Source organism: Ptychodera flava, chromosome 21 (genome assembly GCF_041260155.1).
Source record: "Ptychodera flava strain L36383 chromosome 21, AS_Pfla_20210202, whole genome shotgun sequence".
In the NCBI taxonomy this organism is placed as follows: Eukaryota; Metazoa; Hemichordata; class Enteropneusta; family Ptychoderidae; genus Ptychodera; species Ptychodera flava.
Window position 1 is genome coordinate 3,368,278 of NC_091948.1, and position 241,524 is coordinate 3,609,801.

Genomic DNA, 241,524 nt, shown 5'->3' on the forward strand with positions numbered 1-241,524 from the left:
TTGACTGTAATTCGACATAAAGCGTTCAGATAGCAGGAAAAAAATCGACGTTAGTATTAAACACATGATTAAACACATGGCGACCAATTTCAAGAGTGATGTAAATGTGTTGAGCATTGGTTTCAGAACTACATGTACCTTATTAGGCCCAGATCTTTGTTTACACTTCGTCAAATCAGCGGCGTCACTTTTTGTCGTCTGCTGCACTCGTCCAGCGGCTTGTTCTATATAATAGTACATTGTACCCAAATCTCGTGTATACCTCGCCTACGAGGCGAATTGATAAAATAATATTGACATAGACTTCTACCATAGACCCTAGATGTCAATGCTTCCAAATCTATTCGAAAATACCACACAAATGGACAATTAAAACAATGTCTTCATGCATGTGCAAATATATTTTATCCAGATCCGATCTTACAAGGTATGAACTGAATACTCTCCCTTGTATCGAATAATTAGTTTCGAAGAAAGTGATATTTTCACCAAAAAATGAGTAAATCAACGTGAAAAATGACATATGCAAATTTTGTCATCAGTTGTACACAAGCTATCAAATTTGGAAGCGATTGCATATGCGTTTATAGAGAAATATGTGATCAGAAATGAGAAGACCGGCTCTAATTTTAAAAAATATGCAAGTTTTATCATATTGGAACAAATCTGAACGAGGCATCCATAAACATATTTGGACGACATTTAAAAGCTATCGTACAAGTTCTTTCTGAGAAGATATGTTTTGACTAAAAATCCTCAAAAATACAAATATGAAAATCTAGTTATCATTTAGACTCAAATGGCTTAGATAAATTTTGCCAGTAGATTCTGCTTTCCGCCAGTAATATAGAGGCGTGGCTTTCGTCGATGTTAATGTGTGGGAAAGAGAAGAAGTTGACGATAAAATAAATGAAAACTATTTTAAAATTTTCGTCATGATGATGATGGTCCACTCATCGTTCCGTGTACTACAAAATTCTGGAAAGCGACAAATTCCGAACGTCGTCTTGCAAAAACCTAAAGGAACATTTATAAGCTAAACATCACATTTTCCTTTCTCCTGTGTTAGCAGATCATCGTCCTCTCGATCAAAGGTCTCAGCAAGTTATTAAATATCCTTGATCCTTCTCTAAAATCTACTCGTCTGTATGTAGTTCTTGCTGTTTAAGGTAGTATAAAACCCCGAAACTGAAAATCTCCTCAAGGAAACTTTCAACCAACCGATCTCAGTGTCAAGAATAACAATCAAGGACCATATCGTGTAAATTTTGGTACAGAGAAACAAACTACTCAGCTTTTACCAACACGTGAACCTGAAAATGGTCGCCATCTTTATGTGAACTCAGTGAGAAAAATAAAATTTTCCATCCAAATTAAAAAATAATAAGACAGTGAAATAAGATGGTGAAAACATTATTTTCGTCACGAGCTTCGAAATGAGCGCACACAAACTGAAGTTCAGAAGAGTATTGGAAAAATTTGATAGTCCGAACATCTGTCAACGACGCGCATTCTACCTTCTTATTTGATAGGCTAATGTTGTCACTACAACAGTGGATACCTACGTCGTCAATCCGTAGAGACAAATTTTCATTTCGATTCTAAACATGGTCGCTTGATTTCGACAATCATTTATTTTACACACTGATGAAATGCTCGACTGAAGTAACAACTGGGGGTTTTCAAACGCGCACCGACAGAAACGTACATTGGTATGTAATTAGAGCAATGGTGATCTGGTATCGCACTTGGCTAATTAATACTCATTGAGCATTCTTTAGGCAAACTGTTCTCTTTATCAATGTAACATCATTTCCAACCTTTGTTTGTGTGATTCATAGAGGGGTATTCAGTTGCGAAACACGACATATATAGATCACGGTATTCCATATGCAGTATACGTAACCCTTGCTGATTCTCCATTATTTTCTTGTTCAACTCCCTAAATCGTCAACTTGAAATACTATTACCTGCAGGGCGTTTAACTTGTCAACGCAGTCTCAATGCATGTAGGCCTAATGTCAGTTATTGTCCACATCAGATTTTTGCGCGTGGACTGGAATTAAATTGTTCACAGTATTATCGTACATTGTACACAATGCGTTGAATTTGCTAAAAAATCATAGTATTTCAACATGCGTTAGGGATAATAAGAAACTGCATTTGTTTTGCAGAAAGTACAAGTGAAATATTATCATAAGTTACAACCATTGCCTCTTTCTGGGAACATGTATGTATATATGTGTGTGTGTGTTTGTATTGTGTGTGTATGTATGTATGTTTGTATGTATGTATGTATGTATGTATGTATGTATGTATGTATGTATGTATGTATATGTGTCTGTGTGTGCGTGCGTGCGTATATATGTATATTTTTGTTTATGTATCTATGTAATTGTATGTATGCAGCGCCAATATTACCTAGAAAGACTCTAATAGAGAGGTAGGGCTACAATTCTATTCCATATTCTATCCACATTTAACAGTTTGCTTTCTACACATACTTATCTTGAGAAAACATATAAATTCCATTCAGTTCATGCTATAGTTGCTATGGTGACATGATGACACTGGTAGCAACAAGAGTAGCTCGTCAGTGGTTCTATTTTCGTGTAATGTCCTTCACCAATTCCACCAGCCGTGTAATCGATTTCTGCTAATGCTCATGTAATGGGTGAAACAGAACGGAAATGGTTTTGCGGTTCGTTAAAACTTTGACTGCTGCCGGAAGCGAGTTTAACATTCTCCAGCACGCATCGTTTGCTCAAGCAGCCTGGGATAAACGCATCAATGAGAAGACGAAACGTAGCTGAGATTTGCCAAAAATAGAAAGACAAAAATGGCCGTCTAATTCGTCTCACTTACCAAAGTGTATAATCTAACTTCGATGGTCGTGTTCTGCGTGATAGTTTTATGAAACAACAGCAATGGCGTCAAATTAAAAAATAAACAAATAATCCACACGGCGACATGAACCTGAAAGAGAATAAACGTTATATTTCAGTTTATATGTTGTGGTTTTCTCCGTTCATTTCTCCCTATAAGCGGGTCGACATTCGTCACTTTAAGCCAAATAAATAAAACATGTTTCCGGTAACATGCCTCTGGTAGGTAGGCCGGAGGATTTTTGTGTTGGCTGAGAACCATAAAATACGGTAAACTTTAGAGAATTAACTATTTTTTTATATTTGGAAATGCGAAGAGAGTTTTAGAGTCGGCTGGTTTTTCTAGGGCAGCACGTATATGAGCAGCTAGAGATCTTGAGCGGCTGTAAAATCGCCAATCCACTCCAAAATCAAAGAGTCATTTTACACTATACGAGAGTTTTGGCTGCCATCCGGATAGAGCTAAAGGGTAGTTTATAATATAAAAGCTCCCTGAGTATGCATTTTTGTCTGTCTGAAAATAGTTTGCTGTTCCGATCCAAAACTTATGTCGCGGGAAAACCTCGTGTAAAACACTTTTCCACGCGGCCTGTATCTGTGTAATCTCCTATGTTGCTATTGACAACTGAATTTTAGTCCAGACTACAATTCAATTGCATTGCACGGATGCTACTTTGTATTCTTCAATAACAATCTAAATATTTGCAATATGCTAGCACATAACCACATTCTTCCGCTATTGGGACCTTGATTCATATATAATCTTATTTGAACAAGTTACACGTTTCGCGATAAGACACTCTGGCCAGGACCCAGAGTCACCTGTGAGATAGAGGTATATACTTCATGTGTTGGTGGGTCGGTCAGTAAGAGAAGACGGCTGGGTATTTCTTCGATTGCTGAGGAGTAACTTTTTGATGCCGTTCCTGCAAGGGTAACTTAATTTTCTTTGTTTCTGAGCCAAGACACAATCCTTGCATACGCATTTATTCTTCGTGAAGGCTCCTACTACCTCCAGCTGAGGGTGAAGGCAAAGACAGTGATGAAGGACCGGGCTCTCACTGCTATATTTGCATATTGAACAACCTGTGCCGTTTTGTAAAGCTGTAAGTGGGATTTCAGCGTGCTAAATTGTAGATATATATTGTTAAAGTGATGTGGGTGTTAGAGTACTAGATGAAAATTTGTCGCTTTTTGCGAGGGGCCAAAATACCAAGGCTGGTTGCTGCTTTTAGTTCCGATGACGTCAGAGGGATTTCCTGCATAAATTAACAGGTAAATCGCGGATGCGCATGCTCATTTGAATTCTGTGAAGGCATGCTGTGACGTCACATCGTTAAGGTGAATACACTGACAACAAACCTACAGCAATCTCAAAGCGGTCAGCCACCAGGAGGTTTTCTTAAATATTGTGTGATTCTGTTGTTGGCAGTTTTCATTCTGGTTTGAAAGTTCCTGTCGACAAGTTTGCGTCTCCTGTCGCTCTATTCCTCTGGTGGGTAGCAACATGCCAGCTAGCGCAACGCCGTCTGGAGCGCACGAGTACTGGATCAGCCAGTCGATCAAAGACACCACATTTGACCATTACTATGGGCTCGGAAAGGAGTTGGGACGGTAAGTGAGGTGTTTTCATTCTGTAATAAAGGGGTGGGAGATCAGAGCTGTCCCTTGAATTCAAAGCAATGACGTTGATCGCTGATCATTGTCTGAAACAAAGCGTTTCGCATCGACTCTGAGCTGAAGAAGGGAAGTATATACGAGCTATTCACTCGGTACATTGCTGTTCGTTACGAGCATAGGCCGTAATCCACCGATGTTCACAACATGGAGTTGCGGAGAAGGTTTCGGGGCACCATTTATTTACACCGGGGGTTTTCTACTGAAGGTGGGGGATAAAAAATCTGCAAAACTATGCTTAACTGCTTTCTTGGGCCTATGCTACTACGAAATCTGGATCTGAACCGTATTTTCGACGCAGTGGATGTTATGAACATCGCCGTCGACGCGTTGGTTGCCGCTGCATAGGCTACAGCAAGAACAGACTACCCTTGTAAACACCTCATCAAATTATGTTGAGAGTTCCGATACGCTATCACATAACTGTCGCCAGTTATATAGCAAGCGTGAAAACTGTTCAAATTATATTTGGCAAGAGTGACGATTGGCAAAGTTTTCTGAATAAATATTGCTTTATAATTAGCTATGTGGTGTTACGGCGCGTCACAGACAACATTCACAATCGTTAGCTCCGACAAAATAGGTGATTGAAAGCGCCTGCCTTTGTAATTTGACACCGTGTTTGACAGTAATTTTTATCTTCAAAAGTGACTGAACAAAGATTTCTTCGCACTAGATGTCAGGAAACGGCTACTTGAAATCTAGGGTTGACAAAAAGAACAGAAGCTTGATCTCCTGTTATTTAATTTGAGTTTTGAAGACAGTGCCAGTTATGAGAAAAGAGGAACGTTTTCCCATTAGGGGCACCCAATTACAACTTCTCAAAATTTGCATGCAAATCGATTACCCGTTCCAATTTGTTAAGAATAAGAGGTTATCATCTGACGTGTATTGATAGCGGTGCATGTACAACACCCACAGAAACAATGCGAATATGCAATTGGCAAACTGAGACGTTTTTCTCCGCTTTCCCCCTGTGATTAATTATAAGTTGGACGCCAAGCAGTCAATTCATTCGCACTTGCACAATGTTCCCGATTCATAACAGCGGTCGAGGTATATTTGCACTGCTTGTGTACCATACCTAGCCTAAAGATTCCGCCTTTTTAGGTCAAGGCGCAAACTCTCCGCGTTAAACAGCTGTCCGGTTCATAATTCCTCAATAAGTTTTGTCAACCTCGATGAGTGAATGTGGTAAGCTTATCTTTGTCTTGCTTTCGTACAGTGTGGCCGGACATCGAGAATACGATCTTCGTTCGTACCAAAGAGAGCCGCATAACAACCATAATTTGCAGAGTAATAAAGCATAAATATTTTATTTATTTTTAAAACCATTAATCGTTCGTTCATTACAGTCTTCTATTTGAAAATATTGGTATAAACCTTTTAGTCTATTAGAGTCTGTTGGTTGATGGTTTCTGCTTGTGCTTGTCTGTACAGTGCATTAAATATCAAGTCTGAAAACTCTCTCCTCTCGCTTTGCAATTATTGAAGTAAGTGAGACGATATTCATCCACCGGAAACAAACCAAGAACTTTAGAAAACCAGGTTCGACAACGAGCGGATGTGTCGGCTCCTTTCGAATCAACAGGTGGTTTTCTCAGCCGTGGCCCTGCAGGCTTGGAGAGAACGTACCACTAGAATGTGACCGCAAGGTCATGGCGTGTCAAGCTGCACGACGTCGACCTCGTAACATAACATCCCAGCCGCAGGTAGTGAGGTTCTTTTCGAGGCAAAAGTTATCACATATCAATACAAAAACAAACAAAAAAACAACAATAAAAAAGCGCATACGAAAATACTCTGACATTTTGAGATGGTACAAGTGCAGATGTCTCTGTAACCAGTTTCTGTGAGTTTCCGTTGAAAATTTGTGCTGGGCAACCATGGGAAGAAGTCACATGAATAGATTAAATGACGGAGCGAAAAGTATCGTAACATTTGATCGGGAAAAACACGACTTGAATTCTTTCTCATTTACATTTTGATCTGTCGACGAATTGATGCAGTCACAACAAACAGACCATTACATTGCGTGAAGCTTAAACGAGAAATTCTTTCAGTGGAATGAGAAAAAAAGCTAGCGTGTGAAAGATGAACTGGTAAAGTTCTCATGGTATCGGGAACTCTTGTCAAGCCTGACAATTTGTCCTGAAGCGAAGGAGTAAAATCGAGACAGTCATGATGATGCCTGGCTGTAGGGTGAGCCCAGACAAACAACAATAAAGTGAGTTGTTCTCCTGAGCACACAACGGAAATGCTATATTAAGAGTACTTAACACGTCAGCGAAGACAACACAATAACATGGAGCTCCCCATTATGAATCGCGCCATTCATCATGGAGAGTTTTCGGTGTTTTGCAGAAAAACACATCTCGCCATTCATTTATGAGAGGCAATTACCGGACATCTCTTGAGGTGATCTGAGAACTGGTTGTCATGGTACGTGATCTTTCTCATGTAAAAGTCACTTATCATATATATTTATGGGTGGAAAAAAGGAAAAGTATGTGGTTCTGTGCAGTGGTGCTTGTATTACTCTTGACTTTTCAGTCTAGTAATCTGACTGTACAGAAATTGCTTCATGATTCAGCTCATGTCTCTTGGAGTCTGGATAGATGAAGAAAAGTGGAAAATATGGCCCAAGCACTCAAAGTCACTTGAAATTTAGACTCTCAAGACTTTTGAGCAATTTTCAAGAACAGTTTGAGGTTCAAAATACCATTTTCCAGGTGCCATTTTGATGATATCATGACCAATCTCGTGATGTTTGAAAATCATGGGTTATTTAAAAATTTTCCAGGATATTTCAGAACTCAGTTTCATTTTAAAAGACTTTCTGAGGACTTCCCACAAGGCTGTAAACTTCAAGGACATACAAGGACATTCCAGGTGCATAGGGATTCTGGATAAGGAATCACTAATCATGGCTAATTTTATTTAAGAAACTTTAAAAATTACTGTTTGTCAAGGGATTCATCAAAAGTAGGGACCTATAGACACCAGGAGAACTAAACTCTTGCTGTACATGTTGATAGAAGATATGTCATTGAAAAGTCTAGAAGATGGAAGCTGGCACAAAGAAATTAACCTACTTCAAATATTTTGGCTGCAGGTGCCCTGTGCCCATTGATAGGTCACAAACCCTATACTGGCCCTGGACAACAGTGAGCTATTGTGGTGCAATGCTAACCCCTGCTACTGTTGCTGCATTTTGGGGGTTAAATTGGAGGCATATGTTAGTGTCTGGACGCTTGGATACACATGAAAGCAAAATGGTTTAACTCTGTGCAATGACAATGCCAAGCTAAAAACCTTTCTAGGATTGGATAATTAGGTGTGGCTGCAATTTGCAAATGTTAAGGAAGGATTGTAGAGAACTGTAAATTGTATACTATTGATGCATGCAGTGAAGTTTTCCAAATGGTACTTTTATAGTCAGTGTCAAGGATGGCCCAAAATTAATCATATTTATAAAAAGACTTTAATTTTCTATTTTTCAGTGGTCTTAATTGTCATTTACAATGACAGGTCCAAAACACTTTCAAGACATTTACCAATGAGTTATAAATTTCAAGCCTTCACCTGATTAATTGCACAGTTTGCTTTACCTTTTTTTCTCAGCAAAGTGCAAAACTGTCAGATCATTTTTTCATCACTTTGTTTTTTGAACATACAATTATGTTTTTCAGGAAAGGTCACACAGAAATTGACAGAGGGTTGTTGTCAATTTTTCACAGATTGCAGAAGCACTTGTTTTCAGTAGCTGTTACTTTAGGGACCATGGATTAAATTAAAACATGCGTGCGGTATTCAAAACTAAGTGCGATTGTCCTCAATCCCCTCCCCTAAATGAAAGTTTGGAAGTGCGAAAATCCAACCAAGCCTCATTCTGTATCTGCATCCAACAATTGGTAATTACGTCGCTATGAAATAATGCATACACTACCCATACACCCCTCTAAAATCAATCTCTGTTCAGTGCCAACTCAACAATGATGCAAACAATAGAATGAAATGAAACACTGTATCCAAAATGATTGTTATGTCATTTTAATTGTGCACTGATTCAAATGTATGTCAAAAGAATTCTGGTGTAGCGCTGGTGCTGTACTGGCCTGGTACACGCCAAACAATGTAGTCCGATATTTTGCGATACAGAAAAAATGTGTAGCAAGATGTTGCGATAGGAAAACTTGTAGTGCAATTTTTGCATACGGTAATCAAAATACAGCCAAACCCCCTCCCCCTAAACACAGAAGTTGCATTTCCATGGCCTCTTAGGGTTTCCATTTTTGATAACAGTATATATTCAAGGACATAAATATGTATTAATGCCATTGTGTCAAATTACATGCAAAATATCAGAGGTGTCACTATGCTGTCCAAAATGAATCTGTATCATTTAATTTCATCTGGAATTTATTACAATTGCTGAGTCAGCATTTGTCTGCTAGCTATCTGTTTTCTTCTATGGGTAAGAACGTTTAATCAAAATTAATTACAGCAACAGTACAATTTTGTTCACTTGTTGAATTTAATTTCTTTTCACTGAGTCATATGCAAAGTTTCATGGTGACAGAAGTGGAGTCTCCGATAGCAAATCCTGTAAGCTGAAACAAATTTGATGATTGTATTGTGTATATACATCTGTAAAAAAAATGGTATTTCCATTCCCCCTCAAAAAAAGTATCCATTGATATCTTTAAAATGTGATTATTAGTTGTTTGCTGTGATAAATAATGTAAAGGATTATTTTAACTGAAGTTACAATCGCCATACAGTAATCCTCAGTCCCACAAAGTGACTAATAATAGGTTTCCATGGCAATCAGCAAATTAACAAGATGATTATTTTTTAATTTGCAAGTGGATTGCCCAGTGGAAGACTGCTTCCTACAGGTTGCCAGGCAAGGCCAATAATCAATACCACACTGTCAATATTTGACTATGCACTTAGGAGAGAACTCTGCATTTGAAGTAAGAAGAATATGTGGATGGAAAAATTGTGAACTGAAATATGAAAGAACATTCATCGAACGTGCAACACTATGGTTGATGACGCAAGTTTTTGAAAATGCAAAAAGTATCAATGATACAAATCAGTAATTACCTGCACGTATGTTTTGGTTCATAAATGATTTGGACTAGTTGTGGATGTCTTCACTTTGGAAATATGCATTTTCAAATGTTTTTTACTTTGTAACAAAGTAAGGAGATGATGCCAGCTTAACATGAAAATTGTACAATTCTTTGCATTGTTTTTCATGTTGCCATGAACACAAATGAGACAAATATTGATACAGTAGTACTGTATAGTACATTTCTTCTTTCTTGTCCACATCAGCTTGGTCAAATTTGTAAATGTAGAACCACTTTGAAAATTCATAAAATTAACATTTGAATTTGACAAATGATTCTGATAACATTTTAAACTTTACAGTGGACTTGTCTGTCACAGTAACCTTTCTGAGAAACAGATGCTGTCTAGTTTGCAGAATTTTAGAAGGCTACATTGAAACCACAACAATGCTGTATTATCGTAGTTACACCTGCAGCAAAGAAACTGAATGGAGGCTTAAATCTTTGATGAGTGATTCTCTGCCGTTGGCAAAATTTCTCATGCATAATGAAATAACTGTGACAGGATGATCTTTGAAAGACTTCAAAGAGAAACGTTTCCTCTTCTTCAACAGTAAACTGGAATCTAATTGTCTTGCCTGAGCTCCAAAACAACAGACCTGGGCAACAGTCTTCAGGTCAACGTTCAACTTTTGTATTTTACCTGTCGTGTGTAAAGTCTAAAATAATAACATGAGATTCCGGAGAATGCCTACCAATCTAAGTGTACCTCTGATTAAAATCTGTATTGAAGGGATATTTTCATCTCTCAAATTGTGTGCTGGTAAAGAGCTCAGATTTGAATGCAATACAAACGCACCACACAATGAAAACAGTTACCTTTTGTAATATTGTGACATATAGGAAGCAAATTGGCTGTTATGGGTTGTATGTTATTGTAAGAGTGTATTTCTGCGTGATGTCTGTATGAGAGCAATTGTTTAAAAGGCGTTCAGAACCATAAAGAGTTTTCGAGATTCACAGGGCCTAGATACAATGAGACTCAATTGCTTCATTCAAGTTTAATAGTAATGGTATACAAATACACTTTTTGGCATTTCATTTCATGAAATGCTTTCAATCAAATAGATGATGAACTCAAAGTATGTCCATGCATAACATACTGAGTATTTCAAATGTAACCTTTCTGTACTTCATGTTTGTGTTGATAAAACCCAACATGACAAGTCACTGGATTTAGGGGGTATTGTGCACAACAATGCATATACTACATGCCACAATTATGACATCAAAACTGTGAAATGTGTGATAGTAAATCACACTTCAGATTTAGTTATGAAATGTTTGCTATTTTTAAAACCCTGACAGAAGCTTTGATGTCAAACAACCTAATTCAGTAGTTTTGTCATGTTTTTGGGAACTGAATCTTGTAATTGGAATTCCGCCCAACACTTTTGTCTAGGGTTAGGGGATTTGAGTTTACTTTGCCACATATGGTGGGTATTTCAATTAGCCATGATCCCTTAGCTGAATAGCAAAAATTTCTTAAAGATACTACAAAATCACCAAATATAAAGTCCCAAAGAGTGGTTTTTATCGCTTTTGTAAAATCTGCGACACACTCTAGCAATCTATGCCTTGATTTTACTTCGTTACAGAGAAGAACGTGATAGATATGGATATTCATTTGATTGCATGTGGCAGTAATGCTACTGCAATTACAGCTGTTCTGGTTATCTGTTCATGAATATTGATCACAAAGGCTAAGAACATGACTGTGTTCATGAAAGTTAATTAGATGTTGGACCTCAGAAACTTTTTGCTTCCAAAAAGTTGCTTAGTGTAGTTTTTGTGTTTTCTTTTTAACAGAGGTGCTACATCAGTGGTATATCGATGTGAACAACTAGGAACTGGGAAACCATTTGCAGTGAAAAATTTGCCCAAAAATGTGAGTACTTTTACCGAATAGGTGTCAGTTCTTTGAATTCATGTTCATCCAGAGAAAAATGTCCAATCAACTGACCTAATCTTTATGCAAAGTTTTTTGTCAATCTTGAACAAGAATTATAATTAGCATTAACAATTAAAATGAGTCCCACGAGGGTGTTCAGTTTCGGTTAATTAACTGAGCACACTGTGCTGTGCTTTATAAAAAACGTACCACATGTTAATTGATAAATCTAATTAGTGAAGTGGGTTCCTATCTGGGAAAAGTAATCACAGAGCATGTTTTTGCTAATTAACAATCGTTAATTGATGAGGCATTGGTAATCGAATCACAGACATGGAAACACACAGCTGGTATTATTAATTAATGATCCAGAAGAAAATACATTGTCACAACTTTCCAGTGAAAAAACCCAGACTAGTGTTACGTCACTCATGACACAACATCCTGTGTATAGTTGCCAAGTACATTTAACTTCCCACTGAATGCTAATTGAACCCCCATTCATTAATGCGTTGTTCCAACCATACCATTGAAAAACGATAGGTGTAGGGTGAAACCATTGTGTAGGGAGGGGCAGAATTTTTGCATTGTTGCCTCAGGTTTGCTTGTACTGTGCTCAGAACAAACAAACACAGACAGGTATGAGCATAAGATTGCTGTGAAACTCATTGAAGTCTGCAGCAAGTTTTGTAAGGCTATTTAAAAATTCAGAACACTCAAAGCAATACAAAGTGCTGAAAAAAAGACAATTTGCGTTTTGTTATCAGAACCAAAGTATTACAGCTTGCTGATATTTAGCATTCAAAAGGGTTTTAGTTTTCTGTGTCTATCCTGTAGGGGTCAAAGATACATAAACACACAAACAAGTCAGTGAACACCAGCCAGGCTATATTTCTCATTATTTCACAAAGCAACTCCAAACAAGATAACTGTGGTTGTCATGCTGTTTTTTTGACACAAACAAAACCCATTCACCATGTTTTGAAACATGTGCATAATTGGATAAGCGTAGGCCGTACCACAACAAATTCCACATACAACTTGAAGCTGAACATGAAAGCAACTGTTTCTGTCTTTGTTTCTGTGGAACAGTATACCATTCTGACAAAACAATCCAAAACTTTGTAACTTGAGAACTTGCTTAGAATTGAGTTTGGGAGCTCATCAAAATATCGCAAACGACTACTATAGCTTTGGACGCTTACATACAACCGATGCTTGAAATTACAATTTACTGGCATGTTGTGTATGTTGTTTTCGATACCGTTATAAAATCACAGGTTTCACCACTGAACAATAACCAGATTTTTCAGTTTTGAAAACTGTTTTGGCGGATATCATGGGCAGTGAGTTGAACAAATATGGTAAATCTCAAAAGCAAATGATCTCAGGGGGGCCTCTCAGTGTAAATTGTCCCCAGGCTATTTGTCCTCTCCATAAAAGACCATGACTTTGCAGATTGTTTTGTTTGAATCCTATGCATTATGCAACAGTCTATCGGAGTCTTGTTAGGTTCAAATGAACTGACAGAATTTTTTCAAAATATTATCAAGTTATTTGGAACATTTAAAAATATCACTCACAACCTCAAGAGAAACTAAAAACCCTTTTCAGCAATTTTATGGCAGAAATGTTATTTTTCTTGTCCCATTGTCATCAACAGAAATTTTGCCTGCATACTAGGAAAAAGTACACACTCTTTTCAAAATGCTAGATCATCATCAGTAGATGTCAATTCTTGGTAATCACCATTCTCAGAGCTGTGTATAAGTGTCTTGCAGATGTGGAAGCCACAATAGTGTCACCAAATCCTCCTTTCAAACAATTTTTGTAGTTGTATTTGGACTTGCAAAGGTTGTTAAATTAATGTTCAGGATATGTTGACATAATATCCTATACATCCACCTCTAAGGGAGCTTTCAGTAATTACAGCAGGGTGGGTTGGGGGAATTTCGCGCTCACCCGTACCGTACAGTTGACCCTCCCCCATCCTCCTGTCTAAAATGTGACCCGGCCTCCCCCTTGTCCGACATTCTGAAACTTGACCCTCCCCCCCAACCACTGCGGTATTCTCCCCAGGAATAACTAAAACAGTATCAGCTAATTAACATAACAATTAGTTCAATTGTTATGTTAGGGACAAATTACAGAGGGGAGGGCTGGTGTTTTTGGAGGGACAGTCGCAATTTATCACATAAGAATTTTTGAAGAGATATGGTATTTCGTACATTTGAGGGAGGGTCACCATATTTTGTGCAACTATAAGAAGGCAAGATGTAGCTGATTTAGTGCTTCATCCAAAAATATCAAATCATAATACATGGAGTCTATCAGGCAAATTATTGACAATTTACGCCCACAAAACATGCTATATCTGTATTTTATATATGTTTGATAATGTATTTAAATGTACTTTGCTTGAATAGGGAAGTAAAATGTGCATTTGTGTACAAGAATTGATTTCTTCTGAATTTCATCTAAATAGTTGGTTCACTATCCATGGTGTATATGATGAAATTATGAATAGTTTTTTCCAATACAAAAATAGATAAATTTTTGCATTTGTGTACTCTTGATTATTGATATTAAATTTCTTGATTAGACAAGAGTGGTTACAAGTCTATGGTTGTGTGAGAAATTTGATTTTGGAATTTCACTGAAATGTCAATTCACTATGCACTGCGGTCTATGATGAAACTATGAATAATTTTTTTTCGGTACAAAATTAGATAAATCTGTGAAATTATGTATGCTCGATTATTCACATTATTGTTCTTCAATTCAAATTCACATTTTTGTTCTTCCTCGATTTTGGTACATTTCGCTCCATATAGCACTCACCTATCGGCTCGTGCTATGTGTCGCGCATTGTACCAAAATCTTGTGTATACCCTACTGCGGCGGGGGTTATTGCTTAAATACACTACAACTAATGCACCTGGTAGCTTAGTTTTGTGACATTCAGAAGGCTGGGTGATGTCAACTGCAGTTTATATATCTAGTTTTGAACAAATCTCAAAGAAATTGGACATGATGATACACTTGACTTTCCTTCAAATTGCGAGAGTAATTGCCATATATCAATACAGTCAGGAATGAATCATACTTACTTTCTTAGGAAGACTTGTTACATAATGTTTACTACATGTGCCAGACAGTTAAACACAACATAAACCAAGGCCAACTGCAAAGACCCAGGTACTTTATTCAAAAGCTTTGGTTTTAATGAATTTGTACATGTACTTTTGTTTTGGTATCTTCAAGGCATGTCTGTGTAAACATCAATGTGGAAGACAGGCAGACAAGCCAAATATCATGACAAGGCTATGAATAACAGTTTCCTTTTAATAATTAATAAAATAAAAGGAAGTCGCAAAAAATGAAATGAACATAATCTTGATTTATTTTTTGCAGGTTTGATTAATTTTGTTGAGTTCTCTAAGTGTAAGATGAATACAATAAAAGGCTTTGATGCAGCTAACCTTTCCTCTACTTTTCATTACTACCACAGGTTGACAAAAAAATAATCCGTACAGAGATTGGAGTTTTGCTGAAATTGAAACACCCTAATGTTGTAAGTACAAACTCACTTGATTCATTTTCAGTGCTTGAATGGCCCTGTCAACCCCAATTTGCCTTTTCAAAGGGCAAACTTTGTCACAGAAAACATCTGGATTGAACCAAACCATGGTGACAAAAGTGATGGGAGTCACCATCTTTTAACATGTCATTTTTACTTTTCGAGAGGGTTACAGCATTTATAGTAATTGTGTCGGCTGAAATAACATAATGAACTGGTAGTCAAACTTGATTCAAGCTCAGCTTATAGGTACAACCTCTGTAAATTCGTTCATGTAATTTCCAGTATATGTTACACTTATATGGCATAAGAGTGTCTATCTCATTTACATTTACATGTTCCAGCAAGGCGTCGCTCTGACTGTAATATTCAAAAAAATTCTTCTGAAACTACAGTGCTAACTGGTAGAAATCTGTGTCACAATAGCTATAAAATAAATTTTGTTTCTTAATGAGGCTCCCATGTGAACTAAGACTCGGTGAACTGGTGCTATATTAAAGACATGACAGTCTTGCATTCATACATGTATGCATAGTGAGAAAGTACACTGCAGTTTAAAAGGAAGGGGTTGTCAGAACTACATGTATGCTTAAAGGTCATAGGACTCATACAGCATCCAAGGTATGTTTGGGACTGATGAAAGTTTAATAAAACATGTTTGATATGATTATTTACATCACAAAATTTAAATGTTGCAGTTATGTTGTGATGCATCTAGATATCACGCATTGTTCATAAAAAATAAAGTCACAAAAGTGCAGTTTTGACGACCCTTCCCTTGAGCTGTCTAGACTCATAAAAGTAATACTGGCTACATGACATTTATCAAGGGAAACTGTCAGTGCAGTAAACTGATCTCATTCAATATTGTAAAGTTGTCACAATTTTAATGATGGAATTTTTGTTCAGTACATTTTATGTTCTTGTGAAAGTATAAATGCACTATCTAAGAATTAACTATCACTCCTGTAGTATACAGATGTTTGCCAACTATGAACTTACCGTAATGCCAACAAAATTGGTTGATAAAATGTCAGTGGATCAGAATGTGTGTAGGAGATTTAGGATTTCTGAATTGTAGATACTGAAGAAATTCCATTTCAACACTAGACCCTCATTGAACTGGGCGCACAGGAAGTCATCTGAAACAGGATACCTTGATCATTGAATTTTCTATTCACTTTGGTTTTCCAATCTGCTTGTCATCTTGTTTGGGCTTCCAAGCACTTCATACCTTCATTTGATTGTCCATGTCATATGTGAAAAAAACAGGATGTAATGTTAGATTCCGATTTTGATGACCCCTTCTGACCTTGTATCAGGTGTCTTTCTACTTCTTGTCAAGCATATCATGTAATTCTTGTTTCTTGGTACAAGCACTGTTTTGAAAGTACTTTCTTGAGTGTTGGGAACTCTGCTCGAAAAAATATCTGACTCAAGATTATGATTGCAAATGTTACATGAATGAGGGTATGGGACAAGAGAAGCAACTGTTTTATATAGTGAGAATGTTTTTGTTAATTTTGATTTGTAGAACAGACAATTTTCTTTTTCTGCTCTCTGAGTGAGTTGAAATTACAGAAGTTATTACCCTAGCAAGTGCACTGCATTGCGTACAAATTGAAGTTGAAGTCAGAACTGAAAATCCATTTGTCAACTGTAATGATTCATTTACACAAATACATAATACATGACAAAACTGACAATTTTGGGAGAACAAAGAAAAACGGCACTTTACAAACAGAGTAAAAATACTGTAAAAAGTTAACACTCAGTAAATTTTTCCGGGGATGCAGATGAGGAGTTTGGGGATCAATCTGGCTGAGAATCCAACATCAATATAAAAACTATCAACAGGATTACTGGTATCAACTGTGAGCTTATATGATTGTTAAAGCATTATTGTGTTCAAATTCATTAGTAAGTCTGAGAAACTTTTGAAATTTATATCCAGTAATTTCTAGTTTCAATTATTCATGGCAGAAATCCACTGTACTAAAGTTACTCTTGAAATTTATAGTTTGGCAGAGTTGTGAAAAAGACAGAGAGCAGTTCCATCTTTTTCAAAATTATCCCAAATTATCCTCAATATTCGAAAATATCATTTCAAGAAAACTACTTTTAATATTTATGGAATTTCAATACTTTTTTACATGTATCCCTCCGAGAAAAAAGCAACTAAATACAACTTTCCATTTTGTTTTATCAGACATGACTCCATTAAACCAGACCTTTGCAGTTTGTGACTGATATACACGTGGCATTATATTACCATGCCCTGCCCGTCGCATTTTGATTGGTCGAGCTGAACCACGTGACTGACCACAAATACACAGTAATGGTTCGTTTACATGCCCGTGAATATGAATAATAAGATTAACAACTCAAAGTATCGTAACTTTACAGCTCAAACATAAATCATAATCAATCACAAAATAAAATGGAGCACTCTTAGGTCAAGTTGAGATACTTTTTTTTGAAAATATTTCCGGATTTGCCAATTTTTTACAGCGCGCGTGACAGTGCGTCGCGTATTGCTCAGTTTCTGGGGCCCAGTTGTCGTTCGCTCCTGAAATTTTCGGAAATTTTGACGGTTTTCTTGGGTTCGCTGATAATATAATGGAAATAACAGACTCCGCTCTGACCATTAACGTTTATTTGTGGGCGCGGGCTCGAGGAAAGCCAAATTAACGGGCTCGGCAAGCCTCGCCCGTTAATTTTTGGCTTTCCTCTCGCCCTTGCCCACAAATAAACGTTAATGGTCAGCGCGTCGCCCGTTATTTCTATATTGTATAGTCACTGTGCAAACACTGCAAACCGTACAGAATCAAAATGCTTTTGTTAGTTTTTCTTTATTATAAAGTTAACAACTGTGAGATTCACTAGCATATAAATAGCGTTAATCATTACTGATTCAATGCAAGCATGCAAAATTGCCAATATTTTTCAGATGGCTTGTCAGCATCAATTAGGGCAGAGTCTTCATGTTAAAATACTCTTCTACATACATGTACATCATTTTGAAATCTTTGCTCAACTTGTCAGTGCTGTGAAGATAAATATCTCTGCATGGATACTCTCTGTGAAAAACAAAAATATCTTTTGGACCCAAAAAATCATCACTTGTCACATCACCTTTCGCTGTAGAGCAGTTTTTCTGTCTCTACTACCTTCATATTTTGAAAACCTTTTTAAACAAAAATTATAACTTTACATGATATACACAGTGCATTAATTCTGTTTGCAAGGCTAATATAAATAAAAATCATACAAATTCTTTATGTCTTAACATGATGACAACTATCATAACCAATTTCTGGCATTCTTTTTGTTTATTTTTGTATTTTGAATGAAGCTTTGAGAAAAATTTCAATAGACTAGAAACGAGCAAAACATTTGTATGCTTGAAAGTATCAGTCTACTTAAATAAAAGACATTTCTCACACAGAATTGACATTTCACAATATGGGACTGAACTTTGTTGACAATTGAAGGTGGCATAATTATGGCTAGATAAAAAAAGTTTTGGTAAAGAAACAAGTCAAAGGCATGTAGACAGCAATTTGACGTAAATGCAACGTTCCCTAATAAAGTAGTCAGTATTTTAGGAGATAATGGATTTCCACACAAATATACATTTTGAATAACAAGTCTTCATGACTGTAGTCGATACAATTACACAATGGTTATGGAAATATTTCAAATACGATGTCTCTTAACCAACAAAACAGACTTTACTGCGATTGTTACCAGGTTTTTAGCAGGCAATTCAATCAATGCTTCATCATTTGGTTTTGGAAGACTGTTTTATGTTTTGCAGATGCTGTTGTACTTATAACCACTGCAATGACAGCAAAAATTTTACAAACATGTCAATAAAAGATACAATCTCTGAATTTTCACTGAATCAAAACAATGGAAACCTTTTTTCAAGATAGAACGCACCTCAGGAACAGCCCTTTCACCCCCAGTTCCCTGTATACAGGTCCAACTTTACCATAGAAAATAATGGATTTGGGACAAACTATGGTGGTGAAAGGGTTAAATTTCTTCATTACTTCTCTGGTCTTTACTGCTTGTGGGAGTTATTTTACAGCTCTTGGAGTAAGAAAAATTTTCAGTCTTCGTTTTTAGAAAATCCAAAATTTTGTTCTCACAATGGGGATGGCAGCCATTTTGAATTTCAAATGTTAGTTACTGTTAGGTATACCGGTAATTTGTTTCCCTAGTACCAAACTTTGCATGATGACGACTGATTCTATTCTTGATTTGGAAAGAGAATAGTTGAAAGTTTCTGAAAGGAAAGTGTGAGAAATAATTGAGGCTTTCACTTTCAAGATGCATACTACCTAAATCGTACGGTATTGTTACATTATAATTTCTAAGAGTGACATTGATAAATCACAAAGCAATTTTAAAATGACACCTACATTTATACATAACTTTATTGACGTTATTCCCTCAAAGGTGAACATAGTCAAGAACTAATACTACAAAAATAGGAAAAGGATACTTATCAAAATATAATAAATCTATATATATATATATATATATATATATATATATATATATATATAAGATATAACTTTATGCAGAATATGAAATGTGGGGTAATCTTAAAAAATATCTGTTTCTTGGATAAATGTTGTGAGGTATATCATGCTATCTGTATTGCTCATTATGTAGCAAAATTTGGCTTGCAAATCCCAGTTGTTGAAGTTTTCATTTTTTATATGAATAGAAAACGATACAATTACAGCTATTTGAAAACTGTCATGATTATTTTCTATGAAGTCATGTGGGATCTGCATATTTTTTTACTTTCAGATTCAATTGAGAGAAATATTTGAAACCCAATCAGAGCTACATCTGGTTCTAGAACTGGTCACTGGAGGAGAGCTCTTCGAACGCATAGTTGCCCGTGGCTTCTACAGCGAACGGGATGCAGCTGACTGTGTCAGACAGATATGTGAAGCTGTAGCGGTGTGTATCAAAAATCTCTACATCTTTCTTTTGTATTAAATTCAATGAAATGGCAATAATTAATAAATCAATAAATTAATAATTAATTATATTGTTATATGCAAACTAGCTGGTAATGCCGGCAGAAATTCCTGTGATAACATTGTATATACCTTAGGGTGAACATCTATGATAAGTAATACAAACATTAGTTTGGTCCAACTTTTCGTAACATATTGAGATGTAAATTCCAACATGATGTTACCATGGAGTCAGAGTTCAAGGGTTATGCCCTCTTACAGACCCAATCACATTATTAAGAATGTTCATGTGACCATATTAATGGGGTTGACAATTACTTTAACATTTTGATGTTTGATGTGCATTCATTGGCTACTGATCTGTGCTATCTGTTCTGTTGGCCGTATAGCAAAGACTACTAATGCGAGAGATACTGTACAAATTTTTACTTACTGCATATTAGAGCTTTACTTCAATCTTACTTTCCTTTATTGTTTTGTCTTACAGTATTTACATCAAAATGACATTGTACATAGAGACTTAAAGCCAGAAAATTTACTGTACCAGGACACGTCTGCAGATGCTCTGCTGAAAATTGCTGACTTTGGTTTGTCAAAAATAATGAGCGACAGTGTTACCATGCAAACAGTGTGTGGAACTCCAGGATATTGTGGTAAGTAAATGGACAGTTCTATATGTGAACACATGTATCAAGGCTATATATTGTACACATGTACCGGTACCACTAAATAAGGAAGCAGGTCTTTAGTCCAGAGTTACCATATGTCCTCATCAAAACCACCACCACCAACCAGCATATCTCTTGTGTTTGTTTGGAAAATTAAAATGTCATTATCATCATTTTTGTTGACATTTTGCTAACATTTGTTAAAAAAAAAAAAAAAAAAAAATATATATATATATATATATATATATATATATATATATATATATATATATATATATATATATATATATATATATATTTAATAAATTTAAAAAAAAAAAAATATATATATATATATATATATATATATATATATATATATATATATATATATATATATATATATATATATATAATATATATATATATATATATTATATATATGTTTCCTCTGATGAAATCAGTACATAAATTTCAAATGCTTATAAATGCTATTAAGCTGGGTTTCGAAAAAAAATATGTCAGCAGATGATGGAGAAAAGAATCATTTGATCCTGTAATGATTTGAGTAAATTAAATATTTATCCAGCAGATTTCTTATGTGAAAGAAATATTTTGATACAGGACTGACAAAAGAAAAAAAGTTGGGGTCACAGTGATGGGAAAAAACATTTGTTGTATACTCATTTCTGCTGTTCTCTTTCCCCCATATCAAATGGTTCTCCCCTTATCTATATTCACTTTGTTTCTTTTTTCTTCTCTCTCAGCCCCAGAAGTATTATATGGCAAACCCTATGGCCCAGAGGTTGACATGTGGAGTGTCGGAGTCATTACTTACATTTTGCTGTGTGGATTTGAACCATTTTACGATGAACGTGGCGACAAACACATGTTCCAGAAGATTCTTAATTCAGATTACGAGTTTATGTCACCATTTTGGGATGAGGTGTCCCTCAATGCAAAGGTACCTGTATATACAGATCACATTCCACAATTATGATGGTCTATCAAAGTTCAAAGTTCAAAAACGAACTTTGCCATGGCAATGTTTTCTATTATTCTCCAAATATACTATAATGCAATTTTAGGTAATTGTACAAATTCAAAACGATACCAATATTCACATGTGTATTGTTCTCTACAGCTTGGAAAACCAGAGGGGCAACCAATTTGCACGAAAATACAGAATTTGTATAATCTGTTGTTATATACAATAAAGGTTCACTTCATGTTCAGACAACAAAAGCTTGTAAGTTGTACCTTATTCGTGTGGTTAAGTCTTCAGTCTATAGTTTGGGTGAACCCAGTGAACACAAAATGCATCGTAGTGACCTTTTTGTATGATCTGTTTTCAGGATCTCATATCAAAACTGCTCGTCTTGCAACCCAAAAAGAGACTGACAGCTGTGCAAGCACTTCAGCATCCCTGGGTCAAAGGTAGAGCTGCCAAGTTCAACCACATGGAAGGCACGCAAAAAAACCTCAGAGAGTTCAATGCCAAGAGGAAACTCAAGGTGAGAAAATATCTGATCTGTGAAAAAAAACCTGGTGTACTGGTTGAATTCTTAAAATTTAGATTTGTAAGATTCAAACAAAGGAGTTGGCCACAGAGTTGTCAGTAGAGTATAGAGAAAAACATGTGACAGTAAGATGTGCCAGTGAATGTGAACTTGACAATCAGAAATTGGTAAGGTAATGGGCAATTTCATCCTGATATGGTTGGTAGTATATTGTAGATAAACTTCACCAATGATATCCTTACATGCCATATAGTATGGTGGATACATAATTTGACATGTTGAAGATGCTCGTGCTATCATTCCTGACAATAACTGGCAAAGAGATGCAAGCTACATGTAGAATACATGACAAATGCAAGTACTGAACATAGTATCTCTTTTCTTTAAGGCTGCGACACAAGCAGTAATGATCGCCACCAGCCTGGGATTCGACTTTTCAGTTGCAGCACCGCCACGACCAGCCAGCGCCAGCTCAGCGGAAGGCAGAACACACAGTGCAGAAGACATGGATTGCAACTAGGCCTCAAGAAAGATTTCCATTTATCTTCATGTGATGCAACAGGACATGTTCAGAATTGTGTTTATTTGCAACATTTGTTGGCACTCTATGTTACCTTCACAGACACACGAGCTGCGAGGCGCTCTCATAGGTTTACTTTATACTGGAGATCACTTAGCTGTACTTAAAAAAGCTATTCACAGAATACAATACAACATTGTGAGAGGTTAGAACAAGCTGCCTAAAATAATTAAATCTGAAATCAGGCTGCTTTTTATTTTGATATAAAAATATTAAAGTGCACTGTAGTTTTTTGTTTCAGTAGTTTTAAATCTAAGGCAAACACCAGAAACTGGGGTCACAAGATCTGGATAATATGTTTGAATACATAGTGATGAAAGCAAAGTGACTTCACCTTTTTGAAGATTTCATTGGAATGTGAAACTATGTATTTTGTTTATGGGTATTCTCATTTAATTCCAGTGCTTTTTGTTGTTGTCATGTAATTTTAAGGTTTCCCCACTACTCAGTCGGAAAGTCTAACATATACTATATCTTTATGTTGATTAATATTTCAATTTCTGTTCAAGACTGTTTTGCCTTTTTGACGGTTTATAAGTTTAAGAGTCCTGTATTAAAATGCTTACAAAAAGTTATACCAAAAACAAATACAAATGTATAGTTTTCAGAAAAGTTCAGTGAAATGAACAGTGTCTAAACTGATTATCCTCAAAGTTCTGACGTTACATAAGCACAGAACTGTCTTTTCTTGCAATAAGATCTCATTGTGAATGAAGCATATATGTGCAGTACAGAAGAAATCAGAGTTTCATGCATTTACAAAAACAACTTTATCCTACTACCTGGCCGTTTCTTTCTTCAAGGTCATTTGTATCTTCCCTATGGTTGTTGGTTATTTGATTACTCCTGTGAAAGAAAATTTGCATATGCATGATTTTCCACCTTCCTTAGAAGCCTAGTAGAAATGCTTCCAGAGTGATACGTCACATGTCATACTACATTCCGTTTCTAATTTTATGACCTGACATTAGGGATAGTAAGAAAGTATTTAGTTCTACAAAAAATAATTCAATAGCCAAACATTGTCAATAACTGCTGAAATAATTTGGTCTGTGATATATTTATATCTACCAGTATGGACATTTGATACAGAGGAGTAGCGATTTACTTTTTATACACAGGAAATGTAGAAATGCTAGCTTGTTATGGTGACAATTTTTTTTAAAGAATTTGTATTTTGTGGGCAATAAAGCCGAAGAAGTCATCTATTTCAAAAACTATGCAGAGATTTGTGAACTTGAATGTAATGTTAAAAAAAGGCAAGACAGAGAGAGATCATTGTGTTAATGTATTTTGAACAAGCAAAAATAAAGAAAAAACTTAGAATTTTCATTTATTGTGTGGTGGACTGTACTTGATTCACATTACAAATCAATATACCAATATTAAAATCAGATGCACAGACTTGGTAAGTCATTCACTCGAGACTGAATATATCTTTGTATCTAATTTTAATGTGACAAACCACATCATTTTTACAGTATATCAGTGAGCTAAAAGAACAATAAATTATTAATTTGGTTTAAAATGTTGGTCAAACAAAAGATTTTATATTAGAGAACAATTTTTATAAGTATGGTACTGTAAATTTGATGTGACCTACAAACTGTGCATCAAAACCCCTTTTTACTATTGAAAGTCAATTCTCATTCATGTTGAGAACTTTTAACTGATACAATTATTTCTCTCAAATAAGTGAGGGATACTTATAAACCTTTTAAGCTATGTTTTCAGACTCTAACTTTTAAATGACAGTCTCTTCTATGCTTTGATGCCTCAGGCTGTGTGTGTGTGTGTGTGTGTGTGTTAGAGAGAGAGAGAGAGAGAGAGAGAGAGAGAGAGAGAGAGAGAGAGAGAGAGAGAGAGGGGCTCTGATGAATCAGTACACATTTAGGATTAGTTCACACCCAGTATTTTCATCATTATGATATGCATTCCACAAATTTATGAGTAGAATGTGCTAATAATTTCAGTTTCCACATTCTATGGAGTAAAGTCAAAGAGTTGGATGCAAAAATGTAATTTTATTTGCAAGACATAAATGTAATGGCCGGGAGATGCCTACAACAAATCATTACAAAAGCTGAGATAGTTGACAAGTTAACAATGTCAGTATTGCAATAAATATAGTGAATTTATGATATTTTATTGAACACAATGTGCTGAGTGATAAAAAATGTCATTGGCTTGGACAAGTGACATGGTGTTCGAAAAATACCGTTAACATTACATTTTAATCGTGAATTTACCTATGACAATCTGACATGGTAAAAAATTGAAGTTGAATAAGCTGAAATGATTAAATCATTGTGTTGAATAATAAACATCATCATTGCTGATTATGTTTTGGACTGCAAAGCCGATGTCATGAAGTTGTTTATCGTTCTTCAACACAACTACAGTATCTGTAGATTCTACAACACAAGGAACTTGGGCTCAATAATTTTTTACTGCAATACTAAACAAAATAAACAAACTGATATAGTATTGATACCAGGAAGAAAGTGAACAAAATGACAAACAAAACAACACAAACAACAACAAAATATAAACTACAAAAGGTGACACTGAAAAGTTTGGCAGAAATTCATGGCATGGCAGGGTAACTATAAGACAAATAACCCTATACCATCACCCTTTTGTGAAAAAGATGTTCTTTCCACTTTCAAAGGGTAAGAACACTTCCATAATTGTGTGAATGTGTATGCCAATTATGAATGTCACAGTGTATGTTTTGTACATGTATATGATCATCTGTCGGCTTTTAATTTAGCATCACAGTTGATTTTTTGTTCTTGTTGGTTTGTTTGTTTGTATACTTTTTCTGACATGTTTATTGCTTTTGTTATTATGTTTTTTAATAGTTTGTACTATTATATTTTGAGCAAATTTGAATGCCCTGTATCAACAGTACGGAAAAAGTTCCTTATGCCCCCACCCCACCACAATTTTTTTTCTTAGGTAGGATATAATCACTTTTACGTATGCTAACCCTAAAACTAACCCTAACCCTAAACCCCTCCAAAAGTTGTATTGTATTGATGTGTTTCTTCCAAGGAAAGTCAGTGATTTCCAGGTATGGGGAAGCTGACAGGAACTCGTGCCCAGGTTACTATATGTCCTTCCTATTTCATTTTTCATACAAAGTAATGCAGACTCATGCATGGATGTGATACGTATACCTATTATAGGTACTAGTATACGTATCACACCCATCGAGTTAGTATTGATGGGGAGCTCTTGGCATCTAACATGCGAGTGTGGTGCACCAGACTATTTATCATGGAAATGAACCCACTCCCTTTACATGTAATACGACCACTGACACTGTGATCTTATTGCCAGTGGTTGGAGGGATTCGTGGTGCCATGGCATATATCAGTCTATGTCGTTTTCAAAATCAGAACACAACAACTTGCTGTACCTTTTAGGTTTTGCCATGGGTAGTGGAATGGATTAAACTACACACGGTCCCTCTATCTCAGAGGGACCGTGAACTACATACAGTATTACATCCTCAATGGTAAAGCTCCAGCATGGAGGTAGCCTCGGACCATATACGGACATGTGTCTGCCCACTCTAGCATGGCATTATTGCTGCAACATGGTATCTGTGCGTCCGCATCCTCACATTCTTCATGATTTATTGAAGTTGATTGTTGCCAAATCTTGCGGACTTACCGCAGTCTGCAGTCCTGTAAGTTTGCCGGAGACGTGCGCCCTCAAAACTTACTTAACTTTCATTGGTCAAAAATATCTACGCATGCGTAGTCAAAGGTATCAGCAAAAACCCGCGAAATTAGTAAGACCACTTCCGCAATTCAGCCTAGGTCATTTTTTTTGCGGTAAGTCAGACAAGAAACAGAAATCAACAAAAACGAAGCTTACTTTGGTAATGCATGTGGTAAGAGACCTTTCTTTTCATTTCATTCAACCGGAATCGTTACGGAATCGTTACGCTCCTATGCAAAACCGTCATGAGTACGGCGATTTACATTGTGAGTATGATGATCCACAGTCCCTCCACCAAAGGGACTGTGGATGATCAGATCATAGACTTTAACGACATTGCCTTTGCTATCACAGGCGCTTCGATACTGCAATCATATCAGCTCTGCATGGCAGGGCTGTGTGTTCCCGGCGTTATGGCCTCCCACCACAGGCCAAGACGCCGGGAACACACAGCCCTGCCATGCAGAGCTATAATCATATAGGAGCTTCGCGAAGCGAGCGACTATTGCAAACGCCCTTGACAAGGCCTTGTTAGTTGTTTGCTGTAACATGGCTAACAGTTCAACGCTATTCATAAAGGGGGTATGATTTATTAAGGGACCGTTCAGTTTTTACGGCCGGGGGGGGCCGGCAAAATCCAGGGGGGGGGGTCATCATAATTTTGGAATCCAAGAAGGGGGGGTCATCACTTTTTCACTGGTAGGAAAGGGGGGGGGTCACCACATTTTCAAAAACATAATACCTACGATAAAGTCCACTTTATGCCATGGCCATGATTGACCCTCTTTACCGGCGGGCCGCCTTCGGCGGCCCAATACAATACTTTATGTATTACCAATGACCCTCTTAGCGGGCAGACGCCTTTGGCGGCCCACTCCAATTAGGTTTACTTCATGCAATGGCCATGATCGACCCTCTTTACTGGCGGGCCGCCTGCGGCGGCCACTACAATAAATTGACTTTATTGTAATACCCCATGACCATCTTAACGGCCGGACGCCTTCAGCGGCCCTGTTCAGTAAAGTTTACTTCATGCAATGGCCATGATCGACCCTCTTTTTACCAGTGGGCCACCTTTGGTTGCCCACTAGAATAAAGTTGACTTTACGTAATGGCCCATGACCCTCTTACCGGAGGGCTGCCTTTGGCGAACCACTCCAATAAAGTTTACTTTATACAATGTCCATGGACATAAGTTGTCTATGGAAATGAAGTTAAAAATTGCCTTACAGTCGTCCTAATTAACAGACGTTTGCATGGATGTGGCTGAGAAGTTTGTACACTGGCATCTCTGCTACACGAATAAAGTGCGCCGCGTACGGGAGTTCAAATCCAAACCGTGCGGGTAAATTTGACATATGGGTTTTGGTTATTTTTCAGTGGGGGGGGGGGGTCATCAAATTTTTTCGTCTGACAAAGGGGGGGTCATCATTTTTTCGCGAAAAATGCAGGGGGGGTCATCATTTTTTTGAACACCGGCGACAAGATTTTGCCGGCCCCCCCCCCCCAGCCGTAAAAACTGAACGGTCCCTAATTACGAAACGAAAGGTTTTTTAAGACAAACACTGATTGGTACCATGGAAGATGGGCCACGTGTTCATCAGGCAGGTATGCTCAGTATTGAAATGATGATGGTGATGTTGCTGCGGTTCCGTAGCCCTGCCACTCCCTGGCTGGTTGTATTGGGGAGCAGCCAGCTCCCAGCCAGGGAGTGGCAGGGCTACGGAAGCCCTGCCACTCCCTGGCTGGTTGTGTTGGAGAGCAGCCAGCTGCCAGCCAGGGAGTGGCAGGGCTACGGAACCGCAGCAAATGGTGATGATGATGTTATCTTTGAGGAAAGCTAAGCAACGTTTATGATCTACTGAAGTTCCTTTTTGCTTCAGACTGCAGTGATATTAATTAATGTACCTGAAAGCTGTAACGTCAATAAACAACCTAACATGTTGTGCACCTAGTGTTGCCTCCTATCCCAATCTCACAATTACTTTCAGTTCCCGTCAGTGGCAGTGTAGTAAGTTACGCAAACATAACTGATATGGATCGTGTGACTTTCTGCAGATGTCTCAGAAACAACTGGTTGTCTGACCTTTTCCAGAGTTGACATTCATCAGAGACAAAATGGAATCTATTAATTTGATGATGGAAGATTTCAACGATGGACTATTCGATGATAACGAAGTTGAAGAATTCCCACCAATTCCTGAAATGCCTTCCTTGTCTCCTCCAAGAGAAAATGATGATGATGAAAATGCAGTGGTCAGTCAAGCCATAAATGGCGATGGAAATGCAGGTGAGAGAGTATTGGCCTGGGTCACTGTTTTATGCCATGCATACATCATCTTAAAGACCATGATTGTACACTTACGTACTTGAGCTAGTTACCAACGTCATCGTGTTTACTCATCTTTCAACACTATCTCAACATAGTTCCCTCCCATTTCAATGTGGTACACAGGTCTGAAAGATCATAAGTGCATTCGGTCAACAAAACATGAAATCATCTCAACTGTAGTATAGTTTGAAACCGATTGAAACCACCGTATTTCATCACATTTATCATTGTCCAAGAAGTTAAGAATGCAACAACTGAAATGAAATTTGTGTCCTACATTTTTGACCCTGAACTTTTCTATATTTTTTTACTTCCACGATTTTGGTTAGACCCTGATGTTGCCCAGGCAGCACTGGAAGATATTCCTACAACCAGGGCAGGAAGAAGAGTAGTTAGAAACCCGCAACCAAAACTAGATGCACACAGGTAATGTTAATTACACAACAGAAAGTACTGACAATGTACTCTTTGCCCTGAAATAGTCAAAATTAATTTTAACCATTGCCTAGAAATAGTCAAAATTAATATTTATTTACTTCAGAAAATAATCAGTCCGGGTCAGCTCCAAAATTGGAGACTCATTATGATAATGTATTCCGGCATTCAGCCAATCATCGACCAGATTACATCATTAATAAAGTACGGGTCACGCTGTGTCACAAATTACCCACCAAGTGTGATCGGCAGTTTTGGGCCGCTTATTAAGCCCCTGTCTTGTGAATTTCGACGAATTTCGACAGTCAACATAATCCATGTGTTCTGCAGAAGGTCATGTTCAACAAGGAGTCCGATTAGTGAACAAATATTCGAAATATTGACGATTCATTTCTACCCCAAGTTTATCGATTTCGCTCAAGTACCGAGAATCATTTTGTGGATGTTCGTCATCTCTATTAGAAATACTGTTATAAATTTGTGTAGGTACGCGTATAACATTTTGCAAGAAAGAAGAGCAATGTCAGAGCTTTAGAACGATACCTGTTTTGTAGTTGTCAAACGCAGACTAAAAATGGTACGCGATTTTGAAAATGTGTTGACAGAGTGGCCACACAACTGTTCCCCATACGGTAGAATTTGTATCGCTGCCATCTCCGACACAAATGGGGTATTCTGAACGATCTGTGTAGGTACACGATTTATATTTCGCAGGACTTCAAGCCAGAGTCTAGGAATCACAGCGATATATGGGGTTTGGTTGTCTTAGCCAGAATAAAACTGGTACGCGATTTTGAAATTGTGTTTTGACAGAGTGGCCACACAACTGTTCGACATTATGACAGAATACGGCGCGGGAGTTCGACACAGTATGGCGTACGTAACGAAGGACGCATGTGGAGGTTGCCAGGAAATACAATTTTTACTGATGGCGCGCTGGCCGCTGATTGGCTAATGAGAGGGGGAAAATATTATGGTATAGCGCTCCAATTTTGGAGCTGACCCGGACTGATAATACAATCACAATAAATTGAGTTTCCAAGCTGAAGATTTAAAACAAGAGAATGCTTAAAACTTCATTGGATGTACATTTCCTTGTCAGAAAAAAAAAACTAACTTCTCCTGTTACCATAATAGCTTGTTTTGTTAGTCTAGAGATTAACATGTGGCTTGTTTTGTCAAACTCAGATTTTACATCTTTTGTGGTCACATGGCTGATTCTAAAGAAAGAAAATTTTCAAGTGCTTGTGCGTTTTTCTTTTCAGATTGACAAATGGAGAGAGAGGTATTGCAGTAATACCAGTGGAGTTTTCGAAGCTGAAGTTCAAGGGCAAAGGTCATGAAACAGCTGACATGAAGATGATGATGCAGAAGTATGAACACTGGGCACATAGGTTGTTTCCCAAGATGCCCTTTGATGATGTCATTGAGAGGATAGAGAAATTAGGAAACAAGAAACCAGTACAGGTTGGTGCTCCACAGAGGTTTTAGGTCGTAGGGCAATGGCACAACACATCACGCTGTCATATTCACAAGTCTCTAAACAATCTTTCTGCCTGAAAGATTGCACCGAGTTTTGTTCAGTGTTTTGTTCAGCTTTTGGACTTTTGAAGTGTTAACACCTTTAATGTTCTCATAGTGGCTTCAAAAACAGTAACCTTATTCAGTAATCAAAATTTTTGATTGCAAAACTACAATAAATTGAATAACTAGCGGTTTGTTTTGATGCATAAAACAAAAATTGCTAATGTGTTTTGTGTTTTATAGGTTAATTGCGATCATGTTGTATAACACAAATTGCTAACATGTCTTTTTTTATTGGTCAATTCCTATTGTCTTATATGGCTTTTGTTTTATTGAGAAATGTACTATTATCAAATTTTACAGATGACAACTTCAACAGTGTACACATTAACCACTAATGTGTTGATGTCTTTATTTTTAGAACATCCATCACTGTATCACTGTCTATTGTTTTCCATCCTGATACACTTATAATAACCACTGCTTTTGGAGCCAAAGATGGCATAAAAAGTTCATTATGTTGTAGTCTGGCTGAGTATTCCTGGAACATGGTAATGCCAACAAGTATTTTCTCAAAATGAAGTCAGCAGCAGTACCTTGTATTATTCACAAGAGTGAAATTTTTACTTACTCTATTCTGATATCCATCATTTCATAAGGCAAATGTAGAACATTGACATTAATGCAACCGACACTACTTAAGTTCACACATTATGATTGTGTTACTACATCCAGGTGTGTATGAAGAAAATACGGCTTGACATGCCACTCACTGATGAAGACTTTGGCAGAGGTGAAGAAGGTAATAGACCATTTTCATTTATTCAGATTGGAAAACATTCGCTCATGAACAGTCCCTTGATTTTCAACAAGGATAAAATCACGTTTGAATACCAGCAGTTGCAAGACCTGTAAGAGAGTAACCATTGAAGTAGATGAATTTGGTGAGAAAAGTGTTAAAATGAAGTTTAAGACATTTTTGAAAACATACATCCGCGCATACATACATACATACATACATACATACAGATGCCACCGACTCACCATATACAGCGTTCTCACCAGGCCGCGATTCCGCGACATTCTCGCATATATTTCTGTTTTGTCCCGGGTTTCTTGGCCGTGCGCGCCAATAGTGGCGCGCCTTTGAAATTATAAATTTTCATGGAGCCAGCCATATGGCCGGCTTGCCGTATCATACAGCCAGTACTTAACTTCTCACCATAGACGTAAATGATTGACGCGAGTAATTACACTTCCGGGTTGAAACCGAGGCAATCTGGAAGCAATGTCCCTCAGAGGGCGTACTTAAACCACAGTCACTTGTGATTTGATTCACAATGGCCGATGTGTGGTATGCATTACGTATACCACACAGCCGCCGATGTGTATATTGAACCACAAGAGACTGTGGTAGTGGGACGCACTGGACGTGTTTGCGTTGCATGCATACTGGTGTGTTCATGCACGGAATTCGCGGCAGCTCGAGGCGTCATGGGCACGATCAATATTTTTATAGGCTACGACAATAATAATCCGAACTATGAAAACACAAGAATGTAGTATATCCTAGCTAAGGAATTACATGAACATTTTTCGAAGACAACCAACTCAAAGCAGGTCGCATACCGTGGGTTCCGCACGGCAAGCAGGGTATGGACGGGCGCAACGTTATAGTGCTCATGCCGTTGAGATTCAGTCGTTTTTTGTTCTCGAAAAATTACGCAACTTTGTCTGAGATAATTTTTAGGTCTTTGCTATGTTTGAAATCTTGTATAAACTTCGCCGGAGGTACGTGTTGTGTGATATCATCAGGCATTTGCTCCGTTCCTCGCCAAAGCGACCTAGTACCTACGACTGGAAATGATTGACAGCTTGCCCACTGCCGATTGATGATATAGTAGTTCAGAGGTTTAAACGTGGAATAGTTGGAGAAAAGTTCTCTTATTTTGCAAAATATTATCAATTCTTGGCTTGCTCATGTGATAAGTATATTATTCTAGGCGAACTCATACCGGTACGTGAGAACATGGACGTCTTTTTTTCAATGCTTCGATCAATTGGCAAAATTTGTAGCCTTGGCTGGCGACCGAAATTTCACGTCAAAATGTGATGATTGTTTACAAACATCATAGGGATATGTTTCCTAATCTAAATAGATGCCATAGCACCGACTTGGCCTGTTCTTTTTCTACTGACTGTGAAAGGGGATTTTCAGATTTAGTGTGCAAAACAACATAACCCATGACAGAAATCAACTTGGAGCTGAACCGCTGGACACTCCAGCAACTATTATGGTAGAGGGCCCCGAAATGGACTTTAACACTTGGAAGAACAAAAGTCCCATAGACTTTTCATTAAAAGGCACTGATATTCAATATCAGTTGATATGTTTACCGAGTGTTTATAAAAAAGTTGTTACATGTAAGCTGAATGAGTGAGTCCTTTATTTTTCCATGCATAGAATAAGGTTCGTATTTGCAGTTTGACTTTTTTAACATATTTATATATTGTCTCACAAAAATCATCTGTTGTCCCGCTTTTTTTTTGGTCAGCGGGACAAAATGTCCTACAAAATTTTTTTTCTGGTGAGAACACTGCATATAAGCTCTTTTTGGTATTTATATACATAATAAATATGAGCTACAAATCGTAACTGTGTATTTGAACTTGCCTTTGCCTCATGTATGTACATTATCATCTGTTTATACACAGGCAGAGATGATGGAGATGAAGAGGAGAACCCTGATTTGGTTTCCTTGGTAAAAAGAAACCAATCCCAGTCATCTTTCCAAGTGCATACTCCAAATGACGATGTCCAGGTAAGTTGAAGGAGTCAGATGGAATGATTTTATACAAGAATGGATTTGATGTGTGTATCAGATGGAATGATTTTATACAAGAATGGATTTGATGTGTGTATTAGTAACTCTTAGATACTGATATTGATTGATAAGGGCAGGATGGTGGTCAATGCAATGGTTGGATCTATAAATTTCAGAAATGCAATTATTGGTATCCAAAAATTAATGTAAACAATCTCATGCACATTAGGTACATGACTCAAAGACAAAGATTGTCAAGCTACCAGTCGGGTTTACTGTTGGGATCATAACATTCTAGAAAGATTTGTTCATGTCAATCTCTTTTGTCTTTTACAGCTTTCATCTCAGACAGCACCAGGATCGCCATCTTTTTCCAGTCCTCAGTCTCAGTCAAAGACTGCACCTACTCCACAGGTAAGGTGTTTTTTGGTAATCTTGTGACTTTTTGGTAAATTGTGCGCCATTTTATTGTCAAGGCTGTATGATTTTCATGAAAATGTCATTTTACTTCTCACAGCAGACATCCTTGTCAAAGGAACAGCTTGAAAGAATTGAGAGAAACAAAAGACTGGCCAGAGAGAAGAGAGAGGGCAGAATGCGGATGATGGCAGAAAATGCAGCGGTGAGTTCAAGCCAAGCAGACAGTGAAACAATCAGCAATAATGTAACAGTCACTTCAAGTCAGGTAGACAGTGAAACTGGCAATGATGCCACCAAAGATGTGACGTTAGGATCAGGGGAAACAGCAGACAATGTTCAAACAGAAAGGAATGAACAGCTTTCTGACACTCAGACTGGTGTAAAAGAAAATACTGAGGGCTCTGAAGCAGATGCTGTGGGTGGTCAGACAGACACCAATAATGGTGTTGATGATGTGGTAGCCTTGAGTGAACGCAAGGAAGAACACTGTATGTCCGCAACTGCAATGGATATAAACCCACAAACAGAAACAGAAAACATTTCTCAGGTAGATGGAAACAAGGAGGTGGAAGACATGGATATTCCAAATGTCAATGAGAATGATGAAAGTGTAGACACACCCATGGATTTGGATAATTTGAGTGACAGTTTAGTTGCTGAAAGACCTGAGCCTACCAAGACTGGGTCAGGTGATGCCGATTCTGGTAACCTTGGTGATAATGAAAACACTGATAAAACTGAGGAGCAGGGTCAAATATCAGTAGCTAAGGAAACAACGCAATAAAAGGAATCGGCATGGAAAGAATTGAAAAGATTCTTATGATCACACTGTAAACTCATCATGGATTTTGTAAACTAGCCTTAGATGTAAGGATTTACCAGTTTGAACATTTTGGCATAATTTACAAAGTTTTACACAAAAGATTTTCTGTGAGACTTGATCAAACATTATGTTGTAAATAGAACTGATTTGCTGAATTCATGTGGAAATTTATACAGTAAGATTAGAAAAATTCAAAACGAAATGTAATCAATAAGAATATGATGTAGATATATTCTAGTTAACACATTTTGGTTGAAATAATCATCTAGCAGTGGTCAAGGAAAATGGAAACATTTCTTATTCCATACACATGAATTGGGAACCAGTATAACGTTTAAGAGTTTCATAGTTCTTGAATCAAATTTTCTGTCTGTATAAATATTTGAAGATGCAATTTTTGAATAATTTTCACAAAAGTAAAACTGAAAAAAACATGTTGATGGTGATTTTAACCTGTTCACCCCTGATCTTCCCTGCCTGATTCCATGTAAACAGATCTACAATCACCAACAATGTGTTTGAGCCAAACCATTGTGGTGAAAGGGTTAAAATTCAGTAACTCTCAGATGTCTGACATACATGTACATCACAGCTTCCCTAACATGCTTAAGAACAGTTGAGTGAGACTTGAATATTACCGTAGATGGCACAAATCTCACTTACTATCAAACTTAAAGGTATACTGTCACCTGTTCCAATTCTGCCACAGTTACCATGGAAAGAGAAAATCTAATTAATCACAGATTTTAAGTGGATGGCCGGTTTTAAAAAACAGCGCCCTCACATGGGCATTTTGAATACCAAGGAACACCCCTTTTACCATATATGGGCATATTTAGAGTACAGGTGACTGTATACCTTTAATAACACCAAGCGAAATTGAAGCCATTTTCTTCCTCATGAAAGAGAGAAATTATAAAAGAGTTTTATCATGGAAAATATTGTACAGAGAACCAAGGAAGCTGGAATGTACCAACATTTGATATTTACAGGTTTCTGACAAGTGAGCTTCATCACAGCATGTACGAGATCTGAACAATGTTCATATTTCTGAAAATCTTTCTCTGAGCCTAACACATTCTTGACAGTAGATGAGAGAGAGAGAGAGAGAGAGTCAGTCAGTCTGTCACATAAATTGACTAAACTGGATTCAACTTAATTGTCTGCACATTGTCCACACAGTTTGCTAACCATTGCTGAGAAACATAATCAGCTGATATCACTTGTACAATTTCACAATACAAGGAACTCCCCACGACAAAAAATGTTATGTATATTTTTATTTCAATGGTTCTTACAAGAAATAAATCTTTTATTACAAAATGAAATTCATACAATGTTGAATTCATCATTGAATGATAAAGGTTCTCTGCACATTTATCAAGTATTGTTACAAAAAAATTCTCAAATTCATTGCCTTTATGTTCCAAGGCACATTAAGCTGATATTTAGTTCATCCAAAATTGAAATCCTTAATTTAAGTGCCTGTCTTTTAACTTTGACATTAAAATGGTATTCAGTTTACAGTACATGTGAACTGTTTTTCACTTAAAGGGACAAGTCAGCCATTTTTCATGAATTTTGTTTGATACGAGATACTACTTACATTGTTTGACAAGTTGAAAGATTCTACTGAATGAATGGGTGACTATGCATATATTTGACTCTTGTTTTACACACGATACATAAAACCAACACGAGAATGAATAAATGATCATGACCATTCTTTCTCGCGATGGTTTCATTTAATTTGTCTAAAACTGGGGTTGAATATATGCATGGTCACCCATTCATTCAGTATCTTTCAACATGTCAAACAATATAAGTAGTATTTCGTATCAAACAAAATTCATGAAAAATGGCTGACTTTGTCCGTTTAATTATTCACAGATTATTTCAGTTTGACAAAATTGTACAGAGGGAATCTCTGTGTAAAATGAATAAAAAAGAGTAAATTGGTAGCTGTAAAATCTCATTCTTCTTTTGTTTATAAATATGTACAATCCAGTGGCATGAATTTGTCTGAGAATGAATCTGTAAATTTATGACACACGATTATGTTATTACTCTATATTGTTATAGCCTTAGCAGTTTAAAATTTAAATAACTTTCTTTTGTGAGTAATTATCAAATTCCACATAGTTGTATCTTCTGCAGATGTATGTACACGTACTTTTGATTCAAATTATCTCTGAAACCTACAATTCACAGCTTTTGAATATTTCTTTCATATTCCACATCAGAAAGGCACACAAAATTGATAAGATAAATCAATATGGCTATTGTAATCTTGATATAAATTCATGATACACGTACAAACATGCGATGTTACATAAACCAAATGCATATAATAGTTGTTTTGATGAACACTGGTGTACTTCATCCACAACCATGTTTTCTTGTGTAACTAAAATTATACTATTTGAGACGAAGGGGGTTGGTTCATGGTCAGATTGTAAATTAGTGTGATGAGATCCAGGGCAGCACATACATGTTTTTGTAACATGTATCCATCAAGTTATTTTGATAACTTCTGAGTATATGACCTTGCAAATGTGCCGAGGGACCAAACTTGTTGATTGATTGTTACAAGATGTCGATGTCAGTAATTGTGACAGCACTACAACTATGACTGACTTTCATCCAAGTCTTCACGGAGTGCCATCTCTTTGAACTGTTGCAACAATGAGTAAATGCTGATGGCTTCAGAGGTTTGTCCATATTTGGATTTCAAATCTGAGTAGTTGGGTCCAAGATCATTAGCATCAGTGTGACTGACGGATTCAGCCAGCTTGACCTCTTTTGTCACTTCCTGAAAGACACAAACAGAAAATGAAAAGTGTAGAATTTCACTGACATCATGCACGGAGATATCTGGGATTTTTTCTCAGTTTCGTTCATAATTGCTCCCTGTTGACCAAATCAAAAAGGGTGATGAGCTTTCAGTGTCCTCCCTAGAGCATGGTGGCCACCACTCTTTAAGTTTTGGTAAAAATAGAAACTCATTACCATAACAAATATATTGTTATGCAAATTAGCCACCACTCAACCAGAAAATCCTGGGGAACACTGACTGGGCTTTCCATCCATTCAACTGTTGACAGAAATTGCCAAGACTGATTTCTTCTCAAACATTCATCTGATGTCTAGAAAAATCTTTGAACCACTTTGTTATGATATAGTTCAAAGTTGCTTCCACTGTCACGCATAGAATTTCTCAGGAATTTAAACCTCACCTTGACAATGTCAGTTTTGTTTGGCACATTAGAGATTTGGTCTTGGTTGTTGCCCTCTTGTGATGTTTCAATTTGATGTGGTTTATTGTCTACCATCTCAAGGTGGAGCATCAAGGGATGGGCATGTGAAGGAGTCACTGAAATACGGACCTGATGAATGAAAGAAAAATACATTTGAATAGACAACATGAAAGTAAGATTGATGTGACAGCTATGTGCACTAAAAATTGAAGTTGTGCTTGTTTAGGGTTATTCATAAAAAAGAAATAATGGCCGCCCGATGGCCATGTTGGATCACATCATACAAACAATCAATGTGCATATATGTATGTATGCCACTGTGTTTTATCCTGGTATCAAGTTTAAAAGAAATTGGCTGGAGCATGTTTGAGATATCTGTGTGAACGTGCACACACCATCCAATCTACAAGTCCCTGGACAGACTAATTAAACAACTCAAAACACAGGTTGGCATAAGCAGGATTTGAGTATAAAGCCAACAGTCAAATGCCACACAGAGCAAACTGCACCCAGATTGAGTTATGCCTGTGGAGGGGTTATTGCTATGATATTGTATCAATATATGTAAAAACTTTCAGGCAGTGTAAAGTAGGATTTACTGCAGTTCAGTTAAACATCAACATAGTAGAAATCAGAATTCAATTTGAGTGATGGTTGTTTAAGGAAGGTGGGACAGGGATACGTAACATGAGTATTTGGCTATGGCAGAGGAAGTCTAGCAGATGGTGAAAAGTGGCAACTTTGATATTGTAATGCACATGGCCAACGTTGCAATCCGTTTTTTCTGAAAATATAATTTTATGAGTTTGTGCTGCTTTTTAAATTCTAACTCCAAATTTCCCTGTTATCCACATGCTGCCTATTTCAGCATTCACTTTCTACACTAGTTGGCCTTCTACTGTAGTTGACCTTCTATGCTAGTTGACCTCCTCTGCTAGGTGATCCACTATGCTAGGTGAGGGGCCTATTTCACCACAGCATGAGTACCCTCTGATCAGAATGATACAATTATGTGGTTGACACTATTGGTATTGCATGTGATCCACTATGCTAGTTGAGGGGCCTATTTCACCACAGCATGACCACCCTCTGATCAGAGTGATACAATTATGTGGTTGACACTATTGGTATTGCATGTGACCTACTATGCTAGTTGAGGGGCCTATTTCACCACAGCATGACCACCCTCTGATCAGAGTGACACATTTATGTGGTTGACACTATTGGTATTGTAGGTGACCTACTATGCTAGTTGAGGGGCCTATTTCACCACAGCATGAGCACCCTCTGATCAGAATGACACATTTATGTGGTTGACGCTATTGGTATTGTAGGTGACACTTATTGGTAATTTATCAAATAAATGCAAAATGTTACTTACTGTGATGTGATCAAACAGGTGGTACGAAGTTGAACCATTGCTAGTTGTTACAGTCAGTGAAAAATCACCTTTACTCAGCGTTCCTGAGGAGAAAAGACAGATTTCTAGAATTGGACAAAGATTCCAAACTTTCTTTTTGGTGAAATCTTTAATATGCATATCAGGTGCAAGGCCATCCCTGCAGTAATAACCCTTATCCTACCAAGTTTATATGTCACCACCAGGTCACTTTGTTTTAAACTACCAGTCAGGCATAACATTAGACTTGGTTCAAGTCGGTGAATTTTTAAAAAATAAAATCATTTACAATAGTTTCTCTTGTGTCTCTCCTATTTTGTACAAACCTATTCGGACTTTGGTAGCCCAGGCCAGGTTTTCCCAGCAATTGAATGCGTTACCTTTGAGTCTGCGCAATATAGTGAGTTAGTTTCTGCCGGATTCACCGACTTGGACTTCTTGCAAAGTACCGGCGGCCAGACGGACCTGTGTACACAGTGACGTCAAGCAAATACAAAATGATTGGCAGCTCCAGCCATTATTCTGGCCAATAAGGAGAACGCATGAACTTAGTGTTAGTGGCGTCTATTAGGACCCTTTTGCTGGGCCTTTGATTTTCGCACGGAACAAGCCGCTTGACAACTTCTTCTTTGGTCCCGACAAGATCATGTAGATTTGAACTGTTGTTGGAACCGCTGAGAGGCTTTTCAGCAGAGTCGATGCCCGATTGCTGCATGATCTGCAACTCACATGAGTGTGCAGAAAGGGGTCAAGACTTGTACCGACGTCAAACTATATTTCTTCACAGGACAGTGTCTTCTTTTCCATCCTTGGATAACCGGCGACGATTATCGCATTTTGCAACATAGGCCCCACAAACAACACAGATATTTTCACGCCTTTTTGGTGATACAACAGAGGTCGTGCTGACTTTTGTGGGAGTGATCACACTTGACATCTTATGAGTAATGTAAGTAAATAAAAACGTCATCTCATGAATAATTTATAGCAACGCAAACCCTGCTAGAAAGCCAAGTCTGTGATTCCGGATGAAACTCCCCTGTATAGCGTTCACCCGACTCATCGCGTCCACTCACACGCGCGTTTCACATGAAAGCAGAATACAAATCATTCCGTTCACTCCACTCAAACATTCACAAATCACAGACTTGAACCAAGTCTAGAATAACATGTCCAATATGGTATATGATGCATTTTAACAAAGACGAAAACATTTGAAGGCCCTGAAAACAGTACAGTAAACATGATTTTTACAGAATCAGCCCGCTACAACATACGATGCCATGTGGGCATATAAATACAAATAATTTTGGCTCAAAATCACTGTTTACTGACTCGGCAGATGGGGAAGTGATACTGACTAGCAGGATAAGGGTTGAATTTAAAATCAGATGAAAACACATTCAGAGGTGATAAGATACTCCAAATGGCTGATGAACAAGTTACAATGAAGTCACTGCCTAGGCTATCATGAGGGATGTACTCTTGAAACCTCTTAGACCACAAGTATTACCCTGTCCACCCCTGACTCCATGTTAACAGGTCAATAATCACCATTGATAACAATGGCTTGGACCAAACTATTATGGCAAAAGGGTTCAATAATTCAAATTTATCTTTTGCTGGATGCGGGAACTCCCTGCAAATTACTACTAACATTGACAAGAGAAATCTAGTTTCTTACCGGTAATATTGACATTCAAACACATTTCTAGCACAAGTTTCGATAAATGTCGAAAACATGCCTGGGTATTATTTACTGCTACATATTTGCTCGATATGAAATCTTCAATGTGTGAGAAAAATGAATTTGGTACTTTGGTAAATTACACAAAAAATGTAAACAAGTGAAAGCAAAGTAATCCCCAGTTTCTTTCTGCATTATTCATGTAATTCACAATCTTATCACATGAACTGGCCCGAATTCCCACCTGTGTGACGTAGAACAGGACGGATAAGAAATCCGAATTACCCCTGTTGTACGTCATCAACCGGAACTTTTTTCTTTCACAGTACCGTTCATACATGCAGGCGTCGCGACACGAACAGATTTGTTGTGATAGATGCCGTGCTAGCTCGAACGTTATTTTTACAAAAAGGTGACCCGATAAATCCAGACATGGAAACATAGAAGGCATATTTGTCCAACGAAATTTCAAGTCGCTAAAACAATAGCTTTTCCCGAGAATCGAATGGAGATACCGACGATCGTTATTTTAATGGCTCAGTAACGTCTCGGCTCCAGTCGAGTCGTGTGGACGTCGTACCTGGCGATCCCGGTTGGCGATAAAACCGAAACCTACACCTCAAACTGAATAAATGAGTATAGTATAATCTTCGGGAAAGCGACATAGGAGGCACAAGCCTAAAGTCAGTCGACTATTAAACAACGATCAATTTCCTTAATCACACAAAAACTCCGTAAAGTCTCGCTCGGAATCAAACTTGCAGCGCGGCATAATGCTGTATATAGCGGGCGCGAAGACATAAGCTGTCGAGCTGTGTGCAGCGCTATGGAATCCCATGTACTTCGAAAGTTGACTCAGACAACACTCAAAACAGAGTTTCCGTCAACAAAATTAGGATGTATCCATGAACGAGATAAGTGTCAATGCAAACATCAAAGTTCGTAAGACGAAAACATTGATGACCGAGATCGGGATTGACGAGTTGCCGGACGAGTTGACACCGGCATGCGGCAGAGACCGGTGACGGCAACGTTGTGGGCACAGACATGCAATGAGTGTGTCATCGAACGGAATCTTTCGCGCTCACAAAGGTCGTAAACTTGTGTGATATTTTGAAAGCCACGGCATCTCTGAGAATGAGAATTACTGTTTCGATCGTGTCGTCTCATTTACTTCATAAATATAATTGTAAATATTGTAAGTAACTCTGAATACTATGATTATCCGTCGCTAGCACGGTGAAAGCTATGTCCGCCAATGGCCAACTTGCCTTGGCATCCGTACAGCGCGAGACAATGATTGACACGTTCACGTGACCGAATCCGTACGTCTGGTTGGTGGAGATACCCTTTAGTGTAGCAAATTTCAGCTTGATGGGATTTATGAATGAAAGTATCTCCTGGGTGACGGGCCGCTTTACTCTTTAAATGAAAGTAATCCGCGTAAGTAAAACACAAATCGCGACGAAATTCATGCAATTTGTTACGATAATTTTGATCCATCTACGTCAAAAGAAAAATAAGAAGACTGTTCATGTGATAAATATATAATCCCATGGTATTTTTCTCTGTTTGACGTCATCGTATACTCGTGTTTTCCGCGGAGCCGCACAACTTCTCGCCTTCGGCTCGAAGTTGTACGGCTCCGCGAAAACACTCGTATACGATGACGTCAAACAGAGAAAAATACCATGGGATTATATATAAATATTTTGAAAGCACACAAATCCACATCATAAAGAAATTTGAATATTTAAAGCAATGCAAATTTGTTCTATTTTACTATTAAATTTTGAGTTATACGTCTGCAAATATTGAGATATCAGGATAACCTTTCACTGAAATGGTTTACCAGTATCATTGGGTAGAGTTTTGTATGTAAAAATACAAAGAATTGTTATGTAGAATGGGAAACAACAAACACAGCCCGTTGGCAAAAACACTTTTATTTTTACCCACTGGCCTTGTCTCTTGATTAGATCTCATTAGAGCAATTTTCACTAGGAGGTGAAAACATCACACTTTATGTGAAAGTGCCTGCTGAAAAAAAGAGTAGGTGTGAAACTCAAAAGGTGTCAAGAAGCATCCCCAGGGATGCCAGCACTCACCGGGTAGCCAGTGTAGCTTTCCTTCACTCACGTCAACAACCAGGCCACTCTTGTCTTTCAAGTACACTGCACCTTTCATGCCATATCTGATGAAACACATGAAATCACCTCCAGTGAGAAACCTTGATCCGAACACTGCTTCTAGGGCAGTTTCCGTAACTCTATTTTATAACACTGAGATTGTAAACCTTCAAAGGGATGGTGGCGTTGAGGGCGCCCTTATACATCTAGACATTCTTGATTGACTATAAAGGTACCAATAAATGTTGTAGGCTAGTTGTAGATTTCCTGTGAAATTCTCGTGTAAAACATTTTTATTCAAGTACTTAAAAGCTAACTAAAAGTGCCTGATATTATTATTTTCATGTTTGAGGGAAAAAGCAGTTAATCCAGTGGCTTAGCCTCTACCTTTGAAGAGGTACTTGCATGCTTCTTTTCTACCGATATTTTTTTCTAATGAAACTAATGGAAAGAGCATTCTCAACAGTTTGCCTACGTGTCAAATTTTGTGTGGAATTTCATACAGCTCATAATAAGTTTCAAAGAGGCATAAAGAACTGTTAGTCGGTAAAGTATTGACCTCTTCTCTGGTACAAATCTTTAAAACTTTTCTCTACAGCGCAGTAAAATGTCAGACAGAAATGATGAAAGAGACTTGCATTGGAACTTGTTTGCTGTCACTTTACCTTGGTATGAACACAAGCATGCCATTGGCTCTCAGTTCAAAAATCACAGCATCAACAGTACAGCATTCGTCCTTCTCAGGGTCCTTGTCTTTGAAGAAGAGACTCTGAAACAACTCCTGGGATGCTTTCTGTGCATGTTGTGAAGCCTACACAGTAAATGGACATCATTCAGAATAAAAAAATATTGCCTTCTCTGCCCTGCATGACAAGTTTCCTGAAAGTGGACAGCTAATTTAAATCTTCCATTAAAATTCTAATTGAGTGGAGTTTAACCCTTTGAGCACCAAAGTCAATTTTTGTCATCTTTACAAAATGCACCCTTGTCAATTTTTTCAGATTTTTCCCAAAATTTTGATAAAACAAACTGTACCCAATAACATTTGATGCCCATTGGGTCTAAAATTATCCAAAAAATTACAGAAAAATTCATAAAAACTGATTAAATGTTGCACTAAAATTTTGGTGGAAAAAAATTACATCACTCAAAGGGTTAATCTAATTCTGAACTCTATCGCTGTTCTTGTTTTAGAGAAGCGATGGCTACGATAGTTCCTCAAACCCAAATTCTCATCCCCACAAATACAATCTCAAAATGAAAACAGAATAACAAATTATACCTAACAGTGAAAGAACAACAACTCAAAAATTATTCTTACTCTGTTTTTAGTGTTGATGTGATCGCAGAGATCTTGAAGTTCTTTGTTGCCTGGCAACGCCTCCTCTTCACCATTGATAGCAGCCATGAGCAGCCTATGTACCTGCATGCAATGATCAGAATTCAACAGAATACTTCTAGTCTATTGCTATGTCCTCCTTCAAGAGAGGTATTCAGCAGAAATGAACATCAAAGGGTCGAATATCTTCCATGTTTGGGATATGACGTGTACAGTTAACATTTTTATGCTCAAATTGATATCATATGGATTTTCTGCCATGGATTCAGTGATGGTCATTTTAACAGTGACCGTGCTGGTAATTTTGATGTGAGAATACCAAATATGTGAAGACTAAAGAAGAACCAGAAAAATGACTTCGGTAGAATTAAGCAATCTTGATTGCGTATGGTAACTATAAGAACACACAGTAAAAACAAAAAGTGATATTTCATATACAGAGAAAGGGTATTGCATACAGAGAAAGGGCACTGCATATTATTTAGACAAATTTCAAAATTTGTTCTCAAATGATAGATTCTAAAAATCTAGTCCTATGATGTACAAATGTGTTTGATTTCACTGAGAGAATGAAGTTTCATTGTTCCGTATTTTGCATCAATCTTAGGAATAGCACACCTGGAAAGCGGTATCACACCCGGAAAGCGGAAATCTTTTTTGAAATCATGTTTTAAAACACAATGAGTGATAAACCAAATCACTGAATGGCTTTCTCAGTGCACAAGATAACAAACTCCGATTTTTTTTTCAAGTAATAATACTATTCATTTATGGTAATTTAAACATTTACCACGTGCATGTTCTTCAAACATAGTAAAGGAGTGATTATGTATGGAACTCACAATAACATCAGCATATCTTCTAATGGGTGAAGTGAAATGAGTATATTTATCAAGGGCAAGACCTATGGAGAAAAAAATTATCTCGATGTTAGAAACAAAGCAAAGATGAGAATCAGCTGTAAATTCATGAAAAGTATGGTAAATCACATTGTTACCTTGGGGAAGTCTGAAATCTTACATGACGTATGTTTTCACCAGACATACAGTTTCCTGAATTTACAACAAATAAGTATGGTAGCCATATTGTATGGTATAAACACCATTTCCTCAGTTGTAGTGACAATGATTAGAAATCTTTTACTTCAGTTCACTGCATGACCACATTTACTATGAAAATCTGTCATGTTTTATGAAACACAAAGTCAAATTTTTCACACGTCATGATTTTCAGACGTGACTAGAAATGATAATTAGACACTTTTCTGTAAAAAAAGATGTAAATAATTACCAAAATTGAATGATCAAGTTCTGCTTATTGACTTGAGCTTTGCAAAAAAAAAAAGACATACATGGATGCTGACAACAGCATGTGTGACAACATGGTAATGGTTACCACAGACTGCATGAGTGCAGCAATGAAATCCATTGAGACAATATTTTAACCATAGGAAAATCTGTGTACCCATGGAAACGAATTTGTCACCATAGAAATGGCACCATGTGTGCCAATAATAAAAATAATTACCATAGAAACATACCATAATGGTAATACTGATCCCGGGATAAACTGCCCGTGGAAAAATAAAGAGCGTTTGACATAGCATAGGTTGCAAGAGTTCTCAATATCTTGTTGAAGACTGGATCTTTTGGATCAACACACTGATCTAAAGACTCCGCCAGACTTTTATTGGAACTGGTGTCGACGGTCATGCCTTTTGACTTTGCACAGTGATTCAAGTTGCCAAAATGTTCCTGTCGAGGCAAAGGATGATGACGCAACTGGAAAAAAGAAGTGAAAACAGTAATAAGTGTGTCGTTTTGCATTATCTTTCTCTGTTCTGACAAAGTAATGATTTAAACTGTGTACACACTGGCTGTGTACACAGTTATAAGACATGACAATCTCCATAAAGTGATGACATATGTTGAATCAATGTATTACATACTACTATATGAAATTCCAAAAATGATTTCTTGAATCATGTGATACCTACCAAAGAACTGTGTGGAAAAGTTTCTGCAATTTTCTTGGCCACCCAGTGATTTGCAAAGATCATGCACTCTGCAATGGTCTCATGGATCTCCAAAGGCTGGGAAGACAGAACCAAAGACAGAACGAAAGTTATAATTCAGTGCAGATCTGTTATATATGAAAAAATGTGCCTTGGGAACAAATATTTAACTCTCAATTTTTACAATTCTTTTCTGATCTATCGTTTGTTGGGATTCGGAGTAAGAAAAATGTTCGTCATCTCAGTTTTTTGAAAACCAAAATTTTATTTTTTTTCCTTCATAGAGCTAACAAAGGGGTGATGAATATTTTAAATTTTGAATACATGTATCGATAAGTGTTAGGTAATTTGTTTCTCTAGTATCTAATTTTGGGCAGTGACCCGATTTTCATTCTGGATTTGGTAAGATAATGGTTGAAAGATTTGTTAAGGAAAGTTTGAGCAAAAGTTCAAGTCTTTCACTTTTTGCGGTGGTCCATCTCATCATAAAATAACCTCACATTGGTACACCAAATGTGAGTAAAAATTGCAGTGAATAAAACAATTTTAACATTGACTTCCAAGTTCCCTAGTGAGGTAATGGTTAAACAAAATCATGAAATGGATAAACCAGTCCACTCTAAAACCTTAGAGGTTGGTTCTATCAGTTTTCACAAATGAAAATCGACCGATGGAAGGAAGGCATCAGAACCCAGTCAGTTTATAAAGTCAATTAACCCTTTGAGCTGTAATTTTCTCCCGCCAAAATTTTAGTGCCAAATTTTACCAATTTTTATGAATTTTTCTGTAATTTTTTGATAATTTTTGACCCAGTGGACATCACATTTCATTTGCTACAGTTTTTTCTCAAAATTTTGGCAAAATTTGAGAAAAATTGACTGGGGTTTATTTTATAAAGGGGACAAAAATAGAATAGCGCTGTTCACGGTTACAGGTTTGTTTCTAAATATAGCTGTACGCGCGCGACATCGCACACGCAGCTTGAAATGCGGACAAATTTTATCAATGTTGCATACATGGCCGTTTTTGCAGCTAATACTCAGAGTCGTGAATATGTTTTTTAGTATTCATTGTTACACTAGCAGTCACCCACTGAGATGTATTTTCGTCGTTCTTGCATGCGTAATTTTCAAAATCGTAATCTGAAAATGCGGACAAATATTTATTTTTGCATATTAATTAGAGAACAGTGACGTAAACTGTGAACGGCCCTATTCAGTGCTCAAAGGGTTAAAATAAACAGCTAACTATGAGTGAAAATATTCAGTCAACAGGTACCATTGCTTCCTGAAATTACAAACCTTGAAATTAAAAACATCCGTAATGCCAGGTGGACAGAACATCTTGGTTCCTTGTGATGAGCATTCATTCATTTATTAACTATCAATGAACAGTCCTCTCTGGCTACTAAAACTAATCTACCCCAACTAACTACATGTACCGGTACATTTAACATTTTCTAAAACAAAATAAACACATACATAACCTATTCACCCCCATTTCCCTGTAAAAATGTCCACACCTACCATTTATAACACTGGCTTTGGGCCAGACCATGGCAGTGAAAGGGTTGAGAAAATGATTTCACTGCTCTTTTCTGACTTCATGGTAGCCAATTAAACACTACTTAAATTTTATCATGACAGCAAGTGATGTTTCACAGATGAACATGTGAGGGACAGAACAAGCTTCTTTGTCCTCACAGCAACATTATCCCATGTGAATCAAAGTAACCCACATTCTGATCCATGGAGATCACAAAAGCATCGTCTTGCAGGTTTTATACAATGGATCAAACATTCATAGAAATGACCAGGAATGCAGACTGACCTGTTTGGGTATGAGGTCTTCTATTTCTTTCTTTTCGCCAAGTTGAACTTGGACTTCAACACCCTCAAGCTGTACGGCACCTCCACTTTCTCGCTTCGATCTCAGATGTCTGGCAATGTGCATCAACTTACTGATGCACCATTTGAGTTCATTTAGTCTGAGAACATGCAAATGGTGTGGGTCATAGATAAGAAATCACTCTGCATAAGTACATTATGAAATAAGTGATTATTGTTCACAGTGATACTTGGAACGAATGCCAAAGGTGAAAGAAAACACATTTTTAACCTAACAGTCTTTACCTGTACATAGCAATGACCACATACTATCGCTGTTCAGAGGTAAATCTATATAAAAAAGAACCGTGCAACGAGCACAACTACAAATCAGTGTAGAAGTTACAGAATTTCTCATGAAAACATCAAACACGAATACAACCTGTGCTCTAAAGTCTCAGCATCAAGGTTTTCTAGCTCTGGTATGTCTTCCAGGGGAACATTTCCATCATGTAGTGCTTGGGCTGCCTGAAATACATGGATATATAGAGTGAAGTCAGAAGTGTCATCCAAATTTGCACTTTATCCAGCTGTGTTCATCAAAGCACCTGACTGATACAGTACTTTGCAGCCAGAACAGGGAACACAGATGACAGTATCTGAAGTAGTAATTACTTATATCTGTTTCTGTCTTTAAGTAATGATTGAAATCATCTTTTCTCTAAAATTGAATTATGTCGAACAACTTTTCACCATATCTCTATTAATATTATGAACTCAAATTAATAGTAAGAGGAACTTTCATATTCCAAAAATAATTATCCCTTTTCAGAATACCGATGGGCTTGTGTGAGATACATGTAGTTTGATCTGCAAGGTCTTTCAATATTGGACTTGATTTAACCTGTTTACCCTAAATGTCCTGAAAACAGGTTCAAAACACCATTGATAGCAGTGGGTTTGGGCCTACCCACGGTGGCAAAAGGATTAATCTAGATTCAAACTGAGCTAAAACAATAAATATGTACATTACAACAGCATTACGCAAACTGTTATACGAACTGAGTGGCGCATGATACACATACCTCATAAAACATTTTATAAGCAGACCTGATGATTGTTCTACCATACCATACATTCTGCACTTCATAATTGGAGTCTAGTTCCCACAACACGGTCATCGCATAACGATCCACTCCGCCAATCAGAGAACAGAGGTCGGCACTGAGTATGGCTGGCAGCATGTCATGCCGTCTGTCAGCCAGGTAAACTGTAGTTGCTCTGCAATAAAGAATGACAGTCATTTACCAGGATGAGTTCTACATTTAATGATCAGTGCAAATAAAATTTAATTCACTGTCTTTTAGTTTTTTATACAGACCAGTCCATCTTTAAACAAAACCTCCATCAGTTACATTTATTATCTAATACAAATAGAAGTTTCAACAAGGCTTCTCCTTGTAACCAAAGCCTTTTGAAGTCAAATTCACAAGCATGTTGAAGTCTTATACCTCCTTGGCAATGTGCAATGGCTTGGTAGATTGTTTATTATTTACACTGACTTAAAGGGTCTGAAACTAGGGTTATTCTCTACCTGATTGGCTGTTTGGAAATAAATTCAATTAGAACGATGAATTTCAGCCAACTGATTGGCTAAAAGCTTGTAAGACACTGCACATTAGCCAATATCTCATAATGAACCTAAACAGGAGAACCCATGCATCAAGAAATCAAGATACCACATCTACACAGTGATATGTGCAACTTCTCTACCTTGCTTTGGCTTCAAGATCAGTCAATGAATTTGGCTTGACAAAATATGACACATCAGCAATGTGTACTCCCAGTTCTAGATTGCCATTTGGAAGCTGTCTGCAACAAAACAAGATTAAAATCCATACCTTTGTCAGTCATTAAGATGACACAAATCCTGTTGTTATCGATACAATGCTGTTTTTACTCTCAGTTCAACCAAGATAACCTTAAGCCTCTTTTTTTAACTAATATCCATACTAACATTTAATATATTTGTTTACGTACAAATTTTAATTAACCCATTGACTACCTTGAACGCCGGATATATCCTGCGCCATTTTGAATTACCATATGCCTTTAGTGCCGGAAATATCCGGCACAGTTAAATAGGCGTATTTGCTTTGTGTTTGTCCCTAAAATCCCGTAATTTCGGCATCTGCACGCAGCGCGACCAAGATAAATGTATTCCGACCTGGCCTGAATGTGATTGCGCCCCAGTACGTCCGAGTACAGCCAAAATACGGAAGCAAAGGTTGTGACCCATGACCTCGATCCTAAAAGGTCAAGCTGATCACAGAAGCGTCGTGCTGATTGTTCACAGTTTTCAGAAGCTGGTTGATGTCATTTACTTGCAAGATTTTTATTGTTTGTTTTTTTTAATGAAATGAAATGAAATGTTTATTTATTGAAAACTAATGATTAATATGTAAATATCTTCTATTAACAGCAATATTCTATACTTAAAACTGGAGGAAATATAATTTTTTACTATGACCCAGTGAAATTTTATAGTAGCCATACTGTCAATATGACAGGCCACATGACTGGTGACATGTAATTGGTCATGTGATATGTTGTTCCCTAAAATGTATTTTAAATATTGTCAATTATTTTTTGGTAAATCATAACCATTTTAGATGAATGTTTCTGCAAGGAAGACATAAAGAAGGTATTTACAAATAAAATGTGTTGATTTTCAAATACAGAATTATATCAGATGCTGATGTTTGTGGTTCATTTACTCTGCCTTTTATGAGAAATTCTTAAACAGGTACACCTATAAATAAAGTAAAGGGTAGTTATTATTACATATATGTAAAGACAATGCCATGAAAATTGCAACTGTATTCAAATTTGAGTCATTTTATGGATTCAAAACACGTCCTGATGCTTCAAATATTCTTTCCCGGCATATTCTTTGGCAACTCTGGTCACATGAGTCATGTGACCAGTCATGTGACCTGAAAATACAAAACTTATGTACGAAAAAGTGGGAAATTTCATGCTGATTCAGAAAATATATGGTTTATTGGTACTTACTTAATTTTTACTCTATGCAGTGTTGTTGCAATGAAAACACCCAAGATTTTATCAATATTTACATAAGGGGCCTGGTATATAGGAATACATTGGCCTTGGTAGTCAAGGGGTTAAGTATGATATAATGACAAGACAGAAGATTTGCTTTTATTAGTGTGACATTTGTTAACGTTAGAAATACACAGTTCACTTTTCAAGAATTCTACTGCATACTTGAAACTCATGGTTATAAATGTAGAACCTATCTTACATCTTGCAGATGTGTTTTATGGAAGTTGTGACGTTACAAGAAACTTTGATCATCACCTGACAGACAAAGTATCATCTACATCCTCACATCCTTTTGGATCGATGCTGAAGATGAGGTGAGACTGATGTAGATCTCGTCGCCTAGCAACTTCTTCCGGGTCCATAGTCCAGGGTTTCTCTTCAGAATTAGTTGGCAGCTCTTTGATCTGGAATGGAGATTAGCATTACATGGATTCCAGGAATAAAGGTTGTATTACATGGCTTCCATGGAATAAATGGAAGTACTTCTATCACATGGCTTCAATGGAATAAATGGAAGTACATGGCTTTCGGGGAATGGAAAGTAGCATTACGTGGCTTCCAATAATATTTACAAGTCAAATACATCTCTTACAGACAGATATTCCATTAGCACTTTCTAGAAGTTTGAAGAAGTAGATAAATATGCAAGTTGTATGTTAATTCAAGAATAACAAAAATGCAAATTACATTTTAATTTGCATTAACAGACAGCTTCAATTTAGTAACATGCATGTAAGATCTTGATATTGCAATGATTTTCAGTAAAACTTCACATCAATTTCTTTTCTTGCTAAGACTTGGATTGGCAGTGAACATTTAATGTAAGAAAGATCTACTGTGGACAAAATGGAAAAAATTCCTCAAAATCAGAGAATGACCCATTCAAGTATCAGCCTGAGAATCTAACGAACCTGTCCTTCTGAGAAAGCTCTGACTGAGATGTTATTTTCCACCAGGATTGATGCAATTTCTGTCTCCAGGCTTCCGATGGTGCCAAGAGTACGCACAAAGTGGCCGTTGGGATACTGGGAGTCCAGGGGCCATGAATCGATCCTCACTATCACCCTGTGGTGTTGCAGTGTCTCAGCTTGTCTGGTGCTGATCCGAATCCGGGGGATTCTGTAGTCATAGGGTATGACCAGTATCCTACCACCCTTTGACCTCTGACCTTGACCTTCCTGTTGAGAGGAAGAGAAGGTGAAGGTACACATGACAACATAGCATAAACATTTACACTCTGAAGTAGTGGAATGACAGAAACTGTTGCGAAATGCCTCAATATTAGAGTTTTAATCCTTTGAGTGTTGTAATTTTTGATAATTTTGGAGCAAATGGACATCAAATTTAATTAGCTACAGTTTTTTATCAAAGTTTTGCCAAAAATCTGAAAATATTTGACTGGGGTATATTTTGTAAAGGTGACAAAAATTGACTTTGGCATTCAAAGGGTTAATTCTGAAGGATGAATGTTAATGCTATATGAAGATATCTGCCTGTTTCCAAATTATTGGAGAATTACAAGAGAACGTCTACTTTTGTTGTCTTCCTGTTACTGTCCACAGGGCTAGGTTAACAGAAGCTAAATTCAAGAGTATAAAACTTACTGACTTAATGTACTTAACACTGACATCAAACTTCATAAGATGTTTTCCTTCAATGAGTCATGTCTCTATCATCTGAATGCCAGCACACACATTAGTAAATTATGAATCCTTACTGTGTTTTGTGGAAAAGAAGCAACATAGTCTCTCCAATTCCTCTGTACAATGCCAACAACTCTTCCAGTTGGCATGGTAGTATTTGATTCTGAATCAGTGCCTTTGTCCTGCATGTCTGTCAATATATAAAGATGTGTTGCCACAAGTAGGTACATCTGTTCATAAGTTTGCCTAGATATAATCTTGATTGAATTTTCTCACCTACACCTTCTGCTAACACTGAATGATTTGCAATATTTGATCATAAGATGCTGTGATCTGCCATCATATATAATGTGGAGTTGCCTATGCGTATGAATTTTACCCGAGGCTGGAATCAAGGAAAGTATGCTTTATAAATCAATATTGAAATCCATGATGATCAGTGTTTTGATAAAGATGTTCATTTTATCCATGGTCAATCCACATGCCATGTCTTGGCAGGGTTTAAGAACACTAAATTAACTCTTAATTGTACTGCAATTAAACACTATATGTGAGGCATGCTTCTATTTATTTACAGTGAAAAAGCCTCCAAGGAAAGATGAGTACCACTTTTCTTCAGGAGTACAAAATGCATATGATTTGTGAATATGAAACTATTATAATAAGTCATTATAATTGGTTTTTCTAACCTATGAAATACTCATGTTTTGCATAAATGAATGCATAATATCATGCTTTACGCATTGTAGGTTCGGGTGCACTCATGTTTGCCTCAGAGAAGGTTTATTTTTTGCCAACCTTGACTACAACATTGCCCTGCTTCATGGCTTACCGGACTCAAACACCAAATTATTATAGATGGTCCAGAATTCAGCTAACCCTCTCAACACACCCATGAAGACAAGAGATCACATCACTTCTGTCATGAAGAAACTCCACTTGCTTATAAATTGCTACATGGACTCACTTCTCAATACCTGGCAGATCTCTTTGATCAAATCTTACATGTACATTTAAAGTTCCTTGTACCTGGTTCAAATTATTTGGCAGTAGATCTTTTTCTTACTCTCCATCAATCCTTTTGAATCAACTGCCAGCTGATATTCATTCATCCCCAAACATCAACATTTTCATGACAAATTCCGAGACATACTTCTTTGACAGAATTTATCTGTGACATTTTTGTTAAGCATATACTACCGTGGTATACTCTTCTATACTGTACTATACCATCCTATCCTACCCTATGACGTCCTATCCTTCCATACCCTATAGACTGTTAAAAAAAACACATCTAGGCTAGTGGTACTAGGATTTGCACTAAGGTTTTCTCAATATTTGGGAAAGGAATGGTTCTACTCCGGAATAAAAAGGACGCAATACGTTCTACAGACTCAGTACGCCCAAGAGATCATGTGATCGCGGTACAAACAAACCCACATGTGCACTAACATGTGGAAATACAGGTTCGTCTATGTGCATTTACACACGTGGGTTTGTTTGTACCGTGGTCCATTCGAATTCTGTTTTGACCTATATATTGAGAAAGGATGGAAAAAGAAATCTAATCACCTTCACTTTGTGCCAATGATTTACTTCTTCCTTGCCATTCCATTCTTGGCAACAGTTCAACAGCAACTATGTCACCATGGACTGCTCTGTTTCTGTTTTGAACAAGCAAGAGAAATACTTCTTCATACTGACATGTGATGGACATATGATTATCCTGTGCCATGTCACCCTTAATGTCTGAACAATATTTCAGCTTGTGGTATATCAGGAAAGTACTATGACAGTTAGATCAATTGACGAACTTTGAGATGTAAATATAACCTTATTGTACATTGTATACTGTATATGTACATGTGGTTGACTTTGTGTTATCCACATCTTGTTAATTTTCTGTAAAATAAGGGTTACCTTCTATATTGACTGTCAGCTTCCCTTCCCATCTTTTCAATGTTCCCTATTGCTTAATTCTTCTGTTGTAAAGAAACTAATCTAGCAGAATTCTGTTGTAAAGAAACTAATCTAGCACACAGCTTCTGATATTAGAAAAGAACAGTGACAGTGGACAAATGTGTTTCATAGTGTCAAGAATTCATGCATCACCTCATACCATGACAGATGTTTGTAAACAGCTCTTCAAAGCACACAACTGCACAGTAAGAGTACAATTTTGATGAATGAAGCAAAAGTGGTCAGTACCTGTTATTTGCTCCAGGTATCAGAATATCTGATTCAGCATCAGTGTTTTTCATTCCAGTTCTGTGTATTAAAAACAAACAAAGAAAACAGATATCAATCATAATTTAATTATTTAAGGTAGCATATGTATGTGCTCAAAAAGTGAAAGACTTCAACATTTCCTCAAACTTTCCTCATGAAAACTTTCAATCATTCTCTTACCAAACGGTAATAAAAAACTGGGGTCAATATGCAAAGTCTGAGAACGGAGAAACAGAATTACCGATATTTGAAATTCAAAATGGCTGCCATCCCTGTGTTAACTCTGGGAGAAAAATAAAAGTTTAGATTTTTTAAAAAGCCAAGAAATTGAAAATTTTTCTTACATCAAGAGTTTTAAAACAAGCCACACACACAAGTGGTAGCTCAGTAAAGAATGTAAAAATTTGAATGTCTGAGTATCTGTCCCCAAAGTGTGCTCTACCTTAATGCCGTACTTTTGTTTTCAATTGGATTGGCAACATTTCTTTTACCTTTCATGTACATGTGGAAAAGACGACTTGGGAAACAGAGTTCTCTGTTAAAAGTAACAAGGTTGATTTAAAAATAGTGAGTGTAACTAGCATTGGAAAAGTAACATTCACAACGGGTGGGTGAATAGATTTTCCTGCTAATTGTTTCAATCCTCTGGAGATTTGCATCCTAAAAAACACGTCACTGTTAATTAGATCAAACAAGGTTTAAATACAAAATTTGTGATTCCCATCATGGATAGAAAGACTACTTGAACCAAAAGATTTATGATGTAGTGACTCTCCAGGATAAATATTGTAATATATCAGAAGTATTCTAACCCTGTTCTTTGTAGGAAAGCTTCTTGCTGTGGTCTGTGTTTATTGACTTGAAGACATCCTTGGACATATCTTCCTGACTTAATACCGGCAGCTACCACTTCCTGGGGAAGATAATCCTTCTTCGCTTTGACATTTCCTGAAAATTTAAAAGATATTTTCACCACTGTCTAAAACCTGTGTTTTTTAACCAATGATAGCATTAATAAATGAAATCAGAATGTCGAGTAGTTTATTCAGCCAGCACAAATGCCAACACACTATGTCAAACCTATACTGTAAGAATTCTGTCATTGTCAATTATTTTTAGGAAAATTTGATTGAAACCTGTAGTATTAGAACTCAGTGGTATTAAGCACTACCCCATCAATTTTATTTATTTATTTATTTATTTGGAAATCATACAGATTAAGTCTCATTTACAGGTTCCTAAAAAATTCTCAAAAAAGCCTTAAAAGAAAACATAACATAAAGGTAAACAGGACAAAACAAAGAAAATAGCAACAAAACAAAGAATGAACAGTATTTACAAAACTAAAATCAAGAGTAGCAGACACATAGAAAAGGAAAAGAATATAAATAAGTAATCAAGGACAGCCATCAAAATATAATATGTCTCATGAAAGTCTGAAAGAATCACTTTATGATTGCATTCAGACACATCAGGCCCATATTAATTACTCAAACTTATGTAGGCATCAATTCTTCACACACAATACTACATGTACTATATCTCACCTTTCATGTCAGCTGTTTCTTTCAACGATGCTGACAAAGATTCGTAGATGTCAAGGGCATTTGTCACACTTGACCAAAACTTTTTGAGGTACTCTTCCATCGACAGTAAGAACACTCCTGTAGTCTTAGCACCAAGTTCTTTAATCAGCTTGAATGCCATGTAATGAGATCATAGAACATAATCATGCAGTTGTTTGAGTGATCAGAGTCACTGCACTCAGAGTGTCTTGTTTAAGTTAGGATACACATGGATGAAGTTTCTAATAATAGTTCATAATCCAAAATCAAGGGCTAACTTCTTGTTAAACAATGCTAGAATGTTGAATACTTGTACATATTTCAGGAAAAAGCTGCTTGAGGAAGTTTTCTATTGGCAATCAGAGCACTCCTGTAGTCTTTGCAGATGTGAGCAGAATTTGGACTGAGAGTTGTCCGCTTAATGGCAGTGACAGGATGAACTCATATAAAACCCAAGTTCTAATCAGGCCATATGATCATCCTAACATGACAATCCTGATGTGGGTTTCACTCAACAAAGACTTACTATATAGCATTATTACACCTCACTCATTCAGCGTGCACTGCCATTGGTTAAACACGACTCACGTGACATGTAAAAGAACGTGATGATGCCCTCTGCATTTGATATTACATGGATGACGTCATTTTACTTACTGCGCATCCTTTCTGCGCAAAACAAATTGTCGTTCGCTTGTTGTACTTTGCAGTTGGCAACTTATGGCTGCGAAACGTCATGCAGAGCTGTCACCGGCACAGTTAGACGGTATTTTGATGCAAGTAAACAGCAAACGAACGAAAATGGCAACAAGGAATGCAATTTTTTTTGTTCAGCGACTATGCAAGCAACAAATTTGGATACGCCACCGAGGAGATCGGCAAACTTTAGCGGCAACCCTAGACTCGGCACTGACAACATTTTACGCTGAGGTCCGGACTCGGAAGGCGAACTGTACTCGAAGAAGTCTTTGTGTTTTTGTTTCTTTGCATGTTTGCTTGTTCGGTGTAATAAAAATAATAACACATGAGAGCTTGGGCAATATCACGATTTTTTGCCTGCCCTCGGGCTGATGGTCATGATCGAAATACTGATGATGCCCTCGCCTACGGCTCGGGCATCATCAGTATTTCGATCATGACCACCATCCCTTGGGCAGGCAATAAATCGTGATATTGCACTCGCTCTCATGTGTTATTATTTAATTATGGCATAAGCATATTACCAAACTGAGAATTGGAGTGTATTTCAAACACAAATATTTTCAACAGACTAATCTACGTGGGTACAGCAGAAATCAACAACTGTGTACAATCTGTATTGTTGTACCTATGCTGTATACATGTAGGTATTGCTGTACCTGAAGGAACTCCACATTAAATTACATTGTTACACAATGGATGATATTAATGGGGTCTCACAAACAGACTGTATATGAGCAAAAAGAATATTTTCATCTGTCAAGTTCTGTTACCTTTGTATCCTCTGTGATGACAAGGATGGGTATCTGACCAGCTAGATGATTGTAGTACCAGACTGCACCATCGTAAACTGTCCTGCACAGAAATCAAAAGGCGCGTTGTGAAGAGTCTTGGTAATTCAATAAACAATATCAGCTTCTAACAGAATGATACTTGTATGGTACAGGTCTGCAAAGTGTTATCATTCAAAGATGAGTGAAAATATAATATCTGAGCTGTCGTTTCAAGATCCTTAGAACATTTGCAATGATACTTGATATTTAACATTTGTTGTTCTTCATATTTATATAGGCTTTGTTATTAATCTATAATCTCACTCAGTTTCAACAAAAGACAATGACAACTCTGTTCGACGCTCAAACTTTTTCCACAGTGACTTGGCTGCGACTGTATTGGTTATTATATTTCAGTTGGAACTGTTCACATAGAACAGAGGTAAGGAATCATTCCCTCTGTTCAATACCTTGACTGCCAGTCATTGAGGCTTTCCCCTGGTTGTCTTTCACTGTATGCATAGTGACAGAATTCATTACCTTGACTGCCAGTCATTGAGGCTTTCCCCTGGTTGTCTTTCACTTTATGCATAGTGACAGAATTCATTACCTTGACTGCCAGTCATTGAGGCTTTCCCCTGGTTGTCTTTCACTGTACGCATAGTGACAGAATTCATTACCTTGACTAACAGTCATTGAGGCTTTCCCCTGCTTGCCTTTCACTGTACGCATAGTGACAGAATTCATTACCTTGACTGCCACTCATTGAGGCTTTGCCCTGGTTGCCTTTCACTGTATGCATAGTGACAGAATTCATTACCTTGACTGCCAGTCATTGAGGCTTTCCCCTGGTTGCCTTTCACTGTATGCATAGTGACAGAATTCATTACCTTGACTGCCAGTCATTGAGGCTTTCCCCTGGTTGCCTTTCACTGTATGCATAGTGACAGAATTCATTACCTTGACTGCCAGTCATTGAGGCTTTGCCCTGCTTGCCTTTCACTGTATGCATAGTGACAGAATTCATTACCTTGACTGCCAGTCATTGAGGCTTTGCCCTGCTTGCCTTTCACTGTATGCATAGTGACAGAATTTATTACCTTGACTGCCAGTCATTGAGGCTTTGCCCTGGTTGCCTTTCACTGTATGCATAGTGACAGAATTCATTACCTTGACTGCCAGTCATTGAGGCTTTGCCTTGGTTGCCTTTCACTGTATGCATAGTGACAGAATTCATTACCTTGACTGCCAGTCATTGAGGCTTTCCCCTGTTTTCCTTTCATTGTATGCATAGTGACAGAATTCATTACCTTGACTGCCAGTCATTGAGGCTTTGCCCTGGTTGCCTTTCACTCTATGCATAGTGACAGAATTCATTACCTTGACTGCCAGTCATTGAGGCTTTCCCCTGTTTTCCTTTCATTGTATGCATAGTGGCAGAATTCATTACCTTGACTGCCAGTCATTGAGGCTTTCCCCTGCTTTCCTTTCATTGTATGCATAGTGGCAGAATTCATTTGCGAAAATACTGCACTGCTGTCTCGGGTCTTTCACCACATTACGAATTCTTGTATAAGCCCTTCTGCTTCCTTGATGGAGTACCTGTTGTACAGAGTGATTTTTCTAATTTAAAATTGACTGCAAAGTCCTTGAGATGAGGCTATATACTATTACAGTAAAACGGAAAGATTCAGTTGTAGGCAGATGGGTGCTTTGCACAAAGGTTCCAGCACCCTCTTGAAACATTCATTCCCATACCCTCTGAGCTGATATGATTTATCACCCATGCAAATCATTGATCCTGAACATGGGAAAATTTTCCGTTTTACACTATCTGTAAAGGACTGAAGAAACAAAGCAAAACTCAAAGGCCTTTATGTTGGTTTAATCCTTTCGCCATCATTTTTTGCCCCGGCCCCTGTCTATGTTTGGTCCAAACCCAATGTTATCACCACCAAACCAAACTCATGATTATATCCTGAACATCTAGCTCAAACAGTCACACATCTACTCTCTGTCAATGTACAAGCACAAATGCATGAGAAAAGGTGATATTAAAATCGTATAAATGCCTTAACCCTTTACCTGCCAGACAGTATCACTTCCCCATCTGCCAATTCAGTAAACAGTGGTATTGAGCCAAACCATACGTATTTTTACCCACTTGGCTTGGTATTTTATAGCAGCTTTTTAGTCTGTAAAAATCATGTTTACAGTTACAATCTCTGTCTTCAGGGACCTTCGAATCTTTTCGTCTTTGTTAAAATGCACCATATGGGACATGTTTTGCTTCACTAGTTTTAATCAACTTGACCTGATGGTGAAATATGAACTTGGCAGGTATAGGGTAAAATCACAGACTTGAACCAAGTTTCATTCATAACTGGCACACATGGTGTTGGAGTAACATATCATTCATGAACTTACACTGTGTAATACTGTCTGAAGGAACAGAATTCCACAGATCTCTGGTAGTTCAAGAATTTCCAGAAAATCTCTTGCAGCCTGGCAGTCTGGTACAACATAATGAGTGAGTCCAGCTGGTAGTCTACCAACACCTGAACAGGGGGAAAATCGTGAGTCAAGTTACTTGATAACAAATACAATATAGATCTTAGATGGGAGGGGACTCTGAGATGTCACTTATCTCTGAGGCAGGCTAGATTTAAAAAATAGCGCCAATGGCACTTGATCACAACTGGCACATTGTGAAACTACTCTTATCTCTGGGTACACCTGTACATGAAATACTGAATGGGTAGGTGCTGCGGGTTTGGAGTTTGTCAGTAAATGCACACAGAAAACAAAGTCCCGAAGTAGCAAATTCCAGCCATTTTCAAACCACACTGTTTGTCAGTGGGGTAAGCAATATTCGCAAAAATCACATTTCCAGGCTAATAGACTATGTTTTACGAAATCACACGTCCTTATTACAAAATAAAACGATCTTTGTCTTTAAATCAATGCGCCAGTAAACAGGTCCAGCAGCTAGTTATGTCATCAAGTCTGTAATGTTAAGGGTCATAACAAATGTGAGAAATCTAAAACATTAAATATGTTGTTTTTTATCAATTTTATTACCAAAAGCGCATGAAAATCTCTGATACTTTGAATCAGCCATCCTGCATATTTGTAACATTCATCAAAACCTCATTTCTGTTCAACAACTCATTAAATAGTCCACAATGCAGGATTGGTGTACATTCCAAAACTACATGTACGCATATGAAAGACCCCTAAAATCAATTAGTTAAAGGGGGGTTAGAAATTTCCCAAAACTATCTAACCGCTGCTCCGTTTGGCTCCATTTTTCGGAATCAGAACCTTGGAATTAGTCTGAATATCTCTACCAAATATCAATGCAGTCTGTTCAGCGGTTTTCGACTTTTTGTCGTTTACGGAAAATGGACACTAGCTGTCCACCACCGGTTGAAGCTAACCCTATATCACAACTTCCAGATGTGATAATGACCTATGGTCATTATGTTAAAAAATACCACCAATGGCGCTTCGACATAATGACCGCCTAGTATTATCGGCATTTATCAACAACCACACTCACTGTGAATTAGACAGACCACGAAGTCAATGAGCAACATATAGCTGAAAGACTATTTTTCACATTGCGATTTTAAGCTCATTTTTATGAGAAAAGAGACATGTTTATGTATATGGAGAAAAAGCAGAAGACATATTTGTAAATTGTTTGTTAAGTGACAATCATATATGCATCTCTTGAAATTTTGTGGTTATAAGGTTTAACAGTAGTGTAAGAATAATGAGGTTAGAATAAGTTAGTAAAGCTGACAGTAATTAAGATTACAAAATTATACACTAAGCTGGGGAAATCTGATTGAAATAAATGTTGAAAAGTAGCAAAGTCATGGTCATCTTTTGTCTAATACCTTGTGTAAGTTCATGAACTTTACATATTAAATCTTGCTATAGATTTGTTGCTAATGGACAATAACTGTGTTTCAGATCATTTGAGAGCAATCTATCCATGACAGGTTTAAATTGTAATATACTTCAATTTAAAGGAGAGAAACTTCTCAAATAATTTTTTTCCCTGTAATTTGCTGTGAGAACACATGGACAGATGCTCAGGACTCTATGCTGGTGCTACCTTGATAACTAACCTACAACTTGTAACGTCATTGTCTAACCTGTTCACCCCAATTTCCTGTAGACAGGTCCACACTCTCCATTGATAACAATGGGTTGGGCCATACCATTGTAGTGAAAGACTGTAACATGTGAGGTTGTGGATACTTAATCTCTGGAATGTCAAAGTCTGTATATTGACTCAAGGATGTTTACTTAACAAATGCCTAGGGTCATCTCAAAAGTGAGAATCTAAACTATGAAATATGTTTTTTTTAATGCTTTTGATGCCCAAAAGACCATAGAAATCTCTTATACTTCGAATCAGCCATCCTGCATATTTCTAACATTCATCAAAACCTCATTTCTGTTCAACAACTCATAAAACAGTCCACAATGCAGGATTGGTGTACATTCCCAAACTACATATATGAAAGACCCCTAAAATCAATTAGTTAAAAAGGGGGGTTAGAAATTTCCCAAAACTATCTAACCGGCGCTCCGTTTGGCTCCATTTTTCGGAATTGGAACCTTGGAACCAGTCTATGTATCAGTATCAAATATCAACGCAGTCTGTTCAGCAGTTTTTGACTTTTTGTCGTTTACGGAAATGGACGACATCAAACGCTGGTTGAAACCACCTCTATATCACAACTTCCAGTTGTGATAAAAAAGTGTAAAAATCAATTACATGTGTCTTACAAAGTTCACACAACTGTAGCATTTTAGTATTGTTTCAGCAATTAATTTTTGTGCATCAACAACATTTTGCAGCTCTTCTTCACATCCAATCCCTGTGCTCTCGCTGTCGCTCGTAACTTTCGTAAATTACGAACAAAAATGAAAATTTACGAAAAAAAATGAATGCCCGATCGGCCATTTACGAACGATTTTGTTATTTTTGAAGCCTGATTTTCGGTCAAGATTGTGAATTCCGGGGAAATACTGTCATATCTCGTCTTTCAAAACCTACGCTGCCCCTATCATCAGCGCATCGACACATGGTGATAGCTGGCTTTGGACTTTGACCTGTAATAACATGAGCATGCGCGAAAAGGTTTCAAGATCCCCGGGTCTTGTAATCTCATAGTGGTGTGTCATGCATTACCACCCCATTACGGTAGTTTCGAGACACCCAAACACTCACATGCTGTCAACTTTCCGAGTGGACTGTTCACAGTCGCTCGAGAGTTATTCAGCTCTGGGACTAGTCGCCCCATAGACGAGTATACAGAAGCGAGAAATACCTCAAGTCTGGAAACAGAATGGCTATTTCGTATAGGGATTTTGCCACCATGTCAACTTCGATGTTCGATTTTACCGTGAAAAGTAGCAAGTTCATCTATCATGTAACCGTCGACCGTTCCCTATCATTCTCAAAATTCATACCTGGTACTTGATTTGCTTCACAAACGCTCGTTTCGTGTGATTTTCGGCCGAATTCGACGGACACGTCGCCAAAACATAAGCGTGAGCAACATTCCGGGCACCTCACAGTGGACGTTGGGCACCTCCACTTTACTGACGTTGGCGCCGCGTACCCATGAGGGGTGACTGATGGAAGGTTGTTCATGCCTTATGTTTTGGCGACGTGTCTTCTGAACTCGGCCGAAAATCACACGAAAATTCATACCTGATACTTCATCTGCTTACAAAATGCTCATTTCCTGTGATTTTCGGCCGAGTTCAAGAGACACCTGGCCAAAACATAAGCGTGAGCAACATTCCAGTCAACCCTCATGGGTAGGCTGCGCCAACGTCAGTAAAGTGGAGGTACCCAAGAGGTGACCGGAATGTTGCTCACCCCCAGGTTTTGGCGAGTTGTCCGTCGAATTCGGCCGAAAATCACACGAAACGAGCGTTTTTGAATCAGATAAAGTATCAGGTATGAATTTTTAGAATGGTAGGGAACGATCGACGGTTGCATGATAGTTGAACTTGCTAATTTTCACAGTGAAATCGGACACGGAATGTGACATGGCGTGGTTTTATAGCCATTCTGTTTCCAGACTTGAGGTATTTCTCGCTTCTGTATACTCGTCTATGGGGCGACTAGTCCCAGAGCTGAATAACTCTCGAGCGACTGTGGACTGTTGAAGCGGATCGAGGGAAGCGGGCAGTTACAAATACTTTGGATTGATAGTATCCAGTTGGGAAAGAAAGTTGGGCATAAAAACGGCAACTGATATGAAAAAAATACGAAACAATGAAACCGCCGAGCTAGAAGAGATCAAGAACAGTCAGCCTGAAAGACAGTCGAACTACAGCAGAACTGCAGTCCGGGCCGCGCATGGTTGAACATGTACTGCACAGTGTTTTTCTGTGCATGGAGGTGGAAGCGAGCCGGAAATCTTAGATGTCATAGATTTGTCATTTGACGATCTGCAAATTGAATTTTTCAGTCAGCTTGCCAATTTTAATAGGTTTCCTTCAAAATATTTTACAAGAAACTGTCTCAGCAAATGTTATGAATACTGATAGTTTTCTATGATCCAGAGAAAAGCTGTGCACAGTCCCATGACCAAAAAGTTTATCCAGACAAAAAAATAAATGACGATCATCTGCAGCGTTTTAAAAGTATAACTGTCTCTAAGAAAACATTAGCAGGATCACCAGTCTCAGTTTGCGTACTTAAATTTGATTGAGATGAGACAAAATTTGTGCGAACCACAGACTGCCAAATGTTCTGATCAGTGGTTGTTTAAAAAGAATTTTAGAGATGAACATGGCATAATGACTGCAGCTATAGAGGCACCACCTAGTACCTATGGGATGACATGCATACTTTGAAAGTAACAGAGCTTTCCAAATATGAAAAACAAGGGACAGATTTTCTAGCATCTAAAACTTGTGCAAACACTGATAATATTTGATAATATTAATGACCGCTTCATAAATTAATATATATAATCATCAACCACTGACTACACACACAAAGGGAGTTATGATTTGTGTCACAATATACTTGAACATGTTATGTTGTGTAATAAAGATAGAGTAATTGAATAACATTCATTGGCCGTTGACCAAAATTACACACTTTATTGAGACAAGGAAGAAATTTCAATGTTACAAGCATTCATGACCCATGATGTACTGTGTTATTCAATAAATCTTTTGAAAATGCATATCAAAATATGAGTTTTCATTGTCAAAAAAACTAAAAAGGGATTTTTCATTTTCTTTTGTCTTTAATGAAATCATTCATCATTTCTATCCCCTTAAAATCATCTATTGAGTACCAGAAGTGCTTGTTGAAAGTTGGTGGGTTCAGAATAACATAATTTGTGCTTACTAATATTTTTTGAACCCAATTCGTAAATTTACTAACAATTTCGAAAGGCCAGGGAGAGCACAGTAATCCCAATCCCAACCCATAGCATTTGGCTTGTGAACATCATGCATGTACTATTAACATATAAATATGAGTATAAATATGAGTGTGTACCTTTGTTTAATTATTTGATCATAGGGAACACAGTTTGTTTGTTGTTTGGTTCTTTTGTTTACGAATACATACACCGAGTAAATAACAAAATAGCTGAAACTAAAACATAATGATGTATATTTGTTTGTTTGTGATAAACGCACTTGTTGCTTTATTTCAAACAAACACATTAAGCAACTAGTATATTGTTTTCACTCTGTCTGTGTATTCGTAAACAAACAAAGAAACAACGAAAATCATTGGAGACGAGCTCCCTGTGATTTGATATGGATTCAATGACACAACTTCACTGTCAATGATAACAATAATATACCTGGCGGATATGAGGCTGTGTCGACTTGTATTCTAGAAACCGGCACATGCTTTCATGGCTTTGGGTTGCTGCGATTCCGTAGCCCTACCACTACCCTTGCTGGTTGTGTTGGGGGAGTGGGGCGCCAACACAACTAGCAAGGGTAGTGGCAGGGCTACGGATCCGCAGCGAGGCTTTGGGAGTAGATAATCGGAGAGAATTTCAAAGCTATTACCATGGGGATTGAACAAGACCTCCATGCTACACAGGCACTTGACCCGTCGCTTCGTGATCGGTACTGATTCACAGTAAACAGAGAGATTTCCTGTGAATCAGTACTGATCGCCAAGTCAAGTGCCTATGCCATGCTATACCTTTCGTTTGTGCACATTCAGCCAGGCACAACTCGCTGTTGCATGGGACGTCTTCGCGTAGATAGTGTTCGCGCACGACCCTTACTGTTTGACCGCGATAATTCTTCACGCGTAGCAGTTTTTCTGTCTTCAGCATCTTAATCAATTATTTTAGGACAAAATATGAAAGTGCCTGGCCCAAAAATTAAAAATGTACTATGCAAACAGTTTTCATGACAGCGGTGGCGTCGCCGACGTCAATTCCATGGAGGCGGCCATTTCACAGGCTCTTGAGTCAATGCAGGCGAACCGCTAGCCGCCACTGATACAATAATTAGTGGCGGCTAGCGGTTCGCCTGCATTGACTCAAGAGCCTGTGGGCCATTTAGGGACGGACCATTAGATCTTGGGAGGGGGGGTGGTCAAAAACAGAAAAAAAAAATTTTCAGAGCAGAAAGTTAGGAAAAAAAAAATTTTCAAACTAGTTTGCAAAATAAAAAAAAAATAAATAAGAAGACAAAGCCGTAAAAAAAAAATCTGCAAAAGTCTTTAAAATTTTGAATTTTTTTTAGATTTTACCGACAGAAAGCAACTTTCTGTATTTTTTAGTACATCCTCCCGGCACATTTTTAATTTTAATTTATACATATTTAGAGTGACTGTATCCCTTATACTGGAAGTTGTGATTATCTTATCTTTTCAGGACTTTTGTATTCTGATCACTTGAAAATTATGAAATTATAGAACCTGTTTTCTACTTCTTTCCTGCGTACAAACCAAGCAGGTACACTAGGTAAAACATTGAAACTATGGTATGGTTGTCAAGACAGAAAGTTATATTTGCCTTTTAAGATCAAGGTAAACAGATGCAGGCCACATAAGTTTCATTTTTTTCACAGCATTTTATTGCAATGATGAATGCAAGAATGGGTGAACAAGTAGAAACACGTCAATAATGATAAAACAACATATCAAGTCATTATGTATTATTTTGCTTTTAAAAAGGCATTTTCAATTCTTTTTTCTCAAAAAACAGCCTCAAAAAACAACAGCAACACATGTTTTAACATTCAACAATACACTACATAGAATGCCATCTATCCAACAAATCCCAACACAAAAACACACAAAAGGGGTTGAACTTTGAAAGTTTCTCAATAGCAAATACTGAATAAATCTGCATGAATAATCGTTTTTGTGTAGCAAATTTCAAAGAAATTGGACAAGCCCTTTCAGAGAATACAGATTTTTTGACCATGAATGGCATAAATTGCCCTAAAAAGACAAATATTGAAATTTCAACACATCTATACACATCCAATCAATTTGGACATGCTGCTACAGAGAAATAGATGTTTTGATCAAAAAAGGGCAACAATTGCTCTAAAAACACAAATATGCAAATTTAACTATATTATTTAGCTTATTTTAGCTTCTCAGCTTGTCAAAATCAATTGTAAATCATGAGATATGCATGATGTTTGGTGGGGTGCATGTAGCCATTTCACCACGCAGTAGAAAGGGAAGCCGGGAAACCAAAATAGTCAATTTTCAAAACTATAGGAAGCTACTGAGGAGCAAGAAGACCATGTTTCAGAGGAAGATGTGTAATGCGAAAAAAATGCTCCCAAAGTGCCACCAAATAACACCATTTTTATCTCTAATTTTCAAAAGCTCCAACAGCAGGAGGGGGGACACTCCCCTCCTGACCTCCCCCCCGCAAAAATACTCCCCAAGTGCCACCAAATAACACCATTTTAATCTCTATTTTTCAAAAGCTCCAACGGCAGGAGGGGGCACCCCCTCCTGACCACCCCCCCCCACAAAAATACTCCCCAAGTGCCATCAAATAACACCATTTAAAATCTCTATTTTTCAAAAGCTCCAATGGCAGCAGGGGGGGCACCCCCTCCTGACCACCCCCCGCAAAAATACTCCCCAAGTGCCACCAAATAACACCATTGTAATCTCTATTTTTCAAAAGCTCCAACAGCAGCAGGGGGACACCGCCTCCTGACCTCCCCCTTCAAAATACTCCCCAAGTGCCACCAAATGACACCATTGTAATCTCTATTTTCAAAAGCTCCAACAGCAGCAGGGGGACACCCCTCTCCTGACCTCCCCCTTCAAAAATACTCCCAAGTGCCACCAAAAAACACCATTGTAATCTCTATTTTTCAAAAGCTCCAATGGCAGGAGGGGGACACCCCTCCTGACCTCCCCCTTCAAAATACTCCCCAAGTATCACCAAATAACACCATTGTAATCTCTATTTTCAAAAGCTCCAACAGCAGCAGGGGGACACCCCTCTCCTGACCTCCCCCCCCCCCCACCCGTGACCGCTTGCGTGGCCACTTGTGGTGCTTTGCACCACATCTTTGCCCTCTTTATCTTCAGACAGCGACGAACTAAAAAAAAATTATAAATCTGAAAATTTACTCTGAAAAAAAGAATTTTCACAGCTAATCTCATTTGGAAAAAAAAAATTTCAGAAATTTACAATAGTAAAAAAAAAATTTTCACAATTTCATTGTGACCACCCCCCCTCCCAAGGTCTAATGGTCCATCCCTTAGTCTTTTTCGTTCAACAGGTCAGAGTGCAGTGCTAGCCTCGTTCGTGCCCTAAGTTTTGTTCAATTTTTATTAGCTCATCTGTATAGGTATAAGATGATAAATTTTCATATAAGCTTTTGAAAGTTATTTAAATATTTACAAAAATGAAACAATATTACACTTTAGTGATAAATATTAAACTACATGACAAACAAATGACGTACAAATAATTCAGCCTGTCCAACTTTGTTTATAACACAGACTTCCGGTCGCGTGGGTATTTCTCATTGCGACATACGTTAACATGATGGCATCAACAGGGCGCAATGACAAAGGAGCAGTTGTGTCGCAGTACAGCTATAAGCATACTGGGCTTTGTGCGCCAGGCCACCGAGGGTGTTGACAGTCTGGCCAGTATCCTCACTGAACTGCCGCGTGTTATCTGCCAATGGTAGCCACGACTACTAACTTGTAATAAATAATTTCGTCAAGTTAAAGTTTTACCAAGTTGTGTTTGATTATCACCCTATTGTTGTTAATTTTTCACCGCATCCTTCCCGCGACATGGTTCAGATGGAAAATATCGACGCAGAGGAGATGATCCGACAACTGCAACGCGGCAGTTCCGATGTGGACTGGTGCGAAGTCAACTATAACATCGTCCCAGGAATCGCGGAATTTTTCAATACGGTAAAACATCATTTTCCCGAGTTTCCTTTAACAGAAATATATCATTGGGATAATTATTCTCTTTCGAAGTATGCTTTAAATCGGCATTTTTATAACTCACAATTTTTCATTGCATTGATGATAAGATTTCCATTTATTTGAAAAACGTTGTCAATAATTGACTTATTTTTATCCGTTCGTACCTTAATTGCGGAATTGCGAAAAACAACGTGCTCATTAGTCAGAGTGCATAAATTAATCTTACTAATCAGACTAATGAATGAACGAATTTCAGGGACAAGGTCAACGATGATTTAGTGCAACCTTAAATTGCGTGGGCCCATCATTTTGTCCTGTTTGGTTTTTTCGATTTCAATCATTCATCGAAGGGTTAATTTTGTTCATAATATGAGATAAAATTTTCAATGACGAAGCGTAAGCGGGTATGTGCGTGCGTCATCTGTGACGTTGTCTGAATTATGCAAAATTAATTCTTTGTAAACAATGTTTACGCAACTTGAACATTATTAACAATGTCGACTCATTGACAAGACAACTTGTTCTCTAATTGCTCTGAGTCCGTCACAATCCGGGACGAAACGTGCACATGAGCATTTTCATTTTCATTGAACAGGATCATCAAGGATTAATTTTGAAAACAATTGTTTTTCGTTCACACTTAGGCCTATTCATTTTCGGCAATATTATTGGAATTTCCTCTTATCACCATTCAAATTTGCTTTGGGGTTCCTCATATTATTTTAAGTTCATAATCTTTTCCAAACTTCAAGATGTGCCGTAAAAGTTAAAAGTTGATCCAAGCTGCAGTAGAAGAAATGTGCAATTGAACAACCAGTTCTGGTGTAGTACTTGTGAGAGGCAAACCTGAGCATATTCTGGAAAAGATTGTGACAATAATAACTTCAAAAAATAGGCCATGTTCCTGGTTTTCATAATTTTGCTTATCAGTATGTGTAAATTTAAAGGTAAACAAAATGATATCTTACATATCAATACTGGGGTTACGGCCAAACAATTACCAATATATATCTCACAAGGACAATAAGACGGTAGAGCAGATGAAATTCAGATGACGTGGTAGACAATCTATTGTACATTTTTTGTTGTTATGAAAATAATCCGTCCGAATGTTTATTGTTTGCGAAATACCTTCATAAACATTTATAGATAAGTTTGCAATTTAAATGAAGTTTCTGTCCAGTGCAAATTGCACAACTTCATGTAATGTTTTCATTGTGCTAGAGGCATTGAATTTGAAAGCCATCATCATAATATAGTACAGGGCTCGGGATTAACTTTTTCCCCTGGTAGTCCACTTGGACTACCATTTTCTGAAGTTGGTAGCCCAGTGACAATGGTTGGTAGCCCATGTATATTTCAGTTCAGGGATATCTTTTTTCGTTAACCAGACAAGAAAAAGCTAATTTTCAAGATTCTGCCCGTAAAGTGAATTGTCTAGTCATTTTGATGTGAAAATTACACACCTTTAATACTCAAGGAAACAGGTATAATGGACGTTAGTGAAAGTTTGGTGGCCTTTTGACAACAGGTTTCAATGTCACAGTTCATGCAAATTTTGACAACCGTCATGACAACGATATGACCTTCTCAGCACTGAGACACACTGTAGACCACGGGCTTTCAATAGGGAGGAGGCATTGTTTCTGTGTAATTGTGATTGATATATTATGATCAAAATGCACCAAAAATGCATTTTCATAGGCTAACATTTCCTGTGCCTGTCATTCAAGTACGGCAGTTCAGATATAGAAACTTTGTTGCAGAGTTCTGCCGCACGGTAATTGTCTAGTTTGCACAAAGTCATAGTCTGGTCTTTCTGTGTTCAGCTGGGTTTGACTGCATTTAGCTGGTCGCAAAGTGATAGACCGGACATGGCATGCCAAGTACTGGCTGAATTTCAGGTCCCGGGCTTTGGTAGTCTGAGTGGGCAACCATTTTATGGATTTTGGTAGCCCCAGAGAAAAGTTGGTAGTCTGTGGATGCGGGACTACCGCTAATTTCGAGCCCTGTAGTACAAAGTGTTTGCTCAAAATGAAGAAGTGGTATATATCAATAATGATTATGACATCATGATAGTACACTAGATAAAGAAATAAATGGTGTAAATATTGAACATGTCCAATGAAACTTGAATTTGTTTTGAATTTTGTACAGGTGTTAATGTGCTAAACATTATTTTCAACTTCAAGGTAGTCCCCGTGCACAAATTTACAGGAAGAAAATGGAACCCAGGGTTTTTCGTTGACACAAACTTCGTGCACTACGGAATGGACCATTAGATTTGTAGGGGTGTATTCAGAAAATTGAGACAAGATCTGCAAAGCAAATATTGCTAAGCTTTGTATAAGTTCTGATTGTTGAAGGAAATTAGTGTGAATTTGGTAAAAAGCACACGATGTTGTACAAATATCTGAAAAACGTTTGGTCATTTTAATCATTATGCTAAAAGTTGCTTGTCTGCATCCCTACCACCCCTTTCATAACAAATGGAATGGTCAATCTCTAATTGCCCAGCTTCAGTTTAGCAATGAATTCAACATGACATTTTTGACAGGTTCAGTTGTTATGTCTGCCAAACAAGATTGAACTCATCAAAACCAAGAATTTAATATTATTGTAACAAGACTTTACGACAATATTTACCTCGTATGCAATCAGGGCTTTAGTAACTATCTGTAAAACTAGGACTTTAATAGCCCATGGTGTCCATGATTATGGGTAGTATGACCATACCTAGCTCCGCATGGCAGGGCTGTGTGTTACGGGAGTTATACGGCCTCAACCACTGTGGTGGGAGGCCGTATAATGCCGGTAACACACAGCCCTGCCATGCGGAGCTAGACCATACCCTGCTTAGATCTCTTCCCATCCTGGTAGCCTGTGGTTACAAATCCTGAATTTCTTTATCAATTTAATGTCTGAAGACTGTTTTTCATGTAACCATGTTTAAGTTGATTATTAGCCCCTGTGACTTCCCTTGCAAAAGCTTGGCACTTTACATAATTTGTAACTATTTACTAGTTGGATGTTTACAGTACCATAGTAACCATACAAGTCATTAGCGGAAGTCAAAGAGATACCTGGGAGGTGACACCTAGTGACAAAACTCTTTGGCCTTAAACCCATGAATGTGACTGAGTGGTCCTTATATTGAAATTGTTACAAATGCTGCAAGTGTTTGTTACATTTTCTTGAATATACTTTCACTTTGAGTAACAAATATACTAAAAAGTAATGTTCAGATATTGCAACATTGTTGCAATAAGGAAACCAAAAGAACTCTTTTCTGTTGATATCTGTGGCTCATTACTTACAAATTGTGCTATCTCTCTCTTGGTTAACAGTCAAAGTTGCACCAGAAAATTAAGTGTGTATTATCATTATTGTTGTTGTTGTTGTTAATATTATTATAACAAATATAGTATGAGAAAATTAAGAAAACATTTGCAAAGACTGTTTGCAAAATATATCTTCAGCATTTAATGTAACAACATACCCATAAACAATCACTGATTAAGGACTACAGAACAATTTCAACACATCAGATAATTGGCAATTGACATGAGGCATTTTTGAAAAATAAAATAAAAGCAAATTAATGAATATAAAAGGCAATTCAAAGAGCTACAATTGTTATTTTTGCTATATTCTTTATGAATCTTGCAAAACACCTCAGATAGAAATCCAACTGTTTGTGATTATCATTAGTAACTCTACAGGGCAGATAAAGAGAAACGTATACCTGCAAAATTTATGGATGTCTGCATTTAATTTTGGTGGTAATGGTAGAAGTGTCTGCTTCTTTTTGTCACCATGCTGGTTCCTTATCCTTAAATAGATAATAGAACCGTTGATTGAAATGTTTATTTTGGATCTTCAATTTTGTTCCAAAAATTCCTACCCTCAAATACTGACCTGACTAAAGAGGTGGTGTGGCCTAGCAACAGTATGCCCCACCCAATGAGTATATAAATGTATGTGTACTGATAGTACAGGTACACCACTGGCTTCTCCAAATATTTGATGAAGCACAAGGCTCCTTGTTACTGATTGTTTTGAGTTACATCTGATAACAGTCATAAGCTTAATAATTTACTTATTAAATGCAGTTATGATTATCAGCACTGGTTGTCAACATGTTGTGACAGTCACTGGGGTGCACTGAAAAAAAAATTATTATTTATTGCCATGTCATCTCAAATATTTCATATAATGTCATGACCCAGCCTAAAATGTACCTTTGAAGATGTATACAGTAGCTACAAATCCTTACTAGTAAAAGACCAACACATGTAAAGGCAATTGAAACTTTCCCTTCCTTTTCCTCCTCATCCCTTTCCCTTCCCCCTCCTCTACCAGAGTCCCTCTTTACAAAAATGTAAATAAACAACTGTATAAAAAGGTCCATATGTACTGAAATTGACATCATTCTCAGTATTCAGTTTTCTCTCAAATCTAACTCACTTATAAGTTTAATATTTATTCACGTGGCTAAAGACTGCTTGGCATTATCTTTATTTCATCTAATCTCTAGACTACATCAGGTAATCAGGATTTTAATGTAGTGTTTGCTGTCTGTTTGACTTGGAGTACTGGTAGGTTGGATTCTAGCCAAAACAAAATGAAACAAAAGTTAAACCTCTATACATTTCTAGAGAGTTGTTTCCACAATTTAACGTTCTATATTGTGAATTATCCTGGATGTTTGGATATTTCTCTATGGAAAGGTCAATAGGACTTTTAATATAAATGCAGTGACATGCAATGAAAGGAGTATTGTATTAAAAATTGATATTTATAAATGTTCTTGTCTTTGTTTGACATTCAGATTTGGAAAATAAAAAAAGGCTAAATGGTCGAGCTACAGTGTTTTTGACAATCAGGGACTTTGATTCAAGAGTTGCAGATTGAAACATTATTACTGATAGAGAGATATTTGTTTGGTTTGACCATGTAACAGGTTGTACAATGACATTTAATACCAAAGGGATACAAAATGGTTTACAGCAGATGGGCCCAGACACTGGCTGTTGCCATGTGGCTGTGCAAACAGACTGCTATTTCAAAACAGTCAACAATAACTAGGATAGATATACACTACAGTAGCTATGCTTATACTTGTCTCAGAGCTATTTCACTATATGCTGAAGATTATGTAGCAATTGCAATGCAATTAGTGGTAGTACATGCTAAAAAAAAATCTTTGTACTCATCAAATTTCCAAAATTCACTAGTTTGCCGGCCCAGTAAATGCAAAAAAGTGCTAGCCCAAACAGAAAATTGCTAGCCCATGGGTCAGGGTCAATGGATTTGCTTGCCCCTGCATCAACAGTGGCAACTCAACGTCTATATTGGGAAACTTTCTTACCTTAGAATGCCATGACATCAATGCACATATATGTGAACGTTGTGTATCAGTGTTGGTCATTTTATGAATAAATTGAAACTTAGAGTTGGGGAACATATTAAGTAAAATAGAAGTGGAACATCGACGGATAAAATGAAATCTTGTCATGAATGTGAATTAAAGAATTGCCCCAGTGAATTGCAATGTGTATTTTTCACATCTCTTTCATATTCTCATTTCCAAAGCAAATAATGTAAAAACTTATTATTTAACACAAATTTACTATGGCCATAATTTACTAGGAAAGAAGAATATTCAAGTAATAGGGCAAATTTGTAGGTGGGAGATCTAAATATGTTTCTTTTAGAAAATGGGAAATTATAATTCTTATATCTGTTTATTTTGCATACTGAAAGCAATTGCCAATATTTCTCTTTATTATTTTTCTCTCGTACAGATCAGTAATGTTCTGTTTTTCCTGCTGCCACCAGTGTTGATCTACCTCTTCAGGCAATATGCCAAACAGGTGAACAGTGGTGTCAACATAGTCTGGGTTCTCCTGGTGGTCGTTGGCGCATGCTCCGCGTACTTCCATGCTACTCTGAGTCTCGTCGGTCAGCTGCTTGATGAGCTCTCCATCATATGGGTCATCATGTGGGCTCTAGCGATGTGGTTTCCAAGACGATATTATCCGGCAAGTCTGAACGGAGACAGGTAGGTGTTGTATATGATGATTTTCCCAACCTCACCCTAATTGCACTGAGGGTTGCCACTTGCGCACTTTTACCCCAGTCTTTTATCATTTAATTATGTTAAATCTGTGTGCAGCCCTAACACTGAGATATTTATTCTTTTATTAGAAAATCTGTTGATACTCAAATCATTCTGACAGCTTACTCACTGAGGTTTACAACTTGCTGAATACAGATTTATAAATCATAAGTAGACTGTGATGCTTATTACTGTGATGCTTACTTACTGTGATGCTTATTTCTACTAACATAAAAGGCACACACAAGGTACTTTTCAACAGTTTATCTGGGAGCAGTTATTGACACAGTGAAGTTGGTTACATTTCAAGTTGTAATTTGAGACTAATTATAAAAATATATGTGATAATGAATATTTCTGATAGTAAAAATCAACAATTTCTTGTTTGTAGGTTTCAGGTAAATACAAATACACAAATTAAAAAAAAATCGACGAACTGAAGAAATATTCATAATTTTGGTTTCTCACAAGATTAAAATTTTCATGCATTTACATATTCTAAATAATGCTGATCACTTTCAAGAAAATGGAACAATATTAAAAGGAATTCATGGTGACATATATTTAACTATCAAAAACTGAAACTTATTCATTGCAAACTTTTCCAATCAATTACATTCATCTCCTACTTCTGTATGCTGTAAATGCCTGCACTCTCTAACAATTTTTGTTGTAAATTTATAACATGCTTGTAAATTTCAATTGCTTATTATTTACAGGAATAAGTTCAAGGGTATTGTACTCTGCGTCACCTTTGTTGGGACAGCTATGGCCTGTTTGCACCCAGCTGTCAATCACCTTGTTCTGATCACCTTTGTCATTCCGTGTGGCGTACTCTTCGGCATCGAACTGAAAAGGTAAAGAATAACATGTAGCTCATCCAAGTAAAATAAGATGTTCTTTGCCGTAAATTCAAAGACAGCTTTTACACATTAAATATTCGGCTGCATAAATATAAGTGTTGTGTGTCATAGTTCACAGAAAATGGCAACTCAAACTTTAATTTGAACAATTGTCTTATCCCAGGGTCTGATGGTCAGAGAAAAAAACTCATATTTTGTTGCTTTGAAATGGAAATAAAATGCAAGAAAGCATAAACAGTCAGTAGTAGAATACCATTAGAATTATTCTGATATGAATATACCACAAGATCTGTGTCATAAACAACATCCTATGGCGACATTCAGATATTGAATGCTGGAATAATTGTTACCATTACTTCCATATCTGACCAAAGAGGGCGCTGTTTGCTAAAAAAGATTATGGTGATTAAAATTTTATCTTTCCTCATGGATGAATACATTACATTTAACTTATGATGAACAAAGCTCAGGATTTTATCACAAAGTTTTCAAGCCTTGTAAGACTTGAAGGAGAAGGATGCACCCTGAATGAATTTATATATGATGATATTTTAGTTAAATGACTGATTTTTGTGTTCAGACAAGTTGCTTTGTAATTTTGTTCAAACGCTTGACTCATTCACAGTTATGTATATTTGTTTTATGTGCCACTTTGTTGGAATAAATTTATCTTTTCCAAAAAAAGAATTATGCCATATTCAAGTCAAAATAAAAAAAACTGTATGATTCTTAGTCATTTGACGGCAACCATAATTTTGTAGAGTTCAATTTATTTCCTGTCTAAAAGCAGTAAATCTGGCCTTTAAAGATGTGAACTAAATTTCAACAAGGATGCAATATATATTAAATGCATAAAGAAGTGTTTCAGCAATTTGTACAGTCAGCATAAATGTTTACTAGACCTATAGACATTTCAAATTTGTAATATTGACCAATGTGATGATAATCCAGAAATTTTAGGAAACGAAAACTGTAATGTCATGACTTTGTCAGAGTAACAAGATTGACAAAATATCGGAATGAAATCAAGTAATATTTTGTTAAATTTCCAGAAATTTTTTTTATCTATATGTGAAACTATGATCATAACATGGACAATATATCAAATAACTTTCTACTTAGATGTGGATGCAGTCGTGTGTACCGCCTTGGACTTGTGAGCGTGGTGTACGTCATATTTGCTGTGACTGTCTGGTTAAGTGACAGGCTGAACTGTGAATTATGGACAAAACTGAAATTTCCCTATCTCCATAGCCTGTGGCACATTTTCATCTTCCAAGGAGCCTACCTAAGTTGCGTCGTCTTCGCTTACTTTGATGCTACAGCTGAAGTCCCGGAGCAAGCACCGACTTTGAAATATTGGCCTAATGACTCATGGGAGTTTTTTGGTATTCCCTATGTCTTTCTAAAATGTTCCGGCACCAAGCCAATGTACTGCTAGATTTCAGACATCTAAGTTATGTTATTTATATTAGGGCAATTGTGGGATGTATTTTTGGTCAAATTTTACTATTATATTGAGTAAAAGACCATTCAATTGGATAATTGTGTCATTTTAAAACAATTACTGCTAGCCAATCGAATGCAGCTGACATGGGGAATTTATCAATCTGCTGCTTTATGAAAAATCCGCAATTCATATTGATGTGTTATCAGGTATTTTGTTGTATTAAAAAGCGCAGTTGCCTTTTCTACCCCTCAAATCATGTGGAAATGCCATAATTATTAAACATGTCAATACAGACTGCAAATGACCTATTGTCATTGACTGCAGTTTAATTATAGTCTGGACTGGGATTCAGTTGTCAACAAAAACACTGAATGTACTGGCAAAGCCAAAACTTTGTACTTCAACATTCTATAGAAAGATGATAAAACTGTATACTTGGTTGTATTGAACAATACTAACGAAAAAGTTATCAAAATTACTGATGAAATGTTATCAAACTCTGCACTGCAGAGCTATTATTCTTTTGACATCACAACTTCTAGGTCAAATTTGTACATAATGTGAAGAAGCATTGGTTGTGCATATATATATCAACCCATTGCGTTAATCGTTGAAAGGGTAATTGGGCTCTCCATGTTAAAGATATAGAGAGAGTAAAATAAGGTCTTGAGTAATTAGAATGCTGCAGGGTATAGTGCCCATTGTCATGCTCGGTGACCTTTGAACCTTACAAACAATTGTTCTCACATAGAGATCATAATGGAAGTTTATATAATATATGTGTAAGTTAAGAAAAGGTTTATCTTCTTTATTGATCAAAGTAATGTGTTAAATTGGAATCAAAACGTTGCTGATTTTCATTTCATTAATGTTTGATCAAGCCATCATTTCAAGTAGGTTTAGGCACTGATCAACTGATAAAATCCTAGATAATTGTTTCATGCCTATATTCAGCAGCTTAAACGATGTATGATAAGGAGTCAGATTTCCATTTTCTTCTGAAATCATGCACACATCCATGACTGTTAGTGCTGTGATGACAGATTTTTTTGTAAAGCAAAAGTGTCAAAGTGTTTTTGCAGCTGCTACCAAGATGATATTGCTAGTGTTCTGTCGGCCTGTATTGAGATGCATCTGGATGAAGTCAACTCAACTTCTCAACAAAAGTTTAAAAACTTGACAGAAGTTGCAATCTCTTGACAGCAGTGCATGCTGTCAAGAGATTGGAACTTCTTCTCCCAAAGGAGGAAAGCTAAATAATAAAGGAAGTTACGTTCTCCTTGAAAAAAATGAATATACTAATAGAAGTTCAGAGCAAGGAATGTTCACAGGGCAAAATTCAGTATTAATGTACAAATGAAAATAAAATTTACAAATATCTTTTTGAAATCTAAAATGGATACCTCTCTATAGGTTGATGGGGTTCTATATTTGCAATTTTACTATGATTTTTACCTACAGAAATTGCTAAGCTATTGATATTAATGGAATATTTACAAGTATAGAATTCACAGGGATAATTTACAATATTAAAGAAAGGGTATATGATCATTTTGAGAATCACTTTGTGACCTCATTTAGAGGGATATTGTATTTTAAGAATTACATGTATGTCCCTTCCTACAAATTAAGATATTGAGTCTCATATTTTATGAGTGAACCTTGAAAGATGGAGCACTTGTTTGTTAAATCTTTCCTCAAGTGTAATTGAAGTTGTTTCTTTCTTTTTGAAATGAAATGTGCAATGATGACTACCGGTATAGTCTACACACTTTCCATTATATTAAATGCTATTTTTGTGCACCATGTACAAATTATTGTACTCATGAATTAAAATGTTCAGTGGGTCATAAATAGAAAAAACATGGGATAAGCAGTTGGCGAAGAGACTCAAATTTTTGAGTTGATATACAGACATATAAAGTTTAAATTAAAGTTCTATTAGATTAACGGAGAAAATAACACAGTAACAGCTCTGTTTTGAGACCTACCTCAAGTTTTATAAGTTGACAAACTAACGTCTGTGGTTGGTAGATGCATGCATGGTCAGTTTTCACCTGATTAAAATCAGATCCCGTAGAGATGGTGATATTTCCACTATCACTTGTTCTTTGCTGTTTTTCAGCAGCTGATTATCACCTCTCCTCTACAGGGAGGCAATAATTGCTGTTTCTACTGTTGATTTTAATCAGATGGGGGTAGTTTTGATCTTTCAGGACCATCAGATTGGAAATCTACTTGTACTCATTTTTGACCAGCTGTCTCTTTCCTATCACATTGGCGTTACCATTCACTACTATATACCATTGTTTTTTATATAACTTTAGTTTCCATTGTTTTAATTTGTATTATTGTATTGTATTGTATTGTACTTTACTCTGGTCTTGTTTTGTTTTGTTTTCAGTACAAAGACATCTCCTACTATATATTGTAATGGTGCTTTCTCAATTGGGAATTGTTGGTAAGAATTGATGCAACTCAAAAGAAAATAAAACCATGAAAACACAGAACACCATAGCACATGTGTAGTCATTAACCCCTCATCTCTGTTTTCCTCTGTAGAGGTCCAATTCATTCACATAAAAACCAAAAAGGATAAATTATTGTGATACCATGATGGTGATTAGGTGTCACAAAGTCTTTTCTCAACCAAAGAAATTTTGTCTTTTAAATTTTGTCTTTAAAACTTTGTTAGTGTTGCAGTGAAATTGTAACATTTATTCGATTTTAGATGGCTTAAGGTAGTATGCACCTCGAAAAGAGAAAGACTTAAACATTTGCTCAAACTTTCCTGAATGAAACTTTCAGTTATTTTCCTACCAAATCAAGAATAAAAATCAGGGGTCACCATGCAAAGTTTAGTATTAGAGAAACATTACTTGTACCCAACATTTACAGATATTTGAAATTCAAAATTGCTGCCATTCCTGTGTTAATTAACTTTAGGTGGAAAAATAAAATGTTTGATTTTCGAAAAATTAAAGGAGATGGTGAAAATATTTCTTACTCCAAGCACATTAAAATGAGAGCCCAAGTGGTAGATCAGAAAAGAATTGTAAAAATTTGAGAATCAAAATATCTGTTCACTGAGGTGCAGTCGACCGTAAGTGCGGAAGCAATGAACACTTTTCTAACTACTGTTAATCTACCACACACTCTTACGCAAACGTGGTAGTTAACTACCAGTCTTTAGACATTCCAGAGATCTCCATTGGGCACAACTCTCCCACACCTAATGAAGTAAATGAAATCAGATTTTGAGACAATGTAGCTTCTAAATTTGTTGTACATGTGTGATACATAGTGTTGATTTTTGTCCATATGTATGTGTCAGGCCAATGATTACAGAAATTTATGTGAGTTTTTCGTTAGTTCCATCTAATACAACTAAATAAATGGTGACCTTGACTCAGATCATAGACCCTCGAGGGTCTATATGCTCAGATGAAGTGAACTCCTTTCTCAGTAATTTCTCCAGGTTTCTCTCATAAGGTGGGAATGTTGCCCACACTGCTTTAAAATCTAGAGGGGATTAATTTGAATCTGATTGAGGGGGGACAAGAATAAGTACTTAAGTTCTGCAAATTCAAATTTTTTAATGTATTAGTAAACATAGCATAAATATCAATAAAAGATTCTCCTGTTTCTTTCTTTTTTACATCCAGTTAATGTTGACTAAATTAGAAACCTACACAAATTCTTCACACTTCATTCATTCAGGTTCAAATGCAGTTTATAAGGAGACAAACTCTCATTGATAGTCTTTTAGCTAGTATCACATCCTGTAGATAGGAAGCTGGTATACATGCTGTGGTTACAGATAGTGGGTTAAATAAAAATGATGTTCAACATCCACTTTTTGTCTGTATAGCCATAGTGTGGAATGCCACTATTTATACTCTGCTCTGTAAAAGAGGGGCGACATGTTGTGCATTTGTTTTTTAGTTGGTCACTATGATTGCAGGTAGGGAATCGTATTATCACACACTTTGAGAAAAAACTGCACTATTGTCTATACATGATGGGACACATACAAGGAGAGTTCATGGTCAGCATTTCACGGAAAATATTTCATGTGGCAGAAATATGGATTTTCAAAAGTTCAGAAAATATGCCTATTTATACCCAGTTTTGCTAGCCTGGCCAAAGTAAGTCGTGACCTAGATTTGCTGGCCTCTGACAGTGTGGAAGATAATAGGGACTGGTCAGTTTCTTCAGCTGTGGGGGGGGGGGGGTGTCAGTGTGTTTTTGAATTTCGACACTGCTCATACTTGTCTAAAATGCAATATCATACGTTCCACGAATTTCATCATTCAGTTGCATTCTTCGGTGTACCCTTTGGGCGCGCAATATTAATAATCAGACATATTTTTCAGCGCATCTGAACGGCTGTATCAGACATATATATATATCAGAGATATCTGTCTGTTTTAAATTTGTTGGCGTGCCCTTTGGGCGCATGACATAAATATATGTATCAGAGATATCTTGATGTGTAATATGTTTCAGGTGCGAAGGGTGCGACACTTTAATAATTCGGAAATATATGTCATAGATATCTTTATGTTTGCAAAGTGAAAGTCTGTTTTGCAAAGTGTACCATTAGGAAATCTGCAGTTCATATAAAAAGCATGACAAATTTCTGATTCTCTTCTGTTTTCTCTATCAGAATATAGTATAAGAAAGAAACATGCACTAATATTTCACAAGATATTTGATACAGTGACAAAATATTTTTTGTTCTTGTTGATGCAACTATTTTCCTTTGTGTTGCAGGTTTTCTTTAAAAAGGTGCTTTTTTCACGACTAAGTGATAGTTTACAAAAGCTCCCTTATATTGCAGTCCTAAAATTATCATCAGATAATTGCTATAATAAATTGTTTTAAACCAAGAATTTGAATTAAGGTTTATAAATATTGCACTTTTTTCAAACTTAAAATGACAAACTTTGGTTGTCATTCTCTTGTCTAATTTCCTTTGTTATGTCCTGTCAGTAATATTAATATCCTTCATATGAGAAGAAACAGGTGCAACTGCATCCTGCAGCTTGCATTCATGCTATTCTGGATGAACATGTGTCTCCTTTATCATATGAGAAAGTTTCACACAATTGCTAGATTCTCTCAAAAAATCACTTTCAAACATCCAATCAGAAAAACAAAAGTCTACCCCTGTGCTCTGATGAAAGCTCCTTTCTGAATTTCTATACATAATGAAGATTTGCCTGACTTCATGTTAGGGCCCATGGAGAATTAAAACATATGAAGGGAACTTAGTGTGGATGGCCTCAAACCCCCTCCCCTCCCCTAAACGAAAGTTTGGAAGTGTGAAAATCCAACCAAACCTCATTCTGTATCTGCATACCTACCATCAGTAATTACACCGCTATGGAATTGCAATGATTTGTAGCAATGCGGTAACACACCAAACAATATCATGAATACCATATAGTGATATTTTGTGATATAAAAACATGTAGTGAGATGTTGTGATATTAAATCATGAAGTGCAACTTTTGCACATGGTAACTGAATTGCAGCCAAACCCTTCCCCCCTAAACACAGAAATTGCATTTACGATGCACATGTTTTAATTATCCACAGCCCTAAGTGAGTACGAATCACATTGTGTGTAACCCCATGAACTGTGCCCCTGCACAACTCTCTCTGACCAATGCTCCTCTGTTCCTTTGAAATTTACATATATCAAATGTAGTTGAATATAATTTGATTTATTTGATGTATAAAAGTAAAACTAATAAGGAAACTAGAATTACAAATATGAGCTAAATAGACAAATACAAGTACTCCATGAAAACTGATTGTGGGTAAAAAGATTATCAAAAATATACATGTCTTCTTTCATATAGTAAGTTTGTAGACATGGTGAATATTCCATGAAAACTTAGGAAAATATTGGGATCATGCTTTTATAGAAATGTACGGATCTAAATCATGTATACTAAAGACAATTTGATACTTGAATTGACATGCCCACCACTGTTGGTGTTCAGCGAGTGACAGTAAGCACATTTTGGCACATATCAAATAATTTGCATAAAACTTTTGAAGAAAGGCCTTTGAAAATTACAGAAAGTGTACTCACATTGATAATTTTAACTTGGGCACTCTTAAAAACTATGCAATATTTGAAGCAAAGATTTTAAATTCTTCCATGAAAAGGTAATATTTCTTACCTCAAATACTGAGAAACATATGTGCCTTAATTTGATTTGATGAGAGATCATGCCACCGATGGTGCAATACTAATTTACAAATGCTCCTTAATGGCACTTCAGATCAATGCTGAAAACCATACCTTTTGATAACAAGGAAAACTCGGGGCTTGAAAAAATGATTGAAACCATTGATATTGCATACAAAATAGCATAAACTTTTTGAATATTTGGCATACATGTCCTTTGCCGAACAAGAGTTGTCACTTTTGTTATCTACCCTACTTAAACTGTCACGGATGAGTATTGTAAAACAACACTAATTTTTGTTCAAATTGCTTGCACAAATTTGATATCTGCTTTCTCCTTCTGGGGTCCTTCAACTATGAGAAAACCACTAAGGCCAAAACCCCTCAGCAAGTAGGTTATACACTTAATTTCGTTATAATCCACTTCCTCTTTGTTACAATTCACTTCCGATAGTATACCTAAGCAAGTAGGTATATACACTTAATTTCGTTACAAGCGACTTCCTTTTGCACTTGCCTCACAGCTCAGTGCATTGTGGTGTACTGACATCTCAGGTGTTCGAACCTGTGGCAAGGATTTGATGCTAAACAAAATAGCAGAAAGAGAGTTAAAGCAAAGTGGTTTGTTTTTCTTCAGGATGGGACATTGTAAAATTTTAATTACCTGAATACATCAAAACGCTTTCAGCTTAATATATACAATGCTTTTGGCATTCACAAATTAACTTCAAATTTACTTTTATGAAATTAGTTAATGTTCCCATATTAAAAGCTAAAAAGCTGATGAAGAATCTGTCCCAAAATCTTATAAATGATGATGCAAAGGATTCCAGCTGTCACAAATTTAATAAAGTCTTTGTCTTGTTCACTTAAAGATTGTGTCGAAGAAACTTGGGGATCCTGTACTGCCTGGTTTCTGTTGATCGATGGTGTCTGCTGTACAGGATAAGGCAAGGATGTACTCCGTACGATATCAGGTGTAGGGCTTCTAGGAGGGGTGCTGTTGATTTGAGTAGTGCTCAAACGAGCGCTTTGCAAGTCCATTTGATGATAGAACTCTTCAACAGTTGGTGGTACAGGAACTGAAAAGGTAGTTTTAGAAATTGAATGACAATTGCAAGCTATACATATAGGATTATACACTCACTTCCAGTAAAAATATATTATATCATTGTTTTAATAATGGTATGACAAAGAACATTATCAGAACACTGTTTGTGTATGAATTTAGCAAATCTGCAGTCACATATAAATTGCAAATGGAGCACCGTTCATTTAACAGACACACCAAAGCTACACAAAATTATAGGTTTGTCTCTATTCCCAAGTCTCTTAATTGATACATAAAAATTTGTTTATGCTATTCACATGCATGATTATAAACATCAGTCAGCGTTTTCCACAGCTTTAAAATGGCAGAATGGAAGTAAATATCCATAACAATATATAATTTACATATTTAATTGCAGTTAAAATGTCTTTCATATGCTTATTAATATTATCAGTAGACAGAGGGGTGGCCCACCTCTCAAGATCCCCTTGTGGAGAACTTAAAAGAAGTTCACTGTTCAGAACTGTGCAGTACTACGTAGAAGTTATCTTTTAAGATTTTTTGCTACTGGTAACATACTGATGCATGTCTATATTCAAATATTTCAAAGCAGACATGACAAAAAAAGGCCAGTGCGGCTAGTCTAGGTCATTGCACGCAAGGAGAGGAAAAAAGCCTTTCTTTTTGGCTTACAAGTAAATCCTCAGATCATCAAACTTACTTTCATGGGACACACTGTATGGAACATTCAGGGACTGACACAGCTTTTGCCAGAAGTACTGCCGTTGAGTTCCCTCTGTGATATCCAAGTGATAGATTTGCCTGAATTTGCGATCAACTTTACACTTCGATATGAAAACAGGAATCACCCGGACATTGTTTTGCCTAAGCGTGCTGTTGAGTGCCTCATAACTGGCAAAAAGATTCCACTCTTCTTCATAAAAGTCCTTGCTAAAGAGAATGACACAATAGCGACTGTTCTCTGAGCTGTTGAGGATGTTGTCTGCAATTGGTAACCCTGCCACATGATCCCTCTCAGACAGGCATACTTTCAGTCCCAACTGGTTTTCAAGAACTGGTCGGAAGTGTTCCAAAACATAGCCAAGGTGCTTCGGATAATATAGCAGGTTCACATCATACTTGCCTGAATATAAAGAGATATTAGATAATGAGAGAGCCTGTAGCTGAGGTGATTATAGTTTCACATGGTTCGAACATCCCTATCTTGTAAATAGCCTGATGTCAACTTTTTCTGGACAATTTTATCTTTGAATATCTTAACAGTTTTGTTCCTCTTAACCACGGTCCCTCTAGAGGGACCGTGTCTTAACCGTATAAAAAATCCTTAACTACAGGAATCTCTCACAAGTTTAGATTTTGCAACCATAAACTGAAAATTATGAAACAGGCAGACATATACAAAAACATTACTTATTAACAGAACGTGTGATTACTGTAACAATCAAGAAACAGAAGATGAAATACATTTCCTACTCCATTGTAATAGATATTCACAGCAGAGAAACCGGAATATTAACATCATCCAACTGTACAACCCCCAATGCAATGAGTTGACCACACAAAATAAACTAATATATGTGATGAACGCAAACATAATATGTGTACCACCAGCAAAATATATAAATGAATGTATGAATATTAGGAATGAATCTCACTGATATTTCCCCCCATACTTTATCCACTCATATTATGAGTTGTCCAATGTTCACATGTTTTTTTTTACTCTGGCCCTCTCTGAAATTTTTTTTTGCTTGATACAGTAATCGTTATCGGTTGTCTCGTTTTGATCACTTATTGTCATGTAACAACCATTGTCCACCCAACAATAGGTGTGACAAGTGTTATGACAATAAACTAAAGTAAAGTAAAAGATTGAAGCAAAGGCAGCAGGAAAGGATCACCTATGATTAGAGTGACGTCACTTACCACGACAGACTGTATGTGACCAATAACCGCCATCCATCGTGTGTTAGCCCAGTGGAAAGACTAGTAGAAGTAAACTAAAGTGTACATGTAAACCACTACACGCACTCTTGAGGTTACTTCACCGTCGATGTAGCGGAAGATTCGGAAATATAGCTCAATACGTGCCAGTTGCCGCGTATATTTATATCTTCATATATTTGTCTTTATGAAATCACTACCCTTACTAAATCAAAGCTTTCTGTACAGTGTACTTGACCAAAATGCTAATTGTCAACAGTATTTCGCCGAACCTAAAAGATCGCAGTAACTCTTCGATCGGAGAGACATAAGACGTCAAACGGAAGTAACTCAAACTCTTTGTCGAAATGACCTGCCACTGTCGGTCACGACTCGGATATTGCTGATCGATACTTCCGTAAAGCCCAACGGCCGTTGTATACGAGACAAACGCCAGTCCAACTCGTGCTACATCGCATGCTGATGATATCACACAACATGCAGGGCCGAGACTGGCGAGTGATGGGGAATCCCTATGACGTCATTCCTGATCTCTGATTGGTCAAACACTCAGCCGCCATTTTTGACCGATTTTGTACCTAGGGCTCCGGTTCCTTTTCTCGGTTTCCGCTTGTTTTTTGCTGCATATGTTGGCCATTTCCGTATTCAAAGTTATTCTAGGGACATAGAAAGTGTATATTGCTATGTAAGGCAATGTTGCACGAATTATTACTTGCTCTTAGTGGCTTTCCTGGAAGTATATTCATACACGATAAAACGAGAGGTATCCAGGTAAGAATCGTGTTGATTCATGCTTTGGCCTTGCACAGTTGCTGGTAGCTGCAAAATTGTAGCTCTACGGTGAGGCGGTCGGTGAGTTTTGGTCTTTGCGACCTCGCTCTCCTGGTGAGCGATGTCGCAAAAACCAAAACTCACCGACCGCCTCACCGTAGAGCTACAATTTTGCAGCTAAGTTGCTGGAGGTTTTGCCTGGGTTGTTGGTTTGACGACAAAACCTACTTTCGCAGCCCACAGCTCCAGGCAAAACCTCGAGCTACTGTACTGCAGCAACATGTATTGCTTTACGATATAACCCCAGGACCAACTTAATTTCCCATAGGCCTTGAAAGATAAAGTCTAAAATCAACCACAAAAATCATGTTGACAGATGTTTCAGTTTCAGTGCTGATTGAGTTTTTCGTAGGCTAAGTCTGCTGAATTTTTTAGGAAGTGATGAAAATAGCAACCCTAATTGTTTTTTATGCTGATTGCAATGATTTCTCATTGCTACGGGCCACGTATAGCTGCAGTACTGTAGCTCGAGGTTTTGCTTTGGCATTTGGGTCGGACCACAGGCACTTGGCACATTATCACGTACGGTGATTCTTTTATTGAATAATCAAGTCGTATATATACATTCTACATAATAAATACGATTATTATCCCAGCAATGTGCCAAGCGCCTGTGGTCCGACCCAAATGCCAAAGCAAAACCTCGAGCTACAGTACTGCAGCTATACGAGGCCCGTAGAAATGAGAAATCGTTGCAATCAGCATAAACACAATTAGGGGTTACTATTTCCATTCCTTCCTAAAAAATTTCAGCAGACTTACCCTACGAAAAACCTATAGGCCTACATGTTGACTGATGAATGGCTATGGCTGCCTGGCTCGGGCCCGGCGAACACCTTCCCATCCTGTCTGTGCAGCAGTGGACAATGGGCCCTAGCCGAGCCCAAGCCCCGCAGAGCTCTACAGCCGCTCAGATAAGCTAGCCGACATGTACAGTAATATCACGTGCTGTTATTCTTTATTAAATAATTAAGTCATGTAGACATTCTACACATTGATGATTATGCAGTGCGTTCGCCGGGCCCGAGCCAGGCAGCCATAGCCATTCATCAGTCAACATGTAGGCCTATAGGCTTACACTAATATCACGTACGGTGATTCTTTTATTGAATAATCAAGTCGTATATAGACATTCTACATATTAAATACGATTATTATCCCAGCAATGTGCCAAGCGCCTGTGGGTTGGACGGCAAATTTTGAGCCAAATAGCCAGGCAAAACTTCGAGCAACAGTACTGCAGCTACGGACATTGATATAAATGCTCCTTATATTACCACAGAATGCTACAATCATCTTTCACAACAGTCTGCATTTTGATTCAAGCTGACAATCTTTACAATAATATTTCAAATCCAAGCTCAGACCAAACAAGCAGCACCAATGCAGATATCAAAACTCAAAAGGTCCTAAATATTTTTCACCTGAACTACATTGTACCTTTGTGGGTAAAGAACAATACTGGTCTTGTGCCATGACAGATGGACTCATCTTTGACTTTATGAGCTGTTAATAAGTTGTTAAATCAAGGTATATAGTAACTCTAAAAAAGAGAGGGTCTATCATAAAGGTGACAGTTTTCCGTGTTTGCGATACTAGGTAGTAAAAACTAATGGAGGGTATTTCCTGCATTGGATGGGCAATCGACATATCTTTCTTTGACACAGTACTGTACAGTGTACAGAGATAGAGTACTGGTGACTACTGATACAATCCAAGCTTGTGTTATAAAAATCTTTAATATATAATCTGAATTGTTAATTACCATAATTAATAAATCAATGTATTGCGTGATGGCTGTGAGACAAAGGCATCATCTGACAATGGAAGTAGCACTACCTCCATGATCTTAACCCTTTCACCCCCAGTTCCCTGTATACAGGTCCAACTTTACCATAGAAAACAATGGATTTGGGACAAACCATGGTGGTGAAAGGATTAAAGTGTCAGCCCCTCGAGAGAGTAACGTAACATATCAGTAAACACACAACTCCTTAAATGCCTGTTGCACTTGTCAAAGATCAAGATACGGCTAAACTTGTGGCAGAATGCCTGTTGTTCAACATACCTCGCTTTCCTCCACTGACCACAATATGGACAGGACAAAGCAACAGCAAGCTTTGTTTGATCATGTAGGTGGAAGCGAGTTTCCCATCTATGGCGTGATGATTTTAGCCTAGACCCTATTTCTTCGCTTTGGCTTCCATGCCTTCGTCCCCACTCCATTTAACCTCGCGAGCAGTGTAAAAAACAGCTCATTTCAATTAGACTGTCGACAGTCCCTCGTGCCTTCTTTGACCGGATTCACTTTATTGTAAAGTGCGGTAGCAATCAAACGTAGGCGATCGAGCGCCGAAGGCTTGAGGCCGAGTGCCGAAGGCGTGAGATCGAGTGCCGAAGGCACGAGCTTGTACCAGCAAATACCGGAAGCTACGCCAATACGCCAGACCAAGCAGTACAAGTGACTGGCAAGAGTCTAATTTCAATCTGAATGGTCGCAAACAAAGACTGTGACATCACTGGCGTCCCTTTCAAAGTCAATCACACAAAATGATCTGCTCATGATTGGCCTATGATTATGGGTGTTACTCATAAAATAGCCAGAGAACATGTGCCTTTATATTGCAGAATGAATATTCTTCAATTTCTGTTAAAACGGAAAATATAGGACATGCATGTTATGCATCACTAGTTTTGACCCACTTGACTTGATATGACATACAAACTTGGCAGAATAAGGACTTTAATGATACGTAACTGTCAACGTGACATGATTTGAAAAATTATATCAACTCTGTTGTGATTTTTGATTTGTACATCTTGCATGACAGGAGATATTGGAAGAACAGTGTTGGACACTGAAATATCGGCCTGTATATGAATGACAAATAAATAAATAAATAAATAAATAAATAAATATGTTTTCAGGTTGCAAGTGATCTACCCTTCATACACAGAAACGAGGTTGATCTACTGAATAGAATTTGCCGGCTCGGCACATACTACAAGAAATTTCAAGAATTCATCAAGATATACAGGGGTACACCTACACTAGTTGAAGACAATGCAGCCACAAACAGAGGTAAGTCACTGCAACAAATGAAACAAAACTTCAATGTAAGATAAGGCACAGGTAGAGCAATCATGCTGCAAATCAGCCCAGAGTTGGTCGCTGTTGTTAACCCAGACTACTGTACTGTTGCAGTCCATGGTGATAATGCTGTAAACTGGACAGGCAGGGCATTGAGTTTGAATATATATCGCCCAAACGTGGGACTATGCTAGAGGGTAGGTGACCATTTGCCCGACGTAAGGAGGGCAAATGGTCTCCTGCCCTAAGGGTACATATAGTCCCTTGTTTGGGCTATATGTTTTTAATACATGCCTCTCTTACACAGTTTTCACTCAAAATATTAGGTTTATTGGCAAATGATAATAAAATGCTTTATTTCCATCTTAGACAAAAATCTGTTGAAAATGGAATGATTTTTATTATTGAATGGCATAATGATATATGTTATGTTATGTTATGCGGTTTATAAATTTTTTTCTGCAAATTATTCCAAAAACCAGATTTCCTATGCAAAACATGAAATTTCGACATTTCTACGTATCAAAAGTTGTCAATTTGAAAATAGTCCTGGTTCACTTTCAGTCAAATGATGACTGTACGGCCCTCGATGTCATCGACGAGTTATCATTGAATACTATTGAGCGTGAGACATTCGATATATGAGGCATGCTATAAAATGACCCTTGACCTAACTCAAGACCGCATCGTCATGTCACACTTGCCTTACCTCTGTACAGAATATTCTAACAGCAAACATGCTGAGTGAAGCCTACATCCAGGTTTTTTTGAATCCTTCTATATCTGTTAAGGTCAACATTTCTTCATAAGAAACAAAGGAGTGTTGTCATATTTGCTGCTGCAATGGTTTCATGATGCACCCAAAAGAGATCCTCTCTACCACAGTCCCTCTATCCACCGGTCTGGAAACGTGGCTGGTTTCTTTGTGACACTCCGTGATATGAACAAACACACGATTCACACTTTAAACAAAGGACACTGACAATGTTCAACTGGCCGTTATATCGATGTCGCTACCCCACGATCCTATGACAGCCGCAATGTGATCATTCAAAAACATGACGTTTGTGGGTTGTTATTTTCAGAATATCACAAAGCATTACAACTTGTTCCCTTTAGAAACACTAAACAATTTATTTTTTCATTAAATGGGTAACGTTGCCCCACTAGATAAAGCTTGAAAGGGACCACACATTATGGTTGCATTATGATCACAATCGAAAAACAAAATGGCCACACATTATTCGCAAGTGTCATGGACTGTTGCCTGAAATCAAGAAGACAGGCAAAATCAGCTGAATATTAACATCGACAGCTGAGTAGTTCATTACCAAACTTGTTATTGTGTTGACATGATAGCATTTTGTAAAAGGTATTTACTGTGCCTGAGCGCGAGCGTACGTATCGAGAGTTCGCCATATTGACGCTACATGGGAAAATATGCGAATAAAATCTACATGCATTTCTCAGCAGTTGTCGTTCCTATTCTGCTCAGTTAACAGACATAATTTCACAGAATATTACACAGAAAACATATTTAGATCATATTTGGAGGCACTGACTACTACTTGCTAGAGAAAGGGACGCAAATTTTCCGGTGTGTTTCCAGCCGTGCCTGAGCGAGCGTACGTATCGAGAGTTCGCCATATTGACGCTACATGGGAAAATGTGCGACCACACAACTAAAATCTACATGCATTTCTGCAGTTGTCTTACCTATTCTGTTCAGTTAACAGACATGATTTCACAGAATATTACACAGAAAACATATTTAGATCATATTTGGAGGCACTGAATACTAGCATTGCAAGAGAAAGGGACCACAAATTTTCCGGTGTGATTCCAGCTGTTGCTTGTGCTACGTACGTCAACCCACTCGCAGCGGTCAACCCCAGAAATTATTGCACACTATCATCATTTACGATGGGATAAGGATCACGAAAAACACACACCGGTTTCAGGATATGATAATTTCTGTCTTCGTGTCGTAGATAGACGCAGAGAACACTTAATAGAGCCAAAAACAGCGAAAATTCAAGAAAAGCGTACACACAATCGGGGACTGTGGCATGCAGGACAAACCCAAGCTATGCATCATCACGTGACTGGCCCTCACGTCGTATCGTGGTTCGGCTGTGCGGTCTAGGTGATTGACACCGTTTACAATAGGCGTTTCCAGACCGGTGGATAGAGGGACTGTGTCTCTACATATCTTTTAGTCAAATTTGGAAGTGCACTTGCACAGATTTAATAGGTTCCTCTATACTCTCTGTGCATCATCTTCAGAAATTAATTTCATTCATCTATGATCTTGGCCTGCTAAGTAGGCCTACATGTATAACCTGAAATATCTCGAAACAAGTTTTGCTAAATACTTTCGGCATATAAAGGATAAGGACAAGAATTTTGCGTGTGTCGGCTTACCACCAAAACTGAGCTGTCATTTTGAATAGCTTCAGAGAAATAACTATACACATACAATATTGAAAATTATTATACACAGGTCTGCATCTGTAACCAACAGAGTTTCATTGTACAGTAAGTTCGGTATCAGAGGATGCGGAGTCCAATAAATTTGATGCAGAGTACAATAACTTTAAGTGTTATTATACGCTATTTGACCTTTGACTTCATAACACCTTTTCGTCAACATGGAGAAAAACAAAAGAAAGTTTTACAATTTTTACAAAAACTATACTTCAAAACATGTAGTACTTCAGGTAATGAATAATAGTCATTCTGACACTTGAGAATTTTGAGTGAAATTATGTTGCTGACCTACAATTTCTACCACGTGCACTGTGTTGTGGGGCTGGGAGTTTCTCCCGGAATCACAGACTTGGCTTTCTTGCACGATCTGCATTGCTATAAATTATTGATGAGATGACGTTTGTATTTACTATTATTCATGAGATCACATCATCGTATTTGGCATATTGGGAGGAGTTACCTCTCGATCCCCGAAGATATATACATGTGCATAAAACTTGCATGGCGTTGTTGATAAAATGTTGAGTGCGATCAGTCCAACCTAAGTCAGCATGGCCTCTGTTCATCAGCGAAAACATAATCGGACCAGCCTTCAATTGCACAAGTCATATCAACATTCTGGTCACTGATGTAGCCTACACAGTTTTCATTCTGTCTGTTCAGTCCTTTTTCGTTCAACTTCTAGGCTTCTAATTTTCCTGACTATAACTTCCAACGGCTTTTCTCTTGTAATATCGCATGGTTTGCAATGGTCAACCAATCAGTTTTAAAACGCGGCCGATTTGTGAACTTTATACCGTATTTGCTAAGTGTGTAACGTACTTGATGTTGATCTGGATGCCAGAACAACCGGGGAAGGTTGTCAATCATTTTTTATTTGCCTTACGTCGCTGTGTACACAGTCTGTCTGGCTGCCGGTACTTTACAAGAAGTCCAAGTAGGTGAATCCGGCAGAAACTAACTCACTATACTGCGCAGACTCAAAGGTAATGCGTTCAATTAATCACAAGGAAACCTGGCCTTGGCTGCCAAATTTCAAATAGGTTTGTATGAAATAGGAGAGATACACGAGAATCAATTACAAAAGATTTTTTTAGAAATTCACCGACTTGAACCAAGTCTAGCTTTGGTATTGTCCTCAATGCTATGCATCTCAGATAGTACATGTATGTCTGCTGCACGATGTACTGGGACATAAATCAAGGTATATTGTGAATAACTTTATATTATATACATGTACCCTGTGTCACTAACTGTAGCAGGGAAGTGCATGAGTAATTCAGATGGAAACAGCAAAGAAAAAGTATAAGCAACAAGCAAAACCAGTGGTTACAACCATTTTATTTTTGCAACGCTAAAACTACCTTGTCATTGGATTAACCATACATGTATGTAAATGTATACACTCAATGTAGAATGCGCCTCAGGGACAGATATTCAGACTCTTGAACTTTTACATTTTTTCTTTGATCTACCACATGTGGGGGCTAATTTTGAACTCATTGGATAAGAAAACTTTACACCATTCGAAATTTTTATTTTTCTCCATAGAGTTAGCTCAGGGATGGTGGCCATTTTGAATTTCCAATATTGTCAAATGTTAAGTAATTTGTTTCTTTAGTACCAAACTTTCCTTGGTGACCCCTGATTTTATTCTTGATTTAATAAGAGTGTGGTTGAAAGTTTTATTGAGGAAAGTTTGAGCATTAAGTCTTTCAATTTCGAGGCACGTACTACCGTAAGAGTGAATCAGTCTTAAATTCTACCCATCAGATACAAACAGAAGATTACAAGATGGCATTTACTTGAGAGGGTTATGTAGCGGTCTTGACAGAGTGCTGGAGCCGTACAGGCAGGATCTTCTGGCCGTTGAACAGCAGGTAAACAAATACATACTAGCAAGCATTGCGACTTCAACACTGCCTCTTGCTGCAGTTTGGATGCTTAATTTTTATTTATTTATCTATTTATTTATTTCACTTTATTTAGGACTAAATCTTTCCATAGATCTCTGATTTCACTGGTAAAAAAATCACTTGAAACTAGTGCAGCTGTTTTTTGTCAAAATCATGGAAGTGATTAAGTTCTGAAGAGTCACTCCAAAGATGCCCAAAGGGCCCAAGATAATACAATGTGATGCAAAATATTTTATAACACATAAAGTCTTGGAGTATTTGTGACATCTCAGGGACATTACAGTTCCTAGTGTATTCAGTGGAGTTGAATCTTCGTGAAAGACAATTTTTGCTCTCTGGCTACTGACACTAGAATCTGGAATTGACCCTGCTTAACTACATGGCACATGACCACTAATTAATTTCCCATAGACCACCACGCTAGCGTAGAGCTCAATTTTCTTATTTTAAAACATTCAGCGACACGAATTCTCGTAACAGGTGTAAGGTCAATGTCAGCTTGACTTCTGATGAGTTTTTTCGTGTTTGTATGTTCACAGAAATTTTAAGTTAGTAATGAAAATAGCGCCCTCAGTGGTGTTGTTGACAAAATTCAAGCTCAATGTTATGATTTCTGTGGCCCTTATAACTCCTCATATTACCACAGAATGCTTCAGCCACTATTCACAACAGTCTGCATTTTGATTCAAGCAGAAAAATATCTTTACAAAAGTACTTCAAATTAAATTTCAAACCAAACAAGCATCCATGCAGGTATCAAAACTTCAAAGTCCTCATTAATTTTCACCTGAACTGTCTTCGTAGGTAATGAACCTGGATGTAAGTTAGTGGTCTTGTGGCATATAGGCTCAGTAATATTTACCAGCATGTATTTACTGGTTATCTTTTTAACTTACAGTGCTTGATTTAAATTGAAATACTCATCTGTTAGTTTGCCCAGGACAACCCATAAATATTAACCCACTTACCATAATAGGCAAATGCTCTTGTGTTCTTGTTTCAATCACTACCATGTGATTTTTTGTCACCAAGTGTCCACTGAACACCGCAGTAACCATCTCACACCACTATCACTTTGGTGTAGGCTGATAGCTATATCAGTACGTTTATGGAAAAGATTTTGTTTTACTTCCTCAGATACTTCGAGATCCGCACCTTTCTGTGGCATTTATTCAGGAGCGTTTGGAAGAGTACCAGTCCCTGTTTCCAGCCCTGTCAACTGTTCTTGACCAAATCCTCTACCACAAAGTACATGGCTGTCACATTCTGGAAATCCTGCACCGCAATGCAGCATGCGGCCTTCCTTCTTTGAAACAAGCACTAGAAAGGTAAGTCATGTCATTGTTACATATGGCTCAAAACTTTTGAAAATACTACTCATCTCAAAATGCATTCAGAGGCTGAGGATAGGAAAACCCTATCAGTGATTTTGTAATGTGCCAGTTAAAGCATAGACTATTGTCTATGGTTAAAGACTCATCTGCCAATATCTTGACTTTGGGACATTGTATCTCCTAGCCCACTTGATCTTCTAAAATGTCAGTCATCTTAACCCTTTCAACATCATAGTTTGGCTCAAACCCATTATTAAGAATGGTAAGAGTGGACCTGTTTACAGGAAATTAGGGGTGACAGGTACAACAGTTCTCAACATGTCAATTGTTTATCAGTATCAAGTATCTCTAGTACCGGTACCAATTCCTTCATTGTACATCAAGTGATGACGAGAAGCAACAGAGAATATCTTACACTACTATCGACAGTCTGTTGGAAAAGCAAAAATTTTAAATCTCAACAGCAAAGCAGAATTTTCCAAAAATGATAAATATCATTAAATAATAAGAAATGAAATGAAGAAATAATTAAGAAAATAATCAGTTTGCAAAGATGAACAGACTAAATTTAGTCTAATATGAAGAAAATGGGTCCAATGTTTATTATAAAAGCAGTTTGGGTTTCCTAGGGGGCCTGCCATTGCTTTGTAAAGCAACCAGACACCATAGAGTTACATTACATTGATTTGTAAAATTGTTAGCATGGGTCAAGCTTTCTTCAGTCATGCCACTATAATTAGTCCCTTGATTACCTTGATTCATTCGTAATAGATAACTTTCCAAGAATTTATAATGAAAATACTCCCATTTCCTCCAAAGTGCTAGGCTTAAAGATCATAGGGCAATATAACCCTCTTCAGTCTTATCTTTGCTTGGCTAAAACTCATAGGCCTTGAAAGAGAATAACATTTAAAAGGTTGCACTTTCTAATCAAGATTTAAAGGTGTTTGTTTGGTATGACTGGATTGTGGTATGATGCAGATGTTATTATCATTTTAAAAATAATTAGATGCACATTGATAACAAGATTTTATGATGAAATACATATTGGGCTTTGCTTTGTATACTATGCCATGTAGCATCTGGAATTTTTATCACTGCTGAAGGGTAGGGTAGGCTTGAACAGAAACCACTGCTCTGTGATAATGAGCTTATGGTAATAAAGCTGATATAGATGCAGTTCAATAATGTAGTAATCTTCTACATTGTATTCTTGAAGAGAAATTGCTGTTTTTAATTAAGCTTATGGTAAGTACACTCATGTCCCTGCTGTAGTTTAACGCAGTATGCACCTCATAAGTGAACGACTTAAATGTTTGCCAAAACTTTCCTCAAGGTATCTTTCAGCCATTCTGTTTCAAAATCAAGATTCAAAAATAAAAACCAGGGGGTCACGGTGCAAATTTTGGTACTAGAGAAACAAATTACCCGAGATTTGCAGATAGCACATACAGATAGCATACATGCAAAGAGAAGTGGAAATTAAATATTTGAACTTTTGGAGATACTTGTATTTCTGTCAACATTACAATGAGTGTTTAAATATACTGTAACTCTGGAATTATTAGTGTTTGATTTGTTTATTTGGTACTGGAAAATGAACGAGATGTATAACAATCAAATTTTTTATAAAATAATTCACTGCCAGCAACCAACATTTCTGCCACATGTATCTTTACTTTACAAGCACACGTGCTTGTGATCTACGGGTTGGGGGAGTTAGCGTTCATTCATCCCCTGTAGTTCGTGATCTTGGTGTTACACTTGATGCAACAGCATCTATGTCAGCTCATATCACAAATTTATCTAAGTCTGCTTCATTTGCTTTATGGAAAATTGGAAAAATCCGTAATCTTCTTGATACAAGTTCTGCAGAAAAATTAGTACATGCGTTTGTTACATCAAGACTCGATTACTGTAATAGTTTAATGTTTGGCCTTCCGAATTATCAAATCAGGAAGTTACAACTTATACAAAATTCAGCTGCACGTCTTGTATTGAAAATTAAGAAAGCAGATTCTATTCAACCAGTACTACATAGTTTACACTGGCTACCTATTTATAAGCGAACAGAGTTTAACATTTTGTGCTTAACATTCAAGGTTTTAAACGACAGTGTGAATTGATGGCGGTGTGAACGTATGCTGAGTGAGCTCCTCCTCTTTTTGATGGTACTGCAGTGTTCTTGGCCTTCTACCCGAAGATAATCAGCGAACTGAGGTTTTTATTACTGACATTATCTAATTATCGTAGATGTAGCCTGCCGCAACAGTTCTGTGATAAGCTATTAGCGGAAAAACCTGCTGCCTGCCGCCACCAAGTGGTTTGAAGTTGAGCCCTCGTGTTCCCGCCATCTTGCTTTTTTACTATTTTAGCAACTTTTTTAGCAATTTCCTGTCCTGCATGACCTGAATGCTAGTTTACAGTGAAGACTGAAGTTTTCTTTTTAACAAGCGAAGTCATTTTATGCACAGCTGTGAACTTTTATCTTCTGTGTGGTGAACTTTATGTGTGTGAAATCCTGTTTTTACTTACACCTCGTCGAGTTTATCCTGCTGTGCTTTTTATCTCGTATGCTGCTGTGACCAAGCGGCTGCTGACGTCATTTTCCCGCGTGTTTCTTGTCGTCATTTCTGTAATCCCAGTTCCAGGATTGAATTTCTGCACCAGTCGCTTTTCTACAAACTGCTGTATCTTTCAGTGTACAATGGCACTCTCTGTCAGACCTACCAGAACTAGGAAATCACCGCAAATCTATACCCCATCCAAGCCACTCAATGATAAAACTGTCATGAACTACTCCCTTAATCCAAAGAAAACCATCCAGAAGAAAGCCGACGCATGCAACAGATACTATCATTGCGATGTTGAATTTACCAAGGGCGGACTTGTTCTCAGTCTATCTGCAGCAGCATATGAAATATTCAAATCATCCATCAATGATTATTACCGTAACCACCACTTCACAACATCTTCAAAAGTCGACAAGAACGGATTCGAATGTGAGCAATCCATATCTATTAAATCATCTCCTCGTGGAAGACAACTATTCAGAATTAATTTTTATCATACTACGTCACGCATAATGGTAAATGGTAATCAACTTTGCAACTTTGTATCCAGTGATTTACCTGAACTATTACATACTCTTCAAAGTCATCCAAACCTTAAACAGATTAATAGCAAAATTGAACAGGCCTGTGCGGATTACCTGGCAAGAGATATCAACTCGACAGGCAAGCAGAATAAACAGCCTAAACAAGTACATCCAAACTTAAATAACCACGGAGTTGCTACCACAATCTCGCCAAATATGACCATTAGTAAATCAAGAATTCAGACCTCTATTTCGGCACTACCAAAAGCTGTGAATAACTCAACTAACTCCGAACATACATGTAATATGGATGATACTGTTAATTGTGACAAAGAATCCACGACCCACGACCATAGTATAATTAGCTGCTCAGTTTGTGAACAACCTGTAAAAGATCACCACCCTTCTATTCAATGCTCCACTTGTCTCGGCTGGTCCCACCTGATATGTGAACAACTGTCTACTGACTCACCATATGTTCAGAATGAAGAACTACAATACCAATGCATTACTTTCTGTCGTGACCAACATGGAGTATCCAGTCCTCCACAACAATGTAATTCTGTAAGTCAACAGTGTTCAAGCAAAGAAAAAAGAAGTGACCACAAAACCTATGTAAGTACTGCTACCAACACCGAACCACCTGAATACGAAAAAATCATACAGACAAAAGAAAAGAAAATTAACGAACTTGTGAAGAAGTTGGCTCATAAAGAATTTGAACTTAAAGACAAAATCCAACAAACAAGTCATACCAAGGAATACATTCTAAAACTAGAAAAGAACGTCCGAGAACTGGAAAATTCAAACCATCTCATTCAAACCGAACTGTCAACACTACAGAAAAGATTACGTCCAACAAACTCCTATCAACCTCCATTAGCTCATTCCAACGTGCCAGTCAACAACATTTCATCCTGCTACAATCAACCAGACCAACATCAATCCGATCAACACTCAAACCATACGAACCACCATTTTCAAGAATTGCCAAATATTATGAACAGACTATCTCAGCTTGAACTGCAAGTCCAATCCCTCAGAATATCAAAACTAGAAGAGGAAGTTAAGTATAACAATCATTTACATCCACGACAATATACAACCCACCATCCTTTTGCCTATGATAAACCAAATAAAGTTGGCTGTAATAATGCGCCATGTACTGTCACTACAAATACCCAAGAACTGAGAAATAGTACCAATAATGTAAAACCTGCGAGTTCTAATGATGTCAATCAGCCAAAGAGACGAAATAACAACTACAGTATGAAACCAAGGAAACCTTTAATTGTTGACATTACACCTAGCTCAAACGATATATCAACCACCAGAGAATCTGCAAATGAAGACATGTCAATGCCTACTGAACATATACAGCTGGTTCAACAATCAATTCATAAAACCAACACAACCCAGACTATTGAACAAACTCAACCTCCAATATGTAATACATTTCAGCAGCATACTATGCAGCAGGAACATCTATCAAATGACAATAGTAGTATCTATACAGCAAGACACAAGCAACCAGAACATATCCAAGATTTCTCCGACAGACAGCTGAATAAGCATTTTTTAGACCTGGGCCACAGAAAGACCAGAAGAAGAAGGAACAGAAACAGCAACAAAGTCATCCTGCCAGCATTCTATGTAACAGACCAAACATTCCAATGATCAGAAGATTACACTAGTTTCCTTCAATGTCAAAAACGTCAAAACCAATATTAACTACATTCAGAAATTACTCAAGAGCAGTCAAATACTTTGCATCCAAGAACACTGTTATATGACTTTGAGAAAGGGCTGCTTGACCGCATAAATCCTAACTTTAAATCTTTCAGCAAATCTGTTGATGACGACAACCCGCTTCCCCCAACACAACGACAACGAGGTTATGGTGGTGTGGCTATCATATGGTCAGTGGACATCGACAACCTTATAACAATTGAACCAGATGGCTCCAACAATATATGTGTGACGACAATCAACTGTCAAGACCGGATTTGTTTAATCAATATCTACATGCCTGCTAGAAGCACCACAAATTGTGAGCACCGATTCAACTCTGCACTTGACGAACTCAATGAAATCATTGAAAAGTTTTCCTACAGCTACAAGATAATTATTGCCGGTGATTTCAACGCTTCATTACATCGAATTAACCCATCCTCAAGAGATGTAAAATTCCACGAATTTTGTGAACTCAGCAATCTGCTACCTGATGATAATTACCCGACTGAAGCTACATTCAGACATGAGAATAAATATGATAACTCCCAGATTGACTACTTTCTGCAACTTAAGAACAAGAAATGTTTCAAGAACGTACACATCATTAGAGAGACGTACGATAACTTGTCCGATCATGTGCCCATTTCCACAGACATTATCATCAATGACATGGACACAAACCCTGATTCAACTCAATTACCTGCCAACCTGCACACCAATCAGGCCCCTAAGCGGATCAACTGGAAGAAAGTCAATCCTGATACTTACAGAGACAAACTAAAAACCTATCTTTCAACATGTTCACTGATGCCGTTGACTCATCGGGATATCGACAACTGTTTGAGATCCATTATTCATGCTATAACAAATGCAGCTGACGAAGCCAGTCATCAGACTTTATCAAACAACAAACCACAAAAGAAAAGAGGTATAAAAGTATGGAATACTAGTATAGCTTTGGCCATGAAAGCATCAAGAGCTGCAAATGCTGCATGGAATAAAGATATGAAACCACGACAACCAACAAATACAGCCCTTATACAAAAACAACAAGCTCGTAAGCAACTGAGAAAAACTATACGTATTGCCAATGCCATCAAAAGGGAATCCTTTTACAACAAAGTAATGGAAGCCCACAGTGAAGATAAGTCCACTTTCTACAAGTTGATTAAATTACAACGCAAAAATGGCCTGAGTAAAATCAAAGAATTATATGTCAAAGAAGAAACCTACTCTGGTGTGAACATTATTAATGGCTTTCAAACCCACTTTGAGAATTTAGCAAAACCGGTCACTTCCGAACACTTTGATGGGGATTATCTAATCCAAGTCGATAATGATTTGAAACTACTAGATGCTATGTGGAAATATCAATCTCCAAAAATCTTCAATATCACCTACGATGAGCTAATAAGACATATCAATTCACTGCCCAACAACAAAGCAGCAGACATTCATGGAATCACAGCGGAGCACCTGAAATGCGATCCAGAACTGATTGCCTCTCATCTCCTTCCCATAATCAACAAAATACTCTACACTGGTCACGTCCCGCATGTTCTCAAAACAGGTATTATCACCCCTATTCACAAAAAAGGCAAGCAAGAAAACAAGAGCGGTAGTTACCGTGGCATCACCTGTTTACCTATCATAGGCAAAATTATTGAGCGTGCAATCTTAACCAGACTAGAAAACTCCTTCATTACTCAGCAGAACCAACTACAATTTGGCTTCACGAAGAGCAAGTCAATTGACAACGCTGCCCTGATTGTCTCTGAAGTTTTCAACGAAACTAGAGATAATAAAAGTTCACTCTACTTCATCACACTTGACGCCAGTAAAGCCTTCGACGTAGTATGGCATAACTCTCTGTTCAGGAAACTCTATCAATACAACATCCCCCAAGACATTATTACTAGCATTATCCAGTTATACAACAATGCAACCTCCTGTGTTAAATGGGATGGCAAAGTGTCCAAGGAATTCACAATTCAGCAAGGTGTTCGCCAAGGTGGAATTCTGTCAGCATGCCTCTATAAAATCTTCATTAACGACTTACTAAACGATATATGCAATCTGGGAATTGGCTGCTATATTGGTTGTACTAGGTGTGCGTGCCCAACATTTGCTGATGATACCGCTCTACTTGCCGAAAAACATGATGAAGCTCAGGAAATACTCCACTGTGTCAACACCTATTCACAATATGAAAGATACACCTTCAACTTGGACAAATGCTGTGTTACACCCATTCTTCATAATAAGTCTCAAGATGACCAATTATATTTACATAAACGTGAAATACCTATCAATACGTCAACAGTTCATCTTGGTATTCAGCGCAACACTAACTCGAAAAGTGACATTGAAACCAACATTGCAACTGCCAGAAAAACAACCTACTCACTCTTTGGTGCTGGCTGCCATGGCAAAAATGGACTCAGTCCGAAGATAATCATCCAGATGTGGACCACTTACATTCTCCCCAGACTACTTTATGGTCTAGAAACAGTAAAATTGACCAGAAACGACATTGTCAAATTGGAATTAACTCAAAGACTACTTCTCAAACAAACTCTATCACTCTCAAACAATGTAGCTAATGAAGCCCTTTTCTTACTATCTGGTCTACGACCAATCGAAGCAGAACTGGACTACAGAAAACTTATTCTATTTGGAAGAATTCTACAAAATAACACCTCCACTGAATACCATTTAGCTGAAAGACAACTAGCCGTGAAAGACTTCAGAAGTAACAGTTGGTTCATTGAAATAAAATTCCTTCTACAAAAATATAAATTATCCAGTATCTACCACTACTTTAGAGCCCCGCCAAAGCTGTTCCATTGGAAAAAATTAGTCAAAGCTACAGTGAACAATTACTGGCAGTCTCAACTCCAAAATGATTCCTTAGCGAAATCAACACTAAAATATATGAACACTCAGAAGAGAATAAACAACGGTCCCCATCTGTGCTGGTCCAGTGTGGCCAACAATGTGAGAGACACTCAACGTGCCATCATCAAGACCAGATTATTAACAGGAACATACAGACTCCAATCAAACAGAGCAAAATTCAACCAGTTTACCATCGATCCCACTTGTCCACTGTGCAGCAAAAATCCAGAAACCAGAGAACACTTCATTAGTAACTGCAGTTTCTATGAAACCACCCGGAAGAAGTTTATTGACAAATTTGCGTCTCTCAATCTGCATGACATTAACATATCAGACCCAAAAGTGATTACCCAGCTTACACTTGACTGTACCGCCATTCCTGAGATCGCTGACCGGTTACCAACCCAAGCCCTACATATGATTGAACAGATCAGCAGACAGTACTGTTATAGTATCCATGTGATGAGGAATACATTCCTAAGCAGAAAACAATCCTGTGACCGGGGATTATAGAGCCTTTTGTTTATGTTTGTACCTATGTTTGTACCTATGTTTTGTTCTTGTCTTTTTAATCCTTTTTTAGAGCCGACATACAACGGCTGGAACAACCAAACTGAACTGAACTGAACATGGCGCTGAGATACATAAAAGAGCTCATATGCGTTTGTAATCTGGGGCGATCTCTTCGGTCGACTGCTGATGGTGCAGCGATCAGTTTACACCAGCCGATCGCTAACACTGTGTTTTACGGAGATCGGTCATTTTCTGTTTGTGCCCCGCGGCTGTGGAACAGGCTACCATCAAAACTCCGATGTGTTGATAATTTTAACGTTTTTAAGTCTCATTTAAAAACTTACCTTTTTAAAGAGAGTTACTTGTGTGATTTTTAACCATTTTCATTGCTCTATTTTTTATAACTGAAATGTAATGCGCCTTGAGATGTCTTTTACATGGAAGGCGTTTTTAAAGCAATAAATATTATTATTATTATTATTATTAAGCACATCAGCTTAGATTGATTCACTTAATTGAATAAACAATAACAATGATTGTTTGGCAGTTTATGCGGAACGAATATGCCACAGCACTTGGTAAATTAACCCTCAGGAACTTAGTAATCTCCTAAAGGTCAAACAAATAACAGGTTTGTATCTCATCCTAGGTCTCTCACAAAACACCATGCAGCGTTACAATTTTTTAAAATTATATGTCGGTCATTTACTAACAAATCAGTTTGTGACATAAAAAAATAGCACTTTATATCAAAGAGCACTGTGGAACAAAATGTTTTCTGATTTTTTCTCAAGTAACCGTCTTTAGCTTTACTCCTGCGGACATGTACTTCACCACTATTCTAGCATAAAACCAATGCCCTACACAATGCAGCATCTGGTTTACAATGTGTGCTGGCATTATCTTAAACAGGAGGAAAGGGACCCCTTATCTTCCTCAGAAACATGTCACCCATGTCAACATCTTTCCAAATTTATTGCCTGAATATATCTGTTGTTTGGATGTGTGTGTTTTTCATTATTTGTTTTTCTTTTTATTCTGTAAAATCATTACAGTAAAACTTGTGTACAGTGGTTACACTGGGGTTCTGGAAAAAGTGACCACTATAATATGGAGGTGGCCTTTCTATAAAGGGTGGGTGTGGCATTACTTTCAGTGTGGATGGTGTTCTAAGTGGTGAATTTAGGGAAAGATAACAGTAAATTAAATTCAATATCATGAATATGTAAAAATTGTAACATTTGCATGTAATTCTGAAACGATTGTCACAGTGATGGATATACAAAAATTGGTCAAAATAGAGTAATTTCTTGCTTTCAGTCTAAGAATTGGTTGACAGAGGTCATTCAGAGTCAAATATGCTAACCATTATACACAAGCTTTGTATCAAATTTGAGCAGTTACATGTAGCCACTGACTTCCTAAGAGAGGTGGACATTCTTAAGAGTACTTTTTACATGTAAAATGTTACAGGACTGCCACAAGGTGACGGCTATAAGGAGGTGACCACTCTTTAAGGGTGACCAATAAGACAGGTGTGAATATACATGGTGTTAACTGTCATTTCATTTGTTTGTTTGTTTTGTTTCATTTCAGGATATTGTTCACTTGTCATGGCATTCTGTACAAACAGCTGACAGCATGGATGCTGCATGGGTTGTTGCTGGATCACTACTGTGAATTCTTCATCCAGGAAAGTGTGGACAGCACGCCAGCTACCCCCAAACAGGAGGAGGATGAAATTGACCTCGGTATCGGTGGTGTTACTGGAAAACAACTCAGGGAAGCTATGGTATGAAGCAATATTCATGTTGTTTGTATTTCTTGGAAAAAATCGATGTCATCATAGTTTATAGAAAGTATCCTCAGATGACTCCTCCTTCCAAGTTTTAAACCAATCCCGATGTTGTCATTGGCGCGTATAGATTTATATATATATATATATATATATATATATATATATATATTATATATATATATATATATATATATATATATATATTTATATATATGTATGTGATCATAGGTCAAATCTCAATGTTGATAAAGATTATTCTCATACATTTTTAGTTTTGGTCGACTATTCAACCTCAAAACATAGGAATTGCTGATTTTCTTTATACTTGTAATTCTTGACAGACATTCATCACTGTGTTTGGCCTTTTTAGCAACTGATGTTTGCACAAAGTGCTGTTCCTGCATGGTTTTAGATCTTAGGAGCTCACTGACAGACAGCAACTTGAGACACTGTCAGTCTTCAAATGACCAATCACCTCTGTGAAGCCTTTGCCACCTCCCCACCAGTTCCCCCATTTTCTTGCATACTGATCCAGCCTTACAATAGAGAACAATGGGGTTAAGGGAGCATTCAATTATTATTGCCGGGGGTGGGCCGGCAAAATCCAGGGGGTGGGGGGTCACCTCAAATTTGAAAACTACAAAGGGGGGGGTCATGTATTTTTCAAACAGCTCAGAGGGGGGTCACCTAATTTTCATAAGTATCTGTCCCGTCAAAAAGCAGTTTCAGTGTTCAGAAATATTCTGGGAGATAAAGATGATTCGTTGCATGATTTCATTCTCTGAAGTTATTCACCTGTAAATCTGAACAAAAGTACAATTATCTGTTACATGAACATCTTGACTTGACAACTCTGAGGCTTGTCTTATTGTAAATCAAGCTCACTGCACTGAGGGCGATGAACAATTCCTATTACTTACATGTTAGAGATATAGCAAGTTTTGTCAGGGAAATAATTTAACAGTTACCTGTGCTGAGACTACTAGTACCATGAAAAGTTAAATGATACTTTTAGGTGAAATTCCAATATCATAATTGTTGTCCACATCTGAACTTTTAAATATCCTATTTGAATCAAGTACATTTGTATCAATTATCAAACACCTATAAAAGCACAAATTAAACTGTACTGTGACCTTTTGAAGGTCAACGTTAAGTACTTTTTCATCTACCTCATCTAGTTAACCTTGTTTATTACTCAAATCATAATGTGTCAGAAATGATGAAAGAATTATTCATATTTTCCACTGTGATTGGACATATTTATGAATTAGTGTAAAAAATGTACTGTAATTACAACGTAAATGAACTAACAGCATAAGGTGAAAAAGATCGAGTTAAAATTTAGCAGCCAATGACAAAAGGTACTCATACACTGTATTAACCTTGACCTTATCCCCCTGAATAATGGTACTACCCTCTTGTTTCCTATGGCAAAGTGAGAAAAGGTTGAATTTGGTCAAAAATTATTTCGACAAAAAAAAGAGCAGCTGTCTGAAATGGCGGATTGTCGTCAGTGGGTTGTAGGAATTGCAATGTATCAAGATTATTATTATACCATAATTCCAGTGTTGTTTTGCTCAACTCACCCTTTAATGCATTCATTGTGATTGTGTTATGCATCACTAATCAGCATATGTGCTACATATGCCTGAATGAAATCCTCTTACAGAAACTAGCCACTGAGCCCTTCACAACCAACAAGCATGAGTACCAGTCGTTTTCCCTCAGGGCACAGATGTTACCCAGTTACATACCAACTCGCCTTGCTGAAAAAGTCCTCTTCATTGGCGAGTCTGTGCAGGTCTTTGAAAACCAACAACAGGGAAATCTACTCCGACACACAGGTTTGGATTGTCATCTCCTCCTTATTGTGAGGCTTCTTTAGTACAAGCCATTGTTTTTAAAGGTATAGGCAGAGTGAAAATATGGTAATGGGAATGACAGCATTTCATCCAAATCGGGCAAATAATAAAATGTAAAAATTTTTTATTCATAAAGATAAATCTAACCAAGGTGATACATCTCAAAAGTTCCGTTGAAAATGTGTTCTAGCGTACTGTCATCCATTATTCATTAAAAGCAAAATGTCAGCATAAAGATATCTCTGAGAAACTCAAAGGAAAATAAATGGATCATTTGATGATATTTTCTCCATCTCTGCTCTTCCAGGCTCTATCCTTAAAGACAGGGAGGAGGAGTTTGCTAAAGAGTTGATCAGACTTCAACAAGAACCAGTGTTTTCTTTAATGTCATTTGAATCCGTCATTGATAAGATCAGGGCTTGTGTAGCAGAGGTAAGAAAGATGTTTTCAAGTCCAACTCTTCATCAATCATATCATAAACTGGCTATTTGGAAAATGTTGAACAGCAGCGTGTGATTATCCGATGTAACATCTGTCTTTAAGTAGGGGGATTTACTTAAATGTCAATGGGGTCATAGCCTGGAGTCAGAGGTGCCTTCACTGACATGATATTTGAACGTGTTGTCAGTCAGATCAGAAACCCAGAGTGTTTTAAGGGCGATATCGAACAGCGTGTCACTGCCCAACTCAAGACATCTTTTTTTAGTCCCCACGGACACCGTCCGGGGGGACTTATAGGTTTGGTCATGTCCGTACGTGCGTGCGTGCGTCCGTCCGTCCGTCCGTCCGTCCGTCCGTCCGTTCACGCAGATATCTCTGAGATGCCTGGAGCGATTTCATTCAAACTTGATACAAGGATTACTTCATATGGCATACAGATGCACGTCAATTTGTTTTGTGATACGATCCAATATGGCCGCCAGGCGGCCATTTTATTACGATTTTTTCATGTACAGAGCCATAACTCAGGCATGTTCCAACCGATTTTATTCAAAGTTGGTACAAGGACATTGACCAATGTCATACAGATGCACGTCAATTTGTTTTATGATACGATCCAATATGGCCGCCAGGCGGCCATTTTATTACGATTTTTTCATGTACAGAGCCATTACTCAGGCATGTTTCGACCGATTTTATTCAGAGTTGGTACAAGGACATTGACCAATGTCATAGATATGCACATCAATTTGTTTTGTGATACGATCCAATATGGCCGCCAGGCGGCCATTTTATTATGATTTTTTCATGTACAGAGCCATTACTCAGGCATGTTTTGACCGATTTTATTCAGAGTTGGTACAAGGACATTGACCAATGTCATAGATATGCATGTCAATTTGTTTTGTGATACGATCCAATATGGCCGCCAGGCGGCCATTTTATTACGATTTTTTCATGTACAGAGCCATTACTCAGGCATGTTTTGACCGATTTTATTCAGAGTTGGTACAAGGACATTGACCAATGTCATAGATATGCATGTCAATTGTTTTGTGATACGATCCAATATGGCCGCCAGGCGGCCATTTTATTACGATTTTTCATGTACAGAGCCATAACTCAGGCACGTTTCAACAGATTTTATTCAAAGTTGGTACAAGCTTATTGACAAATGTCATAGCTGTGCACGGCAATTTGTTTTGTGATACGATCCAAAATGGTCGCTGTGCAGCCATTTTATTACGATTTTTTCATGTACAGAGCCATAACTCAGGCATATCTCAACCGATTTTATTCAAAGTTGGTACAAGGACATTGATCTATGTCATACATATGCACGTCAATCTGTTTTGTGATACGATCCAATATGGCCGCCAGGCGGCCATTTTATTACGATTTTTTCATGTACAGAGCCATTTCTCAGGGATATCCGCATGTTTTGACCAATTTTATTCAAAGTTGGTACATGGACATCGACCAATGTCATAGCTATGCACATCAATCTGTTTTGTGATGCGATCCAATATGGCCGCTGTGCGACCATTTTGTTACCATGAACCATAACTCAGACATGTATCAAGCGAATTCATTCAAAAGTATTTTTATCACAGACCTAATGAAGAGGACTCTATCCTCTTTGAGGACCTGTAATCAAAATACTGATTAACAAGTGGGGACTGTGTCATCAACGATGACTTGTTTTAAGTAATCCATGTTCAAAAAATTGTCATTTAAAGGCATTATGCGACTTACCTTTTGCTCAATTTTTCCTCATTGAAACATTCAAACATCCTCCTACCAAATAAAAATAAAAATCAGTGGTCGCCATGCAAAGTTTGGTGCTAGATTACAAATTACTCAATATTTACCATATGTGAAATTCAAAATGGTTTCCATCTCTGTGTTAACTTTACCTAATTGGGGAAAAATGATATCTTCAGTTTTCAAAAAACTACAATGCTTGAAATTTGGTCTACCCCAAGAGCTTCAAAATGAGCCCCCACAAGTGGTAAATCAGAACACAATGGTAAAACTTCAATAGTCTGAATATCTGTCCCTGAGGCGTGTTGTACCTTAGGTCAGTCTACCAAAAGCTCTGCAGTTGTTAAGCTCATTCTACTATAGTACAGAATTATTTTAATATAAGCTGGAAACCACAGTATTTATCCATCTTAATTTCCTTGGTGATCATAATTACAAAATGAAATCCAATAATATATCACCAAACCTCATTAAAGCTGATCGAGCAGCTTGCTACATCATCACCACAGCAGCAAGGATTATAAAACATGCTGTTTGATGCACGCATTGCGCTGTACTCAGCTGTACTCACCGTAAAAATAAAACCAGGGATTTGCAACTGACAACAGAAAAATGAATACTGGTGTTGGGCATTGAAAAATTGTAACATTATCATATAGTACATGTATTAAGCTCTCAATGATTTTGGAATTGAATTTTTCAACAGAGGGATGCAAAAGGGATGATTTTCACCAAGTTTGTGAAGTTTTGCCGATATGGAATTTGAAGGGATAGATGTTAAAGGATGTTGTTTGATCATTATGATGATGACCATATTTTTTATTAGATATATTGTGAAATTAAATCCTCCATATACAAAAATCATAAAATTTAATGGAGCAAAAGCTACATACTTAAACAAAGAATGGATAAAGATGGATTAATACATTTCAGGTACAACAATTTTAATTGTCGTGGCAAAGGAAACAGAATGTGTAGTTCAAATTTTTCATATAAAATTTACTCAGAAATCAACTAAAACATTCAGTCATCATGTGGTTTGATGAGGGCATGCATGTAAACAAAACTTAAACGTGTCTATAAATTTGTTTGAAATACATATTAGTGAGAATGGATTCAGCATTTCAGCCAGTCTATAAAGAGAGAGAAGTGTGTACATGTCAAATACTTCTAAATGGAAAATAAATATGATAATATGGGGATTTTTTTATCCACATTTTGATGTCAGATATTTATTTTCAAAACAAAGATCAGTTTAGAAACTTGATGGTAGTGAACGTAGTTACTCGGTCACCCCAATATTTTTATTCTCCTAAACTTAAAAGGTCAAGGCACTTGCTTCAGAAAACTTGTTTTGAAATTTAATTATAACAGTCAAATTGAATAAAAAGAACCAGCAAATGCACACCATATCCCCACACATCTCACCTCTGTTGATTTATGTTTCAAGCAGGGACATTTTCTTTAACTTCTGGGCAAGATTGTGTTTTTTTTTACTTATAGGGTCAATGGGTGTACTTTTATTTATTTTATTTATTTTTTATTTGGCTTTATTTAATGAGGGTAGCCTGGTAAATTCTAGAGAGAGTTTATCTCCCCCAGGGCCCTCGAAATTACAACAATTACTTGTATTTATAACCATTTTATTTTGTGTGCAACAATTTCTTACTAATTCAAGATCATCATTCAGAGTTTTTACAAGTTCTGCCAGATTCTTTCTTTTGCCATAATTGTAGAATAATCGGCATATATTTTAATGGTGTTGTTGACAGCTTAAGGTAAATCATCCAGAAACAATATGAAAAAAATGGGCCCAAGTATACTAACTTGAGGAACCCCAGTAGATATTGGTGAAGTGTCAGAAATTTTATTTTGAAAACAGACAACTTGTTTCCTTTTTGACAGCTGTGAAATAAACCAATTTATGGATGTTATATCACAATTGTAGATTTCAAGCTTTTTAAGAAGTACATCATGATTCACCAGGTCTATTGCCTTGCGTAAATCTAAAAACTTACACCATTTAGATCACCATACCAATGTACTTTATTGCTTAATGATGATATTTCAGCGTACAGACAATATGAATTGTCATTGTAGATTCTAGTTATCATGAGTAAAGTCCAGTTGTCAACAATAATATTGAACATAATAGGCATTTTGACACAATTTTAAGAGTAAAACAATATGTATTTCGTACATAACAAAGAAGGGAAAACGCATTGAAAGTAACAGCTACATTAGCTTCAAAAGACTATCTCATTCCTCGCTTTCCAGCACTTGTGGAAACTTGTCGTTGAAGAATCAGAACTCATTGGTAATTTGAGAATTCTGAAGGACTTCTTCTTGCTAGGCCGTGGTGAGCTCTTCCTTGCATTCATAGATCAAGCTAAAGGGTTGTTGAAGCTGCCTCCGACAGTTACAACAGAGCATGGTAAGACCTTTGTTGGCTTGTTCAGTCTTATCTAATCTTCATGTTGAGCTGTTGTATTTCCATCAAAGCTTAACACTCAACTTCATGTGAATATTTCCATACATGATGTGTTTCCTGTTACATTTCGCATATTAATGAGAAATTTCCCCTCAGAGGGTTACCAACATCATGGGTAACAACATCCTCGGCATACCAATCAAAAGTGTTGGGTAGAACCATCATGCCCTGATGAGAGGGTTTACTTTCAGGAAAGAAAGTGAAAGTCAAAGGTTTCACAGTTGTACATACTGTTTAGCTCACCTGCAAAATAGTGCATCCAATCTTTCTTACAGTTGTAATCTGCTTGCCATAAGGTATCTCTCTTCATATAAGGAGAACCATTCCCTTTTGGATAATGTTGAATTATAATAACAGCTCAGCTTGAATGCAGCACTCTTTAGTCATGCCTGCGTTTCTCTTCCGAAATGCAAGTTTGCTGATATTTCCTGTATTTTCAGCAGTGATTTGGAAAATATATAGACTCAAAGAAATGAAATCATACTTGGTATTTATAATTACGATAATGCATTCCAATTTTTTGTTTTTTGTCAGATGTTAACGCAGCTTTCAAGCAAGCGGCTCGGAAAGTACTCCTGGAGGATGACACATTCCTGTCTAAATTTAGAATGTCAATGGATCATAAGACAACAACAACAACAACAAAACCAACTTCAAAGAGTAAGTGTACAGTTTGATTTTTGCGTAAAAGTCCATGGACCAAAAATCTGCAATATTTCTGAATGTTTTTGAATTCAAATCATAAAGCTTGAAGAATTAATTTCATACATGCCTTTCCAGTCATTTAATGAAGACATGTTGAATAACAATAAATTCTATTATATCTCAGCAAACCAGTAGTTTGATATCCTGATGATGTCTCAAACGTCAAATTTGTGAAATTAAACCCTTTTGAATAATTAAGAACTACACTTTTCTTTAGAAGCCTAGACATTTTTTCTTGTTTTAGGTTATAGTTTTTTCTTTCTTCGGAATAAACAGTCCTAATTTGAAATAAAGTGTTTACTCATATCACACCTTGTAAATCTAATCAAGTACATGTCTATAATTTGTCAGAAGCTGAGTCTGAAGCTGGTGTGCCTATGAAGCCTGCTGGTACAGAGAGTGGCTGGCATTGTCTGGGATTGGTTTATACCGTAGAATGGCCCTTGCATATTCTGTTCACCAAGTCTGTCCTGGAAAAGTAAGTCATCGACTGTTCTGTTTTCAGATGTTGTCCCCCTTCTTATTTATTTCCAAGTAAAGGCAGAATTCTATCTCATTGGTATCTACACCAAGACAAATTTGTGTTGAATCTATGAAAAACTGTTTGTTTTTTTCTGTGACATAATTTTTAGGACATCTCGCAAACAATGTCGGATGCTATACATTACTTATAATAGCAGTGCCTGTATCTGCCTCCATAATTTTTGTTTTTCATAATTAAAGCTTGTGATAATGGTCAGTGTCTTACCATGGTATGTGTTTCTGAAACAGACATTGATATTATTGTCAGGCAGGGCACAGAGTGAATTTCTAGTTAAATGCTAGAAGAGTGTCTTCTTGTGTTACCACAAGCAAATGTGCAAAAAGGTAAAAAGTTATGAAAGGCATCTCTTTTCTTGTGTGTCATGAAATTAGGTGATTACATTTTACAATGTCAATGACTAGATACTGATCCTTCTCACAGATACAACACCATGTTTAAATTTCTCCTGAATGTGAAGAGGGTTCAGTTAGACCTTCAGCATTGCTGGGCTGTACAGATGCAGCGAAAGGGCCAGAAACTGGATGAGACACTCGGCAACATCTTCCATCTCAGGAGACACATGGCCTTTCTTGTGGACAACTTGCAGTATTATCTGTTGGTATGCAAGTTACATCATTGTTTACTGAATAATTGAACCTGTTGAGCATGCCTTTCTGTAATCCCTAAAATTTCTAATGAATAACAAACCTGCCATGTTCACTGACTCTGATATTCTATACTCAGGTCTGTATTTCAAGGAATTCAATCTTGGCCAATATCATCTGTTGCAAACATTACTTAAACTACATGTATTCTTTGTTTTTATCATACATTTAAAGATTTGTTGTTTCTGTTCATACAAATTGATAATATCCTTCAATAATCAAGTCATATAATAATGCAGATGAGGCAGAAATCCTTGCTCAACCATATAGATGTTTATTTTGTAAATCAACTTGAAAATGATACTCAACACGCTTGTAACTTGAAAATGTGCTGTGTAGATAGTTTCAGATTATTATAAATCCAATTTACTCAAATTTCAACATCCATATCTGACAGGTGGATGTGTTAGAGACTCAGTTCACACAGCTTGTTGAGAAGATCGACTCCACCAGAGATTTTGAAACCATCCGTCTAGCTCATGATCAGTTCCTGACGTCACTGCTGGGACAGTCATTTCTGCACATGAAACCTGTGAGTTATTAAATAAATTGCATTTTCAGTCATGTTCAGAAGGAAGTCAAGTAATACTTCCATATGCTGTACAAAGTTAATCTGTCGTGACATAGTATGCACATTGACAATAAAATTCTTAATCTTTTGCCCATGTTTTTGCCCAATTAATTTTTTAACTTTTATTTTTTCAAATAATCAAGAATAAAATCAGGAGTCACTATGCAAATTGTGATTAGAGATTCATGATCTAAAATTTCCGTGCATTTGAAATTCAGAATGGCTGCCATTCTCTGTATTAACTCTGTTGGAAAAAGTTGATTTTCAATTTTGACCAAGAAACAATTATGGTTGAAGCCTAATTTACTTTACAAATTGTAAAATGAGCTCATATAAGCTGCAGACTAGAAAGCAATAATATGATTTTAAGAGTTGGAATCTCAGTCTGTGTAAGTGGTGCCACAATCACCATATAGTAACAATATCTTTGGGCCAAACCATGGTTGTGAAAGGGTGTAGTGAAAGATATTCAGGAAATTTGAAAAGCAAAGCTTTTATCTTCAATGATCATGATTACAACATCTTTCACATATTATTTTTCCTTTCTTGTTCAATTTTTTCAGGTTGCCCACTGTTTGAAGGAAATCTTAGATATCTGTCAGTCGTTTTGTACATTGCTGACACAGACACACGCCTTGACAGAGAGAGAAATTTCACAGGTGGACAAATTAGCTCAGGTGAACTGCTAACAATCTCCCCTTACATACCTTCTCCTATCAGCTACTAACTACCGTTATACCACTCTCCGCCTCGTGCTCATTGTTCTAACCATGCTCTCTAATTTCCATAACCGAATATTTTATTATATACCACCTGGCTTTCTTTTGTTTAAAAAGTGTCCGATTTACAAGTTCTTTTGTTTTACTAGTAAATCGGACAGTTCTTTTGTTAAAAACTGTCCGGTTTACTAGTAAATCGGACACTTTTAAACAAAAGAACTTGTAAAATGGACACTTTTCAAACAAAAGAAAGTCACGTGGCGACAAGTAAAAAACAAAACAAATGCGAGACATTATACCAGGAGAAATTTATTTCACCATTAAGTACAGAGTAAAGACACTTTAAAAGAATCACCGGACTGAATTAATTTTGCACGACTGTACATCTCAAAATCAATTACAGGTCACCGTGAAATAACGGTATTGATTGCAAATATCACTTCTGTGTTAAGGTTATTGTTATCACGATCATTCGAAGCTGAAATTAAGACTTCAAAGTCAGTTGTCAACACTGAATGTGGAGATTTCAGTCGCCTTTGGTAAAGTTAAATCTAGCTACAGGCAAACACACACGCAGTACCACAGTCATTGACGATCTACACGTATTTTTTTTGTACTTGCAGTTTCTGTTGCGCCTTTCTCTGATGTGGCTGTGTAGCTTGGTCTTCCGATTGTGGCCGTTAGCACTTGCGTGACAGGGGGATCTTTCTTTTCCATCTTTGGCTTTGGTAGTTGAAGTGCACCGGATACAGCTTTCATTTGTACTTCATCCGCCATATCGATATACGTAGAGCGACTCGGCAATTGCGTGTATGCTGCTCAAAGTTTTCGACCCAAATGAGCAAAGCGTGACTCTAACGTCGATCTGCAAACACCTTTTCACTTCATTCGACCAACCAATCAATCAAACATAATTCATACAATTCAAATCAAACCAGGTGCTCAACCACGTCATCGCACTACAATAGCAACACATGTCAATTTTGTTTTATCCAATCATTGGTTATTTTTTTTATACTTTCGTTCAACAAGGTGTCAAAACTTGTCAATGTTTTCCTGCCAAAGTTTCAACTTGCACTGCACTAAAATTACAAATAAAATCTTTCGGCGTGCAAACAAGGCTCTAAAACTCGGCAAATTCGTGGTATAACACGGTCAGCGAACTCGTAGTCGGCGGTTTACGGAATTTAACGGTACAGTTTGCCATAAAACTCCTCGGCCCTGCGGGCCTCGGAGTTTTACTGGCAAACTGTACCGTTAAATTCCGTAAACCGCCTCCTACTCGTCCGCTTACCTATAGGTATACACTGCTCATAGCCTGTGCAGCAGGCTGTCAAAGGTGACTGCAAGCAGCTTGCTACTACGCATGTGTCACTGCAATAAAATAATAATTTTTTCGTTGACTGCATAGTAACCACCATGGCAATCCCACAGTGGGTGTGAGTGTGTCATCACACACTACAGCACCAGCTGCAATATTTTTTACTTGGTCAATATTGGCAATCAATAAAGTTAGCATATCAATAAAGTTACGTACAGAACAAAGTATAAAAATGTGAATAAGTACAAATGTACATTAATTTAAACTATTTTTTCTTTTTTTCAGAATTTCAAGAGACAGTCTTCCCTGTTGTTCACGATATTATCAAGTGTCCGTAGTCATGAGTCCAGCCCATACCTGGCCCAGCTGATGTTGAGAATTGACTTCAATAAATACTACAGTCAAACTGGAGGTGTTTTAACCGGGTAAGGATGACCGATGACTTCACTAGAACGCTCAAATATTCATTTACTCCGTCGATCATTCATTGATTGATTCACTCTCTCACTCACTCATTCATTCACATTTTCATTTGTTCACGCGTATTCTTTGGATATGCAAACCGGTCACAAGAACTAATCATCTTACAAACATACAACACACAAATAAGTAACTTTAAGTACGATTGTAAAAGTTACAGTATATGAAAATGAACAATAAAAGTAGCAACTCAGGTTCAAAGGTCAATTGTAGCAATTTTTTTCTTTCAAATTTTAAACCCCTGACATGTGGTCTTTCTTTTGGCGAAAAGTAGGGTCACATTATACCAGGACATTCCTGAAATACTAATAAAATGGCAAACTATCAGCTACTCTGCGTTTCATCAATTTTGTTTCGTCTTAACAGTCCCTGATCACTGACCATGATTTATATCTTTGATAAACCTTAAGGGATTATATAAATTCTTCCCAGAATAGTGTGCATGCGCTGTCTTCAATGCAATGCTGAACGTACTCAACTTGGATACCATATGTACCAGTGCAATGGCAAACATGACTGACATCAAGCAGACCAATGCCAACACTCGCACTCGGGCTCACTACCTTTGAAAACAAGTGCGGGCCACAATTTCTTCTATTCAGTCACTGAACTTACTCTGTCTCCTTCTTTGGCATTTTCCATCAAGAGAGTAAACTTTTACAGTGTTTTTCATTGTCTTGTTTTGATGTTGATTTCTAAATGTCCATAATTATTTTTGAGTCTGCAGAACACGTCGTTGCATCCTTTTTATTCTGGAGTAGAACCATTGACTCTGTGTCATGCGGACAACAGACTGCACACTATACATGATTGAGGAACTGTGCATGAGCTTAACCCTTTCAGTGCTGTAATTTTTTCCCGCCAAGATTTTAGTGCAACATTTTACCAATTTTTATGAATTTTTCTTTAATTTGTTTTAAAATTTTGGACAAAAGGAACACCAAATTTCATTAGCATAAGCTTTTTCTCAAAATTTTGGCAAAAATCTGGAGAAAAATTGATTGGGAAGGTATCGAAAATTGACTTTGGCGCTCAAGGGGTTAACAACAGTGTCCTTCGTAGTTGTCAAAGAATTAGTATTTATGCATAATTTCTGTTGTCACTTTAGATTTTTTCCACATATAACACACACGAATATTTTGTGCAGATTTAACCAAATGTGCACTGTGCAACATATCTGCTCATTCAGTCTCAGATATTTGAACATGCCAAAGCAAAAAAAATCACCAGCTTTTATCTGCCTATGTCGTACAGTGGCGGATCAACTGCAGGAGCTCTGCCATATGGTGCCAGTGGATACTGATATTTTCCTGAGCCAATTCCTGCCCTCCCACCCTATATTACCATGGAAATCTGCTGTCGGTGACGAAAGTCTTCAGAAGATGGAAGGGAGAATGATGAGGGAAAAGAAAAACTCAAAGGAATGTTTACGTATCTCTGTTTTGCATAGAGCTAAATGTGTATCAATTGATTGATAAATGCTGTAGGGATTTAAATCATAAATCATTAAAACATCTTTTTACCAATATGATAGTTTCTATGGAGTTTTTTGTTTACTAGTAACATATTTTAGTTTGCTTTGATATATATTTCTTAATTTTTGTGGTATCCTATTTGGTAGTGTGTGTGCCTTCTAAGCCTTGTGTCAGTGAGTTGACTCAAGTATACTACCCTAGATCAAGTCCTACTCATACTAATTGTCTAGGAGAAGGTCTATAATCGGACTCACTGATAACACCTTCAAGACGCGCTTCACTAATCACATGCAATCGTTCCGTAATGAAAGATACCGGCACTTTACCGAGCTCTCCAAGCACGTCTGGTCCCTCAAACGAAAGAACCAGGTCTTTGACATTTCGTGGTTAATTATTGACAAAGCATCAAGTTACTCTAACATAAGCAAGCGATGTAATCTTTGTATATCAGAAAAACTACACATTATCAGTGTTGACAAATCTATACTGTTAAACAAACACTCATAGCTGGTTTCAAAATGTTGCTACTAAACCAAATATTATTTATCCAATTTTAACACCACCTACAAATAGAATGGTATGCCCCGATCATACCAGAGGGTCCTCGATCTTCAATGATGATGATGATTAAATATTTAAAAATGAATAACAATAAAAATATATTTGGACTCAGTAAATTTGTTGTTGTTATTATTATTGTTGTCGTTGTTGATGGTATTTGCAGAAAAGACAAAATATGTGCTGCTAAATTCAACAGCCTTATGATTAAATATTTAAAAATGAAGAAAAATAAAAATATATTTGGAGTCAGTAAATTTGTTGTTGTTGTTGTTGTTGTTGTTATTGTTGTCGTTGTTGATAGTATTTGCAGAAAAGAACAAAGTATACGTTGCAAAATTCAACACAGCTAGTATTGAATTTTGCAGCGCATATGTATAGTTAGGCTGTGTTGAATTTGCAGCGCATACTTTGTTCTTTTCTGCAAATACTATCAACAACGACAACAATAATAACAAAAACAACAACTACAAATTTACTGAGTCCAAATATATTTTTATTTTTCTTCATTTTTAAATATTTAATCATCATCATCATCATCGGAGAGCGAGGACCCGGCCTTATGATCATACATATATAAGACTGTCGAGCTAAGAATCATTTTACTACTTTTTCTGTCTGATGATTGCAGGATGCATAAAACTTAAGTAACACATATCATTACTTTGTACTTGAAGTAATTTTATATTATTATATATATATATATATATATATATATATATATATATATATATATATATATATATATATATATATATATATATATATATATATATATATATATACCGGTGTATATATATACATATGTATATGTATAACCACGATGTTGCCACTGCAGGTATGTTGTAATGGCAATTCTATACCATGCAGTGATTGTAATAAGTGGCAAGTTGAACTTTCAACCATATGAAATACCATTTAGTTTGTTTAAAGTGCGGAATGGCTACCAAATGGGCACTATAAACAGTGCTCATTAAAACACAATGGACAGAAAACAGATTTGTGTAAGGGGAATGTTGTCATGACAGACACAACGTGACAGAAGATCAGTGAGTGAATCCCATCCTGTGTCTGGTTGTAATTGGCTCGTTGTTTTAGGACTCCTCCATGAATCGACGATAGAACCATACTCCCTAGGTTGGTGGTTGATTATAGTAAGAAGTAGATTAACACAGTACACTGCATTGCAGTCCTGTCTCATGACAACCTTTGTGTTCAATACTATTGTTTTTTATGACGTGAAAGTTGGGCCGCCGTGGAGGAAAATGGGGTTAAGAAGATTAAATTTATCGCCAGATAAGGGAGACTTAAATCATTTTAATGTGCAGCAGACAAATATGTTGCATGAAGACGCTGCATGTTGCCTATGATGCATTTTGCAAAATCACGTTAGCCATTTTTTCAATTTTTCAGTAAAAAGTTTACAGCACTGTATTATATTATATTATATTTTATTATATGGCCTATATATTTATTATATAATATTGTACAGCTTATGTTGCCTAACTTAAATAAATCCATTTTATTTTTATAAACATGGGAAGTAGGCCGCTAAAGCCTTAAAAGTGCGGCGCGCTTCATATAAACAGAAACGTCAAATTAACCCGAGAAAGTTTAATCAGGCGACTGAAATGTGACTCTCTAGCAAGACATAATCCGATGGCGATTTGGTGGAAGCGCGTATGCGCATAGCGAGTTGTGAATTTGTGTCACAGATGGTCTTGCCTAAACAAAGTTTGAAATCCTATCCATCCTACCAGACTAGACGTTGGCACGTTAAGTTATGCGGGGGCGTTCGTGTTCAGGTATTCGGAATATAAAATTCAAACATCTATCAAAATGCAACTACCGGCTCTACTCTTGTCTATTTTGGGTCTCTACCTGCCTACGTCAGTCGCGGAGTTACCCAAAAAGCCTAACATCATCTACATTCTCGCAGACGATCTTGGATATTTCGATGTCAGCTACCGAAACGGCTCGGTTGTGAAGACGCCAAATATTGAAAGTTTAGCCAACGATGGAGTGAAGCTGGAAAGATTCTACGCACAGCCATCATGTATGCCGTCCAGAAGTTGTCTGATGATGGGACGATATCAGGTAGGGTTTCCACGAACATCATGCACCGTTGAATCGTTATGATAAAGTACAGTTTGGGCGCGTATCTTTGATTCGTAGGCTGGTTCTTTGGAAATGCAAACAGTCGGCTGTGTTTTCATAATTCGGACGGACATAACATAGAGAATGCAATGAATAACAAATGTGGTAAATATTATCAGGTGATTGGTGACATCCGAATGCATCACGGTCGAACATAAACCACTCAAAAACTACTTTATCGGCAACTCCCAAAAGACCTATCGACAAAAAAGCGACGCCATTTCAAGTTATATACCGACAAACTTTATCACAAACAAAAAAGTCCAGCTATAAATATGATCACTATTATTTAATGTTTTTTATTATTTTGAGTGAAATTATTACATGCTTATTTTCAATTATCGAATTAAAAATGATAAGACATTGAACGAATGTTATTTGATTTTTCCAAATAGAGATAAAATAGAGCGTAGCTCCCTCTTTGAATTTCTAACATCATTCAATTTCAGGTAACGTGCATCTCTACTCCAAACATCTGCACTTTGATCTTTATTGATGCATTACACAGTTTAAATTTTCCGTGAACAACAAATATCCATTTTAGCATGATTATTTCACGCCCCATTCCGTTTTTTCACAAAAAGAACACCAATATATATGCACGTCAACCATTACGAGTCCTCTCTGTGGATAAACTGTATAACCGAAGAGTCCTCGAGATTTTAACATTCATAGTATGATGTACGAAGTTCGCCTTTGGGATTAATTTTCATAGGCTTCATTGACATTTAATCATTCAAAAGTTCGGTGAAAATTGAACGATTTGGGTTTTTTTTACAAGACACCGTTCACAAGTCCGAACAAAACGAGGCGGCATTTTACTAATAGATAGCAATAGACGCCGCGGCAACTCTACCAATCCATCACTTGGCTTGTGAAGTACGGACGTGCCAATCATCATCAATGAAATATCGACAATTCTTTACAGATTCACACTGGTTTCGACTACACTTGTCTCAACGGCGAGAGGGTCAGGTTCTGTATGGCGCCAGACACGGTGACCTTGCCTGGAATGTTGAAGAGATACGGCTACAGAACCGCAATGATTGGAAAATGGCATTTGGGACATGAGCGTAAAGAGTGTGTCCCTACATACAAAGGATTTGACAGTTTCTTTGGTAAGTAAACGACTGCCACTCGACATTGTTTTTTGCAAAATAACATATTACCTTACATGTAAATAAGCACATTTAAAATTAAAATTTTAAACTTTTCCTTTGGAAATCTTGAATAAATGTCTTTCAAATAAGGATCACTTATTTAGCATGTAGAAGAGTAAATCTTCTCAAATTTGTTCATATTTTAAATTCCAAACAATAAAAAGAACTTGGCGTAAAATACAACGAAATTATCTTTAAAACACATATTTATCACGTAATGGTATAACTTGATCGTATGAAGTATTTCACGGCAAAAAAGACGTAAAAGCTGGCCTTGCACAATTTTGAAGCGAAGAGGTTAAAGTGCATGTAGGTAATTTTGAAACAAATGTTGGGAAATATTCCAACAGTTGCCTGCACACCTCCGAAAAACGGGTTGCTTTCGAGCCTCATGGTATTATGAAATGGCACGGTGACACTCCGCAGGATACAGTAGAAATTTTAAATACGCTTCATTGAGTTGAATAAGATACAAGATAAATACAGACATTTCGAAATCAGGGTTCACAAATATGGAAACAAGGACGGTTACTCAAAATAACGCCCAGAGGGACGAGAAACTCACACGACTGGCCTATGAACCAACAATTTTTTGAAATCATGAAGGGAAGTGGGATAGCTGATAGCTTAACCCGCAGTTCTTTAGTTTGAGAATCGCGTTGACCAGCGTTGTCTCTGCTTGATATATTCATTGTGTAAGTCAAAATTGAAAAGTGAGTTTTCACACTCACTGATTGTCCTCATAATACAATATTCGTGCAATTAAATTGGTTATTTTATCCCGAACTTTGATAAATAGGTTACAGGTAAACTAAAAACATAACTTCCATCAATCTAATTCAACACAGGGAGATCATATCCCGGAGTTCATACAGTGAAGAGCCATCACTGATGTGCAGTTAATGCAGCTTCCTCAGTTGCCTTGTAAATGATCAAACGTGATCAAACAGCACAATCAATAAAACCTACTTTACTTATTCTACGTAAAGGCGATAGTTGCCGCTGTCCCTTGTGAACTCGTTCACTTGATACCCACAACTGTCCAAAATGAACTACACGCAGTTTACTTCATACGCACAACTGTTCAAAAATATAGATAAGTACCTAAATTGCTCATTTTCGAAAAGGCTTCTATCGTAAAAGTGCAGTCACGTGACATTACCAGTCAGGAATTTTCATGGGCGACGAAAAAGTGTATAATTTTAGAAGTGATGCTTTATCATACGCAGTACACCGTATATCAACATAACCTCACTGGAAGAACACTGCTTCTTGAGAGCCATCATTTTCTCTCAACTGTGTACTTTCAAAAAGAAGGAAAATTAGTCAACATTGGGTCATTTTGTCGTGTCTGCTATCAAAATGGTCACGACCTCGGACAAAGAAGTACCGATTAAACCTATACCAATTCAGAAGTCTCTAAAATTGGTTTTTCAACTGCCAAAAGTAGCGGTTGATTTTACCCAATTAGCGTTTCCTCTGCCGGGTGATAGCAAGTAATGCAGTTTCCAACCGTTGTATACCCCTTTCCCGGTTACATGTTATGGGAAACTCACATTTACTATTACGATGCATGCCCTGCATGAAGTAACAGAACGCTTTTCAATCCATTTTTTACTATATACACTGGGAAGATAATAGTTCCTCAATGGTTGCGAAGCATTTTTTGAAAGAGACGGGAGTGTGCCATTTCAGACTGGTGAGCGTTGCCATGGTTTCAGCGCAACGCCAAATGTAACAGCCTGCCGATTAAATCAGTTGTCTTTAACGGCTGGTGTCACCACGTGTTAAAAACGGCTTACCCTGTTTTGTCTTCCCTTGCATAAGGCATGTGGTGACAAATCCTGTCTGATGTGCTATATGATGAATAAACAATGGATGCTTACGGTAATTCCTAGCCGAAGCCCGTGTTCGAACACGGTACTTTCTGAAATATATCATTAGATAAAGAAAAAAAGACGTTTCCAGAGATGAAAAGATTTGATGGAAACTGTCCATCACTTTCATTGGTCTCCCTTCTCAAATTGTCTGTTCGGATGTTACTAATTATCTCTTCATCTCATTGAGGAATAATAGTCTTTTTCAGTATTTCAAGGCCTTCAGTCCATTGCAGAATATACACAATTTTAAATTGACAGGAAACATGTCGTTATATAAATTCAGTTACATGTCGTTGATCTCTTTTTCTTAGTTTCATCGCATGAAATGAATTCAGTGCCAATGGTTGAAGAGTACTAACATCATCTGTTGTCATAATCTCAATGAATTTTCCTGATGAATTTGAAATATATTTGAAATAAATTTCTCTGTAACACCTAAAAACTCACTACACAATTGAAAATATGCGCTTCAACCTCATTTTTCATGCAATAAACGAATTGTCTGATGTCTTACAATACTATCTTTTCTATCTGTTTTAATTCCTAAGAAGTATGTGGAATAGCGCAAACTAGCAACTATCATTAGATGTGGAGTGATCGTAACTGACAACAAATATCTTTCTAGTTCCAGAGAAATCTTAAAGTCCTTGTAACAAGTCAGTTTATCAAACGTAGAAAACTCGACAGAAAAGAAAATTTATCGAAGTCAACGACAAAGCGTCTGAGATTTGAGCATTACTTATACGTACAACAAAATACAAACCATCCAGACTTTTCAAACTTCGTCCGTGCCATTTTCCTTCTCAGCTACAGAGATCGCTAATTTTCAGTGAAAGGGATGGTTCTGTTCATGTGACAGATGGGAAAAAAGATAGAGAACTACGATATTGAAACAAACAATGAGATCACGGTTAGCTCACGGTTAGCACACGATTTTACTCGGTTTTACTCGCCGTGTGTGATAAATGTACTAGAGAATCTTTCTTTAAAGTTGACAATGTTTTTTCAGTCTTTATGTTTCAGTCTTTAAAATTTCTGGTACTGTGTCGCACTCCAGGTTACCATGCGGCGGCCGAAGACTACTTCTCACACAGACTTGGCACTGGTCGCCCTGAATGTCGTGATCTGTGGAGGAACTTGGATATTGTAGCTGACGATTATGCTAATCAGTACTCAACTCATCTATTCACGCAAGAAGCCCAGCAAATAATCAGGAATCAAAACCCTGAAGAGGTTCTTTTCCGGTTTTCTTTCACCTTTGCCCCTTTGTATCTTTCATTCCTGTGACCCTTTGCAGTCTTCTCAGCATAAGTTTTACTTCGCCTCTCCTCAAGTCTGCAATAATGTATTTACTTCTTTCCCCATTGCGCTCTATTGTCAATAGGTGTCCGTCTGGAGAGCTGTTTACTGTACGTCTCTCCTGAATTACCTTTTTTCCTGTTGAAATCAGTGAGGCTTTTATATGTTGCTTAGTTTTCTTCTCATCTCATTATAATTCTCCGAAAAGACACTTAAACGCTATAGAAACGGAAATCAGTGAATTTCGTAGTATTTTCATAACAACTTTGCGTCACGTAATCTTTACTAAATTATACTGTTCGATATTGTCTGCACAAAAGGCGTGTTAATATACAATATCGGCCTCTCTGTTCACTGCCAGCCGCTGTTCATGTATCTTGCCTACCAAGCCGTACATGGACCTCTACAAGTGCCTCAACAGTATTTCGACATGTACAAAGGAGAGAATATAGACTACATACGAAGAACGTACGCTGCCATGGCGACATGCATGGATGAAGGGATTGGAAACCTGACTCGGACTTTGAAAGAAACCGGGCTCTGGAACAATACCATAATTGTATTCTCTTCAGGTAACCATACAGTTACTTGCTAACCGTAAATTTACAGATATCAGTTCATATGACTAAATGAGCTCGTCGTTAGTGATTACCCACACAACAAATGCTATACAGGGTTGGCAATGCACTTATTTTTTTGTGGTCATCCAATTGAAAATCAATTATTGGCAATAATGGATACATATGACAAAATTCCTTCGGTGCACTAATGGTGGCGCTGTAAGACTGCTGCGCCTTTTCTGCAGAGAAAGATACCGACCCTTGGACGCGAGTACATCCCTCGAACTTACTCATGCGCCAGTTTTATACCAATAAAAGATAGGCCAGATAAATTTCCCTGTGTTTTCGTTCGCAAATCCTCAAAATACGCTGTCGGTTTTTTTACTATTACTGAATGAAAATTTACGAAGTTATGTGTGAGAATACTTATACGTCATAGTTGCACTCTCCAAACTTAGTTCTCTCAAACTCAAGGAAACCCATTCTTGAAGACAACCGAAGTTCTTATGAGTTCCTACTGTCGAGCGTATCCTAAAACTGTAAGCTTTATTCCTCCTAGTTTTAAACTGCTTACCCAGTGTATTTGAACCAGAAAACCAGTGGATGTTGTTAAAAGATTGTTTTAATATGTATGCGCACAGACGCATTGCGACTAACAGCATATACACGTAATCTTTATATATGATTTTAAAAATCTTTGATGAATATCGTAAATTTTTAAACAAAAGTTTCACTTCAAGGTAACCTTGTATTGGCCAATTTAGTCAATTGATATATTGTTATAATTGTTGTAACTATTCGCTTCTGATATCCCGACTTTGTATTTTACTCAGAGTTTATTTTTCAGGACAGGTAAACAACACCATAAAATAGTTTTATGGCTCTTAGTATTTACACAAACTGTGCTATAATACGTGTGTCCCGTCATTGTGTAACAATCAATCAAAATATATATTGCTATTTCCATAACACTTAGTGGAATATCTATTACTTAGTAAATAGCGCCCTCTACATTTTGAGTTAACGAAGTGAATATTTATATGTGTAGCCTTTATTTTATACTGAGTTAATCTAATAATGTAGTGGAAGTAAATTACATGTTTGGCTCAAAGTTTATTACACGGTGAGTTTTGCAATTCAAGTTAAATGAAAAAAGTGGACTTTAAAATAATAATGACGTTTATTTGCACTATAGGCCCCCGGCCCTATGTTCTAAAATAATTACAGAAAAGTACATTTCAGTCAAAGGAACAAGTGAAAAATATATAAATATTTAAGTTTGTGCAGTATCCATTTGAAGTTCACTTCGTGCTCTGAAAGCGAAAAATAAAGGAAATTTGCTGACATTGCGAATGATCTCTGAAGTCTCATTTTGTAACAAAGGTGTAAATTTAGATAAACTCGGAGGATTGTGATAAACGATGGGTATGTATTTCACTTTTAAAGTTTATTTATTTCTAGAGCGCCTTTTCTATTCCTAAATATTCAAAAGCGCTACACACATAAATAATAAACCATAAAAAAAGTCTGCAAGTTAAAAATCACTGCTGAAAACGAATAATAAAAGTGGATACAATGTTAAAAGGTGGGCTAAAGCTGTTGGTTAAAAAAGCACATTTTTAACTTATTATGTAAGGGACAGACCAACAAAAAATGAAATTCGTCCTCAACAGTTCTATAGTCACATAAACACACTCTTTGTAATCTTGGTAAATTTTCATGTCTCCCTTCTTCTATAGCTAAGTTGTGACCGGATATATGAAATGAAGTCAGACAGAGTCTAAAAACAGATTTCATTGAAATACAAACTTTAAGATACTTTTCAATACAAAGAGAAGTTTTATAGAATGAAGATGAGGCAAGTCTATTATAGTCACATCGTTGTCTGAATAAGGATAAAAACAATGTACCAACTTTCAGCAAAGTCATAAGAAAATAAAACATGTTTTAAATTTGATGCCCAGCAATCTTTTCTTTTTTCAGCCATGCTATATTGAACCTGATAAGCATGATAGATAAGTCTGTTCGAGTTTGTGTGTAATAGCTTAAACCAGTATTTGACCATTCTAGGCAATCTTAGTGATCTAAGTGTTGGTCTTTCAAGCTCGCCTCTGGCTGCTACATCTACGACATGCTTTCTTTGACAAAATAAATGCTTACAAAACTTCACATATACTTTTTCTAAATGTTTGCCTTCAATATAACCCCAAATCTCACTGCCATAACTTAAAATAGGCAGTATCTTTGTGTCGAATATTTTACAACAAATAGTGATTGCACTGTCCCTTAAATTATGTAATTTGAATTAAGTGAGAAAAGGGCTTTAGAGGCTTGATCTGCCAATACCTCTTGCGCTTTGCTCCACATACCGCTACAAGAAAAGACAACACCCAAATATTTAAAACAGGAAACAACAGCTATTGCTTTTCCTTCATAGTACCACCTTTCGTAGTTGGACCGCCATTTCTGAAAACTACAATTTTTTATTTGTCGAGATTGATTTTCGTCTTGTACTTTTTGCAATACATCGACAATTGGTTTAACAATCTCTGTGACTTAATTACACTTTTAGCAAAGAACACCAAATCGTCTGCAAAAAATATGTAAAAAAGCTTAACCATGCCAAGAGTGCACCCTTCAACCCATGTATCTCTACTCAACTCTTCATAGATACCATGTAAAAAGAATACAAATAAAGAGGGCGAAAGGATACAGCCTTGCCTGACACCAAAAGGACAATTGAAAAGAATCTGTCATACCATCGCTACCAAGTACACTGGCTTTGACTTGAGTGTACACAGCCATCAAGGCTTTAAACATCTTACCCTGGAGTCCTGCTTTAGCCAATTTAAAGAATAAGGCCGTTCTATGAACTCTGTCCAAGGCTTTCTCAAAATCTATAAAAGCAAAACGCCCTCCTTTACAGCTTAATATTTCTGAATAAAAGTGTGAAAAAAGAAAAATATTATCAATGGTGCTATACCCTTTCCTAAATCCAGCCCGTTCTTCTTTAAGGTAAATGAAGGAAGTAGACTTTATCACGCCTATATATCGAGTAAATCTAATATGTAATGAGTATTACTCTTTTTGACAAAGACTTTATATAATTGGCTAACGATAACGTAATTTCTGCAGGACTGATTACAGATGCAGATGTGAAAGTTGATGTAGTTGGTAGTTAAGGGAAAGCAACTCCACATATCGTTCATATCTGAGTTGTTTGTGTTTTGTGTATGATATTGTGTATTAGTATAGCCTATATCATGTTTAGCTGTTTTATGTAAAGCGTTGATTGGCCATGGCGAGACATACCCGTAATCACGTGTCTTGATGTTAACCCGCACCGGAGTGGAGAGATTAATGTGACACTGCGATCCTTTGATGCTACGTTTCGAAAACAGAGTTTTCTTCATGAGTCGCTTAAAATTCAGTTTTGATTGGTGAGACGTGTTGAATGGTTGACTGATTTTATGTGTAAGTATGTTGTTCAGAAGTTTGTTGTTCAAATAGGGAAGCTGGAATGCCTACGGTTTGGCCATGTTGTGTTTGTGTGGGCTCGTGTGAATCTGAGTTCGAGCTATTTCGAGTTAGTTGGTATGATTTTTATCTGAATTCTCGATTATAACCTCTTCAAAAAAACTTCGCCTACTATTGAGTGATTTTGTCATTTTAATCACGTTTGACTTGTTTTCATCGTCTCGAAAACAGACAACGGCGCCCAGTTTCACACAGGAGGGCGGAATTGGCCTCTGAGGGGCGGCAAGGGTACCTACTGGGAAGGAGGAGTCAGAGTGGTGTCTTTCGTTGCGAGTCCCCTCATAGCCAGACCTCGGCGATCATCCTATGACATGATGCACATGACAGACTGGCTGCCGACCTTTGTTCACCTCGCCGGTGGGACTGTCGCGGGCCTGACGCTTGATGGAGTTAATGTTTGGGAAACCATCAGGTATTTGCCGATAAGATATAATGAAAACATTAAGAGTTGTATTGCACGTTTCTATGCACACATGAGGTTTAACACCTGCAGATGTTCAACTAACTGATGTTTTAGTGGTCAATGTATCACACGCGAATTTATTACTGGTACAGCTAAGATATCAAATAGGTAGTCTACGATTTTATTGGTTGATTTTGGGCTATATAAGAGAGCGTTCAGTTATTATGGCCGGGGTGGGCTGGCAAATTCTTCCTGCGCATCAGTCAAAATAAGTGAACCCCCTATCCACTGCATCAAAAAATTTATGATCCCCCTCTTAAGATGACAAAAATTAAATGACCTCTCTGTATTGCTTGAGTAAAGCTGCACACACAAACACCGGGGGGGGGGGGGAGCAGCGGCAGAGAATCGAAAAAAAAAGATTCCAGATTCTTTCAAATGACCCTCCTTACAAACTCACAAGGTGTTAATGTTCAAATTACATGTTCATCTTACTTGCTATAATTTTGAAATTACCCCTCAAAGGGATTGGATAGAAATCACAGGTGGGTCGCAATATTTTTGCGCACGCGTGTGTGTACAAAATAATCAGCTGTTGATAATGTTGATTCACTATACATGGTAATCTAAATCTGTCTTTTTATAGACGTTCGGTATTCACTTTAAAGTACTTGATTAGACTAGGATGGTTAAATGTTGACACGTTTTCAAGAAATTGGATTTTGGAATTTCACCGAAATGTTGATTCACTATACATTAGAGTCTATGAGAAAACTATAATTTTTTACAATGCTAAACTTATTAATTTGTGCTTTTATAGATGTTTGATAATTAACACAAATGTACTTGATTAAAAAAGGGCATTGAAAGTTCAGATGTTGACAACAATTATGATGTTAGAATTTCACCTAAAAGTATAATTTCGCTTTTCATGATGGTACAAGTAGTCTACAGGTAACTGTTAAATAATTTCCCTTACAAAAATTGCTATAATCTAAGTATCTGTAAGTAATAGGAATTGATCATTGCCCTTAGTGAGCTCGATTTACTATAAGACAAGCCTCAGAGTTGCCAAGTCAAGATGTTCATATGACAGATAATTATACTTTTGTACAGATTCACAGTTAAATGACTTCAGAGAATGAAATCATGCAGTGAATCATTTTTATCTTCCAGAATAAATCTGAACACTGAAACTGCTTTTTGACGGGACGGATACTTATGAAAATTAAGTGACACCCTCTGAGCTGTTTGAAAAATATATGGAACCCCCCCCCCCCCCCGCTTTGCAGTTTTCAAACTTAAGGGGACCCCCCTGGATTTTGCCGGCCCACCCCGGCCGTAATAACTGAACGCTCCCTAAACCATGGTTTGAGTTTGAAAATATCAAGTATCATGCTTTTTGACCTTATTTTTATCTGTCGGTCACGCTTTTTTTCCCCAAGTGCTGGCGTACCATCACCAAGAAAAGAACTCCTTTTACATGTCAGTCCACATATCGCCATGAGGGACGAAGGCACAGAGGCCTGGTACACCAACGATATCTTTGAGATCACAAGGGGCGCTGCCATCATCGTTGGCAAATGGAAACTCGTCACAGGACAAAACAGTCAGTAAAATAATCATGTTTAAAATAATTTTAGAATATTTCGCCGATTAACTTTAGTAAAATGAATCGCGGAAGATTTACAACTGCAAATAACATTGTACTATAACATGCAACAGAAGCATTTTTGTCACGCCAAACTGACTACATGTAGAATAGATCGCAGAATAGATGAGATTTATCGTACCATTTCAAAAAGATGAGACGATGCATTTGAAAATACTATTGTTTTTAATTCATTTGCGTTGAACAAAAGTAATATTTAAAGCCTTCCCTTCCAACAGGGTCGCCAAGATCATGGGTTACGCCACCAGAGTACCACAGCCAACAAGAAGATATACCGCCACCACCGACAGAAAAGAAAGGAAAAATGCTTTTTTTGTTTAACCTCGAGCTGGACCCTAACGAAGAGCACGACCTGTCTGCCTGTCGACCTGACATCGTGACGAAGCTGTTGATGAAAATTAGAAACTATAACGCCCAAGCTGTCTACTGCTCCAGTCTGAAAGCTCCGATGCCACCGTGTAAGGCAAGGGGGAATATGTGGGGACCATCTGATCTATGAAAATATAGATGTACTAGTAGTCGTATTTATATAGGTCTTCAATTTTGTTTTGTACAGCTTCGGTTCTGCTAAATTAAATAATTATTGCTTTGAAACGCAGCTTCAGCGTTTGCCGATCTTGATTTTTTTCAAAATATGCTAAAAATCGATGCAGATTCCTCCAAGTGTCAATTTTTTTAAGGTAATCTGAACCAGCGATCGTGTTTTTGTTATTGAAGTACAAAGCGAAGGCGTTTGAACATTATCTATTTCCTATAACTATATTTGCAGTCACCAGACATTATTTTAAAATGGTCGGGATTGCTTGCGGCTTGGTATGATCATTTCAGAAATGACTGTTTACACTGAGTGGAGTGTACACTTAATGTCAGCAGTCAAATTATCCGGTTACGCTCAAATAAATTATTTGCAAGTATTTCAAATTCACTAATTGCTACCTTCCACGCGAAACTAGTGGACACGCATTTATTCATAAGAGACAGCCTTGATTGGAAAACAATATAGTGACATTAATTGAAAAACGAGCTGAGAAATGGAGTTGCGATTGAAGGCGCATCACTGACATCTACCGACAAGAGGCCAAAACCGATAATTGGATTGCATTGTACACACAATTGTTTAACTCGTTTGTTAAAAACTATTTTACCTCAAGGGTTTCCTCACGGGAGCAAACGCTCGATGAAGTAGGGGTGTTATATCATATTCAGATTAGTTTTGTATGAGGTCACAGAAAATGACAACAGAGTGCGGGTTTTCTGCAATTATATGGGTACAGGAAAATCATCCCCGTAAAGCCAAGGCCTATCTACGGCAAAAGCTACACGCATTTCCGTGAAGAGCGAGAATGGGCGAGAATAAGACAAACGTGTTCAGAGCTGCCGAATCAGTGATGATCGCGTAAATATTTGATATTATGCTAGGATTTTATTGACCTGTACTTTGAGTAGAAAACGCCTCGGAAAGAGGCGGTCTCTCTCCTCAGACTCGATATCGATGGAAGTTGGCTATGATATTCCAATTTGAAAATATTTGACGTTTGAGCTGTTGGTCTCTGGTAGGACTACTTTGCTTTCGCTCTATCTTCGCCAATGTCAAGTTATTTTATAGCGTAGAAAGGTTGCTGTTTGTGATATAAATGTGAATAAAGCCGCTACCTTAACTTGTGAATATAGAGGTTTATTGCCTGCCGTCGACGGGAGGGGGCCTGACTTAATTTTAATAATTTCAAAGGTTGGGAGACATTTCAATTATCTTTCCATTTACGAAAATTTGGATACATATCAGAAGCCTCCATCAAGTATTGCAAGGGTCATTCACATTGTTTCGCATATCGTCTAAAGTATGCCTTTAACTGTCTTCATGGGTAAGCAAAGCACTCAGGCTGACAGTGAACTAATCCCAACAACTTTTCCACCGATATTTCAAAAAGTTTAGACAGACTACTGTTATGTATGTCATCTCCCCCATACTCATCATGACATGAGTTCAATTAGTCTAGAAAATTCTCAAGGTCACTGCCCTTAACGACCTCACAACCTTGAATTCAATTAGTCCTGTTTGGAATGTTCTGGAAATTTAATTAGTTGTGCAAGAGAGATAATTTTAGAACAGTAATTAGCATGTCAATAAAAGTTCTAGATGTTCTTATATGTTCTTATGTAAGCACATGGGTATAAATAGGGACGTGCACAGCTTGCAGTCAGACATTTTGGGATCGTATCTCTTGCGTGTTACTTCAAGTCTTTGGAAACTCCAGCAGTATTAATTTCAAGACTTTTCAAGACCTTCACTACCAACGCTGGATTTATGCTGTGGACTTTGTGCAACTTCAAGCCTGCAAGCCAAAGGACTGTTCATTCATCCGACTGACTGTTACAACTCTGAGACTCGAGCTTTGCCGTCCCAGCTGAGATAAGTAGTCTGTACACTTTTACTGTTCCCTGACTTAGCAATTAGTTTTATTTTTCGTAATAAATTTCATTTTATACAGAAACTGCTGAGTTCACCGTTTTGTTCAATATCTATCACGTAACACTACAAAACCAAAACAACAAAACGAACATTAACAATTGTCTGCAATTTGGGGACACTCACGGCCATCAGCCTTTCAAGTTAACTTGAGTAAAAGGGTTTAAGAATACTGACATCTTCGTGAGTAACTAAAGCACTCGGCCTGACAGTCAACTAATCTCCACAATTTTTCCCCTATATTGGAAGAAAGTTTAGAGAGACTATAAAACCAAAACAACAAAACAAACAATTGTCTGCAACTTAGATTCACCAGCGGTCACTCAGGGTCATCACCTCTCAAGTTCACTGGAGTAAAAGACTTTTACAAATGCCAGGCTTCGCTGTTTTTGGTTTAGATTAATTTGGGAACGATATTTAGCCGACACAAGATTGTTTCTTAGCTCAGTCTTCTACAAACAATGTAATACTTATAGTTTTTTTATTGCATTAACATTTGCGTACATGCGGAGGCTTTTCATCTAAAAATGACCTACTAGGTGGCTTTATGTCGAAAAAAGTCAATTATATGCTGCAATATAAGCCTAATCTTTAATGCTATATTATTCATTTGGGTTTCAACAGAAAATTACGGGAAAATTCGGCCAATTTTGGAAGTCTGTGCGCTCCGGCGGATTGCTTCTGTTAGAGTGCCCAAGAACGCCCTCACACGGCCGAGAACTCGTCTCAACTTCTGGGACGATATTTTCCGCCGCTAACTCCACAACTATCCATCGTAGAAAATTATGGAGGGAGGCGGTCTCTTTCCTCAGACTCAATATCGATGGAAGTTGGCCATGATTTTCCAATTTGAAAATATTTGACGTTTGAGTTTAAACCTTGCAAACAGCTGTTGGTCTCTGGCAGGACTGCTTCATTTCACACTATCTTCGTCAATGTCAAATTATTTATAGCGTAGAGAGGTTGCTATTTTGTGATATAAATTATTTTTTCATTTATGAAAACTGTCTAGGGCCTTTCATGATAACTAGAAGTATGCTCCCTAACATAATGTTGAATTTCAAGGGAAAAAGAGCTGTAAGGTTTAACAATATTTTCATTACTTGTGTTTTATCATAAAACAGGTTTACTGGTTTTGTGTCCGTAACATATTTTGAGCTACAAAGTATAACGCTTACAAACAGTGTTATTACTGACAAATGAATTGTAGTCGCGATTTGAATTAAATCATTAAAATAACGATGGACATTTGCCCACACAGAGTTGACAAGCTGGACACTGGGTATATAAAGGGGCCGAAGGCGATCTAAAGAGGAGCAAGATTGCCAGGCCATGACGTTCAATATTCAAAATGCCTCTGACCCAGCAACACAGGAGAGAGTTCCAGAAAATCTAGCTTTTTGAGTCTGTTTCGTTAAGAAAGTTACAAAACACCAATGCTGTCGTCATTGTTTTGAGTACTAACCATAGCATGACACAAACGAGATGGAAACAGTCTCAGCAACATTTGTTGGTACAAGCGTGCAGTTTGATCGATTTATTACTTGATGTAATGTAGCATTTTGATATATCTTCTGAAGAATATGTATCCCATGACCCCTTACATCATCAAGTAATCGATCAAATTTGAGTACTAACCTTAACATGACACAAACGAGTGTGAAACAGTTTCAGCGAAATTCGTTGGTACATATGTGCAGTTTGATCGATTACATGATGATATAAGGGGTCAGGGAATACATAAAGTATATCAAAATGCTATACATTGTACTCTCAGACAGACATCGACATTTCTCACTTGTGAACTTTCGTATAGGGGGAGAGGGAAAGGGGGTTTTGATGTAAACGAAAAACTTTCGTTTCTTGAATTCATGCGACAACCTGAGACGGTACCTGCTTGTGTTTAATGAGAATTATTTGTGCTCATTTGGTAAGGCACGTATGGATATGATTGAAAGTTCAACTTGCCTATTATTACAATCAATGCACGGTAATGCCATGTACAACATACCTGCTGTGGCGACATTGTGAGGGACATAATAGACTGTATAATAATGTTTTACGGCCCAGAGACAACTTCTGTGTACTGGAGTCATATGGGTTTGACCTCGCTACGCCCTACGACAGCCATAAAAAATGTGGTACAACGAAACCATTGTAGTCCTTTGAGCTTAATCGAATGATTAAATCTGCACTACGTAATTATCTTTATACAAATTTGATTTACGATGGCTCCGATTTGGATGGATTGTGTTTGTGAGCCCTTTTAATAGTCTCGCATATTTATTTGATTATTTGTAATTTTTATTATATTTATTCAAATGTTCTCAATTCAATATTTATTGTACTAACCATAGCATGACACAAATGAGTTGGAAACAGTTGCAGCAAAAATTGTTGGTACAAGGTTTGTTAATTTTTACACATAATGTAAAGAGAACTTGTAACGACAAAATAAAAGTGCGAAAGTGTAGTCGACCAAGGCTGCGTTAACAAAAACAGTTGGGAGGGGGGTGGAGGCATTCAGGGAGATTTGGGGTAGTAGGGGGGATTTGAGTGTTTGCTCTGCCTACAGGGGACCTGAAAATTTTTGGTTCCTTTTTTACGATTCCAAGGTTTTAGGGGTAATTCAATGAAATTTATTAACATTTTAATATCCCATTGTTTTAATGTTAGTAATAATTAAACAAGATCAAGAACCATTTTGTCACAGTTCATTACTTTCTGCTTGAATAAATCTAAAAATGTATGAATTTTCGTAAAAAAAACAAACAAGTAGGCCAAGTATTGGAGTAGAAGCTGCAACTGTCGATAATTGTTTTCGATATTTCTGTGCAGAACATTAAATACATTTCCTTGCTGTCTCCCCACAGCATGCTGAAACACACAATATTCAGTTCGTCGACTTAAGCCTGCATATATGAATTTTGGGCCCATAATTGATTCAGAGTCCAGACTGAAAGTCATTTGTCAATGATACAAAGGCGGGATACGTAGTACAGGCTGTGTCGGGTAAGCTGAATACTGGACAGTTTAACACACTGTAGGAAGTAGAACAAGAATGCAGTTGTATAAATTGAACAAAATTATTGTCAAAAATCATCACAGTTAATACATCTACTGCCGTGCTACCGTGTCACTGTTACTGCATACCGGCATTGACAAGGATAGCTCTGACTACTAAGTACTGAGCTGGAGGAGTGTTCGAGTCATGTGACGCTCATGACAGTGAAACATACTTGTACAGAAGCTCAGGTCAGAGAGCAACACAGAAGACCAGAAGACTTGAAAGGGACTTTTGAATTCTGGCATACGAGAATAATCAAATATTAAAGAAAATAGATGGGGTCACCATGCTTGATTTTCTAAACTTTCACATTCTCATTGTAAAATATCACAAAAGTAAAACTTTATACAGTAAAGACTGTAATTTACATGAAAAATGTGTGACTAAATGGAAATATGTCAATTTCAATTTCATCAAATTTACCATCATTGCATCAAAAATTTCAGAGATTAAAACGTTTACTTGATGAAATATTTTAACCTACCATTTGAGTCAATTTTTGTGTGCACACATTTAATCGCCGTGTTACCTTTACCGTGTTCAAAATTGTACAAACAGTCCCAGTGGGTAGATAATGATAAGTGTATACACACATCTAAATTAGTAAATTCTTGCAATCTTATTTTAGTTTGAAAGTAAAGTCATAAAAACAATGCTAAAAGATAAAGAACTTGGGACTTTCAAGTTGCAGAGCGCTTTATATCGACAGAAACGTCATTCAATCAGAGAAAATCTAATCAGGCAACGGAAATGTGACTCAATATTCAGAGTCCGATGGCGATGGGCTGAAACACGTAAGCGCATAATGAGTGGTGAATTTGTGTCACAGATGGTCTTGCCTAAACAAAGTTTGAAATATATCAAGCTTATACGACTAGACATTGGCACGTTCAGGTATTCGGAATATAAAATTCAAACGTCTATCAAAATGCAACTACCGGCTCTACTCTTGTCTATTTTAGGTCTCTACCTGTCTACGTCAGTCGCGGAGTTACCCAAAAAGCCTAACATCATCTACATTCTCGCAGACGATCTTGGATATTTCGATGTCAGCTACCGAAACGGCTCGGTTGTGAAGACGCCAAATATTGAAAGTTTAGCCAACGATGGAGTGAAGCTGGAAAGATTCTACGCACAGCCATCATGTATGCCGTCCAGAAGTTGTCTGATGATGGGACGATATCAGGTAGGGTTTCCACGAACATCATGCACCATTGAATCGTTATGATACGCACCTTTGATTCGTATATCGCAGGTGGGTTTATTGGAAATTCAAACAGTCGACTGTGTTTCATAATGCGGGCGGACATAACACAGAAAAGGCAATGAATAACAAATGTGGTAAATATTGTCAGGTGATTGGTGACATCCGAATGCATCACGGTCGAATACAAACCACTCAAAATAATAACTTTATAGGAAACTCCCCACAAATCTATCCACAAAAATTTATATAGAAAATTGTTCGATTTGGGGACGTGTTCGGTTTATAGGGGTCCTTTTAGCATAGAGTTCTATTAGAAGGAGACTGAGAAAAGGGTTCACTTTAGACACGTTTCCAGCTTAGACAGGGTTCGGTTTCGACAGGTTTCACTGTACCGACAAAATTTATCACAAACAAAGACGAAAATCCAGTTATTGTTTTGATTAAAATTATCAGATGATTATCAATCAATTATTTAATAAAAAAGACTATTAAATGAAATGAATGATAGAAATTAGTTTTTCAAACTAGAGATAAAATAGAGCGTATATTCCATTTTGAACTTCTAACATCGTTAAAGTTCAGGTAACATACATTTCTACTCCAAACATCTGCACTTTGATCTTGATCGATACTTTTCACAAAACAGTTTAAAATTTTCGTGAACAGCTAACTTTAAATATTCATTTTAGCATGATTATTTCACATCCCATTCCATTTTTTTTAACAAAAGGAACACCCAAGCATTCACGTCAACCATTACGAGTCATCTCTGTGGATAAACTGTACAGTATAACCGAAGAGTGTCCGAGATCTCCAAATTCATAGTATGATGTATAAAGTCCGCCATTGGGATTAATTTCCATAGGCTTCATTGGCATTTAACCATTCAAATGTTTGGCGAAAATTGAACGATATGTTTTTATTTACATGACATCGTTCAAAATGTCATAATGAAAAGAAAGCAAGGCGTCACTTGATATGTCGCGCCACTCTACCCATGCGCCGTCACTGGACATGTGTAGTACGGATGTGCCAATCATCGTTATTTGATCATCGTAAATGAAACCTCTAAAATTCTTTACAGATTCACACAGGTTTCGACTTCTATTGTCTCAACGGTGAGAAGGTCAGGCAATGCATGGCGCCAGACACGGTGACCTTGCCTGGAATGCTGAAGAGATACGGCTACAGAACCGCAATGATTGGAAAATGGCATCTGGGACATGAGCGTAAAGAGTGTGTCCCTACACACAAAGGATTTGACAGTTTCTTTGGTGAGTAAAAGACTGCCACTCGACAACGTTTTTTGCAAAATAACACATAACACGATTGGAGATAATTTGGGATAATTTGATCTTCGAATTTTTTAAATTCCTCAAAACTGTTAGTTGCCCTATAGCTGAATGTTGCAATTTTACAAATTACTCATAAAAAACAAGTAACTTAAAAAGAAAAGCAGATGAGCTTACATTTGTAGATTAAACCGACATTACCTAACTATCCAATTATCCCAGATTAGTTCCAATCGTGTTACATTACCTTACATTTAAATAAGCACCTTTAAAATTCAACTTTGAAGTTTTCCTTTGGTAAACTTTGAAAAAACTCTCTTTTATAGTCAGGTGAAATAAGGGTCATTTGTTTAGCCAAGAGGAGTAAATTCTCTGAAATCTGTCCACATTTTAAATTCGCTGAGGGCTTCACTGTCCTATTAATAAAAAGAGCTTGGCATAAGGGAGCGTTCAGTTATTATGGCTGGAGGGTGGGCTGGCAAATTCTTCAAGTGAACCCATTGCACCAAAAAATTGATGACCCCCTTTTAAGATAAAAAAAATATTATGACCAAAATGCTTGAATAAAGCTGCACGCACAAATACCTCTGGATAGGGTGCGATAGAATGAAAAAAAATTCTAAGATTTTTTCAAATTACCCTATACTAACTAGTAAAAACTCACTTGCTAACATTCAAATCCCCCCCTTCTGTCTTGCTATAATTTTGAAATTCCCTCTCAAAGGGACTGGACAGAAATTACAGGTGGTCCTACAATTTTTTGCGTAAGCATTTTTGAAGAGTCATAAAATTTCGTGTATGGCTTTTGGGAAGTTCAACCACTTTCTGCGCAACTATTAGAAGGAAAATATGTGGCTGATGTGCTTTGTCCTAAAATGTCAAATCACAATACATTTGAATGTATTGTACCAACTATTATATTAAGATTTTACCATAAAAAAGCAATCTATATCTGTACACTTACACATGTTTGATGATTCATGTCAATGTACTTTGCTTGCAGTGGCAGGTAAAAGTGCATGTGAGTACAAAAATTTAATATTTGGATTTAATTGATCATGTTGATTCACTATACATTGGAGTCTATGAGAAAACTTAATTTTTTTTACAATGCTAAACTAACTACATCTGTGCTTTTGTAAGTGTTTATAATTGATACAACCATACTTGCTTCAAATAGGGTGTTTAAAAGTTCCGATACGGACAACAATTGTGATGTTGGAATTTCATCTAAATGTTGCTATTTCACTTTTCACTGTAGTCTACCGGTAACTGTTAAATATTTTCCTTGACAAAATTTGCTATATCTCTAATATGTAAGTAATAGGAATTGTCTATTGCCCTCAGTAAGCTCGCTTTACAAGCTAACAAGCCTCATAGTTGCCACGGCAAGATGGTCATGTGACAAATATTTATACTTTTATCCAGATTTACAGTTAAATGTTGTCAAAGAATGAAATAATGCAGCGGATCATTTTTATTTCCCAGCCTATTTTTGAACACGCACTCTGCTCTTTGACGGGATGGATACTTATGAAAATTAAGTGACCCCCCTCTGAGCTGTTTGAAAAATACATGACCCCCTTTGAAGTTTTCAAATACAAGGGACTGCCCCCCCCCCCGGCATTTGCCGTGCTGGCCCACCACCGGCTGTAATAACTGAACGCTCCCTAAAATACCAGGAAATTATCTTTGAAACTCATATGTATCAAGTAATGGCAACATTTGACCGTGTAAGGTAATTAAAGTGATTATTTTATCCCGAAATATGGCACTAACTGTGCTCCCTTGCTTGCAGACTTATTTCTGGTCTCATATGAGGCAGAATTTATCCAGAACTTAATTAAACAGAAAAAGGTCTCTGTAGCTCGAACTTTTAATCTAACATATAGATACATAGACGATGTTATTTCTATGAATAACTCTGAATTCAGTAAATATCTCGCTATGATTTATCCTCCAGAATTGGAGATTAAAGAAACTACAGAAACTGCCTTTTCTGCTTCATATCTTGACATTTTACTTGAATTTGACTCTAATGGTCACCTTTCTACTAGGCTGTATGACAAGAGAGATGATTTCAACTTTAGTATCATCAATTTTCCACACCTCATCAGTAATATACCACTCTCACCAGCTTATGGGGTATACATTTTCCAGCTAATTCGATATGCTGGAGCATGCAGTTCATATGGTGATTTTGTAGAGAGACATGGCCATCTCTCTTACAAACTATTAAATCAAGGTTACACCAGAGCAAGACTTGTCTCTACATTCAAACGCTTTTTCGGCAGGTATCGCAAGCTGGTAGATAAATACAATATCTCTCTTCGACAAATGATCACTGATGGCATCGGTGACATTGGGCCTTAGTTAGTGGCCACTACCTATCTGACTTATAGATTGATATATGGCGGGTGCCACATGTGGGGCAGGATGCGCTTACTATTTTCGAAATACCTGACATCACTTCTTGGTCTTCTGGCCAGAGGTCCATATATCTTTCTTTCATGAATATGACTTTGTTTGTGTACCGTCTATTTACTGTCTGTTCTGTGCTGTTTCGTGTCTATGTTTACAACTATTGTCTTGCGAATTCTGACTTACTGTCATTGGATTATGGATTGGTATGATTGCGATTATTTTACATGTAGGCTAAACCCAAAACAAGACTTTATCAGTGTATACTCAAAATAGGGAGATCATATCCCGGAGTTCACACAGTACGTCAAAACGATTGTGTAAAGAGCCGTCACTGATGTGCAGTTAATGCAGCCTTCTCAGTTGCCTTGTAGATGAGAGATCAAACAGCGCAATTAATAAAACCCATTTTCAGTGCATCTCACATCGGTGACAACTCGGCGTTCGAAACAGACACATTGCACCTGGCTACGACACGAACGATAATAGCTCGGGTATTACGACAGTTTCCGTATAGTGACACCAGCATGTGGCCGCTTTGTCAAGACCGATAGATGATCAGTGATTTTCCTCACGTCTTTTTGACTTAAGCGCGTGTAAGGAGATCACATGTCAATGTAGCTGTGATATGGCAGCGGTGCTAGTGGCGGCTATCGAACGCGCTCGTGTCAAGGGTCACAGCCACAGTACCGCTGCCAATACCAATGCAAATGACCGCCCGTAGCAGCACAGGGAACCCAGAAATCTGGTTGTTGTTATTGTTGTTGTCGTTGTTTGTATTGTTGTTTATATTTATTAGTCGTGTGTTGTTGTTGTTGACCATGAAAATTCAACGAACATAACTGTTGTGTTGTTGTTGTTGTTGTTGTTTCAGATGTAACTTAGATGTCATAAGAAACGCTACAAGGACACAATCATTACTTGGCCCGATACAACTCTCTGCTAACTTACACTCTCTTCTTACAGTTTAAGTGTATGAAGAGAGTTATCATTTGTTATCATTGTACATGTTATTTGTCCATCTCATACGCCAAGTTACGGCACCGATGTGAAATGCGCTGTATTCTACATAAAGGCGATAGTTACCCCTTGTCTATGTGAACTACACGTAGTTCACTTCACACACACAACTGTCCAAAATATTAATAAGTATCTGAATTGTTAAAGGCTCCTCTTGTAACAGTGCAGTCACGTGACAACATCATTCAGGAATGTTTATGATCGATGACACAATGTGTAATTTTAGAAGTAATCAATGATTTACCATATGCCATACACCTAATATTTCAACATAACCTCACTAGAAAAACTCTGCTTTTTGGGGGTCATCCGTCCTCTCAGATTCGCACTTTCGAAAAGAAGGAAAATTTGCCAGCATCAGACCATTTTTGTCATGTCTGCTATCAAAATGGTCACGACTTCGGGCAAAGAAGTACGGACTAAACCAGAAGTCTCTAAAATTGGTTTTTCAACTGCTAAAAGTAGCGGTTAATTTTACCAAATTTGCGTGTCTTCTGGGTGATGCAAGTAATGCAATTCCCAGCCGTTATATATCCCTTTCCCGGTTACATGTTATGGGAAACTCACATTTTCTATTACGACCCATGCCCTGCATGAAGCAACTGAACTCTTTTCAATCCATTTTTTGCCGCATATGGTTTAGCGATGTGTGTGTGTGTGTGTGTGTCTGTGTGTATGTGTGTCTGCCTGTATATCCGATATCTCAAGAACTGCTGAAGTGATGTCAACCAAATTTGGTACACAGCTTCAGGATCTAAATGGCAAGAATTTAAAAGGTTTTGGTTGGCGTGGCTTGGATATTAATGAAGTTATGAAAGTTTTAATTTTTCTGTTACATGGTTGTCTATGAGAGAGCTTTCGCTAACGCCGCGTATGACAAGTGAAAACGATCGACTGTTTGAGGGCGCTGTGAAATGAGCTGGTCCAGGTTGGCTACAGCTGGATAGCTCTGGTTTCAACCACGGTCCCTCCGTGTTTCAACCTCGTATTGAACGTTAAAAATATGATATTTTATGACTCATTCAACTCACTATTCAAGATAAAATATCGTTTAGCAAATTAGCTTTACCCTTGGTGATTGATTGTTTCTCTCGCTGCTCGATCGCCAGAAATGACTACATACGTTCTCTACCTAGCCTCATGGCATGGCATTATCACTCGCCCCGATCCCTAAATATGGAAGTGCTGATGAATAATAACTTTGGGTCAAAGGTATTGAAGTGTCCAATCAGGTTCGTGCACAGAGTCCAAGGCCGTGACCTACTTCATGTACGTTGTTATGTAGGTCATTTCCCCACACTCATCATGACCTGAGTTCAATTAGTCTAGAACATTCTCAAGGTCACTGCCTTGATGACCTCACAACCTTGAATTCAATTAGTCATGTTTGGAATGTTCTGGAAAGTTGATTAGTTGTGTAAGGGAGATAATTTTAGAACAGTAATTAGCATGTCAATAAAAGTTCTAGATTGTTCTTATATGCCTTTATAAAAGGGACGTGCACAGCTTCCAGTCAGACTTTTGGGATCGTGTCTCTTGTGTGTTACTAAACTCCAGCAGTAGTCATTCTCAAGACTTTTCAAGACCTTCACTGTCAACGCTGGATTTATACTGTGGACTTTGTGCAGCTTCAAGCCTGCAAGCCAAAGGACTGTTCATTCATCCGACTGACTGTTACAACTCTGAGACTGGAGCTTTGCCGTCCCAGCTGAGATAAGTAGTCTGTACACTTTTAAAGCTTGTACTCTATCCCTGACTTAGCAATTAGTTTTATTTTCGTAATAAATTTTGTTTAAACGTTAACTGCTGAGTTCACCCTTTTGTTCGTTTTCTCTGCACGTAACAAATTGGGGCTTGTCCGGGATACGAATATTTTGAGCCGTTTGACAACATTTTGCCTACCTTTTCAAAACTACTGTATACTGTGAACTCAGCGAAATTTAATCATGGCGGAATTTAAACCAGAGGAAATGGATGACCTTGATCAGGACACATTTGATTCCCTCAGAAAAGACGACCTCATAACACTGGCCAATTTCCTTAAAGTAGAAGTCAAAAGATCTATGCGCAAGAGGGAAATACAGTACCGTATTGCCAAACATCTAGTTGATTTAGGCCAATTTGAGGAATCCACCCTGAAAGATTATGAGCCCGAGTCTACCTCTGAACTCAGAAAATTAGAATTAGAAATGCAGACAAATTTGGAGATCAAGAAACTAGAATTACAAATAGAAAAAGAAAAATACAAATGCAGTTAGAAATGGAAGAAAGACAGAGAGAGAAAGATAGGCAGGAAAGATTAGAAATGAAACGTTTAGAGCTTGGACAGTCAGGAAAATCCTTCCCTTCACACGGTTTTGACATCACTAAGCATTTCAGGTTAGTCCCCCCTTTCCAAGAAAAGGATGTTGATAAATATTTCCTTCATTTTGAGAAAATTGCTCAGAGTCTGGATTGGCCTAAGGAGTCCTGGTCTATGCTTTTGCAGAGTGCTTTGGTGGGTAAAGCCAGAGAAATTTACATTCAATTGTCAGTAGAGCAGGCTTCAAATTATGATTCTGTGAAGGAATTAATTCTCAAGGGTTATGAGTTGGTGCCTGAAGCTTACCGTCAGAAATTTAGGGATTGTGAGAAGGTGAAAGATCAAACTTATGTTGAATTTGCTCGAACAAAAGAACAACTGTTTGATCGTTGGTGTTCTTCTGAAAAGGTCAGTCAGAATTATGACAAATTACGACAACTTGTTTTGATTGAGGAATTTAAAGGTGCATCCGGAGTGACATCAAGACATTATCAATGAACAAAAGGCAGATACATTGGAGGTTGCTGCACGTTTGGCCGATGATTATTCATTGACCCACAAATCTTCCTTTCTCAGCAAACCATCCCAGTCCTTTACATACAGAAACAATGCAGGTAAATTTAACTCCTCCTTTTCATCCAAGAATTTCTCAAAGGAGAGTAGAAAATCAAATGACAACAGTTCACAAAATTCAAGTAACACTCCCACATCATCAGATCCCAAGTCTCAATCTCCTTCTGACAAACAGTTCGGTACACTTTCTTGTAATTATTGTAAGAAAGACGGCCATTTAATGTCAGAGTGTTTCAAATTGAAAAGAAAACGTGAAGGTCAAAGTGGTCAAAGTGGATCTAAGCCCACCGGCTTTATTTCTTCATCAACTCAATTAGAGTCTAATAATGTGTGTAACACATTTTCTGAGGTTAAATCCCCTCTCATCCCCAATTAATGAGGTCAAGGTCAATTCTTCTCAAGATAGCATTATGGGTATTTTCGAACCATTTATTCACGATGGTTTTATATCACTTTCTAGTGATTTTTCTTCCGCTACCCCTGTCAAAATTTTAAGAGATACCGGGGCTTCCCAGTCTCTTTTGTTGGCAGATACCCTGCCGTTTTCTGAAAAGTCATTTTCAGGTTCTAAAGTTCTTATTAAGGGGGTAGATTGCAATGACTTTATTCCTGTTCCTCTCCATAATGTCTATTTGTCTTCGGACTTTGTTTCTGGACCTGTGGCTTTAGGTATTAGGCCTTTTTTGCCTTTTGAAGGGATTCACCTTCTTCTTGAAACGACCTTGCTGGGGACAAGGTCATTACTAATCCACTTGTGACTGATAATCCTAGTTTAGATCAGGATCCAGAGCCAATTGAACAAGAGATACCCGATTTATTTCCTTCATGTGCCATTACTCGAGCCATGTCAAAGAAAACTTCCGAGAATCAAAATATTCTCAAAAATAATGTCACAGATGTTGACTTAAATGACACCTTTCTCAGTCAGGTGTTTGACACGGAGCATTCCGTTATCCCTCGTGGATTTGAAACTTCCAGTAAAACTTCTGCTGACCAAAGTCAGACATTTTCTAGATCAAATCTCATTGCAGAACAACACAAAGACCCAGATATTTTGTCTTTGTTTGACAGGGTAGATGATGAAGGTAAAACTTCAGATAGCTCTGTTTCCTATTATACAAAATCTGGTATTCTCATGCGTAAATGGAGACCTCCAGATGTTTTGGTTGATGACGATTGGGCTATAAAACATCAAATTGTGGTTCCAAAGCCCTACCATGCTGAAATATTGCGCCTGGCCCATGAACCCCCTGGGCTGGTCACTTAGGAGTCAGGAAAACTTATCATAAAATTCTCAGTCACTTTTATTGGCCTAATCTCAGGCAGGATGTAGCACATTTCTGTAAAACTTGTCACACATGTCAAATGGTAGGAAAGCCAAATCAGACCATTCCAAAGGCCCCTTTACAGCCAATTCCTGCATTTCAAGAACCTTTAGTAGGATACTAATAGACTGTGTTGGGCCCCTACCAAAAACAAGATCAGGAAATGAGTACATGCTGACAATAATGTGTACATCAACTCGGTTCCCAGAAGCCATACCACTGAGAAACATAAAGACAAAGACTATAGTGAGAGCTTTAGTCAAATTTTTCACTTTATTTGGCCTCCCTAAATGTGTCCAGTCCGATCAAGGCTCCAACTTTATGTCTGTATTTTTCAACAAGTAATGGATCAGCTAGGCATTAAACAGTATAGGTCATCCGCCTATCATCCAGAAAGTCAGGGTGCTCTTGAGCGATTTCATCAAACTTTGAAAAACATGATTAGGACCTACTGTTTTGACACAGAGAAGCAGTGGGATGAAGGAATTCATTTTCTGCTCTTTGCTGTTAGAGAGTCAATTCAAGAGTCTCTTGGTTTTAGCCCATTTGAGCTTGTATTTGGACATACAGTCCATGGCCCACTTAAGCTCGTTAAGAGAAATTCCTGTCTGACGACGATGATTGTCTGAATATTTTGCAATATGTGTCAGATTTTCGTACAAAACTCTCTAAAGCATGTGAATTAGCCAGAGAAAATCTTGAGTCATCTCAGCAGTCAATGAAAACCAGATATGATAAAAGCACCTCAAAACGGAAGTTTGAACCAGGTCAAAAAGTTCTTGTTCTACTTCCAATTCCTGGCAAACCACTCCATGCTCGTTACTTTGGGCCATACCTAATTGATAAGAAATTGAGTGATTTAAATTACATCATAATAACACCTGACAGGCGAAAACAAAAACAGCTATGTCACATAAATATGCTTAAGCCATATTTGGATAGGGATAATCCTACTATAACTCAGCCTGTCAGTACCGTCAGTTCTGGCCATTATGAAGATAGTGATACTGAAACTGACTTGAGTGAAAATACTCTACAACTCAAAGCTGGGCTCGGTCAAGCTTCAGAACTCAGAAATCCTGGAGAAGCTGGAGTCTACAAAGTTGGCACACCTCCAGCCAGAACAACAACAACAGGTGAAAGAACTGCTCCACGAATATAAACACCTGTTTCAAGATGTTCCAACGAGGACAAACGTCATCTATCACGACGTTGATGTTGGGGACAGTAAGCCTGTAAAACAACATCCATACAGACTGAATCCAACAAAAGCGAAATATCTCCAGGAAGAAGTCAAATACCTGCTGGACAATGACTTTATTGAACCCAGTAAAAGTAACTGGAGTTCGCCGTGCATACTTGTTCCCAAATCAGATCACAGTTATCGTATGTGCACGGACTTTAGGAAGGTCAACACTTTAACAAGACAGACACTTTCCCAATCCCGAGGATTGATGACTGCATCGACCGAGTGGGAAAAGCCAAGTATGTGACAAATTTGACCTACTGAAGGGATTTTGGCAAGTCCCTCTGACGGATCGTGCTCGTGAAATATCCGCCTTTGTTACACCAGACGGATTGTTCCAGTACAAGGTGATGCCATTCGGAATGAAGAACTCTCCGGCAACGTTCCAACGGATGATCAACGACGTCATATCCGGGCTAGACGGTGTGCAGCCTACGTTGACGACGTCGTCCTGTATAGTGACACCTGGGAGGAACACATCAAGCTCATGCGGAAGTTCTTTGAGAGACTGAGCAAAGCAATGTTGACTGTCAACCTTGCCAAATCTGAGTTTGGTTGGGCTAGGGTAACTTACCTCGGACATACTGTAGGACAGGGTGAGGTAAAACCTGTTGATGCCAAAATCAGTGCCATTTCAAGTTTTCCCATACCAAACTGCAAACGACAACTGATGCGCTTTCTCGGTATGGCTGGTTACTACAGAAAATTCTGTCCAAATTTCTCCACAATTACTGAGCCTTTGACTAACTTACTTAAAAAGAAAGTAAAGTTTGTTTGGTCAGAGCAATGCCAACAGGCATTTGATACACTTAAAGCCATACTGCAAAGTGCCCCAGTGTTGTCTGCACCAGATTTCACTTTGCCATTCAAATTAGCTGTAGATGCTAGTGATACGGCTGCTGGTGCTGTTTTATTGCAAGAGGATAGTCATGGTGTAGATCATCCTGTTTGCTATTTTTCACGCAAATTTAACAAATCCCAGAGAAACTACTCTACAATTGAAAAAGAGTGTTTATCTTTGATATTAGCTTTACAGCATTTTGAAGTTTATGTTACTTCTTCAAATCAGCCAATAGTGGTTTATATTGATCACAACCCTCTTGTTTTTCTGCAGAAATTTAAAGGCAAAAATCAGAGATTGCTAAGATGGAGTTTAATGTTACAGGAGTTTAATCTTGACATTAGACATATCAAAGGCAGAGACAATTTAATTGCAGACTGTCTCTCTCGTATTTAGAGTTTATTGTTGTTCACTTTCAAGAAATTTTACTTTAGAGTAAAACAAAATTTGAGTACTTAAATCCTTTTCAAGATTACATTTGTAAAAGAAAGATTTTTCTTTGAAAAATTTTCTTTTTTTGAAGAGGGGGTGTGTTATGTAGGTCATTTCCCCCACACTCATCATGACCTGAGTTCAATTAGTCTAGAACATTCTCAAGGTCACTGCCCTTGATGACCTCACAACCTTGAATTCAATTAGTCATGTTTGGAATGTTCTGGAAAGTTGATTAGTTGTGTAAGGGAGATAATTTTAGAACAGTAATTAGCATGTCAATAAAAGTTCTAGATTGTTCTTATATGCCTTTATAAAAGGGACGTGCACAGCTTCCAGTCAGACTTTTGGGATCGTGTCTCTTGTGTGTTACTAAACTCCAGCAGTAGTCATTCTCAAGACTTTTCAAGACCTTCACTGTCAACGCTGGATTTATACTGTGGACTTTGTGCAGCTTCAAGCCTGCAAGCCAAAGGACTGTTCATTCATCCGACTGACTGTTACAACTCTGAGACTGGAGCTTTGCCGTCCCAGCTGAGATAAGTAGTCTGTACACTTTTAAAGCTTGTACTCTATCCCTGACTTAGCAATTAGTTTTATTTTCGTAATAAATTTTGTTTAAACGTTAACTGCTGAGTTCACCCTTTTGTTCGTTTTCTCTGCACGTAACAACGTCTGCCGTGTTTTGATTTTGCTTCGCCAAGAAACGTGTTCGCCATTGTCCATAAAAGTGAGTTTGCTCTCCTTTGTAAGCATTTTTAAATTTTAACTGTGTCAGATTAAAAAGGCGAGGTTGTTCGTGAAACAAAGTCCGGGATAGGCTTTGGTATGCATACGATCGGGATCGCGGCAGTGCATGTAGCGTACCATGCTTGTGTAACTGCCGAGCTCAACCTGCATTCACGGTTGGTACTCATGTACAGTCATGATATGTTCAATTCCGATGAAGATTCATAAGTCTTACTTTTGCAGTCTTTCGTCCGTATGATAATCCCGACAATTCGTGTTACAGTTAGGCGTGGTGGCCATTTTATGTTAAAGTTTTCAATACTGCAAAGCTACATCGCGTCACTATCGCGTGATCGAGGTACAGCGTTGTTGAAAGGGATACAGAAACTCTGCAGAGGGAGAAACGATCGTTGACATGAACAGTCAATATACTTCAGCACGTAGTCTGCAGATTGCGGATTGAGAAAATAAACGTGTCCCAGTAAATAACGGAAAATTTATGTACATTAACTCGATATTAATCAAATTTCCAGCTCATCGCAAAAAATGTATTGCAAAGATTGATTTGTCACTGACAAATCCTGCACTGTACGGAAAAAAACAGTCTGTAAGTAGTACTACCCGAGACAAACACTTGTGTTGTCAATTTTGATTTCATTTCACAAACTTCATACTTCATCGAGTATCGCGTATTTCAGCCTTTGTGAAGCCATTTTATTGATATTTTCAATTTTTGTCTTGGCTTTGTTGTGGAACATGTTGAATCGTCTCCGCGGACATGTAGGCACTAGGCCGTGGTGCAAACATTCAGCGGCCAAATTATCGGTTCGAAGCAAACAGTTCTATCACAGAAACACCATCAATTCTCTCTAGCAAAGTTGCGTTAAATATTCAGTAAAATGTCACATAACGTTTAAAGTGTGACGGGGTCGACGAAGTGACTTGGGTACCGGAGTCGACCAAAACCAGTGTGAATTACTGGGGTCGAAGCGGACAGCGGTCGGGATGACGTGTTCCCCAAGCGAGCTACCTTCAGAAGTCTGTTTCGTCGCAAAAAACGTCAACTTTTAAAACCCGTCATTTATTTACTGATGTTATTCTCAGCATCACAAACATAAACGCCTCTGCTATGTATCACAACAAATAGTTATATTTGAGCGCCCCGTAAATGGGATCCTCGTTTTTTTGCGAACCCGGAAGTGTGTCTTGCTCAATGCATTTCCTACCCATAGCGAGGGAAACTGTCCGCGTTCCCATGCACCTTTTTCAATGCCAGTGCAACGCTATCTGTGCAAAATTTGTGGTGATATGCTTCCGTGTGATGGAAAACCTCTCTTATGCTACCAATGACGTAGTTGACTTTGGACTTCGATTTCGTAAATGTGATGTCCATGCAGTGAGTTTGGGTTGGCGCGCTTAGGTACCGTTCAGTTTTTACGGCCGGGGGGGGGGGGGGCCGGCAAAATCCAGGGGGGGTCATCATAATTTTGGAATCAGCAAAGGGGGGGTCATGGCTTTTTCACTGGTAGGAAAGGGGGGGTCACCACATTTTCAAAAACATAATACCAACAATAAAGTTCACTTTATGCCATGGCCATGATCGACCCTCTTTACCGGTGGGCCGCCTTTGGCGGCCCACTACAATAAATATGCATTATGTATTACCCATGACCCTCTTAACAGGCAGACGCCTTTGGCGGCCCACTTCAATTAGGTTTACTTCATGCAATGGCCATGATTGACCCTCTTTACCAGCGGGCCGCCTTCGGCGGCCCCCCACAAAAAATATAATTATGTATATTACCCATGACCCTCTTAACGGGCAGACGCCTTTGGTGGCCCACTCCAATTAGGTTTACTTCATGCAATGGCCATGATTGACCCTCTTTAGCGGCGGGCCGCCTGCGGCGGCCCACTACAATAAAATGACTTGATGTAATACCCCACGGCAATCTTACCGTAAAATTCCCAATTGAAGCCGCGGCTTGTATTAGAAACATTTTTGAGGGACCCCTGGGATCACGCACTGAATAATGGTAATGGCCGCGCGCCTTCAGCGGCCCTGTCCAGTAAAGTCTACTTTATGCAATAGCCATGATCGACCCTCTTTACCGGCGTGCCACCTTTGGTGGCCCACTAGAATAAAGTTGACTTTACGTAATGGCCCATGACCCTCTTAACCGGAGGGCTGCCTTTGGCGAACCACTCCAATAAAGTTTACTTTATACAATGTCCATGGACATGAGTTGTCTATGGAAATGAAGTTAAAAATTGCCTTACAGTCGTCCTAATTAACAGACGTTTAAATGGATGTGGCTGAGAAGTTTGTGCACTGGCATCGAATAAAGTGCGCCGCGTACCGGAGTTCAAATCCAAACCATGCGGGTAAATTTGACATATGGGTTTTGGTTATTTTTCGGGGGGGGGGGGTCATCAATTTTTTTCGTCTGACAAAGGGGGGGGTCATCTTTTTTTCACAAAAAATGCAGGGGGGGTCTATATTTTTTTGAACACCGGCGACAAGATTTTGCCGGCCCCCCCCCCAGGCCGTAAAAACTGAACGCTCCCTTATAATGCAATCTTCGCCCGCCTTCGGTCCGTTATCCCGCATAAGGCATAAGACCACTAGAAAGATTGCAAGAAACCCGTATTTCAACTCTGTTGACATTTTTATACGCCTTCACTGCTTATCGGAGAGGTTTTTCCAGGATTGGAAACCGTGGGAATGTAAATCTCTATCTTTCTCTGTACTGCGCCCTTATAGAACGCCTCTAACTCCTGAAAACAACCATAGAAATCAAAACCACGCGGTCCATTTGCAAGCAAAGAGTTCAAAGATCATTTTCCGCATGCGGGAAAATTTGACCACCGATGAAATTTTTCGTCTCAAAGCGTTAAAGTTGAGTATGCGAAATATATGTTGCTGGAAGCCTTTTTGTTGCCAAGGACCTAAAAGTGGGCCATCTGATTGGCCCAAACGATGGCATAGTGTACATTGAAGATACTATGATATAACGTTATCGAAAGTCATTAACTAGTTTTATTTCAGCCAATTCCTTATTTGCATATGTAATGAACTTTTCCAATTAGGGATATATATCTGAATTGACTCAACCAAAGTTGATGAATCTTGCTACATATATTTCAGATACTATAAAATACATGTTATTGAAATTCGTTAAGAATTTTTGTTTCAGCCAATTCCCAAAACTTGCCATGTACATTAAAGATACTATGATACAAGATTATTGAAAGTCATTTGACATTTTTATTTCAGCCAATTCCCAATTTGCGTTTTAATGAACCTTCCTAATTAGGGATATATACTGGCATGTACTTGATAAAAGTTGGCGAAACATGCTGTGTACATTGATCATTATACCAGGTTATAACAGTATTGAAAGTCATTTTGCATTTTCATGTCAGCTAATTCATAATTTGCATAGCTAATAAGCTTTCAAGGTTTGGCATATAGAGCTTGAAGGACTTGACCAAAGGCAATTACACATGCTATATTGTGATACAATGACAGTACTCAAAGAAATTAATTATTTTTATTTCAGCTAATTACATATTTGAATACTTAATGACCTTTAGAATTGATCTGTGGTAAAATTCATTATATTGATCATAACACTTTCAATGAAGTTGCAAACATGCAGCAAAGGTTCAAACTTGCACATAAATGCTATATATAATGAAACACGTGAGCATTTTCAGTTCATATCTGGTTTGCTATATCCACCGGGATAATACTTTCGCTATGGTTGCGACGCGTTTGTGAAAGATGCGGAGTGTGCTATTTCAGAATGGTGAGCGTTACCATTCAGCGCAACGTGTGTAACAGCCTGCCGGTTAAATCAGTTGTATTTATTTGAGCTATTCCATCAGTCATTGCCTGGTGACACACCGGCACCCACATATTAAAAGACGGCTAATTTTTTTTTAGTTTTTAGGAATTATTATATCCAGTGTATAATAGATGAATTAAATCTTCATTCAGATAAGAGTAATACAACCTATACTCTTTCCTCCCTCTCTGATGAAGATATTTTTTCAAACCATTCATCTATGCTCAGTGAATTTGGCATTCCTTTGAAAGAGAAGGACAAAACACTGCCTATGTTGTATTGGATACCTAAACTGCACAAGAACCCTTACAAACATCGGTTTATTGCAGGATCAAGCAAATGCACTACTAAACATCTGTCACAATTATTGACTATTATTTTAACAACCATCAAAAATGGTCTTTTTCGATATTGTGACAAAGTGTATGAAACGAGTGGGTTGAATCAAATGTGGATATTAAAAAATTCCGAGGAATTGTTGCTTGATTTAAAAGTCAAAAAAAACAAGTACAGGTCAATCCGAACATTTCCGAATTTGATTTTCCACACTATACACCACAATTCCCCACGATAAACTTAAAACAAGGCTGTCATCTCTTGTTAAACAAGCTTTCCTGCATAAAAATGGCAGTAGAAGGTACCAATACATTATCATCAAACATGGGTCAGCTTATTTTAGTAACAACATGGATGCCCAGCACAAATACACAGATGAAGAAATTATTAACATGCTTAATTTCTTAATTGACAACATATTTGTTAAGTTTGGTAGTATGACCTTTCAACAATCTATCGGCATACCAATGGGTACAAATTGTGCACCACTTCTTGCTGACTTATTTCTCTATTCATATGAAGCAGAGTTCCTACAATCTCTCTACAAAACAGGGTCTAAAAAACTTGCAAGGCGTTTTAACAACACGCACAGATATATTGATGATCTGATTAGTCTAAACAATCCAGACATATCAAATTACTTACATCATATATACCCTGATGAATTGGAAATCAAAGAAACAACTGAGAGTAGGAACTCAGCTTCATACCTTGATCTGTTCCTGCAAGTGGGTACTAATGGGCTACACACCAAGCTGTATGACAAAAGGGATGATTTTGATTTTGAAATCATAAATTATCCCCACTTATCAAGTAATATTCCATCTGCACCTGCTTATGGTGTGTATGTGTCTCAACTTCTCAGATATTGTAGGGCTTGTGATTCCTACGCGGATTTTCAAATGAGACACAGCTTATTAGTATCAAAACTAGTGAGACAGGGATATACATCCAAAAGACTCGTGAGGACTTTCAAAAAGTTCTACGGTCGATATTATGACATTGTGGCCAAATATGACACCTCAGTCACTCAAATGATTAGCGACAGCATTCCCGGCTTTGACTTATAACAGTGATTCATATACTGTATCACTTCATACAATATTAGACAATTTTGGGACCAATCCTGACGGGTGTAGCATGCTTGCAGGGTACGCTTACCCGTTCCGGACACCTGGTACCACCACTAACTATCAGTGGTTCAGGATGGTCCTACTTAAATTTGTAAATCTCAAATGTCCCATGGACCTGGTAATGTATTGCCTTGAATGAAAATGATTATTGGACCAGTTCAATGTCATATTGTCTTCCTTTGCAAAGCGTATGTGGTGACATTTCCAAATCCTGTCTGATGTGCAATTATGATAAATAAACAATGGATGCCTACGGTAATTCCTAGCTAAAGCCCGTGTTCGAACACGGTACTTTTTGAAACGCCATATATATATATATGATTAGATAAAGAAAAAGAACGTATCTAGCGATACTAATTCTGTCTATCACTTTTATTAAAGGATGTCCTCCTCAAATTTTCTGTTTGAATGTTACTAATTATCTATTCTTCTCATTGAGGAATAATAGCTAGGTCACCTTTTCAGTATTTCAAGGCCTTCGGCCCAATGCAATATATATATATATATATATATATATATATATATATATATATATATATATATATATATATATATATATATATATATATATATAGCTATATATATATATATAAGCTTATATATATATATAAGCTTATATATATATATATATATATATATATATATATATATATATATATATATTATATATATATATACACAATTTCAAATAGAGAAATGACAGGAGACATGTCGATATATAAAATTTCAGTTAAATATCGTTGATCTCTTTTTGTCAGTTTCATCGCCTGAAATGTATAAGCTTACACTTCAAATGCTTGAGGAGTACTAACATAATCTGTTGTCATAATCTCAATTTTCCAACTGAATTTGAAATACACATTTGAAAGATATTTCACTATAGTACTTAAAAATCGCTGGACAATATAGAAATAAAGGACGACGCCCGACTATTAACGTTTATTTATGGGAAAGGACGGGGGTAGGCCATACATTATTGGGAGACGCTTGCCAAAATTTACGTAAAATTCCCACGCGTAAGACAACAGGGCCCCATAACTTGTATTGCACAAATGTTGTATTTACTGAACATGTGTAGTGCAATACACGAGGCACTCTCGCGCTGCGAAAAATTTTTGCAAATCATGACATTTTTTTGAAAAAATTGTCTGAACTTGGCCCACAAGTGCTTCATTTTATTTCAAAGTTGATTATGATCTTTGTACAAATCACAAATTACGTTTTAGCCGTAAAGATACGATGTGTTTCAATACTTATATGATTATATAATATTATAATAATATCGTTATTATTCGTATTTACGGGCACATAAACAAACTATTACTGTGTATTTGTGGTCAGTCACGTGGTTCAACTCGAGCAATTAAAATGTGACGGACATAGCATGGTAATATAATTTCAAAGAAAATGATATGCGTTTTCAATCTCATCTTCGTTGCGCAATAGACGAATTGTCTGATTCCTTCCAACACCACCTTTTTTCTATCTGTTTTAATTCCTAAGAAGTATTTGGAACAGCGCAAACTAGCAAGTATCATTAGATGTAAAGTGATTTTAACAGACAACAAATATCTTTCTAGTTCCAGAGAAATCTTAAAGTCCTTGTAACGTAAGTTTATCAAGTTAACGTACAAAGTTCGACAAAGAAGAAATTTTATCGAAGTCAAAATCGACAAAACCTCTGAGATTAGAGCATTACTTATACTTGCTGCGGATCCGTAGCCCTGCCACTCCCTGGTTGGTTGTGTGGGGAAGTGGGCCCCACTGCCCCACACAACCAACCAGGGAATGGCAGAGCTACATCATACATACAACAAAATACAAACCATCAATATTTTTAAAACTTCGTCCGTGTCATTTTCCTTCTCAGCATCAGAGATCGCTAATTTTCCATGAAAGGGATGGTTCTGTTTATGTGACAGTTGAAAAAAATATACAGAACTGCGTCATTGAAACAAACAACCAGATCACGGGATGGCACATGGTTAGCTCTTTACAGAAAATTTAACTTGCCATGCTATCAATTGTGCCGTAAATTTTCATTATGTCGTAGCACAGACATTTCTCCTTGTCTGTGGTCTTAGAAACACGTTTGATGTTTTATTTTATTTTCCTATTGTTATTCCCCCATAATTGTTGGTCTAACTTCGCTTAAAATATGATAATAATGACGGTTATGACGATAATGATGGTTTTGACGATGATGACGATGATGATGATGGTGATGATGGCGATGGTTATGACGATGTAGCCCTGCGTACCGTGCTGTGTGTTTCGGGCGTTACACGGCCTGTGGTAGGGGCCCTGTAACGCCCGAAACACACAGCACGGTACGCAGGGCTAATGACGATGATGATGATGGTGATCAGAATCATCATCATCACATGATCATAGTGTTCATATACCAAATGATTTATTTCATTGTATATGACGACGCAATGCCTATGCCGTGTGACAGATGTACGAGAGGTTCACAAAGTTGTTTCAGTCTTTACAATATGTGGTACTGTGTCGCACTCCAGGTTACCATGCGGCGGCCGAAGACTACTACTCACACAGATTTGGAGCTGGTCGCCCTGAATCAGAATGTCGTGATCTGTGGAGGAACTTGGATATCGTAGCTGACGATTATGCAAATCAGTACTCAACTCATCTATTTACGCAAGAAGCCCAGCAAATAATCAGGAATCAAACCCCTGAAGAGGTTGTTTTCCCGTTTTTCTTTCACCTTTGCCCATTTGTATCTTTCTTCGGTCCGGGGGAGGCTTTTTTGCTGTTTAGTTTTCTTCTCAACCCATTGGAATTCTCCGAAAAGACACTTGCACACTATAGAGAAACGGCAAATTATTGAATTTCGTCATATTTTTATAACGCCTTCGAGTGACGTAATCTTTACTAAATAATACTGTTCGATATTGTCTACACAAAAGGCGTGTTAATATACAATATCGGCCTCTCTGTTCACTGTTAGCCGCTGTTCATGTATCATGCTTACCAAGCCGTACATGGACCTCTACAAGTGCCTCAACAGTATTTCGACATGTACAAAGGAGAGAATATAGACTACATACGAAGAACGTACGCTGCCATGGCGACATGCATGGATGAAGGGATTGGCAACCTGACTCGGACTTTGAAAGAAACCGGGCTCTGGAACAATACCATAATTGTATTCTCTTCAGGTAACCATACAGTAGTAGTAAAGTAAACGTGGACAACTGGGATGAAGTAAGAATTTTTACACCCATTTTATTCATTTATCTACATGAAGCGAAGGAAAATTTAACCATCCATGTAACTAAAGTATAACCCTGACCTATATACGAACTCACTCACGCGCAGCAGTGCATTGTCCTGAACTAAGCGGGGAAATTCCCTGCTGAGCATGTTTATACACGTTCCGAAGGTGTACGGGAAATTCCGTGTGAGTCATCACCATCAAACTAGCCTATATAAAGGAGCCCCGTTGTCAGTCCGGCCGGCCGGTCGCGGAGTCTAGCTGAAGTTAACTAACTTTCATATCCATTCAATCCATAATATCGTAGATATCGCTCCAGCGGCGGACTAAATCCTTCTTGTTTTTGAATTTCTAGCGCCTGATGAAATATGTCCTGAATAAGTTCTGACCCCGGAGCCTCCTCGTTCCGAAGGGTTGCGCCTTTTTCTTGTATTTGTGTAAGCAGCTGTTTATATTGAACATAATAATGTTTATATTTCTCTCGTCTCTTTGCTACACCAGTTTTCCCTTGTATCACATCAATAACAACACCTGGTATAGGAGTTAAGGCTAACAGTACCGGAACTGTTGGAATTGCTGCTATGACAGCAGAGCTTACAAGAATTCCCTTAGTAATATTAAGAGCCATATCAATTCGACCCATCAATTTGTAACTTCGTCGATATGCAGCACTTGTTCTTTCTATGTAATCAGCCAATTGTTCAACGCTTTCAACAACTGAGATGTGCATTTTACTGTATATGTAAGGCATGATAAAAAATAATTGTAGTAATATAGAAATACAATATGGCAGAAGGAGGAGAAGATATACCACTCCAGGGTTTAGATGATGCAAATTTAAATGATGATGACGCTACTGCTGAAACATTCTTTATAGACGATGATAATGCCCTTGCAGAAGTCGATCCTTACCGGGATAGCTCAAGCGCGCGGAGCCCGCAGGTAGATCCTTCGACTAAATTTGGAGTAGAACTTAAAATACAAATGGCTAAAAAATTCTTAAACGAGAATAATATTACTGATGAAGCAGCACGAAACGAATTATTTTTGAATGCAAAGATTAGGTATGGAAAGCTGTATTATAAAGAACTCAGGCTATCAAAAATTTCAGGAAGTGGTTTTAAATCGCTCAAGACAGTAAAAAAAGAAGCAGGAGGATATGAATTTGTAACTAAAGTATACAGTAAGACGGGGGACAGCGCAGAGCCCGAATATGTGAGTCGTACATTGTATTCTGAAGATGTGAAAAATGATAAAATACCGGCTGAGAAGATGACGCCAGAAGACATGGGTATATACAAAGATGAACTGACAGAGTTACGGCAAGATGCTTCTGGTAATGCAGATAAAATACAAGCTTTGAAAATAAAATCGAACAATGGAACAATCTAAACCCAGAATATAGAGCTATTAATGATGAATTAAGGATTGCGAATATGCGTATTAGCGACCTTAACAACGAAAAAGTTAAAATAAGGCTATTGAAAAGAGAAGCTGAAAAACAGTTAAAGGAAATTCCTGAAGATCACACCCAAGGAAAAGAAAAAGCCAAGAAACTACTAGCTGAACTCATAACAAAAGAAGCTAAAGTTGACAATCGAATTGAATACGAACATGGTAAGATCAGTGAGGCACGTGAAAGTCTAGCTACGACTAGGTCTCTTCGTGATGTAATTTCCGATCCAGAATTGTCACTGAGACTGAAGCTGACAGAGTTATTTAAACGAAATGGTATAACAATCGCTGCAATACTGACTGCCCTTGGAATGACAATATCAACAATTGCCCTGGCTGTGACTAGAGGAGGAGGAGGAGGAGCAGGAGCAGGAACTGGCGGGTCTGGTTCAGGTCCACCCAAAGTATATACAAAAGCGAAAGAAATTGTAAAGCAATTTGGCGAATGGTTAAAAACATTGGCCGCAAAAAGTGCTGCTGCAATACCAGGTTTAATCGGCTCCCTCGTCAGTTTTCTATTAAAAACAGCAGGATCGGTGGTTGGATTTGTTGGAGAACAGCTATGGATATTTTTAACTGGTTTAACATTAGTAATTATAAATAAAATTATGTATTAATATATGACACTCCCCTACGGCATCAACATGTTTGGTGAAAAGAATATTGCAAAGTTTCTTTCTAAAAATAAAGACCTGTTTGGTTTCTCTGTCGAATTGGAATGGTGCAAACTTCGGCGGGTAAATCGACATATACTTCGAGCAAATCCAGGTGTCCGACTCAAAGATGATAATCTATATCATAACATTTTAGCTTTCGTGAAGGAATGTCAAAAGACTAACTTCTTTAAGCGACTAGAATTCATAGCTGTATTCCAGGATACTGAGGATGACCAAGAGGCTCATCATCTCCAAGAATATTGGGTTCTTCGATTGATTCGCGACACAGGCAATCGATTTATCTTTCAGTCAGACGGAAATATTTACGTAAAGATGTGATTAATTTTCTTTTTTTCTTCTACTATATACATTACACGAAAATGGGGTACGATAGAACATTATCACCGACTTTCACCAACCGAATACCGAATGGAACGAAGTCAGAAAGAACTCATCATGTGATTGCTCATAATCCAAGTGAGGCAGATCCAGGCCAGACACTTATCATACGATGTCCGAAGTTAGAAAGCGGAGTACTCTTAGTTCCAGATACTTTCGACCTGGTTTTTGATCTCGAAGTAATGGGAGATGAATATAACGAGTAGTACAAAATGTTGCAAAAAATTTGGTGGAGCGTATGAAACTCACATTTGAGGGTCAGACACTTTCGATTTGAATAAATATAACCTTATTGAATGTTATCGCGATCTCTTCAAACATAAAAAGGAGAGAACTAACATGACACTGTACGGAATTCAGAACGAAAATCTAAGAAAATTAAGAAGCGGTTCGACCGATGGAGATCAAAACGTCGTGGGCGATAAGTTACTTTTCGACACATATAAAACAAAATATGCTATTCGTCTCACTCACCCCTCATAACAGGTCATGGAGTTGCATATCCAAAAGCGTTAGGGAGTCATATTGAATGGGAAATTACGTTGGCACCCGCCCCCCAATTACTTGTCAGTAATCAGGTTGTTACAACCAATTATAAATTAAAAAACATTCAAATGGAATACGAGACAATTTCTGACCTCGATCTCGCGAGGTCAACTGCTGGTTATTACAACGGTGGAAAAAGTTACCTTTACGAGCATATACATTATTTTAGAACAATCCCATTCAAAGAATCGGACACGGTTATCAATGAAAATATAAATGTACCACGACGTAGCATTAGAGGTATCGCTATACTCTTCACTAAAAATCAGAATCAGACAGAACTGAACAGTGAACTTTTCTTTAACCCCTCCATTGAATCTGTGTCTGTATCAATCGAAGGCATTGCAAATAAAGTGTACGCTCAGAAGATGATACCAAGACAATTTTGGCGAGAGGTGCGACGGTATTTTGCTGAAGATAAAGATTGGTGTGAAATTGATATAGATGAGGCCGATTATTTGAAGAATAAATTCTGTCTGTTTATCGATCTGCGTAGCTTTAAAGATATTGAGTTTCATGGAAATGGTTTAAAAGTAATGAACACAAAGGACGGAATTCAACTTGAGATCCTGAAGAAAGATGCCTCGTGGGGTGGCGATGATGCTCACAATGATAATATATTTGCCCACATTTATGTTATCAGTGATGCCCTAGTCTCTATTGAAAATAGTAGATTAATGTCTTTACAATTTTAAACCGTAACCATGACCGTCGTCCGTCCTATCGGCCATGTTTCTGCCAGCCATTCGCCCGTGTCTGGATATATAACTGCACACGTTTGATATCATTTGGCGCCATCATGATTTTACTACGCTTTTCACTACGGATTTCTCCAGCCTTTTTCCGTACAAACTGTACAAACTGTGCCGGCTCCGGCTTCTTCCCAGTTTCAAATAGATCTTTATAATCTTCAAAGTTCAAATGTTTTCTAACACAAACATCTTTCACCCCTTTATTTTTTTCGTCTCGGAACGGGAGTTCGAAAAGCATACACTTTCGAGCGTATGCCGACAAAATCAAGAATAGGTTCACCATTCAACTCATCTTTAAATTTACCTATCACTTTTTTATTAATCTTCGGAAAGTTGGGGGCCACCATGGCCCACTCATCCCACTAGTATCATATATAGACTTCTCACCATTCTTTTCAACATCTTCTCGGACTATATCATTGAAAGTTACGTCCGGATCCGGGATCGGCACACTGTAAACAAAACTATCAGTATCCATGTAGGCTAATCGTATTCCAGGGAACTTGACCCGAAAGTAATTGTAATGCGTCTCATACATAAGCAGCTTAGAAAGTTCCAGTACTGCGGCGCCGATGAAAACTGGTTTTACATATCTATGCTCATCCGTTTTCAGTTCCAGTAGGGCACTGTCGCAGGAATCGCCATCCTCTTCGGAAGTTATGAAAGTTATATGTTTCATCTTTGGATTATACTTCTGAATCTTTTTACGGCCACTATCCGTACCGTTCCAGTCCGAAACAAATTTAAAGTCTCTGTACTTTCGAACATCTTCTATTGTCTTACCGAACATTGCATTATTCATCAGCTTATAGAAATTCTTTTCGAAATCTGTCCTCCCCTTTGTCCTCATTTTAGTGTTAAAGTCAATATATTTCGCGAGACATGGAGCTTCATCGAAAGCAAGCACCCGATAAATCTTTTTCAATCTCATTCCCATCCGAAGATAGAATTCCAGCAACTTGTAGTGTAAGACATAGGACTCTCTATCCATCACACTTGTAATCAGTCGACCGCCCTGCCTCGGAAATTCATAGTGATGCGGTGCTAATGGCAAATCGCTGTGTTCTTCATGTAATTCGGCTGGGTATTCTAAGTCTACTTCTAGAAAACTTGGTGGAAAGGTGGCGCCAGGTCCCCACGCTCCGCCAGCTCCACCGTCTCGGGCCCCGCGGAGGCCCATTCCTCCCACTCTTCCATCGTCATCCAATGAAGTCCGCCGTAGGCATTGCCTGACTCATTGCCCAGCCGTAGAGATTGTTTGCATCGAGATATTTTATTTCGGTCACTGGTTTCTCTGGATCGTAATTCCCACCAGTGGCGCCGGCCGCAGGATGATTTGTCTGTAAATAATGAATATTACACTGGCTGATACCGCCTCGAATCCCCCTCTGTACGAAATTCATCTGCTCAGCATCTTGAATGAGCCCAAATTTATTACCTGTGTAAAGTAACATAGCATCCCATGTCAAGCCGGGCGCTGACATATAGTGGGCTGGATCTAACTTATATGCTTCTAAACATGTGTCACGAAAATTTTCAAATATATTTGCAAGAAGTAGAACGTCAGTCTCACAATAGAATTCCATATAATCACGAATCGTCTTACATCCAACTTCGTCCCATACTCTTAATGCATGTTCGTAATCAGACTCTGAAATCCCCTCTTCCGTCAATTCGCTATAAAATTCCCCCCTCTCCGGGAGCTCCTCCTCTTCTAATCTGTCAACCGAGTCTAAATATTCGTAGGGAAGAAACCTTTCGCCCTTTGAATGTCCGGGTATGAAAGTGGCGCCGCCGTCCACCCCTGGGTCTCCGGCACAGTTTTTGCCAACTTCGCCAATGACCCCATCATCACTGAGCACTGTCCATAAACTTTATAGAAAAAAAACGTCTCTTTATCTCCCTCTTCCCATCGACAACAATTGAGCCACTAAAAATAAATGTTTTCGAGAGACCCATAATTCCACCATTGCTCGTCTTAGCTATTAAATTTGGCTCTTGTCCGGGACCCTCATCTATTTCATGTAACTTTTTCAAAATAAAAGAACCATCGTATCCCTTGAGGTTGTGAAAGTAGATAGGAATGGTTCTCGACGGTCGACATCCCTCGCAATAAAAAGTCGCCCCCCTCTTCACTACTCGGTATCCTGCCGGCTCTCCACATGCAATACAGACTGGATCACATCCGTCGCGCCGGTAATTAGAAGGATCCCTCATCGGTATTATTTTCCAATAATACGATTTCGAATAATACTCGGCCCGTTCTTTCATATCCTTTAGAAATTCTGTAACACAGGAGAGACCTGTGAATGTTCTTTTACCATAAACGGTGGGCCGGCCCGGGCCTCGTTCCGAAGGTCCCCACCCCCGTTCCACCATAACATACGAAAGACAAATTGGAATGTGCCGGCCAGTCCCCTTCTCAATAATTGCCTCAGTATCTGCATAGACGATGTAGGGGGCGGGGACCTTCTTCCGATGTCCTTCGAATTGACACACTTCCTTAGGAAAAACTGGCTGGGCGTCGTCTGTTCCACAGTACACCTGATGTATTTCTAATTCTTCTGTTGACTTAAAACCTCTTTTACAAACCAGGCAAATACACTTCCTTCTGCGCTCATTCTTTCGATTAGTACGAGAATTACGAAGGCGATTTAACGCAGTAATTGGTATGAAGTGGCACCTTCGGGCTTCGCCAACTATCAGTAAGATATTTGCTATTTGATTCCTATCACCTTCGGAACGGGCTCCGCCTTCCGTTCCGTCAGGGGCTCCGCTACAGCTACTATATAACACATTTATGCCGGACGGATCGGGATCATTCTCGTAGATCTGAAATACTTGAAGTTTGACGCTCGGATTTTGCTGCTCGAAGCGCCTGAATACAGTCATATCGGCGGGCGTGGGCGTGGGTATTCCCTCCCAACAGTAGTCAGCCATAAATGGGGCGTACGTATTCCATTTTCTCCTTACCTGACCACATTTCTTTTCACGAAACTCGGGGTCGGTCAACTTTAAACTTGCTACGATGGCGTATTGAAAACAGTTCTCAGCCCCCACCGGTAGAATAAGATCGCTAACACAATGTTTATTTTTAACCATCCGGGAAGTTGAATCCCAGCCCCGGGCCAGCCCGAGTAAAACTTCTACTAGAATTACTTCAAAATTAAGTATCTCCTCGAGAACGAGACCAGAACCCTCAACATTTTCAATTGTATCAAGCATACGATCGTAGCGATCTATTAATTGTTGCCCCACATCCGCCCCTCTTACATCTTTTGTGTATGTATCTTTTAATTTAACAGGCAATGTACGATTTTGTGTATTACCAGTTTTCGGATCCGATAATTTGACTTCCATTTCAGTATAAACAGAGTACATCTTTCGTTCCGAATGGCTTTCTTTGACCATACCTTCAATATCCACCAGCTCCCCGATATCCTTGACTCGCTTGACTTCAGGAAATTTTTTTTGTAAAACTGCTCCCTTGAATGCTGTATGTAATCGACGGGCCATAATAATCTTTATGATATATACTATCCTAAAATTTTAAAATGAAAAAATAATTATTCTATGATAGGTCATCAAAATCCACTAAATATTTTTGTCAGCATTTATTTGTTTATATATCTCACCTAATCTTTCTAAGTCGACTATTTCTTCCGCATCTTGAATTTCTGGTTTATTAGGCGCAGCACAAAATATTAATCTCTCAACAGTGAAAGAAAGAGCACTCTTACTTAAGCGCGGTTTAAATGCTAAGAATTCTATCTTACTACCTTTCCTGATATTACGAGGTACAATAGCAGGATTTTCTCGGACTGGCAATGGGCTCACTGTTTTAAAACCGCAGTCAATTTCTTGAACCATATCAATACATGTAGCGAAATCGTGATTTCTCCCTCTCCCTCTTTTAAACTGAAATTTAAAATACCTCATGCCCGGCTGCGCCCCGCTCCCTCGCTTCTGATACACTTTAGATGGATTGTAAAATCCAGTAGTATTCTTGGAGTGAGCGGCCAGGCTTAGAGCATAACTTTTAGCAGTAGATGCATCGAAACTTTCACCTAGGGTACGGAATATTATTAAATCAGTAAACTTTTGAAGACTCAGTTGCCAACTGACACACACCCCATCACATGTAGCTGGATCTTTAGAACCATATTTAGGTCCGATGTTGAAAACTACTTCTAGCTCACTGTCTACGTATATGAAAGGATCTACATATTCACCAAATACTAATTTGCCTCCATCATCAATTTTGATGTTTTCTCCGGTTTCAAGTATTTTTATTGCAGTTGAAATAGAAAGGATTGTCATTGTCTTATCGTATATATCTTAATAAAAAATAATTTAAAAAAAAATTTTTTTTTCTATGATATAGTATACTAAAATGTCATACATATTCATAAATGGACCAACTGGAAGTGGTAAGAGTTACGATGCAATAAATTTGGATCCGTATCACGTACCAGAATTTGACACTAGTTTTTCCAGCAACATTGCCGACTTTTATAATGGGCGTGTCACCCACGTTTCGATTGCTGATTTTCAGAACCAGTTTATAGAACATACGCTTAGTTTACAATGTCAGGCTGGGAGGAGGAGGGAGGAAACCCCCCTCCCTTCAGAACACTACATTATTTGTGACTCTTCCATAATTCAACATCTGACTTTTTCTCGAATCCGGGGCGTTTCCACGGAGTCGGAAGAAAAAAAGATTGTTTCTAGAGCATTTGACCATTTACCCAGTTTCATTATCATATTCAAAGATATGCCTTGGGATTATTGCAGGCGGAATGTGTTGACTCGAGCCAGGTCGTACGAAATCACCGGTACCGCCTTAGAAGAACTAGAAGAGATTCACAATAAGTTCAAACAGACTTTCTTAGAAATTTGCCACGACTACAGACTTCCATGTTTGGTAATTCGGAACGCTCTTACCCCCCTCGTTCTCAAGAATATACTTAATCCAACAATGATACTGAGACAGTCGGACCAGTAGAATATCCACGAGCTTTTGACTTTGGAATTGCATGGAGCGGCGGCAGCCAGGGATTTTTAATAGACGGTTTCAAGGAGGAGGAACTTGAAAAAGCGTACTTCCCACCTGGTCAAGAACAACTAGAACAACCTCGAGTCTCACTAAAGAACCTACACAAACTTCTTAACGCTTGTGAATCTGTGTGTGCTTATAATGCTTCGTTTGACCTACGAGCACTTGACATTATGAAACCCTACGGTTCTGTAACACCGGACTTTGAAGTTACTTGTCTATGGCTCATGTCAGTTGTGTACATTATACTTCAACCAGAACTTATCGATAAAGCTGAAAAAGGGGGACTCGAAAGAACGGACTGTGGTAACATGAGAAGTCGTTTTGAAGATCTTGCAAACTTAATATGTTCAGGAACTGAGGGGCCCCCACCTCATCCACATACGGCCGAAAAAGATGCAGTAAGTGAACATTACTTACGACAGTACATGATAAATACTTGGCCAGGTGGGGGGTGGAAGTGGGGTGGTAAACTGACACTTTCGGCTTTCAAGAAATTAAGACTTTTTCCATGGTACTTATTGAATAACTTTCGTAAATACTTACGTTAGTACTTACGTAGTACTTGACAAGTACCATGGACAGGAACTTACGAAGTACTTACGTAGTACCAGCACAGGAACTTACGAAGTTCTAATAACATTTTCCTCCGGCTCCCAACTATTGAAACTTTCTGGATAACCTTTCCATTTTATCAGATAATATTTCTTTCCTCTAATTTTTTTCGTCTTCAAAATTCGTTCTACTCTGTACAGCGTCGGCTCCCCGGGCGCTCTGAAGTTCATCAGAATAGAAAGTGCCGAGTATTTCCTCTCCATTCAGATCTTTTATTTTGTAAACTGGTGGTGTTCCCAAGCCAGCTACGTACACAACTTTTGAAACTACGAAAATCTCCTCTGTCCAATTTGGTAAATATCCTTTCTTGAAAGTGGTCTTGTATTTTGTAATTCGAACCCGTTTCTCCGGCTTGAATTCAGGGTCAACTCCCCCGGCTGCCAACTCAGGACCGAATAGTGTATAAAATGCCTGCCAATCGTTCTCCTCTGTTACGTCCCTGGGTTTCATTTTGATACTTCCGTGTACGGTGTTGTTGTAATTCTCGAGAAGTTGTGGTAGAATGGGGAGCCAGGAACGTGTCTGTTTATATGTAAAGTATTTCCACATCATCGTCTTGAGGGTCCGATTAAAACGTTCAACGACGCTAGCTTTTTGTCACTGTAGGTGTGAAACCAGTGAATTCCCACCTCCTGGAGCCACCCCTGCATTTTCTGATTAGTAAATTCCCGCCCCTCATCTGTCTGAAGTTTGTCGGGTCTTCTCCCAGATTTCTTAATCACATCTTGTAGTGCCTTCAGAGTGTCATCGGCCGTTTTTGACTGTATTGGCCTAGCCCAGGCATATTTACTGAGTACATCGATTACTGTTAGCATGTATCGAATGTTATGATTCTCTTTTGCGAATGCTGCAGGGAATTCCACAAGGTCTGCTTGCCACTGTGAGTCTATCGATGTTACAAAAACGCGTCGGCCGCCCGTAGCATGAGAACGAGGTACCGGTTTATGTAGATTATAAGTTAGCTGAGTTTTTAACCAGTCCTTCACCTCTTTCTTAGTGACGTGGAGTCCGCTGGCCCGTGCTGCGTCATACAATTTTTGTACACCTCCAAAACCAGTTTTCGGGTTGTAATATAATTCTCTAAGAGTACCTTCGGGGGTGCCTTCGGCTTCAGCTTCCATAATTGCTATATTATACGAATAATTTTATGTCGTACGGATTCCGTAAACGAAATACTAGTTTACTGAATGGCCTACTTTTCAATTGCTTGATTAGGCCCACGGCTTCCTGTTCTGACACCTCCATTCCATATTCTTTTATAATAGTTTTGTTGTCTATCTTGTTCGGTGTGTAAAATAGTACTAACATCTGTATGTTTTCCCTGAATGGTTTACTAATACTAGTATATTGTTGAGTCAGAACCCAGACAGATAATCCGTCGTGCCTTGCGCTGAAACCAAGTTGGACTAAAACGTTACTGCGCTTCTTCATATCTTTGGACGAGGCGCAGTCATCGAGGATTATTAAAGTGTTCGTTCCAGCCCATTCTTTATGCACGTAGGTTAATGTATCATCCACTGCATCGAGTCCGACTGGAAATATAAACACATTATCATCGGTGAAAATGAATCTTCTATTATACGCTTATTTATTCATGAATGTTGGGCAAATGAATATCACATATTCGAATTTCCTTAAGTACGGACCGGTGAGGAGGTCCACATAAATTCTGTTTTGCCAGAATATGTCGGTCCAGTTATAATCATGTTGAATGGTGGGGTTACGTATATTGACATTTCCTCTGGATCTATATACTGTAAATTAATGAATCTCTTCTAGTTCTTTTAAGTTACTGGTTCGAGTTAGATGAAACCCAGTCACATCGACAGCATCTGAATGAACTATATAGTTAGTGACTTTATTCCAGTACCTACAATAGTAATGAATATTGCTAAAGATAACAAACCAATTTTACCATATTCGTGAATAGGGTCTGCAGATGCTGCCCGTTCCGGGGAGGGGAGGGGAGGCCCCCGAGTCGTGTCATTGTGAGGTGACTCTCCGGGCTCGTCCTGCCACTTCACAGGATCTCCCCCCTCCTCCCCTCCTCCTTCCATCTCGTGTACAGCACTTTCTCGAACTTCCGTGTTTATATCACCGTTCACCCCGAACACCATAGATTCTGTAGCGTATTGCAATTCATTATTATAACCCGAGATTGCCGGGCCCGAAAGGATGACCATCTCAGACGGTAAGAGAAGTAAATTTGGTGAGACTGCCATATCAAGTTTGACGCCAGTATCATTATTGTGTCTTGATATCGCCTATAACTAATTACTTTGTCGGTATTACGAATTTCATCTTCGAGGAGAACACCGAATTCTTTTCGGACTTGCTCTGCACTGCCAGTATCGCCCACAATGGTACTGCGAATATTTGCTTGTGCGCCGAGTATGCAATATACGTAGGCTTCAAGGCTTTCATTGAGGCGAGCGAGACCGGCCTTTGTTAGTCCCGAGTCTCCTGTCAGAGGAATGAAACTATTGTATTGTCCCTCCGATCCATCATTTCGGAAGAAATAGTAGTGCGGTCGTTCTTTGTCGGACAGTACATGTTTTTTCTTTCCAAAAATGGTATGTGTATAGAAAACGCCTCCGTCGGCGGAGAGGAAAAAGTCCCGACCGTTGTATATCGCTTTTGGCTGTCGAACAGGCCCACGATTAGTGTAATATTCATAACCATAACCAAGACCTTTATTTTGACCTTTTCGATAACGAAAGTCGGACTTCGTTGGACTTATATTTCCAAATTCTGTACATAGAAGTTCATATTGGACGAGATTGTATGGATTGTCGCCGGCTTTGAAGGTGGGGGTATCGTCTGGAAGTGCAACGCCCATTTCATGAAGGATCCTACGTATTGTAAAGTATACATGGAAACGGCAGAATGATCGTATTTGCGGAGGAAATTTCTTATCGAAGAGATGGGTGAATGATATACCACAACCAGTAGTGCTACACCATACAGCGAAATTCAGTTGCTGGTCCCAGTATTTCATCTTTGGACTGCCCAGCCAGACATTACTTTCTTTCGCTGATCGATGAGTGATTACGTTATCTTTGAACACATCCCGTGGATGAAAAGTAAATTTATCTGTCGGCGTTACATATATTTCTAAGTCCATGAGAATAGGTTTTATTCCCCCGTCCGGTTTGGAAGGGGGGTATCAGCATGCTGTACTGTCGGTACGCTCGTCTTATTCAATTGAAAAGCAACTGGGAATAGGTCTGTACTCATTATTCGTGTTTCTATATACAGATAGATTTAAATGGAGGAGAATTTCTCGGAATCCCTGTCGGAACGTTAGGGGTACTAACATTCCAGACTATGTTAATACTTTATTTCGGATTCAGGTTTAAACGAATTTTTTATTTTTTAGTAAGAATAGATAACATACTGCAAACAATGGAGAATTTAATAAAGTCATCGGCAGCGGCAAATATGGCAGCGCATTCCGAAGGGGCTTCGGCACCTTCAGCGCCTTCGGACAATAATCAATCCATAATAGAGACAAAACGTGAAAAAATACTCTGTGTCATCGCAAGTGGTCAAAGCAAGTTATTTTTTGGTAAGGAGATTACAGTTGCTGACGTAGAAAAATGGAAAGATGAAACGGTGGATAAAGCCTTCAAAATGTACGAAGCGAAATACAGTTCTCTTATAAGTGATACCATCACTCAAAGTTTCATAGATCTAGGAGCCCGTGCAATAAGTCAGGTAGTTCCAATCGATGATCGAGATAACTATGCCACTGACCTTAAAAAGGATTTTATTCTAAACAGTGAAATAAAACGATTATCAGGACGGATAGCGTACACATGGGGGCCCCTGATTGCTCTAATTTCCACCGGTTTAATTACGGGTAAACATTTAAATTTTAAAAAAATCGGGTTTAATATAGTACCTGAAATAAATGGATTCAACTTCGCCGACTCAGCAAACGGCTCCGCTAGGGACTCCGTCAGAAGCCCCGCCGACGGAGCCCACACCGCAAACGGAAACAACGACTCTACCACCGACACAGCGCAACATAGAGAAAATTACGTTACCGACGAAGCATCCAGGGAGAGTTGCTGCGGGCAAGAAATTAGCGGAATGGAACAGGCAAAACAGGGAGAAGAAACTAAAAGCAATGGAGGGGGGGAGAGGGGGGAGCGATGCGGTAGCAGACCTACCGCCTACAATGAAAGAACAGTGTGATAATAATTCACGCTGGTATAATAAATGTTATCTTGTTTTAGGAATTGTGGGAGTTTCATTGACTGCATTAGGGCTATATTGGGGGCGTGCTCGACATACCCCTGTTCCGTCCGGAAAGATCCTCCACAGAAAGCGAAAAAAAAACAGAGCACGTAGCAGCTCCATCCGGAACAGTTCCGACAGGGGGGGGGGGGGGGGGGGGGGGGGGGGGGAGGGAGGACCCAGCTCCTCTACATTGTATGAGATGGATTAACTCCCCATATTTTTTATTTTTATTTTTTATTTTATATACTAGTCAGCAATCATGGATATTAAAACAGTTGTAAACACAATGTACGATGGTATTGTAACGCAGGACTTGCGATGGGATATCTTATGATCTCCAGCAAATTTCTGAAAATAGAGGTTGGCGATCCAAGTCGTCCAAATTTGACTCGATTGGCAAAATTAGGCGGTGCGACTGCTGCCGCGGTAGCAACCAAAGATCTCCTTGAACAGAAAAATATTATTCCTGCAGAACCTTATACTTCGTAATGGGCACCTTCGGAATAATAATAATATTCATCGAACATTTATACTTAGTAATATATACATACAACGTACAACGATGATCATTTGGATTGAAAGCCAAACAGGTGAACCAGTCACTGTTAATTTTTACCCTTGTATCGACACGAAACAGTTTACGAAGATAAGACTGCTAGAGTGCGGACTATATAATTCATGGCATAACATAACATCGACGAATAATGTAATAAAATATCAAGAAGGTGACCAACCGAAGAAGACTAAATCAATACGTCCAGGTAACTACAATATCGATACGTTAAACAAAGCAATCGGGTTGAAGCAAAAAATTAATTTTGAAAAACATCTGCCGACAAACCACGTTCTTCTAACTTTGGCTAAAGATGTTAAAGTTTATTTCAATGCTACAGGTAGCTTTGCCAACGTAGTTGGTTTTTCAGATAAACCTGAGGACAACCAGTTATAAAAAGTACTATGAGTCCGAAGAAAGTGGATTTTTTAACAGTCACTAAATATATAGTTCATTCAGATGTAGTCGATGTTACTGGAAATTATGTTTCATTTGGTTCGGGTGCCTCCGGAGGATACATACAGGGGAAAGTATCAAACTGTTTACAAATACTTCCCATCCGGGATACGAGAGAAATAAGTGAAAAGGTTACTTACGATTTTAAAAACGGAGCAATTTCTATGCCATTGAGAAAAGGGGGAGATTACATGAATTCAATGCGTATCTGGATAACAGATCAGGATGGGAACATGATCGATTTCAATAACTGGCCAATTAGCTTTTGTATTGAATTATTGTAGTCCCGAAGCGGGGCCGGTGTAACCCTATCGGAAGATAAACCATCCCACGACCAATCCTCCAGCAATATATATCATTTCATATTTCTTTTGCTCAGGACTGGGTTGATAATAATCTGAGAATTGCGCTAACGCTTGCGCTGGACTTGACGTAGAGTTGCTTTGCACCGCTTCTGCTTCTTCCAGGATTTCTGCATCTGTATCTCTTAATTCTGCCGCAGCATGTGCATCCTTTGCCTGATTTTCTCTTTCCCAGTCAGCCTGGAGTAATCTTTTTTCTGACCAGACGTTGCGATCATGTTCAAATTTTCTAATGCTTTATCATGTCGGACCTTCTCTTCAATAAGAGCGTCACCATTCCCAGAAAGCTTTTGTCCGATAATATTTCCTCCTGTGAATGCCGTTGCATTTAATACAGCACCGAGAACTGTCATTCCTATAGCTGAAGCCATGACTGTGTATGTATATTACAAGGTATTATTTTAATTTTCACTGTATATAGGTCCCTACGGAGTATGTCTGATCCAAGTGGCTTCGGTCTAGGTACAATTCGTATGCAAAATCTCGAGCTCGAAGATCTGAGTGATGTTAAAGTTAACAATAATACTAAGATGGCTGCTAATCATAATAAGGATTACGTCCTTCGTTATAAAGACCGCGAAAAATATTTCGTTTTAGCCAATGCCGCGGCGCCACCCCACGAACATGCTGTAGAATTTTCGAACTTAAAGACATTGATGAAACTGTAATTGACGCCACAAAGGCTTCGAATGATCCTACTCTTTTGCTCTGACATGGGATGGGGATAGTCAGAAATTCATGCCTTATAATGTGCCGCGTAACATCTTAGATATATTGGATAGTGAAATTGCAGGAGGTGTTGCTGAACCACCAGGAACTCCGAATGTGATTTATTTTGATAGCAATGTAAACAAATATAAATTGTTAGATTTTCGTAGTTGGCTTACTCCTACGAATCCATACATTGCACTTCTTGGTATACCGATTCACTTAAAATTAGTCCTCTTAATACAATAATGAAGGCAGATAATACACTAAGAAGGTGGATAAACGAGGGGGAGAATTATTGCTCGTATACAGCTAGCGGAGTTCCAGTTAGATTATTTGGGACACAACTTTAAAGAAACTGGGTCTTAAAAGTGTCGGTGATGAGGCAGCTGTTCTCACTTTACAGACTGTAAATCAACAGATGACTGATAATATGAAAATACTTCAACATGGTACAGTTCTCATTAGATGTGTAAAGTTAGCTACTGGAGATGAATTTGACGATTTGGTTGGATATTATGCTATGAAAACAGATAACAGAACAACTTGTGATATTATCATAAGTATTGATAAAGATCGGGGAGGGGAAATGAGTATTGAATGTTTTGTTGGTGGGAATAGAATAGAGAACGACTTAGGAACTACATTTGTACGTAGAGATAAAAGAGTGAACACTTTAGATATCAGTACCATTCATCTGAAACGTCTCATATTATTTGAAGTAATGGTCTTCCGTCATATTTTAAGTTCAGAGGAAATTACTAAAATTTTATCTATCGGGTGAACAAGTTCGCCCCGATAGGAACTTCGTGTTCAACATCAGCTAGACTCCGCGGCCGGCCGGACTGACAACGGGGCTCCTTTATATAGGCTAGTTTGATGGTGATGACTCACACGGAATTTCCCGTACACCTTCGGAACGTGTATAAACATGCTCAGCAGGGAATTTCCCCGCTTAGTTCAGGACAATGCACTGCTGCGCGTGAGTGAGTTCGTATATAGGTCAGGGTTATACTTTAGTTACATGGATGGTTAAATTTTCCTTCGCTTCATGTAGATAAATGAATAAAATGGGTGTAAAAATTCTTACTTCATCCCAGTTGTCCACGTTTACTTTACTACTTACAGTTACTCGCTAACCGTAAATTTACAGATGACTAAATGAGCTCGTTGTCAGTGTTTTCCCACACACAATTAATACTATACAGGATTAGCAGTGCACTTGTTTTTATATTGTCATCCAATTGAAAATCAATAATTGGTAATAACCTGTGACAAAATTCCTCGCTGCACCAATAGCGGCGCTGTAAGACTGGTGCGCCTTTTTGCAGAGAACTTACTCATGCTCCACAGTTTTATACAAATAAAAGATAGTCAGATAAATTCCCCGTTTTCATTTTCACAGCCTCAATAATACTCAGTCAGTTTTTCAGAATGAAAACGTAGCAGTCTAGCAATGTATCAGAATATTTATTCATCATAGGATGCACTTTCCCAAAACTCTGTTTTCTCAGCTCCACAAAATCTAATTTTCACTGAAACCCATGCTTCATCAAGCTACCGTCCTGTGAGTTCCTATTGCCGAGTATATCGTAAAAATTCCTCATGATTTTAAACTGCCTTCCTCAGTCCTTTTGAACCTGAAAACTGTCGTGAATCTGGTTAAAAGGTTAAAAGGTAATCTGTGTGCGCACAGAAGCAGTGTTGCTAACAGCATGTAAACATCTTTCTTTTAATAATAGATATTATTTTTAAAAATCTTTGATGAATATAGTATTTTTATCGTATTTTTTATCGTATCGTATTTTTATCGTATTTGATGAGTATCGTATTTTTAATCTTTGATGAATTTCTAAGCAACAGTTGCATATTGACGTAACATTTGGTAGCCAACTTGTTATATCGTTATAAGAAAGGAATGTCTGAAATCTCGACTTTGTATTTAATTGAATTGAATATTTTCATGGCGTAGCCTTTATTTTATACTGAGTTAAGGTGGCTCTGTGCGTAACACAGCGTATCTTCCTCAAAATCACTTTTTTGCAAAGATGCATTGATTTCAATTTTAATATGTTGACATAAGATTAAAATATTGGTTTGGTTACCTTTTAGCTTGCCAAGCAGTCATATGTTGGGTGGAAGAGGAGTGGGTGTAAATTTATGCAATTTATGCAAGCCACCCGATTTCCTAGCTTCTCATTTCTCACAAATCCAAGATTTCCAAAGAATTTAGCTCCACTCTGGCTGGGTCAGATTTTCCGAAATTTTCACACTATCTTCTTTACTATTTTGTTTAATCGGCAAAAACGTTCTTACATTTTGAATAACAGGAATTTTAATTTTGCTTATCATGATTTTTATCACGTTTTTGAGTGTCAGTCTTTTAATTTCTGCCATTTTAGAATGATGATAGATAATACAAAATGAAATAGTCGGTTTTTTGTACGTATACTTGTTTCAAGTGAAATATTCAATTTCAGAAAATAGTGTCGAGTTTTTGACTTACATTAATTTTATCATTAATACCAAAATTTAGGTTTTCTACCCCAAATATATACATCATTCGTTCTTCGAGTAAACTATTGCTATCTTACTTAAGATTTTCTGCTTTTTGAAAATATATAGTATGAGGGGGTTTTCTTGTCATCTTTGATGAGAATTATTGCTTAAAAAAACTATTAATTAACTATTATTAAACGAAGGAGGTGACAAGTTAGAGTATCAAAACACAGATGAATGGAAACAGGTGTTCTGAAAACTGAACGCGAAATAGATGAGCTGAAGATCATTGATCATCTTGACTGTGCTCACATGGGACTCAACCGGGACTACGGCTTTCTGTTATACTACAAATAACTCTCAGTTTCACACCTATACTCCCCTTTTGTTTATACTTATACCTGCTCGTGCACGTGGACATCTATCACTCTGAATTTCTGTGGCTTTCTGCTTCAATTGTTCACTCCCGTCCATGCATCTGAGGAAGGAGACTACAGGTCTTTGAAAGCTTATGCTCTAGTAATCATTTAGTTGGTCACAGCGTGACCTCGATGATGACCGCTTCAAAATCCCTAATAGTGAGTGTTTTTGTCATTCTTATCACGCTTTTCAACATCTCGAAAACAGACAACGGCGCCCAGTTTCACACAGGAGGGCGGAATTGGCCCCTGAGGGGCGGCAAGGGTACCTACTGGGAAGGAGGAGTCAGAGTGGTGTCTTTCGTTGCGAGTCCCCTCATAGCCAGACCTCGGCGATCATCGTATGACATGATACACATGACAGACTGGCTGCCGACCTTTGTTCACCTCGCCGGTGGGACTGTCGCGGGCCTGACGCTAGATGGCGTTAATGTTTGGGAAACCATCAGGTATTTGCCGATAAGATATAATGAAAGCATTAAGAGTTGTATAGTACGTTTCTATGCACACATGAGGTTTAACACCTGCAGATGTTCAAAGTTACTGATGTTTCAGTGGTCAATGTATCACGCCGTAAAACTAAGATACCCTTAGATAGTCTACAATTTTATTGGGTGATTTTGGGCTATATTAAACGTGGTTTGAGTTGGAAAAATATCAAGTATCATGCGTTTTGACCCTATTCTTATCTATCGGTCACGCTTTTTTGTCCAAGTGCTGGCGTACCATCACCAAGAAAAGAACTCCTTTTACATGTCAGTCCACATATCGCCATGAGGGACAAAGGCATAGAGGCCTGGTACACCAACGATATCTTTGATATCGCACGGAACGCTGCCATCATCGTTGGCAAATGGAAACTCGTCACGGGACAACACAGTCAGTAAAATAATCATGTTTTAAATATTTTTAGAATATTTCGTCGATCAATTTTTGTAAAATAAATCGCGGAAGATTTACAACTGCAAATAACATTGTACTATAACATGCAACAGAAGCATTTTGTCATGCCAAACTGACTTGAATAGATCGCAGAGTAGATGAGATTTATCGTACCATTTTTTGCTCACGTGTTGACACACGTGAGCATATGTCGCAGCGATGTCTGTCTGTCTGTGTGTCTGTGTGTCTGTCTGTCTGTCTGTCTGTCTGTCTGTCTGTCTGTGTGCTCAATATCTCAAAAACGGCTCATCAGATCAGAATCAAATCTGGTACATAGATTCAGTTTGCAAATGGCAAGAACTGATTAGTTTTTGGTGGGTGTGGCTTGCTTACTTTTTGCTCATTCGCATAATTAATGATTTGAGAAAAAACGGATATACATTGAGAACGACTGCACACAATTTGATGAGATTTGCTACAAATGTTGATCACATCAAGATATATCAGTTGTGCAAGTTATTAAGGGGTGACGTGAAAGATAATTACTAATTTGCATATTTAATTAAATCTACTAAATACTATGATTTAACATTACTGAAAGTCAATAAGCATTTTTACTTCATCCAAATCCTAATTTGCATATTTCATGACCTTTTGAAATTAAGGATATATATTTGAATTTACATGACCAAAATTGATGAAACTTGCTATGTACATTAAAGATACTATGATAGAACATTATTAAATGTCATTAAGCATTTTTACTTCAGCCAATTCCTAATTTGCATATTTTATGAACTTTCCTAATTAGGGGTATTTATCTGAATTGAGGAGACCACAGTCGACGAAACTGGCTATGTACATTAAAGATACTATGATAGAACATTATTGAAAGTCATTAAGCATTTGAACATTAGCCAATTCCATATTTGCATATTTAATGAACTTTCATAATCAGGGATATTTATCTGTATTGACTGGACCAAAGTTGACGAAACTTGCTATGTACATAAAGATACTATGATACGACGTTACTGAAAGTCATTAAGCTTTTTACTTCATCCAGCTCCTAATTTGCATATTTAATGAATTTTTGAAATTAGGGATATATATTTGAATTTGCATGACCAAAATTGATAAAACTTGCTATGTACATTAAAGATACTATTATGTAGGCTAACATTATTGAAAGGCATTAGGGCCTAAGCATTTTTGCTTCAGCCAATTCCTAATTTGTGTATTTAATGAACTTTCCTAATAAGGGATATATACTTGGATTTATTTGATCAAAGTTGGCATAACATGCTATGTACATTGATGATTATACCAGGTTATACCAATATTGATAGTCATTCCGCACTTAAGTTTTCGTGTCAGCTAATTTATAGTTTGCATATCTAATGAGCTTTCAAAGTTTGGAATATATAGTTTGAAGGACTTGACCGAAGGCATGCAATTACACTTGCTTTATAAAGTGGTGATACAATGACAGCAGTCAAAGAAATTAACTATTTCTATTTCAGCTAATTGCGTATTTGAATACTTAATGACCTATAGAGTTAATCTGTGGTGAATATTGTTCATTATGTTGATCATAATACTTTCAATGAAGTTGCAAACATGTGGCAAAGGTTCAAATTTACACATAACTTCAATATATAATGAAACACGTGAGCATTTACAGTTCATATCTGGTAAAGAGATGAGACGATGTATTTGAAAACACTATTATTTTTAATCCGTTGGTGTTGAACAGAAGTAATATTTAAAGCCTTCCCTTCCAACAGGGTCGCCGAGATCATGGGTTACGCCACCAGAGTACCACAGCCAACAAGAAGATATACCGCCACCACCGAAAGAAAAGAAAGGAAAAATGCTGTTTTTGTTTAACCTCGAGCTGGACCCTAACGAAGAGCACGACCTGTCTGCCTGTCGGCCTGACATCGTAACGAAGCTGTTGATGAAAATTAGAAACTATAACGCCCAAGCTGTCTACTGCTCCAGTCTGAAAGCTCCGATGCCACCGTGTGTAGCAAGGGGGAATATGTGGGGGCCATCTGATCTATGAAAATATAGATATACTAGTAGCCGTATTTATATAGGTCTTCACTTTTGTTTTGTACAGCTTCGGTTTGCTAAATTAAATGATTATATCTTTGAAACGCAGCTTGAACGCTTTTAATGTTTTTTTTTTTCAAGTATGTCGAAAATCGAAGCACATTCCTCCAAGTTACAATTTTTTAAAATTACCTCGAATCAGTGATCGTGTTTTTGTTGTTCCAGGCCGAAGAAAAAAATCCAAAACAACAAAATAAACAACTGTCTGCAACTTGGGTCATCAGCCTCTCAAGTTCACAAGAATAAAAGAGCTTTACACATGCCATGCTTTGTCTTTTTGGTCCGATTAATTTGGGGACAATATTTAGCCAAGGGAAGATTGTTTCATAACTAAGTCTTCTAAAAACAATGTAATACTCTTAGTTTTTCATTTGATTAATATTTGCCTACATGTGGAGGCTTTTCATCCAAAAATGACCTATTGGGTGGCTATATTTCGCAAAATGGTGAATAATATGCTTTAATATAAGCGTAGTCTTCAATGCAAGTTTATCCAATGTGAATTTCAAGATAAAAAAACCGGGAAAATTGGGATATTTTTTGGAAGTTTGTTCGCTCCGGCCGATTTATTTTTGTCGGGGTACCCGAAAACCCTCACTCTGCATAGTACTCGACTCAGCTTCTCTGATAGGGGCGGCAATTTCTGGCGCAAACCCCACTACTATCCACTACGGAAAACCCTATGGCGTGCCGATCTCTTTCCTCAGACTCAATATCGATGGAAGTTAGCCATGAATTTCCAATTTGAAAATATTTGACGTTTGAGTTTAAGCTACGTAAACAGCTGTTGGTCTCTGGCAGGACTGCTTCATTTCGCACTATCTACGTCAATGTCAAGTAATAAAGTCATAATCTTTTCATTTATGAAAATTGTCTAAGGCCTTTCATGATAACTAGAAGTATACCCCTATCATGTCGAATTTCAAAGGACAACGAGCTGTAAGGTGTGACAAAGTCTTCTGTTTTATCATAAAACAGATTTACTGATTTTTGTGTCCATAGCATATTTTGAACTACAAAGTATTACGCTTACAAACAGTGTTATTATCGACAAATGAATTGTCGTCGCCATTTAAATTTGGTCATTAACAATATAACGATGGACACTTGCCGATAAAGAGTTGACAAGCTGGACAGTTGGTATGTAAAGGGACCGAAGGCAATATAAAAAGGAGCAAGATGGCCAGGCTATAACGTTCAATATTCAAAATGCCTCTAACCAAGCAATACAGGAGAAAGTTCCAGAAAATCTAGCTTTTTGAGTTTGTTTCGTTAAGAAAGTTACAAAACACCAATGCTGTCGTCATACATCAACTCTAAACTACAGCGCTTAGTTTTGAAATCTGAACGCTTTTCACGTAATTTTTGTAGATTTTGTTTGAAAACTCAGACAAGAAATGATCCCTTGTGCATTGAAAATCTCTGTAAATCAAATGTTTGCGCAAACCACAGTGATTTTCTGGGTGTGATTTAATCCTAATCCATGTTGGTTCTGTACTGAAACAAATCTAGACACTGCAGGGCTCCTGTCCGAAAGTCTTGTTTACACTCAGCAGTCGACCATAGGAGTAGCTGTTAGGTCTATGCTATTGCCAAAAGATGCAGTGTCATGGAAAATATTTGTATAAAAAATAGTATTTAGTGCATTGCTTTATGCTGTCGAAAATTGCTATATTCTTTTATGTCAATCCATTGCCATGATCGCCTTTGTTCCAATTTGTGATAATCTCAATCTTTCAATGGCACAGACAAATCAAATTTCAGACTTCAAGAGTGCAGCAGGGAATAAAAAAATTATAGAATTTTTGTTTTTTCGTGTTTCAATATTGTTCATGTCGATGGCACTGGATCATTATCATTATCTCACTTTGAAATCTTCCTTTTAATTGCATGATGTAGACTTTTGGTCTGGAGGACCATGGACAGTTCCTCTCCTATCTTTACAGTATCCGATTTCTTTCACATACACCAAAGGTGCTAAATCGTTGGAATAAATTTGTGTAGATTGCGTTAAAGCAAATATAGCACTGAAACTGACCAGTATTGATTACAGTGGGTTTCAATTCGCTGCTACAACTCTGTGTGAGACAGATTAGCTGAGAAAACATCAAGTCTTACTTTCAGTTGTAATTGCTGCTAAAAACAGTTACATTGTAGATCATGTGAAATCAACTGTTCAGCCATCGGTCCAGACAGCGTTGCCCCTTGCTGGTTTACTGTAACAAATCAAAGCGTCGTTAACTATAAAATGTGAGATGATACCTAAGCTAATTGTTAACATTAATATTGTCCGTCCCTCACATACACAGATATGTGTAACATTGCTTGGATCGTCGATCGAAGGCCAGCGATCGAAGTATGAGGGAGAATGCCGAACCTCGGTACCAGTACCGGTTCCAAAGCGTAGCGAGGTCGAACCCATGCGACTCCAGTACACAGACGTTGTCTCTGAGCCGTAAAAATATTTTGCAGTCTATCCCTCACAATTAAATGTCGCCACTGTTGTAATGGCATTATGCGCCAGTCAATGTAAACCCCCCCCACCCCCCACCTCGGGCGATACGGGACAAATGTGGGGGATTAGACCGTGTGCGCCATGAAACTGTGCCCGAGGGGGTGGGACAATCGCCTCGTTTTGATCCCCCTATTCCTTTGACGGACAGGCCCAGAAGATGTTCGTAAATAACTACTTATGCGCACGTATGCAGGGCCTGAAAATTACCCTGATCCGAGGTCCCGGACCAGTGATTTTTTATCCCGAACCAGTAGATACCCCTAAAAAGTCGGCAGACCAGTACAAACGGGAGCCAATTTATTTTGCAAGAGAATTTCCAGTGTTTTCCCCAGATTGTGTTCTAGTGTCTTTTGACGAAAAATTAGAAACTACGTCCCCCCAAAATACCGAAGTTACTGAAACCATGGAGGTAGCAGAGACGCACTAAAGCCAGTTACACCATGGCTCCATGGTTACACTAAAACCAAGAGCCCATTGAGAGACTACGTCTTCTAGCTACAAAATTACAATAATTATTGCGTCTTTAAGTCAATCAAACATTTAAAATGTAGTCTATTTCTTTCATCACAACGTAAACTCTAAAGGAAAATCAGTTACTCTATTACAGTTTGCGATTCATGATATGAGCCAGGCGATGTGCGTCCACTAGCCACTGTACTGCACAAATCAAATGACGGGCCATGTACTCATTTTACATGTAAAATTTAACGTGGAAAAAAAACAGACCATAGCCTCAGCTAAAAATATCAGCAACCCAAAAATTGTGTGAATCACCATGCTGAATTCCTTATATAGTCAAGACCCCCTAGCTCGATTGTAGTTGACCTTAACAAAAACCGCCTAGCTTGTCAAAACAGCGTTATGGCAATTTGCTATTGCTATCAAATGATATTTGATGTTTTCAAACTATTTTTTACAATTTAAATGGAAAAGAATCAACCGCTGGGCAATTATAAAAATGAAGTGAACTTTATAGCAATAGTAAAAAAAAACATGTCAAGTGTGTGTACAGGAACTTGAGAAAACTACCAAGTAAATGTTTATGCAGCGTGTCTGTATTACAGAGATTGGCAGTTTATGCTGTATGTAAATCCCAAGCAAATCTGATAGAAATGCATATATAACATGAGTATGAGAAATGAATCATTCTTGTATTGTTATGCAAATTTTTGAGGACCAGTGGATTTTACCTTGGGACCAGTGAAAAACAAACAGGTCACTGGTCCTGGGACCAGTGGGAAAAAACAGAAATTTTCAGGCCCTGGTAATGGTATGTTGTTGTTCAGAGCGGTAGCATGGCGGAAGGTGGCTGTCAAGGCCATGTGGGCCGGTAAGCAGCTTTTCGACAGGCTATTGATGAACGCGATGCAGCGATATTCAGAGGTGTGTATGACAGTATATTTGTGATTGATGGCTGAAATATCGATCACCAAATAAATGATTTTCATCCGCCGTGTATTCTTATTTTTTGGAAAATTGAACATACCATACGCAAAATTTCCACATTTTTCCACGTGAGCGTGACATTTCGGACGTTCACGATGCGTCATCGACATGATCCAGCACTAAAAAGATCTCCGGGTCAACTCTATTTTCGATAAAACTTAAAGGGACAAAGTCAGTTATTTTTCATGAATTTTGTTTGATGCGAGATACTACTTATTTTGTTTGACATGTTGAAAGATACTGAATGAATGAGTGACCATTCATATATTCGACCCCGGTTTTATACAAATTAAGTAAAACTATCGCGAAAATGAATTAATGGTCATAACCATGAATTCACTTTCGCGATGGTTTGCATGTATCGTGTCTAAAACCGGGGTCGAATATAAACATGGTCAGCCATTCATTCGGTATCTTTCGACATGTCAAACAATATAAGTAGTATCTCACATCAAACAAAATTCATGAAAAATGGCCGACTTTGTCCCTTTAAATTGCTCGTGTATTTGGAAAACATGTTCGGGTCACGACGGGATTCCCTTTTATGTCCGCTAAATGTATTATCAAAGTTGTTCATGATGACCCATATAGCTAGGGAAACAGTTCTGTTTCATCAGTGTGATCATTCTGATCATCTGTTCTGTTGAGTTTTACACAGTATCTTTCTGCCGTGTTTTGTGATGAATAAACACGGACCATTGTGAATTTTCATTCCTCTGCTTGTTTTAAATCAGTGCATGACTGATGTAGAATGTGTCATTGTGCTTGTAACATGAGAGCGAGAAGACAAAAAAGCTGCACTTGTGAGATTGGACATCATGTATCTTGTTTATCAGCTTTAATTAGTTTATGGAGGCGACATGTCTTGTGTGATACATCTGGTGTTTTGATCTAATTAAATCATTTGTTCTAGCCTGAAATATGTTTATGCCTGACAACATACAAGCAAACTAGACTGAAAAATATTGTAAATTCTTAAAAAGCTTGCTCCAAAATAGGTGAATTACGTGACAGTGACACCTCAGCACTTTTATCTGGTCACAGTATAAGTGGCTGAAAAACAAATGCGAAAAGTATGTTATGTTCCTGGATCTATTTGTTATGATTGTGATAGACATTTGTGAACAGCATAAATGTCACAATAAAAAACCCTGTTTTAAATGATAAAAATTGTTCTAAAGTCGAACATGAACTTTTTATATTGATGCAGGTTGTTACGACATGAAAATTCTAAAGAGTGGTTGTGTGTAGGAATTTACAAATTCCCCACCTCCATATGTGGGTGGGGCATTTGGCAGATTTCACAGGACTAATTTCCAAATCCCCCATTACAACCCGAGGTGGGGGGTTACATTGACTGGCGCATTACCTTGCAGTTATTGTAATAATTGGATAATTGAACTTTCAACCTTATGAAGAAGTGCCTTGCCAAATGAGCACAACTAATTCTCATTTGACACGATGGTCAGAAAACAGGTTTATCATACAGGGCTCAGCCCTTGGTGTCGCGTCAGGGAATAAGGCCAAGAGAAATAAAAAGTTTATTTCTCATCCTCGCGCGCGTCAATTCAGACCCACCGCGTAAACATTTTTTTCTGCTCATGAGGAAATAAAGTGAAAAAAACTTGCAAAAAATTCGCTACAATAGTGAATAACACAGTGCTGTATAAAACAAAACTGTAAGCAAAATAACTGACACTAACATTCTATTCAAAACTGTACACATATGTCACTGTTATATTAAGCTGTCAAAACTGTGCATTGCTTCACTAAAGTCAAACCACAGAACTGTTGCTATACAAAAATACTAAAACAACAGTGCTGTGCATTTGCGTGCATTCGAATGTTGTTTTCATGAGATCTTGGGTGAAGGATAAAAAAATTGAGAAGAAGAAAACCTCGTCACCTCATCATTTTTGCAATATGTCTAGGCTGAGAAATAAACTTTTTTATTGTTCTATTCATGATAAGTAATTGTAAAGGATAAAATCAAATGAATGGTTATTTGCTATCCACTATACCCAGTCTACCCTCTGATGAAAACAGTCACACAATATGTCTTGCAATATGTCTAGGATGAGAAATAAACTTTTTTATTGTTCTTGTCCTGTATTGATTCATGATAAGTAATTGTAAAGGATAAAATCAAATGAATGGTTATTTGCTATCCACTATACCCAGTCTACCCTCTGATGAAAACAGTCACACACGTACACGATGTCAGACCCTGAAGGTATGGATTTACTGTTCAACGTGTAAAAAATTTAGACATAAATTGGCAATTGTTTATATGATAACAAGCTACTGTGTTTAACAAGGGACGTATTGTGCCATCATTATCCTTGCAATAGTAAATGTACTGCCTAACTCATAATTGCAAGCTGAAAACTAACGTTCCGTCTAAAAACTGGCAATTTCTTCATCAAGTTAGTGACACAGAGGGCGCTTTCTAAAATTCATCCCAGCATTCTTTACGTATGTCCTCGTTCACATGCATGGCAGATTTCTCTCTTTTTCTATTTTGTAGGCGTGATAGTAACGATATTTTTATCAGTGACAAGGTGGATAAAATAACCTACTACACTAATCAAAGAGATATATTTGATTAATGGCGTGTTATAAAATAATACTTTGCACGTTTCGTATTTATATTATGAACAAGCGCATGCGTAGTCAGTAAGCCCCTTGCGAGACTATAATGGGAATGTTGTCATGAGACGCACAACGTGATAGAAGACTAGTGAATTCCATCCTATGTCTGGTTGTAATCGGCTTGTTTTAATGGTCTTCCATGATTCGTCGATAAAACCATAATCCTTCAGATAGTGTTTGATTGTAAAAAGAAGTTGCATGACTGAAGTATACTGCACTGCAGTCTTGTCTCATGACATTATGTACAATACCATAGTCTTTTTATGACGTGAAAGTTGGATCGCCATGGAGAAAAATAGGGCTAAGAAGATTACATTTATCGCGAGCAGACATGTTTCATGCAGAGGCTGCATGTTGCATATGATGAATTTTACAAGATCATGCTTTCAATTTCTACTAAAAAGTATACAGCACTGTATTATATTATATTATATTATATTATATTATATTATATTATATTATATTATATTATATTATATTATATTATATTATATTATATTATATTATATCATATTATATTATATTATATTATATTATATTATATTATATTATATTATATTATATTATATTATATTATATTATATTATATTATATTATATTAGGCCTATATTATATTAGGCCTATATTATATTAGGCCTATATTATATTAGGCCTATATTATATTAGGCCTATATTATATTAGGTCTATATTATATTACATTATGCCTATATTATATCATGCCTATATTATATTATGCCTATATTATATTAGGCCTATATTGTATTAGGCTTATATTATATTATATCATTCCTATATTATATTATATTTTATCATATTATATTTATTATATTAGACCTATATTATATTATATTGTATATATTATGTTGTATTGAACAGCAATATTGCCTAACTTACAATAAATCCATTTTATTGCATAAACATGGGACGTATGTTGGTAAAAACTTAAAAGCCCATTTGCTGTAACTCTTGAAATTTGTTTACCTCAAAATATATTCTATTATCTCCTGGTTTTCTCTGAATTCAACCCTCTGAAGGAACAACTTTATGGGCTTTTACTGCATTAGGAAACCATTCCCTTGTGAAACATTTGACAAGTAAATTCAAATTTTAACGTTTTCATTTTGATTTCCCGCCATTTTCAAAAATTAGTAATATTACTAAGGAAACAGAAGATACAATGTCACAGTTTACATTGGACTACTCTGTGCAGTATATGTGAAGATATCAGTGCAGATAAGCACAATATCCACGGCTTTTACTTTTTTGCACGGACATAGGGCTGCGATTTAATGAGTGTGCACACATTTCATCGCAGTGTTATCTTTAAGGTATTCAAAATTGTACAAACAGTCCCAGCGGGTAGTTAATAATAAGTGCATACGCACACCCAAATTAGCACATTCTCACAAACTTATTTTTGTTTGAAAGTAAAATCATAAAAATAATGCTAAAAAGATACAGCTGGTGGGGCTTTAAATTTGCAGGGCCCTTCATATCGACAGAAACGTGAATGCAACCCGAGAAAGTTTAATCAGGCAACGGGAATGTGACTCGATAGTCAGAAGCAAGACACAATCCGATTGCGATCGGCTGAAAGCACGTATGCGCATAGCGAGTGGTAAGTTTTTGTCACAGATGGTCTTGCCTAAACCATATAGTAGTTTCTCTACTGTCTATACAAAGTTTGAAATACACCAAGCTTACCTTACTAGACGTTGGCACGTTAAGTTATGGGAATATAAAATTCAAACGTCGATCAAAATGCAACTACCGGCTCTACTCTTGTCTATTTTGGGCCTCTACCTGTGTACGTCAGTCGCGGAGTTACCCAAAAAGCCTAACATCATCTACATTCTCGCAGACGATCTTGGATATTTCGATGTCAGCTACCGAAACGGCTCGGTTGTGAAGACGCCAAATATTGAAAGTTTAGCCAACGATGGAGTGAAGCTGGAAAGATTCTACGCACAGCCATCATGTATGCCGTCCAGAAGTTGTCTGATGATGGGACGATATCAGGTAGGGTTTCCACGAACATCATGCACCATTGAATCGTTATGGTAAAGTACAGTTTTGGTACGTACCTTTGATTTGTTTATCGCAGGTAGGTTCATCGGAAATACAAACATTCGACTTTGTTTTCATAATTCGGACGGACCACTGTTTTATCACACAGAGAAGACAATGAATAACAAATGTGGTAAATATTGTCAGGTGATTGGTGGCATCAGAGTGCATCAAGGTCGAACACAAACTACTGAAAAAGACAACTTTATCGGAAACTCCCCAAAAATTTTGAAAATTTTAAGTTTTCAGTTATGTAGAAAACTGTTCGGTTTGGAGAGGTGTTCGGTTTGTAGAGGTCCTTTGAACTCAGAGTTTTATTAGAAGGAGACTGAGAAAAGGGTTCAGTTTAGACACGTTTCCAGGTTAGACAGGTTTCGTTTTAGACAGGGTTCTCTGTACCGACAAAATTTATCACAAACAAAGACGAAAAACCAGTTATAAAATTGACCGCCATCATTTTTTTGTTATTTTGATTAAAATAATAAGACGGCTATTTTTCAATTATTTAATAAAGAAAAGACATGGAATGAATGCTATAAATCAACTTTTCCAAATAGAGATAAAATAGAGCGTAGCTTCCACTTTGAATTTCTAACATCGTCAAATTTCAGGTAACGTGCATCTCTACTCCAAACATCTGCACTTTGATCTTAATCGATACTTTTCACAAAACAGTTTAAAATTTCCGTGAACAACTAAGTTTAAATATTCATTTTAGCAATGATTATTTCACAATCCATTCCATTTTTGAACGTGACAAAAAGTACATTAATATCTATTTACGTCAGCCATTACGAGTCATCTCTGTGGATAACCTGTATAACCGAAGAGTCCTCGAGATCTCCAAATTCATAGTGTGATGTATGAAGTTCGACTTTGGGATTAATTTTCAAAGAGTTCACTGGCATTTAATCATTCAAAAGTTTGGTGAAAATTGAACGATATGCTTTTGAAAAGAAACCAAGGCGTCACTGTCGCGGCACTCTACCCATCCGTCACTGGACATGTTGTACGGATGTGCCAATCATCGTTATTTGATCATCGTAAATGAAACCGCTCTACAATTCTATACAGATTCACACAGGTTTCGACTACCGTTGTCTCAACCGCGAGAAGGTAAGGTACTGTATGGCGCCAGACACAGTGACCTTGCCTGGAATGTTGAAGAGATACGGCTACAGAACCGCAATGATTGGAAAATGGAATCTTGGACATGAGCGTAAAGAGTGTGTCCCTACACACAAAGGATTTGACAGTTTCTTTGGTGAGTAAATGACTTTGTTTAGCCAACAGGAGTAAATTCTCTGAAATTTGTCCACATTTTAAATTCGCTGAGGGTTTTACTGTCCTATTAATAAAAAGAATTGGCATAAATTCAAGGAAATTATCTTTGAACTAATATGTATCACGTAAGGCTGCATTCACAAACACCTCTAGAGGGATGGGCAGAAGATATCAGGGGAGACTTGAAAACAATTAGAAAATGCAGGGGGGTCTGAAAAAAAAGTTGACACTTCAAAAGGGGGACTTAAAAATAATTGAATATCAAATTCCTTTTTAAATACCTTCTGGCACTTTCGTTTCCTGCAATATCCATTTTCGACGCGCCCTTCAGGTGCAAGTTTTACGGTTTATTAAGCAATTTATTGATGATCCAAGAAGCCAACTTGAGGCAAAAGATTAACATGATTTAGGTTGTCATGATTTCTACTTACCCAAACCCTCCGTTGTGCAAAACTGTCCTCTATAATGACTAAACGTTTCAACTTAACCAGAGCAAGATTTGTCTCTACATTCAAACGCTTTGGCAGGTATCGCAAGCTGGTAGATAAATACAATATCTGTCTTCGACAAATGGTCGTTGATGGCATCGGTGACATGGGGCATTAGTTTGTGACCACTACCTATCTGATAATCGCAATCATACCAATCCATAATCCAATGACAGTAGGCCAGAATTCATAAGGCAATAGTTGTAAACATAGACACAAAACAGCACAGAACAGACAGTAAATAGACGGTACACAAAGAAAGTCATATTCACGAAAGAAAGATATATGGACCTCTGGCCAGAAGACCAAGAAGTGATGACTTATAGATTGATATATGGCGGGTGCCACATGTGGGGCAGGACGCGCTTACTATTTTCGAAACACCTGACATCACTTCTTGGTCTTTTGGCCAGAGGTCCATATATCTTTCTTTCATGAATTTTACTTTGTTTGTGTACCGTCTATTTACTGTCTGTTCTGTGCTGTTTTGTGTCTATGTTTACAACTATTGTCTTACGAATTCTGACCTAGTGTTATTGGATTATGGATTGGTATGATTGCGATTATTTTATCTTGCAATAACAATTTAAGAGATAACTTATTTGACAACATTCTCCCATTGACAATACATCGGGTCTAGGTCTGTGTCAAATGCTCATGTCGCCATATACATCTTTCTCTTTTGAGGACTTTGACTAAATACAAACTAGTTAGTATAGTGCATCATGTCATCAATAACAACTGGAAGCTTCAGGTCAAAAACCTTTGAATAACATTTTGGGAGATGATAACCTATATCTTATTCGTAGTTTCCCCATAGCCTACAATGTAGAGTGTATCAACATTTTCAGTGAAATTCCAAAATAAAATTCCTTGCACACATGCACTTGTAACCACCGTAGTCTAATCAAGTACATTATAATCAATTATCAAACATCTATGAATACATAGAGTTTCCTCATAGACTACAATATTGTAATGAAATCCTCTGAATAACCAGAAATACCATGAAAGTCAATACCTGATAAAACATGTGAGGACAATTCTCTCAGAAATCTGTAGTGTGGTAATGTGAAAGGGGCCACTGAATGACGTTCGTCACCGAGGTGCGTGGACAGAACACGCACATATAAAACTGGGTCTACAGAGGAGACTGAACACACGCCTTGACTTAGACGAAACCAACCACAAAGAGAACAAGGAAAACTAACTAAGTATACCTGTAAATCTGGCACCTCAGCCTAACGAAGGCCTACTAAGAGTAGCAAGAAACAGGAAAATAGCGGTAGGCAAGAGGTTAGATCAAGAGAGCACAGAGATGCACTGCTCACTGCATGACGGCTACCTCCAGAGTGTGGCCCAGCCGGGGGATGGGTTGTCTATGGTTACCATGGACATGTGAAATCCCCGTCCCTATTTTGTTGACTGACATACACGGGAACGCCCTATCTGAAAATCAGGGATATTGCCTACTTTTCTCAATCAACTACATATCCAGAGTAGGGACAACTCCGCAAAAACGGGCTCCAAGGGTGATTTTGTGTAAAGTATTTCATGACAATGTAAAATGAATCAAAATTTCGGTTTTATATATATATATATATATATATATATATATATATATATATATATATATATATATATATATATATATATATATATATATATATATATATACATCTGTGTGTGTGTCAATTTCCGAGTCCCAGATGTCTCAAAACGAGTCTATATATAATATTTTGCAGTTTTATCATTACAAAAGCGAGGCCCTATATGTATAATTTTTGTGCAGCTGTATCAGAACAAGGCCCTATATATAAACTTTTTGCAGGTGTATCAGAACGAGGCCCTGTATATAAAATTTTACAGCTGCATCGAATCAAGGCTCAATGTAAATGTTTTCGGCTGTATGTCTCGAAAGCGAGGGTCCATGTAAATTATCGACCTTTATCCAAGTCGAGGCTCTATGTATGTATGTATGTATGTATGTATGTATGTATGTATGTATGTATGTATGTATGTATGTATGTATGTATGTATGTATGTATGTATGTATGTATGTATGTATGTATGTATGTATGTATGTATGTATGTATGTATGTATGTATGTATGTATGTAATACAGCGCTAAGAAAACATATCTAAGATCGAAATTTAGTCAAATTTTAATAAAAATGGTCATGAGAACCCATGAAATAATGAAATTTGCCCATACTTTGACTTCCGTTTCTAAATTTCAGGGTGAAAAAATGGTTGCCCGAAAAAATTGACCGATTCTAAAAGGGTTTTTACCAATTTCTTCTCCCATTGACAATACATCGGGTCAGGGTCAGTGTCAAATGCTCATGTCGCCATATAGTTAGAGTTCCTCAACTTTTTCATTTCCAAAAAGGCCAAAAAGCGCTTCATCAACATGAAAAACAAACGTTTAAAAATTGAATTTTAGCCCAATTTCTATTTTCTATTTGGATGAAAAAAATTGGAATATTGACTGGTCGCAAAGTGCCAGGGATTTTTTGTTTTGTCTGCTATCAAAATAGTCACGACCTTTGGGCAAAATAGAAAATAGGATTACGAGTGCTTCATACCGACTAAACCTGTATCAATTAAGATGTCTCTAAAGTTGGTATTTCAACTGCCAAAAGAAGCGGTTTATTTCACCACATTTGTGTTTCCATTTGGTGATAGAAAGTAATGCATTTCCAAACCATTGTATACCCCTTTCCCGGTTACATGTTATGGGAAACTCACATTTTCTATTACGACCCATGCCCTGCATGGAGTAACTGAACTCTTTTCTATCCATTTTTTGCTATATACACCTAGGGGATAATAGTTTCGCTATGGTTGCGACGCATTTGTGAAAGATGCGGGAGTGTGCTATTTCAGAATGGTGAGCGTTGCCATGATGGTTTCAGCGCAACGCCAACAGCCTGCCGGTTAATCAGTTGTATGTAATGCAACTATTCCGACACTCACTGCCTGGTGACACAAGCACCCAAATGTTAAAAACGGCTTACCTGTTTTGTCTTCCTTTGCATAGCGTATGTGGTGACATTTCCAAATCCTGTCTGATGTGCAATTATGATGAATATACAATGGATGCCTACGGTAATTCCTAGCTGAAGCCCGTGTTCGAACACGGTACTTTTTGAAACGCCAAATATATGATTAGACGAGGGACGCTGGATTAGATAAAAAAACGTTTTCAGCGATACTAATACTGTCTATCACTTTTGTAAAAGGATGTCCTCATTTCTCAAATTTTCTATACACCGCCAATGGTTGAAGAGTACTAACATCATCTGTTGTCATAATCTCAATGAATTTTCTCAATGAATTTGAAATACATATTTGAAAGATACTTCACTTTAGTACGTAAAAATCACTGGACAATATAAAAATAAAAGACGACGCCCTGTTTATTAAAGTTTATTTATGGACAAGGGCGGAGGAAAGCCATACATTAACGGGCGAGGCTTGTCGAACCCGTTATTTTGTGGTTATCCTCTCGCCCGCGCCTATAAATAAACTATAATGGTCAGGGCGGAGTCTGTTGTTCCCATAATATTATCAACGGCGGAAAGAAAACTGTCAAAATTTACCTACTATTCCCACACGCAAGACAATGGGGCCCAAGAACTTGTATTACACAAATGTTGTATTCAATGAACAGTGTGTAGTGCAATACGCGAGGTACTTTCAGGCGCGCTGTAAAAAATTTTGCAAATCCGGAGATTTTTTGGAATAAGAGTCTAAACTTCGCTCCCAAGTGTTTCATTTTATTTTGTTATTGATTATGGTCTTTGTACAAATCACAATTTACGTTTTAGCTGTAAAAATACGATGTGTGTCTTTACTGTGAGTTGTTAATATTATTATTCATATTCACGGGCACATAAACGATTACTATGTATTTGTGTTCAGTCACATGGTTCAGCTCGACCAATTAAAATACGACGAACGTAACATGGTAATATAATTTAACAGAAAATGATATGCGTCTTCAATCAAATTTTCGTCACACAATAAACGAATTCTCTGATGTCTTCCAATACTAACTTTTCTATCTGTTTTAATTCCTAAGAAGTATGTGGAATAGCGCAAACTAGCAAGTATCGTTAGATGTGGAGTGATCTTAACATACAATAAATATCTTTCTGGCTCCAGAGCATCTTAAATTCCTTGTAATTCGAGTTTATCGAACGTACAAAGTTAAACAGAGAGAAATTTTATCGAAGTCAAAAACGACGAAGCGTCTGAGATTAGAGCATTTCTGATACGTATTACAAAGAAAACAAACCATCGCGATTTTCCATGAAAGGGATGGTACTGTTAATGTGATATTTGGGAAAAAGATACAGAACTACGTCATTCAAACCAACAATTAGGTCACAGGATGGCACACGGTTAGCTCTTTACAGAAGATTTAATTTGCTATGCTATCAATTGTAACGTAAACTTTCATTATGTCGTAGCACAGACATTTCTCCTTGTCTGTGGTCCGAGAAACACGTTTGATGTTTCATTTTATTTTCCTATTGCTATTTCCCAATAATTGTTGGTCTAACTTCGCTTAAAATATGATAATGATGACGGTTATGACGACGACAACGATGAAGATGATGATGATCATCATCATCATCATCACCATCAGAATCATCATATCATAGTGTTCATATACCAAATGATTTCTTTCATTGATATGACAACGCAATGCCCATGCCGCGTGACAGATGTACGAGAGGTTCACAAAGTTGTTTCAGTCTTTAAAATTTCTGGTACTATGTCGCACTCCAGGTTACCATGCAGCGGCCGAAGACTACTACTCACACAGACTTGGCGCTGGTCGCCCTGAATGTCGTGATCTGTGGAGGAACTTGGATATTGTAGCAGACGATTATGCTAATCAGTACTCAACTCATCTATTCACGCAAGAAGCCCAGCAAATAATCAGGAATCAAAACCCTGAAGAGGTTGTTTTCCGGTTTTCCTTCACCTTTATTCCACTCGTATCTTTCTTCGGTCCTACCATTTGCAATCTTCTAAGCATACATTTTCCTCCCATTCCTTCTTAAGTCTGTAAAAGTGCATTCACTTCTTCTCTCATGGCGCACCATTGCCAATAGGTGTCCGTCCGCAGAGCTGAAAGTTTTAAAATTATTAAGCAGTGCCTAATGTAAATTACTATTCCTGTCTCTCCTGAGTTACCTGGTAAATCAGCCCGGGCTTTTGAGCTGTTTAGTTTTCTTATCACGCGGAAAATCAGTGATTTTCGTAATATTTTCATAACAACTTCTCGTAACGTAATCTTTACTAAATAACACTGTTCGATATTGTCTGCACAAAAGGCGTGTTTAATAATATACAATATCGGCCTCTCTTTTCACTGCTAGCCGCTGTTCATGTATCTTGCCTACCAAGCCGTACATGGACCTCTACAAGTGCCTCAACAGTATTTCGACATGTACAAAGGAGAGAATATAGACTACATACGCAGAACGTACGCTGCCATGGCGACATGCATGGATGAAGGGATTGGCAACCTGACTCGGACCTTGAAAGAAACCGGGCTCTGGAACAATACCATAATTATATTCTCTTCAGGTAACCATACAGTTACTTGCTAACCGTAAATTTACTAAGATCGATATGCCTAAATGAGTGCACCGTCAGTGTTTACCCACATAACAAATGCTATACAGGATTTGCAATGCACCATGTTTTTGTCTGGTTATCCAATTGAAAATCGATGATTGACAATAATAGATACATGTGACAAAATCCTTTGCTGAACCAATGGTGGCGCTGTAAGTCTGATGCGCCTTTTCTGCATAGAAAAATACCGACTCTAGGGGACGAGTACACCCCTCGAACTTACTCCTGCTCCACAGTTTTACACCAATAAACAGGGCCCCTTTTGTTGAGGGACCGTGCAATAAAAGATAGTCAGTTTCATAGCCTCAAAAATACGCAGTCGGTATTTTACTGTTTCTGAATGAAAACTTAAACAGCAACGTATCAGAATATTTATTCGTCATAGTTTCCCCAAACTTTGTTTTCTCATGCTCCACAAAGTCTAAGTTTCACTTAAACTCATACTTCGAGTTAATCCTTCTTTGAGTTCCTATTGCGAGTATATCCTAAAACAGGTGAAGGCTTTGTTCCTCCAGATCTAAAACTGCCTTCCTCAGTCCGTTTGAACCTGAAAACTGTCGTGAATCCATTAAAAGATTGTTTTAATCTGTATACAGCATAAAAAATTATCTTCGTTTTAAATATAGATATTATTTTTATAAATCTTTGATGAATATCGTAAATTTCTAAGCAAAACTTGCAAATCTAAGTAACATTTTAGCAAACACTTTAATTAATTGTTATATTATAATTATTCGCTTCTGAAATCTCGACTTTGTATTTAATTGAATAAATATTTACATGGCGTAGCCTTTATTGTTATTGAGTTAAGGTGGCGTTGAGTGCAACACAGAGTATCTAGCTTTAAATCACATTTTTCAAAGATTTATATTGGTTTGGTTACCTTTTAGCTTGCCAAGCAGTCATAAGTTGGGTGAGAATGAAGTGTAGGTTTTCTAACCGAAATATATACCCCAATAATTCTTCGAGTAAACTATTGCTACCATACTAAACTTGAGGCTGTCTGCTTTTTGAAAATATATAGTACGAGGGGTTTCGTCGTCGTCTTTGATGAGAATTATCGCTTTGAAAAAAAACTGTGTTGGTTATGTGCAACTGCACCTTAATCTAATTCTGTAGTGTATGTGAATTGCATGCTTTGCTCAAGTTTATTACACTGTGAGTTTAAACAATATACATTTGCTTATCGTGTTAATGGAGTATGCAATTAAAGTAGACTTTATTATACCTGCATATCGAGTAAACCCAATATGTAATGAGTACTATTATTTTGGGCAAATACTTTATATATTATATTTCTATTGGACTGATACAGATGCAGATGTGAAGATGAATATAATTAACACTTGTTGGTCTGATTTTTCTCTGAATTCTCGATTATAACCTTTTCAAAAATCCTCGCCTAATAGAGAGCCTTTTGTCATTTTTGTTTGACTTGTTTTCATCGTTTCGAAAACAGACAACGGCGCCCCCTTTCACACAGGAGGGCGGAATTGGCCTCTGAGGGGCGGCAAGGGTACCTACTGGGAAGGAGGAGTCAGAGTGGTGTCTTTCGTTGCGAGTCCCCTCATAGCCAGACCTCGGCGATCATCGTATGACATGATACACATGACAGACTGGCTGCCGACCTTTGTTCACCTCGCTGGTGGGACTGTCGCGGGCCTGACGCTTGATGGCGTTAATGTCTGGGAAACCATCAGGTATTTGCCGATAAGATATAATGAAAACATTAAGAGTTGTATTGCACGTTTCTATGCACACATGAGGTTTAACATGTGCAGATGTTCAAAGTTACTGATGTTTTAGTGGTCAATGTACCACACGCGAATTCATTACCGGTACAGCTAAGATACCGTTAGGTAGTCTAAATTTTAATTGGATGATTTTGAGTTATATAAACCGTAGTTTGAGTTGGAGAAAAAATACGAAGTATCATGCGTTTTGACTTTATTTTTATCTGTCGTCCACTATCTGGTTTGTCTTAGTGCTGGCGTACCAACACAAAGAAAAGAACTCCTTTTACATGTGAGTCCACATATCGTCATGAGGGACGAAGGCACAGAGGCCTGGTACACCAACGATATCTTTGACATCGCACGGAACGCTGCCATCATCGTTGGCAAATGGAAACTCGTCACGGGACAACACAGTCAGTAAAATAATCATGTTTAAAATATTTTAAGGTTATTTCGTCGATCCACTCTAGTTAAATAAATCGCGGAGGATGTCTCCACTGTAACATGCAACGAAAACATTTTTGTCCTGCCAAATTGACTAGAATAGATCGCAGAATAGATGACATTTATTTTACCATTTTAAAAATATGAAAATGTATTTTAAAATACTATTGTTTTAGTTTACTGGTGTTGAACAAAAGTAATATTTAAGGTGTTTTCTTTCCAACAGGGACGCCGAGATTATGGGTTACGCCACCAGAGTACCACAGACAACAAGAAGAAATACCGCCACCACCGACAGAAAAGAAAGGAAAAATGCTGTTTTTGTTTAACCTCGAGCTGGACCCTAACGAAGAGCACGACCTATCTGCCTGTCGGCCTGACATCGTGACGAAGCTGTTGATGAAAATTAGAAACTATAACGCCCAAGCTGTCTACTGCTCCAGTCTGAAAGCTCCGATGCCACCGTGTGTAGCAAGGGGAAATATGTGGGGACCATCTGATCTATGAAAATATAGATGTTGCCATATTTTTAATATGCCTTCACTTCTGTTTTGTACAACTTCGGTCTGCTAAATTGATAATTATTTCTTTGAAACGCAGCTTCAGCATGCCGATTTTCATGCAAAAATCGAAGCAGATTCCTCCAAGTGTCACTTTTTAAGGTACTCTCAATCAGTGATCGTGTTTTTGTTGTTCCAGTACAAAGCGAAGGAGTTGGAACATGACCGCCAGTGCTTACTTTATTTCCCATAAGGGACTGGTCAGTTTCTTCGGCCTGGGGGGGGGGGGGGGGGGCGGTGGATTATTTTTTGCCGACGTCAAAAAGTGGCCGACCCCCCTATTCCAAATTTCGAAAACAGGGTGAACCCCCCCCCCCCCCCCGGCGCGCGACATAGGTAAAACAAAAGGTGGACATAAATTATATACATTTTACATATATATTTATATTTTAAATAGTCATTCTATGTTTTAATGAAATTGTTAACATATCAGTTGTAAGATAGGAATTTCAAAGTGTCAATCTTAAAGTTTGAATACAGTACATTTGAATGAACTGTATTTTGAATGAGCTGTGACTGTATTTCACACTTTCTATGCTTAACCAGATGTCCTGAACTGTTGTACAGAAATGGATGTCAATCATTAATATCAAAGAGGAAAAAGCAGTGAATCAAAAACTTTGATGGGTGTTAAGACTTGCCAACCATCCAATTAAATCTCCTGATGAGCCATAGAGAGCTTTTTTAGCCAAATCTGATGTGTACAGTGTCTGAGAGGACCTTTTCTTGTAACATTGAAACCATAAAAGCACAGCTAATAATGACAAAAACTGCCTTTTTAAACTATTATTTTGTTCATAAAAAAGCATCTTTCTACAGAAAACCTGTGACACAAAGGAAAATAATTGCATCAATGAGAAGGAAAGATATCTTGTCATTTTTCTATCTCTAAAATAAGTCACTGTATCAAATATATATTGTGAAATATTTGTGCATGTTGCTTTCTCATACTGAATTCTCATAGAGAGAACAGAAAAGTATCAGGAATTTGTCATCCTTTTCATATGAAATGCAGATTTCATAATGTACACTTTCACTTTGTAAACATCAAGATATCTCTGATTTATTAAAGTATGGCGCCCGAAGGGCGCGCTGAAAAATATGAAATATCCTGATATCTCTGATATATATGCCTTGTATATTTAAGTCATGCACCTGAAGGGCATGCTGAAAAATGTCTGATATATTAAAGTAATGAGCTTGAAGAGCACGCTGAAAAATATTGAACATACAGATATCTCTGATGTATGTATGCTTGATATGTTAAAGTTGGGCGTGCTGAAAAATATGACTGATTATTAAAAGTTACGCGCCCGAAGGGCGCGCCGAAAAATACAACTGAATGATGAAATTTGTGGCTGACACTAGCATTTTAGGCAATGATGAGCCTGTGTCAAAATTCAAAAACACACTGACCCCCCCCCTATTGGGTATTTCAAAAACATGGTGACCCCCCCTATCACCAAAGGCAAAAACAGGGTGACCCCCCCATAAATCCACCGCCCCCCCAGGCTGAAGACACTGACCAGTCCCTAACTGTATTTTCAGTCACGAGACATTATTTTAAAATAGTTGGGATATAATCCTGATTGCTTGCGGCTTGGTATGATCATTTCAGAAATGATTGTTTACACTGAGTGTACACTTAATGTCAGTAGTCTAATTATTCAGTTACACTTTGCACATATTCAAATTCACTCATTGCTACCTTCCACGAGAAACTAGTATTTCCCAATAAGAGACAGCCTTAATTGGAAAAAATATAGTGACATTATTGATAACGAGCTGCGAAATGGAGTTGCGGTTGAAGGCGCATCACTGACATCAAGTCACGAGAGGCCAACACCGATAATTAAATTGCAATATTCACACAATTCAAAGGTTTCCTCACGGAAGCAGAACGCTCGATGGAGTAGGGAGTGTTATAGCACATGCCGATTAGTTTTGTATGGGGTCACAGAAAATGACGAAAGAGTGCGGGTTCCTGCAATTATATGGGTACAGGAAAACCATCGTCGAAACGCCAAGGCCTCTCTACGGCAACTGTATCACATATTTCTGTGAAGAGCGAGAATGGGCTAGAATAAGACAAACGTGTTCAGAGCTGCCGAATCAGTGACGATCGAGTATAATAGTATTCTATATTATGCTATGATTTTATTGACCTGTACTTAGGGTAGAAAGCGCCTCGGGAGAAGAGATATAGATTTTTTACGATTCTTTAAAGCTCTTGGAGTAAGAAACTTTTTCGTCGCATTTGTTTTTCGAAAATCCATAGTTTTATTTTCCCAATAGGGTTAGCACAGCGATGGCGACCATTTTGATTTCTACTATAGCAGGGCTACTTTTCTATTTTTTTTAAACTTTCCAATAATATTGCAAAAAGTTTAGACAGACTAAAAAAAAGTGTAGACAGGCTACAAAAACCAAAACTCGACTCAGTTTGTCTTAGCTTGAACTATGCAAACAGCTTTTGGTCTCTGGCAGGACTACTTTCTATTCATATTATCTTCGTCAATGTCAAGTTGTTTTATAGCTTAGAAAGGTTGCTATTTGTGATATAAATGTGAATAAAGCCGCTACCTTAAATTGCAATATTGATGTCATATTGCCTGCCGTCGGGGAAGATGGGAGTTAGGGGGAGATCCGAAACCCTAAAGGTTTACACAGCGTTGGAACCACACGAGTTAAAGACATTTACTAATTTATATTACCGATAATAAGAGATTTCTGCGTAAAAATATTACTAATAGTCTTATGAAACCAAATAAGTCCATAAAGGTTTATGAGCTATATAGGTCATCCCTGGTAATCAAACTTACAACTGCGCAAAACGGATATTGCTTTGCATAGCAAAAGGCGGGCCAGACGTTATTTCAATAATTTGAAAGGTTGGGAGACTTGTCAATTATCTTTTCATTTACGAAAATTTTGAGACTAATCAGAAGCCTCCATTAATTATAGCACGGGTCATCTACACTCTTTTTTTCGCATATCGTCTATCATAACTATCTTGGTGAGTAACAAAAGCACTCCGCCTGACAGTGGACTAGTCTCCAAAAAGTTTCCACCAATATTGCAAAAAGTTTAGACAGGCTATAAATCAAGACAACAAAACTAACGATTATATCTGCCACTTGGATTGACCTGGGGTCACTCAGGGTCATCAATTTCTCTTGTCTATATGTCGATAAAGGTCAATTATATGCTTGAACATAAGGTAGATCTTCAATGCAAGTTATCCATTTGAATTTAAAGAGAATAAACGGGAAAATTCTGCCAATTTGGAAGTTTGTGCGCTCCGGCAGATCTATTTTTGTTGGATTGCCAAAGAACGCCCTCACACGGCCGAGTGCTCGACTTAGCTTCTATGAGAGGGACGATATTTTCAGGCGCTAACGCCCAACTATCCACTACGGAAAACTCTAAGGCCAGGCGGTCTCTCTCCCCAAACTAAATATCGATGGAAGCTGGCCATGACTTTCCAATTTGAAAATATTTGACGTCTGAGCTAAAACTACGCAAACTGCTGTTGGTCTCTGGCAGGACTACTTTTCCTTCGCACTGTCTTCGACAATTTCAAGTTATTTTTATAGCGTAGAAAGATTGCTATTTGTGTTATGAATGTGGATAAAGCCGCTTCCTTAACTTGTGAATATCGAGGTCTGTTGCCTGCAGTTGACGTTGTTTGCATTAAAATTTACCTATGTGCGGAGGCTTTTCATCCGAAAATTGGCCTACTAAGTGGCTTTCTATCGGAAAAGGTCAATTATATCCTTGAAAATAAGCTAAATCTTCAATGCAAGTTTATCCACTTGAATTTAAGAGAGAAAACGTGGAAAATTCTGCTAAAATTGTTCTAGGGGCCTTTATGATAACTAGAAGTATACCCCCTAACATAATGTCGAATTTCGAAGGAAAAAGAGCTGTAAGGTGTAATAATATTTTCATTACTTCCTCTTTTATCATAAAAAAGATTTACTGATCTTTTTGTCCATAATATATTTTGAACTACAAAGTATTACGCCTACAAACAGTGTTACTATTGACAAATGAATTGTAGTCGCGATTTAAATGTAATCATGAACAATAACAATCGACACTTGCCGATAAAGAGTTGACAAGCTGGACACTGGATATGTAAAGGGGCCGAAGGCGATCTAAAAAGGAGCAAGATTGCCAGGCCATGACGTTCAATATTCAAAATGCCTCTGGCCCAGAAACACAGGAAAGAGTTCCAGAAAATCTAGCTTTTTGAGTCTGTTTCGTTAAGAAAGTTACAAAACACCAATGTTGTCGTCATTGTAAATACATCAACTAAAACTGCAGTGTCTAGTTTTGAAATTTTTGAAATCTGAACTATTTACACGTAATTTCTGTCGATTTTGTTTGAAAATATAGACAAGAAATGAGAGCCATCGCTGTCAACCAAATGTTTGTGCAAAGCTTAGAGAATCTCCGGGTGTGATTTATTCCTAATCCATGTTGGTTCTGTACTGAAACAAATCTAGACACTGCCGGGCTCCTGTCCGAATGGCTTGTTTACACTCAGCAGTCGACCATAGGAGTAGCTGTTAGGTCTATGCTATGACCAAATGATGCAGTGTAATGGAAAATATTTGTATAAAAAAATAATAATTAGTGCATTGCTTCACGTTGCGTAAAATTGCTACATTTTTTATATCAATCCATTGCCATGATCGCCTATGTTCCAATTTGTGGTAATCTTTCAATGGCGATGGCGGAGACAAATTCAAGTTCAGACTTCCAGAGTGCAGCAGAGAATCAAAACATTATTAAAATTTTTGTTTTGTCGTGTTTCAATATCATTCCTGTCGATGGCACTGGATCATTATCATTTTCTCACTTTGAAATCTTCCTTTTACATCACATGATGCAGACTTTAAGTCTGGCGGATCATAGACAGTTCCTCTGTTATCTTTGCACTATCCAATTTCTTTCACATACACCAAAGGTGCTAAATCGTTGGAATAAATTTGTGTAGACTACGTTAAAGCAAATATAGCACTGAAACTGACCAGTATTGAATACAGTGGGTTTCAATTCGCTGCTACAACTCTGTGTGAGACAGATTAGCTGAGAAAACATCAATAACTTTCAGCTGTTATTGTTACTAAAAACAGCCACATTTTAAATCAAATGCAATCAATTGTTCAGCTATCAGTCCAGACAGAGTTGCCCCTTGCTGGTTTACTGTAACTAATCAAAGCGTCGGTGACATTAAAATGGGTGATGATACCCAAGGTAATCATTTATGTTGTATGTACAATGTGTCGTTTCACACATAGACAGATGCGTGTAGCATTGCTTGGATAGTCGATCGAAGGCCAGTGATCGAAGTGTGAGGCCGAATGCCGAACCTCGGTACAAGTGTAAAGAATTTCAACAAAGTATTTCGTGTGCGATATCTAAATGCAGCTCATCATCTTGCCTGCAACATTTAAATGATACGATGTAGATTATGACAGACATGTTAAGGAGGCATCATGGGCCAGTGGCTCGAGCAGAGGACTCACGATCAAAGGATGGTGAGTTCGAGCCCCGGCATGGCTGTTGTGTTGTGTCCTTAAGCAAGGCACTTTATTCCTCATTGCTTCTCCCCATCCAGGAGTGATGGGTACCTGCACAGAGTACCGTAGACAGAGTGGCAACACTTGCATGCCTTTTGTTCCATGGTCGTCTCGGTAGACTATTGGCTTTTCATATTAAAATGAGCTTCAAAGGTGGTTAACTTTTTGGAGGCTTTGTTTGTGGTTGATAATTACACGAGATTATGCGAAACATACGACGAGATGGCATCGTACTGCCAGTCGCGTAGCAACCATAGTTACTTTGTGAGCTCTCAGGTCAGAAACACTGCTTCACGCCAATCAAAACATAACACGCCAGCAGTTTCATAAACATGTCCTTTCTTGACGCACGTAAAAGACGGTATGACTGACCGTAAACCATTGAGTAAAACCAGACAGTATCGATAAAAGACTTTCAAATTTGGTTCAAACAAACTCATTATATATTCATAAAAATATGAGAGGAATTTTTAAAACGGTAAAACCCACTTTCCTGAAGCTCAAAACACTCCCGTTTTTGCCAGCACATCATTTCCGATCAGCACCACACGACAACAACAACAACAACACAAACTTTGTCGAACATACTTTCGCTTAACAATTGGTGAAAATCCGAAAATTACCGAAGGGTGCATGGTCGGCACTCTTCGGAAAAGAGAGCCAAGAGCTTCGTGAGGCGAGGCAAACGTGAATTGCTTACGTAACCGCTTCACGCCTTAAACAATAGCTGTTGCCACTCTGTCTATGATGTTACTCTGTGGTACCTGGTAGGACAGAGGTTGTTATGTGTGCGTTTAGCTCTGCTGCGCTTATTGGCTGCACATGTGAGCTGTTGTTTGCTCCCCACGGAGTTGAGTGGTATCATATTAGGTCCAGTGACCAGGGGTAATAATAATTGTAAAGCGCCTTGAGCACATGTACTTGTGGATATGTGCGCTAAATAAGAACCCAATATTAATTTTTATCATTATTGTTATTGTTTAGTTATGTTATTGTTTTTGTTGTACTTTCATCGCGACTGCGTCTGTGCGAGTTTCTTGTTTACAAACAAAGTATTTCGTGCGCGATATCTAGATGCAGCTCATCATCTTGCCTGCAACATTTAAATGATACGATGTAGATTATGACAGACATGTTTTAACTTTCATCAATCACCATCGTACCTTGGATACAGTATTTCCATTGGTCGTATGGATCCCATGTGACCTTTTGGCGCAGTTCCAACGATTATCCCTTTAATGAGGGTAATCTGATTTGTTATCCCTTTAATGAGGGTAATCTGATTTGTTATCCCTTTAATGAGGGTAATCTGATTTACAAAATAAATTGTTTCCATCAGAGCCCTCTAAAGTAAGCACATTGCTATAAAAAAGGAAAACATGCGTAGAATAAATATTGAATTGAGAACTTTTGAATAAATATAATAAAATTATAAATAATCAAATAAATATGTGAGACTATTAAAAGGGCTCACAAAACACAATCCATCCAAATCGGAGCCATCGTTAATCAAATTTGTATAAAGATAATTACGTAGTGCAGATTTAATCATCCGATTAAGCTCAAAGGACTACAATAATTTCGTCGTACCACATTTTTATATGGCTGTCGTAGGGCATAGCGTAGTCGAACCCATGTGACTCAAGTACACAGATTTTGTCTCTGGGCCGTAAAACATTATTATACAGTCTATTATGTCCCTCACAATGTTGCCACTGCAGGTACGTTGTAATGGCAATTCCAAAAATCAAATTTCTTGTACGTACATGCAAGTTTTACTTACCACTTCAAGCAAAGTACATTTACATACATTATCAAGCAATATACATGTACAGACATAGCTTGTTGTGTGGGGAAAATTGTCAATAGTTTGCCTGATAAGACTCCCAGTATTATGATTCGATATTTTTGGGTGAATCACTATATCATCTATATCTTGCCACCTTACAGTTGCGCAAATATGGTGACCCTCCCGGAAATGCATGATCCTTTAAAAAATGCTTCCATGATAAATTGCAATTCTCCCTTCCAAACGCCAGCCCTCCCCCTGTAATTTTTGTCCGTAACTTACATAACAATTAAACCAATTGTGCTACCACTCGTGCATATATGTCATGAACTGGTCAAAATCTCGTGGTATACCTTCGCTGGGTGTGCTTTATTGCTTAAATATTATATTATATAATATTATATTACATTATATTTTATTGTACAGCAAATGTTGCCTACCTTAAAATAAATCCATTTTATTTTTTATAAACATTGGAAGTAGGCCGGTAAAACCTTAAAGTTGCAGCGCGCTTCATATCGACAGAAACGTTAATTCAACCCGAGAAAGTTTAATCAGGCAACGGAAATGTGACTCGGTAGCAAGGCAGAATCCGATGGCGATTGGGTGGAAGCACGTATGCGCATAGCGAGTTGTGAATTTGTGTCACAGATGGTCTTGCCTAAACAAAGTTTGAAATATCCAGCTTACCCGACTAGACGTTGGCACGTTAAGTTATGCGTGGCGTTCTTGTTCAGGTATTCGGAATATAAAATTCAATCATCTACCAAAAATGCAACTAGCGGCTCTACTCTTGTCTATTTTGGGCCTCTACCTGTCTACGTCAGTCGCGGAGTTACCCAAAAAGCCTAACATCATCTACATTCTGGCAGACGATCTTGGATATTTCGATGTCAGCTACCGAAACGGTTCGGTTGTGAAGACGCCAAATATTGAAAGTTTAGCCAACGATGGAGTGAAGCTAGAAAGATTCTACGCACAGCCATTATGTATGCCGTCCAGAAGTTGTCTGATGATGGGACGATATCAGGTAGGGTTTCCACGAACATCATGCACCATTGAATCGTTATGGTAAAGTACAGTTTTGGTACGTACCTTTGATTCGTATATCGCAGGTAGGTTCATCGGAAATACAAACAGTCGACTTTTTTTTCATAATTCGGACGGACCACTGTTTTATCACACAGAGAAGACAATGAATAACAAATGTGGTAAATATTGTCAGGTGATTGGTGGCATCAGAGTGCATCAAGGTCGAATACAAACTACTGAAAAAGACAACTTTATCGGAAACTCCCCAATGATCTATCGACAAAAAGCGACACCATTTCAAGTTACACACTGACAAACTTTATCACAAACAAACACGAAAGTTTAGCTATAAAAATAATCATCGTTAAGCCTTTTTAATACTTTCTATTATTTTGTCTGAAATTATTAAATCCTTACTGTTCAATTATTGAATTAAAAATACTGGACATGGAACGAATGTTATTTGATTTTGTCCATATAGAGTTAAAATAGAGCGTAGCTCCCACTTTGAATTTCTAACATCGTTAAATATCAGGTAACGTGCATCTCTATTCCATATATTTGTACTTTGATCTTGATTGATGCCCTCCAGAAAAAGTTAAAAATTTTTTGAACAAGAAACTTTTAATATCCATTTCGCATGATTATTTCACACCCCATTCCATTTTTGACAAAAAGTACACTAATGTATATTCACGTCAACCATTACGAGTCCTCTCTGTGGATAAACTGCATACTACTAACCGAAGAATCCTCGAGATTTTAACATTCATAGTATGATGGACGAAGTGCGCCTTTGGGATTAATAGGCTTCATTGACATTTAATCATTCAAAAGTTTGGTGAAAATGAACGATTTGCTGTTTTTCAATGACGCCGTTCAAAATGTCATATTGAAAACGAAACGAGGCGGCATTTTTCTTATAGATAAGAATAGACGCCGCGGCAACTCTACCAATCCATCACTTGGCTTGTGAAGTACTGATGTGCCAATCATCATCAATGAAATATCGACAATTCTTTACAGATTCATACAGGTTTCGACTACACTTGTCTCAACGGCGAGAGAGTCAGATTCTGCATGGCGCCAGACACGGTGACCTTGCCTGGAATGTTGAAGAGATACGGCTACAGAACCGCAATGATTGGAAAATGGCATCTGGGACATGATCGTAAAGAGTGTGTCCCTACACACAAAGGATTTGACAGTTTCTTTGGTAAGTAAACGACTGCCACTCGACAACGTTTTTGGCAAAATAACACATTTATTACCTTACATTTAAACAAGTACCTTTAAAATTAAACTTTGAAATTTTCCCGTGAAAACTTTGAAAAACTCTCTTTTATAGTCAGGTTAAATAAGGGTCACTTTTTTGGCCAAAAGAAGTAAATTCTCTGAAATTTGTCCACATTTGAAATACGCTGAGGGCTTCACTGTCCAATTAATAAAAAGAACTTGGAGTAAAGTACAACGAAATTATCTTTGCAACTCATATGTATCACGTACACGTATTGTATAACTTGATGTATTACACGGCAAAAAAGACATTGCCAAAAAAGCTGGTCTTGTACAATTTTGAAACGGAGAGGTGAGAAAGTAGATAATTTTGAAAAAAGCGAGGGAAAAAATTCCATCAGTTTCTTGTACATAATCCAAAAAACGATTTGCTTCCGAGCTTCATGGTATTTTCAAATGGCACGGTGACACGCCGGAAAATGCATTGGAAATTTTAAATACTCTTCATTGAGTTGAATAAGGTACAAGAAAAAAACAGGCATTTTGAAATCATGGTTCACAAATATGGAAACAAAGACGGTTACTCAAAATGACACACAACTGGCATGAAGGGAAGTGGGGTAGGTGGTAACTTTTAACCCGCAGTTCTTCAGTTTGAGAATCGCGTTGACCAGCTTTGTGTAAGTCAAAATTGAAAAGTGAGTTTTTAATATTCACACATTGTCATCTTAATACAATATTCGTGCTATTAAATTGGTTATTTTATCCCGAAATTTGATAAATAGGTTACAGAACCAAGACCAGACTTCTATCAATCTAATTCAACACAGGGAGATCATATCCCGGAGTTCATACAGTGAAGAACCATCATTGATGTGCAGTTAATGCAGCCCCCTCGGTTGCCTTGTAGATGAAAGGTCAAACAGCGCAATCAAAAACCTACTTATTCTACGTAAAGGCGATAGTTACCCCTTTCCCCTGTGAACTAGTTCACTTCATACCCACAACTGTCCAAAATAATAATAAGTATCTAAATTGCTCATTTTTCAAAAGGCTTCTCTTGTAAAAGTGCTGTCACATGACAATATCAGTAAGGAATTTTTATGGGTGATGAATAAATGTGTAATTTTAGAAGTAATAATTTAGCATATGCAGTACACCGTATTTCAACATAACCTCAGTGGAAGAACTCGGATATTTAAAAGTCATCAGTCCTCTCAGCTTTATACTTTCGAAAAGAGGGAAAATTAGTCAACATCGTACCATTTTTGTCGTGTCTGCTATCAAAATAGTCACGACCTTCGGGCAAAGATGAAAGTAGGATTACGAATGCTTCATACCGACTAAACCTGTATCAATTCAGATGTCTCTAAAGTTGGTATTTCAACTGCCAAGAGTAGCGGTTGATTTTACCAAATTCGCGTTTCCTCTGAGTGATAGCAAGTAATGCAGTACCCAGCCATTATATTCCCCTTCTCAAATTGTCTGTTTGGATGTTACCAATTATCTCTTCATCTCATTGAGGAAAAATAGTCTTGTTCAGTATTTCAAGGCCTTCAGCCCATAGCAGAATACACAAAATTTCAAATTGACAACTGACAGGAAACATGACACGATATATAAAATTCAGTTACATGTCGTTGATCTCTTTTTCTCAGTTTCATCGCATGAAATGTATCCAGTGCCAATGGTTGAAGAGTACTAACATCATCTGTTGTCATAATCTCAATGAATTTCCTGATGAATTTGAAATATATTTGAAATATATTTCTCTCTAATACCTGAAAAATCACTGCACAATTTAAAAGGAAATGATATGAGCTTCAATCTCATTTTTCATGCAATGAACGAATTGTCTGATGTCTTCCAATACTATCTTTTCTATCTGTTTTAATTCCTAAGAAGTATGTGGAATAGCGCAAACTAGCAAGTATCATTAGATGTGGAGTGATCTTAACAGACAACAAATATCTTTCTGGCTCCAGAGACATCTTAAAGTCCTTGTAACAAGTCAGTTTATCAAACCTAGAAAATTCGACAGAAAAGAAAATTTATCGAAGTCAATAACGACAAAGCGTCTGAGATTTGAGCATTACTTATACGTACAACAAAATACAAACCATCCAGATTTTTCAAACTTCGTCCGTGCCATTTTCCTTCTTAGCAACAGAGATCGCTAATTTTCAATGAAAGGGACGGTTCTGTTCATGGGACAGATGGGAAAATGGAAACCAACAACGCTCAGAAGAATTTACTCGCGGCGTGTGACAAATGTACTAGAGAATCTTTCTTTAAAGTTGACAATGTTGTTCCAGTCTTTATGTTTCAGTCTTTAAAATTTGTTGTACTGTGTCGCACTCCAGGTTACCATGCGGCGGTCGGAGACTACTACTCACACAGCACTGGTCACCCTGAATGTCGTGATCTGTGGAGGAACTTGGATATTGTAGCTGACGATTATGCTAATCAGTACTCAACTCATCTATTCACGCAAGAAGCCCAGCAAATAATCAGGAATCAAAACCCTGAAGAGGTTGTTTTCCGTTTTCCTTCACCTTTGCTCACTCGTATCTTTCTTTCCTGTAACCCTTTGCAATCTTCTCAGCATAAGGTTTACTTCACCTCTCCTCAAGTCTGTAAAAGTGCATTCACTTTTTCTCCCATGGCGCTTATTGCCAATAGGTGTCCGTCCGCAGAGCTGAAAGTTTTCTAATTGTAAGCCAGTGCCCAATGTAATTTGCTATTCCTGTCTCTCCTGAGTAACCGGGTACTTTTTAACATACAAACACACTTTAAAAACGGCAAATCAGTGAATTTCGTAATATTTTCATAACAACTTCGCGTAACGTAATCTTTACTAAATCATACTGTTCGATATTCTCTGCACAAAAGGCGTGTTACTATACATTATATTACCATGCCCTGTCTATTGCGTTTTAATTGGTCGAGCTGAATCACGTGACTGCCCACAAATACACAGTAATGGTTTGTTTTCATGCCCGTTAATATGAATAATATCGTAAACACAGTAACTTTACGGCTAAAACTAAAATTGTAATTGGTACAAAGATCATAATCAACCACTAAATAAAATGGAGCATTTGTGGGCCAAGTTTAGACGCTTTTTTTCAAAAAATCTCCGGATTTGCAAAATTTTTACAGCGCGCCCACTACTTACTGACAGGTTTTGGGGCCCCGTTGTCGTTCGCACGGGAAATTTTCGTCAATTTTGACGGTTTTTCGGGGTTCTTTGATAATATAATGGAATTAACAGACTCCGCACTGACCATTAACGTTTATTTATGGGCGCGGGAGAGAGGAAAGCCAAATCTAAGGGCTCGGCAGGCCTCGCCCGTTAATTTTTGGCCTTCCTCTCGCCCTTGCCCATATATAAACGTTAATGGTCAGCGCGTCGTCCACTATTTCTATAATATTGGCCTCTCTTTTCACTGCCAGCCGCTGTTCATGTATCTTGCATACCAAGCCGTACATGGACCTCTGCAAGTGCCTCAACAGTATTTCGACATGTACAAAGGAGATAATATAGACTACATACGAAGAACGTACGCTGCCATGGCGACATGCATGGATGAAGGGATTGGCAACCTGACTCGGACTTTGAAAGAAACCGGGCTCTGGAACAATACCATAATTGTATTCTCTTCAGGTAACCATACAGTTACTCGCTAACCGTAAATTTACAAAGATCAATCCATATGACTAAATGACGGTGCGTCGTCAGTGTTTTTCCACACAACAAATGCTATACAGGATTGGCAGTGCACAATCTCAAGTAAGTTAATGCATGGGTGTTTGTACCCATCAAGCCAAAAAGAAAGAAAATGATCAATTATCTTTAAAAACCGCCAGATTTGATTGATATTTGGCCTAATTATTGAAATTATTAAATCCTTTAAAAAATGTCTGCCTAAATCTTGACGAGTTGAGTCACGTGACCAAATCTGTTATTTCTCCGCCAAAATTTACGTCTTTTATTAATTTTAATATTCCAACCGTAATCCGTTAAATTTTCTTGATTTTCTCTGCATTTTTGGAAACAACATCTATCATGTTCTTTCAAAAATACATGACACTCATGAAACTCTATCTGTACTTCTTTCTGACATTCAAAACATTAATGTAAAACGGCAAAAATATTGTATTTGTTGGTTTTTGCGAAGAAATGTTATTCAAAATTCAAGAATTTTGCATCTGCCAGTAGTTTTAACACAAGTTTCTATCCCATCGTACATCAATTGGTAATAATATTTTAAATATTTTGATGTTTAGCGGTTGGAATGTTCATTTATTTGCAATATAAAATTTTTGCGGGAAAATAATATATTTTGGTCCCGTGACCTGACTTAGGGAACATATTATGATAAATTTCAACTTAATCAAATGCGAAAAATATTTTTTGCAATTTTCACAATTTTCTGAGCAGGTTTGATAAAAAAGTATGTTCAAACTGATTTTACGTGTAGGCCAGCCTTTGCCCATGCATTAACATACCTGAGATGTTTTTGTATGGTCATCCAAATGAAAATCGAATATTGGCAATAATAGATACATGTGACAGAATTCCTTTGCTGCACCAATGGTTGCGCTGTAAGGCTAACAGCGTGTAAAAATTATCTTCGTTTTAAATATAGATATGATTTTTAAAAAAATCTTTGATGAATATCGTAAATTTCTAGGTAAAACTTGCAAATCGAAGTAACATTTTAGCAGCCATTATAATAATTATAATAATTATTATAATTATATAATTATTCGCTTCTGAAATCTCGACTTTGTATTTAATCGAATTGAATATTCACATGGCGTAGCCTTTATTTAATGCTGAGCTGCACGTAACACAGCGTATGTTGCTCAAAATCACTTTTTTTGCAAAGATCCATTGATTTCAACTTAAATGTGTTGATATAAGATTAAAATATTGGTTTAGTTACCTTCTAGCTTGCCAAGCAGCCATAAGTTGGGTGGAAGAGGAGTGTAAATTTATGCAATTTATGCAAGCCACCCGATTTCCTAGCTTCTCTTTTCTCACAAATCCAAGATTTCCAAAGAATTTAACTCCACTTCAGCAAGATCAAATTTTCTGTCTTTTAACCCTTGCCATTTTTAAAATGAGGATAGAGAATACCAAATGAAATAGTCGTTTTTTCTACATATACTCTTGTTTTAAGTGAAATATTAAATTTCAGAGACTATTTCAAGCTTTTGACTTAAATTAATTAATTGTTATCATTAATATAAAAATTGAGGTTTATTAGCCCAAATATATACCTCATTCATTCTTCGATTAAACTATTGCTACCATACTAAAACTTGAGATTGTCTGCTTTTTGAAAATATATAGTACGAGGGATTTCGTCGTCGTCTTTGATGAGAATTATTGCTTTGAAAACAACTGTGTTGGTTACGTGCAACTGCACTTTAATCTAATTCTGTAGTGGATGTGAATTGCATGTTTGGCTCAAGTTTAAACAATATACATTACTTCTCATGTTCATGGAGTATGCAATTAAAGTTAAATGAAAAAGTAGACTTTATTATGCCTATATATCGAGTAAACCCAATATGTGAGGAGTATTACTATTTTTGCAAAGACGTTATGTATTCTATTTCTATTGCACTGATACAGATGCAGATGTGAAGGTTAATATTATTAACACTTGTTGGTCTGATTTTTCTCTGAATTCTCGATTATAACCTTTTCAAAAAACCTCGCCTAATAGTGAGCCATTTTGTCATTTTTGTTTGACTGGTTTTCATCGTCTCGAAAACAGACAACGGCGCCTCGTTTCGCAAAGGAGGGCGGAATTGGCCTCTGAGGGGCGGCAAGGGTACCTACTGGGAAGGAGGAGTCAGAGTGGTGTCTTTCGTTGCGAGTCCCCTCATAGCCAGACCTCGGCGATCATCGTATGACATGATACACATGACAGACTGGCTGCCGACCTTTGTTCACCTCGCCGGTGGGATTGTCGCGGGCCTGACGCTTGATGGCGTTAATGTTTGGGAAACCATCAGGTATTTGCCGATAAGATATAATGAAAACGTTAAGAGTTGTATAGCCCGTTTTTATACACACATGAGGTTTAACATGTGCAGATGTTCAAAGTCACTGATGTTTTAGTGGTCAATGTATCACACGTGAATTCATTACTGGTATATCAAGTATCATGCTTTTTGATCTTATTTTTATCTGTCGATCATTCTTTTTTCGTCCAAGTGCTGGCGTACCGTCACCAAGAAAAGAACTCCTTTTACATGTCAGTCCACATATCGTCATGACGGACGAAGGCACAGAGGCCTGGTACACCAACGATATCTTTAATATCACACGGAACGCTGCCATCATCGTTGGCAAATGGAAACTCGTCACGGGACAACACAGTCAGTAAAATAATTCTGTTAAAAATACTTTTAGGATATTTCGTCGATCCACTCTAGTTAAATAAATTGCGGAGATTGTCCCCACTGTAACATACAACGGAAATATTTTTGTCCCGCTAAATTGACTAGAATAGATAGCAGAATAGACGAGATTTTACCATTTTAAAAATATGAAAATGTGTTTGAAAATACTATTGTTATCATTCACTGGCGTTGAAAAAAAAGTAATATTTTAAAGTATTCTCTGTCCAACAGGGTCGCCGAGATTATGGGTTACCCCACCAGAGTACCACTGCCAACAAGAGGAAATACCGCCACCACCGACAGAAAAGAAAGGAAAAATGCTGTTTTTGTTTAACCTCGAGCTGGACCCTAACGAAGAGCACGACCTGTCTGCCTGTCGGCCTGACATCGTGACGAAGCTGTTGATGAAAATTAGAAACTATAACGCCCAAGCTGTCTACTGCTCCAGTCTGAAAGCTCCGACGCCACCGTGTAAAGCAAGGGGGAATATGTGGGGGCCATCTGATCTATGAAAATATAGATGTTGCCGTATTACTATGTCTTTAGTTCGGTTTTGTACAGTTTCGGTCCTCTAAATTACATAATTATTTCTTTGAAACGCAGCTACATTTGCTGATTATGATTTTTTTCAAACATGCCAAAAATAGGCACCGATTCTTCTACCTGTCAATTTTGAAGGTACTCTGAATCAGTGATCGTTTTTTTGTTGTTGTTCCAGAACAAAGCGAAGGCATTGAAACATGGCATCATTTGTTCCCTATGACTATATTTGCAGTGGCAGACATTATTTAAAATAGTCGAGAAATGTTCCTGATTGCCAAAACAATTCGTTTGTCACTTGATATGATCATTCCAGAAACGACTGTGTACACTTGGTGTTCACTTTATGACAGCAGTCAAATTATTCTGTCACATTCAAATAAATTATTTGGCATGCATATTTTCAAATTTACTGATTTCTATATTCCACGGGAGGGAAAAAAGCAGACACACGTTTCTCAATAGGAGATAGCCTTGATTAGAAAACAAAATAGTGATAACAATTACAAAACGATACTGATGAACGAAATTGCGTCGGAGGTGCATCACTGACATCAAGTGACGAGAGGCTGAACCGATTCCGATTGTAAAATTGAAATATTCACACAATTTTTTAAACTCGTTTCTTCAAAAACATTTCGTTTCACGAGTTTCCTCACAGAAGCAGAACGTCCGATGAAGTAGGAGGTGTTATAGCACAATGACTCCACTCTGCATCGATACTTTCTGTGTGTAAGCTTTGTATGGAGTCACAGATAATGACGACAGTCAGACAGAATGCGTTTTCCTTCAATCCTATGGTACAGAAAAACCATCGTAGTAAAGCCAATCTACGGCAACAGCTGCACGCGTTTCAGTGAAGAGCGAGAAAGGGCGAGAGCAAGACAAACGTCATCAAAACTTCAGAATCAGTAACGGTAGTATGTGCAATATAGAATATTATTACACCTCGTGTATTATGCAGTCACCGTGATTGGCTGAGCCTTACTCACGTGATATAGAATTAAGTGATATAGCCCTGTCGCGTGCACTGATGTAGCCCGCTGCGGACGTTCTGGAAAACCGTGCGTCGTTTCTGCGCTTACAACATAATCGCGTACATTCGCTTGATATTTTTCTGTAGGGCAATGGTTTCTGAAAAAAGTAAAAGAAGTTAGCTCGACTTGAATTAGACGACATTTATTACAATATATGAGAAAAGCTTTGACAACACTGCTTTCTTTTTAAAAACGTTAATGTAAGTTCACCTTTAACATCATGTAGCACTGCGAGTCTCGACACGTGGTTGTATTCTCCGCAAAGTTTCGAAGACAAAAGTGTTTGTTTGATGAGCATCATCCCTTGGGCGGTCAACAAATCGTGACCGGCCATATCCCTTGCTAACGTGTGTTATTATTTAAATTTGGAGACCTTTACTCAGAGTAGAATGCGCCTCGGGGACAGATATTCGGATTATCAGATTTTTACAATTCTTTTCTGATCAACCACTTTGAGGGCTTATTTTAAAGTTCTTGGAGTAACAAACATTTTCACTGTCTTAGTTTTCGCAAAAGTCCAAAATTTCATTTCCCCGTACAGTAAACAAAGGTATAGCAGCCATTTTAATTTCAAATATCGGTAAATCTCTAGTACCGAAATTTGCACTGTGACCCCGATCGTTGTTCTTGATTTTGAAAAAGAATGAGTAAAAGTATCTCTGAGGCAAGTTTGAGCAAAATGACAAGTCTAAGACTGTCGATTTCGTGGCACACATCATATTAAAATAATAAAAAAGTGATTTATACGTACAGGCCACTTAAAAGGAATGCGTCGTCCCGTCTGCAGCTGTGCGTATGGGACCTATTCTAAAACTTCTAAAGCAGCTTCAAGCTACAAAACTGGTGAACTGTGATCATGCATCAAATGCAGAATTTGCTGCACCGTTGTTTGACATTCATCGGCAGTTTCTGGGAAGAGGCAACGTTTGGCAATACGAAAGTTGTGCAGCTGCAGACGGGGCGGCCCCTCCCTTTAATAAATGCACCACTAAAGTGTGCAGTTCTAGTGCTGTTCCATTGGTATACACTGTTTGTCTACCATCTCAAGTAAGTTAATGCATGGGTGTTTGTACCCATCAAGCCCAAAAGTAAGAAAATGATCAGTTATCTTTAAAAACCACGCGATTTGATTGATATTTGGCCTAATTATTGGAATTATTAAATTCTTTAAAATTAATGTCTGCCTAAATCTTGACGAGTTGAGTCACGTGACCAAATCTGATATTTTCCAGCCAAAATTTATGTCTTTATTAATTTTAATATTCCAACCGTAACCCGTTAAATTTTCTTGATTTTCTCTGCACTTTTGGAAACAACATCTATCATATTCTTTCAAAAATACATGGCACTCATGAAACTCTATCTATACTTCTTTCTGATATTCAAAATATTCATGTAAAACGTCAAAAATATTGTATTTGTTGTTTTTTTGTGAAGAAATGTTATTCAAAATTCAATAATTTTGCATCTGCCACTAGTTCCAACACAAGTTTCTATCCCATTTTACATTAATTGGTCATAATATTTTAAATATTTTGATGTTTTACTGTTGGAATATTCAGTTATTTGCAATATACAATTTTGGCGGGAAAATAATAGATTATGGTCACGTGATCTGACTTAGGCAATATATTATGATAAATTTCAACTTAATCAAATGCAAAAAATATTTTTGGCAATTTTCAGAATTTTCTGACCTGGTCTGATTAAAAAGTATGTTCAAACTGATTTTACATGTATGTATGCCTATGCCCATGCATTAACATACCTGAGATGTCTGTTTTGATTGGACAGTGTCGAAGACAAAAACCCGTGAGAAGCAAGTATTCTCGTCCTGCAGTGTGAGCGGTTTTATTTTGTTTGTAAAATCATCTCTATGCCTTATACAAAACTGTGCGTGTGTTTTTATTGTAAGTCAGGAGATTTGTGGTGTCGAAAGAAAATTTTCCATTTGTGGATGTGCGTGTTTTCATTAATGTACAATAGGCCTAAAGTAATTTGAATTGAATTGAATTGAATTGAATATACCCAGGAGGCAGTGTTTGTCATGAGCACAGTACAAACAAAACCACGTGCACAATCGGGCACAGAAATAGTGTATTTGTGCTTATGGTTTGTTTGTACCACCGTCACGTGATCTGTCAGGTGTACTGAGTCTTAGACTCTCCACAGTCGATGTGCCTTGTTTTGTGCGCACCGCGATTGGCCTGCATTCGAAGGCTACGCTGTGCAGCTGTGAGAGGACGCGCTGCCAGACACAGCAAGAACGTCCAGACCCACTCTCGGAACCATAGTTCTTATCGCGCGTACGCTAATAAGTGCAAGGAATTGTGGGAAAGACACGCCGATAAGAACTCTGCGGTGGAGATTGGTCCAGACCCTGGGATTCGCGTCGCGTTTTTGAAGGCCGCGCGCGTGTTCCAACTGATTGACAGGGAAGAACACGAATCGCAGGATCTTTGCCGGACTAACTGAGTCTGTACAACACATCGCGTCACTTTTATTCCGGAATTAAACTATTAGCCTATCCCATAGTCACATTTGAATGGCAAACAAAAACTCTAACTAATATTGGTTTATGGACCACTTATAATACGCCGCCGTGACACATATTCAGACTCACAAATTTCCCAGTACTTTTCTGATCTATAGCTTGTGAGGGTTCATTGTGAAGCTCTTGGAGTACGTAAAATTTTCAACATCTTAGTTTTGCAAAATAGAAAAATTTGATTTTTCTCCGTAGGGAAAAGGGATGGCCACCATTTTGAATTTCAAATATCCGTAAATTTATGGTAATTTACATCTCTCGTACCAAAATGTACATGATGACCCCCCCCCCCCGATTTTTGATAATTTTGCAAGAGAGTTGTTGAAAATTTCCTTGAGGAAAGTTTGAACAAAGTTAACTCTTTCACTTTCGAGACGTATTCTACCTTAATAAAAAAAATAGTACCCTTCAATTGGTTTTCACGAATTTTATTGACGGTACATCGATTCTTTGAAAGATAACCATAATATTTTGATATTTTTATGGGAGAAACTTGTTCAGTTCGATTGAAAGTCTGAGTGGTGGGATTGTAAGTAAATGATGAGCTCAGGATGGTCTGTACACAGCGATATCGGGATATTGTTCTTCATCTTCATAATTATCTCTATATAAGTCATCATAAGTATAGTCTTCTTCGTCTTCTTCATCGTTAGCGTCATCGTAATAATCATCATACTCGTCATCCTCGTCATCATATTCGTCATCCTCGTCATCATACTCGTCTTCGTCATCATATTCGTCGTCCTCGTCATCGTATTCGTCTTCCTCGTCATCATATTCGTCGTCTTCGTCATCAAGAGCGCCGAGCTCGTCATCTATTTCACCAAAATAGTCGTCGTATCCCTGAGCGCCATCAGCTCTGTTGACACCATAGCCGTCGTAGTTGGTGTCATCGTAGATATTTCTTCTGTGAGGAATAAAGACGAACAAAAACACAGAACAATAAATATACTCTGACCACTCATGTACATTATTTCAAAACCAAAGTTTAACAACGTTAACCTGAACGAAAGTCTCATTCAAGGTCATCTCGGCGACAAAAATTTATGTAAGTTATATTAATTCTGATTTCCCGAAATACTGGATTTCAAAAATCTGAATAGACTAAGGCTGGTATTGTTTATGTCTCATCAAATATGTATGTATATTTATCTCAAAAATTATAAAAACTATTATCTCAATTTTTACAAGTATAATTCTTCCATCGACTAAGACATTTTTTCCTTTTTAGTGTATGGTGGGACAATGTTAGAGATGTTTGACACCTGTTTTCTTTATCATTTACTGGCTTCTGTTTTAGTTTTGACTTTCTATTGTTCAACTGTTGTGCAAAGGGTTTTTCTCTTGCAGTCTATAGTTGTTTTCATTTTTATGTCTCCGTTCCGTCTTTATGTAATCTATCTATGCTAGTAAGGAAGTCTAATAAATAAATAAATAAATTATTAAATATTTTTGTTCTTTTTTTATATACAGGGTCTTGTTTTACTCTAAAAAGCTTGCCAAAATGCCCAATCTCCAACTTGTCAATACAGTCTTTGTATGTATGGACAATATTATTCATCACAAATGAATTCTCGAGAGGACTTGAATTCATTTTTCATCAATAAGATTTCCCGGTATATGCAGCACGTTGTGCTTGCATGGTTTAACATAATTTGGAAAGAAGAAAGCAACATTTTACTAGAATAAGAAATAATGAAGACATTTTAAAGCTTATAAAAACTATTATCTCAATTTTTGACAAGTGTTTAATTCTTCTATCGACAAAGACATATTGCAGTTACATCAAACCTGGGACGAATGTTAGGTATACTAGTCCCAGATCAAACACAGCAAGTGGCATGGCACGGATCCTTGGGTGTATTCCAAAACCGTGACCGACTGTCTGGCTAGATAATTTGACAAAGCAATTTGGAAATGTGCACAATACAATTATTATTGGAACACTGAATTCTAATCCGGACGAGAATTCAGTTGTGAACAAGAAGACGCAGTCGCGTTGGTGAAGCTGGTACTTTGTATTTTAATATATTTTAGGGGTCAAATAAGTGAAATAAACAATGGAAAATCGTCGAAAAACAATGCACTTGACCTTATATGAGTACGTTGTAGCGGTCTCCTACACACGCGATGGTGCAGTACCTTAGCCCAAGCTTGGCGGTACTCTAAGTTTTCGTGAAGGTTTGCCAATGCTCTTCGGCCAAGCTTGTCGTCGATAAAGATTAATCCAATTTTTATTTTGCAAATCTTGAGATAAGAATTGGGTCCAAAGCTTGGAGCAGGATTTTTGCCAAATCTTAAATTAAGCGTACCTGGGATTAAAGCTTCTCAGTGAAGCTTGGCATTTTAACCTTCACAGAACTTCAAACAACAAAGCTTTGGAAAACCAAGACAAGAAGTTCGGTCGATATCGCGTTGTATTCGAGTAATGTGTCAAAAATGCGGACACATCATGTGTAATAATCTCTTTATCATACATGCATACATTGGTTATGATCATTTTCCTTGCGATGTTCCGATATTTGATACGAAATCGACAGAAATGGACCCTTACTTATTCGCTATAACGCGCTGTACTCAATAGAAAGTTGGTTGCGAAGGAGTAGCTGTGGTACAATTTCAGAGCGAACAATTTAATTATTCAGATGTCAATACGGGTTTTCATAATTTGAAGGATGTTTATATTTATGTAAAATACCGCGTTAAATGTAAAATATACGCTGGAGGGTGTAAAGAGCGTAAGTTTTCGTACTCTGAAAAATACCCACAGTTCTTCTGAAAGTTACGCGATACAAGGCATACCGAAATCAGGTCAAAATCAACCTCATGCAGCGTACGGAGACATAGCTACAGATATCTATGGCCTATACTTACGAATGCAATGTGGATGTATGTTTAATAGAATTTGTGCCAGTCAGTTGATTTTCAAGAATTATCCACGTCCTTACACGCAACATGCCAAATTTATCATCTTAGAAAGGAATTTGTGAGAGAATTAGGGAAAAATTGAAGTGAGTACAACTTCGTACCTCGTTCATACTGTGACACATACATTTTGTTGCAATATACGAATAAAACATTTAAAAGCTATTTACATCGTCTGCTCGTATATTTTCGTCACTGCCTTGCCCTAAATGTAACTTAACTTGTTGAAACGACCTACATAGAAGTTTGTCTTTCTTCCTAGTAATATGATTTGTGTCAAAAACTTACATGGAATAGGATAACGAATCTTCTGAGTCACATTACGAATCGTAAAGTGTGATGTGTGCACCTGCTCTGTCGTGTATTTTCTGAAGTGTAGTCGGATTTTGTGGCTCCTTTATGGCTATACTCGATATAATTCAGTACATCGGTATTAAACCTTGTCAAGAAGAAACTTGTCGTATAGCGGTTAATTCATAAAAGTCGTGATGCAGTCGACCAAGCCGCACTCTCCACTGCAGACGACATGAAATTGAAAGCACCGGACGTACTGGACCGTCAACGATAAAAGGTGCCCGTGTCGCGATGTCGGTCGATCTCAACGCTAACAAATTTTCAACGCGTTCTTATGTTTATTTTATCCAAAGTCTGATTACTGGTCTATATTTCTACTCACATTTGATCATAACTTTCAAACCAATAATTTGCGAAGACTCGGCAGCAAAACCGACTCCCTAAACTGAGATAAAAATAACCCTTAGGTCAAATGCTGGGTCAAGGGACCCAAAAGCTAGTAGAAACGAGGATGATTAAAATCTTATCCGTAAAGTTCGGCCAAAGGTTACTGCACCAGCTTGGAAAGGTTAGTTTGCCTAAGGTTCAACAAATGTATGCAAGGATAAGCTTCAGCGAATTTTGGGCGTACCAGTCTTAAATTAAAGTTCCATTAACTGTATCTCCTGGCGATTTTTCCGTTAGTTTTGATTGAAATGATCACTGGCTTATGTTGAATAGCCTGTCAAATAACAGAGAATCGCATATTATTCGGAAACATTATGTGCCCTACAACTAAATAACATGTGATTTTACAACGAAAATTTCAATTTTTGTCCGGACAGAAATACAAACTCTGTTGACACGCGGATTGCAACGTAGGCATTCGTCTGCACCTGCGCGAGCCATTTACAGCAATTTCAAAATAAATATTCATTACTTATGCCCGGTACTTACGTCGTAGTCCGTTGTCCGAGCACGTTGCGTAGCCAGATGTCTGGCAATCCACGACGGAATGTTGTTTTGATCCCGCAATAAACGTGAACTTGTACATCTCGCGTGATCGCGGCGTCACCATATCTGCGTTCTCCACAGCACGCTGAGCATGCCAGACGTCAACAAACGAGCTCGGAAGGGCAACACGTTTGAACAAAAATTAGCAGTTTTATAAGGCTATAACATCACTAATCATGTTTGTTTCTTCGTAAAACAAAATTTTGCAACAAATATGAGCCTCCAACATGGAATTTTCCGAGGTAAAAAAGGTCAAAAGTTACAAATAATGGCCCTTTAAAGGTCGGTACGCTCAACATTGTACCGAGCTTCGGCGCATAACCTTTGACTATTATATAGCTTTGACCAAGGTACTGAACAATCGCGTGTGTAGGGTGGCAATGCACAAATAATAGCGACAGATTTTAAGAAGAACAACGCACTCCTCTATTCTGATGTGGAAAATTACTAAACATTTACCTAGAATGCAAATTATATGTCAAGCCCCTCTTCTGACTTCAACCGCCCTTTTTCTTTCGCTTCGCTAATCGTGTACGTAATAATGATAAACCCATTCTATGCATAATCACAACACAATAGTGTTGATCGCGATTTCAGGTTTGTTACTAAATAAAGCTGCACGCGCGCGACTTTCGGACAAATATGCCTGAAATTCGGACAAATTTTGTCGTTGCATGCGCGGCTGTTGTTGCATCTTGTAGTCTGAGCAATCAATTCATACGAATAAGTGTAACTTTTCGTTGCCACTGTAACACTAGCAGGTTTTATTGTCGTCGTTTATGCGGGAAATGCGGAGGAGTATTTATTTATGCATATTAATGAGAGAGAAAACTTGACGTCATTTGCGATCTGTGCTATACGCGATCACACTGCCATTGGCAACGCGTTTACTGTGCTCATATTATAAAACATGACGGATTTCTCTGAAATTTATTATTATTTCAATATATTCAATAGACAGACCCACGGACTTGTGACAAGCCTATATCGACGCATAATGTTTGTATGTTTTACCGCCTTACTGTTACGTGCAGAGAAAACTAACAAAAGGGTGAACTCAGCAGTTAATGTTTAAACAAAATTTATTACAAAAATAAAACTAATTGCTAAGTCAGGGATAGAGTACAAGCTTTAAAAGTGTACAGACTACTTATCTCAGCTGGGACGGCAAAGCTCCAGTCTCAGAGTTGTAACAGTCAGTCGGATGAATGAACAGTCCTTTGGCTTGCAGGCTTGAAGCTGCACAAAGTCCACAGTATAAATCCAGCGTGACAGTGAAGGTCTTGAAAAGTCTTGAGAATGACTACTGCTGGAGTTTAGTAACACACAAGAGACACGATCCCAAAAGTCTGACTGGAAGCAGTGCACGTCCCTTTTATAAAGGCATATAAGAACAATCTAGAACTTTTATTGACATGCTAATTACTGTTCTAAAATTATCTCTCTTACACAACTAATCAACTTTCCAGAACATTCCAAACATGACTAATTGAATTCAAGGTTGTGAGGTCATTAAGGGCAGTGACCTTGAGAATGTTCTAGACTAATTGAACTCAGGTCATGATGAGTGTGGGGTAAATGACCTACATAACACACCCCCTCTTCAAAAAAGAAAATTTTTCAAAGAAAAATCTTTCTTTTACAAATGTAATCTTGAAAAGGATTTAAGTACTCAAAATTTTTTTTTTTTTTTTTTTTTTTTTTTTACTCTAAAGTAAAATTTCTTGAAAGTGAACAACAATAAACTCTAAATACGAGAGAGACAGTCTGCAATTAAATTGTCTCTGCCTTTGATATGTCTAATATCAAGATTAAACTCCTGTAACATTAAACTCCATCTTAGCAATCTCTGATTTTTGCCTTTAAATTTCTGCAGAAAAACAAGAGGGTTGTGATCAATATAAACCACTATTGGCTGATTTGAAGAAGTAACATAAACTTCAAAATGCTGTAAAGCTAATATCAAAGATAAACACTCTTTTTCAATTGTAGAGTAGTTTCTCTGGGATTTGTTAAATTTGCGTGAAAATAGCAAACAGGATGATCTACCCCATGACTATCCTCTTGCAATAAAACAGCACCAGCAGCCGTATCACTAGTATCTACAGCTAATTTGAATGGCAAAGTGAAATCTGGTGCAGACAACACTGGGGCACTTTGCAGTATGGCTTAAGTGTATCAAATGCCTGTTGGCATTGCTCTGACCAAACAAACTTTACTTTCTTTTTAAGTAAGTTAGTCAAAGGCTCAGTAATTGTGGAGAAATTTGGACAGAATTTTCTGTAGTAACCAGCCATACCGAGAAAGCGCATCAGTTGTCGTTTGCAGTTTGGTATGGGAAAACTTGAAATGGCACTGATTTTGGCATCAACAGGTTTTACCTCACCCTGTCCTACAGTATGTCCGAGGTAAGTTACCCTAGCCCAACCAAACTCAGATTTGGCAAGGTTGACAGTCAACATTGCTTTGCTCAGTCTCTCAAAGAACTTCCGCATGAGCTTGATGTGTTCCTCCCAGGTGTCACTATACAGGACGACGTCGTCAACGTAGGCTGCACACCCGTCTAGCCGGATATGACGTCGTTGATCATCCGTTGGAACGTTGCCGGAGAGTTCTTCATTCCGAATGGCATCACCTTGTACTGGAACAATCCGTCTGGTGTAACAAAGGCGGATATTTCACGAGCACGATCCGTCAGAGGGACTTGCCAAAATCCCTTCAGTAGGTCAAATTTCGTCACGTACTTAGCTTTTCCCACTCGGTCGATGCAGTCATCAATCCTCGGGATTGGGAAAGTGTCTGTCTTTGTTAAAGTGTTGACCTTCCTAAAGTCCGTGCACATACGATAACTGTGATCTGATTTGGGAACAAGTATGCACGGCGAACTCCAGTTACTTTTACTGGGTTCAATAAAGTCATTGTCCAGCAGGTATTTGACTTCTTCCTGGAGATATTTCGCTTTTGTTGGATTCAGTCTGTATGGATGTTGTTTTACAGGCTTACTGTCCCCAACATCAACGTCATGATAGATGACGTTCGTCCTCGTTGGAACATCTTTAAACAGGTGTTTATATTCGTGGAGCAGTTCTTTCACCTGTTGTTGTTGTTCTGGCTGGAGGTGTGCCAACTTTGTAGACTCCAGCTTCTCCAGGATTTCTGAGTTCTGAAGCTTGACCGAGCCCAGCTTTGAGTTTAGAGTATTTTCACTCAAGTCAGTTTCAGTATCACTATCTTCATAATGGCCAGAACTGACTGTACTGACAGGCTTTGTTTTAGTAGGATTATCCCTATCCAAATATGGCTTAAGCATATTTATGTGACATAGCTGTTTTTGTTTTCGCCTGTCAGGTGTTATTATGATGTAATTTAAATCACTCAATTTCTTATCAATTAGGTATGGCCCAAAGTAACGAGCATGGAGTGGTTTGCCAGGAATTGGAAGTAGAACAAGAACTTTTTGACCTGGTTCAAACTTCCGTTTTGAGGTGCTTTTATCATATTTGGTTTTCATTGACTGCTGAGATGACTCAAGATTTTCTCTGGCTAATTCACATGCTTTAGAGAGCTTTGTACGAAAATCTGACACATATTGCAAAATATTCAGACAATCATCATCGTCTGATAGGAATTTCTCTTTAACGAGCTTAAGTGGGCCACGGACTGTATGTCCAAATACAAGCTCAAATGGGCTAAAACCAAGAGACTCTTGAATTGACTCTCTAACAGCAAAGAGCAGAAAATGAATTCCTTCATCCCACTGCTTCTCTGTGTCAAAACAGTAGGTCCTAATCATGTTTTTCAAAGTTTGATGAAATCGCTCAAGAGCACCCTGACTTTCTGGATGATAGGCGGATGACCTATACTGTTTAATGCCTAGCTGATCCATTACTTGTTGAAAAATACCAGACATAAAGTTGGAGCCTTGATCGGACTGGACACATTTAGGGAGGCCAAATAAAGTGAAAAATTTGACTAAAGCTCTCACTATAGTCTTTGTCTTTATGTTTCTCAGTGGTATGGCTTCTGGGAACCGAGTTGATGTACACATTATTGTCAGCATGTACTCATTTCCTGATCTTGTTTTTGGTAGGGGCCCAACACAGTCTATTAGAATCCTACTAAATGGTTCTTGAAATGCAGGAATTGGCTGTAAAGGGGCCTTTGGAATGGTCTGATTTGGCTTTCCTACCATTTGACATGTGTGACAAGTTTTACAGAAATGTGCTACATCCTGCCTGAGATTAGGCCAATAAAAGTGACTGAGAATTTTGTGATAAGTTTTCCTTACTCCCAAATGACCAGCCCAGGGCGTTTCATGGGCCAGGCGCAATATTTCAGCACGGTAGGGCTTTGGAACCACAATTTGATGTTTTATAGCCCAATCGTCATCAACCAAAACATCTGGAGGTCTCCATTTACGCATGAGAATACCAGATTTTGTATAATAGGAAACAGAGCTATCTGAAGTTTTACCTTCATCATCTACCCTGTCAAACAAAGACAAAATATCTGGGTCTTTGTGTTGTTCTGCAATGAGATTTGATCTAGAAAATGTCTGACTTTGGTCAGCAGAAGTTTTACTGGAAGTTTCAAATCCACGAGGGATAACGGAATGATCCGTGTCAAACACCTGACTGAGAAAGGTGTCATTTAAGTCAACATCTGTGACATTATTTTTGAGAGTATTTTGATTCTCGGAAGTTTTCTTTGACATGGCTCGAGTAATGGCACATGAAGGAAATAAATCGGGTATCTCTTGTTCAATTGGCTCTGGATCCTGATCTAAACTAGGATTATCAGTCACAAGTGGATTAGTAATGACCTTGTCCCCGGCAAGGTCGTTTCCAAGAAGAAGGTGAATCCCTTCAAAAGGCAAAAAAGGCCTAATACCTAAAGTCACAGGTCCAGAAACAAAGTCCGAAGACAAATAGACATTATGGAGAGGAACAGGAATGTAGTCTTACAATCTACCCCCTTAATAAGAACTTTAGAACCTGAAAATGACTTTTCAGAAAACGGCAGGGTATCTGCCAACAAAAGAGACTGGGAAGCCCCGGTATCTCTTAAAATTTTGACAGGGGTAGCGGAAGAAAAATCACTAGAAAGTGATATAAAACCATCATGAATAAATGGTTCGAAAATACCCATAATGCTATCCTGAGAAGATTGACCTTGACCTCATTAATTGGGGATAAGAGGGATTTAACCTCAGAAAATGTGTTGCACACATTATTAGACTCTAATTGAGTTGATGAAGAAATAAAGCCGGTGGGCTTAGATCCACTTTGACCACTTTGACCTTCACGTTTTCTTTTCAATTTGAAACACTCTGACATTAAATGGCCGTCTTTCTTGCAATAATTACAAGAAGTGTACCGAACTGTTTGTCAGAAGGAGATTGAGACTTGGGATCTGATGATGTGGAAGTGTTACTTGAATTTTGTGAACTGTTGTCATTTGATTTCCTACTCTTGAAAAATTCTTGGATGAAAAGGAGGAGTTAAATTTACCTGCATTGTTTCTGTATGAAAAGGACTGGGATGGTTTGCTGAGAAAGGAAGATTTGTGGGTCAATGAATAGTCATCGGCCAAACGTGCAGCAACCTCCAATGTATCTGCCTTTTGTTCATTGATAAATGTCTTGATGTCACTCCGGATGCACCTCTTAAATTCCTCAATCAAAACAAGTTGTCGTAATTTGTCATAATTCTGACTGACCTTTCAGAAGAACACCAACGATCAAACAGTTGTTCTTTTGTTCGAGCAAATTCAACATAAGTTTGATCCTTCACCTTCTCACAATCCCTAAATTTCTGACGGTAAGCTTCAGGCACCAACTCATAGCCCTTGAGAATTAATTCCTTCACAGAATCATAATCTGAAGCCTGCTCTACTGACAATGAATGTAAATTTCTCTGGCTTTACCCACCAAAGCACTCTGCAAAAGCATAGACCAGGACTCCTTAGGCCAATTCAGACTCTGAGCAATTTTCTCAAAATGAAGGAAATATTTATCAACATCCTTTTCTTGGAAAGGGGGGACTAACTGAAATGCTTAGTGATGTCAAAACCGTGTGAAGGGAAGGATTTTCCTGACTGTCCAAGCTCTAAACGTTTCATTTCTAATCTTTCCTGCCTATCTTTCTCTCTCTGTCTTTCTTCCATTTCTAACTGCATTTGTATTTTTTCTTTTTCTATTTGTAATTCTAGTTTCTTGATCTCCAAATTTGTCTGCATTTCTAATTCTAATTTTCTTAGTTCAAAGGTAGACTCGGGCTCATAATCTTTCAATGTGGATTCCTCAATTGGCCTAAATTAACTAAATGTTTGGCAATACGGTACTGTATTTCCCTCTTGCGCATAGATCTTTTGACTTCTACTTTAAGGAAATTGGCCAGTGTTATGAGGTCGTCTTTTCTGAGGGAATCAAATGTGTCCTGATCAAGGTCATCCATTTCCTCTGGTTTAAATTCCGCCATGATTAAATTTCGCTGAGTTCACAGTATACAGTAGTTTTGAAAAGGCTGTCAAAATGTTGTCAAACGGCTCAAAATGTTCGTATCCCGGACGAGCCCCCAATTGTTACGTGCAGAGAAAACTAACAAAAGGGTGAACTCAGCAGTTAATGTTTAAACAAAATTTATTACAAAAATAAAACTAATTGCTAAGTCAGGGATAGAGTACAAGCTTTAAAAGTGTACAGACTACTTATCTCAGCTGGGACGGCAAAGCTCCAGTCTCAGAGTTGTAACAGTCAGTCGGATGAATGAACAGTCCTTTGGCTTGCAGGCTTGAAGCTGCACAAAGTCCACAGTATAAATCCAGCGTTGACAGTGAAGGTCTTGAAAAGTCTTGAGAATGACTACTGCTGGAGTTTAGTAACACACAAGAGACACGATCCCAAAAGTCTGACTGGAAGCAGTGCACGTCCCTTTTATAAAGGCATATAAGAACAATCTAGAACTTTTATTGACATGCTAATTACTGTTCTAAAATTATCTCTCTTACACAACTAATCAACTTTCCAGAACATTCCAAACATGACTAATTGAATTCAAGGTTGTGAGGTCATTAAGGGCAGTGACCTTGAGAATGTTCTAGACTAATTGAACTCAGGTCATGATGAGTGTGGGGTAAATGACCTACATAACATTACCAAAATTCATATAGAACGCGTGATGATCATAACATTGGAGGGTGCTTTGACTTAATATTTTGCTTACATCAGCATGAAGTTGGTACTCATATGACTTTAAGGAAACGCGGATGATATTTTATAACATTTTCTTTGTCTTTACTTTAAACTTAGTCGAAATATTTTATTCTATTTGTGAAAAAAACTGGGAGATTTCAATTCATATTGCCTTTATTATTGTAGATTATCATACATGCTGTGCCTGTATTGCCATTCTTCTATTGTTCAGACGGTACTGATATGAGCCCATATTTTAACTAGTGAAAATACGAATTATATTTTCACTGTAACCGAACTACTTACAGCGACGCGTACGCGTGACCTTCGCTGTATGCATGACCTCCGTTGGTATATGTACATATAAAACAGCTGAGCGAATAAGACAAATGACAATCCGAAACGTCATTATGATTATGGTAAAAAATTATGTTGTTTGCAGTCACTTCATGGGCATTGCACTTAGGCACAAGTCCAATTGTACCAACAACATACAAACAAACGTATTGAAAATTTGTATAATTTACCGACACCTGTCGGTCCCGTGGCGGTGGTTCGTGTCGTCTACGCTGCTGAAGATTACACCATGGATGTATGATTACACGTAATGATCTTGGTTGACAGAGCATCATGATAGAATCGCTTTACGACAAGTTTCCTGATGATGAGCTTAAATAATCTGGGCGGTGAATTACATCGTTCACTGTCGTAAATGAGCCACGAAATACCAACCGCACTGAAAATACTCGCGACAGACAAGGTTGAACTTGCACATGATATGTCCGATTTGTACCTGTCAGTGCACAGGTCATGATCGTGTCTGGTGGCACCGATGCGGTGCGGGTTTCAGATACAATGTACCATCTAGGGAAAGTCAAAATTTCGCTTAGGTTGTTCAAGGAAGTTTAGTTCTATTTAGGCAAGCCAGGAACGAAAATATACGAGCAGACGACGGAAATACCTTTGAAATGTTTTATTCGTACAGCAACAAAATCACGAACGAGTTACGACACTACAGCTTACAGTGTACTCACTTCATGTTTTAACTAATCCGCTTACTGAGATGGTAAATTCGGCATATTTGACGTCTGGGAACATGTATAATTCTTCGAGATAAACTGACAGGTACGGGTATTATATCCACTGTATGTGCATTCATAGATGTCGCAGAGCTGCTCGCTCTCTGTGCTCTCAGCTGTTCATACTCAATAGAGTTTGAGCGTGGCGCTAGTATTTTGACCCGATTTTGGCGGCCTCATGCAGGGATGAGGTTATGTATCAAAACACGAAAACACACCCATTTTACAAACTCCCGCCTATCTTTTACATTCACCGTCATTTTAAACTAAAAATAAATCTTCTTCAAATTGTGAAAACCTGTGTCGACATCGTAATATCTAAATTGTTTGCTTTAAAAGTGCTCAATAAACCCTCCTTTGAAGTGGAATGGCCCAATAGCGGAATAATATCAAGAAGTGATACGGTTGCCATCACTCCTTAGCAACCAACTTTTTATAAGTACAGCCTTGGGGAAGCAAGGTCGATTTCAAGTTGATTTCGTCGCTAATTTCGGAGCGTCTGTATGAAAACAGTCATAACCAAAGCATGCATGTATGATAAAGGGGTTATTACACGAAGTTAGGGCGATACCGCGTCGTATTCTCGTGACACATCACTCGAATACGACGCGGTATCGCCCAAACTTCGTGTAATAACCCCTAATTGTCTTCCTCAATAAGCTTCCCTTCACGTTTATTCTATTGATTAAATTCAGGACATTTGATTGACAGGATGACATGCGCAAGAGCTTTAATCATGAAGTTCGTCACTTGTGATAGCGTTTATTTATTTATTTTGTATTTATATAGTTATACCACTCTCCGCCTTGTGCCCATTGTTCTAACCATGCTTTCTAATTTCCATAACCGAATATTTTAGTATCACCACCTGGCTTTCTTTTGTTTAAAAAGTGTCCGATTTACAAGTTCTTTTGTTAAAAACTGTCCGGTTTACTAGTAAATCGGACACTTTTAAACAAAAGAACTTGTAAAATGGACACTTTTTAAACAAAAGAAAGTCACGTGGCGACGAGTAAAAAACAAAACAAATGCGAGACATTAACCAGAAGAAATTTATTTCACCATCAAGTACAGAGTAAAGACACTTTAAAAGAATCACCGGACTGAATTAATTTTGCACGACTGTACATCTCAAAATCAATTACAGGTCACCGTGAAATAACGGTATTGATTGCAAATATCACTTCTGTGTTAAGGTTATTGTTATCACGATCATTCGAAGCTGAAATTTAAGACTTCAAAGTCAGTTGTCAAACACTGAATGTGAAGATTTCGGTCGCCTTTGGTAAAGTTAAATCTAGCTACAGGCAAACACACACGCAGTACCACAGTCATTATGGATCTAGACATTTTGGTTTTTTGTACTTGCAGTTTCTGTTGCGCCTTTCTCTGACGTGGCTGTGTAGCTTGGTCTTCCGATTGTGGCCGTTAGCACTGGCGTGACAGGGGGACTTTTCTTTTCCATCTTTGGCTTTGGTAGTTAAAGTGCACCGAATACAGCTTTCATTTGTACTTCGTCCGCCATATCGAAATACGTAGAGCGACACGACGATTGCGTGTATGCTGCTCAAAGTTTTCGACCCAAATGAGCAAAGCGTGACTCTAACGTCGATCTGCAAACACCTTTTCACTTCATTCAACCAACCAATCAATCAAACATAATTCATACAATTCAAATCAAACCAGGTGCTCAACCACGTCATCGCACTACAATAGCAACACATGTCAACTTTGTTTTATCCAATCATGGGTTATTTTTTATACTTTCGTTCAACAAGGTGTCAAAACGCGTCAATGTTTTCCTGCCAAAGTTTCAACTTGCACTGCACTAAAATTACAAATAAAAACATTCGGCGTGCAAACAAGGCTCAAAAACTCGGCAAAGTCGTGGTATAACACGGTAAGCGAACTCGTAGTCGGCGGTTTACGGAATTGAACGGTACAGTTTGCCATAAAACTCCTCGGCCCTGCGGGCCTCGGAGTTTTACTGGCAAACTGTACCGTTAAATTCCGTAAACCGCCTCCTACTCGTCCGTTTACCTATAGTAGGGTGACCGGACGATTTTTAAAACTGAATTTTTTTGCCAAAATCTTGATGGCACCTGTTGAAAGTGTTGGTACAAAGTCCAAATCTGCAAAAATAATTTGGCTAATTAGCATAATCACAATTTGGCAGCCTCTGGAAAATCTAAGTTTCCAAATTCTTTCCCTGGGAATATTGTAATGAGGAATAATGAGACAATATGACCAAAAATCGGATCAAATATTGTTAAAATGGCTCAAAGATGACTAACTGTACAATAATGAGTCTCGTGAAAGGTGCATTGATAGTTTCCAAATTATTTCTGTGAGAATATTGTATGGGTTGATGAGTCACAGTGAAAGAAAATGGAAGATTGTCCTTAGACTGACCTTTGTGTTTACAGTATCATGGATACAAGCCATTGTTTCTGGTCAGAGACAGGTGCGCACCAGTGAAAAAGCACGTTGTTCAAGTACGGCACTATTGCGAACTTTACTTCCTGCTTTTAAAAAACCGTGGGCGCTAATTTGCGCTGCATAGCTGAGCTATTTTAAAGCACAAAACAAGTAGAAAATATATAAGGTACAATTTGCCCGCATGGCATTTCTTCCCTCCTTGAAAATGATGCCAAAAGTCATAGCCGTTTCAAAGTAAAAATTTCGTCAGCAGTTTCTTGGAAGAAAAAAAAACCTTTTTAGGAAATTTTTGCACTCATCTTGACGTCCTAGTCTTCACAACATTCACTGTGAAATGCAAGTGTTTCCGTTCACGCGATCTCTCATAGTGACCATTCGCGTGCGAGTAGACGACTTCCAAGATGGCGTCCCGTCTGACGTTTGTTGACAAAATGTGTTCATAAACTTCAAGATTTTCACGTCATTACCTTGTTCATAGACATAAATGTGCACAACTGTTGCATACTTAAGGTGAATTTGTACAATTTACCACTACCTGGGTCCCCCTTTATGCCTTCGATTTCGAGCATTCACTCTTAGAAAACTTGTGTCAGCCCATTGTAGGGAATAGGAGGGCCTCTCGTCCGGTCACCCTACCTATAGATAACTGAGTCAGAGAAAGTCAAACACTATAGGCACAGACAGGCACAAGCAATTATAGACTGACGCCGAGACATTGAAATTGTGATATGTGACAGAAGGCACTTACCTCACGACATTATCAATGTCGCCGAACCGCCTCGGCACCCGCTTCAAAACCGGCGAACACGACACCATGAGAGCCGTCATCAAAAACAGAGACGCTACTAGGAAGTATATTGGCTTGTGCATCTCGAAAAGCGTCGACGTGAACCAGAAAACTGACAAAGATCTTGAGGGGTAAAACTACCTTTCACAACAGTTGCAACAACGTGACGTTGAAATGACTTTTAACGATTTGTTTCTCTTTCTAGAATTTCGAATATGTCTAAAGAACTTTTCTACACGCGCAACTCATAGCATTCTTTGTGCGTATTCTTTGGCAGTATCAGCGAACGTGGTGCACGTGGAAATGACCCTTTACCGCGCTTGCGGGTTGTCGATATCCCGCTCCGTATACTATCGACAGAAATTCGGAGGTGTCTGTTTTTAGCTATTGTGCATACGTGCTAATGCTTTTCTAGGTGAAAATCTTCGGAGGTAGCATTTCAAAGTTGTGGTGATAAAATTTAATAATGGCCTGCACAAGAACATTTTGTTTATCTTGATTTCAAACTTGCGCTGTTCGAGGTCACAGTTTTTATTAGCTACATGCGCGTGGTGGTAGCGGACACTGCAGCGTACGACGAATTCGGACGCGCACGCGTCTCAGAACGTTTCTGCGCCTATTTAACTCCGGCTTGCCGTAAATAGGTCATGTTATAGCGTTTTACATCATCTGTCATTGTTGAAATTGCGCTTTTACCCAATTTTTTTACCTTATCACTTATAAATAAATGTAACCTACGACCTTGTAATAATTTGACCCCTGTTTTTTATCAAAGAAGAGCGAAAAATTAATATTCCTCTTCCTTTTACGTGGCACAGGTTACACATTCACCTGGAGATATTTCAAAAAGTAGCGTGGTGACACTATATTATTAATAGGGCAAACTGATCAGTATGATGTCAAGATTTGAAAGGCCAAGTTTGGTCAAAATGACATCATTTAGAGCGACAGGAAGAATGTTCGAAAATTATGAGGTGATAAAATTTTGATATCGTCATTTTGTAGTCTTTACTAGTGTTGAAATGTCTTTGAAAAAATTATAAAAACCATACTTTCGATAGATGTGCATCTCAAGTCATGGTATTTATTAAAATTATTTAATTTGCTAAGCTTTTTTTAATTGATTTCTTTAGTTAAAGTGAAATATCTCATTTGTATTTATTTCAGAGACGCCACTTTAACGTCCGTTTCCATGAAAACGAGAGTGGGGAAGCTAATTTTTTTTATTTCAGTTTTGCAATCGCTAAACTTAACAATGTTTGTACAAAGTTCCACGAAAATGAAAATACTTTTTAATTTTGATGTCATTCGTCGTACTTAACCTTAAGGTAGTGTGCGCTTTGAAAGTTAAAGACTTAAACTTTTGCTAAAACTTTCCTTAAGGAATCTTTCAACAATTGTCTTTCAAATGCAATAATAAAAACGGGGGGGGGGGGGGTCAGTGCAAATTTTGGTACTAGAGAAACAAATAATCAAAGATTTACCGATATTTAAAATTCAAAATGACTGCCATCCCTGTTTTAACTCTTTGGAGAGAAATGAAATTTTCGAATTCCGAAAAACTAAGCCTATGAAAAAGTTCTCTTACACCAAGAGCTTTAAAATGAACCTCAGCAAGTGGTGTATCAGAAAGAATTGTAAAATTTTGAGAGTCCGAATATCTGTTCCCGAGGCGCGTTCTGCCCTGAATGCAGACAAATTTGTCATTTGCGAACAGTCCCGTTTCCAACAGTTGTAGCACAAATTTCCCGATTTCTTACTTCTACCATGTCTACTGAGCCACTCAACCCAGCTAGAATTCAAATTATTTTGAGATCGCGAGGGTAATTGGCACAGTGTTTCTGAAATTGCAGACGTCGCTGTTGTTTTTTAAATAATGCACATTGTGCGATAAAAGTTTATGTCTTCCATTTGTATCATGTCACCTCGTCATAAATTGTCGACCGCACGTCTGTTCCATTGTGGTTGTCATTAGACCCTACTTGTTGGATCGATAAATTTCGTGAAAATTGTATTCTAGTGGTTAGAATTAGCTTAAGTTTCTGCCAGGAACCATTGCTAACATGAACATACTTATTCGAGCACGTCGATACCTTTTAGAATTATAGGACCATATTTTCACAGGCTTTCTTTTATTACTCTATTGTATATTATATTATATCATGCTACCATGCGCCATTCTGATTGGACGAGAGCTCATTCCACCGATGCTAAAATACTGTTTTAGCACTGATAGCAGTGGTAAAACGGGCCCCTAAATCAGCATTTTCGAAAATTTCCCACTCGCTGCATTTGAACGTACCATAGACCTCGCGAAAAACCGAAACAGTCCGCTTTGTTTCAAAGAAAGAATACCGAATTTTAATACACAGATAAAGTGTGGATCTGTAACTCACCTCTTGGTGAAAATAAGTGGGATCGATGATAAAATACATCTCTGAAGCAGCACATTTGAGTGTGATGTAGACGAATTATTGCATCGAGGCGACAGCGCACCTTGCACTTTTCTTGATATTGCGGGAATCGAGACGTGATATATCCTACCGCTTTTTAAAATGAAGCTAGTATTCGTTCACACACTAATAAATTGACACTTCCTCACAGTAACGGTATGTCAGATATTCTTTACCAAAGTTTGGGCTGCAACAGACCAGGGTGTCCTAACGAAGACCAAGAAGTTCAAAATAACAATGGGACGACTCCTGGCGACTGCGACAAAATTTGACATCAAATGCTACGAACAATATCAGCGTCCAGCTCTCGCTGCATCGGGCAACAGACACTGTACAACTGTTCATCACAATTGCAGTCATCGTAAGTCTGGATTATTTCAAAACTGCATGTTTTCTGGTACGTCCATCAAAAATACATCCTGTAACTTCACTGTACCACCTCTGAATGTCGCGACGGTCGACGTATACCGTATACGCGTATTAAAGCAGTACAGAATGAGACAAATCTATTTTTAGTATGCCAAAAAAAACCAGGAATATAAATTTACGAAAAAATTGTTACTTTTTCTTTTGATTTGAACTCTTGACCTGTTTTCTGTGTCTGCAGCAGGTATTTTAATGATAGTCTTCGCGTTGCATGCGAATAAAATGCAATGTTGATGAACGTATGCGTAAGCTTATTTATCGTACGATACTGTGTGCGTGTACGTAATCCCAACATAAAAATGCTCGGTCTCGGGCGCAGAATTTCCGACGATCGATCTCTCACACGTCCATTTTCTGCATTTGGGGCTTAAAGTGACGAAAATACTCAAACAAGACAACAAAGACACACAAGTTGATATAATATAATAGCAATAACCCCCTTCGCAGGAGGGTATACACTCGATTTTGGTACAATTCGCTCCATATAGCACTCGTCTATCGGCTCGTGCTATATGTCGCGCATTGTACCAAAATCTCGTGTATACCCTCCTGCGGCGTGGGTTATTGCCTAAATAGCAGACCTGAAAATGCCACGGATTTCGTCACGTGACCCGCAAAAGAACGTACTCTACGACTGAAGACACATTCCCGATTTGAACTTCTTATTAATAGTTGAAGAAGTTTTCTCAGCCCTTTCACTGTACAGGAGAGGTCCAATAATGCAATGATAAAGCCGACACTAGCATCGATCTCTGTGCAGCGGGAAGCTTGTAAAGTTATATGTTCATATAGACATTTAGTCCTCATGACTTTGCGTTCTTGAACCTTACTGGATGTCCAACATTAAGAAACTCAATGCAAGTAGTGCTGTTTATAGGGGCGTATCCAAAGCTAGGTTTCGAAGTAGGCCTAGGTAAAATTAAAAT

At 37.8% G+C, this 241,524-nt stretch overlaps 10 protein-coding genes and 1 long non-coding RNA gene across 20 annotated transcripts; 7 read left to right on the forward strand and 4 right to left on the reverse strand.

The window, feature by feature from the left end:
• Positions 1 to 4,202: 4,202 nt before the first annotated feature.
• LOC139121111 (calcium/calmodulin-dependent protein kinase type IV-like) lies at positions 4,203 to 24,256 on the forward strand. The gene is made up of 8 exons (XM_070685751.1): positions 4,203 to 4,499; positions 11,513 to 11,591; positions 15,106 to 15,168; positions 20,002 to 20,157; positions 20,665 to 20,830; positions 21,592 to 21,788; positions 22,180 to 22,338; positions 22,733 to 24,256. Exons 1-8 carry the CDS (start codon positions 4,393 to 4,395, stop codon positions 22,862 to 22,864), a joined length of 1,059 nt encoding a protein of 352 aa, XP_070541852.1. The 5' UTR covers positions 4,203 to 4,392; the 3' UTR covers positions 22,865 to 24,256.
• A 2,416-nt stretch (positions 24,257 to 26,672) lies between these two features.
• Positions 26,673 to 36,343, forward strand: LOC139121113 (TIMELESS-interacting protein-like). Of its 5 annotated transcripts, none has more exons than XM_070685757.1 (8): positions 26,673 to 26,769; positions 28,752 to 28,946; positions 29,318 to 29,414; positions 30,689 to 30,890; positions 31,683 to 31,749; positions 33,663 to 33,769; positions 34,109 to 34,186; positions 34,290 to 36,343. In XM_070685757.1, exons 1-8 carry the CDS (start codon positions 26,688 to 26,690, stop codon positions 34,974 to 34,976), a joined length of 1,515 nt encoding a protein of 504 aa, XP_070541858.1. In that variant the 5' UTR covers positions 26,673 to 26,687; the 3' UTR covers positions 34,977 to 36,343. The 5 variants fall into 5 exon arrangements, with proteins under 5 accessions (XP_070541858.1, XP_070541859.1, XP_070541861.1 ...); XM_070685758.1 differs by having other exon boundaries at positions 34,293 to 35,122; XM_070685760.1 differs by having other exon boundaries at positions 26,696 to 26,828.
• On the reverse strand, positions 36,281 to 67,179 carry LOC139121112 (DIS3-like exonuclease 1). 5 transcript variants are annotated; one of them, XM_070685753.1, is made up of 24 exons: positions 66,920 to 67,179; positions 61,129 to 61,259; positions 60,152 to 60,303; positions 58,702 to 58,783; positions 57,212 to 57,359; positions 56,477 to 56,612; positions 55,644 to 55,703; positions 55,008 to 55,099; positions 53,510 to 53,625; positions 52,704 to 52,970; positions 52,048 to 52,196; positions 50,440 to 50,538; positions 49,752 to 49,947; positions 49,109 to 49,194; positions 48,671 to 48,827; positions 46,823 to 46,918; positions 46,367 to 46,607; positions 45,669 to 45,730; positions 44,809 to 44,910; positions 44,153 to 44,298; positions 43,467 to 43,552; positions 39,654 to 39,736; positions 38,252 to 38,401; positions 36,281 to 37,827 (listed from the first exon to the last, which is right to left on the reverse strand). In XM_070685753.1, the coding sequence occupies exons 1-24, from the start codon at positions 67,053 to 67,055 to the stop codon at positions 37,642 to 37,644; spliced, it is 3,159 nt and encodes a 1,052-aa protein (XP_070541854.1). In that variant the 5' UTR covers positions 67,056 to 67,179; the 3' UTR covers positions 36,281 to 37,641. The 5 variants fall into 5 exon arrangements, with proteins under 5 accessions (XP_070541854.1, XP_070541853.1, XP_070541857.1 ...); XM_070685752.1 differs by lacking the exon at positions 66,920 to 67,179 and adding an exon at positions 64,195 to 64,393; XM_070685756.1 differs by lacking the exons at positions 60,152 to 60,303; positions 61,129 to 61,259; positions 66,920 to 67,179 and adding an exon at positions 59,942 to 60,092.
• Positions 67,180 to 69,699: 2,520 nt separating this feature from the next.
• On the forward strand, positions 69,700 to 81,103 carry LOC139121115 (alkaline ceramidase 2-like). Its single transcript, XM_070685762.1, has 4 exons — positions 69,700 to 70,141; positions 75,967 to 76,223; positions 77,000 to 77,137; positions 78,266 to 81,103. Exons 1-4 carry the CDS (start codon positions 70,016 to 70,018, stop codon positions 78,582 to 78,584), a joined length of 840 nt encoding a protein of 279 aa, XP_070541863.1. The 5' UTR covers positions 69,700 to 70,015; the 3' UTR covers positions 78,585 to 81,103.
• Positions 81,104 to 84,304: 3,201 nt separating this feature from the next.
• LOC139121117 (myeloid differentiation primary response protein MyD88-like) lies at positions 84,305 to 88,084 on the reverse strand. Its single transcript, XM_070685765.1, has 4 exons — positions 87,980 to 88,084; positions 87,797 to 87,868; positions 86,571 to 86,993; positions 84,305 to 85,880 (listed from the first exon to the last, which is right to left on the reverse strand). Exons 2-4 carry the CDS (start codon positions 87,831 to 87,833, stop codon positions 85,564 to 85,566), a joined length of 777 nt encoding a protein of 258 aa, XP_070541866.1. The 5' UTR covers positions 87,834 to 87,868; positions 87,980 to 88,084; the 3' UTR covers positions 84,305 to 85,563.
• A 270-nt stretch (positions 88,085 to 88,354) lies between these two features.
• LOC139121116 (gamma-tubulin complex component 4-like) lies at positions 88,355 to 120,589 on the forward strand. Its single transcript, XM_070685763.1, has 15 exons — positions 88,355 to 88,585; positions 91,574 to 91,727; positions 96,000 to 96,106; positions 97,280 to 97,470; positions 107,315 to 107,510; positions 109,189 to 109,363; positions 109,689 to 109,813; positions 113,864 to 114,020; positions 114,612 to 114,737; positions 115,134 to 115,260; positions 115,747 to 115,924; positions 116,368 to 116,502; positions 117,105 to 117,218; positions 118,867 to 119,006; positions 120,316 to 120,589. The coding sequence occupies exons 1-15, from the start codon at positions 88,508 to 88,510 to the stop codon at positions 120,362 to 120,364; spliced, it is 2,052 nt and encodes a 683-aa protein (XP_070541864.1). The 5' UTR covers positions 88,355 to 88,507; the 3' UTR covers positions 120,365 to 120,589.
• Positions 120,590 to 122,555: 1,966 nt separating this feature from the next.
• Positions 122,556 to 183,272, forward strand: LOC139121118 (arylsulfatase B-like). Of its 2 annotated transcripts, XM_070685766.1 has the most exons (14): positions 122,556 to 123,191; positions 124,180 to 124,369; positions 127,349 to 127,524; positions 127,952 to 128,162; positions 131,859 to 132,099; positions 133,536 to 133,699; positions 133,981 to 134,220; positions 140,259 to 140,482; positions 141,588 to 141,777; positions 160,527 to 160,708; positions 160,976 to 161,186; positions 180,172 to 180,412; positions 180,679 to 180,842; positions 182,633 to 183,272. In XM_070685766.1, exons 1-14 carry the CDS (start codon positions 122,934 to 122,936, stop codon positions 182,911 to 182,913), a joined length of 2,973 nt encoding a protein of 990 aa, XP_070541867.1. In that variant the 5' UTR covers positions 122,556 to 122,933; the 3' UTR covers positions 182,914 to 183,272. The 2 variants fall into 2 exon arrangements, with proteins under 2 accessions (XP_070541867.1, XP_070541868.1); XM_070685767.1 differs by lacking the exon at positions 180,679 to 180,842 and having other exon boundaries at positions 182,633 to 182,880.
• Positions 183,273 to 191,303: 8,031 nt separating this feature from the next.
• On the forward strand, positions 191,304 to 202,043 carry LOC139122171 (arylsulfatase B-like). The gene is made up of 7 exons (XM_070687591.1): positions 191,304 to 191,596; positions 192,719 to 192,908; positions 198,217 to 198,392; positions 198,813 to 199,023; positions 200,534 to 200,774; positions 201,060 to 201,223; positions 201,481 to 202,043. Exons 1-7 carry the CDS (start codon positions 191,339 to 191,341, stop codon positions 201,759 to 201,761), a joined length of 1,521 nt encoding a protein of 506 aa, XP_070543692.1. The 5' UTR covers positions 191,304 to 191,338; the 3' UTR covers positions 201,762 to 202,043.
• A 7,923-nt stretch (positions 202,044 to 209,966) lies between these two features.
• LOC139122172 (arylsulfatase B-like) lies at positions 209,967 to 218,792 on the forward strand. Its single transcript, XM_070687592.1, has 7 exons — positions 209,967 to 210,224; positions 211,253 to 211,442; positions 213,826 to 213,995; positions 214,919 to 215,129; positions 217,255 to 217,495; positions 217,698 to 217,861; positions 218,117 to 218,792. Exons 1-7 carry the CDS (start codon positions 209,967 to 209,969, stop codon positions 218,395 to 218,397), a joined length of 1,515 nt encoding a protein of 504 aa, XP_070543693.1. The 3' UTR covers positions 218,398 to 218,792.
• Positions 218,793 to 222,422: 3,630 nt separating this feature from the next.
• Positions 222,423 to 237,934, reverse strand: LOC139121119 (ciliogenesis-associated TTC17-interacting protein-like). Its single transcript, XM_070685768.1, has 2 exons — positions 237,681 to 237,934; positions 222,423 to 222,917 (listed from the first exon to the last, which is right to left on the reverse strand). Exons 1-2 carry the CDS (start codon positions 237,800 to 237,802, stop codon positions 222,557 to 222,559), a joined length of 483 nt encoding a protein of 160 aa, XP_070541869.1. The 5' UTR covers positions 237,803 to 237,934; the 3' UTR covers positions 222,423 to 222,556.
• On the reverse strand, positions 236,539 to 237,554 carry LOC139120922 (uncharacterized). Its single transcript, XR_011549178.1, has 2 exons — positions 237,468 to 237,554; positions 236,539 to 236,625 (listed from the first exon to the last, which is right to left on the reverse strand). It is a non-coding gene; the product is annotated as an uncharacterized lncRNA (long non-coding RNA).
• Positions 237,935 to 241,524: the final 3,590 nt, after the last annotated feature.

Bases quoted from the DNA above. Each gene is read 5' to 3' on its own strand.
- LOC139121112 (XM_070685752.1), bottom strand. From the start codon at position 64,378: ATGAACAACCTTCCATCAGTCACCCCTCATGGGTACGCGGCGCCAACG. The intron at 61,260-64,194 runs GTATGAATTTTG...CCCCCTGTTCAG, and splicing joins TGAAGCAAATCAAGTACCAG to GTGTTGGTAGACTACCAGCT. The intron at 50,539-52,047 runs GTGATGATCAAA...GTTTTGTTGCAG, and splicing joins GATGATACTTTGTCTGTCAG to ACAGCTTCCAAATGGCAATC.
- LOC139121116 (XM_070685763.1), top strand. From the start codon at position 88,508: ATGTTGCACGAATTATTACTTGCTCTTAGTGGCTTTCCTGGAAGTATA. The intron at 109,364-109,688 runs GTTTGGATTGTC...CTGCTCTTCCAG, and splicing joins AAATCTACTCCGACACACAG to GCTCTATCCTTAAAGACAGG. The intron at 115,261-115,746 runs GTAAGTCATCGA...TCCTTCTCACAG, and splicing joins ACCAAGTCTGTCCTGGAAAA to ATACAACACCATGTTTAAAT.
- LOC139122171 (XM_070687591.1), top strand. From the start codon at position 191,339: ATGCAACTACCGGCTCTACTCTTGTCTATTTTGGGCCTCTACCTGTGT. The intron at 198,393-198,812 runs GTTGTTTTCCGG...TTTCACTGCTAG, and splicing joins GGAATCAAAACCCTGAAGAG to CCGCTGTTCATGTATCTTGC. The intron at 199,024-200,533 runs GTAACCATACAG...TTTCGAAAACAG, and splicing joins CATAATTATATTCTCTTCAG to ACAACGGCGCCCCCTTTCAC.
- LOC139121117 (XM_070685765.1), bottom strand. From the start codon at position 87,833: ATGGATGGCGGTTATTGGTCACATACAGTCTGTCGTG. The intron at 86,994-87,796 runs GTAAGTGACGTC...CTTTATATTCAG, and splicing joins GTCACATACAGTCTGTCGTG to GCAAGTATGATGTGAACCTG. The intron at 85,881-86,570 runs GTAAGTTTGATG...CTACCTTTTCAG, and splicing joins ATACAGTGTGTCCCATGAAA to TTCCTGTACCACCAACTGTT.
- LOC139121113 (XM_070685757.1), top strand. From the start codon at position 26,688: ATGCGTAGTCAAAGGTATCAGCAAAAACCCGCGAAATTAGTAAGACCA. The intron at 26,770-28,751 runs GTAAGTCAGACA...GACCTTTTCCAG, and splicing joins CCTAGGTCATTTTTTTTGCG to AGTTGACATTCATCAGAGAC. The intron at 31,750-33,662 runs GTAATAGACCAT...GTTTATACACAG, and splicing joins CTTTGGCAGAGGTGAAGAAG to GCAGAGATGATGGAGATGAA.
- LOC139121118 (XM_070685766.1), top strand. From the start codon at position 122,934: ATGCAACTACCGGCTCTACTCTTGTCTATTTTGGGTCTCTACCTGCCT. The intron at 128,163-131,858 runs GTAACCATACAG...TCTCGAAAACAG, and splicing joins CATAATTGTATTCTCTTCAG to ACAACGGCGCCCAGTTTCAC. The intron at 180,413-180,678 runs GTATTTGCCGAT...TTTTTGTCCAAG, and splicing joins AATGTTTGGGAAACCATCAG to TGCTGGCGTACCATCACCAA.
- LOC139121119 (XM_070685768.1), bottom strand. From the start codon at position 237,802: ATGCACAAGCCAATATACTTCCTAGTAGCGTCTCTGTTTTTGATGACG. The intron at 222,918-237,680 runs GTAAGTGCCTTC...TATTCCTCACAG, and splicing joins GACATTGATAATGTCGTGAG to AAGAAATATCTACGATGACA.
- LOC139121111 (XM_070685751.1), top strand. From the start codon at position 4,393: ATGCCAGCTAGCGCAACGCCGTCTGGAGCGCACGAGTACTGGATCAGC. The intron at 20,831-21,591 runs GTAAGTAAATGG...CTTCTCTCTCAG, and splicing joins TGGAACTCCAGGATATTGTG to CCCCAGAAGTATTATATGGC. The intron at 22,339-22,732 runs GTGAGAAAATAT...CTTTTCTTTAAG, and splicing joins ATGCCAAGAGGAAACTCAAG to GCTGCGACACAAGCAGTAAT.
- LOC139122172 (XM_070687592.1), top strand. From the start codon at position 209,967: ATGCAACTAGCGGCTCTACTCTTGTCTATTTTGGGCCTCTACCTGTCT. The intron at 211,443-213,825 runs GTAAGTAAACGA...GTCGCACTCCAG, and splicing joins AGGATTTGACAGTTTCTTTG to GTTACCATGCGGCGGTCGGA. The intron at 217,862-218,116 runs GTCAGTAAAATA...TCTGTCCAACAG, and splicing joins ACTCGTCACGGGACAACACA to GGTCGCCGAGATTATGGGTT.
- LOC139121115 (XM_070685762.1), top strand. From the start codon at position 70,016: ATGGTTCAGATGGAAAATATCGACGCAGAGGAGATGATCCGACAACTG. The intron at 76,224-76,999 runs GTAGGTGTTGTA...TATTATTTACAG, and splicing joins GCAAGTCTGAACGGAGACAG to GAATAAGTTCAAGGGTATTG. The intron at 77,138-78,265 runs GTAAAGAATAAC...CTTTCTACTTAG, and splicing joins TTCGGCATCGAACTGAAAAG to ATGTGGATGCAGTCGTGTGT.